At 44.5% G+C, this 242,928-nt stretch overlaps 4 protein-coding genes and 1 long non-coding RNA gene across 21 annotated transcripts; 1 reads left to right on the forward strand and 4 right to left on the reverse strand.

Annotated features, from left to right (window-relative positions):
- Positions 1-46,061: 46,061 nt before the first annotated feature.
- On the reverse strand, positions 46,062-54,055 carry LOC110742678. The gene is made up of 3 exons (XR_002520638.2): positions 53,663-54,055; positions 46,779-46,852; positions 46,062-46,264 (listed from the first exon to the last, which is right to left on the reverse strand). It is a non-coding gene; the product is annotated as an uncharacterized LOC110742678 (long non-coding RNA).
- Positions 54,056-54,683: 628 nt separating this feature from the next.
- On the reverse strand, positions 54,684-60,105 carry GP5 (glycoprotein V platelet). Its single transcript, XM_021935007.2, has one exon. The coding sequence runs from the start codon at positions 58,472-58,474 to the stop codon at positions 56,792-56,794; it is 1,683 nt and encodes a 560-aa protein (XP_021790699.2). The 5' UTR covers positions 58,475-60,105; the 3' UTR covers positions 54,684-56,791.
- Positions 60,106-62,096: 1,991 nt separating this feature from the next.
- Positions 62,097-154,990, reverse strand: ATP13A3 (ATPase 13A3). Of its 12 annotated transcripts, none has more exons than XM_021935014.2 (35): positions 147,101-147,531; positions 146,366-146,407; positions 127,269-127,330; positions 121,141-121,238; positions 119,699-119,872; positions 118,832-119,014; positions 118,514-118,584; positions 116,153-116,233; positions 115,004-115,073; positions 113,353-113,487; positions 112,802-112,874; positions 109,198-109,329; positions 107,550-107,729; positions 106,933-107,090; positions 106,028-106,216; positions 103,495-103,556; positions 100,070-100,220; positions 97,594-97,710; positions 96,311-96,328; positions 96,066-96,219; positions 95,852-95,972; positions 92,572-92,696; positions 90,855-91,030; positions 90,247-90,369; positions 90,084-90,163; positions 89,405-89,447; positions 89,204-89,313; positions 88,811-88,907; positions 87,980-88,052; positions 86,232-86,409; positions 84,470-84,657; positions 79,188-79,276; positions 73,153-73,233; positions 71,601-71,690; positions 62,097-65,562 (listed from the first exon to the last, which is right to left on the reverse strand). In XM_021935014.2, exons 4-35 carry the CDS (start codon positions 121,189-121,191, stop codon positions 65,365-65,367), a joined length of 3,771 nt encoding a protein of 1,256 aa, XP_021790706.1. In that variant the 5' UTR covers positions 121,192-121,238; positions 127,269-127,330; positions 146,366-146,407; positions 147,101-147,531; the 3' UTR covers positions 62,097-65,364. The 12 variants fall into 12 exon arrangements, with proteins under 12 accessions (XP_021790706.1, XP_021790704.1, XP_031519757.1 ...); XM_021935012.2 differs by lacking the exon at positions 127,269-127,330 and adding an exon at positions 143,339-143,505; XM_031663897.1 differs by lacking the exon at positions 147,101-147,531 and adding an exon at positions 146,951-147,057.
- Positions 147,722-216,333, forward strand: LOC108584750. 6 transcript variants are annotated; one of them, XM_017956088.3, is made up of 5 exons: positions 147,722-148,184; positions 149,118-149,245; positions 177,555-177,599; positions 215,331-215,405; positions 215,489-216,333. In XM_017956088.3, the coding sequence occupies exons 1-5, from the start codon at positions 148,024-148,026 to the stop codon at positions 215,581-215,583; spliced, it is 504 nt and encodes a 167-aa protein (XP_017811577.2). In that variant the 5' UTR covers positions 147,722-148,023; the 3' UTR covers positions 215,584-216,333. The 6 variants fall into 6 exon arrangements, with proteins under 6 accessions (XP_017811577.2, XP_021790711.2, XP_031519759.1 ...); XM_021935019.2 differs by having other exon boundaries at positions 215,331-216,333; XM_031663899.1 differs by lacking the exons at positions 215,331-215,405; positions 215,489-216,333 and adding an exon at positions 212,422-213,615.
- Positions 216,334-235,712: 19,379 nt separating this feature from the next.
- LOC101009271 (60S ribosomal protein L29) lies at positions 235,713-236,375 on the reverse strand. Its single transcript, XM_003895300.5, has one exon. It carries the CDS (start codon positions 236,331-236,333, stop codon positions 235,860-235,862), a length of 474 nt encoding a protein of 157 aa, XP_003895349.1. The 5' UTR covers positions 236,334-236,375; the 3' UTR covers positions 235,713-235,859.
- Between the last annotated feature and the right edge of the window lie 6,553 nt (positions 236,376-242,928).

Consider the following 242,928-nt stretch of genomic DNA (forward strand, 5'->3'; position numbering starts at 1 on the left):
GAGCTGATGTTTCATGGGTCTCTGATTTCCAGTTGGGCCCTGGCCAGGCGCATTGCGGAGGCAGTAGGGAAACTTGCCCAAATGTGTGGCCGCCCCAATCTTCTTGGCCAGCCCCCAGCCCCAGCTGAGATCCAATTCAAAGCCTGGACCTTTACTTTCAGAGTCTACACTGGAAGGAGCAGGATTCTTCCCGACGTCCCACACCTTTGTCCTGGCTTTCTGTCCCGGGTGGGGGCTCTGTGCCTGGCAGGCTGAACGCCTCTGAGCTCTTCAGAGGCAGTTTCCACCCTCAGCCCCTGCCCCGCTGTGACAGCCCCAGGCTCAGGCTGAGCTCTGGAACCGTATCTGCCATGCAGGAGGGGTCCCTCATCTGGATTCAAGGAGAGACTGTGTTCTTCAAAGTAACCCCGCTCCCGGGGGAACCCAGCCGCCACTCCCACAGGGCTGCCCAGGAGTATCCCACTCGAGACCCCAGCAGGAGCCCAACAGGAGCTTCGGAGGAATTCGCTTGGAAAGGGATCTGCCAGGGACTGGTTGTGTGACCTTGAGCAAGTCCCTTCCCCTCTCTGGGCCTCAGTTTCCCCACCTGGCTGGGCTGGCTCTGTGCCATCTGCCCGGTGCTGACAGTCTGTGTCCCTGTCTGACTGCGGGCAGCCTCTCCCTCCCTGGGGCTGTAGGGAATGCTGCCGTCACTGGCCAGCCAGGGGTGGGGTTCAAATGGGGGAAGCCAGGAGCAACCCTTGCAGTCGGGGCTCCAGGCAGGAACCAGAAGGGAAGCCTCCCTCTACTCCCCAGCATCGTCTCCTCTTCCCCGCTTAGAATTATGGGCTGGCAAAGCCAGGGAGGCCATCAGGCGTCATCCAAACCAGGGGTGTTCACGCTTCTTTTACGTACATGGCATTCCTCCAAATGAAATCTCACACAAATATCAGATTGGGGGTTTGGGGATGGGGATAAAGGGATGGACAGGGATGAAATATGGCGAGGAACATTTGTGATAAAGACAGCTCAGGGCCAGGCACGGTGGTTCACGCTTGTAATCCCAGCATTTTGGGAGCCGAGGCAGGAGGATTCCTTGAGACCAGCCTGGGTAACACAGTGGGACTCCGTCTCTACAAAAAAACAACAAAAAAAAATTAACTGGGGGTGGTGGCGCGTGCCTGTAATTCCAGCCTCTCAGGAGGCTGAGGTGGGACAATCACTGGAGCCTGGGAGGTCAGGGTTGCAGTGAGCTGTGGTCACGCCACTGCACTTCCAGCCTGGGTGACAGAGCAAGACCCTGTCTCAAAAAAAAAAAAAAGACAAGACAAGACAAGACAGTTCTGGCGTCCTGGTTGGGAAACTCCTCCAGCCATGCAAGAACCTTCCAACCAGCTGGGGCAGCTAGACAAGATAGCATTGCTCTACTCGGCTGAGTTCTCTTCTCCAGAATCAACTCCCATCGCTGCTTAAAGGGAGTAATGTGGCTGTAGGGGAGAGAACACTAAAGTTTCATCAGCAACCTCCTCACCCCCAACATACAAAATGCTCCTTACAAACGCAGTCCTATCTGTGCTGGTAAAGAAGGCAATCTGCCCTTTATCATCCGTCTTCCACCTCTGTGCATGAGAATACGTAAGTGGGAAGTATCTGATCCACGCAGCTCAGATGAGAGAAAAAGGAGGAGCAGGAACAGGAAAGGAACTGAGCAGAGGAGAGACCCAGAAAGGGAAAGATGAGAGGTGGTTCTTGCAGCTGACTTGGCAAATCCCCAGGCCTGTGGGATTTTCCGGGACCCTCCGGGTTTTGAAAAGGCAGGGGAGGGGCAGGGAACAGCCAGGGAAGATGGAAAAGAAAACTGGTGTCCGGCCGGGTGGAAATGGGGAGCAACTCCCCCGTGAGTGTCATCAGAGCAGCATAAGCAAGGGCTCGGTCCCAGAGGTGAGCCCGGCGTCCTGCCTGGAGGGGGCGGGCAGCAGGGCTGACCAGGGTGAAGCAACCCGTGCCGAGCGGCTGCAAATTCTCCCCGGCACGGAGCACATCACTGACGTCAAGCGCGGCGAGGCCGCGGCCAGCATTAATTAGGTGCAGATGCACGGGGGCGGGCAGGCCTGGGCCAGAAGCCGCTCCCGGAGGCTCCGGCCCCGGGTGCGCCGCCTCCCAGCCCGGAGTTCCTCCAGCCGCAACCGGCCTCCCAGCGGCGCCACAGCGCGCCCTAGTGGCCGATGTCCGGAAAGCGCTGTCAGAGGAATCGCAGGCTCGCGGCCTGGGAGCCCCGCAGCCCTCATCTTCTGTCTGCCCTAAGGCTCATTGACTTCACATTAGAATCACTTGGGGAGCTTTTAAAAATCCCAATGCCCGGGAAGCACCTATTCCGATTACATTTGAACCCTGGGGAGCGGGCCCCGGGCCCCAGTATTTTTTTAAAACTCTCTCTCGGTGCTTCCTATGCACCGCCCAGTGTAGAAGCTGTTCTCTTAAAGCAGTGGTTCTCAGAATTGAGGGTCATGGGAGTCGCCTGGAGGGCTTGTTAAATCACATATTGCTGGGCGCCACCCCAGAGTTTCTGAGCCAATACTTTTGTAGCTGGGCCCTAGTCCCTCTTACAAGTTCCCAGGTGATGCTGATGCTGCCATCCCGGGATCACACCTGGAGACCTAGTGCCAAACACTCCTAATCAAGGCACCTACTCAGCCGGCACCACGGGATCAGCAGGGAGCTTGTTAGAAATGCAGGTTTACAGACCCCTCCTCAGAACCATTGAGTGAAAATCTACATATTTTATTTTGCTTTTTATTGGCCCATCATTGTACATATTTCTGGGGTACAATGTGATGTTTTGATACATGTATGCATTGTGTAAAAATCCAATCAAGGTATTTAGCCCATCCATCATCTCATACATTTATCATTTCTTTGCTAAAGAAATTGTAAATCTTTTCTACCTACTTGGCAATGTACAATACAGTATTGTTAACCACAGTCTCCTTGCTGTGTCATAGAACACAAAAACTTCCTCCTCACTGCAACTCTGTACTTGTTGACCAATCTTTCCCCATCCACCCCTGCCCCCCAACCTCTGGTAACCACTATTCTACTCTCTCCTAGAATCTTCATTTTCTCTAGATACAGGTGATTCACCTGACATTAAGGTTTGAAAGTTCTGCTCTAAACACCATTGGTGCAGGCCTACACAATCAGGCTATGTTGACGGCTTGGAAGACCACTTCACATCCCCCACCCGGCCCCAAATCTCTGGATCAGAGAGCTGGACAGAATGTCCCAGATTATCTGATCCAATTCTTTTGCAGGACAGATGAGGGAAACTGAGGCCCAGAGAAGGGGATGAACTTGCCGAAGCTCCCTGGGTTCTAGGGTGGCCTGTCATCCTTGGTTGTCAACCTCAAAGCTCATACGCTCATACACACCCCCCTTCCTCCCCAGAAGGCAGCACTGTGAGTTCTGCTCTTGACCCACCTGTCAGGCAGCAAGCACTCCAGGGGCCTGTGGAGGCCCGGGCTCCATCCTGGCTGCTTGGGAGGGCACCGAAGCAGTGAGCAGAGACACAGGACATCGCACCAGAGAACATGGTACAAGGAAACCTATGCAAGATGGTTAGGTTTGAAAGCTAGGTGTCAGTCACTGGGCCTCCATGCTGAGATTCATACTCCCATCTTATTCATGATTATTCTGAATGCTCAGGGAAAAGAGACAGGTCAGAGGCCTATCTTAGGGACACCAGAAGCAAATCTGTACACACTAAGCATTCTGTCCCAACAGTGGGCTGGATGGCCACCTCCAGTTGCAGCTTATGGTGGGTTTCTGTCTTTTCGTCCTATTTGACTGGAGTTGAATGGCCAATGAAGTTGGGCATGAGTGTGTGGACCCCAAGCTGTGCTGCCCTCGTGGATAAGTTAAATAAGCCAATGGTAAGCTCTTTCTATGGCCATTGTGTTAGTGTATTTGTGCATTGCTATAAAGAAATGCCCGAGGCTGGTAATTTATAAAGAAAAAAGGTTTAATTGGCTCACAATTCTGCAGACTGTTCAAGAGGCATGGCATCAGCATTTGGTTCTGGTAAGAACCTTGGGAAGCTTCCACTCATGGTGAAAGGTGGAAGGCAAAAGGGGAGCAAGCACACCACATGGCAAGAGTAGGAGCAAGGGGTTGGGGGAGGTCCCAGACTCTTTTAAACAACCAGATCTCACATGAACTAACTGAGCAACAACTCACTTATCACCAAGGGGTGGTGCTTAACCATTCATGAGGGGCCTTCCGCCATGATCCACTCACCTCCTACCAGGCCCCACCCCAACAATGGGAATCACCTTTCAACATGATCATTGAAGGGGACAAATATCCAAACCACGTTATCCCCCGCTCAGGCCCCCAATATCATGTCTTTCTCACATTTCAAAATACAATCATGCCTTTGCAATAGTCCCCCAAGTCTTAACTTGTTCCAGAATTAATCCAAAAGTCCAAGTCTCATCTGAGACTCGAGGCATGCTCCTTCTACCTATATGCCTGTAAAATCAAACCAAATTAATTACTTCCAAGATACAATGGTGGTACAGGCATTGGGTAGACATTCCCATTCTAAAAGGGAGAAATTAACCCAAAGGAAAAGGCCACAGGACCCATGCAAGTCTGAAACCCAGTGGGGCAGTCATTAAACCTTAAAGCTCTAAAATTATCCTTGATCCCATGTCCTGCATCCTGGGTGCACTGGTTCAAGGGATGGGCCCCCAAGGCCTTGAGCAGCACTGCTCCTGTGGCTTTTCTGGGCGTAGCCCTATGGCTGTTCTCATGGGCTGGTGTTGAGTGCCTGTGGCTTTTCCATGCTCATTATGCAAGCTGTCAGTGGCTCCATCATTCTAGGGTCTGGAGGACATCAGCCACCTTCCCACAGCTCCATTAGGCAGTGTCCTGGTGCGGGGCCTGTGTGGGGGTCCAACCCCAATTTCCCCTCCACACTGCCCTAGTAGAGGTTCTCTGGTGGGGGCTCCACCCCTGCAGCAGGCTTCTGCCTGGGCAACCCCCTTAGGCTTGCTGGTACATCCTCTGAAATTTAGGTGGAAGTTGCCAAGCCTCCTTCACACTTACATGCTGTGTGCCTGCAGGCTTAACACCAAGTGGAAACTGCCAAGACTTACGGCAGCTTGTGTTCTCCAAAGCAGCTGCTGGAGCTGTACCCAGGCCTGGGGTCCTTTGAGCCAGCAGGGATGTGGGAAGCAGTGTCCTGAGGCTGAACAGGACAACAGTGCCCCAGACCTGGCCCCTGAACCCATTCTTTCCTCCTAGGCCCCTGAGCTTGAGATGGGAAGAGCTATCTCCAAGACCTCTGAAATGCCTTTGAGAACTTTTCCCCGTTGTATTGGATATTAGCATTTGGCTCCCTTTTAGTCATGCTAATGTCTCTAGAGCAAATGGTTGCTACACAGGCTGCTTGGATTCCTCTCCTGAAAATGCTTTTTCTTTCCCTGCTGCATGGCTAGGCTATGAACTTTTATGCTCTGCTTCCTTTTATGTATAAGTTCCAACTTTAAGTCATTTCTTTGCACCCATATCTGATCATAGGCTGTTAGAAGCAGCCATGTCACTTCTCGATACTTAGAAATCTCTTCTGCCAGCTGCCACAGAAGAAGTTGAACCTTCCACAAACCCCTAGGACATGAACACAATGCATCCAGGCTCTTTGCTGGGGAGTAACACAGGTGATCTTTGCTTCAGCTCCTAATAACTTTCTCATTTCCATCTGAGACTTTGTCAGCCTGGACTTCACTGCCTGTATCTCTATCAGCATTTTTGTCACAACCACTGTACCAGTCTCTAAGAAGTTCCAAACTTTCCTCATTTTCCTGTCTTCTTCTGAGCCCTCCAGTCTCTTCCACCCTCTGCCCATTACTCATTCCACATCTTTAGGTATCTTTATAGCAACACATTATTCACTATACCAATTTTTTCTGTTAGTCTGTTTGTGCATTGCTATTAAAAATACCTGAGACTGGGAAATTTATAAAGAAAAGAGGTTTAATTGGCTCACAATTCTGCAGGCTGTAAAAGAAGCATGGTGCCTGCATCTGGTTCTGGTAAAGACCTCAGGAAGCTTCCACTCATGGTGGAAGAAGAAAGGGGAGCAGGCATATCACATGGTGAGAGTGGGAGCAAGAGAGAGAGAAAGAGGAGGTTCCAGATGCTTAAACAACGAGATCTCACATGAACTAACTGAGCAAGAACTCACTTATCACCAAGAGGATGGTGCTAACCTACTCTTAAGGGATCTTCCCCCGTGATCCACTCACCTCCCAGTAGGCCCCACCCCCAACATTGGGAATCACATTGCAACATGAGATTTGGAGAGGACAAAAATCCAAGCTATATCAGCCATTATTCATGCGGGCAGTCTGGGACACATAGAGACCCATAGTAGCCTGTTGTGGGCACAGCATTTAGAGTCCAGGTGCAGAAACCAGACAAACACATGAATAAGGGACAGAGACATGGATATCACAAGACTGACGAGATTTCAATGCCACGGAGGCAGTGATGACACTCGGAGCAGGCAGACACTGGAGAAATGCATGGCCATGGGTCAGGAAAACCAGAGCAGGCTTCCTGGAGGTGGTGTGGCTATCCCAGCCCAGATGTGATGGAGCTTGGACATAAACCCTGGCCTGCCTGAATTTGGACCTCAACTCCTAACCACTCCTCTATCCTGTCCTCAAAGAGGGCAGGAGTGAGACCCACCTCGTCTCTCAGATGAGACCCATCTGAGATCTGTAAACAGGATGTCTGGCTGGAAAAGAGGGTTCCCACGGAGACAGCCAAGGTTGAAAAGGTTGAAAAGGGCCAGGAGGGAGGGCATTGAAGTTAAGGTTGATGAGCTCCGGCTTTATCCAGGATCCCACAGAAAGCCATCTGTGTTGTGATGCAGGAATCAGACACTGATGGCAGTTTCAGGAAGACTGAATGTTTGTAGAGGCCAGCATGTGGCTGGTGTGCAAAACCGAGCCCTGGGGGTCTGTGATGGAAGTATCACAAATGCTCTTTATACGGTTATATCATTTTGCAGGGCTGGATTTTAACATTCTGAATTCATTTCCATTCATTCCCCAAGAGCTCTGGGAAATGACTAACTTTTAATTATTAAGTAAAAATGGGGTGGGTATTTGTTTTCCTCTTGTGGGTCTTGCTCTTTTCCATCCTCTGCTACACCGCACTGTTATCAACTTTACAGAAAACAAAGAAACTGGAATTAAACATTAACCAGGATCATTGAGAATGCCACAGAAATGCACAGCCCTGGGGTTAGGACAAGGGAGGCCCCTCATTCTCTGGTTGGCTGTTCAAACAGAAAAGGGGCCTGGGAGCACACCCCATCTCCAAGGGACTGGGGTCGGGGGTGAGGTGATTTCAAGGAGCACTTTCCACTCCAGTCAACATTTCCTGAGTTCCTGTGTGAGGGCTGGCCTCGGTGCTAGGAATCTGGGTACACGAGGACTGAGACAGGGTACCAGTGCTGGAGACATTATGTCACCTGTGAGAAGGGCCCTCACAGAGGCAGGGACGGAGGGCCAAGGAAGGCAGAATGGGTAGTGATGTGTTTCATCTAGAGGATGCAGCAATTGCTGTAGGTCTGAAAGAATCAAAAGAATCAATAGACTTTTACTAGGAAGAAAGAGAGGGCCAGCCGGGCATGGTGGCTCACACCTGTAATCCCAGCACCTTGGGAGGCTGAGGCTGGCGGATCACTTGAGGTCAGGAGTTTGAAACCAGCTGTGCCAACAGGGTGAAACCCCGTCTCTACTAAAAATACAAACATTGGTTGAGCGTGGTGGTGGGCACCTGTAATCCCAGTTACTCAGAGGCTGAGGCAAGAGAATTGCTTTAACCTGGAACGCAGAGGTTGCAGGGAGCTGAGATCAAGCCACTGCACTCCAGCCTGGGCAACAGAGTGAGACTCCATCTCAAAAAAAAAAAAAAAAAAAAAAGGCAGTTCAGGCAGAGGGAACAGCATGAATGAGCGGGCAGAGGACCTGGTGCCATCCTCCTAAAAGGAAGTGTATCAGCCAGGGGCCCAACCCAACAGGAACCCCACTAGTATAGCAGACAGAGGGAGTTTAATCCAGGGGACTGGCTGCATAGGTATAGGTGGTATAAAAACTGACAAGGGAAAGCAGACAGAAGGCAGACCAGCATGCAGGGTGTGTTTGGGAAGTGACCGGTAGCCTGGTGATGGGGTGTGGGGTGTACAGCGCGAGGACGGCACAGGGCTGGAAGGGAGCTTGGGAGCGGAGTGGAAAGGCTGACCCTACAGTGCATGCTTGATTTGCAAAGTTACAGAGCCTCGTCGGAAGCATGGCCTGGTGAGCTTAAGCAGCTGTAGGAGGGTAGGCTGCTGGGCTGGCCCTGGTGGGAGGCTGCTGGGGTTGACCAGGGCAGGACTCGCCCGAGGCTGCTGCCAGGGAGGAGAGGAGGGATGGGCTCAGAGACATTCCCGAGGCTCAGTCTTCTGACTCAGTGACTAATTGGGTGGAGGGAGGGAAGCCAACAACTCTGAACACTGACCCAGTGCCATCCTCCTGGAAGGAAATGTATCAGCCAGGGGCCCAGCCCAGCACAAGCCATGCTGGTATTTCCAACAGAGACAGTGTAATCCAGGGGACTGGTTGCAGTGGTGGTATAAAAACTGAGAAGGCAAACGAGATGGTGAGCAGCCCCGAGGTGAGCAATGGGAGGACGGTGCCGCACCATCTGGAGCAAAAGGGACAGAAAAGGGAAGCGGGTGGAGCCCGGAGACCAGGAGCTGCACACCCAGCGGAAGCCAGAGCAAACCTGCGCAGTGGGAACTGGCTCCGGGGAGACGCAAGCCCTGCTAGAGATGCTTCCTACAGCAGAGACCCAGGGGAAAGAAATGCTCTGGCGTCTCCCCTCCGCCTACCCTCTCATCACCTGCTATTGGCCAAACCTACTTGGAGCAAGGGACCTGGGGAATGTAACCTGAGATAGAAGCCCACCCGAGAAGAATGGACATGTGTGTGGGAGCAGCAGGCCGACGGGAGCACAGGGACACCAGAGGAAGCAGCTGCGGAGAGGAGACTGTGCATCCTGATGTGAAGATGGGAAGCGAGAGGTCCCCCCAGGAAGGAATGTCTGGTTTGCAGCAGCACACAGAGCAGGATGGCTGGAGAGGTAGATGTGAGAGGCATGATCGTAGCTCTCTGTCTCCTGTTTTCTCAACCCAGGCAAAAGCTGATTAATGCCTGAGTCATGTCCCGGAGCTGAGCCTCCTGGGTGGGGCACGGCAAGGTGGTATCAGATGGCTCAGTGATGTGCCAGGCCTCAGGGAGGGGAGAGGATAGTGTGGGGGAAACAGAGCTGGCCTGGAGACGCTGTCACACCCACAGCATCACTCCAGTTCTGACGGCAAAGCTGGGTGACTTTGAGCAAGTGAATGATGCGCTCTGGGCTTCGATTTCCTCGTCGTCACCACCCTGTCTCCAGCACAAGCTCCTCCACATCAGGGAACCTCTTGTAGTCGCCCAAACTCTGTGCTTCCTCAACACCCAGGCCTGCAGTTGACGCCACCCCTCCACCTGGAATCTCCTTCCCCATTCCCACACGTCTTACTTTCTCCAGTCCTTCAGATTCAGTCCTAGCATCCATCACCTCCTCCAGAAAGCCTTCCCTGACTGCCTCGCCCCGTCTCCTAGATGGGCACAGTGGGTTGTATTTTCCCAAGAGGGTCCCCTGCATATGCTCCCATATCCCACCCCCATGGTGCAACTCTTCTCTCACAGAGAGGCGGGGTGTGCATTTCCCTGACCCTAGGCCTCCTCCTTCCCCGGCCTGGAACCCAGCCTCCATGCTACGAGGAAGCCCAGGCCACCGGAAGAAACCACGTAGCCGACCCCAGCATCGACCAGGCGTGAGAGTGGGCAGGCGCCCTTCAAGTCATTCCAGTGGCTGGCCTCGAGTCTTGGGGTTGTGGCTGTATGTGATGGCTCGGAGACACACTGCCCCCACTGTGCCCTCTGCATCCAGATCCACAGCCACCTGAGAGAATAAATGATCCTGTTGTGTTACGGCTTTCTGGTTGAGGGTGATTTTGTGTGCAGCGGGTGACAAAAGTCTCCCTCGGGAGTCAAGGACCCCATGCTTCTCTCCATCACAGCATTTTCTCCCGGGCTGCTCCTGCTGCTGACAGCTCTGCCTCTCTGACCGCACAGCGAGCCCCTGGGGCAGGGGCTGCCGTCTGCACAACCCTGGGACAGGCACACGGGCCCTCGAAGAGCACTCAACGAAGGTTTATCTCATGAAACCCAAAAAATAAGAGGGAGGCTCTCAGGTGATAGAAATATTTGAGCCACAGCATTAATACAAGATATATGTTTTTTGGTGTTGTTTTTTGGTGTTTTGGGGTTTTGTTTTGTTTTGTTTTTTTCTTTATTGCTTTATTTCTAGTTGCTCAGGCTGGAGTGCTCACTGCAACCTCTGCATCCCGGGTTCAAACAATTCTCCTGCCTCAGCCTCCCGAGTAGCTGGGACTACAGGCACGTGGCACCACGCCTGGCTAATTTTTTTGTATTTTTAGTAGAGACAGGGTTTCACCATGTTAGCCAGGATGGTCTTGATCTCCTGACCTCGTGATCCACCTGTCTCGGCCTCCCAAAGTGCTGGGATTACAGGCGTGAGCCACTGCACCTGGCCAAGATATATACATATTTTTTAAATGCATGATGTATTGGTGAGAATGTGCTCGTCTAAACCTTTGAAGTTTATGAACTGGTCGCATGAGGCCGGGGTCCCCCGCGGGGCTTACAGAAGCTTGTCAGTGGAGTAAGCCAATGAAAGGGAGTGCGGGGCACAGCGGCGCGATGCCCCTTCAGCTGCGATGACCTCACAAAACCACTGAGTCGTACTCATTTCTACCTCTGAAACTGACCCCAGAGCTTCCTCAAACCAACAGGCAGCTGTCATCCTGTGGGGCACCACTTCCTCCACCTCCCACTTCCACCATCCTGGGACTCTGCAGGGCCCCCAGATCGACCCTGCAGGGAGTTGCCTGCCCAAAGCCCCTAGACCCTGAATCTGCACTGCTGCCCCCACCTCCTGGGCCTGCACTGCCTCCGGGAAGGCCCTCGAGGCAGAGGGATTTCACACCCCGCCAGACCTCACCAGGGGCCCTCAAGGCCTTCACAGCACTCCCCTGCCTCATTGCACTTGATCGCCACACCATCCACTGAGGCAAACCAGGCAGTGATGACAAAGCCCGGGCTATAAAAGGAAGCAACGGCTCCCAGCCTGTGGCCTGGACTTCTGGTCCCACCCCACTGACCGTCACTCCCCCTGGCCACTGACAGTGGGGCTGCTACCTCGATCCCCGGGGGTGGGTCCCACAGCGTGTTCAGTCAGCGTGGGTGGACCGAAGCATCCGCAGACATTTGACCAGCTCAGCTTAGCCCCGAGCACCCAGGACATGTCTGGGTCCCTGAACCCACAGGGTGAGGTAAGCACAGCACACGAAGACTCAGGTAAATGAAAGAGGGTGAGACTGGTGCTTCTGTTGCCTGAAGAACCACACACCGCGGCTGGTGCTTGGTGGCTCACGCCTGTAATCCCAGCACTTTGGAGGCGAGGCAGCAGATCAGAGGTCAGCAGAATGGGAACCATCCTGGTCAACATGGTGAAACCCCATCTCTACTAAAAATACAAAAATTAATGGCCAGTGGGGTGGCTGGCGTGTCTGTAGTCCCAGCTATGAAGGGCTGAGGCAGGAGAATCACTTGAATCCAGGAGGCAGGTTACAGTGAGCCCGAGGTCGCACCCACTACACTCCAGCCTGAGTGACAGAGTGAGACTCCACCTCAAAAAAGAATAAAAAAGAAACACACACACACACACACACACACACACACAGAGCAAAGACAAACACAAAGACAAAAACAAAATCCCTTCAATGTCCATTTCCTGAGCCAATTACATCCCCCAAGAACTACTTCGGAATTACTTATTATTTGGGATTATTTGTGTTCACTTCCCCCGTACCAAAAGTCAGAATCAAGTTAACTGTGCTGTGTCTCTGTCACAAATGTCTGCTTATATAAATAGGAGGGGGTACAAGCATGTGTCCACACACGCACACACGCCTCTCTCCGGATAAAGAGGTCTCGGGGTGAGGATTCTGGAACCTGTCCTTCCACACCTCCTGCGTCTGGTCACTGTCTCCGAAGCTGACATTCCTCACGCCGAGGGATGGGCAGGCAGAAGGCTGCAGGCAGTGCGCCAGCCAGGTCAGCTTACAGCGAGCTGTCAACCCAGTCACTGACGCCTCAGCGAGGCCATAAATAACAGCGGCGAAGCTGCAGCAGGCCACCCGGGCCTCCCCCAAACCACCCCCTCACCTAACAACTGCTTGGCGTTCAGGCTTCCGCCGTGACCCGACCTAGGTCCCAAGCGTTCTTTGGGGCGCAGTGTCCCTTCCCAGGCACGGAGTGGGTCAGCCAGGAGCACGCTGCCTCACAAGGTCCCAGTGTCCTGCCAATGTCCTCTCTGGATGCTGGAGAGAGGCTGGAAACAACTCACATCACTCAAAACCTCAAAACCCCACCCCTTTCAAGACCAAGAGGGCTCCAGAAAGCCAAGCTCCATCCCCGTTGTTGATCCGGTCATGGCGGATTCCATACCAGAAACGATGCCACACAGCAACTGCTGCCCTCCGCCATACAGCAGCGACTCACCCTGTGCCCAGGCTGGTCTTGTGTTCTTTGCAATGTGAGTGGGCAAAAGCCGACATATAAGGCAGCTCTTCTGCTTACACTCCTTTTGTCCCGCCTCAGCGGCAGGGACCTTCTGTCCACACCCTTGGTTCTGAGGCTTTAACTCCCACGACCCTAAAACATCCACCCAAAATCACAGACCACTACACATACACCCACACACCACATACACACACCACACACACACACCATACGCCCACACACCTGACACACAGATCACACAGACCACATACACACACCACACACACAGACCACACACACACCATACATACACACCCTACACACACACCACACACACACACCATACGCCCACACACCCGACGCACAGATCACACAGACCACATACACACACCACACACACCACACACACAGACCACACACACCATACAGACACACCACACACACAGACCACACAGACCACACACACAGACCACACACACCAGACACACCACACACGACCACACATGCACACTATATACACACACACCCTACAATAATAACATCCTACTAATGACACACACCACATACAATACCACAATAATAATTCACATACACACACCACATACACACACCACATACACACACCACACGCCCACACACCCGACGCACAGATCACACAGACCACATACACACACCACCACACAGACCACACACACACCATACAGACATACCACACACACAGACCACACACACCTAATATCAACCACATACAATAATACCCCCACAATAATAATAATCTCTACCACACCAGATACACACAATCCACACACACACCAATAACACACCACACACACACCACACTCAATAACAATCCTAATACACACGATCACACAATACCAACACATAATGCATATCACACACACACACACCATACCCGACGACAGACTATACACACCACAATAATACAGACCACACAGACCACACACACAGACCACACACACCATACAGACACACCACACACACACAGACCACACGCACACCACATAAACACACACCCTACACACACCAGACACACACACCACACACACACCACACGCCCACACACCCGACACACAGATCACACACACACACACCACATACGCATATCACACACACACACCATACGCTCACACACTCGACGCACAGACCACACACACACACCCACACACACACACCACACACACACCACACACACAGACCACACACGACACCCACATACACACACTCACACACACACCACACACACACCACCCACACAATCACATTAATGACTACACCCACACACCACATACACACCACCCACACACCACATACAATGACACCACACCACAATAACACCACAATTTCACATGACAATAATGTCTCAGACACCAATCTCAGACAATAATACATCACACAATAATAACACACACACCATACACACACCAGACACCCACACCCACCAATGACCAATATTACCAATAACACACCAATAATAATAACTAATAATATGCTAATAATTCAATAATAATAATCTGACAATAATAGACCACAACACACCACATACACACCACAACAATCTGGTGACACACAATAACACACCACAATAACCAGACAACATACACCAACCACCACATACAATACACACACCACACACACACCACATATACACACACCACACACCACATACACAGGTACACACCCACACCCCCGACACACCACATACACTACACACACCCCACATACACACCACACGCACCATACACCCACACACCCTACACACAGACTACACACACACACACACCCCACATACACAGTACACATCACATACACCACATACACACACCACACACAACACACATACACACACCACTAACACATACACCACATACACACCAATAATAATCTCTACACACAGCAATAATACCATACCACACACAACTACCACACCACACACATACACACACCACCACACCTCCACACACACACAGCACACACACAGCACACACACACAGCACACACACAGCACACACATACACCACACACGTACACCACATACACACCACACACACCCCACAGCACACACATACCACACACACACCACACGCCACACATACTTCCACACCACACATATTCACATGCACACACACGCACACACACTTCCTCACTCACAAGCTCTCCTGAACTCTTGGGATTGAATTTCCGTAAAATGCTCACGTGCTCCCATTCTACCAACTAATGAGAGAATTCCGTGATCTCATCAGCCTTCTTTTTTTTTTTTTTTTGAGACGGAGTTCGCTTCTGCCCAGGTTGGAGTGCAGTGGCCGGATCTCTGCTCACTGCAAGCCCGGCCTCGGTTCACGCCATTCTCCTGCCTCAGCCTTCCTAATAGCTGGGACTACAGGCTTCGCCATCAAGGCCTCGCTAGTTTTTCTTTTTGTATTTTTTTAGTAGAGACGGGTTTCACCATGTTAGCCAGGATGGTCTCATCTCCTCTGACTCGTGGATCCTCTCGCCTCGGGCCTCCCAAAGTGCTGGGATTACAGGCTTGAGCCACCGCGCCCGGCCTCTCATCAGCCTTCTAAAAGGATTTTCATCACATCTCTCTGGATACAAACTATCTAAAGGCTCACCAAATGGTCACTAAGCATTGCGTTCTTTATCAGTACCCCACCCCATCAAGTGAAGCTTCTGTGGCCACAGGGTGGCAGGAGGCAGGGGTCTTCCAGAGTCAAACCCCCTCACATGTGGGGAACTGAACTCCAAAGAGGCAGTGACTTCCGAAGGTCACAGGGTCAGATGGGGGGCCCACTCGTCCAGAGGACGGTGCATCTGGGGCAGAAGTAACCAAATCCAGTCCTTCCCCGAGGGGACAGAGGGCACACACTGGGAAGCCGCACCCCAGTGCAGGGCCACACAGAGGGGACCTGTGGTGGACCCTGGTGGTGCTCCTGCAAGCCCCCACCAGACCCCTTCCTGCGCCCGGCCCTTCCCCGGCCCCGGGGGGCTTCCATGGCTAACCCAGGCGCCTGTGACTTGCTTTGGGGCCCTGTCCTCGGGCCATTGCAGGGAAGTGGGGAGCAGCCTTTAGCCGTGGCTAACTAGGGAGGGGTCTAAACGCCCAGCTCCCTTGCCTGAGTTGGGGCAAACTCAGAAATAATTTATACTGCAGAACTACTCATGGGATCTGGCTGAAGGATTCTTCCAGGGAAACCACACCAGCTAGGGCTTCCTCCAGCACACCTGGGCTGCGCACTCCCGGCTCCCTTACCAGTTCCTTCCGGGGTCATCTCCTTTCAATAAATCACCTGCGTCTGGGCCCTCATCCCAACAACTGCCTCCGGGGAGCCTGACCTAAACACCAGGAAACGTTTATGGAACAAACCGAATGACTCTGATGATAACATCATCAGCGCAGGTGGTTAAAGGAAAAAGTCGGAGCAGAGGAGGAGCCTTGCCCTAAAGAGAGCTGGAGAAAACGCTGCACTTACACATCCACACACACAACCACACACAACACACAACCACACACAACACACAACCACACACACATACACCCACACACACACACAACCATACACAACACACAACCACAAACACCACACACACCTACACATACCACACAAACCACACATAACCACACATAACCACACACCACACATAACCACACACCACACACAACCACACACCACACACAACCACACATCCACACACACAACCACACACACAACACACAACCACACACAATCACACACACAACCACACACAACACACAACCACAAACCACATACTACACAACCACACACACAACCACACATAACCACACACCACACATAACCACACACCATACACAACCACACAACCACACAACCACAAAACCACACAACACAACCACACACACCACACATCACACACACAACCACACACAACCATGCATCACACACACACACACACCACACAACCACACAACCACACACAACCACACAACCACGCACACTACACACACAATCACACAACCATACACACCACACAGCACACACCACACAACCACACAACCACATACAAAACCACACACCACACAACTATACACACCACACACAACCACACACACCACACACAACCACACACCACACATACACAACCACATACACCACACACAATCACATACAACCACACCCACACACACCACACACAAGACCACACACCACACACAAAACCACACACACCACACACACAACCACACACACCACACATACACAACCACATACACCACACACACCACATACAACCACACCACACACACAACCACACACAAGACCACACACCATTAATAAAACCACACACACACCATTAATAATAATAACCCCACACACCACAGCCACACACACACCACACACACACAACCACACACAACCACACACCACACACAACCACACACACCACACACAACCATTACAACGGTGGCTGGAAGCCGCAGGAATGAAAAGTCCTCCGTGCCTCCCCTTCAAACAGCTCACACTCATGCGGGTCACTGGCACGGGCGGCTCACTGGCCACCGCAGAGTACACCTGTCCCAGCGTACAAGACAGCCTCGCTTCACTAACCCTCTGTGGACGCGGTCTGACTGTCACCTCTGGACGAGGACTTGCCTATCCAGTGATAAAATCTTCAGCACTTCCACTTCTTTTGAGTGGAATCAGAGAAGAGTGAGTGGAATTAGGAGTGAAGAGTGAGTGGAATTCTTTAGAGTGAAGAGTAAGTGGAATTAGAGTGGGTCGTAGGTAGCTCAGCTGCAGAGTGCTGCTGCTGCTTTGAACAGAGGGTGCACTGGCAGCTGGATGCGCCCCACCCTGCCTCTTTCAGCAGCCACTGTGTGCCGGTTCCGGCTCTCGCTCCCACCCTCCCAGCCCAGCTCTCTGCTGTCTCTGTCTGTGGTGTTCCCCGATGTTCCTTTTGCCTGAGCTGAAGCTGGGAGTGGGAGCTGGCTTGAGTGGGAGCCGGTGGAGGTGCATGCAGCCTCCCAGGCTTCAGGAAGGCAGCCTGAGAGACCTTCCAGATGCTTCCCAGGGAAGGCCCTCAGAGCAGCCACCACAGCCAGCACGCCACTGTTTTCTCCCCATCTCATGGTCTCCTGTTCCCTGGGACCACAGTCCAACGGAACTGCATCCAAGTCCTTGCACCAAGCCTACTTTCCCCGGAATGCAACTGAGACAGCATTGTACCTGCTGTGGACTCCTTTTTCCACAGAAGCGGTCATCACTACTCTCAGCCTCTTACTCAGGCTGGGTTGTGAAGGCATGCCCTCAGAAGCTACAAGGTACCCTTCCGTGGAAATAGCCCAGCTGTTCTTTTTTGGGGTTCATGTCCCGATTTTGCCATTTTTCTATCACTTTCTTTGTTGTTAACAAGGCTTCTCCAGGACCGCTACATTCTCCTAACTGATCATTTTGCCCTTTAATTCATATCGCTTGGAAATCACATGACCAAATCCTGTTGGCCTGTGTCTGTCGTGAAGGCTTAAACAGATTCCTGAAAGTGAGGAACGTTCCCTTGGAGCAGATGTGTGAGCCGGCTTCATGGCCAAATTGATTTTGGCTGCTCAGGAGATATTTCTATTTCCCTGGCTTAGAGCCTCTATTGGAGGAGAGGGTAGAGGCTGGATAGTCAAACATCGCATTGAGTTCGCTCTTATATTTTAATTCTAGCTATGGATGTGTTTCAGGTGAATGGCAGTGGATCTTAATAATATTTCTACTTCAAATGCTCCTAGCTACTGCGGCCTTGCCATATTTATTAGCATAATGATTTTAACTTTTACATCCAGTTTTTAAGACTCCAGGAGACTTCACAGTGTGCTAAAGGCAGAGATGTGAAACATCACACACCAAAAAAAAAAAAAAAAAAAAAATGGTGGCTTATATATTTCAGAGCAAAAATAAAATCAGTCCAGGGATTGAATACAAATCCCCCCATTCAGTCCCTCTCCCAAGTCTCCCCGAGATGTCCCTCTCCTCTCTGGAGAAGTTGTGGTCCCTCTTGCAGGCAGCAGGAGGTAATGCGGTCCTTATCCTGGGAGGACTCCTGGGACTCCCTTGTGTAGAAAGAGTTCTGTGCTGGGGTTTGCTCCTCCCCTGATCTGTGGGTTCAGGGGCAGCCTCTGTGCCTGGCTGATGGGCACAGCTACAAGGCCACAGAGCAGCTGAGTGCTGGGACAGGTGCAAAGAGCAAAACCCCAGCAGGTGTGTTGATCGTGAATGACAGGGTTACTGACGCTGTCTCCCAAGTGTTTTCTGTGCTGCTGACAACTGGGGCGGGCTAAAGCACGTAGTGGGAATTTGTTTTGGAAAACCTTTCCAATGTTTTAGCTGTAGCACCTCCCCAGGACAGGTAGTGAATGGCCGCTTTTCTCGGATGGGCTCAGCGCATGGTGGCTGGCCCCGTTGGAGAGGAACCTGTCCAGTGAGGTTTACAGGCCTATGATGGGGTTACATCCTGATCAACTCATTGTTAGTCCAAAATGTAAGTCAAAAATGGCATTTAATAATTCCAATAAATCTAGAAGTATAAAACAGAAAATCGTAAGTTGAAGTTCCAGGGGATTATCTGTATTTCACTGGAACCGGGTGGGCAAGAAGACCCCACAGACTGGCATTCTGACATGGTTGCAGGTGTGAGAGGAGGGCTGGCAGCTTGAGGGTCATGGGTGGCCGGAAGGACCTGGGGATGTGAAACGCTGTCATCGAGGGCTGGCGGCACACAGGAGGCTGATGGGGGTGGCTGCAGGCTGAGTATCATTGGCTGCAGAGAGGTTACGGGTTGAGAGTGTGGTCATGGAGCCCAGTGGCCTCAATGACACTCGGGATGCTCCTGAGGGTGGCAAAGCCTCAGCAGGGCTGGCCGTGAAGCAAAGCAGGCCCTTCGGCTAATTTCAGCTGTTGCACAGAGTGGCAGTGAGATGATGACAACTTCACCAGTGGGAATCCTCTGAGGTCACCTGAGTGAAGGAATCTCGTGGATGAGAGCTTGGCTGGGATGCAAAGGGCCCTGAGACAAGCTACCACTTGATGGCCCCAGGGAGAGATTCAAAAAAAGTTTGCAAAAGAAGAAAATGCATCATCCTTAAAGAGGCGATGTAATTGGCCTCCAGCAAATATGTGAGTTTCCCAAACCCATGACTCTCCAAGGAAGAACTGAAATCTGGGTATGAAAACTACCAGCCTCTTGATGGAGGGGTGCCTGGCAGAAGCTTGAATCTAATTTAGCTGGCCCTGCTCCCGAAGAGCAGGCTTGCAGAATTGGCCTGGGCCAGTTCATTGAACTGAGTTTCCTGTGTGCTGTCACTGACTCGGCCCAAAGAAGACATAAGAGGAAGCTCCAGGAGATTGCTTTCCAAAGTCAATATTTCCAATTCAAGGCATTTCTGGGAAAAGTTCCCATTGCCCTGAATGCTAGGGTTCTCCTACCAGGTACACAGGTTGTCCAGAATCCTGAGGTAGTATCTAATTTAGTCTCTTTCAGCCAAGTGTACCAGGGTCGCTGCTACCCTCTTGTCCCTTTGGGCAGGAAAGAAATGTCAGTATCGCTTTTAGGAAGTTTCAGCAACTCTCAAGGTTAATAAATGGTCTTTCTTTGGATTCACCTGTCATTCAAGACTGGATTTTCATTTCTGCAGCAGGCAGTCCCCTTGGTAGCCCATCTCCAGAGACCCCTTGGCACAAACAGGCCTGGATTAGTAGTAGAACGCCTGCTTCAAAGGGCTTAGCCAGAGCCTGCACAGGCTTTTCATTTTTCAACCTTGCAGGAGTATTAAGCTCCCCATCCAATCATAGGGAATGTCCATGACCAGGAAATCACACACAACCACACACAACCACACACACCACACACAACCACACACACCACACACAACCACACAACGGTGTGGCTGAAGCCAGCAGGAATGAAAAGTCCTCCGGTGCCTCCCCTTCAAACAGCTCACACTCATGCGGGTCACTGGCACGGCGCCCTCACGCGCGCGTCCGCAGAGTACACCTGTCCCAGCGTGGCCAAGACAGCCTCGTTCACTAACCCTCTGTGGACGTTAGTCTGGACTGGGTCACCTCTGGACAAGTGAGGACTTGCCTATCCAGTGATAAAACTTCAGCACTTCCACTTCTTTGAGTGGAATCAGAGTGAAGAGTGAGTGGAATTAGAGTGAAGAGTGAGTGGAATTAGAGTGAAGAGTAAGTGGAATTAGAGTGGCCGAGTGTAGCTCAGCGTGGGAGAGGTGCTGCTGCTGCTTTGAACAGAGGGTACTGGCAGCGGATGCGTTCACCCCCGCTCTTTTCAGCAGCCACTGTGCAGCGCGGTTCCGCCCCGGCTCCCACCTCCCAGCCCAGCTCTCTGCTGTCTCTGCCCGGTGGTGTTCCCCGATGCCCCTTTGCCTGAGCGCGGAAGCGTGGGGAGTGGAAGCTGGCGATGGGAGCCGGTGGAGGCATGCGAGCCTCCTGTGCTTCAGGAAGGCAGCCTGGAGACCTTCCAGATGCTTCCCAGGAAGGCCCCGTAGCAGCCACCACAGCCAGCACGTTTCTCTACTAGTTTTCCCCCTTCCCCATCTCATGGTCCTGCTCCCTGGGACCACAGTCCAACGGAACTGCATCCAAGTCCTTGCACCAAGCTCTACTTTCCCGGGAATGCAAACTGAGACAGTATTGTACCTGCTGTGACCTTTTCCAAGGTAGCTGGGGTCATCACTACTTCCCTCAGCTCTTACCTGTGCTGCTGTAGCGTGCTGCCCTCAGAAGTTACAAGGTACCTTCCGTGAAATAGCCCAGCTGTTCTTTGGGGGTTCATGTCCGATTTTGCCATTTTTCTATCACTTTCTTTGTTGTTAACAAGGCTTCCTCCAGCAGGACCGCTACCTTCCTCCCAACTGATCATTTTGTCTTTAATCTGCTATCGCCTGGAAATCACATGACCAAACTTGTTGGCCTGTGTCTGTCGTGAAGGCGAACAGATTCTGAAAGGAGGAACGTTCCTTGGAGCAGATGTGTGAGCTTTCATTTCATACATTGGAAATTGATTTTGGCTGCTCAGGAGATATTTTTATTTCCCTGGCTTAGAGCTCTATTGAGGAGAGGGTAGAGGCTGGATAGTCAAACATCGTATTGAGTTCGTTCTTATATTTTAATTTAGCTATGGGATGTGTTTGTGGGTGAATGCAGTGGATCTAATAATACTTACTTCAAATGCCCTAGCGCCGTGCCTTGCCATTTATTAGCATACGCCGATTTCCAACTTTTACATCCAGTTTTTAAGACTCCAGGAGACTTCACAAGTGTGCCAGCTGCAGAGATGTGAAAACATCACACACCAAAAAAAAAAAAAAAAAAAAAAATGGTGGCTTATATATTTCAGAGCAAAAATAAAATCAGTCCAGGGATTGAATACAAATCCCCCCCCCATTCAGTCCCCAAGTCTCCCCGAGATGTCCCCTCTCCTCTCTGGAGAAGTTGCATGTCCCCTCTTGCAGGCAGCAGGAGGTACGTGTCCGTTTGGTCCTGGGAGGACTCCCTGGGACTCCTTGTGTAGAAAGAGTTCTGTGCTGGGGCTTGCTCCCTCCCCTGATCTGTGGGGCTCAGGGGCAGCCTCTGGTGCCTGGCTGATGGGCACAGCTGGCGAAGGCCACAGAGCAGCTGAGTGCTGGGGACAGGTGCAAGAGCAAACCCCAGCAGGTGTGTTGATCGTAATGACAGGGTCACTGACGCTGTCTCCCAAGTGTTTTCTGTGCTGCTGACAACTGGGGCGGGCGAAAGCACGTGGGAATTTGTTTTTGGAAAAACCTTTCCAATGTTTTTGGCTGTGGGCACCTCCCCAGGACGGGTAGTGAATGGGCGTTTCTTTCTCGGATGGGCTCAGCGTGCATGGTGGCTGTGGGCTCCCTGTTGGAGAGGAACTCGAAGTCCAGGCAAAGGGAGGTTTACAGGCCTATGATGGGGTTACATCCTGATCAACTCATTGTTAGTCCAAAATGTAAGTCAAAAATGCATTTAATACCCCAATAAATCTAGCATAAAGTCAGAAAGTCGTAAGTTGAAGTCTCCAGGGGGGGATTATCTGTATTTCACTGGAACCGTGGCAAGAAGACCCCACAGACTGGCATTCTGGACATGGTTGCAGGTGAGAGGAGGGCTGCAGCTTGAGGGTCGCGGTGGCCGGAAAGGACCTGGGGATGTGAAACGCTGTCATCGAGGGCTGGCGTGCACACAGGAGGTTGATGGGGGTGTGGCTGCAGGCTGAGTATCATTGGCTGCAGAGAGGTTGGCGGGTTGAGAGTGTGGTCATGGAGCTCAGTGGCCTCAATGACACTCGATGCTCCTGAGGGTGGCAAAGCCTCAGCAGGGTTGGCTGTAAGCAAAGCAGGGCCCTTCGGCGAATTTCAGCTGTTGCACAGAGTGGCAGTGAGATGATGACAACTTCACCCACGTGGGAATCCTCTGAGGTCACCTGAGAAGGAATCTCGTGGATGAGAGCTTGGCTGGGGATGCAAAAGGCCCTGAGACAAGCTTACCACTTGATGGCCCCAGGGAGAGATTCCAAAAAAGTTTGCAAAAGAAGAAAATGCATCATCCTTTAAAGAGGCGATGTAATTGGCCTCCAAGCTGAAATATGTGAGTTTCCCAAACCCATGATTCTCCAAGGAAGAACTGAAATCTGGGTATGAAAACTACTCAGCCTCTTGGTGGAGGGGTGCCTGGCAGAAGCTTGGATCTGTTCCAGCTGGGCCCTGCTCCCGGAAGAGCAGGCTTGCAGAACTGGCCTGGGCCAGTTCATTGAACTGAGTTTCCCCTGTGTGTCACTGACTGGCCCAAAGAAGACATAAGAGGGAAGCTTCCCAGGGAGATTGCTTTCCAAAGTCATCATTTCCAATTCAAGGCATTTCTGGGAAAAGTTCCCATTGCCCTGAATGCTAGGTTCTACCAGGTACACAGGTTGTCCAGAATCCTGAGGGGTAGTATCTAATTCTAGTCTCTTTCAGCCAAGTGTACCAGGGTCGGCTGCTACCCTTGTCCCTTGGGCAGGAAAGAAATGTCAGTATCGCTTAGGAAGTTTCAGCAACTCTCAAGGTTATCAAATGGTCTCTTCTTTGGATTCACCTGTCATTCCGAAGACTGGATTTTCATTTCTGCAGTGGGCAAGGTGGTGTCCGAGCCCCTTGGTAGCCCATCTCCAGAGACCCCTAAGCACAACAGGCCTTCCGGATTAGTAGAACGTCTGCTTCAAAGGGCTTAGCCAGAGCCTGCACAGGCCATTTTTTCAACCTTGCAGGAGTATTAAGCTCCCCATCCAATCATAGGAATGTCCATGACCAGGAAATAGTTCTCTGAAGGCCGACTCCATAGTCTTTCAAATTTCCATGACAGCCAGCGTGGCGAAGAAATCTTGCAAAGGCTGTTGCTGGAATAATCCATCCTACAGGACTGGAATCAAAGGACACACGCAGGCCAGCCACAGAGTCAAAAGAAAAAAAAACAGAAAGATCCCTGGATTCAGCGATGGATGAAAACTGCCAGGAAAAAGGCTTCCCAGCTACTGTGAGACCTCAGCCCCAGATCCCCAGCCCTGCAAGGAAGCACATCCTTCACGATGGCCCGCAATCCCAGCGTCTACGGCACACAGATGGTGGAAGGGAAGGCTCTGCATTGTGTGAGCAACTACTTGTGAGAAGCGGCTCCTGGCGATGTTTAGACTGGGGCCGGGAGGACTGCCTGAGCATCATGAAGACTGCTTCCACTTCTGAAGGGCTGTCTGGGGACAGGGGTGTCCACTTGCCCAGGGCCAGCGGGAATGTTACAGGGAGGCCTGCCCAGGGAAGGCTGGGCTGCACAGAGAGGGAGTGAGTTCATCATCACTGAGCACAACCAGTGGGCAAGGAGAGAGCAGAGAAGGTTCTTGAGGGGCCAGGCTAGATGGCTGCAGTCTGCCCTGAGTGGCGGCCAAGGGGTTCTGCTGCCCCCAGAGTGCTGAGAGTTTGGGCTCTGGCTGGGCCCCACCCTGGGGAGGTGCTCACCATCCTTCAGGCCAAGTGAGGGGGTGGGTGCCTGCCAGAGAGGTGGCACACCTCAGATGACTGGAGCAGGAGGTGGGGCATCCACACGTCCACCCAGGCTTTCAGCTCCTAGTTACTCAGTAAAGATTTTGAGGCCTGGAGAGCGGGGGAGTGGCTTGTTCACAGGCACAGATCGCAAGTGAGGCAGAGCAGGAGCCACACATCAGGCTTTCTAACTGTGAGGGTCAATTTTAGGTGTCAACCTGAGTAAGCCACAGGGTACCCTGATGACACACCGTTCCCAGGTGTGTCTCTGAGGGCGTTTCCCGATGACGTTCACATTTGGAATGGTGGACTCAGCACAGCAGCTCCGCTCCCCAGCCAGGGCAGGCACCATCCAATCCACTGAGGACCTGATTGAACAAAAAGGCAGAGGAAGGAGGAACTGCCCCGCGTCTTCCTGCCTCACTGCTGGAGCTGGGACATCTCATCTCCTGCCTTTGCACTAGGACTTATATCATCAGTTCCCCTGGTTCTCAGGACTTGGGCCTTGGATGGAATTACACCACCAGTTTCCCTGGGTCTCCAGCTTACAGAACCTGAGATCGCTCAGCCTCTGCAATTGCAAGAGCCAATTCCCATCTATCCGTCATCCCATCATCTCTTGTTGGTTCTTTTTCTCTGGAGAACAGACTAATACACGAACCTGTCCTCTCCCTCCAAATGCAACTGGAATCTCTACTCCCCTTTACAAAGCTTCTCTGCTAAAAGATCTCTCACGCCATGGTGGGAAAGGGAGCCTCACACCCATAGCCTCCACCCCAGGAGGAAAACAGGGCCCTAAAACACCGGCAGGCCTCCTTTGATGAAGTCCATGCGGGTTTTGCTCCTTCTGCTACTTTGAACTCTGAACCCCACCCCCTCAGACCTAATGATTTCATGGCAAATCATTTGTAACACCTGCTTTAGTCTCCTGAAGAAAAACTTCACAGATAATATCATCAAACCTCGCAGGGAATTTAAAAATAAAACCTTCTATCTGTAATATTAACTCGAAGTCAAAGATAACATGTAATAAAAGAATTCGCTTCCATGTGGAATGTTTGGCCAAGACCTCACTGACAGACTGGAAGTCGCTTTCACTCACTCACAATGAGTAAAGGATGAATTTTTGTCCGTGTTTGACAGTTTGAAATCAGGGCTAAGTATGGCCTAGGGAAAAAAGATTCCCAAAGTGCTGAACAACTCTTGATAAAATCCCAAAGAAAACAAAGCCCAGTCTTCCCACCGTGCGCGTTGCCAGGTGCGGTCCTGAACCGCGCGTCCACGTGGCTGCAGGTGGCAGCAGGAGGCTCCCCGCTGAGACCCTCGCGCATGGGGTCCGCACCACATCGGCCTCTGGAGGTCGCAGGGGACGCCTGGAAGTCGCGGAGGGCACGGGACGAGTCACTGTGCAGGACGTGGCAGCGCGGGAACGATCCGGAGCGCCCCAACGCTTCGCAGCCCCACCGGGTGGCGGGCGGACTCGCCTCCGCCCGGCCGCTACTCGGTGAACCGCACTAAGCGAACCTGGCGCTTTTTCAGGCGTGCAGGAGACAGAAGTTGTGACGGCTCCGCATGCACGCCGGCAAGTATCCCCCGGGTCACCGAGCCAATGTGCCCGTGTCTCTTCTGGGGGACCCGGTTCTGACTTTCCCGGAATAAGGTACCGCGCGGCGCCTGCGAGCGGAGCCGGGCGAACCCCTCGCTCACCCTCCACGTCGGCCCGGGGCGCATTCTTCCGTGAGACCACAAGGGGGCGCTCCGAGCCCGGGCTCGGGACCCTTGCAGGCGCAGACTTAAAATGCTTGCAGGTGCGCGCGTGGTGCAAGCAGGCTGAGGGTGCCGGAAAGCATTCGTCCTTGGACTCGCATCGCGCCAGACTGTCTAATCTTTGAGGGCACCGTCCTGTTTTCTACTATCCACTGTTAGCACTGAACAATTGTGTCAATTGCATTTCCAGTCCTCCCAAACAATGCGATTCTGATATATAAACAGCAGTTTTAACGTTCTTCCGGAAACAGATCAACGGGAACAGGTAAAACAATTGGCCGGTACTTGCCTACCCCGTCCGCACCCACATCCACAGTTCTCTCTAGAACGATACTAACAAAAATAATAATGCACGATAACAATTTTGGAGAACGTACCATGTGTCACTGTTGTGGGTAGTTTGTATGGATGCATTGATTTTATCGTCACCAATAACACTATGAGGTGGGTGCTGTGTGATAAAAGTGTGGTGAGGACACTGAGCCACAGACAGCTGAGTAACTTGCCCAGGGTTGCATGGCTGGCAAGTAGCAGGACATCACTAAAGAAGGTACAACATTCACAGCTTGCTGGAAGGGAGTCCCGCCTGCTGGAAGGAGGAGCTTTGGAATGACTTAGCCATCCTTTACTGTAAGAAAGAGGCAGGCCGGGCCCGGTGGCTCAGGCCTGTAATCCCAGCACTTTGGGAGGCCGAGGCGGACGGATCACGTGGCCAAGAGATCAAGATTATCCTGGCCAATATGTTGAAACCCGGTCTCTACTAAAAATACAAAAATTAGCTGGGCATGGTGGCTCGTGCCTGTAGTCCCAGCTACTTGGGAGGCTGAGGCAGGAGAATCGACTGGAATGGCAAACCCAGGCTTGACCTTCGCCTCGACCCGAGAACAAGAGGGCCTGTAGCACGGGAGGCCGCAGGTCCTGCCACAGGCCTGGCCCCAGCCTCTACCAATACTTCTCTCATTAGTTTCTGTATCTCTAGATTAGGAACTGGGCGGTTTGTGCTGAGTTGAACCTGGCAATAGAAGCTGCTTCCAGAAACGGCACTTACAGCCTGGAGCACCAGAGGTTCAAGAGCTGAGTGCACCTAGTCAAACCGTCTGCTCACTTTGTAGTTGGAAGCTGGGGGTCTCGATGGGAGTGAGGGGACTTGCCCAAGGTCACACAGTCCGTTAGAGACTTCTGACACCCGATCAGGGCCCCTAACTACAGAGCTTGGCGAACCCCTGAGCCTCATCACCGGGATTCAGGACCGTGTCAACCACAGATGCCCGGCATCCCCATCAGCCCCTAACTACAGAGCTTGGCGAACCCCTGAGCCTCATCACTGGGATTCGGGACCGTGTCAACCACATGCCTGGCAGGGCGGGACTGGGGAGGAGGTGGTTTTGCACACCCCAGCTTAAATCAACCGAGGCTCATACAATCCACCTTCCCCCTGCCCAGCATGATTCGCCAAGGGCAAGTGCTCGCATCGGGACTACTAGGGTTGCGTGGGTTCAGGGATTCCTTCTTTAAGGCTGCTCTGACGCCAGTGTTTGTTCAATTCCACCTGGGTCTGCTGGAGGACTGTAGGGAAGGGAGGGAAGGGACGGGGGGTCAGCAGAAGGGGTTGACCCCTGTAATCTCAACAACAAGGCTGGAGATGGAGTCAGGGCTGCAGATGGATTTGTGATGAGGGGTGTGTGGATTTGAAATAGGGACAGCTGCACCTTTCCCTGTGTCTCTGCTCAAATGTAGAGGCAGGAGCTGGGGCCGAGGTTATAGGCCCCTGATTTGGGAATATTCCACCCCAAACAGAAAGCATCCTTGAACTCCGAAGCCAGACTGGCCACACCCTCAGCCTCACCTTGATCAAGTGGGGAACCCCATCTCTCATCTCTCACAGCCCTTCAAAGCCAAAATGTTGCTTATTGTTTTAAAAAAGAAAATCGGGTTAAAAAAAGCCAACTTTTTCTCTAGCTCCTTTTCTTGTTGGGATCCTCCCAGGTTTGGCTTCCTACAGAGGCCAGAGCAGGACTGTCATTAGCCTGGCAAGGGTGGCAGGAGACACTGACAAATCGCCCCAGCATCAGGGAGTGAATCTGCTCTGGGGGTGTTTTGCGGAGGATTAGCATTGGTGCCTATAAACAAAGCCCCTTCTCAGGTGGGCACCTGGAATCCCAAAGTAGAGAGAAATGGATCAGCCCCTGATCCCAAAAAAGCATCAGAAGCAGATTCTAATCTCTGTGTCCCGAGCCAAGAGAGGGCATGAAATCTGAAGCAGCAGTGACTCCTTCGCGGGTCGGTGATCCAAAGCAGCAAATCGTCCATGTGTGATCATAGCCCATGCATTGGTAGGGACTGAGTAGGCAGCTTTTCCTCTATCTTTTCTTATTTCTTCCATATGTCTGACCCTACTCCCACCGCCTCCCCCTGCCACCACCCTCCATTTACTGAGCAAGCTAAGGGAGTGTTCCCTAGCCCTGGGAAGAAGCCCACCACCTGACCCCTCATGAATTCCATCCAGAACTTTCCCCCTGGGTCTCACCTTTCTCACATGCCTGCCTCATCACTGCTGAGCCCGCCCAGCTGACTCAAGACCACAGACAAATTGGACTGTCTAGCCTTGATTTTACCTTAGATAAAATTAATTTATGTAGAATGGCATGCCAGCCATTAGAAAACTTCTAAATTAAGGAGCCAGTGCACCAGCACATTTGAGAGCTGCCTGAGATAAAGTGATGTATCCCAGATAACCTCAAAGGAGAAGTTGGCACGTGGCAGACAGGCACCCGGCACCTGCCGCTGGAGCACACGTGTCATCCCAGAGAGTGCAGCTGCACCGAGGTGACGCCCTGGCCCGGGAGGTGGAATGGTTCTCGCACTTTGGCAGGGGTGGGAGAGTCTTGAAAGTTCTGGTTTTCCACAGTTTGAGCTTTTTGTTTGTGGTTCTGCTTTCTCTATTTGAGTAGAGACACAGGTTTGGCAGAAGCATTACACTTAACGACATGCTCTTTCATCACAACGTGACTTTGTTTGATTCCCTTGTTTAAAGCTTTTGTTCTAATTGGCTGCTCTTCGAGGGAATTAGTTAGCATAGTGTCCCCTAAGCCACACGGTTAGAGCCTGAACAACGCTGAGCCCATGTCTGAATTCCAAACTGGAACTGCAAACCAGGGACCGGGACATCTGTTGAAGTCACACCTGCAGGAATTATGCATCTATGTAAAGAAGACAGCTCTCTTGCCTGGGAAACCCCCATGAAGGAAAATCTTGGACAGACCCAAATGCGGGGCAGACCACTGGGGGCCACCAGGGTAAGTTGTGAAAGACGTTAACAGGCTCAAATAATTCATCTTAAAAGCAAGTGCCTTCCCCAGTGGATCTAGATTCCAGAAAGGTCAATCCAGTGACGTGCCGGCGACACCGTCCACCCCTCTGTTCACAAACCCGCCAGTCCTGACATCCTCGTGCCAACCCCAGGATCTACACGAGCTGCTTCAGGGCAAGGGGCCAAGAGACTGTTGAGGTCTCAGCAGAGCGGCTGGTGATCCTGGTGTCCGGGCAGTGAGGGAGACAGGCTTGCACCCCTCCAAGTGCAGGCTTCTCCTGGCCCTGTCCCGAGAGCATCCCCAGGCACATGGCAGCCCTGCCCCTTCTGGGGTCTCCCAGGGGAGCAGGCCCAGCAGAAATGGGAAGGGGCTGGCCGGGTCCTCTAAGCAGAGGTGAGGGAGGCGCGGCCCCACTTCCCACTGAGCAGCCTCCTAGCCTCGCCCTCGCCGTGGACAAGAGGGAGCCTGAGAGGAGGACGAGGGACGGCTCAAGGCTGCAGCATGAGTGTGGCTTGCCTGAGCTGTCCCGGTATTTAAACTATCCCGGGCGTGAGTCACTGCAGAGGGCAGTATCGGCCCTGGGAGGGGCGACTGTGGGCCACGCCGGTGTAGCGCTTGAGCACCCGGGTTGGCACTATAGGGACACACAGCTGGCATCCCTCAATGTAAGGGGTTTGCTTCAGCTGTGTTTAAAAGCTCAGGACACGCTTCTCCGTGCCCCCACCGCCGCCGCCGTGAGCCCACAACCAACCCCCGGCGATCAGGATCGATGTTGCCCTGCCCCACCTTAAGGAGACATGGACAAGGACCCCGAGAGAGTCATGGGGCAGGATTCAAGGGAGTTTCTTTGCTCCTGGAAGTATTGGCAGCTGCTTCTCCCTGTGGTTCTAGAAAACTCATGTATTCTTCTATTTCTTTTTTATTTTAAACTTTTTATTTGGCTTTAAATTTACAGACAATTAACATGATTCACCTGTTGTTAGCATTTTGGAAAAAGCATTTATTTTAGATTCCAAGGAAAACTATAATTATGACCACTGTGTCCCCTTTAAAAACAGTATTTCTGATTTCCTTGCGATGCTGGGGTCTGTGCCATTACTGCTGCTCTGAGAGGTGCAGGCACACACATCTCTGGCTTGGGGACGGGCAGTCAAGGGGCCTATCTGGGTGTGCGGAGCTTCCCTATGCCCCTCACCTCTGTATTGCAGCCACACTTGTTGTTTTGTTCGTTGCCCTTCCTGTGTGGGGGACAACACTGTTTCTATTTGTGCGTCCCTGGGTACCTGGGAAGAGGTCACAGGAGTCGAGTTGAGGGGTGGGAGGCTTCCAAACCCCAGCTTCTCCTCCGAGATCTGTGAGCCCTCAACAAGGCCCGGCGCCGTCTCCCGGGCCGAGCTCCCACCGCCCCCACTGGCCCAGCGCTTCAATCTCCCTGTGCCAAGCAAGAGTGACATTTCACAACAACAGCGCCTCATGGTCACATTCCAATCATCTAGGGGCAAGCTTTTGAGATCTGTGATGAAAGGAAGATATAGTGCAGTGCCATACATTGAAATACAGCAGGGTTGCCATGGTCAAGGCCTACAGCCTGAATCATGCCACATTCTTTCTTTCACTGCGGCACTGTATTCAGAGTCAGAAACAAAAGTGCTCCGTCCATTGGGGCCAACAGGGAGCTCAGGAGGGGTAGGTACCTGCTTGAGTGGCTCCAGTCATTGCTTCAAGCGCCCATCCCTTCACCCACCAGCCTTGCTCCCACCTGGAGAACACCTGCCCTCTTACAGCCCTGGTCCCTCCGCCTTCCCAAATCAGGTACTTTAACTTTTTTTTTGTTTTTGAGACAGAGTCTCACTCTGTCACCCAGGCTGGAGTGCAGTGGCCCGATCTTGGCTCACTGCAGCCTCCCGTTCAAGCTGCATTCTGCCTCAGCCTCCTGAGTAGCTGGGATTACAGGTGTGCACCACCAGTGCAGGCCCAGCTAGGTTTTGGGTATTTCAGCATAGACGGGGTTTCTCCATGCTGCCGCATGGCCCCACCTCCCTGACTCGTGACATCCACCCCGGCCCTCCCTGTGTCCCGATTACTATCACGTATCACCTCAGCCACTTTAACTTTTTCCATTGAATTCGTATAGAATAAGAATATCCCTTCTTTTTCTCTTCTTCCGTTCCTCCTCCCATCCTACCCAGCCTGTGTCAGGCACTGTGCTGGGAGTGGTGGACAACACAGGGATGAATTCACATTAAAGGATGGTTATTTAAAGTACCTGCTGGGAACCAGAGACCCCTTGGGTACCTCACTGCAGCTGTCCATCATTTCACCTCCACCAGCTATCTCAGCCTCACCACGTGACATTTGGAGGCAGATAATTCTTCATTGCAGGAGCTGTTCTATGCGTCATAGGAGGCACAATGGCATCCCTGGCCTCTGCCCTCTAGATGCCAGCAGTATCCCCCGATCCAAAAGTAACAAACAGAATGTCTCTAGATATTGCCAAATGTCCCAGGAAGGAGAGGTTTATATTACAAGACATTACACATTAATTACATAGGTACTCACTTTATGGCTGGTTAAACTACCGATCTCGCCACAAAATGAACCCATGGCGTACCACCACCGCACAGAAAACCGGCGGCCCAGGCCCGTTAACCAATTCCCCGTCACGCTGCAATGACAGAGCAGAGTCCAAGCTCAGCCTGTGGGCTCCATGCTATCTGCATTGACCACTGGCCTCGTCCTCGGGTACACAACCCCCACGGACGGAAGTTCAGACTGACACAGAGCGGGGCTGGGAGAAGATGGGAGGAGTGAGGTTACCGACGGGATCTTCCTCGCGCTCAGTCGTGCACGGTACTCACGCTTGTACCTTTGGGAGGCCGAGGCAGGTGGATCACGCAGGTCAGGAGATCGAGACCACTCCTGGCTAACACCGCGGAAACCCCGCTTCTACTAAAAATGTAAAAATTAGCCGGGCGTGGTGGTATGTGCTGTAGTCCCAGCTACTGGGAGGTTGAGATGGGAGGAGAATGGCCTGACCCCGGAGGCTTGAGGCTGCAGCAATGCGAACGCCGCCTGTTCCAGCCCAGCCAGGTTCTGTCCTGAGCTGCCCAGGCGTGAGGGAGAGGTAAAGAAAACCAATCGTCAGAGTGAGCAGGAGAATGTGGCTGGAGCGCAGGTTGGTAGGGTCTTCACTGAGACTTGGATATCTCGAAGAGCAACCTCTGAGTAGGAGCCACCACAGGCGGGAGGAGGGAGAGGCCCAGGTGGAGCCATGCTGTAGGAAGTGTGCTGTGGGGGGCGTCCAGCCTTCACAGAGGACGCTCTCTGGCTCTCGTGCATGCCACGCCTCACCCCGCAAACGTGGCCATGCAGGATCTGGAGCACTTCCAGGCCGGGCAATGCGGGAGATCGGGCCGCAGGACCGGTTCTACATAGAGTTTTATTTTTCCTGGAGGCATTTTTCTTACAGAGAAGGCAGCACCCCGTCAGCCCCTTGTGAACAGCTGCCAGCCCCCAGAACAGCCGTTCTGTTCCACTAATGAGGGGAGAGGACATCTATTATTATTGAAAGGAAAAGCCTGATTTACCACCCGCAGGCCCTGTAACCTCAGGGCTCATTTTCCCCCAGCCCCCCGCCCCCCGGGAGAGAACCAGAAGAGTCAGGCCGCCCCAGGGGCTTCAGGATCCCCATGCTCACTCGGTGCCCCTGCCAGAAGCAATGTACTGGCCAGAACTGCACTGGAGGCCATGAGACCCAGCCTCACCTCGTGGCATCCTCCGCGAGCACCCTCCTGGCCAGCTGGCGCAGTGAGCCCCTGCTCACTCTGCTCCCTCAGGGGTGTACTCTCTGCCACACTGTCTCCCAGGCGCAAAAGATGGAGAATGCCTCGGGCTGCTAAGGATGATGGCAGTCACACTCTGCTGATGGGAATATAAACTGGTAGACCAATAGCTATCAAAATTCAAAAACCCAGGCATGGTGGCTCACGCCTGTAATCCCAGTGACTGGGGAGGCTGAGGCGAGAGGATCCCTTGAAGCCAGGAGTTTGAGACCAGGCTGGACAGCAGAGTGAGACCCCATCTTTACAAAAAAAAAAAAAAAGAAACTCAAAATGTGTAAACCCTCACATACACAGACACGATGGTGCATGTGCACAAAGCGATACGTTCAAGCATGCTCCAGGCAGCACGGCTGGTAGCCACAGATCACCGTGAACAACTCAGATGTCTGGCTGCAGGACAGTGACTGCGCGCATCAGGAAAATCCATACCAAACAGCCAGTTTTAAAAGATGAGACAGATACATCTTTAATTGCAGAAGAAAAACATATCAGATGTATGAAGCATAAAAGCAAGTCACAGATTAATATATATAATACAATTGCACTTACTGGCTTAAGAAAAAAAGACGTAAATGTACAACTCCTCAGTTATACCTTAACACATGGGAGATGTAGGAGAATAGTCTTTCTATTTGTCAATCATGATCACACAAAAAGCCAGAAGATGGTACGAAACATCAGTTTTCCCACTGAATGGCTCTCAGTGCCCTCAGAGTCAGCCTCAGATGGCCATCCAGGGCTCTCTTCTCCGCCTGGTTCCCTCCCACCTCTCTCCTGCCCGGGTGCCCCTCCATCTGCTCTCCCTTCAGGAAGCAGAAAAGGCCATGAGAGCCCCAAGGTGCCAAGGGGCAGCCAGTGGTCGGTCCCCAGCTCATTCCCAGGGTCCTGGCTGTTCTCTGAAGGAGGAATTTTAGGTTGTTTCTCAGAGCAGCACATCTCAAAGACACACAGGGATCGCTTTTGGCACGCAGACAGCCTCTCATAACAGGACTGTGTTGGAGCATTCGGCCACCTGAGTCTCTGTGGATGTATTCAGTTTCATAGAAAGCTTTCCCTGACAGCTTAAGAGGAACAAGAAAGAACAATGCGGGTGACAGTAATTTCACCCAGCTATATGGTGTGTGTCTGTCCGTGTGTGTTTGTATCACACATGTATACACACACATACGGTGTCTTTTTCTGTATCTATATATAAATGCATAGAGAAAGATCTAGAAGGACACATATAAAATTGTCACAGCAGTGGGGGCAGGGAGCAGTGATAAACAAGGGTGTTTGTAACTATGTGTTGTTTTATGTTTCATTAAAACAAACATGCATTGCTGAATTACATCCGGTAAGTAATTAGAACAGCTATTTGAAATATAAAAACAAGGTTCTTTTTTTTTTTGAGATGGACTCTTGCTTTATCTCCCAGGTTGGAGTGCAGTGGCGCAATCTAGGCTCACTGCAGCCTCTGCCTCCCGGGCTCAAGCGAGTCTCCTGCCTCATCCGAGTAGCTGGGATTACAGGCACACACCACCAGGCCTGGCTAACTTTTTTGTATTTTTAGTAGAGACGGGGTTTGGCCATGTTGCCCAGGCTGGTCTCGATAAGGCTCTATTTTTTACATCTTTTTCTTAAACTGAAACCTGCCTCCCTGGGCCCTCCACACTGGGCTCTCCTCCACCCTTTGAGCCCCACGGTGCCTGCCCTTGCCCATGTGAGGCCCGTCCATTCCAAAGCCTTCTCCTCTCCTGCACCCTTGGAACTGCCCCACACAGGCCCTCCCCACAGCCGTCCTGATGGGTCCCCGGGGAGCCCCGCGTTCACTCAATAACAGCATCCGGTAAGCGGCAGGCCCTGAGCCAGCTGCTGGTGTACAGAAGTGAACCCACTCTGAGGGGCTCAAACACATGAACCATCAGCCTCCAGCGTAAGGCCCGTGTGGGATTGGTGCTGTCATTCGATGAGCTTTGGCAAGTGTGTAATGACATGTATCCACCATCATATATCATACGGAGGATGTACACCACACAGAACTTTTTAATGGTAAAGAATGAAACATGTTTATAGACTGAGTGACATGTCTAGTGGAGTCAACGTCTAGTGGAGAAGGAGGAAAAGAAAAGGAGAGAAGAGAGGAGGGGAGGGGTGGGGGAGGGGTGGTGAGGGAGGGAAGGGAGGGGGAGGGGAGGGGTGGTGAGGGGAGAGGAGCGGAGGGGGGAAGAGACAGGAGAGGAAACAAGGGGAGGGGGAGCAGAGGGAAAGGGAGAGGAGAGGAAGAGATGGGAGGGGAGGGGGAGGAGAGAGGAGTGAGGGGAGGGGAGGCTATTTCTTCTTGAAACAGGCCCCTAAGGCCCGCCTAGCACTCAGCAGGAGCAAAAGGGCTTTTCCTGTCACAGAAGGAGCTCAGGTTCCCTGATGGTTTCCAAATCCCAGCCCTGTCCATCCCTGACCTGCCACTCTGAGCCTCCTTGTCCCCATGTGTGAGCTCAGATAACAACCTGCCCCACTTGACTGATGAAAGGATTAGAAGGAGAATTGTGTGTGAAATGCCCAGCTCAGGACTTGATCACGGATGCCCTGTAAGTGGGAATGCCCCTCCCACTCCCATCTTTCCCTGTTTACAGGGTTATTGCCGCTTTGTAAGCAGGAAAAAAGCAGTCTTTGAGGAAATGACTTATTCCTACTTATCCCAAAGGGGTAACATTTGGTTTCTATAAAGTACTATACACCATCCTCATACAGGAAGAATGAAGCCAGAAACACTAAAAATATATAGAATAATAATCATGGGACAAAGAAGCAAACAGTCACCTTCTTAAAATCCCCAGTGACAACTCCCAGACTCACGTCCTGCCATACCCGGTAATTAGTAGTGTTTCTCCAAAGGCAAGTTTCGTAAGACGGCACTTGGCCCCCAGCATCCCTTCCTCAAGACGATGATGTGTTCGGAGTCATGAGTATCCCGAGGAGGCTGTTTGGTCACAGTGTCGAGCCTGGGAGCAGTGGGTGGGGGAGAGAGGAGTTCACACATGAAGAAGCAACCCTCTGACCAAGAGCCGCTTTTAAAACTGGGCCAAGGATCTGAACAGACATTTCTCCAGAGAAGATATACAAATGGTCAATGAGCGCACGCAAAGATGCTCAACATCACAGTCATTTGGGCTGCCGCACAAAAAACAGACAATAACATGTGTTGCCAAGGATGTGGAACACTGGGACCCTTGTGCGCTGTGGGCGGGGGTGTAAATGGTATAGCCACTGTGAAAAACAGCGTGGCAGTTCATTGAAAAGTTAACCATAGATGACCACGCGATCCCATCATTCCACTTCTGGGCATGTACGCCAAAGAACTGAAAGGAGGGACTCGAACAGATATGTGTACATCTGTGTTCACAGCAGTACTATCCACAATAGCTAAAAGGTAGAAGCAGCCCCGTGTCCACCGGCAGAGGCATACGGATAAGCACAATGCGGTTCAGCCATACAACAGAATATTATTCAACTTCAACAAAGAAGGAAAGGCCGGGCGCGGTGGCTCACGCCTGCAATCCCAGCACTTTGGGAGGCCAAAGTGGGTGGATCACCTGAGGTCAGGAGATCGAGACCAGCCTGGTCAAGATGGTGAAACCCCGTCTCTACTAAAAATACAAAAATATGAGCCAAGTGTGGTGGCAGGAGCCTATAATCCCAGCTACTCAGGAGGCTGAGGCACGAGAATTGCTTGAACCCGGGAGGCAGAGGTTGCAGTGAGCCGAGATCGCACCACTGCACTCCAGCCTGGTGACAGAGTGAGACCCTGTCTTAAAAAAAATAAAAATAAAAAGGAAGAAAATTCTTCCTTAGACATTGTGCTAAGTTAAATAAGAGAGGCACAAAAGGACAACACTTTATGATTCCTTTGATAAGAAGTACATAAAATAGTGAGACAGAAACTAGAACGGTGGTTTCCAGGAGCTGGGAGAGGAGTGGGGGATGGGGAGTTAGTGTTTAATTAGGGACAGAGTTTCAGTTTGGAAAGATAAAAAAGTTTTGAAGACGGATAGTGATGGTTGCACAAAATTTGACTTACTAATGCCATGGAACTGTGCACTGAAAATGATTAAAATAGTAAGTTTGGCCGGGCACGGTGGCTCATACCTGTAATCCCAGCACTTTGGGAGGCTGAGGCAGGTGGATTACCTGAGGTCAGGAGTTTGAGATCAGCCTCGCAACATGGTGAAATCCCATCTCTACTAAAAATACAAAAATTAGGCAGGACTGGTGGCACGTGCCTATAATCCCAGCTACTCAGGAGGCTGAGGCAGGAAAATTGCTTGAGCCCGGGAGGCGAGGTTGCAGTGAGCCGAGATCATGCCACTGCACTCCAGCCTGGCCGATAGAGCAAGACTCTGTCTAAAAAGAAAAGAAAAAAAAAAAAAAGATAATTTGATGTGTATTTTACCACAATAAAAATTTGGAAAAATTGATTCATTTTATGTTTTGTAGATTTTACCACACACACAGAAATCAAGCATCAAATGAAATCATGCTGGAGAAAGTTGAGGACCACCATTTTGCTGGTGAAATGTTCTATGACATTAAAAATTAGTCCTTTCTGAAAACATTGTATATTTTTTAAAAAGACTACAGAAACCCAATCTAAGCAAGCTGGTCCCTGGTTCAGTGTGGACAGGAACAGGTCACGTAGCTCACCTCGCTGCTCTGGGATGAACTCAGCTCTCCTCACCCTGCAGGCATGTGCTGAGGTGACAGGAATATGAGCCATCTTTCCTTCCGTCCTCTATAATTTTGTCTTTTTTTCACATTTTTCTGCAGCTGACAAGTTTTATAATGGAAAAAACATTCCTTGGATTCTATTTTATTTTATTTTGTTTTATTTTATTTTATTTTTGAGATGGAGGTTTGCTCTTGTTGCCCAGGCTGGAGTGCAGTGGCGCAATCTCAGTTAACTGCAAACTTCATCTCCCAGGTGCAAGTGATTCACCTGCCTTAGCCTCCCAGATAGCTGGTATTACAGGCACCCACCACCATGCCCGGCTAATTTTTGTTATTTTTAGTAGAGACAGCGTTTCACCGTGTTGGCCAGGCTGGTCTCGAACTCCTGACCGCAAATGATCTGCCTACCTCGGCCTCCCAAAGTGCTGGGATTACAGGTGTAAGCCACCGCCCCCAGCCGAATTCTATGTTAAAGACCTCATCCTCCATGCCAGCCCCTGCAGTGTCTCCCAAGAGGAGCCTCCACTGCCTGGAATTAGCCCCCTAGCGATGTGCTCTTTTCAGCCATGGGGTCAGCCATGCTGGTAGGACCCCAGGGAGGGGCTAGACTCACAGTCTAGAGGGAGCAAAGTCCCAGCAGATCTTGCTGGCCATTGGCTGGACTCCAGGTGGGCACTCAACTCGAGGTCTGCAGAGATAACAGGAACCAGCTTCAGCCTCCTCCTCCAGAGCCCAGTCATGGGGTACTAAGACACACAAGGAGCATAAAGCACCCCAAAGTAAAGCCCGTCCTCAAAAAATTAAATATAGAGTTAAGCAACGTGTCCTGAAGCGCCAGAGGAGGGAAAGATTTGCCCGCCAGGATTGACTAAGCAGAGGGGCAGGGCGTAGGTGCAGAGCTTTGGAGGGTGAATGGGATTCTGAAAGGGCCAAAGGGGTGGGTGGGCCGTCCAGCTGCAGAGCAGGGCTCAGCAAAGGCCTGGAGGCAGGAAGGGAGGCTGTGGTGGGAGACTGAGCTTTCGAAGGGAGCTGCTCACCAGGCCCTCGAGTGCTGGGTGAGTCACGCGGACTTCTTTCAACGGCTGACTGGGAATCAGCAAGGGGAGTGAGTGCGAGGGTTTCGTTTATTTTATCAAGAGACCAGGGCCGGGGGCTGCGGCTCACCCCTGTAACCCCTGCATTTTGGGAGGCCACGGTGGGTGGATCACCTGAGGTCAGGAGTTCGAGACCAGCCTGGTCAACATGCTGAAACATCTTCTCTTCTAAAAATACAAAAATCAGCCGGGTGTGTGGCACACACCAATAGTCCCAGCTATTTGGGAGGCTGAGGCAGGAGAATCTCTTGAACCTGGGAGTCAGAGGTTGCACTGAGCCAGGATCACACCACTGCACTCCAACCTGGGCGAAAGAGCAAGACCCCGTCTCAAAAAAGAAAAAAGAGACCAGCCCGCCTGGCCTCACAGATCTGAGAAGCCGCCAGTGCTTCTCATTCAAAGCTGTGATTTGAATGCTCTGCGTGACTGAAGGTTACACAGAAACACAGCGGTGCGCGGGCTCAGTCCAGCCTCGAGGGCAGCCTGAGCCCAACCCATAAGCTTGCCACCTGTCTTTCTAAGGTTGTTTTTCAAAGAACCCCCTCATTCCTCCCTTTCAGAGAGGTTCAGAGAGCTTGAAAGCAGGCAGTTAACAGGTGGGGGTGGCAGGGGGACAGGGCTGGGTGCGGGAAGCAGAAGGGAAAAGTTCTCTTTGACCTAAAGCAATTTATTCAAGTCGCATTTAATTGTACATTTTAATATGAGACTTCCAAATTTTATGCCACAATAAAACAGAGTAGCCTTTGAAATGATAAAACTAACAACCTCACAGTCCTCATGGCTGGAGCAGCTGCCAGTGCGTCACCACGTGTAATTAAAGGTCGGGAGCTGTAAGAGCAATTGTGTTTTCCTTGATTATTACATGAAGGAACAGCTCTGTTTTGAATGCCCTGCGTGACTGAAGGTTACACAGAAACACAGGGGCACGTGGACTCAATCCAGGGAGCCCCATTCCTCCACCTCATTGAGTAACTTGCTTTCCTCGTCACCTCCCCCATCCCAGATTCCTCTCAGGGAGCAATCCAAGAAGGAACAGAGAAGTGCCAATAGCCCGATGAACAGGTTCAAGAAAGACATGGAAGGCTAGAGACCCAGAACATGGACCTTAGCAAGTCACTTCTGCCTTTGGGAATCGGCGTCCCGTCCATACAGCGGGGACATCACGTGAGAAAGTCACTTCTGCCTTTGGGAATCGGTGTCCCGTCCATACAGCGGGGACATCACATGAGATAACCACTTACAACAGCTATCAGTCTATGAAAAAAATACATCTTTTTACCCCATCTCATCTGGTAAAGAAGGACAAGAAGGAAGGAGGGAGGGGAGGGAGGGAAAGAAGGAAAGAAGGAAGAGAAAGGAGACGGAGGAGCACGCTGTGGCAACACTTGTTCCCAGTTCATGCTTGCATCCTCCTTGGCTCATTTCCGACCCTCTTGTTGCACTGCCCACCACACGTATGTCAATATAGCACTGATGTGCCCAGCCCCGACAGCCGCCCAACCAATGCTAACGAGCCTAGGTTCCGCTGTTGGAGCCGCCACCTGAGTCCTTGGAATGACAGACCTTGTTCTCCCCAGCACGAGCCATTTCCTTCCTGGCAAATTAAGGGAAAGACAAGCTTGCTCCTCACAGCAGAGGACTCTGAAGACAGGAGCATTATGGCTGTGCTTCTTAAAACCGAGCAGATGGAATGAACAAGTGGCTGGCAGTGTGGATGCAGACCTGATGACAGGTGATAAGGAGGTGCGAGCTGGTGTCCAGGCTGATGTGGACGATCCCCCAGGCTTACCCTGCTCTGACCAGCCCATCCCATCTCTCCACGGAGGTCTTTCCTCCTGTCTGGAACGGAGCTGTGGTCCTCAGGACTGGGGACTGTCCGAATCAGCTTCCTGGTCATGTCAGAGTATAATGGATCCACCCATCCACTTGTTCACCTATTTGTGAATTTATTCTTACCACTCCCGACTGCAGAAAGGATTTGAGGCAATTTAAAAAATAATAATAACAAGATAGAATAAATTAAAAGTAGGAAGCGGCCAGGCACAGTGGCTCACGCCTGTAATCCCAACACTTTGGGAGGCTGACCCGGGTGGATCACTTGAGGTCAGGAGTTCGAGACCGGCCTGATGAACATGGTGAAACCCCATCTCTACTGAAAATACCAAAATCAGCTTGATACAGTGGCACACGCCTGTAGTTCCAGCTACTCCAGAGGCTGAGGCAGGAGAATCGCTTGAACCCGGGAGGTGGAAGTTGCAGTGAGCCAAGATCGCGCCACTGCACTCCAGATCCGCCACTGTACTCCAGCCTGGGCGACACAATGAGACTCTGTCTCAAAAATAGATAAATAAATAAATAAAATATAAAAGTAGGAAGCAAAGAAGGAAGAAAGGCAATAGCGAGAGACTAAAAGGGAGCCAGGAAAGAGGCTAAAAGCGAACAGCTCAAAATTCATTTTGTGATCCTGCAGCCAGCAGCACACGTGATTTATGCACTTGTCTGTATGGATGCTAGGCAATAAAAATATCCACTTATTACTTTTTTAAAGGGATAGAGTTGGCTAGCATGCAGTTTTGTCTGACTCTTCTCCCTGCCTGGAATGCAGAGGTGGGAGGAGCTGCAGCCGTGGGGACAAATGCCACAGGCCACAGATGGTAGACGCCGTGGAGGCGCTACACCACCCTGGACGGTCTGCCTCTACACTCGCTCGTGGGCAGGTACATGAGCACAGCCATCCCCAACTAGGCTAGGCCGGCGTTTGCGGCGAGTCTGTTCCTCGCAGCCAATCAGGATGCTGATCCAGAAGGCAACTGAAGCAACGGCCAGCGGGAAACTGCCCAGACTAGCAGAGATTCAGAAGGAGGGTGGGGCAGAGGTTTCAGGCTCTCAGTGTTTAAAGGCTGGGAGAAGAGGTTGAGCCTGCAAGAGAAACCGAGGTGAGACAGCCAGAGATGGAGGCATGGGGAGGGGAACTCACCAAAGTGGGCCACACCTTGGCCTCTAAGCTTTCCAGCAGGCAGTGGGGAAAAGGAGATACCAAACATTTACATGGCCAGGTGCAGGGGCGAGGGGCGGGAGAGGGGTGGGGTAACCCTGGGATGGGGCCGGAGGAGCATTTCTCCTCAGGGTCCTTGCACAGTGGACGCTTTGTCACTTGGTCCAAACGTCCCCAGCGACAGGCATCCTAACAACCGAGCCGTGAGCTCCACGGGGTCGTCTCAGATTTTATCCAGCATGTGACCCCAGCCCCCACATCCAGCTTGGTTGAGGACGTATTTTAGGCCATCAGGAGGAGTGGATGAGCTGCGTGTCTCTTTCCAGGATCTCTCCCTGAATAGTATTCGTCTCACCTGAGCTTTTAAACATCAGGTGGCCGTTTGAGTCCGACCCTGCCCTTTTGGCCCAGCGTTGAGGGGCAGGGCTTCCCCTCTCCAGAAAATACAGACTCAGCACACTGCAGCTGACCTCCTCTCACGAAATCACGCCGCCTAAAAAGAGAGTCTTTAAATGCCCGACAAAGGAAACACTTGGTTCATCTGAGCAAAAGCAGGAATTCCTCAGGAAGAAAGGAAGAGACAGAGACAGACGGGTTCCAGCTGGGTATTTAAGTGACTTCTTACAACGCCATCTATAAACTGAGTCCAGAGTGCTGGGCTGTGTTGATGAGGAGGACACCCTCGGGACGCTGTGTGGCCTGGTTTCCTGTGATGAGCCCCACTTCTCCCGCAGGCCCCTCCTCGTTAAGGGAGGTCCGGGGAGCAATCGAGGCAGGGGCATCTGTTGCTTCATTGGCCCTCACACCCAGTCTCTGAGCTGCCCAGAGGGCTCTGGTCTCCCTGGTGCCACAGCCTCAGGACAACCCAAGAGCTGAGTGGTCCAGGGGCCCCAGGGAAGCAGAGAAGGTTCTTGAGTTCACGGAGTGGTAGTAGGGGACACACGGATGTCAACGGCCTGGAAATGAACCTTTCTTCTTTGCAGCTGAGGGAACTGACTTTAGAGAGAACTTGGCCGGGGTCAGGCTGTGAGAAGCAACTGGGGGGTCCTCATTCATCCTGTCTCCCCAGCTTTGTGGGCGCCACGTTCTTGCCCGCACTGGGAAGGCACATTCTCTGGCACCTCCTCACAGAATCTCACTTTTCCTAGCACAACAATGGGAGGTCCCTTATTGCGACCCTACTCTTGCCCCTGTGGATGGCCGGGATTAGGCGCTCTCGGAACAATCAGAGTGAGAAAGTGCTTTGGGACTTGTAAAGCTTTGCGTGACGAAGGTCCGCTGGGCACCCATAAGGCACTGCGAGGCAGGCTATCCCAGGACTTGGTCTCTCCCTGTAGCATTTAGGGTTACACATGAGGTCAGCAGGTGCTATTGTACCTGAGGTCAGAGCTCCTCCAACGGAGCCATGAGAACAACCAGCCAAGGTGCGTTTCTGCAAAATGTGGTGAGGGCAGTGGGGACGCTCATGGAGACAGGGATGCCGGGGCGGACCCTTGCACCCTCTTCCACCCGCTCCGGGAAAGGGCCCTTTCCACAGCTGCTTGAGTGTTAGGAGTGAGATTAGCAGGGCCAGCCATTCAGATGCAGCCTGGGGGAGGGCAAAGGGACAGGTGACAAACAAGGTATGTCTTTGAAAGGATGGAGGCGGACTGGACAGGGAAGGAAAGTGAGGAGTAGGGAGAGACGCGACTCTGGGTATCCGAGTGTCAGAGTCGGAAGGGTCCTCTGGTCCAGACCCTCATTTTAGATGGGGACACTAAGGCCCAAGAGGGGAAAGGACTCCCTCAAAGTCACACAGCTGGTCAGTAGCAGAGGGATGATCTGAACCCCGCTTTCAAACATGACAGGATTTTCATCTTGAAATGCCTTCCCACTTTTCCATCTTCCCTAATCCTGTATCTGAAGCCTGAATATGGCCAGTGTGACCTGTGAGGTCCCTCCTTCTCCACTGTGGAGGACCAGGTGACTCGGTACAGCATTATTAACCTCTCAGAGGAGAGTCACCTCGCAGGGCCCTCCAATGGGCCACCTCTCAGGGAAGGAATGGGCGCCGGAGCTGTCAAGTTGCAATAAAGGAAGGACAGGAAGGAGGGAGAGGCCAGAAGGCCTGGAGGGGATGCCCTGGGAAGGGGGAGGTGTGGGTGTCCAGAGGAAGAGGAAGGAAGGGGTGGACCGGACACACACTTGGGACCCGTCAGGTGGGCAGGGACCAGCCCTCCTGTAAGGACTATTAGTGAAACTATAACCGAGCTTTTCCAAAGACAGCTGGGAAAATAAAACCCGAAGAAGCACCTGTGGGCCAGGGAGAGGCCCCTCCCCTGGAGGAACAAGCTGCAAGAAGCCTGCTGCCAGGGTGACTGGCATTACACGTTTGTTTGAGGACTCGGACTGACCCCAGGGCGTTCAGCACCCACCCAACTCAATGCCTGCAGATGGTTCTTCCTCCCAGTGCAGCTCAGCTCCACAAGGCCACGGCCAATGTGACCAATGCCTGGGCAGCAGGTTACACCCACACCCACCCAGTGCAATCCAGGGCAGGGGTGACCGACCGCAGACTGTGTGAGGTAGAAGGAGCATTTTCCAGCCTCATGCCTGTCTCCATCAAAAGCTGGAACTCCTTCTGGCTGTGGTTGCTCGGTCTCGGCCTGAGCTCCTCCCCAGGTGGTGGCCACTCCGACCCTGGAGGGTGCTGACCAAGGTCGTCCTTGGACACAGACAAAATCTAACCCCCTGTATTTCCTACCAATTTGTCCTCATTTTGTCCTTTGAAACCACATAGGACAAAGTCTCCTCCCTCGTCCTTGTGTCACCCCTTTAACTGGTTCAACACTGTAACCAGCAACCCTGAATCCTCTCTTTTTCAGACTGGACACCCCTGGGTATTTTATCCAGTTTCCATGTGACTGGGTTCTAGTTCTTCGCCCCAGCACCTCTCTTTCTGCCCTCTACCCTAGTTATTTTCTACTAAACTCTCTCCGCTTGCTTAATGGTGGCTCCCAGCATTGAACAGAACATTTGAGTTGAAGGCAGTATTTTATTTTATTATCGTTATTTTTTTTTTTGAGATGGAGTCTCACTATGTTGCTCAGGCTGGAGTGTAGTGGCGTGATCTCGGCTCACTGCAACCCCCGCCTCCTGCGTTCAAGCGATTCTCCTGCCTCATCCTCCTGAGTAGCTGGGACCACAGGCGTGCGCACCACACCCGGCTAATTTTTGTATTTTTAGTAGAGACAGGGTTTCACCATGTTGGCCAGGCTGGTCTCAAACTCCTGACCTCAGGTGATCCACCCACCTCGGCCTCCCAAAGTGCTGGGATTACAGGCGTGAGCCACTGCACCTGGTCAAGACAGTGTTTTAAATCTTCCCAGCTCTAGGGACCTAAGAAGGTGGCTTCTCTCCATGCCCCTTCTCCTTCCTGTTAGCCCGTGTCTTGTAGCCCGTGTCTTGACTCCCTGGCCCAAGCTTCAAGGACCCAGACAGGAAAGCCACGCTTGCTCAGAGACAAAAAATTATGAACACCTGTGGCTCATAATAATTAAATATGTGAGACAAATCCTGATTTTCGAAAACCTTTATAATAAGAAAGATGAATACTGAGCTCTCTGAAGAGTAGTGGGGTCCAAAGGGGGACGCTCCGCAGTACCACAGCAGGTGTTGAAGGGGCCGTGGGCCGGGTTGTTGTCTAGGTGCCGGCTCCTGCGTGACACGTTGGCCCCGTTGGGAGAGCGTTCACTCCGAGCACCTCCTCCATGCCCAGTTCTGTGCCAGCACCACGGGAGAAAGACTAATTAATACACAGCTCTTACCCCAGGGAACCCAGTTAGGAAATCAGCGCATAGAGAATTACAGTGGAATGTGCTAGAGGCGGTGATGGAGACACCAAAATCTCGAAGGTTCATTTCCTATTGTGGCCGAAATGAGGGATCACAAACCCGAAACAGACGTCACCGGGCTAACGTCCAGGTGTCAGCAGGGCTGCGTTCCTGCCGGCGCCTCTCAGGGTGAACACTTTCCTTGCCTTTTCCAGCTTCTGGAATCTGCACACTCCTTAGCTTACAGGCCTCTTTTTCTTTCCTCACAGCCAGCAGCGTCCCATCTTCAAATCCAACTCTACCCTCCCGCCTCCTTCTGTCCCTTATCTAGGATCAGCTTCTGTCTCAAGATCCTTAACCTAATCACTCCTAACAAAGCCTCTTTTGCCATCTGAGGTAACATATTCACAGGTTCTCTGAGATTCGAAAGGGGACATTTTGGGGGCCATTATTCTGCTCACCCAGGGAACAGCTAACTCTGCCTGTGGGAATGACCACATTTGAAAGGATCCTTTAAAGGCTTTGCAGGAGGTTTCTGCAGAAACAAAAAGGAAAAGGAGATTTATAAAGAAGAATACACTTGCCCAAAGCATCAAGACAAGAAAACAGGTCTTGCGTTTTTGGTTTTGTTTTTTGTTTGGTTTTTTTTTTCATTGTTTGCTTTTCTTTGTTTACTTTTCCACAAAGAGCCAGCATCTCCCTGATTGCCTCTAGTGCTGAGAGGCTCACGACTTTTCTTGAAACCCATCTTCTCTTTTCAGTCCTGTTGACAGCTCTGAACTGAGGATCTTCCTTAAATGGAGCCCTGATGTTTTCATAATCAGTGGAAATGTTGGTAAACCTCACAGTGCCCAGGAGTGACTTTAGCTGGACACAGTAAAGCACCGTGCAGTGGGAGGATCATGGTGTGCAGGGGGTCTGCTGTATCCAAGAGGTTCTCAGAGGCTCATCCTTGGATAGACTGTGTTCTTAAAGGCACCTGGGCAGGTGGCCAGGCCAATGACTTAGCAGAGCAATACCATTCTCAAAGCTGGGTGGTCTGTGGAATTTCACTGACGCCATCTCCTCTACTCCTTCGCTACAAATCAACTAAAAATAATTTGAACTGCGAATGAATTTGAACATGAGCTTGAAGCGACAAAAACCTTAGAAATACTGACAGTTTCCATTTCTCTTTTGATGTCACTGGGAACATAAACTGCTAGGGGCTTAGAGCTGAGGAGAAGGCCCAACCCTCTGCCTTCTTGCTGAGAGCAAGCTGGGGTGCTGGCCCACCTCAGATGGGCCCTGCAGTGGAGGTCAGGTAGAGAGGGTAGGAGCCCTGGGCTGTGGGGCCTGTGAGGCAAGCTTGCCTGGAAGGCCTCCCGCACCCCTGCTACCTCTCTGCGTCTCTGTTAACCTCCTCATTCCGGGGTGTCCTTTGTGCTGGGCAGGAGTGTTCTAGGTTCTGCTCTGGGGTGTAGCAATGGGGCAGACCCCTGCCTTCCTGGTGGACCAGTGCCAGGAAAGCTTCCCTGCTCGGACGCACCTCCAGTTCATAATGAACTTTTACATGTATTGCCTTCTTTGGCCCTCAGAACACCCTGGTGTGAATGGGGAAACTGAGTCAGTGGCAGAGCTGAGACCAATTCTGCAGTTCCCAGCATACAAGGATGCCTCCTGTGGGCTATGGATGGTCCCTGTTGGGTCCGGGCTGGGCCTGCAGTGACTGAGAGTCATGGCTTGCACCTGCATTTCTATCTCCTTTCTCTCACTTCCTTCTGTCCCATCTATGTCTCTCTCCACCCATTTTTCTCCCATATTCCTCTCTATTCTCACTGCTTTTCTCCGTCTCGTCATCCAAGACCTCCAAAAATAATGCTTAACTCTCAGGGAGCCCTCACTAGGCTTAAAGGACTAGAACCCCTGTGAGGTCGTGATGGTCTATGACCATGAACATGAGTGTCCTCCTGGCACTCGCATCCCCCTGACCAGCAGGACCTGGGTTGGGCAGCTGATCCAGTCCATGCCAGGAGAAACAGTGGGCAGTGAGGGCAGGGGTGAGGAGCTCTAGGCCAGAAGGCAGAAGACGAGCTCATGTGACAGCTCTGCCAGTCATAACCTCAGATGTGTCACTGCCCCTTCATGGACCTCAGTGTTGTCATCTGTAATAATAATGCCAACTCCCCCGGGGGTTGGAAGGGTTAAGAAAACTGACTTCGTGATGCCAGGTATGTATTAGATGTTTAACAAAGGTTCACGGCTGGGTGTGGTGGCTCACACCTGTAATCCTGGCACTTTGGGAGGCCCAGGTGGGCAGATTTCTTGAGCCCAGAAGTTTGAGACCAGCCTGAGCAACATGGGGAGACCCCATTTCTACAAAAAATAAAAATATAGCTGCATGTAGTGGTACACGCCTGTATTCCTAGCTACTCCGGAGCCTCAGGTGGGAAAGTGCTTGAGCCCAGGAGGTTGAGGCTGTAGTGAGATGTGATCACGCCACTGCACTCCAGCCTGGGTAGCAGAGCCTTGTCTCGAAAAATAAAAACAGCTGGCTCTGGTGGCTCACACCTATAATCCCAGCACTTTGAGAGGCCGAGCCAGGCAGATCACTTGAGGCCGGGAGTTCAAGACCAGCCTGGCCAACATAGCAAAATCCCATCTCTACTAAAAATACAAAAATTAGCCGGGCGTGGTGGCACATACCTATAGTACCAGTTACTCAGGAGGTTGAGGTATAAGAACCACCTGAAGCCAAGAGGCGGAGGTTGCAGTGAGCCAAGATGGCGTCACTGCACTCCAGCCTGGGCAACAGAGTGGGACCCTGTCTAAAATAAAATGAAATAAAATAATAAAAGTAAAAATAGGCTGGGTGTGGTGGTTCACACCTGTAATCCCAGCACTTTGGGAGGCTGAGGCGGGCAGATCACAAGGTCAAGTGATCGAGACCATCTTGGCCATCATGGCGAAACCCCGTCTCCACTAAAAATACAAAAATTAGCCAAGTGTGGTGGTGGGCACCTGTAGTCCCAGCTACTCTGGAGGCTGAGGCAGGAGAATCACTTGAACCCGGGAGGTGGAGGTTGCAGTGAGGGGAGATCGCGCCACTGCACTCCAGCCTGGTGACAGAGTGGGACTCCATCTCAAAAAAATAAAAAAATAATCTAATAAAAACAAAGGTTTCATTGAGTATGGCAGCAGCTGAAACAGAGCCTCCCCGACCCCAGAGATTGGACTTGGAAAGATCTATGCTGGGGTCATCAAAGTCAGGGAGCACCTGGAAGCATTAACAGAGCGGTGGAAGGCGGGCGGGTGTCACAGCAAATGCTGCTCATTGTTTTCTTCCTCTAGGCCTCAGCCTCCAGTACTCTGGACCCACCCACTGAACTCAATGTTTGTCTCTTTACGATGTTGATGGAATCATCCTGTAACATTCCAGCTGTCTAATGAGGGTGTGCACAGCTACTGGGCAGTGAGTCCTGGCATCTCCCTGCCTTTGGCACGCCCTGTAGTGATGGTGATTGTTTAAAAGCTAGGAAGGCCAGATTGACTTCTCCCAAAACAGACTCGGTCACTTCCGATGTCACCAGAGATTCAAAGCCCAACTTTTGCGATGTTCTCAGAAAGTGAAGTCAATTACAACATGCAGTGGGGGAGAGGGAGGAGACAGAGTGATGAGGAATCCAGGGCAATGAGGACCCAACTCTGCCCAGGAGAAGTCAAGGAAACTTCTAGAGCTGGAAACTCGGAGAACAGAAATAGTTGGACTTTCAGTTAAAAACAAACAAACTGATGAAACCCAGTTAGCTCTTCTCCCTCCAAAGACCTCACTTAGATGGCAGTAAAAGAAATTGAAATGGTATTAGCCTACAATGTCACAGGGAAAGGGAGAGGATCCGCAATGGACTGGAGAGTTCAGCAAGTTTACGGAACAGAGCAGTTAAGGTGTGATAGATGAGGAAGAGAAAAGCCACAGCCAGTGGGAACAGAGAGATCTCGTCTGCTCAACGGAACCCCAGAGAGGCGTGAAGATGGATTATATCGGGTACAATGTAGAAGAGGCGTGATCTGTGGGAATAAAAGCCAGGGAGTTACTTAAAAGCTATTATAGTATAAGGAACAGTTGTGTCTGCTCCCATCGTTAGGAAAACAAACAAACAAAAAGTTAATGAAAGAAATTGCAAGATCCTAGAGAAATCACCCTCCACAAACATTCCGGCTTGTAGAGGTTCCCAGTGTAACACTCAGCTTGCTCCCCCATACCCTAAAATGAAGTTGATAACCCCTGCCAGTGTGCACAATGATCCCAAAGTCAGTTGTTTTTATTGCCTTACTTTAAAAATATGAACCAACAACCAAGGGTTTAAGAGAAGCAAGCAAGCAAACAACAACAACAAAATGAAATACCAGAGAAAAAAGATATAGTTTAGAAAGTAAAGGGGAACTTTGAAAACTCAAAAATCTTAAACTCTAGTATTCTAAAACAAAAACAGAAACTGCATCCATAAGACAAGAATAACAGTCTATTTTAAAAAATTAACAGTGATTGCAGAAATTAAAAATACAATTGCAGAAATTAACATTTTTATGTAAGTGTTGGAAGGAGTTGAAGAGTCTCTCAAGAGGTAGTAAAAGAAGGTAGAAAAAAGAGACTATAAAGATGAAGAAAAGAAAAAGCAAAAAAAGATGAAAGGAGAGGACAAAGGAATTATCCAAAAAAAGTATAATAGAATCTCACAGAACTTAAAAGACATGAGTCTCCAGAGGACCCTGCAAATACCCCTTTGTGTGTATGAAATAAAGAGCAATGTATGGCAAACATCAAATCAAAATCAGAACAGAGGACATAGAGAAGATCCTAAGGATGTCTGCCAAGAAAAAGAGCAGTCCCCTGTTAACAATGGCAACAAATCCCCACCAGCACCTTTGGTGCAAGACGATCATCTGAATTTAGAATTCTTTTACCAGCTAAACTAGCCATCAAGCACGAGAGAATAAAGAATATAGAAATTTGCTGGCAAGGACTCAGGAAAGGGGATATCCTTTGGATCCCTTTTCCTAAGTAGTTGGAAAATGAGGGAGTAGATGAGAAAGAAGACCTGGAATTTGGGAAATTGTGGAAGCAACCAAGGAAAGCTGAAGATCAGTTCTAGGAAACAGCCAGGTAGGCGGCCGGAGTAATTTCTAGAAATGCTAGAAAAATGAAGGAAGTGCTAGAAAGGAAACGTAATGACAGTGGACTATTTGGCACTATAGTAAATAATATTTACAAAGAAAACATATGAAGTCTTTTTTATTCATTTTCAAGTTTTTCAACAATCACCAAAATTTTAGCTATAAGAGAATACAAAAGTGATCAGTCTTGACTGAAGCTGGGAGGTGGAAGAGATAGACAAGCATGGGACAATAGGAACATAGGTGTCAGCGCATAGAGCAAGGCACTCATGGACACTGTCTGCAGTTGCTGGAACGAGAAAAAGGTGAACTTTAAAGTTACAAATGTAATCACTGGAAGAACTACATATAGTGCCAGAACTTTTAAGTTAAATCACACGAAACTTGTTTTTTGTTGTTTTTTGAGACAGAGTCTCGCTCTGTCGCCCAGGCTGGAGTGCAGTGGTGCGATCTCGGCTCACTGCAACCTCCACGTCCTGGGTTCAAGCAATTCTCCTGCCTCAGCCTCCTGAGTAGCTGGGACTACAGGTGTGCACCACCACGCCCAGCTAATTTTTTGCATTTTTAGTAGAGACAGGGTTTCACCATGCTGGGCTGGATGGTCTCGAACTTCTGAGTGATCCACTTGCCTCGGCTTTCCAAGAAACTTGTTTTTTAGGTCAAAAATGGTTGAACATCAAAAATTTAATACAGTTCAATCTAACATATGAGTAGAAATGTATAATATCAGTAAATTAAACTATAAAACATTTTAAATCAAATCTTATTTTTTAATTTACTGAGAGATGGAGTCTCACTCTGCCACCCAGGTTGGAGTACAGTGGCATGATCATGGCTCACTGCAGCCTCAACATCCCAGGCTCAAACAATCCTCCTGCCTCAGTCTCCCAAGTGGCTGGGACTACAGGAGCACACCACTGTGCCCAGCTAATTTTGTATGTTTTGTAGAGCTGGGGATATCGCTATGTTGAGCAGGCTGGTCTCAAACTCCTGGGCTCAAGCAATCCACCCGCCTTGGCCTCCCAAAGTTCTGGGATGACAAGCGTGAGCGACTATGCCTGGCCTGGACTGGCATTTTAGACATCCTCAGGGAATATGAAGCTTCAGCAAAGCTCAGGTTATATTCTTACCAAAAGCATTAACTTATTTCTGTGTTTTATATAGCAGGTCCCTTCACTCTTTAGAGAGTAGTAAATCTAGCTTCTGTGTACAACTTATCTAAAGATTTCATCTTTTTACCGCACATTTGGGAGAAATTTCATGGATATATGTTGTTCGTTTTCTTATGCCTTCTAGCTCAAGCGACATAGAGATCAATGTTAATTTTTTCTCTTTTAGATCTTATATTAAAAAGAAAAACAAAAAACCCACAATTCTTTGAAGAATGAAAGGGGGAAGCCAGCTGCCATGTCATGAGGACACTCAAGCATCCCTAAAGGGGTCCATATGGCAAGGACCCAAGGCTGCCTGCCATGAGCCAGCAGGGAACTGCCAACAGTGTGAGCAGGATATATCGGAAGCAAATCCTCCAGCCACAGTCACGATGATTATAGTCCCAGCCAACATTTTGATGGCAACTTCATGACAGACCCTGAGCCACAGCCACTCAACTACTCCCAAATTCTTGACCCTCAGAAGCTGTGACATAATATAGGTTATTGTTTTAAACCACCAAGATCTGGGGTATTGGTTATGCCAACAATAAATACCGAATACACGCATACAATAAAACCAGGCCACGATGGTTTTCCAGGGGATTCTACAACATATTCAAGGAAAAGATGATCCCAGTTTTTATGGACCATTCCAGAGAGAATGTCCCCACCCACTTTATGAGGCTGTATAACCTGATACCAAAACCAGTCAAGGATATTATTTTCAATGTATAAGCAAATCTCACTAATGAGCAGATAGTAAAAGTTCTAAACAAAACAGCAAGCTGAATTCAGCAATATATTTTAAAGACACACAGCGCGGCTTGGTTTACTTCGGGAATGCAAGAATGAATTTACTTTTCAAAAATCTATAAATTTATTCACCATTTTAACACAGTGAAGGAGAAAAACGATATGAGCACCTCAATAGTTAAGATAAAAATGGATAAAATCTAACTTTACTGATAATTTTAAAATATACTTAGCAAACTCAGACCAGAAATGTCACATTTATTGATAAAACATTAGATACCTACCCTTTGCAACCAAGATGATTCTAAGGATGCTCACTGTCCTGCTCAACATTATAGTGGGGGTTTTAGCCAGTGCAGGAAGATATTTTAAAATAGAAAAATAAATCAGTAATGGGTATAAGGTTTTAATAGGAAGAAGCAAATTATCAGAATTATTGCTAGACATAAGATAATTATGTAAAATTAAATTACATTCCTATATATTGGCAATAAAAATGAGAAAATACAATTTTTTTGTTTTTTTTCTTTAGAAAATATAACTTCTTAAAAAGATACCATCTACAATAGCAATGACAAATCAAAAAAGAGGAAGGATACCTAGGAATAAATCTAACAAAATCAGTGCAAGGTTTCTTTTATACATATATGTGTGTGTGTGTGTATATATATACACACACACACTTTAAGTTCTAGGGTACACGTGCACAATGTGCAGGTTTGTTACATATGTACACATGTGCCATGTTGGTTTGCTGCACCTATCAACTGGTCATTTACATTAGGTATTTCTCCTGATGCTATCCCTCCCCCATCCCCCACCCCCTGACAGGCTGCGATGTGTGATGTCCCCTGCCCTGTGTCTGAGTGTTCTCATTGTTCAGCTCCCGCCTGTGAGTGAGAACATGCAGTGTTTGGTTTTCTGTCCTCGTCATGAATGTTTTATAAAAAACATTCGAAAACATCACTGAAAGATTTAAAATGACGTAAATGAATGGGAAGACGGAACATGCTTGCTGGCAGGAACACTAGGTATTATACAAAATACAAATTCTTCCCCCAAATTGTTTTACATTTACTGCCATTTTTTTTTTTTTTTTTTGAGATGGAGTCTTGCTCTATCTCCCAGGCTAGAGTGCAGTGGCACGATCTCGGCTCACTGCAACCTCCACCCCCCGGGTTCAAGTGATTCCCCCTTCTCAGTGTTCCGAGTAGCTGGAATTACAGGCACCTGCCACTGCACCCGGCTAATTTTTTTATTTTTAGTAGAGACGGGGTTTCATCATCTTGGCCAGGCTGGTCTCGAACTCCTGACCTCGTGATCCACTCGCCTCGGCCTCCCAAAGGGCTGGGATTACAGGGGTGAGACACCACACCCAGCTAATTTACTGCAATTTCTATTAAAATTCTCGATGGAGTTGACATGCTGACCCTGAAATACTCATAGAATTGCAAAGAGCCAAGAATAGAAGAACAATCAGGTGGAGAGATGACCCTATACCAAAAATGATTGAAGCTCCAATAATGAAGATGGTGAGTATGCTATGGGACTAGACAGACAGACCAATGGAGAACCCAGAAACCAACTCCCACATCTGCAGAACCCAAAAACAAATGTCAGGATCCAGCTTTCCTGCTCCACATCCACCGGGTGGTGTTGGAGGAGCCCCTGCTCTGGCCTGTGAACACAGAGCCTGGCCACACGGGGCCGAGGTCATCTGCAGCGGAGGACAGATCGATTTGAGTGTAACCTCCAGTATGAGAAAGTTTGGACTTCTTTCTACACAGAGGAAAAAACCGACTCAAAGCTCTTCTTTACAAATCATGATGCCAATAATAATTGCTCATCCTTTCGTAATAATAGCTAGCATTCATTAACATGTATTGTCTGCAGGCCACTGGGCCCAGTCATTATACGGTTTATTGCCTTTAATTCTCACAAAAACTCTACGAAGCAGGTGCTGTGTTATCCCTTTTTAAGGTTGAGGAAACCAAGGCTTAGAGAATGTAAGCAGGTGTCTTACCCAAAGTCCCATGCAGTTAGTAAGTGGTAGAGCTGGGATTTGAACCCATAGCTGTCACCTTGCCAGCCGCTGTTTTAACCACTGCCTCTCACAAGCACAGACATCCAATTAAAGCAACAAAGGTTTTACAGCTTTCAGTTGGAGGAACAAATGAGACTGTGACAGCAGCTGAACTAGAATCAAGCTTATCATTACGTGTATGAATACCAGTCACATGTAAGCTGCTCCATAAAAGCTTGTAAAATGAGGTGGCAGAGTTCCAGGAAATGAAAATCAATCCAGTTTCAAAATGACATGTTGCATGGATGTAAAGCAAGTGGAAACTCACAGGAGGCTCAGGAAACACGCTGGACATACACTGGGCACCTGGAGGGAAGGCTCTGTGTTTTCTTCCTCTCTCAGCCTCACAGAAGTCGCCTATCCTGACAATGCTCATGCACGAATGCAGTCCATTGCTCTCCCAAGTAGCCCATAGGTCAGAGAGACATCAAGTGAGAAAAATGGGGCAAGGGAAAAAATGGCAAGAGCTCTACTTGTCAAATAAAAGTCGATAAAGAGGGCCAGGTGTGGTGGCTCACACCTGTAATCCCAGCACTTTGGGAGGCCAAGGCAGGCAGATCACTTGTGGCCAGGAGTTCAGACCAGGTCAGCCAGGCCAATATGACGAAGCCCCGTCTCTACTTAAAACAATACAAAAATTAGCCGGGTGTGGTGGCACACACCTGTAATCCCAGCTACTCAGAAAGCTGAGGCATGAGAATCACCTGAACCTGGGAGGCGGAGGCTGCAGTGAGCCGAGACGGACCACTGCACTCCAGCCTGGGCGACAGAGCTAGACTCTGCCTCAAAAAAAAAAAAAAAAAGTAGAGCAACAGCCTATCCTTTCCCTCCAGGAAAAGCCATCGTTACTTGGATGGCTTGTGTTCCTTTATCCACGCATGGATTTCACAAACATTTACCGGCTTACTCTGCGCAGGAGACAGGCCCCGGCCTGAAGTTGTCCCCTTACTCAGTAGACACCGAAGAGGCCCCTCTCTCCACCAGACGCCAAGCCAGGCACAGCCGGGCAAGGATGGGCCCAACACAATCCGTACACCCGAGTGGGAGGGAGCTAGGGAGGGCAGGCAACCACAGGTTACAAATGTAAAGCTTAATTTCGAGGAGGGCGGGGTAGGGGAGGGGCGGACAGAGAGGAGGGGTTGCGGACCGTGAGAACGCAGAGCACCGAGCGGAGAAGGGGAGGAGGAGGGAAAGGAAGGCGTGGCAGTGGGAGAGAAGAGGAAGAAGAAAGAGTGGGGAGGGGAGGGAGAGCAAGCCAGCAGCAGCCCGTCTGGATTCCCCTCCGAGCCACATCTGGTCACGTTCTAAATAATTAGATTTTCCCATTGACTTAACCAAGAGCTCTCTCTCTGATTAATTTTCGAAAGAGCTGGCCAATTTTAATCATAGCAAACACGATGATCACGGTGATCAAGGCCTGAACAGCTAAAAGCAGAAAATAAAACCCCCAGAACGGGCCATGATCTTGATATTCGCCCGTGGCCACGGGCTGGGCCCACACCCAGGGTTCTGAGCTGTTGGGAGCCAAGGCTGGATGGACCGGGGCTTCCGAGGAGCTGTCCGCAGCGGGGTGGGGAGGCGGGCCCCGGGGGCCCGGGCACTCCGCGTCACCCCCCGGCAGGGCCCAGAGCGGCAGGCCGGCGAGCTTCTCAGGGCCTGCGCACCGCGGGGGCTCTTCCAGGCCCGCGAGGCCCGGGTGCTGCCGCAGCCACCCCAGGAAGGGCCCCAGGCCACAGTCGCAGCGCCAGGGGTTGTGCCCCAACAGGACCTCCTTCAGCCGGGGCAGAGCCCCAAACGCGTCGCCAGGCAGGGTCTCCAGCTGGTTGTGGTCGAGCTGGACGCTCTCCAGGCTGCTGAGATTGCGGAAGAGCGCGCGGGGCAGGGCGCGCAGCCTGTTGCGGCGCAGGGACACCTGGCGCAGCCTGCCGAGGCCCCGCAGCAAGCCGTCGGGGAGGGCGGTCAGGCCGTTGGAGTGCAGGGAGAGCACTCGGAGCTCGCCCAGGCCCTGGAAGGCGCCCTGCGGGAGCGCGCTCAGCCGCGGGCTCAGAGTCACCCCTAAGGACCGCAGGCGGCTCAGGTTTCGGAAGGCGGCAGCGGGCAGGGTGCGCAGCTGGGTGCGGTTCAGCCACAGCTCCTGCAGGCCCCCCATCTCCCCGAAGAGCACCCCCGGGAGCTCTGCCAGCGGGTTCTCGAACAGAGTCAACAGAGTCAAACTGTGCGAATGAAGAAAGAGCGCAGAGGGGAGAAACGCGAGGTGGTTTCTCGAAAGAGTCAAAGAACTCAGGTTTGGGAGCCGGTCGAAGGCCCCGGGTGTGATGGAACGGATGTGATTGCGGTGGAGCTGCAGTTCCGTCAGGGCGCCCAGGCTGTTCAACAGCCCCGAATCCAGAGACACAAGCCGGTTCGAGTGGAGCAGAAGCCTCTGGAGCTTAGCCTGTGCTCCAAGCAATCCCTTGGGCAGGTGGGTCAGGTTGTTTCCCGATAAATCCAACAACTTCAGGTTCCCCAGATTCGTGAAGAGACCGGCAGGAAGGAAATCGAGCTGATTCTGGTTCAGAGCGAGCTCCTGCAGGTTAACCAGTTTCTGAAACATGTTTTGGTCAATGCCCCTCAGCGCATTGTGGTCCAAAAACAGCTGCTCCAGGAGCCCCGTCTTATCCAGCAGCGCACCTGGAAGATGAGTGATTCTGTTGCGCGACAGCCTGAGGGTTTTCAGTTTTACCAGGTCATTGAAGGCGCCGGGGGCAACGGCGGAAATGTGGCTGTCGGAGAGCATGAGGCGCTGCAGGACGGTCATGCCACTGAAGCTGTGGTTCTGCAAGACGCCGCGGCCCATTCCGAAGAGCAGGATGTGCGTGAGGTTGGTGGGCAGACCCAGCGCGGCGATGCGCGCCACGTCGCCCCCCGAGCACTGCGCGGCGTCCCGGAAGACACACTTGCAGGCCGGCGGACAGGGGAAGGGCTGGGCGCGCAGAAGCCCGAGCACCGCGCACAGCAGAGTCCTCCTCAGCATGTCTGAAAAAGCAACAGTGGGAATGTGGTCAACACACGGGAGCGTTCGCGCCTGTTCTGAACCCCGGGATCCTGCACTTTGTGCAGAGGCACAATCCTTTCACCAGAATTCTCACTCCCTCTTTTCTTAGGACTACAGATTTCCCTACCTACGTAGGTGAAAAGACATTCATTCTACACACTGTGTGGTCTCATTCTTTCGCTTTATTGATTTTCTACTCTGTTTAAAGCATTGAGATTAAAGGGTTTTCAAGCTACCGAATAGCCAATACTTTAAAATCCTTACATAGAGAATTAATTAAAATAGTCATTCCTACATGCAAGCTCACAGACATCACAAAGCAGTGTCCATTGTGAAAACGGCTCTGCTCTTGACTTTGTAACTTACCCTGCATTGGCTAAAACCAACAGTCAAGAAGGGAACAGCAAAGTCTGCAGCCACCACCATCTGATTCTTTTGCTCACAATCTTGCTATTTCCACAGTACCAAGTTACTCTATTAAAACAAAGGACACCCCCAAAACAGCGAACACCTTCAATCAACAGCCAACAAAAGCCTATAATAATGCCTATCACTTTACACCATGCATTGTTCTCAGCGCTTTATTTATACTATATGCATTTAATCCTTACAATAACCTTAGGAGGTAAGTAAATTATCCCTGATTCAAGGATGAAGGCACAAGGCACAGAAAGCTTCAATAGTATAACTAGGGTCATATAGAATTCGGGGGCAGTATTTCTGACTTAGCCATAAGTATAAACAGCTGCTATATCTAAGATGCTTAAAGGTAATGCTCATGGCACCGAATTTTCTGTGAAATGCACACCATACTACTAATCTGCCGAAACAATGTTTCCCAAGTGAACTTTTCCATAAATTGCTTCTTGTGCAATTTTACTTCTCATGCACACACAGACTAATGGAACCCTCTAATTTCCTATACTAATGTTTAAAATATTTGGCCTTACCTGAAATGGTTCTGCACTCCAAAGCAACTGAAAGACTTAGCGCTTTGCATGTGATTCGACACTTTCCAAAGGAAGGGGGTGGTATCCTTGCATCCTGAGGATAAAGACTTTACCAGAATAGGTCAGGAAAGGACCCTATCTCAGAGCCCATGTTCTGGTTTTTAATGACAAATATCTTCAAACTGAGAGACCATATATACTACTGTCAAAGCCCACTGTCAAAGCCAAGAGCAGCGGGGAGAGTTTTTCAATAAATGGCACACTATAACTGTGATGCCAGGGAAGTGTAGTGATACAGCTGGATCACTGCAGTAGCCACACCCCTAGATGGGCCACACTTCCCTTGGGTCTTCCTTTTCATGCCACATGGCCCTAATTTTCCACCCAGGTTTTTTTTTTTTTTTAATATGTGTTGTTTTTCTTTCCTCACTTAACAATAAAGCTAAGAACATTCTCAAATGCTCCATTTTTTTTTTCCTTTTGGGACTAAGGCTGAGAACATCTTTGAACATGTTCAATAGGTGGCAGGGTGCTCACCTGTTCCTTTTTTGGCGGGGAAGGGGGCTCTGTCGCCCAGGCTGGGGTGCAGTGTTGCGATCTCGGCTCACTGCAACCTCTGGCTCCCAGGTTCAAGCAATTCTCCTGCCTCAGCCTCCCAAGTAGCTGGGATTACAGGCAGACACCTCCACGCCCGGCTAATTTTTTGTATTTTAGTACAGACGGGGTTTCACCATGTTGCCCAGGCTGCTCTTAAAACTCCTGAGCTCAGGTGATCTGCCCGCCTCGGCCTCCCAAAGTGCTGGGATTACAGGTGTGAACCACCCCGCCCAGCTGCTCACATGTTCAGTTTAACTTGGGAACGTCAGACTGCTCTCCAAAGTGGTTGTATTGGTCTACAATGCCACCTACCATTTATGAGAATTCCTGTGCTTCCTCTCTGCCCACACTTGGTCCTTCCTAATTTTTGCCATTTCTAAGAAAGATATCGCAGCATGGTTTAACTTTTCCTTTCCCTGTTTAATGATGAACTTGAGCACCTTTGCACATAATTAAGGCCCACTTGCGCTTCATTTGAGAAGGGTGGGTTTCCTTTTGCCCATTTGTCTATAGGCAAAACGTGTCTATGTGTCTTTTGAGCTCTCTGATAACGCTGTCTGCATTAAGACTTCTATCCTTCAAGACACCATAAAAAAGGGGAAAAGATAAACCATGAACTAAAGATATTTGTAACACCTATAACTGAGAAAGGCTTAATATCAGAATACATAAGGAATGTCTGCATCGTGGGATCCAATCACCCTCTGATGTAGCCAAATAGTCAGAGCCCAGTACATGCTGGGTTGACGGAAATTACCTTCAAAGTCATGCAGTCCTGGACCCTAGAGAAGAGCCACTGCCTCTGCCAAGTATTGCAGGTGGTCTTTCAGTTCTGATCAAGGAATGCAACTCCAGAGCCCAGAGCTGCTACACTGGTGACCTGGTAAGTCTGTCATGCATAGGCACATCAAGTGAAAGCTCCCCCCCACTGCCCTTGCCCATGAAAATGCCAGGGAGCCAACATGACAGACTGGGAAGGCGAGCTGTGAAACAGAGTAAGATGCCACAGGCTCAAATTCTTGTGGCCCTTCTTTAGCCTATTTCCCCAGGAAAACCTCCAGTCAGAATGGCCTCTACGTTTTGTTCCTTAGGAAGACACTCTTGATTGTCCAAGAAGGGAAAAGTAGGTATGGAAGTTGCAGAGAGTGAGGGGAACAGTCTTAGTCCATCCACTGAGCAAGCTGATGAGGTAATGAGAAGTATTTGGAGCAATGAAGTTGACAGCTCCAGTGCTTCCGGTCTCAAGATTCTGTGTCCATATCAGGTCAGAAGTCTGCTGTCAAACAGTGACCTGGCTTAAGGGGCTTGGCTATTCAAAAGCAGGTCTGCCTGGGTGAGATAAGCGCTTTCCTCTGAGGGAGACTCAGTGGGCAGGGCACAACAGGGAGCAACCGCACCCCAGCTTGGACCACAGACAGTCTCACTCAAGCCCCTAGGACTCCCTGTCCCTTCCTGCAATATACATTCAAAATAGAGCCATTGGCAGCAATACGGGGGAAGGAGAGACATGCAGAACTATGCCCACACCAACAGGCTGTGGGGACAAGATCACACATGCTGCACAAACCATAGCGACTGCTAAGAACTTGAGGTAACAGCAGGCAGGCCCTCACTCCCCGAATTCATCACACCACAGCCAGCCACATTTCCCTAGCAGAGGCGCCATGTCTCCCGAAGCTGAGCTCCATGGAAACAACTCCCAGCCACAAACAAAGGTCCCGTCTTCTCTGGGATTTCTACAACCATTTTCTCTCTCCATGGAATTAGCTTCTGGTTTGATTCTCCCAACTATTAATAGATTTTAAGTCCCTACTCTTCTATTTCACCATTTCCCTCAGACCTCCTCGCGTTTAACATTTGGCTCCACACTACATCTGACTGAGCGGTTTCCCCAGGATGGTCACACACACGGTAGGATATGCGGAATGTTATTTCCTTTAAAAAAAAAAAAAAAAAAAGGAAATGGGGAAGTACTAATAGGCATGAAAATAAATCCGCAAAGGGCAGTATTCATGTGACTAAAAAGCAAACAAATGTATAAAGACACAGAAAAAAAGTGTTATTTCATCATTAAAATTTTTATTTTGAATAGCTTCAATCAAAAAAGGTTCCATCAGATTATTTACAGTGCTGAACGTACAATTGTGAATGTACAATTGTGAATGTATTTTGCCTTTTTGACAAGAGGGTACCATTCTTGAGCAGCAATACAATTTTAAAAATATAAAGATGCAGTATCATTTCTGATATAAAGTTACTTAAAAAAATCCAAGGTCTTAGGGAATTCACAAATCATAACCAGAAGTAGCTATTTTATTAATTTAATGTACACATAATTACCAAATTTTAATACATTAAAAATGTGTAAATGCCCACAGACTGTACAAAAATTAACACCCCATTTTGTTGAAAGTTCCCAACCACCTCCCACCATAAATATACAAAAATCTATTTTTAGATATGTCAAAATTGCATGCATGAGTATTTTCTAAAGCTTGAATTTTGCTTTTCACTGGATAATGTTATCTATAGCTGTTTTTGTAACAGACTACATAAACATTGATATATTATTTACCATGCCTTTGAAACTGTGCAGGACTTTCACAAACATGGGGAACAAAATAAATAGAGTAAAAACTGCAACAGTTTTGTTTAGATGCAAGTGCAATTTGGAAAGCTTTCGAATTTAAGGATTACAAAACTACTATAAAAAGTATTTATTTTGTTGTTGGCTTAGCCACTTTTATTCAAGCATTATTTGCAGCATTGCTTTACAGCAGTTGGAGCTAGAAGATACAAAACATATAGTTACCACTATTTAAACTTGAGGGAGAAAAAAAACTTTAAACAACCCTGAGGGAGACACACATTAAAAATCTTGTTATTTATTTAAAAAGTTAAAAAGTTACATATCATTATTTAACAATTACTTTCCCAGACATTTCTGTCCTTTAAGTATGTGCATAAATAAAATTTAAATCAGCAATATTTATTCATCTTAATACATCAAAATAATATATGTACAGATTTTAAAATTTAGGTCTGTATAAACTCAAATAATTTAATGTGAAATTCAGAATCAAAATTACTATGTAATGGTGACCTACAAGAGAAGACTCAGTCTATCTATGGCACTGAGTAGAACCCACACCTGGCTTCACAGGCGTTCTTCAAATAACATTCTCAACGTGAATAACCCACCTTGTCTATATTCAAATCTAACTTCCTACAAATGCTTTTCCACCTACCTAAACACCTCATTCCTTTGAAAACAATATGGACAGATGAAATATAAAACCCTTATTAACTCTAAATGTTAAAAAAGTGGGGAGGGGGGTGTCAAAAATAGCTCTTTATGATCATGCTCTTAAAGATGTTAAATACAATCTGATAATTGAATTTTTAAGCTGCTACTTAGCAATTACTTTCATTATATGCTTCAGTACTTAAACCAAAGAATAAAATGCACAATTGTGGAAATCACTGAAGAATAACACGAGCATATTTGAAATTAATATGGAAATTATAAAATGATCCAGAGAATAAGTAACTATAGAAAATAGTGCTAATTCACAGCTCAAGAGGTCTAAGATGCATAGCTTCATAGAATCATTCATGGAACAATTGTCATCATCTAATGTGTATTAATAGCATATTATACATTTGATGGAAAACTTCAATTATATTTTTGCAGGAATCATCAGTGGCAATAGCAGTAACAGTGATCCTGAGTGTAACTTCTATTTTTCTATAGTTACCAAACATCATCCAGGTCTTTGCAGCATAAAGAGTGAGAACCATTTGGTCCTAAAATTCTAGGTAAAATTTGGTAAATTTGTAAATATATGTTGGGAAAAGAATGATCGCTAGAAGTAGAAAGCACGAGCAAGCATGTTACTGGCAATGGAAGAACAGAGAACAATGTCACACTGTTTTAATAGTTTAGTGTCCATTTTACAGCACTATCAGTTTTCTGTGTTACGATAACTGTGGGCATTGCCAAACTGCTGGATCCTACCTACAAAAGGCATTTTTTTAAAGTTACCTTAATTTTGGCAAGAATTTAAATGTTAATCAGGCCAAACAGAAAGGTGAAAAATGCTTCTCCACATTTCTTTTGGCTCAATGAATATCAATTTTTTAACTTTATTTCCTCAATTTTTTTGTCTCCCAGAAATTTCCACATCAAATATGCTTATTTGTAACAATCCAATTCAAAACAGACATGCTCTGACCTCTGGCGCCACCTAATGGCATAAAACAAACTCATCAAATTCGTATTGCTTTGAAAAAATGGCAGCCATTCAAATCCAATATTTTTTAAGCCTCATTATTGAAAAGACAGAGACACACATCAAACCTCAAAAAAATCTTATGAGGTAAAATTCTAACTTAAAAAAACTATTATCCTATGTCTTTAGGTAATTGAAAACATAGAAGAAAATTTAAAAAACCATTTAAAATAACACAAAGCCTGACAGAAACACATTTGAAGAAACAGTAAAAGATGAATCTTCATCTACTGCCAAAAGAAATGAATCTTATTTCCTAGTGAAAAAGGTTCTACAACATTTAACAGAAGCAAATTAGACTACTGACACCACACATAGCACAGGAGCCATTTAATAGCTTTGAGAGGCGTCTCAAGAAGGCAGTGAAGCACCTTGCTGATTAGAAAAATAAAACCCAGGCAGTTTGTACAGAAAATATAAAACCAGAAATGGAAATTACCTGAGTTGTTCTATAAGAAACACCATAAAAACTCATTCCTAACTCTAAACCATCTTAGGGAATTGGCATATGTTTATATAGAATTCTTTGGAAGAAATATTGGAATCAAATGAAAATAGGCTTTCAATATATTTTCACTGGAGGCTAATTAACACTCACTTTCTTTTAATCAATCACAAATTTAGAGCCTGTATATAAATACAGACTTTTCTAATAAGGGGGTTGTGAGCATAAATGTGAAGAGGTAAACTGGTCTCAAAAACTATTGTTGAAAAACCTACCAAACTTCTCCTGTACCCAATATAAAGAATATCACTGAGAGTAACAACCAAGAAAATTCTGGAAATGTATGTAATATTTTGGTTACTGAATGAAGATACAGGACTTTATGGATTGACTGTTAATTGAACGATTAGGACGATATCTTTTTCTGTTTTCATGTTTAAGAAAGAGCAAAGCTCTCAAATAAGCTACTATATCAGAAGGGACATAAATTGAAATAGTGCCATTCTGACACACAGGATCAGAAACTCCTAATATCATGTATTCCTGAATACTGTTATCAGCGATACCACTGAGACTGATTCACTGCTATGTTATGGTGATGATTTGACATGATCCATTCTCCTTAACTAAACCTTTAGCTTCTGTGGTTGTCTGAGGTTTTGGTGGCCATTCTGGATCAACCAAGAGCTCCTGCGCCAGATACATGTACTTTGCCTTTGGTATCTTCTTTCCACAGCTTAGGGCCCAGGGTAAGCAGCATTTTCCCCACCGATCCACTGACTCCTGAGGAAATAAGAGAAAAAAAAAAAACCACCCCAGTTGATTAAAGGCTTGTTGTTTTAAACAGGTTTGTTAGAGCACACATTAGCAGAGGAAAATAAGAGGAGATGACTTCTGAGCACAACAAATGGGGGAAAAAATTCATGTTAAAAAAAAGGCAGCTTTGGCCGAGTGTGGTGGCTCATGCCCGAAATCCCAGCATTTTGGGAGGCTGAGGTGGGAGGATTGCTTGGGCCCAGGAGCTCAAGACCAACCTGGGCAACACAACGAAATGTGTGTTCTTTTGTTTTATTTTTTAAAGGTAGCTTTCAATTATTTAGGAACTGATTATTCTTTAGATTTTTTTCGGGGGTTATCAATATGATTTACTTCATTTAGTTTTATATACCTATACTCTTGTATACTAATACATTTTAAATACCTTGCAGATATGGATTCTTTAACAGAATATCTAGTGTATTAAGAAGAACTTTAAGCCATTCAGAAAGAGAAAACATTTTTAATTTTTAATTTGAAAATCTTCACATTCTGTCCCAAACCATCTTTCCATACTATTGCTCCTGGCAACTTAGCCACATGATCGTTTTTGGAAGAAAGCTGTATACAAGTAGCCTCGTTACTGTTAATGTCATCTCTCAAAACATGAAGTAAATATCCTTTGGTCAAAATTAGGGCTTCAATCATGTTTAATGTCAATTACGTCTTTTAAAACCTCATCCTTACTAATATAAAAAGAATACTGTTTTATAACGATGGTTTCTGTTGGTGCTCCACGACTGGGAAGGGTTTGTATAAAACAAGTACTATTACTTCGTATTATTTCATTGCAAAAAGCTCTGCTGTCACTGAAATCCTTCTGATCAATCCTGATGTTTTTAGTGAATGTGGCCTTAGATAAACGATCCTTGGAGAACAAGAAAGCAGAGTCCCTGGTTAATGCACAGAAACGTAAACTCAACAGAGGGCTGAAAAGGGCCCTCAGAATTTGTCTCAACTGAAATTTGAAATAAATATCAATGACTATACCAGGACTCAATGAAGTAGTTGTATTTATCTCTAAAGAACAGCCAGTTCTTAATTATTTTGGCTGCTGCTTCTCCAAAATGAAATTTAAATTCCAGGTCATTTTGTTTTGCCAATCAACATATAACCCAGGCTACAACTAGCTCTAAATGAAGTAATCTCACAAAGTAGAGTATAACATAACTGAGATGCATATTCTAATGTTATCTAAAATGCCTCATGATTTAAAAAGGCAAGTTAGCTAGAGATGTATTTTGAAACATGTTTCTAAATTAGCCAATGGAGAAGAGCAAAAATACTTTAAAATTAAAGCTCTTAAAGTTTTTACATAGGTCACTTGATAGCTCTTTCTCATTCAATTGAAACCACCATCAGGAACCTACACTGTTCCCCTCTTCTCCCCGACCCGCTGAGAGCATGGTAAACAGTAACTCACCGCTCTCAATGTTAAAGGTCTGCTAGCTTAAGTTTGTCAACAAAACACAATAAGCGACACTGCTACCAAGAATTTAAAGGCAAAAACGGTGGACAAAAGCAAGCTACGTCGGGGGTGGGGGCGGGGGAAGTCTGAAGATTACTCGCCTAGCAGCCTTTTCACTGTCATAACTAAAGAGAGTTATATTAGTATCACCTTTAAAAAAAGTCCACAGGAAAATATTCAGCATTAAGGTACAGAAGTCACTGTTTATAGGATTCTTCAGGTGATCCAAAATAACAGATAATGCCTCTCCAGTACAGGCACACAACAAACATAATATTTCATCTGAGACGATAATTTACTACTTAGATCTTACTTTTTCCCAGGGTGTCATTTGTCAATCTAATTGTGGAAAAAATCATTGTTCCTAAATCAATTCGAAAGCTGTCACTTTTTTTTTTTTTCAGATGGAGTCTTGCTCTGTCACCAGGTTGGAGTGCAGTGGCGCGATCTAAGCTCACTGCAACCACTGCCTCCCGAGTTCAAGTGATTCTCCTGCCTCAGCCTTCCAAGTAGCTGGGATTACAGGCACGCGCCATGGTGTCCAGCTAATTTTTTGTATTTTAGTAGAGACAGGGTTTCACCATGTTGGCCAAGATGGTCTCGATCTCCTGACCTTGTGATCTGCCTGCCTCAGCCTCCCAAAGTGCTGGGATTACAAGTATGGGCCACCGTGCTCAGCCGAAAGCTGTCACTTTTAAGTAGCACTGTTAGATTATCAGAGAAAATAACCTAATGTTGACTGTTGACTTTTTTTAAAAAAGCAGAAACATAATAGGACTTGTCCGTCCAAAGAATCTGCCAGGTTGAAGGGCAATGTGTAGCAAGCTGAGTTAAGGAAAGCCAAACACACATATTTCAATTCATTGCTCCCTACTTGTGGAAAGTAAGTCAACCAATAAAATTAAAATTAATTTAATTGCAAATAGAACAACCGAATAGGATTCTTTTTATGCATTGAAAAAAAATCCTCACAACCCTATTACAAACAATGTACACTTGTCACAATTTTTAAAAAGTCATGAGGAACACTAAGGATCCCCCTACTGTACCATAATTGAAAACATTTTGTTCCTGTACCCTTACCTTCCCCAAGTATCATACACAGAAAGTACACTATATGCAAGCATAGGTTTGTTAGTTTACAAACACAAACATACCACACACATTCTCAAACACAATATAATTCAGTAGAAGAGAAAATAAAAGGTGCTACAGGCATGCTGGAATGAGAAGTCAGCCAGCGGGGAGATGATGATGGTGCAGGGAGAAAGGCAAGCACTGTGTAACACAAAGGCCATGAAACAGGGCATCGGGCACAGAGTGAGCACGTGGGTCTCTCCAAAACACCTACAGCACAAGTCCCTAAAGCAGGACACAGTAGCTGTAGCAACTGGATCTTTCGGTTTGTTTCTGAAAGGAATGCTTAAGTGACGAAATTTATCCCCTCAGAGAAGGAAAGAGGCTATCATGCATAGTTTAGCAGAGAAACTAAAAAGAACTTCCAAAAATGTCAAGTTTACGCTTAGCAATGTCTTTCAGTAAATGTTTTCATGGGTAGTATATAAAACAGAATGCCAAGCCTGAAGGAAAAAATGTTACAACGGTGCTGTGGTTTTCATAAGTCTTCTTCCATACCAATTCTGAATATAAAACAAAACAGAAAATCAGAATAAACATTCTAGCTATGTAGCTCAAATAATATTCTAAGTGGCATAAAGACTACCACTACACCATAAAAACTACTTTTTTGGATTTTTCACCAAATAAGAAAACATGAATTGGGCACAAATCCCCAGGCACGATCAGATCACAGGTAGTAGGATCTAGTTCCACTACTAAGTACCCTCAGTTTACAGACACAAGGTGGGCGCAAATGCTCCTAAAGAGAAGATGTGACACAGATCTCCTCAAACAGGGTAAAGCTTTATAGAAAACCACAGATGACGGGGGTCTCCACTGAAGATTTCCATCCAGTAGGGCAAGGGTGGAGTTCAAAGCATTTCTGATGAATAATCTTGCTTGAAAATCACCGGTATAAATTTTTTTTTTTTTTTTTTTTTGGTCAGAGAATAAGTATGAACACCTGGGGCTGCCAACTGTGACAACCAAAAGTGTCTCCAGACACTGGCAAATGTCCCCTGGGGGAAATCATCTCTGACTGAGAACCTCGGCCTTACAGTAATATGATGAACTAATGACTGGCTCTCGAAGGGCCACAAACATCAACAGTGAAGCAACACTACACACAGAAGCAGCAGAGAGTGAAAGCATGCCACTTTGTGCTGGGAGGTTATAAGAACTCTCTTTCCTAAAGCCAGTAAGTTTTTTAAAAATGCACCTTAATCATGACCATAGAAACGGAAGACTTCAATTCTCGTCTATTTGATGATTTTCAGAATCAGCTGACACATAGGGTATGCTGGGGCCCACCTGCTCTGGACCACTCTCTACCTTCACTCTCCCATGAACACTTTAGAGGTAGAAACACAAACTCCTAAAAATTAGAAGGGCGGGCCGAGTGTGGTGGCTCACGCCTGTAATCCCAGCACTTTGGGAGGCCGAGGCAGGCAGATGGCTTGAGCCCAGGAGTTTGAGACCAGCCTGGGCAACATGGCAAAACCTCCTCTCTGGGGAAAAAAAAAAAAAAAAAAAAAATTGCTGGGCCTGGGATGGCATGCACCTGTAGCTCCATCTACCCAGCAACATGGTGAAACCCTATCTCTACAAAACAAACCAACAAAAATTGCCGGGCACAGTGGCTTGCACCTGTAATGCCAGCTACTCGGGAGGCTGAGATGGGAGGATAATCTGAGCCTGAGGAGCTCGAGGCTACAGTGAGCCATGATCACGCCACTGCACTGCAGCCTGGGTGACAGAGTGAGACCCAGGTCTCACAAAAAGAGAAGGGCAGATATTTATTAATAATTTTTTTAGAAAACAGAGACAAATAAAAGAATTTTCTGTCATTTAATTTTGGTTGAAAAGCAAGGAGAGACTCCCAATCCAGATATTTTTAAGGGGTCTTATGATACATACTTTCAACTAAACCAGGGTATCACTCCCCTCCAAAACATGCAATTTCTTGTTCAGATCAATAGTCAGAGAGCTCTTTGGAGAATATAAAAATCTAAATGTTTTCCTAGGCCTAGGAATACAATACAAATATTTCACATGAGAATTGATGATATAAGCCAAAAATAACCTTCTGAAGTAATGCAGTGAGGTAACTATACATACGGGGGTGGGAGGGTTGGGTTGTTGGGGTGTGTGTGTGTGTGTGTGTGTGTGTGTGTGTGTATACACAGACAAGATTTTGCTAAAGGACTTGAGCCCCTTGTACAACCCTAGTCATACCCACTACTAGGGACAACTGGTATTACACTGCTTTCAGGGGAAAAAAAAAAATTGAGGCTGACTCTAGATGCTGCTGCATTCCATCATTATCCACCATAAAGCATTATAAAATGGAATCAGTGCTCTGCAGGCCCTCTTTGAAAGCAATCCTGTGGCATTACACCAGGACATCAGGCCTGCTGGATTACCAAAATAAAGCTCAGGAAGTTACCACTTAGGTAAAAGTTGGCTAAAACGAAGTGCGTAACCCAACTCAAAAATGCCAAGGAGTCCTCTTCAACACCACCAGCTTCCTGTGGCTCAAGGCTGAGTAAAAGACTCAGAGCTCTTATCTGTAAAGCATATCACCCATCTCTAAAGAAAAATGGGTAAGGCAATGAAGGGGTGAGATTTTATCAAATTCTCTATGACCAAAAAGCTACCTCAGAGAGTTCTGACTCACAGCATGGGTTTAAAAAATAAGTCCAATCTGTATCTGTATCAAGAGCTCTACTTTAACATCCTAACACTAGGAAATGCGTTTTATTCTTCTGTGTCTCTTCTCTCTTTACCACAGAACTTGCGATACCTTTCAAATGATAGGCTATTTAACAGACCCAAAAAGTCAAATGTCCTAAAACATGGTTTGTATGAAAAAAGGCAAATCATCTTCTGAATGAAATGGTATATAATGCTGGAGAAAGCCAAAAAGGCACTCCAAATTAAGGGACAGTAACTGACAAGAAATCAGGAATAATTCTTCAAAATTCTGGCCTTTGGACTCTGATCCAAGAAGAAACAATTTTCACTGCAAATTTTGTTTATATAAATCTCATTTAGCTTCTAAGGGGATTCATGAAAAACAAAAACAAAATTTATAGTAGACTGAAATGGAAAAATTAACTCACCTCTGAGGACAAGACTTTTACACAAATAGAAGATCAGGATTGGAATGGAAAGGAGACTTATGAAATTTCTGATCTTGAAAAGCCTCTAACAAATGTTTGCCATGAATTTTCTAGGACTTGTTATAAGAAATGAAATGCCAAGCACAGGGAAAAAGGCTGAAGTAACACATAATAGAACAAGAACACGCCAGAGAATAACATGTAACAGAACAAGAACATGCTAGAAAATACAGCGTACGCAAGCAAAGAGCCTAGACAGACAGGAAGAACTGAGAATTGAAGTGCTGAGTTCCAACCTGTGGTGGCTGTGTGGTGCTGAACCGATACTCTCCTTGTTTGTCTCGATTGAATACAACTTTCCAAAGGACCATGTCAAGGAAGAAGTTCTGAGAGACAGTCCAGCGAGTTAAGAATTAACAATGACTAAGTCATTTTTTATTAATGTGCACCTTTTTAAAGAATCACACAATGCTGCATAATTGATGAAAAACATTATTTTGATTTTCATATATGGAATTTCAGTTAACACTGCCAAAGGATCAAGAATGACAGGACTTTTGTAACAAATATAAATCATCATAACATTCTTGATAAAATGAGACTTCTAAATTTTCCATGAAATATGGCTTCTGTATAAAAAGGTCTTTCCCATATTAAAATGATGCTTATATAATTTGAAGTCTTTCTTCACAATGCTTATGTTCACTGAATATCTAGTATTAATTCTATATCCATATCTATAGATACATAATTTCATCAGCATCCAACACAAACCATTCTTTAGATAGTAAGAATAAGTAACATTTCTGTGAAAAGATGAACTTATACTGTAGAAAAAGAAACATTTTAAGAATATATCTTACATGTGCTTCCTAGCACCCATAAAATAGAAAAAAAAAAAATCACATTGCACTGCGCAACTTCCAAAGGTCAGTACCATAATATCCATGCTGCCCATCATATCTCAAATTTAAATACCAACTCATCTTTTAGGGGGTAATGAAATTAAGCGTAATTTCTAAGTCCAGAACTATGATCACTAAAATATATGGATATATATTTCTCAAAAAAATTACCTTTATTTTAATCCAAAAGCCTGTGCTACGAAACTCTTAACTTAAAAATCACAACTGTATCTCCCTCTTCCATTTCTTACAGTTACTGTAACAGTCAATTACCATAGTAGTTCTGAGAGCAGACAAAAGCCACCAATGAGAACTTGCTACCTCCTTTTAGAGACTAACCTAAAGGCAATTCTAACAGGAGGGTAACTACACAATATACAATGAATCAAACGGTACTTAAGACCTCTAGAGGCCACTCAAAAGCAAATATCAAGGAGGATGTTCCAGTAATCAATGCTGAAATTAGGTAAGTCCATAACGATAATTATTTTATACTTTCATTAAACTCTCTTGCTATTAATATTCACTGTGTTTCCTGGAGCATGGCCCCCCGCCCCATTCTTTCCTTCCTTAAATGGGAGATTTTACTGTACATCACAAAACACAGGTGGCACATGCCAACTCTGATTTCACAATCACTGATTCATAAGTTCATGGGCCACCGAGGCCCCGAACTTCTCTCCTTTCTACTCATCATTACTTTTTATTATCACATTGCTTATTTTCTCCTATCTGTGTGAGTGCAACTAAGTCACATCCCTTAATATGATCACTATGAATTCATGGAGAAGTTTCACAAGAGAATGCTAAATGAATTTGCCTAAGATGAAACTGAGACTCTGTGGTTTTCCATTATATTACCTGTCCTCTTCTCCCATTTACCATTAAATCACCCAAGAATTCCAAAGCAACATGGTAGCCATTTGACTATGGATGTGCTTACCTCCACTGTGATAGATACAAAGGCATTGACAAGAACAATGATGAGCATAGTTACACGCCACTGATATGGTACACACACTATCTGTAATGCAAAAACATTTTAAAGTTAAAATTGCTGTATGTCGTCAATATTATAGCACTATATCATAATTTCTAAATTTATTGAATTCCTATGATGTACCAAACACCTTCATATATCTTAATATATCTACTTAATCCTCAACACTGCCCCAGTGTATATATAATATTCACTGTCAGATGATAAAACTTAAAGTGTAAGTAACTCAAGGTTAAAGCAAATATTAAGTGACTGAGGTTAGAGTCAGTCAAATCCTGTTCACTGAGATTCAAAAGCCCATGCTCTACTAGATCATGAATGTCTAAACAGTTTCTATTTTTAAAATAAAAGTCCATCTTTAAACAATGAGGTACCAGCCGGGCACAGTGGCTCACGCCTGTGATCCCAACATCTTGGGAGGCAGAGGCGGGCAGATCACTTGAGGCTAGGAGTTTCAGACCAGCCTGGGTAACATGGCAAAACCTCGTCTCTACTAAAAATACAAAAATTAGCCAGGTGAGGTGGTTGTGTGCCTATAATCCCAGCTACTGAGAAGGCTGAGGCATGAGAATCACTTGAGCCTGGGAAGCGGAGGCTGCAGTGAGCCGAGATCCTGCCACTGTACTCCAGCGTGGGTGACAGAAGACTCTGCCTTAAAAAAAAAAAAGAGGTACCAATCTAATAATGAAGTACTGGTCAAAACTTAATTATACAGACAAATTCATAAAAGAACTATACAGATGAAGTTAAGAAAAAACAATCTAACTGTTCACTTTAAAATCTGATTAATTTCTAAGGCCTAAAAAAATGGGATAGTAGTAAAGACAGAAAGAGGTTTAGAATAAGAAAACTGAAAGAATCTAACAAATGGCTGGCTACGGAAGGAGGAAGAAAAGGCACGGATAAAGAGACACACACACATGTACACACACATGCACACTTCTGACTTGGATAAATAGTGGTACTAAGAAACAGAGAAGAAATAGGGTTGAAGGAGAACATGATGAGCTTAGTTCTTAAAATGCTGAAATTGAGGGATCTGTTGGATGGAACACCCAAGTAATAGTCAATATATCAGTGTACATGCAGGTCTCCAGCTTAGTGAGTTAGGCGCAGGGTATAAAGGTTGGGAGCCTTTGGCATATAGATGGTAATTACAGGTGAAGCCATGACTCTAGGGGACATCACCAGAATGTACTGAGTGACCAGAGGAATAAGAACAGAAATGTAAGGAACTCTAACATTTAAGGAACGGGCAGAAGGAGTGGAACCACAGTAGAAAATGAGGCTGAAGAGTCGTAGAGGTAAGAAAAGGCCAAAAGACAGCAAAGCATCACAACATTTCGGAAGAGAGTATCTTAAGAATGATGACATGGCTAACTCAACAAATACTGCTGGGGAGTCAAGTAAGACTGGAAAAAAATAAATTAAGGAGAAAAGTCTACTGGACATAACCAGTAAGAGGCAAATGGCCTTGCTAAGGGCAGTTTCAGTAGATTGGCAGGGGAAGATGCCGGACTAGCTGACAAATGTGTGGGAGGTAAGCTGAATGTGGTACTATTTCAAGAAAAAGTTGGTTGTAAAACTGAAGACATGTGCAGCAGAAGAGAAATAGAATGCATTTTGTTTTCTTCTTTTACTGTAAGTGCTTATCTAACCCCCTCAATGAAATATGCAGGGAAACAGACATACATTGATGGTAAGACTACAACCTGGAACACCTTCAAAGTTCAATAATGCAACATTTATGACAATTAAATTTATAAATACCCTCAGACCAAGCAATTCCACTTTTTCATATTTAGCCTATAAATATATACTTGTCTGTAACTGAAGTATGCAAGGATTTACAATACCACATTGTTTCTAATAGCAAAACACTGGAACCAACCTAAATATCCAGCAAAACAGGACTAAACAAATTACGAAAAAGTCCATGCAATGGAATACTCACTTCACAAACTTTGTAAGCTTAAGTTATATAACTTTAAGATCAAACCTGTCCATAACACACAAGAAAGGAAAATCAAACCTGATCTCATTTATGCAGAGGCAAAAATCCAAAACAAAATCACAGCAACCTAAATCCAAATTTCAAAGAGTGTGCATCATGACCAAACTGAATTTATTCTAGAATTGCAAAGTTAGTTCAATATTTGAATACTGATCAGCTATAATTCATCACATTCTTCAGGGAGAAAAACTGTGTGACCATTTCAATAGCTGCAGAAGAAGCATTAGATTGGCTGGGCATGGTGGCTCACACTGGCAATCCCAGCACTTTGGGAGGCCAAGGCGGGTGGATCACAAAGTTAGGAGTTCGATGCCAGTCTGGCCAGATGGTTAAATCCCGTCTCTACTAAGAATACAAAAAATTAGCCAGGCATGGTGGTGCATGCCTGTAATCCCAGCTACTTGGGAGGCTGAGGCAGGAGAATTGCTTGAACCTGGGAGGCGGAGGTTGCAGTGAGCCGAGATCATGCCACTGCACTACAGTCTGGGCGACACAGCAAGACTCCATCTCAAAAAAAAAAAAAAAAAGCATTAGATAAAAATTTAAAACCATTTATGTTAACAACACTGTACAACCAAGGAAGCTTCCTTAACCTGATAAAGACTATGTATTAGAAATACACAGTAAACAGTATATCTAACAGTGAACTATTAGGAACATTTCCTTTAGAGACAAGACTAAGACAAGGATATCACTATCACTGTAACCAATATATTAACACATGAAAAATACAAAGAAAGCATCTAAGGACTGTGAAATGTCAGAAACAAACAGCTTGTAATTACTTATATATGATGCCTCTCTAAACAGAAAATCCAGACAATCTAAAATGTGTCTGAATAAAGTCTGACAAGGCTTCTGGGTACAAGATGAATATCTAAAACAATTGTATTGAATTCAACATAAAAAATTAGAAAATGTCACTTTAATTATAATTTATCAAGGGATCAAAAACTGTATTACTCCAGGAATCTAACAAAAAATGTGCAAAAACCATTAAGGAGAAAACTATCTGACTTACTGAAAGACATTAGGTCAAGAAGACAGAAACAGAAAGAGATATTGTTTGTGGGAAGGAAAACTAATCAATTCACCCTCAAAATTTATTGATCAACTCAGTGTAATTCTAATAGTTCCAAGAGGGCTTTTCCTGGTATTTGACAAACTAAACTGAAAAGTTAAGAAGAAAAGTTTGGCTGGGCACAGTGGCTCACCAAGGCGGGGAGATCACCTGAGGACAGGAGTTCGAGACAAGCCTGGCCAACATGGTAAAACCCTGTCTCTACTAAAAATAGAAAAAATTAGAGCCAGGCATGGTGGCAGGTGCCAGTTACTCGGGAGGCTGAGGCAGGAGAATCACTTGAATCCGAGAAACGAAGGTTGCAGTGGGCTGCACTCCAGCCTGGGCACCAGAGCCAGATTCTGTCACACACACACACACAAAATAAAAATAAAAAAGGAAGAAGAAGAAGAAAACCTCAAGCACAGCCAAAAAGGTCATGATGAACAACAATGTATGTGGGGGTAGGAGTCCTACCCAACCATATATCAAGATTTCTTATAAAGTCATGGTCAACATGGACAATATAGTACTGGCACAAATAAAGAGAACTAAAGAACAAAATATGGAGTCCCTAAAACACTATTAGTTATATATATGCAAAACTGTGGCCAGACACCATGGCTCATGCCTATAATCTTAACACTTTCAGAGGCAGAGGCAGGAGGATCACTTAAGCCCAGGAGTTGGGGGCCAGACTGGGTGACACCGTTAAACCCCATTACAATTTTTATTACAAAAAATTTTAAAATTTGCTGGGTGTGGTGGCACACACCTGTGGTCCTAGCTACCCAGGAGGCTGCGGTGGGAGGACCACTTGAGCCCAGGAGGTTGAGGCCACAGTGAGCTGAGATCATATCACTGCACTCTAGCCTGGGTGAGGGAAGGAAGGCAGGAAGGCAGGAAGGCAGGAAGGCAGGAAGGCAGGAAGGCAGGAGGGAGGGAGGGAGGGAGGGAGGGAGGGAGGGAAGGAAGGAAGGAAGGAAGGAAGGAAGGAAGGAAGGAAGGAAGGAAGGAAGGAAGGAAGGAAGGAAGGAGATAAAGGACAAAGGTATCACTGAATATCAGTGGGAAAAGACGAACTTCAATAAGCAATTGCTGAAACAAATGGGTATGTGTAAGAGAAAAAAAGAAAAAGAAATATGATCCCTATTCAAAAGCTATACATAAAATTAATTCCAGATGGATTAAAGACCAAATGTGAGAGTATCTTTATAACTCTGAGATGGACAAGTCTGCCAAACTGAGACACAAGGAACAAATAAAGAAATTAATAAATTTGCCTTGTCAGATTATAAATTTGTTTTTTAAAAACAGATATTATAAACAAAGTAAAAAGACAAGCCACAAACTGGGAGAAGATATTTATCACTATACAGTCAAACATAATACATTAAGAACTCTGAAAACTAAGTTTAAAAAAAGGCAACATCCTAGTAGAAAATATTGGCCAAAGACATGAATAGGCAGTTCACAGAGAAAATAAAAACGGCCACTAAACATATGAAAAAATGCTCAACTCCATTAGTAAAGTTAATTGGCAAAGTAAAACCATCATGATATAACATTTTACACCCACTAAACAAGACAAAGTGTTGGCAATGATATGAAACAACAGGATGTCAAACCCTGATGGATGACTGACACAATCACTTTGGAAAACAACTTGCCACATGGTAGCTGAAGAGCAGTACATGCTCATCATGATACCAGATTCACCAGAGGAAACTTCTGTCCCAAGTGGTTTGCCAGGGATACTAGTGGAAGGAGTATACTACCACTGGAAGTGTTTGCAATTACCAGCACATGGCAATATTTAAAAAGCAGATGGATTTCTACTGGGCTTAATTACTTTTTCAAATTCTCTACAGCATCGCACCACTGTCTCACTGCTTGTACCTGGGATAAACCACTCCTACTCCACTCTGGTACACTATTACTTACCCCCATACACTGAAAGACATGTAAAAATATGTTCATAGCAGCAGTATGTTCAGTAAATATTTACCAACAGAGGATGAAGAAATGAATTTAATATATTCCTGCAACTGTATACTATAAAGCAGTGAAAATAAAATACACGTATCAACAAACAATGTTGATGGGAGAATGCAAGTCACAGAAAAAAGGGAACAAGTTAACATTTTCATAAAGTTCAAGAGCACACAAAACTATCTTTTATGACTGCAAACATACACGGTAAGTATATAATGAAAACAGGGAATGACAGGGAAAATCATCAAAACAGGTACATGAGAGTGCCTTATTGATTGGCAATGATACCTTTTTTTGTTTTCTTTTGTCACTGACTTGTGCTCAGGTAATGTTCATTTCTTTAGGCTGGATGATACACTCACGGTGTTATTTCTTTATCATTTTAAAATTACAGTTAACAACTTAAATATGTGCACATATTCTTTTGTATGAAAAACAAGTATTTCATTACTCAGAAAGTTTTTAATGAAAAGAATGAAGAACTAAATGGCCAAAAAACAAAAGGGAGCATGTGCAGACTACTCAAGAAGCAGACTGGTAGAGAAGAGAGGATTAACAGGTACCAGGATCAACGCTTTTTTGTTTTTAAAGACCAAGGGCTATTTAATTGGTTTGCAGACAAATGAAAATGGAACCAGAAGCAGAGATTAAACAGGTATAGCTAATAAAAGCTGCTATTTTAATTAGGTTCTTTATTCTTCGTAGAGTATCTTTGAGTTAATATAACAGCATCTTTTTTTGAGACTCCATCTCAAAAAAAAAAAAAAAGGTGGGACTCATATTGTGTAAAAAGCAATTCTACTAGACATATACTTATAATAGAATATATAAAAAGAAGAGATCCTGGAAAAAAAGAAATGTATACAGGTTAGTCTTTTTCCCCAAACAAATGATGTGCTTAAGTCTTACCTGAAGAACCTGGTCAACAGAGGCAACTGGATACAACATGATGAATAATATAAAAACATATAAAAAAATCACAGAAAAAACAAAAAAATCTGGAAAAGAAAGTAAAAGTAAAACAAGTAAATTAGGAAATTCCTTTATATGAAAAGGTATCCAATAACAACTGGCATACTATCATTTCTAAATCTGGTTTTGAATACTTTCACTTCAGTTGATGAAATAAAGTATGTGCTCTGTTATTTCCTAGAGTACGAGACATTGTTCAGGGCACCCAAAAGATTCATATACACGATGTGATGTTATATTTAAACTCCATTAGCTTTAACCGTAAAAGTACTTCAGAAAATAATCAGCACTTAAAAAAATAAGACTCAGACCTTCATGGACATTCGCATGTTGCCCAAATGGATAGCTACTTTGTAAGATAGTAAAGTCAATATATAATGTACAAATAAGAGACTAAAGTATGTGTGGCAAAATGAGATTATCATTTAAAACATGTATTCAATGACAATTACTATTGATTGTAAAAACGCTGAATAACACTTATCTTCAGTATTAGGTATGTCTTAATCCTAAACAGAGGCATTCTAACCTAAATGTGAATATATTTCTAGTTAAGTGAATCCCATTTTTTCACTGATTTACACTGTGAAAATGTTTTCACAGAAAAAGCCAAAAGCCAAGAGACTGAGTTGATCTACTGTTTTTCAAAGTGGGCTGACCTTATGGCTTGCTATGGGAGCTGGGAACAGCAAATCCACCCAGTAGTACTTTGTCTCACTTTTCTAACTCAAAAACCAAACTGCTTGCTCATGGCCATTTTCTTAAGTGTGTACATACACACATATACATGCATGTATATAAGCATATACTTATATAATAATAAGCCATAAAAGTGGCTCCAAAATGTCCTAATTATATTGATAGCCCAAACTTTTTCCCGTTTTCCTTTGATCTGGACATTTATTTACAAGTTCCTATTTGAACTCCATTTCAGACTTAAACTTTCCTAAGACCACATACAAAAACTTTACCACGAAGCCTCCAGACTGGGTAAAGAAGTCACTCTCCTTCTACTGACTGGAAATGAAGGGTCTCAGTGCTACGTTTAAACGTGGAAGTTATTTGTAAATATAAACTTCGTCAATATCAATTCAAAACTACAGGTAAATATTTATCATTCTACGGAAACTATACTATATATTAATCATTTTTATGTTTATATATACCAGTGTGTAGGGGTATATATACATAGTTTTAGTAGCTTAAGCTGAAACTTAACGAACACTTATACCAAAAGTGGAGACACTTTTTTTACTATGAGCCACTGACCAAAAGGATTAAAAAAAACACGGGGCCGGGCGTGGTGGCTCACGCCTATAATCCCAGCACTTTGGGAGGCCGAGGCGGGCGGATCATGAGGTCAGAATATTGAGACCATCCTGGCTAACACGGTGAAACCCTGTCTCTACTAAAAATATAAAAAATTAGCTGGGCATGGTGGCGGGTGCCTGTAGTCCCAGCTACTTGGTAGGCTGAGGCAGGAGAATGGCATGAACACGGGAGGTGGAGCTGGCAGTGAGCCGAGATCACACCACTGTACTCTATCTAGCCTGGGTGACAGGGCGAGACTCCATCTCAAAAAAAAAAAAAAAAGGTGGAACTCATATTGTGTAAAAAGCAATTCCACTACACTGTAAATAGGAAATGTGACATCCTGTTTCACAAATGCAGCAACTAAAGTATCAAATAAGTTCTATGGTCACTTAAGTAGTTATGGTCAGATAAGGAAAAAGTGTTTAGAAAGTGGTGGTTGGAAGTATATAAAAACAGAAAAGAAAAAAGACAAAATCAGAAAAAGTACAAAAAGCAATGGTCAGAATATAAATGGCAGAGAGAAACACAGAGACGAAAAAAGAATTTCAATGAAGTAATACCCATATTGCATGTTTTTCAAATCCGACTGCAGTTTTCAAACCACAGCAGATTTACACCTGGTTCTTGACATGTGCGTTGTTGACAAAACAATAAAATAAAATAACTTACTCAAGCACAGAAGCGTCTTTACATCTACCTAAACAATGTTTGTTTCTCAAATTTTCATGTCTCTCCCACAGCCACCTCTTGGATCCCACCTCTAAAAATCTGCCAAGATTTCCATGTGAAAGAGAAAATAAGTAACTGAATCTATCTTTGTTTAGCCTGGAGGAAAAAAAAAAAAAGGTACTATTCAAAAAAGACACTATGTGACAAGGGAGAAGGATGGCTGGTAGACATATAATCATACCAAATTTTAAAATCAATAAGGATTTCAACCAAGAATAGAAGAATTAGGTATTCACTTTAGAGAGGTATGAATTTCTTGTAGACTATGCTCTCAGCTCCTAGATTCTCCTAGCATTATAAGCAATGGCTTAGTAATTATACTAAAGTGTAAAATAAACATTCTTCACCAGAAGACAGATATCAAAACAAATTGTGTGTCACTGGTGACTGCAGGCCAGGGATTTAGATTGTTTTAGATTGACTCTTCCACAAAGCTATGTGAATCTGAACAAGTCATTTATAGTCAAATTATTTTATCTATAAAACGGGGATATAAGGATTCTGTAGGAAATAGTAGATTTTTAAGTATTCAAAGTATATAGCAACATTAAATTGAAGTTATTATGAAATATTTTTCAGCTTGTGGCAACATATGATGTGCTGTTCATGATCCCAAATCCCACCGAGGGACTATGGTATCAAAATAAGGTACCAGAAAGGATTTCCTTCATATTCTCCTTAGTGACTCTGAAATAAGGTAGACACACATACAATATTCATCCCTAATATATATCTCTTTGTTCCTTCCCCAAACAATAACAAGAACTAACCTACAGCCACAAATCTTAAGCCTTTTTATTCCTATCCCTCTCCCTTATCCAGTTATGTCTTTAAAAGGTCACCTTATTCTGTAGGGCCTCTAGGTATCTGAACTGCTTCAACCAATTTAGGCATGCTAGATGAATAGGAAAAAGATACACAAGCCCTGAATAGGAAAGATACTGGCAATTCAGTAGTAATGCCTTCATAGACAGACAAAGGGATTAGGTAGCACAAGCAATAAACTGTAGGGCTGATCCAACAAGAAACTGAATTAAAAATTGAAGCCAAATCCAAGAAATCATGTCTAAAGGAGAGTGTTAAGAATTAAGTGCATATCACGACCCTTGAAATGAAAGCAGCTGAATGAGAAAACGTTAACTGTGAAGCTCAAGTTGAAAACAGACTGAAGTTAAGTTTAATTTAGATTGAAAGTGAACCAGTACAAGCAAGGAAAAAACTCAAAAGAGAGTTCCTTAAACGCCTAAGGATGAGATTAATTCTTAAAAATATAATTTCAAAATACATTTACTACATTACACACCATTTATAGAGAGCAACAACTGGCAGGTCCTAGCAAAGGACTCTGCATGGACTCCCGTGACAAACAGACAAGAGGTGAAAACTAGCAGAACGTCTGCATCAACTGCACTGCTCCTTTTGTGCTTTTCAGAAGGCATGTTTTATAACAGAAAGTGCTTCTGTTTACCCACTGAGAGAAGTACACAAGCTGGTAATAGGAAAGGCAATCAAGTTTTATGCTTGTATTTCTGCTAAATATAATAATACATTTCTAAATCATCCAGTGGCCAACAACACTGTTATTTATTCTAGTAAATTGGAAATTAAACAAGAATACAAAATTTCTTAACCCTTTTTAAAAAAGTTTTCCAAACATATAGAAGATGCATTTTTAGAAACAGGCAACTAATATTCTGCCTTTCTCTTTTTTAATTGTAACAGTGTGGATAGGGTAGATCTCTAAAATTAACTTTCTTGATAGAGCTGTCTTGCTTGCAAACCAGTCTGAATACCAGTTTTCTTCAAATAAAAAAAAAAAGCAATGTTTTTTCATAGATGTTTTTAGCTACCCTTAAATGTGTTCAATATTTCCTTGAAATTTAAAAATGTTGAACTAAAAATAAAATGTATACCAATGTTAATGATTAAATTCACCTTGTAATAAGTTATCTGTAGTAAAAAATCCTTTTAGAAATACCATGGCAAATCTTCTATGGAAGGTTTTTCATCCCGTAGCATGGTTCTAATACGGTTCTTAGTAACATAGTTATTAGTATGGTTATACAGCAATATATAACTAATAAATAATAACAGTTATTTTTTAAATAGTTATTTTTTACAGTTCTTAGTAACAGTCATTAGTATAGTTATATAGCAATATATAACTAATAAATAAGTAATAATATAGTAATTTTTAAAATAAGAAACATAAGTTCCAAAAAGGGGGCAAATAAAGGAAAAATTACCAGTAAGATCAGATTTTAATCTTACCCGTCCAAAATATAAAGTAATAAAACTTGCCCTACAAACCAACAGGGTAGAAGTGACAAATAAGATAACGTATGAGAAAATGCCTTATAAATGCTAATATGAGAGACAGAGACGCTAACAGTTGTGACTCCTATGACATATCGATACCTGTGACCTGGCATCTTGCCAACTAGAACACTGCCACCTCATCATAACTACAGCAAAAGAATAATTGCTATTCGCTCCAAGATACTGCAGAAGTCTAAAAGTTGTTCCATATATTAGTGTATTCTTAATTTTTTAATTGGCAATTTATATGTAGTAACTGATTTTTTCCATAAACTCTAATTTTGATCAATCAAAATGGTATATTATACTGCCATAGACAAGTCCACAAGGGCACAGGCCCCCATTCAGCCTGTGCTGAATGGCCCTTTCTTCAATAGCATGCAAAGATACTAGAAATGAAGAATCCCAGAGGTGAACACGGGCCATACCAGTGTCGGAAATGAAGAAGATGGCCGATGCTGTGCAGACCGCCCCAGAGGAAAGTGTAATACCTACTGTTCCAACTGAGGAACCTCTGTCTCTGCTTCCAATCCTAACTCCCTCCGCAATGGGTTGAGGAACCTCTGTCTCTGCTTCCAATCCTAACTCCCTCCGCAATGGGTTGCAGAAATAAAAGCTGCAGCCAGAGGCAGTAGGATGTGAAAAACAACAGTGTTTAACACTGGTGACTTTAACTTTAAATTTAGGGTGGCAACTACCAATGAAAGTAAAACAAAACAGTAAACATCTAAATCACTAAGTTCATTCCATCTGTGAAGATCTGGTTTACTGTGGAAAAGACAGTTATAATTATTCTCTTCTACATTAGTTTTAAAGGGGCAAGGCAGGGTAGAAATCACAATAAATGCCAAACTTACAATTTTTGTAGCAAGGTTGCCTGAAGGGTTTTCCTTTTGAAAAGGCAATTGCCACTATGAGGTACTGAAAACTGGAAATAAAAAACACTGTGGTATTTTCATAATTTTGTATATTATGTTCATCAAGTTCGGTTTCATTGTCTAAGTGTGAAGAATTCCAAAGCAGGCTTCCGGTTGCATTACAAGCACTAGAACACATGCAAAAAATGCTTGCATTAGTAAACAGAATACTCATTTCCCAAAAGAAACCAATCTTACCTTAATTGCCCTGAATCACTATCGTAACAAACAGAAATACGATGATATTTATAGCAAAAGGTCCAACAATATCAAAATAAGATATATAAAACAGGTACAAAGAGTATGAAGGGTTTTCTCTTCAGTCAGGCATCTCAATCACTTAAAAAATTAGAATCAAGTAAGAAATATTTAATAAGCCCCCTCAGTTTTTTAATTTTGGCAGGAATTTTAGCAGAGTAAAAGCAGACAGAAAATGGGCTTGACCCAAGCTCTATCACTTTTCAGGGCGAACTGAGGAAATAGTATTTACTCTCTCTGAGCCTACCTCCTCACTGGTCAATGTTGGTACCTACATCACAAGTTGACATGGGGACTAGCAGGATGACTTGTACAAATGCCTAGCAAGCCCCCAGTGCTTGATGGCCCTCAGTATTCTCCAGCTGTGGCTCTCTCTCATTTCTACTTTCAGGTAGGCAGGACCATGAGGCACACAAACAACTAATTGTGAGAAGTCCCCAACGATCATTACTGAAGCATTAACTACAAACGCAAGTAAGTGCTCACAAAATGTGATTAACATTAACAGATGATGCTGCAAGTGAACTACGGAAAGATTCTCAAGAAAATTCCACCTCTTTTCTTTTTTTCATGTGCAGTGTTTTTAGGCACACATAAAAAATGTAACGTTAAATCTCTTAAAATCTTCTAAAATGTTTAAAGATAATACCCTTCAATCAAGCAAACTAGAAATAAATGTTTACACCTGAAAATTTAATTCTACAAAATTAACACGTTTAATTAAAATGATGTTATAATTTGTGATCTACAGAGCACTCTACACTCTACAAATAGCAAATGCACCTAATTTATTTTTCCCCGTAAGTTTCAAAATGCCATTTCCTAAACTGGGGGAAGAGAGATTAGAAGTACAAAACACTCTGGGTTTAGAAGAGGCCCCAGAGATTAATTCCAACTTTCTTATTTTACAGATAAGTAAGGCTCAATAGCAAATTAAGAAACTGATCTAAGATCCCCATCTTGGTAGTGATTATTAGGTTTTTGCCTGAACACCTTCCCAAAGACAGGAGTGACCGTGATCTACAGGCAAATACAGGCCAAATTATGCAAGTGTTTAAAGCAGTCGGCATGCAAACTTTGTCTCAAAAAACCATCTCTTGGCTCACTGCAACCTCTGCCTCCCAGGTTCAAGTGATTCTCCTGCTTCAAGTCTCCCAAGTTGCTGGGATTACAGACAGGCACCACCATGCCCGGCTAATTTTTGTATTTTTAGTAGAGACGGGGTTTCGTCATGTTAACCAGGCTGGTCTCGAACTCCTGGTCTCAACTGATCGAACTCCTGGTCTCAAGTGATCTACCTGCCTTGGCCTCCCCAAAGTACTGGGACTACAGGTGTGAGCCACCGCACCTGGCACAAACTTTTATATAAACTTCTAAACTCATTTTTATACCACACATGTTGCACATATTTTATATAGATTTTTACACAGATTGACCAACTTACTCTGATTTTGGATGCCACACTTCATACCAAGGTTGCTGCTTGACCCAAAAAAACCCCAAAGATTGAAATCCAATGCAGATGATAATCTGAGACAAAACGGAGAAGAGAAGGGCCCCAGATATAAGACCCGAAGGTGGTCTTTGTGCCACAAGTTCCTTCCAGGCAGGATTTAAACTCACTATATTGAAAAGAAAAAGAGGAAAGGTTTGTATCTACATTCATCTGTCACTACATAAGGCATAACTAGATTCATTTAGGAACTTTAAAAATTTGTTTTTGCCTAGCAATTCTTTAATATAAAAAATCTCCAAAAACCAAGTCACATATCGTACACATGTACATAATCTGTAAAAGTAAACAGTGTAGGCTTTTTGAAAAATGCCTCAGGAATAATTTTTACATTTCTATTGAAATTCAACAGTAATATTAACAAATAAAAGTAAAACTAGGCCAGGCATGGTGGCTCATGCTTGTAATCCCAGCAATTTGGGAGGCCATAGTGGGAGGATCACTTGAGCCCAGGAGTTTGAGACTAGCATGGGCAACATAGTGAAACCCCATTTCTACAAAATAAATAAATAAATAAATAATTTTAAATTAAAAAAATAGTAAAACTAAATATAAACACAATAACTACAAAGTTGATCATCTCATATATTTAAGAGATCATTATTTTCTGAATCTTTAATTGCAAAACTAGTTAAAATAATACATACTTCTTCCTCTTACGATATTAACAATGTTTGAAGCAATAAAAACATAGGAAAAACAGTTTTTAACAAGGCTTTCATTACTTATTAAGGTGGTATACAACACAAGTTTTCCACTATAAAGTTCCTATTTTTCAGCTGGGCACAGTGGCTCACGCCTGTAATCCCAGCCATTTGGTAGGCCGAGGTGGGCGGATCACTTGAGGTCAGGAGTTAGAGACTGGCCTGGCCAACATGGTGAAACCCCGATTCTAATAAAAATATAAAAATTAGCCGGGCATGGTGGTGCGCACCTGTAATCCCAGCTACTCAGGAGGCTGAGGCAGGAGAATCGCTGGGACTCGGGAGGCGGAGGTTGCAGTGAGCCGAGATCGTGCCACTGCACTCCAGCCTGGGTGACAGAGCCAGACTCTGTCTCAAAAAAAAAAAAAAAGAAATGTCTATTTTTCCCTTTGTAACTAGCACCTTGTGAAAAGATACGCTGAGACTGTGAAAATCCTGCTCCCTATCAAACTTTCACTAGTTTTATCACCTACTAAAGATAAGTGGTTCTCAATCAGAGGATTCTGCACCCCAAGGGAATATCTGGCAATGTCTGAAGATATATTTTGTTCTAATCTAGGAGACTACGGGAAAATAGGCATAAAGGACATTGTTGAGACAAATGACAAAACCTGAATATGGGTTTTGGACCAGATAATATTACATCAATGTTAAATTTCCTGATCTTCACAACTGTATTTAGTTATATAAAATAATGGTTTTGCTTTTAGAAAATATACACTAAAATTGTCAGAGGCAAAAGAGCATACTGACTCAAAACTTATTTTCAAATATTTCAGGGAAAAAAAACAATAGAGACAGAACAATAAAAAAATGGGGCAAGATATAAACAACTGGTAATAAAATAATATATTTACAAGGAATCTGGAGAGGTGTGAGCTATGTTACAATTGTTGATGTAAATTTACAAAAATTTAATAAGTCACATCAGAATTTCATACACTTTAAAAATCAATAGCAAAGCAAAATACTCACTTGTAAATACCACTACCAAAATGATTGCCAGATCAATGAAGAGAAACTGGAAGTCTCCTAGGTTACTTAAGATCTATAGAAGTAATTTTAAAAACATTATTAGGTTTTTGGAATTATTTTTATAGTGTCCCCAGGTTTTATTAATAGTTTGGATTTTCCCAATAATGACAACTTAAAAATGACACTTGGACCTGCTTAAAAATTGAAATATATGTGTCTCTGAAATTAACTATAATATATATTTACAAATATTTGATTTAGTATATTAGTATAAAAGGCATCTCCTTAAAATTCGTTCAATAGGCCGGGCACCGTGACTCACACCTGTAATACCAGCATTTTGGGAGGCCAAGGCCAGCACATCACGAGGTCAAGAGACGAGACCATCCTGGCCAACATGGTTTTTTGGTGAAAAGAAAACACTAACATTTACTCAAAATATTCAACGTTGTAAATTAGTATCCTCATCTAGTACCATCCCTTCTGATATTTTCTACAAATGGTAAAATGGGATAGTGTCACCATGAGTCTTTAGGATGTCAGAACACTTTGATTATAAAATCTGACAGGGTACCTGTGGCCATTGCTGTTTATACTTTTTCTCCAAAAGCAAACCATTCCCCAAATTCAACAAACCACTGTTGAAACATCTTTTCTCATTTTAACTTTTTCAATCTGCTACTCAAACTACAGTAAATTGAAGGTAAATTTATAGGTACTACTCCACATAAACAATTACTAATGGATGCACTCAAAATCAAACATATATACTCAACATTTAATTTACTGTGCACATTAAGTGTTACCTCTGCACACAAGGTTAATACTCACAGAATACAGGAGAGTCACACTGAAGTACTGGATAATGCTATACAATGCCATAAATTTAAACACACAGAAGGAAGTTATTAAAGCAGCACGGCCTTCCCTGTGAAAAGAAATCAAACACTGGCATATGAATAAAAGCATTTTAAACTCCTTTTCCAAACCACAACTTTATCTTGACACATGAACATCAACATTCAATGGCTACAACAAAGTGCTTATATCCACCAAAAGAACTAAACTAAATGAGGAGTAGAAATCAATCTGTTACTAATAAGTTATAGCTCAAATGTGCTAATCTGCTAATATTAAACAAATTCACATTACTTTTTGTAATTTTCTCTTCCGTATTATTAGAGCAAGAGAAAAAGGGATGAGAAAAATTTTAATTTGTACTACCTGATAAGGTTTGGCACACAGGAAATACTAGGAGTTTTAGAGGTAAAGGGAGATGCCACTGAAGCTTCGAGCTCTGATAAGGAAATGCCTCCGTGTGCCCTCTTCAAAGCCTAATAATTTTAAGACAACTGGTTAAGTTTTGTGAATATGATTTAGGCTACAGTAAGAACTACAAAAGTAAATCACAAAAACTATACTTACGCCACAATCATTTGCGCCATCACCGCACATCCCAACAAAATAACTAAGAAACAAAACAATGTTAAGATTTTAATTAATTTCTTAAACTACAAAACATTTACCTTATTAAGATTTTTTTATTACAGTATTATAAAGAGCTAACACACCAGGATTCCCCCAGTGGAACTACTGAATCTTTTTACTATAATGGACACAGGTGTGCTGCTTTGCAAACAGCACCAGACCGCAAGTGAAATGAGCTGGGTTATTGTCCTATTTCTGTCACATTATTGGCAAATCATTTTGGTGTCTCAATTTCCTCATCTTTAGAGCAAAGTGCTTGTGCCTACAGTCTTTAGTATGGCTACTTTTAAAGTTATCAGTAAAAATTTGTCCCTTAATAACCTGAAACATAACTGTTTACTAAAATGATTAGCCACTTCTATCAAGATAGAACACCCGAACGAATGAAGTCATAGGTAGCACCTGGAGAAAAAACTGTGGCTATTGTACTTTAGCTAAATAAAAAGCATATGAGACTTTTTAAAGAGGCACTTAAAGTTCTCGTCTACCTTACAGATCGCAATTATATAAATATGAAATATTAGTATAAGAAACATATATAAAAATTATTTTTCTGATGCTGAAATGAAACCATAGTTCATAAAAAAACAAAAACAAAAAAGACACCAATACTTACTCAACATTTTGCAATGCTTCTATCAACTGTGTCTTCTGATCAGGTGCCATACGAGCAAACACGGTGCCATGCAACATCAACTAGAAAAAAATCAAATAAATTTCTTAAAAATATTGTTCACGATGTAGTCATGTGAACACATATATACACCCAAATTACTTACCTTAGGAACAAGGTCTTGAAAATGCTCCAGTATCACTGAAAATGATTTTCCATTCATTGCAAAATGATAACGAGTCATTTGAAGATCCTCTAAGCTATCATGGACCAATTTAACTGGAATAGCCTGTGTATGACATTGGGAACAATATTTAGGCAGCCAAACCAAGTAAAACAATTCTATTTTAAACATATTTGTTCTAAAACTGAATTCTTTCATTTGATATGTTCCACAACACACTGAAAGCCTGACATTTATTCAAAGTAAAAAGAAACTCAATTAAATATCAGTTTCAATTTGAAACGATGCATGAACTGAGTATGATGGACCACCTGCATCATTTACCACTAGTTATTTGAAGAATATGATAAACATCTGGAATTCTTACACTTTAAAACTATGCTTCTCATCTCAGCTAAATATCAAAATTTGAACATTGAGATTCCTGGGTCTGCCCCAGTCCTAATGAAATATAATCTCTGAAAAAATAGCCCAGACTTCTGTTTTCATTTAGTTTTTGCTTTACTGTGTTTTAACACACCACTTTTTTTTTTTCCCAGACTAAATTTAAACCAACAAACTTTAAAAGGGACAATCAAGTTTGACCTTACCTCTGAGGCAATTGCTGATGGATGACTGCACTGTGTGAGGGAGTCTGCATAATGCCAATTTATTTTGGCAACTTTCCCATCCTTTGGAGGTAATGCTTCAGCAATAATCACTTTATCCTGAGGTAGAATCATTCCACAGTCTCTGGCCACAGAGACAGCAGTCAACATATTGTCACCTAATTTTCAAAGTATTTTAAATGCATTAAAATTAAAATGGAAACGTGAACGTATCAAACAAGTACTTGCTGAGAATCTACTACAGTCTCCACGACTGGGCTGGCGGAATAACGATAACGTATGGTTCTTCCCCTTAGAGTTTAAAAATCACAAAATTGGACCGTACTTATCAAAAGAAGCCTCAAATAATGCAAGCTAAAGACAACATCTCATCCACAATTTTTAAAGCCAAATACAATTCTCAGTCTTTTCCAGTCATGCACTATTTGTATCTACACAATACCTGGCACAGTGCTACACACAGAGCAGGTGGCTCAATAAGTATTTACCGAAATAACTTTGTAGTGACTAGTGGTCTGTGCAAGAACACCAGCACTATGCCATAGGAAAGGATGAATTACAAAAGCAAGATTATACAAAACAAAAAGTTAACAAAGGTAATAAGAACAGATGTAAATGAGAAACAAGAGAGACAACTTCTCAGTCATGAGAAGAACAGAAGAGCAGCAAGGACAGGATCTTAAAGAAGAAGCAGGCAAAGGTTTGTGGATCCCACTGCTACCAAGAGCAAGATATTTCTTTCCTCAATTTCCACACATTATTTCCAAGAATATTTTCCTATGACTTTTGGTATACAAAGCCATATTCTGGCATGGGAAAAAAAAATTTAAAACAAATAAATAAAAGAGGAGGACAAGGAATGGGTGAAAAGTGCCTTGACAGAGAAGACACAAGAACTAAGAATTGCTGGGATGTTAACAGACTTAGTTATCTTGAGTTATACGGTAAAATTATGTTATTAGATAGATCTCAAGAGTCTAAAACACAAAAATGTATAGACTTTCTCCATACTAGTCTTACTGAACACTTAAGTGCCATTAAGTATCTTAAATCTGATTATCTGCTAAGGAAAAAAACAAAAACCAGCTACCACAATTTTACACAGCTAAGGAGTAACAGTTATCTAATATTATTAACAGTAGAGTAACATCAGGAGAATCCCTTAGATGTACTAGAAAAAAAACAAAAAACAAAAAGTAGGCTACTTCACTAGAATTCAAGCTAGGGTAATAAACAATATCTCACATATAAAAATTTCATGCTATCAAATATCTATTAATCATTTTCAATGTACTTGACAGTTCTAAAAATTGCAAAGGACCCCAACATGAGTAAAACATAATCCTAACCCTCAAGAATCTTATATTCTAGTAGAGAAAACAAATCTACAAATAACACAAGGTATAATAAGTGCTATAAGAAATACATGAATAAACAGAGAAAACAAAAAGAAGTTTAAATTTTTACAATGTACTTTTACTATTCTACTATATTTTCTATAAATAGGATTTGGTAGACCCCAAAAAGAATACGACGAAGTTATCTCGCACTTGGGAAAATATTCAGAGCTAAAAGAGAACTTAGGTTGAAACCACTAAAGAATATATATTATTATTTTATAACTGATTATTCCTCAATATTATATAACTTCAACTCTGTCACACTCCATTTTGTTCTGTGTTCTTTGATAAAGTCTAACCTGTGACCATGACGGTGCGAATGTTGGCTTTATGCAAATCTTCAAGTACTGCAGGGGTTTCTTGCTTTAATTTGTTCTGCATTATAATTAATCCCATAAAATCCATGTTGTTCTCAATTGCATCTCTGCAGAAAAAGAAGTTTTAACACATAATGGTTTAGTCAAGTGAGTAAGCAACTTATGTACACAAACTTAAAATATCTAAGCAATTAAAAATGTCTGTAAGTTATAACACAGTTTAAAATATCTATAAATTAAAACATTTTATATGCTGAATAAACCATGTGTTCAGGAGTTCAATATCTCAATATAATAATCATTTGGAAATGTACGTCACTGTACACTAAACAATTCTAGTACTAAGGAATACTCATCTTGTATATTATCCAAAAATGTATAAGCATAAATATATTCTTTACTGCCCTCTACAACATATCCTAATTTAAATGTTCAGTGAAAAAGAAAAAACTGTGCCACAAGCACATTCAATAGTTTTCGTGGATTCATTATCAAGTCTGAGATCAACTCTATAAAACAATTACTGATCCTGAAAATGTGACACAAGAACCATTAGCAATCCAACAATGAGATCTACTTGGGACTCAGAGATAGGTCTTTTAAAATATTACTAATATAGTTATCAAGATGCTATTCTTTAAATAACTGAGTATCAAGAATGCACCAGGCACTATGCTAGTCACTGGGAGGTTAAAGACAAAAAGGGATGATCTCTACTCACAAGAAACTTGGGTGGGGAAACAGAAATGCAACCAAAGAGATGCACACAAAAATAGTATGTGCTTTAGCACTATAAATAATAGTGACGTTCTTAAGAAATCTCAGGTCAGGCATGGTAGCTCATGCCTGTAATCCCAGTACTTTGGGAGGCTGAAATAGGAGGACTGCCTGAACCCAGGAGTTTGAGGACAGCCTGGGCAGCATAGTGAGACCCCATCTCTACAAAAAATGAAAAAACAATTAGCTGGGCATGGTGGCCTGTGCCTGCAGTCCCACTATGAGGAAGGGCTTGAGGAGCGAGGGTCATTTAAGGCCCAGGTGGTCAAGTCTGCAGTGAGACGGGTTTGTTCCACTGCACTCTAGCCTGAGCAACAGAGAGAGAGCCTATCCCAAAAGAAACAAACAAAGAAGGAAAACAAACAAAAAACACCTCAACTGACCTAAATTATATCATAGAAATTTTTTTCTCAATGGGGAAGGAGGAGGGTCTGAGGTCAAAGACTAGAATTTCAGACTTGGAATAACCAAACGATTTTTCTAACAAAATTCCAATAAAAGTTGCTTGAAGTATGTATCTATGAAATCTAAAATCTTTGAAACACCTAATTTCTAACAATGGATGGTAAAGACATTAGAGAATAGTTGAGAAAATTAATATAAATGAAACTGCTGGTGGTAACAGCCGGAAAAAGCCTTGAAACCTGAAACTGTATTTCAAAATGCAAAGCTGTATCAATGTGAAGACACTGTGTCAAAAGCACTAAGCTGTTTTCCTTCAGGCACTAGTTTCTGGCTTCAGCTCGTCTCCTAACTCTCTCATATCGTCTCCTAACTCTCTCATATCGTATGAATGATACAGGTCATGGAAATCTGACCCTCTAGTTAGTGAACAGTCCAATATTCAAGATATAAAGGCTTAAGCTATAAGGGAAATGCTAAAACCCATTCCTACAAGGTAAAATGGAAACACAGAGGTCTCAGTGGAAGGGTAAAGAAGAAAGGGAGCAGAGAAAGAGAGGAAAGTTAACAAGGAGGGACAGAGTATCCTCAGCACAAGAAACAGTCTATCCGATGGCATGGAAGGATGTCTCAAGATGACATGCTCAAGAACTATAGGCGGCTGCACGCAGTGGCTCACACCTGTAATCCCAGCACTTTAGGAGGCCAAGGCGGGCAGATCACGAGGTCAGGAGTTCAAGGCCAGCCTGGCCAACATAGTGAAACCCCGTCTCTACCTAAAATACAAAAATTAGCCAGGCATGGTGGTGTGCACCTATAGTTCCAGCTACTCAGGAGGCTCAGGAAGGAGAATCACTTGAACCCAGGAGGCGGAGGTTGTGGTGAACTGACATCGTGCCACTACACTCCAGCCTGGGTAACAGAGCGAGATTTCGTCTCAAAAGAAAAAAAAAAACTGTAAGCAATTCAATAATTAGTGTTTATGGGGGAAAATGGCAAAGGCATCCATTTTCTTACCCCCTAGCACCCCTGCTAGTGTGAAGCTATAAACTAAGAAGAGACTAACGTGTCCTTAGTAGGAATTAGGATATAATATTGTATACATTTGTGGTTCCCGACATGCATATGTATCACATAATTTGGGTAGAGGTGTTTCTTTTTTTTTAAAAACTCATGCTTAGACCATCTCCCCCAAATAGGCAATTTAGCAGGACAGCCAAAGTGACAGTCCTTTCTGCTTACAAAAAACTAGGTACATCATGAAGTATTCCTAAACAAAAATGTTATCCTCAAAGGTAGGTCTGTATCAGTTACAGTCAAAACGACAATACTTGAATATGACACTGTCTTTTGATGGGGGGAATGGAGAGCACTGGGGATTAGGAAAGAAGTAGAGTAGAAGGAGCTTGGTCACTATGACTCATTATATTCTGACTGAATTAGTAGTTAGACCTAACCCCTGGGCAAAAGTGAGAAGATCAATTGGAGAAAATAAACTTCTATAAAATTACATTTACTGTTCTTGGAATGTGCCTGACACACAGTGGGTACACAATAATTAACAAATTGAAAATAGTTTCAAAGAGCTTTAAGAAAAAAACATATGATGTTACAATAACATAAGGAAACATAGGTCAACAGTCAATACTGAATGATCATTTAAGGCCAGGAGTTCGAGGCCAGCCTGGCCAACATGGTAAAAACCCCGTCTCTATTAAAAATATAAAAATTAGTCAGGTGTGGTGGCACATGCCTATAATCCCAGCTACTTGGGAGGATGAGGCACAAGAATTGCTTGAACCTGGGAGGCAGAGGTTGCAGTGACCTGAGACAGCGCCACTACACTGTAGCCTGGGTACAGGGTGAGACTGTCTCTCAAAAAAAAAAAAAAAAAAAAAACCAGAATGAAAGGAAATCAGGCAGTGGGGAAAATGTACTTTTACTTCACTCACCTAAAACAATATTGTATTAGATATCTTTTCATACATTCAACAAATACTCAATTACATGCAAATTACTGTGCATGAACGATATAAACATAAATGATGATGACTGGGAAACTAGGAAAGTCATTCAACCTCACCTGCTAATATTCTGTACTTTATGCCATGTCAGTTTTGACTCTAATTTTCTGTGTGCAAGAGCAATCACACGGAAGCCCTGTTTAGTGAAGTCTTCCAAAACGTTTTGAAAATCTACAGGAACTTTTTAAAAGAAAGAGTAAATGTCATTGTTAGAGTTGCTAACAAGTTTACACAAATACCAGAATTTTACTCAGAGCATAGATATTTCCTTACCTGTTTCAGGTTTACAAAGACTGGCAATGACCTCGGGTGCTCCTTTCATATAGGCATCCATTTTCTTATCCCCTAGCACCCTTGCAACCACACTCATACGTTGCAAAGCAGAAGAAAATGGAAACTGGCGAACAATTCCTATCTCATAAATAGCCTATATAATTTCAAAAGATGCACAAGCACTTATTATTCTTAAAAAATCAAAACAAATATACTTAGGTAACAAGTAAACATTCTTCACTTACTGGAAGTTCAAACAGCTCCTAAAAACGAAACAAAACAAGAAGAAATAGTACAGATTAACTCTATTAACATACTGAAGTTAGAAAAAGTTTACTAAGCATCCACAAAACATTATTTGGAAAAGAAACAAGCAACTGTTTTTCAAAGTCAGGATTCAAGATTCCTTCTATACTACTTCCCATTTTTAAAAAGTATGTTCTTAAATATTTTCAAATGTTCTGTTATCCTGAAAATATTAACATTCGAGTACTAAAATAAACAAGTGTACATACCAAAAAACAAAAAATAAAAATTAAAAAAATAATAAACTGGCCAGGCACAGTGACTCATGCCTGTAATCCCAGCACCTCGGGAGGCCAAGGTGGGTGGATCACTTGAGGGCAGGAGTTCGAGACGAGACTTATCAACATGATGAAACCCTGTCTTTACTAAAAATACAAAAATTAGCTGGGTGCGGTGGCGCGTGCCTGTAATCCCAGCTACTCAGGAGGCTGAGGTGGGAGAATCGCTTGAACCCGGGAGGTGGAGGTTGCAGTGAGCTGAGATCTCACCACTGCACTCCAGCCGGGGTGATAGAGCGAGACTCTGTCTCAAAAAATAGTAATAAACTCTGGAAAGAACAAATATAAACAGGAAGGAAAATGAATTACCCAGAATCCTGCCAACCAGCTAAACAAATAAGATAAAGTGCTGTTTAATTATTAGACTCTTGGTAAATTTCTTGGATATGTAATAGTTATACACGTAAAAAAATTTTCAGGTAACTTAAAAAACAATAATAAACTAAGGGGAATATATTTGAAAATTCACTGAAAGTAAAGCCTTTCATACATACTTTTTATTAAATTCTAGGAATACAGATGCAATTTAAGAGGATTAACCACCAGCTGTATAAATCACAAGGCACTAAGCTGCTCAGTAAACAGGAAGGAAAAGTGATAGGACTGCAAATTAAATCTCAACATAGAGGTGTAGTTTCTGAGAAACGCAGTTAAAATATTCCTATCTCTGCATAAGAGTTAAATAAAGGACTTGTGACTTCCTCTTCTAGCAACATTTTAAAATGAGAATTAAATATAAGTAAGCAGGCTGGGGGCGGTGGCTCACACCTGTAATCCCAGCACCTGGGGAGGTCAAGGTGTGGGGATCACTTGAGCCCAGGAGTTTGAGACCAGCTTGGGCAACATAGCAAGACCTTGTCTCTATAAAAAATAAAAATTTAAAAATTTAAAAATAAATATAAGTAACCACCAACAGTTTTATTGAGCTTTAAGTGATTTCTCACCATTTCTTGGTTTCCTGCAGGGGTAGATTCAGGAAGCAGTTGTTTGGGAGGACGAACCACTGTGGGCATAATTCGATTATGAAGTGCTGTTTCTTCTTCAGTTGCTTCTTCCAGAATCTGAAAAAAAAAAAAAACACCAACCATTCAAGCACTGCTTCATAAAATTGAATTCATGGTTCCATTTTTAAATGGAACATTATGGCCATTTTCAATAATTAAAAAAAAATCTATGTCCAAGGAACAAATGAGCACTACTGGATCACTAACATAAGTAAAAGAAAACCTGAACAAAGATGTTGAGTTAGATAGCTAGCAACCCATGGGAGAAGGGTTGCTTCATTCAGGGTTAGAAGCAGAATAAAGAAACAGAAACTTATCTCGCTTCACTCTTACAACTTGTTGGGTTTAGAGACTAGCTCTGCAAAAGACAAAAGGTCTTGCAGTCCCCAGAATTTTCAGTCTCATCCAGTGATTCCTTTCTGCTACCAAGAAAGGATTCAAAAGTACATAGAGCTCAGATATGGTTAGCAGAACCGCTGGGTCAAAAACGGGCTAAAGTACAAAGATATGAGTTTAGAGTTTTTCAGCTTGAATACTTCTAGTTAAGCTACTACTTTGAAGAACCTTTTTTCGGTGAAAAACGTTCAAAGAAAAACCTGTATTAAACACACACTATAACTAGTGGGATCAATAAATGAAAAAATGATAGGGAACTGTGAAAAATTAGTCAATTTTGGACAATTCTAAGACACTTTTTTTGTATCTTAACATCTCTAAAATTGGGATGCATCTTGTATCATATGACATCAATCACATCAAGTCACAGTTGTGACTAGCTACGTGAAACCATTTCATTGATAAGTAAGCTCTGGTAGGATCAAGCATCAAAGCAACTCAAGGCCAATGAAATATGCCATTATACAAATCTTCTTAATCAATTTCTTTGAAGATCCACCAATACTGAACACTAAATCTACTGAAAATCTATTCAGTTGGAGAAAAGTTTAGAGAAGAAAGATAAATCAGCCCATTTTTGTTACTCTCTCTACAAATGAAGTGAGGCCTCCTTTTTGGAATTAAATGTCAAGAGTGTTTACCGTGGACTTTCAGTAGTTGGCAGATGGAGCACTTATCCAGTCACCCTCTCCCTCCCTCCCTTTCAAAATGTGGGGAGGGAGGGAGGGGCGTGAGGAGGCAGGGAAGAGGGAGGCAGGATCCGGTAAATGTAAACAGAAAACAAACCTGCAGGAAGGGATTTCAAATATGGAAACAAAGGGCAAACTGAAACCTATGGATGGATACAAAGGGGAACGAAACAGTAGACCAGAAAAAACACAAGATACCAGGTGAGGCAGGAACATTTATCAGCCAGAATAGCTGAGCTAAAGAAAGCCAAACAAAAAACTAGGGAGTCCTCCTCCAGAGACATAAACTGAATGTCTGACAGGAGCAAAGGCTTCTCACAGGAGGGTGAGGATTCCAGAGGACAAAGCTCCACATGTGCCAGCGTGGTGAGAATGGGTCAGGAAAGCCCCACATGTGCCAGCGTGGTGAGAATGGGTCAGGAAAGCATCAGAAAGGCTAACTCTGAAACTATTCCTTTGAAACTTTAAGAACCCCTGTCGATAAGACCCCACTAGACACACAGCAAGCACCATCCCCCACCCCCCAACAAGCCTTCCCGATCAGAGAGACACTTCTCAGAAACACTAACATACATATGGGCAAGGGTAAAAGTATAAGTAGCTCACTGCAGCTATGCAGAATTACCAAGTCAGATCTTCATTTTTATAGTAAAAAAGTGCCATCCAGATGTACAACAAAAACCAAAAGCATGAAAGAGAGACACCAAGCATGGGGTGGGGGCCAGAGGAGACTGTAACCCCAGAGAAAATAAATAAATAATTAAGAAGCCAGAACGGAACTCTAAAAATGAACTGTCTTTGTATTTATAAAAGAAGAACTGAATGCTGTAAAATGGTAACAACCAGAGAACATAAGCAGGCACTCAGAAATTAAAAGCACCAATGGCAAAAATAGAAGGAAGTTATAAACAAACACACACATGTGCATGTGTGTGGACACAGTAAACAAAAGACAGGTAAAAAAGAACAATGAAGACAGGACTTTATACTCCTTCGCCTGTGGCCAAGAAATTGTGTCAGTTAAGATCATCTTACTGGCTCTGCTCCACCGCCCCAAGTTGCTGGCCCCTGGTTTATCTCAAACACAAAGCAGGGGCCTCAGCTGGTCAACCTCTATTAAAGGAGTACTAAATGGGTTAACGAAAAGTTACTTTTGCACGATTTTAAAAATATTTCTCTAGTGATATAGCTTTAGAAATTACATAGTTCCTTTTAGGGTACAAGATAGACTGTCATTAAAACAAAAAGCAGAAATAATCCTTCCATGAGGTAATTTAATTTTTAATTATTATTTTCCTAAAGTTATTTGTATTTTAAAATATTTGACTTACCCATCCAATGGCCTCAAACATTTTCAAATCAAGTGGATCACCAGAAAGCACTCCTTCAATTTTTGTAAGTGAATGACAAGTAGCCAAACAAGCAACAAACTGGGATTTTACCAACATCTCATTGCACACATTTTCTTCTGGTGAAAGAAATCTAAGCAGAAGATACACTGAATTAGTTTCATAAATCCTAAGATTCAAGATAATATTCTAATAGGGCTTTTCTAGTTTTGTAATTTAAAATATATATATATTTTAAATCCCAAACTGAGCTTCTAAGAAAGAGAAACTGCCAAGTGCCAGAAATAGTGGGAAAAGAAAACCAGAGGGGTAACGAACTTGAGCTGATGCTATGGCTGCTGAGGGGATGAAGGCAGGAGGCCATCTCAGTAAACTAAGAACTTGGGATTTAATACCCACAAAAGGACAGGAAACCAAGTTTGGCCCCATGCAAAGTGGGAAGCTGGTACTGAAAGGATCCCTCCGACTCAGGAAAGTCTACTCTTGAAGAGCTACATACTCTTGGGAAAAGGGCTGACGAGAAAAAATTCACCCACAGACCTAAAGGCATTAATTATGAATAAGCTTGTCTATTTCCTCACCCAAAGTCCAAGAAAATAGCTAGTATCTGCATAATATTTACTATGAACCAGGCATTATTCTAAGAACTTTAAATGTATTGACCCATTATCCTCACACTATACAAAGGTGTTTTATTACCCCCATTATAGATGAGAAAACTGAAGCAGGGTGTTTAAGTGACTTGTCCCAGGTTACACAGCCCATAAGTAGCACAGCAAGGATTGAAACACAGGAGGTCAGTTAAAGCCTGTATGACACCGTTGATTACCACTGGGGCTCTTAGCCAAGCAAAGTCAGAACTTCTCCAGAGGGGAGCTCAAAGAAAAATTCTGTTAAGAATGAGTCCATAATTTAAAGATGTGCTAGCAAGCAATTCACCAAGAGTGTCAACAGATATAACAAAGACAGAATTAGAATCCTAATAAATTTGGCCAGGCGCAGTGGCTGATGCCTGTCATCCCAGCGTTTTGGGAGGCCGAGGCAGGAGGATCATTTGAGGTCAGGAGTTCAAAACCAGTCTGGGAAATATATCGAGACACCCATCCCTATTTTTAAAATAAAAAAATAAAGAATCCCATAAGTTTAAGATAACAGAATGGCAAATCTGAAACAATGCAAAAAGGGCATTTTAAAATTAGACTTAGAAAAAGAATAAGACACTGTAAATTCGAGAGTGGGGGTGGGAGCAGACTTGGAAAGAACCAAGTAAACTGTCTCGTCCAACACACGGTTAGGATTCCCAGAAGGAGAGAAAACAAAACACAAGGAAAAGGTCATAATGCCAGTAAAAAAGGCCTGAAAATTTTCCAGAATTTATGAAAAACATGAATGTGTGAAATCAAGAAGCTTCATGAATCCTGTACACACAAATAAAAAGATCATGGTGAATCTGCAGAAATTAAGTGTGAAGAAATATTCTTCAAGCAACCAGAGAGAAAAAAGATTACTAAAGAGACTAAGATTTATCAGTACCAATTAACAAAAGGTATCAAGAGAAATGAAATCACACGTTCAAAGTACTGAGAGAACACAAGTGTCAAACCTAGAAATCTGTACAGTTACACGATCACCCAAGAGTGACAGTAGGCTGCTCTGCCTATGGAGGAGCCATTCTTTATTCCTTCACTTTCTTAATAAACTTGCTTTCACTAAAAAAAAAAAAAAAAAGAAAAAAAAAAGTGACAGTGAAACAAAGCAAATGAATGTAGTTACAGAAGATGGCAATTTATACAAGATGCAATGGTTAAGATATTTGTATACCTAGGTAAATCTAAGCATGCAGAATGTGTAAGACCAAAATCATAATCAGAAAATATTATGCAACAAATACATATAGGAAGGGAGGAGAATAACCAAAAGTATTTTACAGTCCATAGGTTTGTTTTGGGGGACAAGGGGTTGGTTAAAAGGCAGTATTGACAGCCATGAACTTTAAGTATAAATATTGATAATGTAAGAACAAGCAGTGTAAGATTAGGATGCATAAACTGAGAAAAGGAGAGAAAAAAATGAGAATATGAAAATGTGTATGTAAATTGGGGGAGCAATGGTAGAAATAATTTCAAATATATCTGAATAAATGTGCACATCATGGCACAGGAAGACTGAAAAGTAAACAGGTGACAAAACACATACTAGGCAAACATCAGGCAAAAGAAAGCTGGTATAGAGCTACATAATCATAAGACAAAAGAGAATTGAAGGCAACATGCACTACTAGGGATAAGAAAGGTCGCAATGTGACACACTATTTTCCAAGACATAACAACTCTTGAAATTACATTAGCCAAACAATACTGTCTCTCAAGCTATATAAACCAAAATGTAGCAGACTTTTGGGGCGGAGGAAGACATAAACAAAACTACCGGAATAAAACTTTTGAGCTTCAAAAAGCAACAGAAACAAAAGTAAAGAGATGAGCCAGAGACTAGTGGGATAATTTTCAATACACAGTATTGAAAAAGATTACTCTCCAGAAAATAAAAAAGACCGCTAACAAATGAATAAGATAGACTTCACATGAGGATATAAACACACAATACACAGAAGAATGCTAAGTGACCCTCCCTCCAAAAATGTGAAAAGATGCTCAATTTTATAAGAAATGAGAAGAATGTAAGTAAAACCACAATGTAATACTCATATCCATCCATCTGGCAAAAATTACAAGTCTGACAATATCAAGTTTGGCAAGAATGTGGAGCAAAAAGATCTTTCTCCACTGAAAGAGAAAGTAGAAGTAAGCTGAAGCTGTGCCCATGCTATGGCCCAGCATTTCCATTTACAGGGATCGAGCATACTGAAACTCAGCCACATGCCTTCCAGTTGTGTGTTTAAGAACTTTAATTGCAGCACCATTTGTAACAGTGCAGACAAAAAAGAAGAAAAAACAGAATTGTCCCTTAGTAGGTCAGACAAGGTTTAATCATACAATGGAATAAGACAGAGCCGTTAAAATTGATAAACTAGATCTGCACATATCAACATGGATAAATCCTGAAAACAACGTTTAGAGAGGGGAAAAAAGCAGCAAAACATATGTACAGTATATCATTCATGGATACTTATTTATAGATTTATACTTAGAAAAAATAAAAAATACGCAAAAATAATTTCAGAATTGCAGTAAGAATTGGGGAAGGGATAGAGTGGGACTTTGGCAATTTCTATAATATTTTAATCTTTTAAAGGAAGAGATCTGAAGCAAATATGGCAACATGTCCACAGTTTAATCCTGGTGTGGGTACACAGTTGTCTGTTACATTACTTCCTTTATGTTTGAATGTTGCATATGATACAATATTAAAAATAAACTAATAAACTATCAAATCTAACTAATATTTACCGTGCATTTTCCACTCGTTGAATCCCCCAAAGATCTAAACCATCTTCAGTTAGAGTTCCAGTCTAAAAAACAAAAAAGTACACATGCACACAGTATGGATGATGCCTCAAAAAAACCCAAAACAGAAAAATAAAAAACCACCACACAGCATTAGAAACTATGCTACACATAACATGATGGAGTTCTACAGAGTTAAAAAAAGAAACAGGTGAGATCCCTGATAGAGAACGGCTTCCAGGACATATGGCTAAAGTGGGAAAGGGGGTGCAAACAATGCTCACAAGTCTTCTATGTAAGGGGAGAGAGGGGTACATATTTATGTGCTTATACTATCAACAAAAATCAATGGAAGGATGCATCAATTAACCTATCTTATCAATCAATAAAGGATGCCCATAAAGGAAGGAAGGATTACTGTACAGGGAGAGCCAAGAGGAACAGGTTAAAGTCTATCAGGAGGAAGCAATTGGCCAAATCCACAAGGTAAACGACCTGGTTTCCTCAACAAAATAATTGGAGATAAGGGGCAAGTAAAGGCAAATGTTAAATGTTAATTGTAAGCAATGCAATCCCTATTTGGATTCTGACTGAAAAATCAATTAGTAAAAATTTGAGATTTGAGGAAATCTCAACTGGATATTAGAAAAACTAAAGAACTGCTAATTCTGTTCAACGTGATAGTGGTATTTTAAATATCTTATCCTCTAGACACATATTGAGGGAGTTACGGTTGAAATAATTTGTCTGATGTTGTCCCCTTCAAAATGAGCAGATAGAAAAAATAAGATGGACAATGTGTTGATAACTGATAAAGCTGGGTAATGAGTAAATAAGGGTTTATTATACATGCATCTTTTCTCCACTTTTGTCTGTTTAAAAATTTTAGTGAAGTTTCCAAAAAAGACAAGCACAAGTGAAATTTTTTGAACAGATAAATATGAAATAATCATGGCAGTATGTGACATATTTTTTTCTAACAGAGCATGTTTCCCATTTTTTCTGTAATAATGAAATGCACAAAAATCAAACTCGTATCACATCAGTTACCCAGAAAGTTTGATAGAAGATTTTTTTGGTCAAAGTTTAATTCTCAGAAAACTTTAAAGAAAATTCCAGGTCAGGAAAGGAGAAACCTTTCTTTTCTTTTCTTTTTTTTTTTTGAGACGGAGTCTCGCTCTGTCGCCCAGGCTGGAGTGCAGTGGCGCGATCTCAGCTCACTGCAAGCTCTGCCTCCCGGGGTCACGCCATTCTCCTGCCTCAGCCTCCCAAGTAGCTGGGACTACAGGCGCCCGCCACCTCGCCCGGCTAGTTTTTTGTATTTTTTAGTAGAGATGGGGTTTCACCGTGTTAGCCAGGATGGTCTCAATCTCCTGACCTCGTGATCCGCCCGTCTCGGCCTCTCAAAGTGCTGGGATTACAGGCTTGAGCCACCGCGCCCAGCCGAAAGGAGAAACCTTTCTAAGAGGCAAGATATACTTCACACAGGTACATAATTTGTCATTTTCACATAAAATCAGTGACCTTCATAATTCTGAAACATATTCAATAAAATCGTACAGCAAACACTAAACATACACACTTACAAGCCAATAAAATCATAATAAATATATGTGTATGGAGCCTATTGTGTTAAATAAGAATTACTATCCAAAAAATTAAAGATCACATAATCTTTACTACTACTACTACTAATACTACTGGGCCTAATTCTGGATATAATCAAGTTAACTGCAGCTCTGAGCAAATAAGCAATATCCAAAGTATTAAAAATTGAGAAAATAAGAAATACAGCATGTCCTCAAATACTACTTTTTGTTCGTTTTTTATAACACGATGGGGGCCAGTGGTGGGGAGAGCTGAGGCCCAGCCGCGACCACTATCTACATGGAGTTTGCATGTTCTCTCCCTGTTTACACGGGTTTCACTCCAGGTACTTCGGTTTCCTCCCACATTCAAAGCCATGCAAGTTAAGTGAACCAGCATATTTGAATGGTCCCCGTCTGAGCGAGTGGGAGTACACTCTGCGATACGATGGCATCCTGTCTAGGGCTGATTCCTGCCTCGTTCCACCAGTTGCTGAGATAGGCTCCCACTACCCATGAGCCTAAAATAAAACAACTGGGTAAATAATTACCTTACTTACTTTTATTTCTTTCTTAAATGAATGTATAGCTCATATTTATTTCAATGATTAGTATCACAAGTGTTTTAGATCCTTATTTAGAAGTTTGGTGATTTTCTGTTACCAAAATATGGCATAGGAACTGAAATCTCATTTGTATCAAGTAGCCTATGGTAAAACTGGTTTCATTTCATTGAAAGTTGCAGTTTCCAAGAACCTATCAGTAATGTTAAGTGACAACTTATGGTATAGAAATATGATGCATATACCAAGTAAGTTGAGGAAAAGGAAAATTAGAGGAACATGACAGAATGTGTGCAAATTTGTTGACAAAGAAAATAAAAAAACATTGATCTAAATATTTAAATGCTATAAAGTAACCTTTGAAAGTAACTATTAAACTGAACCAACCTTGTCAAAGCAAACAAGATTCAGCTGTCCACAAATATTTATTCTTTGGGGACTGATACAGAAAATACCGATTTTTTTCAGTCTTCTCTGAGCATACACAATACCAGCAGTCATTGCAGCGGGAAGTGCGGGGGGCACAGTGATTGTGATAATATCAAGAGACTCGATAATTATGACCCCAACTTGTACCTACAATTAACAAAAATAAATGTCAAACCCCCAATATTATTTGCTGATATAATATGGGTATTTCTTTAGTGAAAATCTGTAAGTCATTTTCAATTGTGAATTTCAATTTTATGTATGTGTGTGTATATATACATATCTATTAACCATTTATAATTTTTTCTTCAGATATTTCTGCAAAATAAAAAAGCTCAATGAATTATAGAATGACAACTACTTTCAAAAGAAACTTATCTCATTTTCACAGCGCTATATACTTCACACATGACACACTTCAAAGCCGGTCAACAAGCTTTATCAGATATTGACTCAGCATGCACACACCTTCCTGTGCCAGTCTCCGCTTCTGACAAGCGGCGCCTTCAATTAGATAATCAAAAATCATTTTAACACTGTATATTACATCTCAGAGGTAAAAAAGAGAAAATAAAGCTTTTGGTGAGTATGTGGGGTTTTTTTTTAAAGTCACAAGACCAAGTAAAAGACCATTAAACCAGAGCCATCCAAAAGAAGTGTCCTTTATAATGGAAATGTTCTATAGCTGGACTTTCTAATATCATAGCTACTAGTCTCACGACTGTGTTAGCATTAAATTAATTAAAATTAAATTAGTTTAAAATTTCAGTTCCTCATTCTCACTAGCCACATTTCAAATCCTCAATAGCCACATGTGATAAATAATTGAGGTTCAAACCGTATTAAGAGTCCCACATACCTACCTCATTTAAAATGCTATTAATAATAGTATAGATAAATCCAATGCCAGCAACTGCCACAAGACATAGTAGAAACAAGTAGGCATCTCTGTAGAGTTTAAAATCAGTTGGTTTGGGATACAATATGGAACGAACAAGCTGTCCTTTGGAAGTACTAAATCCTATCAAGAAAAGAAGAGAATTATTTATATTTTTATAAGAAAATGAGAATTCTCCCATAACAGAATCTCTTTTATTTATTTATTTATTTATTTTTTTGAGACGGAGTCTCGCTCTGTCGCCCAGGCAGTGATGCAATCTTGGCAATCTCAACTCACTGCAAGCTCCGCCTCCTGGGTTCACGCCATTCTCCTGCCTCAGCCTCCCGAGTAGCTGGGACTACAGGCGCCCGCCACCTCGTCCGGCTAGTTTTTTGTATTTTTTAGTAGAGACGGGGTTTCACCAGGTTAGCCAGGATGGTCTCGATCTCCTGACCTCATGATCTGCCCATCTCGGCCTCCCAAAGTGCTGGGATTACAGGTGTGAGCCACCGCGCCCGGCCCAGAATCTCTTTTTAAACATTCAGTAGGTATCAAATATGCTGAAACATGCAAAAAGAGATTAATTAAGAGGTTTCCTACCTGTTCTAACAACTATGGCTTTGACGAGTTCTCCGGTGTAGAAACGAGTCTGAATAACAGTTGTCCCACAAAACAAAGTATGTCGTTTATGTGTTTCTGGATTATATAATTCATCTCCTATTCCTTTCACATCCACCGAAGGATTTGGCAAGTTAGTCTTTGTCACTGGAACACTTTCTCCTTTAAAAAAAAAAAACAGTTTACAGATTATTAAACGAAAGCACAGGAATCAGTATCAAACACCAAAAAACATTGTTAAATATTTCAAATGCTACTATACTGTTTATAACAATCACTAAGAGTTGTATATGTGGATAACATGACTTAATTTTTTGTCTACCAATTTCCTCACAGAGAAATATCAAATATTATCTTCCACAATAATTCCAGAAAGTGATTTGTGGCTCAAAGGTAGTATCTGTTTATATTTAGAAACAGTTGTGTCGTTCAGTTTCAAATAATTTCAAAAAAGATTAAGTAGTTGCTACAGTCCATGCACCTGTTTTCTTATCTCTAAGAACTAATGGTAACAGTGGAAAGCACTGTACAAAAGAGATGTGAGGGTCTACCCCTGACCCACCCCTACACACACATACACACACACACACACACACAGAGAACAGAAAAGACAGGCAAAAAAGAGATGTGAAAATGAGTAACATGGTGGTTCTCTCAAACAACCACAAACAGTCAAATTTTTTTAAATTAATTCTCTGTAGCATTCACATTTCTTGCTTCCAAGAAGGCATGTGTGTCAGATATGTAAAAGTTTGTGTGTGAGACATGTATGTGTTTGTGTGTTTTAAGACATGACTTAACAGTCTCAAAATGTATTACATATAAATCATTTTCTAACCAGACTATGACAATTTAAAAAAAAACTTCACACGATTAAAATAAGATATTGGACAGGCACAGTGGCTCATGCCTGTAATCCCAACACTTTGGGAGGCCAAGGTGGATGGATCACTTGAGGCCAGGAGTTTGCAACCAGTCTGGCCAACATGGTAAAGCCCTGTCTCTACTAAAAATGCAAAAATTAGCCACGCATGGTGGCAAACACCTGTTAGTCCCAGCTACCTGGGAGGCTGAGGCATAAGATTTGCTTGAACCTGGTAGCAAAGGCTGCAGTGAGCCAAGATCGCACCACTGCTCTCCATCCTGGGTGACAGAAAAAGGCTCTGTCTCAAAAAAAAAAAAAAAAGAAAAATCAAGCTCTATCTCAAGACCATGAATTTCCAAAGGGAAGTCATTTTAAAGTCTGTATCTCCCCAGTTCAAGAAAAATATAAAAATCTTTCTTTATTCCCACTTTTTACATTTCAAATGGGGAACCAAATACTGTAAGCCACATTCTCTGTGGGAAGAGGCCTTCTTTCCACTTCCCTAATCATAAACCATTTCCTAGGGTCCAAAGAGTAGCCAGAGTCAGGCCAAGAGATGTGACCAACACTATAGCACAGTATCTAGTATTGCAGCTGAGTATAATGCAGAATTTGGTCTACTCAGAATTTTAAATCTCTAATATCCAATATACTCATGAGTAAAGACACAAATGACATAGCTAATTTTGAAAAGGCTTAATCAGTAACTACTTAGTCATGATATATCATAAACAACTCACGTTGATATTTACTCATTTAGTTTACCTGTTAACATGCTTTCATTTACAATGCAGGTACCATTAATAAGTACAGCATCGCAAGGCATTATTGTCCCATTTAATGGAATGACCATGACATCTCCTGGCACAAGGTCAGTAGAAAAGATTTCTTCTATTTCTGAATTTAAAGAAAGAAAGAAAAATCTGAAAAAGATATTCTTTACTTTGGAAAAATACAGCAAATACTATTCAGAAGTCATCTGATCTCAATAAGAAGTTAATAATGTAATGGGGCAAAATAGAGAAATCCAATAAATGGCAAGTTTTAACAAATAAGATTATTAGGCTAACAAAAGCATGGTGTGTCAGCTAGTCTACTGCTAGGATACCAACTGTGCACAGGTGATGCCAAGTACCCTCTGACGAAGCGAGTAAGTGTGTTTCAATATTCATGATAACTGTCCATGATAAATGCTGACTATTAGCCTAAGGAAGAGACACAATGAGTACACAAAGGAGATTCTGTGAAACAGGTCACACTAACTCAGATTTCTATAATCCCCTGAAAACAGAAGGAAGCACTAGAAAACCTGGCATATTTTCTTTTCAACAGCGTATCTATATTCCTTTTCTCATTGCTACTATTTATAACTTTCAAGTCTCACTGCCTCCTCAATATTCCTAAATTACTTTTTTTAGATATTATTTTAAATATGAGTAAATTCATTAAATAAATTAAACACTGTATATTTTATCTAGTTCATTATTTCCTTACAAATTTAAGTTAGTGAAACACTTTTTTAAAAGATCTTCCCTCTGATTGAGTTGGTGTTTGAAAAAAAGAAAAATGAAAATGAAAAGATCTTCCAAAGGGTAAAAAGGTTTTCTTTAGAGTCACCTTATATGTAGGTAGGTATTCTCTCTCTTTTCCTCTCATTCTCTAACACCCTCCCTCTCCCTGCCCAAGTTTAATACTGTGCTCAGAAGACAGTCACACTAGTTTATAAATGGAGATGGATGAGAAGAAATCTATTGTTTGTGATGTTAGCCTGGAAGACAAATACTCTCTTTCCTTCTTTTAAAAAAGGAAGTAATTTACTAAATTATGAGGGAAAAACTTTTAAAGAATGGCATTTAGTACATAGTAGATATATCGATCTTCATTTAAAAACTAAGATCCCTTCTTTTAAAAATTCGGTTTTTCTTTAAAAAGAAAATAAACCATTCCTCAGACGGGAAGAAAAAAGTAAAAATTTGACTTTTCTTAAAGCTTTTAAATGCCACTTGGAAGTTCTACTCCTTTTAGGTGTACCAGAAAACAAGGTATCAATGAGATGTAAGACTATATAGAGTGGGTAAGGAAGATTCAAGTTGAATGGTATCTGCCCTAGCGTCCCCAGTATCTTCAGCAACAGCAGAAGAAGAAGAGGAAAGGCATCAGTAAGCTACACATCTTAGACTTCAACTAAGGGAGGCAGATCTTCCCAGCTAGAGTAGCAGGTGGCCGGGAAGCACAGGGAAGGAAGCAATCTCTTGGGTGTAGTTTGAGTCAAGAAAATGGAGACTGATTTGGTGTTCTGAGTAAATCAAAGTGGCTTCTGCCTCCAAGGCCCATGATGCTGTGCTGCCTCCTTTACCTCTTCAACATTTTGCCAGACAAGTTACATGTCCAAAACATTACCCTTCTTACAAGTCTACTTCTCTTCCAGAGTTTCCTATTTAACTAAATAGCACCAACATCCATCCACCTAGCCAGACACCGCTCCATGGCCTCATATACAATGAGGTAAATCCTGTTCAACGGTCACATTTCAGTATCTTTCGAACTCATTTCTTTTAATCTCCACAATCTCTACCTTGATTCAGGCGGGGGGGGGGGGGTCATGCCTTCAGTATTATTCTGCTTTAAACCAGTCTGAATGTGGACACCAGAATGACTTTTTTCCAAAGGGCACGTACTTGATCACTCCTCTGCGTAAAACCCTTCGATGGCAGCTATGCATAGTGGCTCATGCCTGTAATCCCAGCACTCTGGGAGGCCAAGGCGGGCAGATCACTTGAGGCCAGGAGTACCAGACCAGTCTGGCCAACATGATAACACCGTTTCCACTAAAAGCACAAAAATTAGCTGGGTGTGATGGTGTGCAAGCCTGTAATCCCAGCACTTTGGAAGGCCGAGGCGGGTGGATCACTTGAGACCAGGAGTTCAAGACCAGCCTGGCCAACATGGTGACACCCTATTTTTACTAAAAATATAAATACTGGCTGGGCGTGGTGGCACATGCCTGTAATCCCAGCTACTCAGGAGGCTGAGGCACAAGAATTCCTTGAACCTGGGAGGCGGAGGATGCAGTGAGCCAAGACTGCCACTGCACTCCAGCCTGGGAGGGAGACTCTATCTAAAAAATAAAATAAAAATAAAAATAAAATAAAATATAAAATTAAATTAAGTTAAAAAACAATAATACCATTCAATGGCTTTCCACTGTCTTTTGGACTGAGCCCAAATCCCTAACATGTCTCAGAGAGCTAGCCATCATTTATAGTTGCTATATTTGTCATACTAAATTTCTTCTTTCAGTTCTCACAATGTCCACACAATCTCTAATTTCTAGGCCTTTGGGTATTTAGAACACTCTTCTCTCCTTCTCTCAGCCTCCCCTTATCAACTTCTCACCTACCTCTTATTTGGCTAATTCAAATAATCACCACTGAAAAGCACTTAATCAAAGATGTCATCCCTGATACCTACAGTAAAAGAGCTCCTCCTAATATATAAGTTGGCTGACTTCTCCTTATCATAGCATTTATCACACTTCACTGTTACTGTTACTATTGTTATCCCTACACCGAATCCCCAGAGCCCAGCACAGTGCCTGTTACATAGAAGAAAAATACAATTTTATATAAATAAATGAATTTGATACAAACTCAGGAACTGAAATATATACTTTTAGTTCTTAAAAAAATGAATGTATGTGCAAGGCAGAGTGGCTCAAGACTGTAATCTCAAGACTTTGGGAGTCTGAGGCAGGAGGATCTCTTGAGCCCATGAATTCAAGGCAAGTATGGGCAACACAGTGACACCTCGCCTCTCTAAAAAAAAAAAAAAAAATTTAGCCAGGCATGGTGGCACAAGCCTGCAGTCCCAGCTACTTGGGAAGCTGAGACAGGAGGGTAAGTTGAGCCACTGCACTCAGGCCTGGGCAACAGTGAAACCCCATCGACTTAAACAAAAAAAAAGGCCGGCTGCAGTGTGCAGTGGCTCAAACCCATAATCCCAAAACTTTGGGAGGCCCAGGTGGGCAGATCACTCAGCCCAGAAGTTTTGAGACCAGCCTGGGCAACATGGCAAAACCCTGTCTCTTAAAAAAAAAAAAAAAAAAAAATTAGCTGGGCATGGTGGCATGCACCCGCAGTCCCAGCTACTCGGGAGACTAAAGTGGGAAGATTACTTGAGTCTGGGAGGTCAAGGCTGCAGTAAGCTGAGATTGTGCCTTTGCACTGCAGCCTGAGTGACAGAGACACTGACTCAATCAATTGATCAATCAAAGAATATATATGTATTAAACTTTGGGCTTACTTCACACATTATGCCTAACAGGTATCTTTTTTGATTTATTCCTCCAACATTCACTTCAATTACTTACCTTCATTTACTCTACAAACTGAAACTCTTACAGTACTATGAGTTGCCACCATGTCATGCAACATAACATATTGCTGAAAGAGGAAAAAGAAGTTAAAAACTAGCCAATATGAACCCACTCAAGAAAAAAGCCAGAGTGCTAAGAAATAAGTTAATTCAATAAATGTATATCACTCCATCATTATAAAATGTCGAGTCAGAAATTCAAATTATTCATTGTTGTAGTTCAAGACAAAACAAGAAGCACTTTTAACAGGATAGCCCTGAAAACAGTACCTTCCAGTATTCCAGTCTGTGATCAGCAACCACAGATCCCTATGGCCTCTAGACAGTCAAGTGGTAGAGTCGTGACTCTAAAAAGCACCTGCCATCCCCAACCTCCTACCCCGCAAAACAAACAAAAAAGGGAGGGGGAGAAGGAACACATATTCATGCAACTAAAATAATGACTGCATTGAGAATTTACGTTGTGCCCAGTACTATTCTACACACTTCAGATGTTATTACAAAATACAAACAGAGTTGTGAAACCCATAATAAACTTGAACTTACCTTTCTAATGGAATACAGTGAGCTTACGATTGATACTATGGACATAACCACAATAGCTAGAGCATAGTAATAGTATTCATCAGTGCTCCACAGTATAACACTGAACAGCTGGAAAATGTAAAATGGGTTGAGAACCTAAAAAACAAGATTTTAAAGTCAAACTGAATGAGGTATTAATGACTATACAGATTGTCCACCTTTTCATTTGACAATTAACCAAAAAGATACAAATACGTACAGGATAAGTTCCATAGTATTTTACAGCAAAATGTACTTCCCTAAAAAGTAGGGCAGGCTGGGTGCGGTGGCTCACGCCTGTAATCCCAGCACTTTGGGCGGCCGAGGCGGGTGGATCATGAGGTCGGGAGATGGAACCATCCTGGCTAACATGGTAAAACCCTGTCTCTACTAAAAAAATACAAAAAAATTAGCCGGGCATGGAGGCGGGCACCTGTAGTCCCAGCTACTCAGGAGGCTGAGGCAGGAGAATGGCATGAACCCGGGAGGTGGAGCTTGCAGTGAGCCTAGATCGTGCCACTGCACTCCAGCCTGGGGGACAGAGTGAGACTCCATCTCAAAAAAAAAAAGTAGGGCAATGTGCTATCATACTCATTATTATTAAACTACTATAATTTGGCTAAATAAGGTTAATTTAAATTACTGGCATCCATTTAGATTCATACCATCCAAATATAGACTCGGCTAGAAAAGGCTAGTAAGTGTATGACTTTAGCTATTCTGCAATCTGCTTTGGCAATAAAGTACATTTATTTCCAACTCCTGTGCTCTGGGCTAATAGAATACAAAACTTTTAATGAAACTGAACAAATGTTTGCTTATTATAAACTCAAAACACAAATTTACTTATATGTCAAAAGTTCACTGGAGGCGAAAGGAAAGACAAATGTGAGTTAATGAGTTATGTAACTTTGCTTTCTCTAAGATAATAAGTAAGTATTAATTCCTGAATGAAAAAGAGATAAAGGGAGCCCTTGGCAATGAACTTCATCTACCCAAATGTCATGGTATTTTATCAATTTCATTAACCACCCCCTACCAATGTCTTAAAATTGATGCTTCTGTACTTTTCAAAGCACTTTCATATAGATATAGTTAGATATAGTCTCATTTTACCTGGAAACCAAATGAGATAATTAGAAAACACTTATCCCAAGTTAATAGCTAAAGGAGCAACAGAGAGAATGTACTAAAGATCAGAGCTAGTTACTGATAGAACCACATTACCAATCAGGCTTTCCAATTCCTAATCACTACACTATGCTATGCTCATAAGCAACATTACACGTCCACTCTCAGGAACTGATGAAAAACCATCTTCCTTCTACCACTAAAAGTGTTCACCTAACACAACTAATTCTTGAGCTTTAGCCAAACACCAGAATGAGATTGGTGAACCTAACTCTGCTAAACATTCAACAGGTAATAAAAGCAAAACTAGACAAAATTTTAAGAATATATGCCCCAGATTCTTTCTCTATCAGAGTAAATTTCTTCGTCTTTACCTTCCAAGTAAAAATACGCAAAAAGAGGTTAGGAAAAAGAAAACCAAGAATATCTTAATCACGACTCTTTCCAAATTGACAAATCCATTGATTATGACTGTTGAGTTATATACAATAAATAGTCTTACCTCTTTAATTAGAAGCTTAAAAACAGAAGGCACTTTTACAGCAATTTCATTTACTCCATAAAGCAGTTTTCTATAACAGGAAAATACATTAATACTATTACATTATATAATAGTAGCATAATTTATGAAAGGCATTGTATTAGGTAAGGCTTAAACCACAGACTGTTCTTATTCATGTCTCCAAACACTTATCTTCTATAATTCAAACTGTCTACCTACAGAATTTAAAACAAAGAAGTCAATAGTAGATACCTATACTGGTAGCATTTAACTTCATTTTGTCTCACATCTTTATGTGTGACAAGTATCTTTCCCACTAATCTATAATACCTTGTGAGCAAAAGGTTCTCTTTTGCATCCTTGAACACACTGGATCTTAACAATTTTGAATTACAATTAACTTTTGCAAGAAACCAAATAAATTGGAGGGATCTTATTTTTTTAATACTGCACTAACAGTGTTTAGTTCAACACATTGTACATTTGACTTTAAAAGAAAATGCTTTTAAAGTTTAAATGTTTCCACTTAATTCCTTATGTTACAGTAGTATTTTCTATATGATAGAGTAATTCTTGACTTTTATGAAGTGTAAGTCTAAATGAGTGAATTTTATGTTCTACCCCTTTGAAAGAACATGCTACAGAACTGTAAGAAAACTTCTTATGGAATTTCAAAATGGCATTTATCTTTAACATATGCAATACACTGGTGTATTTTTCTGATTTAACAAGGAGTAACACTATGAAGAAGATTACTTCTCCCAATTTACAATTTTTCATTACGGTGAATTTGAACTATCAATTGTAAGGCATACCATTATTATATGATCAAGAATGACACTTCACCAACTCTGTGACACATCCCAATTTCAGAGATGTCAAAAGGTAGAAAAATGTGCACCTGGGAACTGATGAAATACGGTATAATTTCAGGGATACCAATTTCAAAATATCAGCTTTCACATTTTTATAATTCTTAAACTGACAAGACAGTCTTACCCAAATAAAATATCAATAAATTCTCAACTACTATGTCTGTAATATTTAAGTATCTGTTAATATGTACAACTATATGGTAAAGGGTTGACTATGTATACTACTGCTTTCAGGAATTTTGAGAAGATCTAACTTTAGTTGGATAAAAATTACCTGTAGGCATGCATCCCCTTTGTCAGTCCTGCACTATGCTTTTCATAAATTGACGTACAAGAAACACCTTCATCCAGTCCCCTAAATAAATCCAAAGTTTTTACTTTAAACAAAGTTTAAAATATCCAAATTTCTTAACGCCTCATTTTTCTATATGCCTGATTTTATAAAGGTGTGACTTCCTTACAAATGCTTAGAAACCCTTAACAAAAATTGAGATAACAAATGAGAATTTTTAAATCTCAAATTCTTAAGATAAACAATGACAAATCTAAGTCTCAAACCCAACTTCAAAACTATTCAATGTATTTATTGCAGGATAGATGAGATGGCTCTAAATACTCAAGTTTATATAATAATATCATTATCCTTAAGACTGTGCCAAAGGTGTAATAACTAAAATTAAACTTTAAAATTTTAAGATAAAGTATAACTTGAGAATTCTAAACCAAAGATGAAAAAATTTTACTTTTTAGCTACATAGTTTCTCCTTTTCAATTTTAGAGTCAAACTAAGAATTTCTATTCATTGTCTTCCATCTCCATAAAAGCATCAGTTCAAACCCTTCCCTAATGCATACCTGGTTTGAAGTGCAGAATTTACGAGTCACAGACAATGCCTAAAATCTGTAGTAATTACAAATGGGATTCAACTAACATATCTACTTTTTCCCAAAATATCTTAATTATGCTTTTTTTTTTTTGAGATGGAGTCTTGCTTTGCCGCCAGGCTGGAGTGCAGTGGCACGATCTCAGCTCACTGCAACCTCCGCCTCCTGGGTTCAAGCGATTCTCCTGCCTCAGCCTCCTGAGTAGCTAGGACCACAGGCACATGCCACCACGCCCTGCTAATTTTTGTATTTTTAGTAGAGAAGGGGTTTCACCATGTTGGCCAGAATGGTCTCGATCTCTTGATCTCAGGTGATCCACTCGCCTCGGCCTCCCAAAGTGCTGGGATCACAGGCGTGAGCCACCACCCCATGCCTTAATTATGCTTATTTTAACTGAGATACCAACTATAAAACTCTAAAGCAAAGAGAGTCTTACATATACTTAATTTCAATCCTTTTTCACATTTTCCACATTGGAAAGCTAAGCTTCAAAATTCACTGCAATCAGTGGAATAAGTTTAAATTTTTAAGTTTCTATGGCTGGCAAAAGACACACAGTAAATATGTTTGACATTTCTTCCCACTGAATTTGATGACTTCTCCAGAAGGCAGCAAGGGCCAGTGCCAAGTAAAAAAAAAAAAAAAAATTTTTTTTTTAAACAAAATGACAGCCCATTGGCAATTTTCTTTGTTTTTTTGAAACGCAGTTTTGCTCTTCTGCCCAGGCTGGAGCAGAGTGGTGCAGTATCGGCTCACTGCAACCTCCGGCCCCCCGGGTTTGAGCGATTCTCCTGCCTCAGCCTCCCAAGTATTTGGGATTATAGCCATCCGTCACCAGGCCTGGCTAATTATTTTTTGTATTTTTAGTAGGGATGGGGTTTCACCATGTTGGCCAGGCTGGTCTTGAACTTCTCACCTCAGGTGATCCACCCACCTTGGCCTCTTAAAGTGCTAGAATTACAGGCATGAGACACTGTTTCTGGCCCAATTTTCTTTAAGGCAATAGTTCTTAATCAGGAATGGTTTTTAGAACTAGGCATGTAAAAATGCCCATGCCCATTCCAGAATGTTCCAATTCTTTAGTGTATCTGAGTAAAAAATCCAGGCATGACTATTTTATTTTTTACTTCCAATAGAAACTTACAGGTATGAATATTTTAGATGTTCATAACATGATTTTCTTTTTACCGCTAAAATTAAGAATTCCTTTGGCACTCTAAAGCAACGATATTAATGAGTATTTATAATAATCATTCTAAGAGCAATAAAATAGAATCTTAATTTGTACTTATATAACTTGAATCCTCAATTAAAAATAAAGGAATTACTACAGCTTGCCCCATTCTTTATCTACATAGTAAAATTAATTTCTATTTGCCTATTACTCTACTCCTCAAGTACCACAGGTTCCAAGTGTCAGTAAACAGGTAATGATTCAGATACTCTAAGTTAAGATACAGGCTATGAGGTATACTCAAAGTCACTTTGAGGTGCAACAGGTAAGAACTCAGACTCAGTAGACTTTGGCATCATACTGATTCTAAGTTTCATGTAAACGCTGCCATGGTGCAAGCTGTGGTGGGACTTATTTTAAAATGGTAATGAGCCTTCAAACAGCAACAAGGTGCTGTTAATACGTGAATAGAAATTTAAAACCTCAGCAATTTTATGAGTACTAGAATGGACTCTTTTCTACCTAGAATGTTTTCAGGATATTCAAAGTATAATCCAAACAAAAGGAAGATACTTACTTTAAGAAATCAAAATTGTGAATGGTATCATTCCAGAAATATTTTACACTATGATGGGTGAAATAACGAATCTGTGGAACACAAATAAATGTTACACCAAAAAGCATACTATCACTTGTGACAAGTAATCTGTTACTTCTATTAAAAGCTATATATAGGATTATATATAGCATTATATATAGTAATATGTAATATTTTATATGCATTTAAATTTATCTCAAGCATTAACTGCAAACACAAAATTATAGAATATACATGATAGCATAAAATGTAACAATTCTGATTTTTAAAGAAACTTTGACGTTAAGATCACAATACCTGTTGTGATTCAGCCTGTGAATATTTACTGATCCCGTGCCTATTTTCTCCAGTGGGATTCTCAGTTAAACAAACTGCATGGCCATTTGAAAGCTTATTAGACATAGATTTTGGACTTGAAACTGGGTAAGTTTCCAAAGAAAGAACGCGAATTTTTGCACAAAACCACATTTTGAATTCATCCTTAAAGAGAAAGGGATAAGGGTAAGGAGTCAATTTTATATAAAACTGCCTGTATTTTCATTTAATTTCCATTCTTCACAAGACATTATTTCCTCATCTCTAATTGAGGAAACATCATTCCTACTCACTAAATATTAAACCATTTCATGAGGATGCTTAAATTCAAATATAAAGTGCTTTCCATTGCTCATGGTTTTTATGACATATTTTACCGACAAGTACATCAATACTTCATAAAATAACACGAATAATTCCTTAATTAGCCTATATATTTAGACTAGATTTAAAACCTCTTAAAATATGCTTCCAGTTAGGATTTTTAAAAAAGAAAAAAGGCTGAGATGTATCAGCATCACACAGCAGACAGGCAGCTGGCCTAGTGACTGAGATCTGGACTACAGTCCTAATGGACCAGTAGCCTTAACAGACAAGTATCTAATCTCTCAGGGCAATAAGAGATATGAAAGGAAGGGGGTGAATTTGATCACCTTTAAGATTCCTTTAAACTCTAATCACTATAATAATAGTTAATTCAAATACAAATCCTCTAGAAATACTAGAATTAGCATTCCTTATTTTATCCAGGCAGCGATGTTCCCTTCAGCTATTATTCTGAATCAAGTATACACAGAGACATTGTTTTACTCCTTAAATAACCAGCTACAAGTAAATACATAAACTTACAGTAGTCCTCAGCAGCACTACGTCACAGTCTTTAATTGCAGCTCTGACACAGGTCGCTTTCACCCGCCACTCAGGCATCCAATAGAGGAGGAGGAGGAGAAACCCACCAGTGCAAATCACTCCTAAAGAAACTATGGCAAGCTTCCAGCGACTCAAATTGTAACCATAAATCTCCTGCATGGACACAGCAATCACATGATTAATTATCAAACGATATGGCAGATAAATATATTCCAAAGTTCTTTGTTTCCCAGATAGGTATTATCGTCTTGTCACATAAACTATATTTTCCCAATCCATAATTTACCTTTAAATTTTGTTTCTGACCAGTTTACTGTAATATTTTAAGTAAATTTGTTGGTATTTACACTTTGTTTTTATATTTAATTTATGCCTAATACATTCTTTTCCACTGATATAGTAAATTCATATTTGGTACACTTTCCTAGAATGTTTGCAATTTCATTTTTACATATCTTTTTAATTCTTCTTGAATTTATCTTGTTATGAGGTGGGCTTTTTTTTTAAATTAACATTTGATTTTGAGATAAATTTTAGATTTATAGAAAAGTTGCAAAAATATTATGAAGTTCCTGACATCCTTTGTGCAGTTTCCACTAATGCTAACATTTCCTGGTACATTTGTTAAAAATCAATAGATTAACACTGCTGTATTACTATTAACTAAACTCTCTTTTAGGATTTCACTAGTTTTCCACTAACATGTTATTTCTGTTGCACGATATAATTGAGAGTATCACAGTACATCTGGATGAATAGATTTTAATTTACTGTTTCCCAAATGATTTACTAATTGTCCCAATACCACTGCAAATGATCAATTTGATCCACTGACAAATTGTCTCATAGTTTCAGGTTAGCTCCCCCAACAAGCATTGCCAGATTTAACAAATGAAAATGCAGGGGGCCCACTTAAATTAAAATTTCAAATAAATAATAATCCTTTTGTCTGTCCCATGCAACATTTGGACATATTTATGCTAAAAATTTCTCCCTTGATTATATGATTTTTACATTTAACAGGGCATCTTATACTTTACCTGACATCTTTCTGGCTCCCACCAACAAAAAGTAGAGAAAGCTGATTTTAGAAAATTTTTGTAAGTCAAAATGAGAAATCTTTATTTGGTATTATACTTAAATCTTTTATTTAGGATTATATTAGCCAATGTTACCTCTTAAATCACCAAATGCAAAAACATACTTCTAAGTTTTAACAGACCACAAGTAAAAAAAGAATTATACTAAAAGCAACTAATAGACATGCTACACAATCCCAATTCAAAAGCACAGGATGAAGAAAGAAGCCCACTGAGTTAGCTGCTGCTGCTACTGTTCATTGTCTTTTTCTAGTCCCTAAAATAATAAATTGCAGAGAGAAAGTCTTCATACTTCACAAGTAAATTAGAACAGCTGGTTACCATTTCATCTTCTTGACCCTGATTGATGATCTTCCTTTCCTCCTTGTCCATACCTACAGTGGTTTAAAGGTCTTGTGCTTCAAAACAATGGAAGATCACTGAGGGAAAAAAGGGAACAAATGTTAGTGAATTATATCTCAGCAGACGATACAACTTCATTCCATCAATTGTCTATTATACAAGGGGTCCCTAACCCCTTGGTCACGGACCTGTTAGGAACAGGGCCACACAGTAGGAGGTGAGTGACAGGGAAGCAAGCATTACTGCCCCAGCTCTACCTGCCATCAGATCAACAGCGGCATTAGATTCTCATAGGAGCACGAACCCTACTGTGAACCACGCATGGCAAGGGATCTAGGGTGCACGCTCCTTATGAGAATCTAATGCCTCAGGATCTGAGACGGAACAGTTTCATCCCGAAACCATCCCTCCCCACCCGTAACTGTCTTCCATGAAACCAGTCCCTGGTGCGAAAAAGGTTGGGGACCGCTGTTTTATACCATTGAAGTGTTCTTTTAATATTTAATAAAATTTTGTTTAAATATGAATTCTTCCAAAGCAGTGATGTATTCATCACTTGCTCATGGGATGTATCAAACTTTAGATGACACATAAGTAGTTTCTAAAGTGCTAGCTGATTCTAATGACATTTTCAATGGGATACCAGTGCTTCAACCTGCATTACTTAACTACCACAAAACATGGCATATTTCATTAATTCGTTCAGACTAGCAACAACTTTGATACAGAACAATTTATATTCTGAGAGGAACTACTAACAGAGTCTTCCTTTTTCATTCCACAGATTCAGAAGTAGTCTAGTTTAAGCATCTTGAGCTAAAAGTACTTCACACAACTCAAATTTATGCCCTGTAGCATAGTAAAGAGCTACAACACTAGCAGTGAAACCAACCCAAAAACTTCTCAGAGATTATTAATCATCCAATAAATAATGACTGAGCACCAATTACATAAATGGCAATCCCTGGCCAAGAGCCAATTGCTATGGCAGGTTACTCCTACTGGAGAGCACTCGGCTGACTCCAGCATTCAATTCCAAGTCCACCAGGCAACCTTCTGATTGCTTCTGACTACCTAGAAAGTTTGTCCAGGGAAAAAATTCATTGAGCCCACTGACAAATTTTTCCTTTTTTTTTTTTTTTGTATTTCAAATATTAAACATTCAGCTACACATTAAAGAAATTTGCAAGATGTAAAACCATGCCAGTTTTCTAACTTTTTGTTTTTTCAGAAAATATCTTCTAAAAATGTTACTTAAAATGTAATTATTTTATTTTTTTAATAAATATTTAAAATATCAGTTTTAATTCATATATGGTATCAATAGCTATAGTCCACATAAATAAAAGCTCTTTAGCATCCACAAAAATTTTCAAGAAGGCAAATGGGTTTCAGCCCCCTGAGTTTGATAACCACTGCTTTAGATGAGGCTGATCTCACGATGGGAATATTACTGCCTTCGTTTCAGATCCCATACTCTACTCATCCACCCAGTGCACAGCAGGCTTGACACACGGTACGCACTCAAAAATGCTTACTGAATAAACGACCTGATTTTTTTTTTTTTTTTTTTTTTTTTGAGACGGAGTCTCGCTCTGTCGCCCAGGCTGGAGTGCGGTGGCCGGATCTCAGCTCACTGCAAGCTCCGCCTCCCGGGCTCACACCATTCTCCTGCCTCAGCCTCCCGAGTAGCTGGGACTACAGGCGCCCGCCACCTCGCCCGGCTAGTTTTTTGTATTGTTTAGTAGAGACAGGGTTTCACCATGTTAGCCAGGATGGTCTTGATCTCCTGACCTCGTGATCCACCCGTCTCAGCCTGCCAAAGTGCTGTGATTACAGGCTTGAGCCACCGCACCCGGCCAATGACCTGATTTTAAAAATGTGCACTAAGTAACAATACCTATTTATTTTAAGATGATATAAATTAACAGCCAAGTAAAAACCAAATGCAGAATTTTAAAGTAACCCCATACATAACATTGTTGAAACTTCCTGATGTTCTATCATAAAGTAACCAAAAAGAGGGGTCTAGCTGCCGAGCTTGGTGGCTCACGCCTGTAATCCCAGCACTCTGGGAGGCCAAGGCAGGCAGATCACCTGAGGTCAGGAGTTCAAGACCAGAACGGCCAACATGGTGAAAAACCACATCTTTACAAAAATACAAAAATTAGCCAGGCATAATGGTGGGTGCCTGTAATCCCAGCTACTCAGGAAGCTGAGGCGGGAGAATTGCTTGAACCCAGGAGGCAGAGGTTGTAGTGAGCTGAGATCACATCACTGTACTCCAGCCTGGGCCACAGAGAAAGACTTCATCTCAAAAAAGAGACGGGTCTGTCTATACAGTTACTTATGTCGTTTTAATAATTTCACTCCTAACTATGACATTCTTATCAAATATGTGAATACATAAACATTGGTACAATAATAAACAACCAGCAAGATAATGAACTCGGTGCCACTGTGGAAAAGGAGAAACCTTACACACTATCGGGTCCAACTTCCTCTAAACAAGCCGTATGACCATACGAAATCTTTTGGGCATGGTAACAAGGTCTTCTCCACCTAGGGCAGTGTAATGGTCCTAGAGCATATTACCAGAGTTAGTCCACCATAATAATGTTCCATAAAATCAAACACTTTTGGGTGTCAGTTATTCTCAAGGGCTGCGCCTGTTACTAGAGACTATGGTGAGAGTAAGCCCAGCCTCTTTCCCTGTAGAGAAGATCAGCCATCATCACCTGAATGTGTAAACTAATAATACCGTACAGGCCTACTATCAAAGGATAAACCAAAGACCTTTTGCTGTGACACTGTCCCGGCTAAACAATACTAGTCTGAGGTTAACCTTTAGTCTGTGATTCTTCTTAAGGCTCAAAAGTGAATCTTGCAGTCATCACTCAGCAGTCACCAGGGTCAGTTTGGGTTTGGGTTTGTTTGTTTTCTTTAAATAGAGACAAGGTCTCACTATGTTGCTCAGGCTGGTTTAGAACTCCTGGGCTCAGGCAATCCTCCCACCTCAGCCTCCCAAAATGCTGAGATTGCAGGAATGAGGCACCACATCCCATGGGGTCGTTTTTGATAACCAATTCTGATCTCCAGTTCCAATCACCACCACCTAAAATTGCTTCCTCAGGGAAGGGCTTACTTCGCATTCTCATATGGAGACTTCTGCTTCCAACCAAGTTGAAACAAAAGGGATCATCCTTGCCCTCCTGCCCTAAAGCAACAACAAATCATGTAATTGTTTTCGAGGAACTGTACATCAGGCAATGAAGAAAACTGATAACTGAGACATCAAAAAACAAACTAGGCAAGCCCTACAACCGTCCTACTTTACTGACGGAAAACACTTCACGGGTCACACAAAGAGGGAGGACAGGTCGCTCCGAGGGAGCCCAGCAGTTTCTCTGAGTGTGGGTGACAAAACCGGAAGTCTGGGCAGCACCAAAGCAATGAGGTTTGCTGATGAGATCACCAGAAGAGAGTCTGGCCCACTAGGAAGACAACTGATCTGCAAGACGGACTCCCTCAAGCCTTCAGCTGCGCACTGCTCAGCACTTGTGTGTGAAGAAACTACCGAAGGCCAGGGAGAGAACCACCCAAAATGATTCAGGGGATTAAACCACCAGGGCTCACAAAAGGCTGGGAATCATATCCATTTTTACCAACCACAGTGGAAAACCCCATTAGCCACAAGGAATCAGGAAGGGTATTCAGATTTTTGCTTTAGTTAGTGGGATAAATTTTGCCTCAAATAAAAACTGCTCTGGTACTGCCTAACAAAGCGTAAACCTAGGACCTGAAATAATACAACTGTTTTCAAGTAAATAAGGCTAAGCGCAGGCTCACATCCGTAATCCCATCTCTTTGGGAGGCTGGGGCAGGCAGATCACCTGAGGCCAAAAGTTCGAGACCAGCCTGGCCAACATGGTGAAACCTCATCTCTACTAAAAATACAACAACAACAAAAAAACAACTAGCCAGGCATGGTGGTGCACGCCTGTAGTCCCAGCTACTCGGGAGGGTGAGGCAGAAGAATTGCCTGAATCCCAGAGGAGGAGGCTGCAGTGAGCCAAGATCGCGCCACTGCACTCCAGCCTGGGCAACAGAGTGACGCTCCGTCTCAAAAAAAAAAATTACAAACTTTTAAAACACCAATGGGTCAAAGTCGTCAAAGTGGAAAATACAAAGTATTCTGAACTGAATAAAAATGATATACTGAAATGTGTAAGATGCCACAAAAACAGTACTTAGAAAAAAATTTACAGCACTAAATTCCAGTCTCTGAGAGAAGAAAGGTCATGACCTCAGCTTCCACCTTAAGAAAAGCAGAGAAAGAATAGCAAATTACTCCCAGAATAACTGCTATAGGGAAATAAAATTCAGAGAAAAAAGTAAATAAAATAAAAAAACAGAAAGATAGAGGAAATGTCACTGAAACCAAAAAGGCTGGTTCTCTGAAATCCATAAAATTGTTAACTGCTACCTAGACTCATCAAAATGAAAGAAAATGGGGAGGGAGAGGTGCAAATTACCAATATCAGTAATAAGCAGATATACCACAACAGACTATGCAAGTATCAGAAGGCTAATCAAGGAACTTAAGAAGCAACCTGACACTGATACACCAACTTTTTTGTAGGTTTAAAGTTACTTCAAAATTAAAAATTGTTAAATTAAAAAACCCATCTTTATTGACCAGGGGATGGCCGTGAGTTTGATAACTGCTAAAGCTAAGTTAAAAGCTGAGTGAATGGGTACATGGGAGTCCATTATACTAGTCTTTCTACTTTTTAATGTGTAGAAATTGTTGATAATAGAAAAGCTTTTCAAAAAATAAATTAAACAGCTGGGTGCAGTGGTGTATGCCTATAGTCTCAACTACTCAGGAGGCTGAAATGAGAGAACCACTTGAGCCCAAGAGTTTGAGTCCAGCCTGGGCAGAACAGTGAGACTCCATTGCTAAAAAAATTAAAAATTTAAAAATTAATATCCACCCATCTGAAGCTTTTAGATAGAAGAAAATTTTCAGAAGACATTTATTTCTGGCAGAGAGGGCCACAAATATTGAGGACTCTGCCTCTAGGGGTCCAAAGTCCACTGACTCAGTCTACTGTGTACCAGGTATTAACCATAAACTCAATTCACCAAACTTCTGTCGGTTTTTGAATCTTACTCTTCTCCACCCTTGTCTATCAATTTCCCAAAAACCTATAGACTTCCCACTCCTGTAAATCCAAATTTTTCAATGTAGAATGTACGCATAAATAGATGAATAAGTATGTTTTATAACTTTAGAAAGGAACTGCTGTTAAAATCCAACGTTTTCACTAAGCCCATGTACTTAAATTTAAAATTTTTTCTCCAAATACCTACAGAAAGAGTTCGTTCACCTTAGTTCAGCATAATTATTTTTCACTTCATCTTCTACAGTTAGACCACAGAAAGAACTATTCCAATTAGTTTTAAATGGGCTTATTATTGATAGTTCACTGCCTGTAGCAACCTATTTTCATACTTTTAAAAATACAATTTTTTAACCATATTACATCATTACTCTTTTTATGAGTGTAATTTCTCTAAAATGTAGTTGGTTTTTAAAGCAAATTAAGTCTTAGCAAATTTTACCAAAGTGCTAAAAATAAATAATTCAAATAAAAAGTTGCTCTAAAAACCTCCAATTAATATATTCACTTTGAGTACATTATATACTTCAAAGGAAATTACCCAAGAATTCACTTTTCACATAAACTTTTAGTCAACTCTAATGTGCCAATTCCAACAGCTCTTACATTTATAACATATGTATGTTATAAACATATTTAAATTTTAAATGTACATAAGTAAAAGCCCTGATTATTTCAATGACTCCAAGAGGATAAAAAAAAGCACATAAACATATTTAAAATACACTGCTTATCAAGATAAAAATATATATTAAATACAATTCTACTATATATCTAATTAGACATTTGAAGCACGAATACCAAACTGATAAACCCAAACTGATACACTTACAGAAGTGTAACTTCTGCGGACTGCTGGAGCCATGGTTTTAATCAAGTCAAATTCTACGTCAGAGAAAAAAAACTTAAGGATTTTCTCACCAATAGCACTGTGTCGTCACTCTTCCCAATTCCTGACATTAGGCGGCTTTCAGAAGCTGGCTCTTAAGAATAAAAATAAAACTAAGCACAAAAATTTACAATTTTATGCCAAATATTTCTGTTTTGGTTCTGTTTGAACTGCTTTCAGAATGATAAAGATATTAAAATTTAGAATTCTGTAATTCACCAATTTTTAGTAAGTTTTCAGAAGATGTGCCCTTCTGCCATCTGTCACGGGTCGAGCTCCTATTATTTGAATGAATCCTAGCTAGTTAGCTCACCGAAGTTCCCATTCCACAGTGCATGCCTGAGTCTTGATGTTATCTGAATAGCAAGGAGCTTATAGGCTATTGTGCTTAACCAAACCCTTCCTTGAATTTATAATAAACTTGATTTGCTGTGCGAGTCTTAAAAAAAAAAAAAAAAAAAAAGCAGTATGGGACTAAGTGAAGCTACTGGAAAAAAATCTCACTAAATTAAATACGTTAATTTTTGAAAGTTTACTTATTTTTTCACATTATGTAATTACTACAAACAATTAAAGTATAATATTTATCCTATACTATGCCAAAAGTTAGTCAGATTTCTTTCCTTAAAACAAGATGAGTTGTTTTCAGACACAGAAATCTCCAAATCTCAAAGACATCTTTGCTTCAAACCTGAGTTTCTCATGAGCTGTAACAATATTATAATAGTGAGGGTGGACAGTGTTGAATTTTTTTAAGGATAGTCTATGTATGTGCTTACAATTCCAAAGTAGGTAATTTCACAAAGTGATTTAAAGAATGACCTGTAATCAAGTAAAAGTTCAAGCAAAGCAATTCTGAGTAACACATTTTTAACTTAATTTTTTCCTTCAGTCAGTATTTGCCATCTTCAGCAGTACTGAAGTAAAAAACTAAAATTAAAAACGCATTATTCACCCAGGCGGGCGGAATGCCTGAGGTCAGGAGTTTGAGACCAGCGTGGCCAACGTGGTGAAACCCCATCTCTACTAAAAATACAAAAACGAGCCAGGCAAGGTAGCTCAGGAGGCTGAGGCAGGAGAACTGTTTGAACCTGGAAGGTGGAGGTTGCAGTGAGCCAAGACTGCACCACTGCACTCCAGCCAGCATGACAGGGCAAGACTTCATCACACACACACACACCAAAAAAATGCATTATTCAAAATTCACAGCTGGGTGCAGTGGCTCACGCCTATAATCCCAGCACTTTGAGAGGCCAAGGCAGGAGGATCACATGAGGCCAGAAGTTCGAGACCAGTCTGGTCAACATAGTGAAACCCATGTCTACTAAAAATAAAAAAAATCAGCCAGGCGTGGTGGTGCACATCTGTAATCCTAGTTCTTAGGGAGGCTGAGGCAAAAGAACTGCTTGAACCTGGGAGGCGGAGGGTTGCAATGAGCAGAGATCACACCACTGCACTCCAGCCTGGGGAACAGAGTGAGACTCTGTCTCAAAAAAAAAAAAAAAAAAAAAAAAAAAAATCACAAAAATAAGTATAAAAGAAATTCAAGTAACTGACTTTCTCAACGGTGTTTAAGTTTATAACATATATAATTCTGGAGTTTTAAAAATTAAAACTTCACTGAGACTTCTGTGACACCTTGTACTGCTGAATGAGAGAAAGAATTATCCTGCTTTGTTTTGTAGTCCTAGATCTTTTTTCTGAGAATTAAACATACCTACCAATGTTAAATAAAGATTTGATAAACCCATCTTTAAAGATCACACAAGCCAAGAGTGCTTTAATGATCTTGAAATATAAACAGCACAGCTAGCATTCTAAATATTATTTTATTTTCAAACTTGTAAAATTTATAGCAACTGAGAAGATAACCTTGTACAGTTCAAAATCAGTTCTACTTTTTGCTGTTGAAATAAAATATGCCCCAATACGTTTAAAGCCCTAACTCTACTCACTAAACAATTTCAATTTTAATACCTATACAAATATATATAAAAAGAATTTTTCAAAAATCAGAATCATCCAACTATAAAACCAAATTGTGACAATTCTTTATGAGGGCAAAACTTAAAACTTCAAGTCAGCTCCTAAAAATAAGAATGACATAATCTAATTTAATGAATACGTGGAAATTTTACAAGGATACCAGCTAAATTTTAACAAAGCTCTACTCAATACCCACTTTATCACTTCCCATCTTGGACTTTCTCTTATAATATGCTTTTGTTTCTGTGTTTAGGCTTAAGGAAGACCATTGTATCCAATATACACCAAACCAAGACTGTATTTACATTTGTAAAGTGGAGTCTTTGTATAATTATACTTTTTTGTATGTTACAAAACAATGTGATAGCTATAACAAAATAAGTTATAATTAGGAAAGATAACCTAATTACCTATACTAGGATCAATACAAAGAAGAGTTTAGCCTACACTATACCATTCATTCCAGGATAGGTACTTTATTACTTCTTTATATACACTATTTAAAAAACAAAATCAACTCTTTCATTCAGAGAAATCCCACAGAGTTTTGTCTAATTGTATAATATTTGGCAAAAAGGGGGAAGTTACCTTTGGACTGACAAATGATACGTGCATTTTACTCTCTCTTTATAAAATAAGAAAATATGCAAAATATCATTTATATGCAATGTAATAAAACAGTTTGCATTCTCAAAATGTCCACTTACATCATTGAGAGATTTTCTATTTCAATTATTCAAGCTACTACTGTGTTCTTAAAACTTTCATACTTTCCCCTAAATTGTTCTCAAGTCTGTAACTTTAAAATTCCATATTCAAGGTTAAGAATTATAAGACTCTTATGATTGCTAGATAGATTTCAAAACATTACTACTATCTATGATGAAAAATGCTGCAGCAGGCAATAGGAAGCAGTGATAAGTCCTAGACTGAATATTCAAAACTGGCAGAAGCAAAATGGCTTAGAGAGAAAACTGGCACCTACCCCTGAGATAATCAAAAAGGCGAATACATCAATAAATTGGTAACAATAGCTACCTCTGGGCTGGGTGGGAGCGAGGAAGAGACATCAGTGCCTTTTGAATGCCTTCTAGAAGGAAAACTGAATAGTTGATTGAATTAATTAGATTTAGTTCTACCTCCTCTACATTTTGGCCCAGCTGAAAAAGCATGTGCCCATAATACAGCGTTTAAGTAACAGCAAATTAAAAAACAAAAACAAAAAAAACTTGAGACAGCATCTTGCTCTGTCTCCCAGGCTGGAATGCAGTGGCACAGCCTTAGCTGACTGCAACTCCACCTTCCGGGCTCAAGCAATCCCATTGCCTCAGCCTCCTGAGCAGCTGGGACCACAGGTGTGTACCATCATGCCCAGCCAATTTGTTGTGTTTTTATAGAGATGGGATTTCACTATGTTGCCCAGGATGGTCTCAAACTCCTGGACTCAAGCAATCTGCCCACCTCGGCCTCCCAAAGTGCTGGGATTACAGGCGTGAGCCACCACACCCAGCCCTCAATTATTTTTATCAAACTAATTCCCCTAAGAATTAAGTGTGCATCTTGTGCCAGGTTCTTTACTACATTATAACAGCAGGATTTACAACTTCATCCCCAAAACAAACAAAAATAAATGAAAAGAGCACAAAACAAGGGTCAACTTTAGATTCAGTGGCTGGCTTCGTCGAGCAACAGTGGCGGTGACTTGCAATTTGCAGTATCTCTGAATTCACTAACAGGTCAAAATGCAAATCTTTGTGAAGACCCTGACCATCACCCTGGAGGAGGAGCCCAGTGACACCACTGAGAATGTAAAGGCCAAGATTCAGGGTACAGAAAGTATGCCCCTGACCAGAAGAGGCGCATTTCTGCAGGCAACCAGCTGGAAGATCACACTCTTTCTGATTACAACATCCAGAGTCAACTCTGCACCTGGACTCCACCTGAGACATGGCTGTCAGTTCTTCAGTCTCCTATTCGCAGTGTCCAATAACGGCATTAACTCTGCACCATAGCCATTTGTCCCAATTTAAATTTAGAAATGACCAGTTTCAGTGATAGCTGAACCTGCTCAAAATGTTAATAAAAGTTTTGTTGCACAGTAGCCAAAAAAAAAAAACAACAAAAACAAAAAAAACAAAAAAAACCACACAACCTTAACTTTTCCTTAAATAACAATTAACTCAACATGAACTATGAACTATGATGCAAGTTCCTTCACGCTGGTCTCAACTTCTTCAGTAAAACAAGGCAGGTGGAATAATTTCTACAATAAATATCAACCAGAAAGGTTTTGAGCTACACCTTTGTATATGGCCTGCTGGTACACTCTTTCACCACTAGGGGATGTTCCAACATTAGGAAGGAAAAAAGGCTGAGTTACAAGACTTAATAAACAGAACTGTTGCAGTTATCCGAAGTGATCAAGAATGATTAAAGATGAGAAATTATCTCAAAGAACTAAAAATAGAACTACTATTCGACCCAGCAATCCCATTACTAGGTATATATCCAAAGGAAAATAAATCGTTCTACAAAAGACACATGCACTTATATGTTCATCACAGCACTATTCACAATAGCAAAAACATGGAATCAACCTAGGTGTTCATCAACAGTGAATTGCCTAAAGAAAATGTGGCACATATACACTATGGAATACTATGCAGCCATAAAAAAAAATAAAATTATGTCCTTTGCAGCAACACGGATGCAGCTGGAGGCCATTATCTTAAGCATTCGAATTAATGCAGAAACACAAAACCAAATACTACATGTTCTCACTTATAAGTGGGATCTAAACATTGGATATACATGGACATAAAGATGGGGAAGAATGGACACTGGTGACGACTAGATAAAGGAAGGGGTGGGGCTAGGGTGCCTATTGGGTACTCTGCTTACTACCTGGTTGATGGGATTAATGATACCCCAAACCTTGGCATCACACAATATCATCCATGTAACAAACCTGTACAGGTATTCCCTGAATCTAAAATGAAAGTAGAAATTTTAATGAGAATTTTTTTATTTTAGTACCAGCGGAGATCGTGGCATGGAAAGCAGGAACTGCCTTTGTAAAAGATGCCCTGCATTCACGTGTCTCAACAAAAAATTAAGATACGCAAGAAAACACAAAACAAATGATAATGGGGAGGACAGAGGCAGCTATATTAACATTCCCTTTACATTCTAGTCTAAAAAAATTAGAATTTAGGGATCTTTCCTAAAGTTGTAAAGCAAGGGAGAAAACAGTAACAAAGAGCAAATGAACCTATTACAGAACAAGACAATGTATTTAAAGTGCAAAATTAAGTTGTAAGACATTATTTGCCCATTAAACCGGTGGGGGGGGAAAAAAAAAACCTGACAAGGAGCAACCTTATATATTGGTCTTAGGAGTGAATCTGTACTATCTTTTTAAAAAACCAATTGACAAGACATTTAAATTTTGTCTACGGCCATATCACTCTGAACGTGCCAGTCTCATCTGATCTCAGAAGATATTTAAATTTAAAACCTATATACTTTGATCCAACAATCCCAGTTTTTAAAATCTATGACATATATATATAGGTACATAGGTACAAAACATATATACTGCACACTGTTTGCAGCAGGTGGAAAAAACCTAGAACCTACCTGAACGTCCATGAATAGAAGAACAGATGAATAATTTATGGAATTAAGGAGAATGAGTTAAATCTATGTGTAGAGACCAAGATAGATCTACATAATATATAAAAACAGGAAAAAAGGAGTATGTCTAATACACTATTTTTATAGCAACCAAATAACTCTGTGGATATGTGTTTTTAAAAGACCAAAGAGAAAGGTGTAAGATATACACCAAATTGTTAACATCATCTCATATTGCAAGGCAGAGGGTACCATTAACAGTTTCTTCAAATTCCTCTGCATCTTTAGACTTACGAAGTAGAGTATAAAAGTTTTGTGCTTTCTTTCCTTTAGGGGGTGATAGTACATATTTAAAGCAAACACACTAGAACAAATAAAAGAGTTTTTTGGGTTTTAAGAGATGGGGTCTCACTCTGTCACCCAGGTTGGAAGACAGTGGCACCGTTACAGCTGACCACAACCTCGACTCCTGAGCTCAAGGGATGTTCCCTTGAGCAGGAAGGGGCTGCGGGCCTAATTAATTCCCCCAATTCCCCCATAAAGATGAGGTCTCTTCATCTTGCCAGGCTGGTCTCCAACACCTGGGCTCAAGGGATCCTCCCACCTTGGCCTCCTAAGCAGCTGGAAATCGGAGTATGTTAAAATAAGCAGAAAAGAAATTGTGTGACATGGGTATTTAATATAATAGGAACTGACAAATCAAGAGTTTCATTAACAGCTTGTGTAAACAAACCAAAGGGATAAATGAGCCTAATTCCCCCAAACTAAAAATTATACTTTTAAGTTCAGAGTTAAGGTAAAGGGTTTTGTTGAGTAATATGTAAATTTATGTATGTATTCCATTATAATGCAAATTAACAACTATTCATTTGAAACTGTAATGCTATTAATGAAAATCTCAAGTAACTGTTGACATTTCAGTCATCAATTTAAAGACGGTCTTTGAAATTTAAACATTCATGAATTCTCATTTTACCATATAGCTGAAATCAAGACACCACTGAGATGAAAGCTTACAGCTGCTGCCAGCGAGTGACTGCTGTGATGCAGTGCTCACTGTACAGTCATGCTTCAAACTGGCCACACTGCTCAGACTGTGACCACTTCAGCTAAGTAATGTGCACTGTTGCTAAGACTATGTTGAGTTTAAATTACTAATGAAAGTATTTGAAAAGATTACACTGTAGTTGCATAATAAAACAAAAAGTAACATTCCGCATAGAAAGAAGCTGATGCAGCACAGTGGAGAGGAAAAGATAGGATGAGAAAAAGGGGAGGCTAGGGAATAGTATAGGAATAGGGAAGAGTAGAGAAGAAAAAAAGAAGAGTAGAAGAAAATTTTCCAGAGGTTATACTTCCAAGTCTTCAGTGTGTTAAAGAGATACATATAAACCTCAGAAAAGTTTGTTTTTTCTTATTAATAGCAAATCCAAAAATAATTTTTTTCATTACTTCTGTATGGTTCACTTCAGAATTACTCTACAATTTGAAACAAAGCAAAATTAGTTTTCCTCATGATCTACACTACGGAATGACTCATATTTCACTCTTTCAGATTCTGATTTGAAAATCCAACCACAAAGAAGCACAAAATCACTAGGAAGTTATTCTGTACAAAAAGTACAATCCTGCAAATCTATAACTGTAACTCATAGGTACTTGGGTCAACTTTAAGTTACACGAATTTGGGTTTTTCTACTTGAGTCCTTTGTCTAATCTGAAACCCACCCATGCTAGCTCAGCACAGACAATACAAAGCCCATAACATTTACATCAAACAAATATTTCAAAAATACACTAATATAAGTTACTATTGAAGAAGTTAATTACCTTATTCATGGTACAACCATCAGAAAAATGTTAACTTTCTAACCTCTTATAATCGTCCTGTATGCCACTATTCAGGATTTAAAACACATACACATACACACACACACCTCCCCCCCACAATCAATGTATTTAGGTACTATAACAACCATAATAGTGACATCTGTACGGGAATATTTAGTTTACACAACACTTTTATGGGCATTATGTATCTACTTACCAGAATACTGTCTTTCAAAACCAGGAAAAAATCATCTTTACTTAATCAAGATTAGTATTTTTCATTTTCCCCAGAAAGTCAAGCATGGGGTGACTTTACATGAAAAAGCCTCACCAACAAATCAACGAATGACATGTAGGCAGCACTATCTTTCAAAGGACAAAATTCATTTAAAAACCAATTCTTGCTCCAAATGTACTTGAAATACATTTCTCCATAAGGAAAATAGTGTCTAGGTTCCTAAGACAGCCCACAAATGCCCATTTTACCTCCTACAACTCTGCTGTGCTGCAGTTCACATTACACTAGCCTGGGTTGCTGGGCGGGTAGCCAGGTTACCAAGCCTCCATCTCCTCTGCCCACTTCTTAATTATTAATATTCCTCAGGCTCTTCTCTCTGTAACAATCTCATCGAGGCGGCACTACTGGACCATCTCGATGGCAACTACCAATTCACATTTTCAGCACTGATCTCTCATGTGCTTCAGACCCACAGATTCAACTACATGTTAGCAGACAGCTCAAATTCCAAAGGTTCATTTTCTCTTTCTTCCAAAAAATCTGCCCCACCACCCAGCCACCACCAATTCCCCCTACTCCTTTAATAAGCATGATTTGCCTAAAAAGCCAAGCCAGGAATTTAGAAGTCACCTTTGAACTCTTCCTATCTCACACCTTCTATATCCAACTGGCCACTCATCTTATCATGACTACCCTTCTCAAATCCACCTCACCATGCCTATCTCCATCGGCTTTGCCTTGATTCAGGTCCTGAGCCCTCATCTCCCTCATTCAAGTCTGTATGCAGCCAGATACAACCATTTCTCTCTCTCCGTAAAATTTCAGTAGCTTCCCATTGTCTGTAGTAGCAATTCCCAAACTACTAAAAGAGTACGTCTGTAGTAGCAATTCCTAAACTGCTAAAAGAGTATGTCTGTAGTAGCAATTCCCAAACTGCTAAAAGAGTACGTCTGTAGTAGCAATTCCCAAACTGCTAAAAGAGTATGTCTGTAGTAGCAATTCCTAAACTGCTAAAAGAGTACCTTTAAACTAAGTTTTTTGTTTGTTCAAAAAAATTAAGTTGAACTAGATTAAACAATATTAAGCAGGCCTCTCACTAGTAAGGTTTTGAAGTCTTACAACACACAACATGATGTATTTCCCTACCATGAGGAACTGGGGTGGAAGGGAGACCCAACTGGGTTTCAAGGTCAAAGTCAAAACTGATTGCAAGACATGTAGGATCCTACAGACTCTGGCCCTGCCTAGTTGTCAACACCATCTGCCATTCATCAATGGTTATCATTCGCCCCTTACAAACCTTACATGTCATTCATTTAGAACACAATCTGTAACTCTTCAAAGAGCCCTACTGTTCCCTGACTCCAATTCTTTATATAGAATATTCCTTCTGCCAAGAATGCCCTTCTCTTAGTCTGGCTAAAGAGCTCCTACTTGCTCTTCCAGGACCAGCTCAGGCTACTAAGCTTTGATTGTCCCTTCCACCTCCTAGCAGAGGACTGCCCCCACCTTTCTCCCACCTCTGCAGGTATCAGAGCACTTGTCCAACAATATTGAACTTACAGACTAAAAACCTCAAAGGCTGGGAACCAGGCAAGCATCCAGCAGTGCAGCTGAATAAAGGAGACGGGGCAAGACTGGGCAAAGTAGGGGTGGAATCCCTCTTCTTTTTCCGGGCAAAATTTGACAACAAAGTAATTTTGTCTTTGGCATGCTCCCACATCTCATCCCTATTCCCCTTTCCCAGTTCTCCCAATATCCTGTGTTCCCAGGTCCCTTAGTGATCTCATGGAACTCTACACAACCTCCACCACAGCACTATGTTCTTCAGATCAACCCTCTTAACCAGGATCCTTCTGTTCAGAAGTTAATACATAAGTTAGTGACAGCTTCTCATAGCTGTTAACCTAAGACGGATCGCTAAGAAACAAAATTTTACAAGAAGTATGCAGAGAATATGGGGAGTGGACACTCTATCGCACAGAAAGGCTGGCCCAGAAGAGTCTAGGAGTCTCTTCCTGACTGGGCCTCCCAGAAGGGTTTCCACTTCACTTCATTCATTCCTGCAGATTCGCTGCAGTGAGCGCCACAGGTAGAGACAGAGCTGGGCCTGCGCTACAATCCTACACATCATCCATTTTCTTGGGTTGAATACCTCTGTGTATTTGTTTTAGTTTAAGACCACTTATGGTTAATTCCTCAGCAGACAGAAAGTTCTCACCAACATGTTCACCAATGAACTTAAAACAGTGTCTTCACTCTAGCCAAGCAGTTCCCTGAAATCTAACCCCAACAACTGCTTGACTAGAAAATGGTAAATGAAATCAGAAAACCAAGATGTTGTCAAGTATCCCAATATTTCAAATAACTCTGTAAATATCAAATTAGCATTTCTAGCAATAATCATTCTGGTTTATTGCCAATTTGATTTCATAAAAGTCACTTGTTAGAACGGTATCGCCTTCCATGTACCAACTAGGGGTCTAAATGCTGGAGGTTACAAGATTAAATTTCCAACCTTAAGGAATCACATCTAGTAGGCTAGACAAATAAGTAAGCAAACAAATATCAAACAAAATGGTGAGCAATGGCAGCAGGGAGAAAGAGAGGAGAACCAAGAACAGAAAAGACTTCAGAAAAAAACTATCCCTTGATCTAAGACCTGAAGGATGTAAAGCTGATCAAGCAAACAAGCAGTAAGAGGGAAAATATGAGGGGAAAACATAGAGAGATGAAACCCCAGCAGGGGAACTGCCATATGCAGAAGTACAATAGTGAGAGACCCTAAAAAATGCCAGGAACACAAGTTATTTAAACTGACTGGTGCACAGGGTGATGGCCTTTGAGGAATAATTACAAATGGAAGTTTAGAAAGACAGGACAGGATCAGATTATAATGAAGGGTCTTGTTAGACATGATAAACAATAGAGATTATCTTGTAGGTGATGGAGATTCTGAACTTTTCTCACCTGAAAGAGATCCTAGGCCAGGCCAAGGAGCCACATTCCTAAAGAATACAACATGAATGGTATCCTCTGGACTTGTGCAGTGCAACAGCACAGTGTTCGCCTGCTGGAGTGTGTATGTGTGACAGAGCAAACTCATTCACCGATGTCTCCCCAGCATCCAGCCCTGTGTTTGACATGTACAGGAACTAAAACACTATTGAATAGTTAGATGTACCAACTCAGTCCTAAGGGCGTAACCAAGAGGCCCTAACCAAGCCCCATTCCTTGCTACCTATAAAATCACAACTCTTATGCAGTACAATAACTTATCATTGCCACAACTATTTAGGGAACATGAAGAATGGTGATTCACTATGGGCTGCACCAGAGATGAGAAAGGATTGGGGGAGGGGGTACTCTTTAAGATGCTTCTGAATCTGACTAAATTAAGGAGCTTATTCTATTCTTTTCACCAAACACTGAACAGAAAACCATGGGTTAGCTTAAAATTATTCTTCAACTAACTCTAAGGCAGTGCTGACAACTATGAAAAGTACATTTTCATATCAAAAAGACCCATTAAATATTTCAACTAAGAGTTTGCTAGGTTAGTCTAGTCTTTCAAATAAGTAAGTGCTACAGACAAAATTATGTCATTTGCCTGTTGTACTTTACATTTTACTTAGTATACTAATCTACTTATTATAATTAGCATTCAGTAGGTTTCTATCTTTTGTGCTTAGGAAAATAAGAAACATAAACATTAAAAAAAGGAGAAACAAGGAAACTACAGATGAAAATTGTAAATGAGCTTAGAAAACTGGTGGCTTAAGAAGCTAAGGCATGATCTAGACATGAATGAAAAATCTTCATATAAGGAACAAGTGACTAGGATTCCATGTTTAAAGAAATCTAAAGGTCACAAAGTTGAAATATAATTCAGTCTTCTTTAAAAAAAAGGTAGAAATATTTGACTAATCAGAATTTTGAAATGAAAATAAGGCATATAAAGTCCTATAAAATAAACATAATTACAGATAGATTTAAATGTTATAATGTGGTCAGAGACAGAGACATCGGGTAATAGTAACACAGAAGATGGGAGAGAAAGCAGACTGCAAACACACCAGAGACACAAAGTGAAAAACTAAAATATGCATAAAATGTGTATCGGAGATACATGAGGTCAACATCTTGAGCTTTTGAGGATGCTGCGACTAAAGATACAAAATCACGGAGTGTTTCGACATAAAAAGCCTGAATACGACACTATTGCCTGCTGTTCCAGTTAACAGAAAACCAAAAAGCAATCATCAATCACATCCCCCACACACATCTGACTTGTTTTGAATATCTTCAATGTTACTAAGCTAACAAATAATAAGTTACCCTTCACTCAGACTTGTATCCTTACAATTCTCTAAGGTACCCTTTATCACCTCTATCTGGCAAATAAAAAAGCTCACAGAGGTTCAGTGACTTACTTAATCTGGACTACAAGACTGGTATGTGACAGAGCTGTAATTCAAAATCACTACGGCTCTGAAGCCCACATTTTTATCCAATACACCATGCCCTCTCCCAGGACATAGGACTGTTCAGTTTTTAGCCACCATCATGTTTTTACACACTCATATTTTCTTACTGTGCTATCCCCAGAGTAATATTTAAATTCAGGTACTTTTAAATTTTGTGGAATCCATTAATAATTTATATAGCTCTTTTAAAACAATGCAGATCTTGCTAGTAGTAAGGAATAAATTTATTCTTTAAAAAAACAAAACAAAAACACTCAAAGTAGTTGAGTATCCCCTCAGAATGATAGAAAGTACCAATAATCTCCTAATATTCTCAACTTTATTACCTAGCCTTTTAATTATACTAGATCTTTTTGTGGCATAACCTTAGGGAGATAGCAGACGTTCATAAATACCTAAGTTATTTCTCCATTATTCACACTGTGGAGTCCTATCATATATGCACTTAATTAAACCAATTCAACTACTTATACTCTGGGGAGAAGCAACAGAGAAAAATAATTTAAATAATGATGATAGTATGCCTGCCTTTACATCCCTGTCGCAGAGTGAGCATGAAATGAAGACTATAAATCTGCCATGCTCAGTCAATCTAAAGACCCATTCACCTGTCAAAACAGGTCTCACATAGCTGATAAGGATTCCAGCTCACCAAAAAAGGGACCTCTCTAAAACTACAGGAAAACTGGCAGCTGGAATTGAAAGACAGACTCTCAGTTTCCAACCAGTTTTCAAACTGGTGCCTTTTTAAAAGACTTTTTCCAAGAGTAATTTTGACTTCATAGGATTTTTATCTGAGAATTTAGGCCCAAAGGCCCCATGAACGGTGGTTTCACTTTATACAGCTCTTTAGATCAATCAGAAAAAAATCAGGACCTAAAACACTTGTCTTTTATATCAAAATAAATAACTAAAATATATTTCATCCTCTTTCACAAAAGGGGGGGAAAAAAAACAGCAACAGGGATGCTATAAAGAATATAAAGAAGCCACCCTTAGACACATATGTGGGAGCAATTCCATGACTCATTTTAAACAAACTAAATATAGTTTGTTTTAAGAAGTCTGTCAAGCAAGCAAAGGCAACCCTTAAAAGTTGGCTCTCACTGGAAAAAAAAAAAATACAAGAGTTTTGAGATGTGCCATTACTACAGAGTACAAAATTAAAGCAAGGGTGAAAGGAATACCCAAGGTAGAGAAAGGATCTGAGGTTCTAACCCCACATCCTTTACGCCGTCACTTACTTCACTTTCCTCTTCTGTAAAAAGGAACTAATCTAAATAATCCATGATCTCTCCACATTATTTTCCAGTCTCACACCTCTTTATTTCAATGTTCAACTCCTTTGTGAAAAAAATAAGAAAAACTCACTGAGCTAGAACCATCTTTCACCTTACCATCCAACATCAGTTACAAGTATTTTTACTGAAAACTTGAGAAAGATTCTATAGACATCAGCAATTTCCAGACCACGTAATTAGGAAATTCTACTTCACATAGTTAACTCACTTTTTCTGGAAATTTAATTTCTTATCTAACTAGTCTCTGAGTGTCAATTGATCATTTAAAACCAACATCCACAGGGAGTAAGTGTAAGAATTAACAAAAAAGACAAAATTCTGATTAACAGATTGATTTCGTGGTCTTGACGTTTACTATTCGAGTTAAAGTTCTACCCTCTCAGACTCCAGCAAAGGCTCCAATACGGCCCTGTGGGTCTAAGATGTTAACAGATATGGTATTGGCATAGTTCCCTCTAGAGAATCGTTTTATGAAAACTTTTCAGCAATCCCCATCCTCAAACAACTTTCCTCAGTGTCAGAAATTTATTTGGACAGTTCTCTCCTTTATTCCATTTTTCTCCCTTCTTCTTCTTTTTTTTTTTTTTTTTTTTTTTTTTTGAGATGGAGTCTTGCTCTGTGGCCCAGGCTGGAGTACAGTGGCGCGATCTAGGCTCACTGCAAGCTCCGCCTCCTGGGTTCACACCATTCTCCTGCCTCAGCCTCCTGAGTAGCTGGGACTACAGGCATCCGCCAACACGCCCAGCTAATTTTTTGTATTTTTAGTAGAGACGGGGTTTCACCGTGGTCTCGATCTCCTGACCTTGTGACCGCCCGCCTCGGCCTCCCAAAGTGCTGGGATTACAGGCGTGAGCCACTGCGCCCAGCCCATTAAGTCATTTTATAAACTATCATAACAGTGATCATTTTTTCCAATTACCATTTACTCATGTCATCTCATTTTACCTCTATTTTTTACCTTACTAATACAAATTATTTTTGGTTCTGTTTTAAGACAAAGTCTCGCTTTGTCACTCAGGCTGGTCTCAAACTCCTGCCCTCAAGCCATCCTCCTGCCTTGGCCTCCCAAAGCACTGGGACGAGTCACTGTGCATCACCTACTAACACAAATGGTTTTAACTCATTTTACAATCACTAGTTATCTAGTGATAACTGATTAACTTCAGGACCTTCTTCTACCTTACAAATATCTACTTTTCTACAGATTAGTTTGAGCCCAGAACTTTTTCATTTTTTTAAACCTAAATCTTAATCAAAATTATGCACCAGAAATCTGAATCTCTCTTTATTTCTCTACTCTCAAAATATGATGATCGACAAAACTCAAACAAGAACCTAACAATCTCCTTGCTTCTTGCATGCTATCTGAACATAACAGGTTAATTAGAACACGGTTTTGGCTGGGCAAGGTGCCTCATGTCTGTAAGTCCAACACTTTGGGAGGCTGAGGCATGAGGATCGCTTGAGGCCAGGAGTTCTGAGACAAGCTTGGGCAACAAACTGAGATACTCATCTCTACAAAAAAATTTTTAAAAGGCCGGGCATGGTGGCTCACGCCTGTAATCCCAGCACTCTGGAAGGCTGAGGCGGGCAGATCACAAGGTCAGGAGTTCAAGACCAGACTGGCCAACACGGTGAAACCCTGTCTCCACTAAAGATACAAAAAATTAGCCAGGCATGGTAGTGGGCACCTGTAATCCCAGCTACTCGGGAAGCTGAGGCAGCAGAATCGCTTGAACCCGGGAGGTGGAGGTTGCAGTGAGCAGAGATCTTGCCACTGCACTCCAGCCTGAACGACAGTACGAGGCTCTGTCTAAAAAAAAAAAAAAAAAATTTTTTTAAATTAGCCAGACACGATGGCACACACCTGTTGTCCCAGCAGGTGGGTCGCCTGAGGCCAGGAAGTTGAGGCTGCAGTGCGCCATGATCGTGCCACTACACTCTAGCCTGAGTGACAGAGCGAGACTCTTTCACTAGGAAAAAAAAAAAAAAAAAAAAAAAGGATGGGTTGCAGTGATTAATGCCTGTAACCCTAACACTCTGGGAGGCCAAGGCAGGCGGACTGCTTGAGTTGAGGAGTTTGAGACCAGCCTGGGCAATGTGGTGAAAACCCACCTCTACAAAAAAAAAAAAAAAAAAAGGCTGGGTGTGCTGGTGCACACCTGGGGTCCCAGCTACCCTGGAAGCTGAGGCGGGAGGAATGCTTGAGCCCAGAAGGTCAAGGCTGCAGTGAGCCATGACAGAACCACTGCACTCCAGCCTGGGAGACAGAGTAAGACCCTACCTCAAAAAAAACTCAATATGGTTTTGACGACTACAGATTTACTCTCTCCATAGGCAAATTAGCTTCATTTTCACAAAAACTATGTTCCAAAACCAAGGCTAAATCCCATCAGCTACCTCTTGGATCCAGATGAGATATGGTATATTCAGAATACATTTCATCACTAAGATTCTGGTGATGTATCAGAAATGACATCTTAACAGGTATCAGACACTAGATCACGTTCTTTTAGCACACAACTGTGAACTGTTTTAACTGTTTTCTTTGATAGGTGATAAGCTGCCAACTCCTATTCCATTTATCATCCATTCAAATATAAGGTCTCCCACTTGATACTTACATAGTTAGTTTAGGTCACCAAATATACAGCACACAGAATCCACTTTGGATAAACCACATTATCAAGCTCACTTTGAAATCCTATTTCTGTCTTCAAGATTTTCGAAATTATAAACCACTTTGCTGTCATTCACAAGTATGAAGTTCTTATTTCCACCATCACTCAGACTGAGAAAAAAAGACAGAATAAAGACAAAGTTCCACAGGGTGTCCCCATCACTGCTCATTGTCAAGTGTTTGACCACTGGGTAGGTGTATATCTATAGTAATATGATCTAGTGCCTGTCTCCTAAGATTACTATTTATCTTAGGAATAATGCATATTCATATTCTAAAACCTCATATTCACAGTAGTTACAAAACCACCACGTTATGCAAGCATAGTCTGATTCAGTATATGGAACGGAAGAAGGAAAGAAACCATTATGTGCCAGGAAGCGTGCTCCTTTCTTTACACATGGTCTCAACCAATCCTCAACACTTTCAGGTATCAGTATTCTTCTTTGTTAACAAAAAAAAAAAAATGAAAGAAGTTAAGCAACTTACAGTATAAGCGACTTTGAAGACAGACAGAAACCTAGCTCTATGTTAATGTGCTTAACATAAAGGTTTCTGTCTCTGGGTTTATGAGGTTAGTTGTAGGTGACTAGGCAACATAACATCTCTGAACCTCAGTTTCCTCATCTATAAAATGGAGTTGAAGTGAAATAATTCATGTAAGGTGTTTAATTCAGAGCCTACTATATAGTAAGCTCACTCAATAACTATTAGCATTGGTCAAACTCGAACTGCTAGTTCAGAAAATCAGAAGTCAAACTCTGGTCTGATTTCCAAGTCCATGCTCTTTCCACTACAACATGCTATAGTTGCCAATACACACTTCTTATCCACACAAGAATCCACACTTAACATATGACATAGATGGGAAACTGCTATTACCTAAATGAGGTAACTATCAAGATCTAATTAAACCAGGCCAGGCGCGGTGGCTCACACCTGTAATTCCAGCACTTTGGGAGGCCGAGGTGGGTGAATCACCTGAGGTCAGGAGTTCAAGGCCAGCCTGGCCAATATGGTAAAACCCTGTCTCTACTAAAAATACAAAAATTAGCCGGGCAGGATAGTGGGTGCCTGTAATCCCAGCTACTCGGGAGGCTGAGGCATGAGAATCGCTTGTACCCGGGAGGCGGGGGGTACTGTCAGCTGAGATCACGCCATTGCACTACAGCCTGGGTGACAGAGCAAGACTCCATCTCCAGAAAAAAAAAAAAAAAAAGATCTAACGAAACCAGCAGAAGTATTTTAGCTCTAATATCTCCTAAGATACCATCTAGAAAACTCCTCATAAGATACCGTTTAGACCTTCAGGTATACAGAGTTTTGTTCCAAATTCCATGAAACTAGTTTCCTACCTATGTAGGAATTTATCCTATTTATCTCAAACCAGTTGTAAATCAGAATTTTAATTACCAAAGGTCCCTCTAAAAAGCTTAGGTGACCTGAACAAAATGTCCCCTAGGGCAGGTACGGTGGCGCATGCCTATAATCTCAGCACTTTAGGAGGCCAAGACGGGAGAATCACTTGAGACTAAGAGCTCAACATCAGCCCCAGCAGCAAAGAGAGAACCCATCTCCACAAAAAATTTAAAAAACGAGTTGGGCATGGTGGCTTGCACTTGTAGTGCCACCTACTTGGGAGGCTGGCAGGAGGATCACTTGAGCCTGAGAGGTAAGGCTGCAGTGAGCCAGGATCGTACCACTGCACTCAAGCCTGGGTAACAGAGTGAGACCCCATCAGAAAAAAGGAAAGAAAGAGACAGAGAGAAAAAAACGAAAAGGAAAGAAAGGAAGCAAAAGAAAAGAGAAGAGGGGAGGGAAGGAAGGAGAAATGGGCCTTCCTACAACAATCTGAACACTGCATCAACTTGAAGCTTGCCAATTTTACTTTCAAGATCAACTGCTACTTAATATTTTGTATTTAACTGTACCACTTTTAAATTAAAGCAACCGCCAAGCTCGGTGGCTCATGCCTGTAATACCAGCACTTTGGGAGGCCTAGGCAGGAGGATCACCGGAAGTCAGTAGTTCGAGACCAGCCTGGCCAACATGGTGAAACCCTGTTTCTACTAAAAATACAAAAAATTAGCTGGGTGTGGTGGCACATACCTGTAATCCCAGCTACTTAGGAGGCTGTGGCAGGAGAATCACTTGAACCCAGGAGGCAGAGGTTACAGTGAGCTGAGTTCACACCACTGCACTCCAGCCTGGGTAACAGAGCAAGATGCCATCTCAAAAAAAAAAATTTAAAGCAACCAAATAGTGTCACTTTTACCACCCAATCCTCTGACCAAAGCCAGGCATTGTTGTTCTAACAAGGCTCAAAAATCTCACTTAACTATTTCACTCTCTGCCTGATCTAATGGTAGGATAATGCAAATCAAAGATAGTAGCAAAAGTTATGTTCTACAACAATCATTAATAATAGGTTTACTATTTCAAACAACTTCCAAGCACTGATTTGCCTTAAAGGGGGTTGCAAACCAGGATGAGATGCCCATACACACTGATTTTTGGCAACTGTAGTCTATTCAGCAAAGCAACAAACCTCTAGCGAAAAGAATGCCACATATATTCCAGTGAAACAAAATTAATACACGTGCCTTGGTAAAGAGGTTGAGTTCTAAGCAAAGATAGAGCACTGTTCATGATGTACTCACCCTTCAAAGGAATCAAATCGAAACACTTTCATTTTAGCAAGGAAACTTTTAAAAGGCTTTATTTTGCAATCATTTTTCAAGTCCCTGCATTTCTTAGATTCTTTAAATTCTAACTTCCTGCCTCATAGATCTAAAATAGTCATGACATACCTAGGTATGCGCTACTCATTTAGTTAGAATAGTGCAGAGGAACACAAGTCTGTTTCTAGGGGTACGACTCCATACCCATTCATTTTGCACTAATATAACCACTAAATATAGCTCTAAGACACTGATGATTAAAAGCGGTTAATTATGTGAGTGATTCATACCTTCTATGTCCAAACACCAAGATTCAGGGATGTCTGTCAGATCTATGGGAAGAGGGGACAATAAACACCTGTCACAAAGCTTTTTTCCAAACCGGGAAGCCCCCAGCTGAGTTCCTGCCAATCCCAACCCGATTCCCTCCCCTTCATCCCTACCCCTCACCTCCCCAAAAAAGCTAGAGGTCACACTTCCACCAGAACCTGACTTTGTGAAGGGAATGGAGAGACAGGCCATAACGAGAGCACTGCTAGGGGAAAGGGCCCTGGGTTCTTCTAGTCCGCACTGCCACGGAGTCCGAATGGGAGGCCTCAGGCAAGTCCGAAGGCACTTTTCCCCCACGGGACTCACTCATTTTATCTGTAAAATGCGGAGATAGCAAGCGGCTCCATACTCCACGGCTGAGGACGAGCTGGGGTCCCGCACAGACCCATCGAGGGCCCTGCCAGCACCCCACCGCCTCTGCCCGCAGGACCTCCAGCTCCCCCAGGACTTTCCGAAGGGCCGACTACCAACCACCCCGCGCCCGGCCCCCACGCTCGCCCTCCCCAGGCCTTCGCCCACCGCGTGGGCTCCCGCCCTGGCCTCACCTGTCCCCGACACTCCAAGTCCCCGCGATGCCCAACTCCGGCCCAAGAAGGCTGGCCGCGACCTCGCCCGGTACCCGCCGCCCGGACACCACCATTCGCCTCCTCGACCTCCCCCGTGGCCGCCGCCCACCCGCCCCTCGCCCCGCTCACCGGGGCCGCTCACTGGCCGCCGCCGCGCCGCCTCCTCCGCGGCCTCCCTTGCGACCGGACCAGCCCCAGGGGCCGCGGGGGGACCCGGCCGCCGCTGTCGTCGCCGCCGCCGCCTCGCCTCAGCCCAGCCCCATCGCCCTCAGCCGGCGCCGCGCGCTGCGGCTCAGGGTGAGGGAAGGAGGCGCCGCGGCGGGGTCGGGCCGGCCCTGGGACCTCCGCGCTCTCCTCCTCCTCCGCGCCCGCGGCGGCGGCGTGCAGCCGGGCAGGCGAGAACAAGGGAGGGCGGCGGGAGGTGGGCAGGGGAGGGGGGCGGTCTGCACTCCGAAACGGCCCCCCGCCGCCAGCGACGTAGCGAACCCCCCTCCCCTCCGCGGCGGCGCCCGATCACGCTGCGGGGAGAGCCGGCGGGCAGGCGGGGGAGCGCGCGCGGGCTCAGGACTCCCGCGCCGGATGTGAGGTCACGTGGTGGCTTCATCCCCGCGCGGAGGGCGGAGGGCGGAGGGGCGCGGGCGACGTCAGGAAGCGGGAGGGGGCGGGGCGACTCCTAGGCCCCGCCCACCCATCGCCTTTGCCACCCTCCAGCGGGCACAAGAAAGAGGCAGGTAAGGGGAGGCCGTCCAAAAACGCCGGGTGTCAGGCCAGGGTGGCTAATGGAGGGCGGCTTTTCTGGTGAGATGAAACGGGACGGCAAAACCCACTTCATCCCCTTTGGGCTATGACAACATCATAGTCCAAACTCCCATTTTATAAAGAAGGAAACTGAGGCTCACTGACTAGACAGACGTTGCCCAGAGTCATGCATGGAGGAAGCTTGTGCTGGAATGGTGGCGAGGAAACCAGAGCCCAGCTCCCAGTGCAAGGCGCTTTCATTCCTTTAGCCACCCCCGCCCCCGCCAAAACAAACAAAACACTGTCATTCGCGTATGACCACGGACTCTGCGCGCCGGCCGCAGGCGGAGGACGGGGAGGAGCGCGCACGAGGAAGCTCCCACGCGCCCGCGGCTCGCCTCCGACGGGAAGGCGCCTCTTCCGACTGTCCTGGATGCAAATTAAATACTTCCCTCCGCAGAAGACTTATCTCGGGGTAGGGCCGCAGCCAGATTTCCAAATCGCGGGTTTGATTTTCGCGGCGTCCACTCCGCGACGCGCGCAGGGAGCGCGCCCGGCCACCTGCAGCCTCGGGCTGCGGCCATCTTTCCGCCTGGGGCCACCTGGCCTGAGCCCTTGGTGCCCGGCCCGCTCCGTGACTGTTCTTCTTGCCGCTACTTACAGAACTCAGCCGCCTCAGCGTCTTAGAGTAGGGGACGGCATGCACGCGGACCCTGCCCACCACACCTGCAGAGCAGGGAGCACTCACCCCTGGACACTTACCGGGGCCGCCACCCCTGGTCCACGCACGTGATGACATCTCACCTGGGGCAGCACACTGCCCCGAGTCTGCGACACTGATAACACCTCCCGGGGGCAGGAAAGCGCCACAGCCACCCCTGGTCCCCTAGATTGTGTGAGGCTGGCATTTCTGCACGCCTCTTGGCGTGGACAGCACGCTGGACCGAGATGGAGCCACAGCTTTCTCTTCCCAATCCCTGGCCTCACCGTTTTGTTTCATACCTCACCGTTTGTTTCAAACCTTGTGGTGTTCAAATGATTAAATGAGATAAGGGGTGTGGTAGTGTTGGGCAAACCGCAAGAAAGCGGTCTGGGTGGGGTCAGGCCCTAAAATCCTCCTCCCCCACCTCCCCGGCTTCCTTGCCTGGCTGTTCCCTCTCAGCCTTTAAACAGGCTGGCCTCTCCAAGTCCTAAAAACAAAATTATCAAGCCAACCTCCTCCTGTAGTGCCCCCTCGAACTGGCTTCCAAGTGTTGCATGTGGACCTCAAACAGTGGTCTTCCCTGGCTGCCTCTGCTTCCTCATTTCTCAACGCTTGGCATTCTGGCTTCTCCTCCCCGACTCTGACCCTTCTTCACCCTGCTCAGGCAAGAGTAACTCATGACTTTCATTTTGCCAAACCTTGCAGGCATTCCTCAGGCCTTATCTCTCTGGTTCTTTCTGCTACATATGACACCTTGCGATGGCTCTCACCTTCTGGAATCTCTCTACTACCTTGGTTTCAGGAGAGTGAACCCTCTCAATTATCACATGAAGGTAAGTAAAGCCTCTGCCTCCCTTGGTAGCATCCACTTGTGAATCTGCACCTTAAATTCAGGATTCCACTCTAAGCCAACAGCTTTTCTCACTTCACTCATTCTTCTGGGATAGCCTGCATCCTCATGGATGCAGCTCCCAAATTAGCAATTTCCAACCCAGACTCCTTCCACAAAATTTAGAACCAAATATCCAACTGCCTACCAGGCAGCTCTAGCTAGATACCACAGAGACACCCCAAACTGGACATTTCCAAAACTGAACTCATTCTCTGCTTTCATAGCTGCCCCTCCCTCAGTTGTTGGCACCACCATCTCCACAGTCATCAGAATTAGAAAGTTGGGAATGAGTGAGTCATTCTTAATTCAGCCTTCTGCCTTACCCAATCACCAAGTCCTATCTATTTCACCTCCTTAATAAGCCTCAAATTCCTATGGTGGGCTGGGCGCAGTGGCTCATGCCTGTAATCCCAGCACTTTGGGAGGCCGAGGCTGGTGGATCACAAGGTTAGGAGTTCAAGACCAGCCCGACCAACATGGTGAAACCTCATTTCTACTAACAATACAAAATTAGCTGGGCATGGTGGCACATGCCTGTAATCCCAGCTACTTGGGAGGCTGAGGCAGGAGAATCGCTTGAACCTGGGAGATGGAGGTTGCAGAGGGCTGAGATCGTGCCATTGCACTCCAGCCTGGCAACGAGCAAAACTGCATCTAAAAAAAAAAAAAATTCCTACAGTGGTTCCCACTGGCATCCACCCTTTCCAGCCTGAACTGTTAGACGAATTCAGCCTTCAGAATGAACTACAGTGCACTCCGTTTAAAATCCTCAGAGTTCCCCCTAGGCTTCTGGCTGCAGTGTATACCTCCTAGCTACCCAGCGTGAACCTGTCAACTCATTCGGGCTTTTAAAAAATCACAGAGAGCCCCAGAATTCGAGGTGAGACCAAAGTGAGACAACGTGCAGCCAGGCAAGGGAAAGCTCTAGGAAAAAGAGAAGAGCAGTTGGATATTCCAAAACCTTTTCTGTTACAGATGTTCTGAGAATGGTGAAAAAAGAATTTGGACACTGGCTTTAGAGGAAGTGCTGAGTCACCAGGAAAGGCTTGAGATGTTTACAGGTTGAAGGAAAAGAAGGTGCAAAAAAAAAAAGAAGAAACTCAAGATAGGGGAGAGAAAGGCAGTGGAACAGTCTAGGGAAGTTGTGGAAGGCTTGCTGGTTCTCAAGTCATAATGATTCTGGGTCCAAGTCCACTGCTTCCTTCCTGTGATCCTACTCACTGTAAGGGCCAACCTTGATTGCAGCTGCATGGAGATAACAGTCATGCTAGTAAGGTCTGACTTCACTTCTCACAAAGGCTATGTCGCATCTCCTCCATCCTCAAAACCCCCATCTTTGCGTTCCCTTCCCTCCCACTATCCCCTTACCTCCTATTTCACTAAGAAAACCTACACCATCAAGAGGCAACATCCTCATCTTCATGCCCGTAAATCTGCCCATCATCCTACATCGGCCCCAGGGTCTCTTTTCCCACTCCAGAGGGGAAAAGCCTCCTCCTAACAGAGCTGGCTCTCCACAGAAACGACCATTGTTAGGCCAACTCCCGGGGCTAGGCCTCCCCAGAATATTACTGTTGCCAACTCCGGAGGACACTTTGCAGGCCTTGTCTTTCTAGTTCTCTCAGCAGCATGCGTCTCCTACTCTTGAGACACTCTGCTGTTAGTTTTGATAACATACCTGTTTTGGAATTCCTCCTCCCTGTTTCTCTCTGTCCACTCTGTCTCAACCTCCCCAGGTGCTTCCTGTGTCCTGCTTCTAAATGTTGCTGTTCCCCAGGGCTTAACCTAGGACCCATTCCTGTGTCTACACAAGGTTTGTTGTTTTTTTGTTTGTTTGTTTTTAATTTGACATCTCTTGACCATACAAGAGTTGTGGACAGGCTTCAGAAGGATCTATAAGCTCCTTAAACTTGGATGCAAATACTTTTAAAGGAAGAAGTGGAGCTTTTAGCAGCTTCCCAGAGGTGTCTGGGTCCCCCAAAAAAGATAAGAGAACTAAACCACATGCTCTCCCCTGGTGGCCTCATCTACCATGGCTATAGCTGTCATCTGCGTATACATTAATAACTTTCAACTGAGGCTGGGCATAGTGGCTCATACCTTTAATCCCAGCACCTTGGGAGGCCAAGGCGGGTGGATCACCTGAGGTCAGGATTTTGAGACCAGCCTGGCCAACATGGTGAAACCCCATCTCCACTAAACATACAAAAATTAGCTGGACATGGTGTTGTGCACCTGTAATCCCAGCTACTTGGGAGGCTGAGGCAGGAGAATCACTTGAACCCAGGAGGCGGAGGCTACAGTGAGCTGAGATGGCACCATTGCACTCCAGCCTTGTTGACAGAGCAAGACTCTGTCTCAAAAACAAAAACAAAAAACAAAATTGTCAACCATATGCCTGTAGCCCAGGCCTCTCCTCAGAGTCCCGTGGCCATTCCTCCCTATCGTTTTCACACGGTGTTTCACCGGCGCCAGATAAGTTCACTTATCCCAAACTCAACTCCTGCCTTTCTTCCCCAAACCAGCTCCTCTCCTGGGCCTCCTGACCTTAGCAAAGATGCTCTCTCCCAAACAACTGCTGAAGCCCAAAACCTGGGAGTCATTCTTTACACCTCCTTCTCCTTCCCCACCCCATCCAATCCAACACCAAGTCCATTTCAAATCCTTCCGCATCACTCCGTCTTCACTGCCACTAGAATAGTGCATGCCCCCTCCATCTCTCACCTGGCACTAGTGCATTCGCTCCCAGCGGGTTCCTCTGCTTTTACTCTTGCCCACCTTCAGTGCATTCTTGCACAGCAGCCAGAGTATTAGTTTATGTGACTTCAAGCAGAGCTACTGATAAAAGCGTTCACTTGCTTCCCATCTCACTTAGAATACTAGATGAACTTCTTGGGTCCACAAAGTCCAGTGCAGGATGTGACCTGCCCACCACTTCCCCCTTCACTGGCACTCCTCTGCCCTCCCTGTCTTCTCATCACAGACCCCTTCCCCAAGTTACTCCAACTCCACTAGGCCTTCTTTCAATTCCTCAGATGCAACAACCTCTTTCCTGCCTCAGGGTCTTTGTACCATCTGTTCTTTCCCTTCTCTTTTTTTTCTTGCCTGACTAACTTATAAGTTCAACTTGGGGCTTAAATCCACATACAGTTGTCCCTCGATATCCACAGGGAATTGGTTTCAGAACCTCTGTGGTTACCAAAATCCAAAAATACTCAAGTTTCTTGGATTAAAGGGTATAGTATTTGCTTTTAACCTATATACATCCTCCCGTGTACTTTTTTTTTTTTTTTTTTTTTTTGAGACAGAGTCTCGCTCTGCCGCCCAGGCTGGAGTGCAGTGGCCGGATCTCAGCTCACTGCAAGCTCCGCCTCCTGGGTTTACGCCATTCTCCTGCCTCAGCCTCCCAAGTAGCTGGGACTACAGGCGCCCGCCACCTCGCCCAGCTAGTTTTTTTGTATTTTTTAGTAGAGACGGGGTTTCACCGTGTTAGCCAGGATGGTCTCGATCTCCTGACCTCGTGATCCGCCCGTCTCGGCCTCCCAAAGTGCTGGGATTACAGGCTTGAGCCACCGCGCCCGGCCTTTTTTTTTTTTTTTTTGAGACAGAGTCTTGTTCAGTCATACAGGCTGGAGTGCAGTGGCACGATCTCGGCTCAGTGCAACCTCCGCCTCCCGGGTTCAAGCATTTCTCCTGCTTCAGCCTCCCGAGTAGCTGGGATTACAGGTGCCCGCCACCACGCCCGGCTAATTTTTTGTATTTTTAGTAGAGACAGGGTTTCACCATGTTGGCCAAGCTGGTCTTAAACTACTGACCTCAGGTAATCCACCTGTTTCAGCCTCCCAAACTGCTGGGATTACTGGCATGAGCCATGACAACCCATCATCTATACTTTAAATCATCACTTGATTACTTATAATACAATGTAAATGCTATGCAAATACATTTTTATTTATAGTATTTTTATTGTGTTGTTACTGTATTTATCTCAAGGCTGTGATTGCATGATACTCATGTAAGATTGAAAAAATAACGGTTGTTTATTTTTGTAAATATGAGAAGGACTTTTGGGATTATGGGAAAGGGGTGCATAAACTATCCTTCTCACCTGGGCACAGTGGCAGGTGCCTGTAGTCCCAGCTACTTGGGAGGCTGAGGTGGGAGGATTTCTAGGATTGCCTAAGCCCAGAAGTTTGAGTCTACAGTGAGCTATGATTGTGGCACTGCACTCCAGCCTGGGCCACATAGTGAGATCTCAGCTCTCAGGAAAAAAAAAAAGAAATCACCCATCCCCACCCAAACCATCTCTTTGTGATGCTTCTGGTAAGGAATAAGTCAGTTTGGTTTATCACTATAGACCCAGCACTAGATGAAGCCTGGCATGTGATAGACACTCGAATGTTTGCACCTGATGGATGACTGAATGAATGAATTTACAATCTCAGATATCATCTCTAAATGCCTTCCCTGACTCCCAGGCTAAGAATCCTTCTTTAGCTGAGTGTGGCGGCTCACCCCTGTAATCCCAACACTTTGGGAGGCCGAGGCAGGTGGATCAGTTGAAGTCAGGAGTTTAGACCAGCCTGACCAACATGATGAAACCCTGTCTTTACCAAAAATACAAAAATTAGCCAGGCGTGGTGGCAGGCACCTACAATCCCAGCCACTCAGGAGGCTGAGGTGGGAGAATCGCTTGAACGCAGAGGTGGAGGTTTGCAGTGAGCTGAGATCGCGCCACTGCACTCCAGCCTGGCAATAGAGCAAGACTCCATCTCAAAAAATAAAACAAAAAGAATCCCTCTTTAGCGCACATTTGTCTCACTGCATTTACAACCTTGAATAAATACCTATTTAGTGTTTGTGTTTTCCGTGAGTCTACCCTATTCGTGTTTTTTTCCTAAGGTTCTAAATACTTTCATGTGTTCTCTCATTTAATCATCACAACAATGCCAACACTAAAAATAGTAGTTACTATTCATTTTTATAGATGAAGAAACGGAAGAAACTTTACATATATTATCTCATTTAATCTTTGTAACAATTCTAGGAAGGAGGTACTATTATTATTTCTGCTTACAGATGAAATTGAGGAAAGCTTAAAAATCCCATTTTACAGAATGGAAAAAGATATGTTCAATAACTCACCCAAAAGCACAGCCAGGATTCAAACCCAGACACGTTGCTCCAGAGCCAAACTCTTGACCAGGATAACCAAATGAAGCCAGAGTGATTCACCACCTCACATCCAAACTCTGGATTATCTGTTTAAGCACCCAGGCTTCCACCTCCTCATGAGCCGGGACCTTCCTCAGCCACGTCTGGATCCTCAGCCCCTCACAGCACACAGCGGTAGTCAGAAAGTATGCTGAGTAAGTGGAGAACAAGATAGCATGGATTTTCACAACCACGATGTCAGACTAGCAATGGAATTGTTTTGATTCTCCTTTTATAGAGAAGAAAAATGAGATTCACAACTTCACACGAGGGAGTGTCTTGTCTAACAATCTCTGACTGAGTTCAGCCCTTGTTTGTATTCCCTCTGCTGCTTCCACAAAAGGGTAGAAGTCACATGTTTAGATTATGAAGACCTTACCTTAAGAAATGGCAAAACAAGCAAACAAAACAAACACAGAACTCATTGCCTTTCCTAGAAAAACTGTCCACTAAAAGTACTTTGAGGCTAGGCACAGTGGCTCCTGCCTATAATTTCAGCACTTTGGGAGGCCGAGGAGGGTGGATCACCCGCCTGGCCAACACGGCGAAACCGATCCCTTCTAAACATACAAAAATTAGCCAGGTGTGGTGGCATGCGCCTGTAATACCAGCTACCTGGGAGGCCGAGGCAGGGGAATTGCTTGAACCTGGGAGGTGGAGGTTGCAGTGGGCCGAAATCGTGCCACTGCACTCCAGCCTGGGCAACAGAGGGAGACTTTGTCTCAAAAAAAGAAAATAAAGTATTTTGATTATGATTATGACGTTTGCCCAACAAGCTCTATCTCTCTTTCTTTTAGTGCCTCCTACGCCATTCAGTTCCTATTTAGCTTGACCTACGCAGGCCAGTGTGTGTGTGCATGTGCGCGCATGCATATGTGTGTGTGTGTGTACTGGAATGGGAACAGAGAGCAGGACTGTTTAGTCAGATGTCTACAAATCAGAGTCCAGGGCCATCACTGACTTGTTTCTGTCTCTAAACAAAGCATGTAAAAGCTGTTTGCCTCTGCCATGAGGCAAAAGCGTGTGCCTGGCATTTTTCTGAGGTCATGGTGCCCTAGGATGTGATGGTTCACATGACACTGAATATTGTTTACCAACTAGCTATTTAGGATACGGGGTCCCTCCTGGAGGAGTGCTTACTGCTGGCATAGGGCCAGTGTGCTGATAACCTGGTTCTCCAAGAGATTGAAAGCCCTGACTGTGTGACACCTGCCAATTTAATGGTGTAAATGCTCCCACCACAGGCAGTTTCAAGCTACCAAGAGTTTCCCTACTGCTTCACAAAATTCCTGAAAATATTTATTTATTTATTTATTTTATTGTTTTTGAAATGGAGTTTTGCTCTCATTGCCCAGGCTGGAGTAAAATGGCACCATCTTGGCTCACTGCAACCTCCGCCCCCCGGGTTCAAGTGATTCTCCTGCCTCAGCCTCCCGAGTAACTGGTATGACAGGTGCCCGGCACCACACCTGACTGATTTTTGTGTTTTTAGTAGAGACGGGGCTTCACCATGTTGGCCAGGCTGGTCTTGAACTCCTGACCTCATGAGATCCTCCCACCTTGGCCTCCCAAAGTGCTGGGATTACAGGTGTGAGCCACCACGCCTGGCCCAAATTCCTGAAAATTTAACAGTCAGCACTAGTGAGCCAATGCACACCAGCCCCAGCATGCTGCTGTGTATAATAATTCCTTGTGTGGGTGGGAAGGGAAGAAATACAAGTAGTCCTTTAAGATTTTGGCTTGGCCAGGTGCAGTGGCTTACACCTGTAATCCCAGCACTTTGGGAGGCCGAGTCAGGTGGGATCACAAGGTCAGGAGTTCGAGACCAGCCTGGCCAATGTGGTGAAACTCCATCTCTACTAAAAATACAAAAAATTGGCTGGGCATAGGGGCGGGCGCCTGTAATCCCAGCCACTCGGGAGGCTGAGGCAGAATAATCACTTGAACCCCAGAGGCAGACATTGCAGTGAACCGAGATCATGTCACTGCACTCCAGCCTGGGCAAGAAAGTGAGACTCCATCTCAAAACAAAAAAAAGATTTTGGCTTTAGAGGCCAAGGCCTGACTCATAGTCTGTCATGGGGAATTTCCCTGCATTTTGATGTAATGATTTGTTCTCTGATGAGAAAAGTGCAATCTCTGATATTAATATTAGAGATGGGGAAACTGAGTTCAAGTCGTAGCCTTCTTCTAAGTCATGTATTTCTTTCTTTGAATCTAAATCGTAATGGAAATAATATTGCCCATGGCAGAGGTTGTTTAATTATGTAACACACTGTGCTATAGCACTTAACTACCTGGTAGGCACTGTTTAAGTACTTTACGAACTTAACTCATTTAATCTTTATAACAGCACTGTTAGATAAGTACTATCACTAATTTAGAGATGAAAAGACCAAAATACACAGAAGATAATGAAGTTCTTTGAGGTTGGAGCTAGAAGGTGAGAAAGCTAGGATTTGAACCTGGCTTCAAAGTCCACGCTCTCAAAGTCCAAGCCAAAGCCGGCTGCCTGTTTTTGTGGTTTTCCTGGAACACAGCCCTGCTCATTCATTTACATATTGCCTGGCTGCTTTTTTGTTACAACAGAGAGTTGAATCGTTGCGACAGAGACCATATGGCCCACAAGGCCCAAAATATTTACTATCTGGCCCTTTACAGAAAATGTTTGCTGACCCTGGCTCCATAGTATCCTGTCTGTTTGTTTGGAGTGAGACACTGGTTATTATGTGGAGCCTGATAGTCCCCAACGTCAAGCTGGTTGCTGGGCCAATAAGATAAGCAAAAAATAGTATCCAGATTGTAACTATACTCTCTTATTTATACTATAACAATTGTGTCTGTGAAATAGCATTCTCAAGCATAAGGCATAAACTTCAGTAACAAATGATCCATGCAAATGTGTATTAATAGGAATATGTATCTGGACTTAAGTATCACCTGCCTTGGTGATACTTAAGCCAGCAGTAAAGCAAGGATTGAGGCCGGGCATGGTGGCTCACACCTGTAATCCCAGCACTTTGGGAGGCCAAGGTGGGCAGATCACCTGAGGCCAAGAGTTAAAGACCAGCCTGGCCAACATAGTGAAGCCTCATCTCTGTTAAAAATACAAAAAGTAGCCAGGCATGGTGGCAGGCACCTATAATCTCAGCTACTCAGGAGGCTGAAGCTGAGAATTGCTTGAACCCAGGAGGCAGAGGTTGTGGTAAGCCGAGATCACATCACTGCACTCCAGTTTAGGCGACAGAGCAAGACTCCATCTCAAACAAAGAAAAAAGAAATATGTCTGTGACTTCATAGGATCACAACATCTCAAGGTTGAAATTAATTCAGAGATGACTTATCCCAACCTTAACTCCTCTTGGGAATATTGCATCGAATTTCTAAAGTTAACGCTGTAGATTCCTCTTAATCATTCCTTGAGTCCTGCAAGATGATTCCTCTGTATAGAAACGGCCTTTTTGCCATCCTGGCCAACGTGGCAAAACCCCATCTCTACTAAAATACAAAAATTGGCCAGGTGTGGTGGCGGGTGCCTGTAATCTCAGCTACTTGGGAGCTGAGGCAGGAGAATCGCTTGAACCCAGGAGACAGAGCTTGCAGTGAGCCGAGATCACACCACTGCACTCCAGCCTGAGGGACAGAGCAAGACTCCCTCTCAAAAAAAGAAAAAGAAAAAAAGAAAGAAATGGTTTTTTTGCAAAGGTATCTGTTTTATGGGACTGAGGAATGAGGCTCACATCACCACAGCTGTCATTCTGTCTCCAAGGCAGCTCCTCCACGTGCCTGTTTCAGATGCCAAGAAGAGAAGCTCCTCAAAGCCTGTCATTCACTGGCCTGTATAGTCGTTAAAAACTTTCCCTGACCTTTGCAGCTACTTCCTGTGAGCAGCCCAGGGACGGCCTGTCACTTGTGACCTATTTTCAGAGCTGGCAGTTCTGACTTCTAGAACAAACTCGGAGCAAGCCCATCTGTAGCTGGTTGACTGAGTTTCCTTTGGGCTCCTGGCACCAGAAAGAATTGCTCCCTGGAAGGATTACAGGTGGCACTCCCGTCTCATTGCCCACTCAAGTAGGCAGATTTTCATTGCCCTATAAACCGCAGTCAACATCTCAAGATCTCCAGAAGGATGTTTATGATCTTCTATTTGCTAAAGACAGTTGCTTCCTTATGGTAATTTCTTTAAAAGGTGGGGCACAGTGGCTCACATGGGACCTCGTCTCCACAAAACTAAAAAAAATTGCCAGGTGTGGTGGCGTGCATCTGTAGTCCCATCCCAGCTACTCGGGAGGCTGAGGCAGAAGGATCGCTTGAGCCCAGGAGATCAAGGCTACGGTGAGCTATGATGATGTCACTGCATTCCAGCCCGGTGATAGAGCAAGACCCTGTCTCTAAAACAACAAAACAAAACAGAACCATTAGCTCTTCTATTTGGTATTGTTTTGTTTTGTTTTGCTTTCCTCAGAGCAGAGATGCCTCACTGCAATAGGTAAATTAAGGTGATCCTGATTGCCAGCTCCAGTGTGGAAGTCCCAAGGCCAAGGAATTTCTTTCATAAACATTTCAAAAGTGAGTCGATCCAAAATACACCTCCACCATGAGATTACCTGTAATCTAATTCAACCTAGAAGATGGAGTCCAAACAGCTTGAAGTTCTGCAAATTTCACAACAGCAGCAACCACAAAATGCAAATGAACAAGGCTTTGGCTGGGCACGTTGGCTCATGCCTGTAATCCCAGCACTTTGGGAGGCCAAGGCGGGCGAATCACTTAAGTCGGGAGTGCGAGACCAGCCTGACCAACATGGAGAAACCCCGTCTCTACTAAAAATACAGAAGTAGCCAGGCGTGGTGGCACATTCCTGTAATCCCAGCAGCTACTCGGGAGGTTGAACCAGGAGAATCGCTTGAACCCAGGAGACAGAGGTTGCGGTGAGCTGAGATCACGCCATTGCACTCCAGCCTGGGCAACAAGAACAAAACTCCATCTGAAAAAAAAAAAAAAAGAAAAAAAGAAAGTGAACAAGGCTTTAAGGTGAAGCCCACTAGAAACATCTTGCTAATTCCACGTGTCTCTTTGTCACTACACTCCTTAAATACACTTAAATAGCTCATATTACCAGCAGAGACAACCAACGTGAAACCTCTTGGGGCTTTATAAAAAGTTTCCTAACGTTAATGCTGTAGATTCCTCACGATCATTTCAAAACTAATGTGATTTCTTTAGGGTACCTTTAGTTACACTTATGACTTTGGTTTCATTTTTAAAAATATACATACATTTAAAGAAGACTGAGAACCCTAAGGATCTCAGATATCCCTTCAAGGGGTACCTAATAGCTATTTTCGATTCCTGAGATACTTGGTTTTATCTCTCCTTTAGAGACAAAAATTATGCTCAGCTCTACCCTCGTCCAGCTCTACCAGCTCTACCAGCTCAGATATTCACAGGCTGATTTCAAGCTCCAAGAGAAAAGGCAGAGTCACATTTACTTTTTTATCCCCGACAACCTTTTAGCCATGTTCCCTCCTCAGTTCTGCATCCTCGGATTCAACCAACCAGGGATCAAAAATATTTAAGAAAAATAAATAAATAAAACAATAAAAAATACAGTTGACCCTTAAACAATGTGGGTGTTGAGGGAGCAGCCCCCATGCATTAAAAACTCTGAGTGTAAGTTTTAACACTCAGACCTGGCGCGGTGGCTCACACCTGTAATCACAGCACTTTTGAAGGCCAAGGCAGACAGATTACCTGAGGTCAGGAGTTTGAGACTAGCCTGGCCAACATGATGAAACCCCATCTCTACTAAAAATACAAAAACTAGCCAGGGACCTGTAATCCCAGCTACTCTGGAGGCTGAGGCAAGAGAATTGCTTGAACCCGGGAGGCAGAAGTTGCAGTGAGCTGAGATGGTGCCACTGCACTCCACACTGGACAACAGAGTGAGACTCTGTCTCAAAATAAATAAATTAATTAATAATAAATAAAATGTACAAAAAATTAGCTGGGTGTGGTGGCACGCACCTGTGGTACCAACTACTCGGTAGGCTAAGGTGAGAGGGTGCTTGAGCCCAGGAGATCAAGGTTGCATTGAGTAGAGATCGAACCATTACACTGGCCTCAGCCACAGAGTGAGGCGGCCCTGTCTCCAAAAAAAAAAAGTTGACTCCTCAAAAACATAACTACGAATAGTCTACTGTTGACTAGAAGCTTTACCAATAACATAGTCAAATAACACATAGACTAGTATCTACATATATTTTACGCATTCAAGCCATACCTAACATTTTCTTAATTTTTGCCATATTTCTAGTCTATGTGGTTCATCTGCAGGTTTTTTCAAATTGTTACCAATTTGAAAAAGGAAAAAAAAAAAGACCATCACATTCCTGAAATACCTATGTTGGAACTTTGGAGGTGGTTTCTTACATATGTGTATTCATTTTCTTTCCCTATTTTTCACAGAAAGGAACTAATAGAAAATATTTCTTTTTGTATTGAGTTTATTTAGAATAGTTCACATCCTCTACCCTAGATATTTCAGTGATAGAAAGCAGTCCTAATTATAACATAACCTAGATGCCCAAGAACAAATTACCATTCCCACATTACAGATGAAGAAATCCAAACACAAACAACTTGTCCAAAGTCACATAGCTGGGTAAACTGAAGGACATGGTGTTGCTCCAAAGCCATTTCTACTAACTACTACCCTATACAAAAATCTAAAACAGAAAATTCTGCTTACATGGAGATGTTTACACATATATGTTTCTTTTCTTTTTAGAGATGCGGTTTCTCCATGTTGCCCAGGCTGGTCTCAAACTCCTGAGCTCAAGTGATCCATCTGCCTTGGCCTCCCAAAGTGCTGGGATTACAGGCATGAGCCTGGCCAATATCATTAATAATGGGAAAAAAAAAATGGAGGTGGGGGTATCTAAAGCTCTAAAATATCAGCAGATATTCAGAAATATCTAAAATATTCAGCAAAACTGGGATATTATTTATAACACATCCAAATGATGGGGATACTATGCAAACATTTAATAGCATATTTACGAGGGAAGGAAATAATAAAGATAAGAATAGAAATAAATTAGAGTATAAAAAAAAGCACCAGAGAAAATCAGTGTAACCAAACCTTGATTCTTGGAAAATATCAACAAAATTGACAGACGTTTAACTAAACTGACCAAAAATTAGAGAGAAGACTCAAATTACTAACATCAAAAATGAAAGAGACCTCAGATGTTTTTGAGTGACAAAGAAAGGAAGGAGAGGAAGGAGGGAAAAAATAAAAAGGTATTGGTGACCGGGCGTGGTGGCTCACACCTGTAATCCCAGCACTTTGGGAGTCTGAGGCTGGCGGATCACAAGGTCAGGAGTTGGAGACCAGCCTGAACAACATGGTGAAACCCCATCTCTACTAAAAATACAAAAAGTAGCCAGGCGTGGTGTAATCCCAGCTACTCAAGAGGCTGAGGAAGGAGAATCACTTGAACCCAGGAGGCGTACGTTGCAGTGAGCCAAGATCATGCCACTGCATCCAGCCTCGGTGACAGAGCGAGACTTCATCTCAAAAAAAAAAAAACAAAACAGGTATTGGTGGTACAGGCCTGTAGTCCTAGCCACTTGGGAGGGTGGGCATGGTCATATGGGCAGTCCCAGCCACTTGGAAGGCCAAGGCAGGAGGATTACTTGAACCCAGGAGTTCAAAACCAGGCTGAGCAACATAGTGAGATTCTCTAATAAAAAAAAAAAAAAATTTAAAGAGAGGAATTATTGACTTTATAGAAAAGAATGATAAAGAAATATTATAAGTAGTGATTTGCAAACAAATTAGATAACTAAAATGGATACATTTCTAGAAAGGTACAAACTATCAAAACTGACTCAAGAAGAAATAGAAAATCTAAATTGATCTAAACAAGTAAGGTGATGAAATTAGTAATCAAAAAACTTCCCACAAAGAAAAACCCAGGACCAGATGACCACTGATGAATGTACACAATTTTAAGGAAAATTGGTACCAATTCTTCACAAACTGTTACAAAAAAAAAGAGGAGGAAGTACTTCCCAACTGATTCTATAAGGCCAGAACTAACCTGATACCAAACGCCTTGAAAAGACATCGCAAAAAAAGAAAACTAAAATTCATCTGCAGATACAAGGGAGCAGAAACAGCTAAAACAATTGTTTTTGTTTCGTTTTGTTTTTGAGACAGAGCCTCACTCTGTCACCCAGGCGGAGTGCAGTGGCACAATCTCAGCTCACTGCAACCTCTGCCTCCCAGCATCAAGCGATTTTCCTGTCTCAGCCTCCCTAGCAGCTGAGACTACAGGCACATGCCACCATGCCCAGCTAACTTGTATATTTAGTAGACATGGGGTTTCACCATATTGACCAGGGTGGTCTCGAACTCCTGACCTCAGGTCATCCACCCCCTCCGCCCACACCTTGGCCTCCCAAAGTGCTGGCATTACAGGCATGAGCCACCGCGCCCAGCCTAAAACAATTATTTAAACAAAGACAAAATTTACAGGACTCACTTCCAAATTTAAAACTTACTACAGAACTGCAGTAATCAAGACAGTGTGGTACTGGCATAAATTGGCATGTAGATCAATGGAATAGAATTGAAGATCCAGAAATAAACCCTTACATTTCTGGTGAACTGATTTTCAACAGGGGTGTGAAGACAATTCAATGGGAAAAAGAATAATCTTTTTAACAAATGATGTTGAAACAACTGGATATCCATATGCAAAAGAATGAATTGGACTCATTCCTCATACCATACACAGAACTTAAAATGGACATGATCCCAGAAACACGGGAAAGGGGTAAATAGGCAGTGACTACTAATGGATACAGGGTTTCTTTTGGGAGCAATGAAAATATTCTGAAATTAGATAGTGGTGATGGTTGCACAACTCAGTGAATATACCATAAACTGACTTTGAAAGGCTTATTTTTTAGGATGCATGACTAATATCTCAAAAATATCATCATTTTAAAAACAGTATATTTACAAAGGGTTCAAAATAACATAATAAAGGCTCTAGGCCATGATTCAGTTGTGCCTTTACTTAAACTTTATACTCCCCCAGGGTACCATAATTTAGAATTATCAAATTAGACCGTGAGAAGGCTCCATGTGGAATCCTATTAATACAGTCCCTCAATGAATCACCTTAACAAAATTTCATCTGAATATTTACCTTATAGCTTTAATCAAAATTACTTTAGTAAATACCTATATGGAACGAACGTCTACATTTTTGCACAAATACTGAAAACATTGTCCCTCCCATCAACATATCACTCATTGTTCCCCATATTATAAAAAAACTTTATTATGAAAATTTAGCTACAATTTATTTTGGGAAAAGCGATTCTCCTTAGGAATTATCTTTTCTGATCATCAAAACTACAATTGATTCTGATTTCTTTTTAGCCATAGAGGAAACTCATTTGAACCATAGCAATTATGTTAATTGAAATAATTAACATATTCATTTCTTCATTTTTTTTCTGTTTTTCTACTTCAATTCCTAATATGTAAATTTTTTTGAGACAGAGTCTCACTCTGTTGCCCAGGCTGGAGTGCAGTAGCCTCGACCTCCTGGGCTTAAGCCATCCTTGCATCTCAGCCTTTCAAGTAGCTGGGACTATAGGCACACGCCACCATGCCTGGCTAATTTTTTGACCTTTTGTTGAGACAGGGTCTCACTACATGGCCCAGGATGGATATAATTTGCAATTTTATTGCATGGAATTTTGGTGTATGTTACCTCAAACCCTGATTTTCAAAGGATTTGTCAAGGAGTCTTGTCTAAGGTTCAGTATTTAATTGAGCCTCTCATTAAATCAAGGTTTCTCTAACTAGGCACCATTGACATTTTGAGCGACATGATTCTTTGTTGTGGGGCTAGGGCTGTCCTGTGCACTGTAGGGTGTTTAGCAGCATCCTTGGCTTCTACCCACTAGATAGCAGTAGCAGCTCCTTAGTTATAACGACTAAAAATGTGATCAGACAGTGCCAATGTCCCTGGAGGGCAAAATTACCCCCAGCTAAGAACTACTGCATTAAATTGACATTGAAAAACTGACCCCCACCACTATTTCAGTAACTCTTGAGAAGTTCATCATGAGGCCAGGTACGGTGGCTCACACCTGTGATCCTAACACTCTGGGAGGCCAAGGCAGGTGGATCATCTGAGGTTGGGAGTTCGAGACCAACCTGGACAACACAGTGAAACCCTGTCTCAACTAAAAGTAGAAAAATTAGCCAGATGTGGTGGTGGGCGCCTGTAATCCCAGCTAATCGGGAGGCAAAGACAGGAGATTTGCTTGAATCCGGAAGGTGAAGGTTGCAGTGAGCTGAGATCGTGCCACTGCACTCCAGCCTGGGCAACAGAGCAAAATTCTGTCTCCAAAAAAAAAAGTTCATCGTGATAGATAATGGATAGATAGCTAGGTAGATAGACACATAGATAGATATTCACACTTGGTTCACTTACATGAGATGAATTGGAGATATGTCTGCACTTAGTATCAATTCCTAAAGCAGAGTCACTTCTAGCTTAGTTTACATAGAAAGAATTTTCTAGGGATGGGCTGGTGGCTCATGCCTGTAATCCCAGCACTTTGGGAAGCCAAGGCAGGCAGATGGCTTGAGCCCAGGAGTTCAAGAGCTGCCTGGGCAACATGAAAAAACCCTGTCTCTACAAAAAACACAAAAATTAGGCAGGCACGGTGGCACACACCTGTAGTCCCAGCTACTTGGGGGGCTGAGGCAGGAGGATCACCTGAGCACAGAAGGTTGAAGCTGCAGTGAGATGTGATTGTGATGCTGTACTCCAGGCTGGGCGACAGAGTGAGAGACCCTGTCTCAAAAAAAAAAAAAAAAGATTTGCCAAGAACTACAGAACTTCTTTCGAGAGAAATGGAGAGCTACAAAAATAATAATAATAATAATAATCTGTTACCTCATTTGAGCCCAATAATCTATCAAAAATTAAATTATTATTATTTCATTTTTTAGATGAGGAAACTGAAGTCCAGAGAATAAAAATGGACAACTTCCACACTAAATTCCAAATTCAGTGTTGATCCTTTCACAGCTAGGGAAAATGTGTCTCTTTCTCTCCCTGTCCCTGTCTCTATATAACCACAAATCCCTTCCTAGGTGATCCTCCCTGGCGAAGGAGTCCTAGAAAGCCAAGGACAGTCTTCTAAAGAGCCAACAGCCTAAAATGGCATTTAATCCAGCCAACATCTAGAAAATGGATTACTACTTCCCAGATTATGTTGTAACTTAATTAAAACTCACAAATTACTTTTAGATCTAGTTTCTCCTTTGCAAGGAATGTGGGGGATAGAGGAACAAGTTAGGGAACACTAGCAGGGGACAACCAGTCAAATCCAGAAGCGGGACATGGTCTTTACAGAAGAAGCAGGATTGAAAAAAAAGACAAATGGTCTGAACTCTTCTGAAGAGTCATTATCATGAAAATAAACAATCAAAAACAAAACCCTGGAGAGATGGTTTCAGAATAAAATAGACTAGCAAAATGTAATAATCAAATGTAATATGTGAACCTTGATTGGATCCTCGTAATGTGTAAAAGGAATTGTGTTGAAGGAATTCTTAGAATGAAGGGAATTTGAATGTGGCTGGATATGAGCATGGAGTCAGTTTGTTAAAGTTGTAAGAATCAAAATGGAGTCACTTGTGTTTAAAAACAAAACAAAACGAAAAACTGACAAATAGAGCCAGAGAAGGCTATGAAGAGAGAGTTCTCACACATAAGTGCCTGAAAACAAAAATAAAAACTATCGCAAAAGACTGCAAAAATTGCAACCTGCATACAGGTCATCAGGGCCTCACACAAAAAATACTTCTGCCAGGACATCTGCCAAAACAACTGGCTGTTCAACCTCAGACTGGCGCCACCCTTGTTACTGATCTTCGTTGCCAAGGACAGTTATCTCAAAACAATTATATACTCCTCAGTTTTCCTTTAAAAACCTTTGTCTGCTTTAACCTTTACATAGTTCACTATGGCATGCATATTCCCCTTGCAATGATACATACCCAGATGAATATTTTTTTTTAAAAGAGTGCCTCTCTATTTGATATTTAGGTCAACTAGTGTTAGTTTTGTGGTATAACAGGAAACTGTTATTCTTAAAAGATACAGGCTGAAAGTATTTTGGGATAAAGTGTCATGATAGCTGTAACTTTCAAATGGGTCAACAACAATGAAATGATGATAGGTAAAGTATTATATAGAGAGAAAATATTAACATTTTTAAAAATTTAAATGAAAGATGTATGGGAGTGTGCTGTACTGGTCTTCAGTTTCTCTGAATGTATGAAACATTTCCATAATAGAAAGTTGTGGGCAGCCAGGCATGCTGGCTCACACCTGTAATCCCAGCACTTTGGGAGGCCAAGGCAAGCAGATCACCTGAGGTCAGGAGTTTGAGACCAGCCTGGTCAACATAGTGAAACCCCTGTCTCTACTGAAAAATACAAAAATTAGCCAGGCGTGGTGGCAGGCACCTGTAATCCCAGCTACTCGGGGAGACTGAGGCAAGAGAATTGCTTGAACCTGGGAGATGGAGGTTGCAGTGAGCCGAGATTATGGCATTGTACTCCAGCTCTGTCTCCTTTTGAGACGGAGCAAGACTCCGTCTCAAAAAAAAAAAAAAGAAAAAAAAGAAAGTTGGGGGAATGACCAAGCCTTCTTAATGCAGGGATTCTGAGTGAGCAGCTCATGGCTCACCTTGCAGGGAGCCCCATGGTTGTGCTTTGAGGACGCTGTGGACTCCCTACAATGTCAGCAACTGCTGTGTGCACATGGAGCTCTCCATTTCTCTCCAGAGAAGTCCTGTAGTTCTTGGCAAATCTTTTTCAAAGGGGTCCCATGACTCCAGAAACATTGAAGTCTTGAGGCTTGCCTGGAGATTTGGGGTCTGGTGGCTGCAGGTGCAGAATGAGATTTTTTGGACTGCAAGATATTTCTCTACTGTTCGAATCACGCGTTGGAGACGACTCCCTAAAGTCATAGGCTCTCAAAACTGAAAGGAGCCTCAGGAATAACCTAGTTTTCAACACTGAAGAGAAGTTCTCAAGACTTTGTCAAAGGTCAGGCAATTAACTTAATGGCCACAGGAAAAGCAAAGTCCAGGTCTCCCCTCTGCTTCTTCAAAGAACCAGTTCTGTTGGTCCAATCACTTGAGTTCCTACATGAACCCCAAAAAACCAGTGAACATCCTTCTGCAGGCTACAAAGCACTACGATCTGCTTCCCTCCCTACCTCCTTCTCCTGACATCCCCTCCTCCTGTCCTGCTGTGGTTCACTCCTCGCCCACCACGGGGTCTGCTTAGGGCTCCGACACAGCAAGCATGTGCCACCTTGGGCCTGCACCCTGGCTGCTCCCTCTCCTTGCTGCTCTTCCTCCCAGTACTTGTTTGGTTACTGCCCCATCTTCGTCAAGCCGCCCATGTGATTTACCCTGACTGCCCTGTTTAACACTGTAACTGCCTCCGCCCCCACCCCCTACCCCACCACCAACACTCGGTTCCATGGCTTATTTTTCCCATATCATGTGTCACCTTCTAATACCCTATACAATGTGTCGGTTTTCGGCATTTGAATATAAGCTCCACCAGGGCAGAGCTCTTTCTCATTTGCCAATATATCCCAAGAGCCTAGAGCAGGGCCTGGCCCAGAGAAGGTGCTCAATACTGAAAACTTTTTTTTTTTAGGCAGAGTCTCACTCTGTCACCTAGGCTGGGGTGCAGTGGCACAATCTCGGCTCAGTGCAACCTCAGTCTCCCAGGTTCAAGCGTTTCTCCTGCCTCAGCCTCCTGCGTAGCTGGAACCATAGGCGTGCGCTGCCACATCCAGCTAATCTTTTTGTATTTTTATTAGAGATGGGGTTTCACCGTGTTAGCCAGGCTGGTCTTGAACTCCTGACCTTAAGTGATCAGCCTGCCTTGGCCTCCCAAAGTGCTGGGATTGCACCATGCCCAGCCACAGTACTGAAAACTTGCTGAATGAATGAATGAATGAACGTTCTGTCTCTGAAAAGCAGGATGTGATTCCAATGTAAGTCTCGATAAAGGGAACCACAAAGAGGCAAAAGAATTAGGCAGGAAAGGTTGGGGTAGTGGTTATACTAGATGCTTTACAGTTATTTATGTGGCAGGAATTAAACTCTTGGTTTGATAAAATACATGAAGGAGCATGTAACTGGTAGCTCAGCTCTGTTTTGCAAAGTGTCAGCCAGCACTTCTCTGTACACAAAACAGATTAGTAACATCTCTTTCTGCCAGAGGGCTTACATGTTGCAATTCTCTTGTAAAAAGTTTCTGAATATTTAATAGTTGAAGTTGAATGACTTCCTAATAGGGTGTTGATTTACTACATCACAGACATAATTAAGAGGCATCCATTCAGGTCTGTTGGGATTAAGTTTAAAGCCCCAAAGCTAAGCTTTCCGAGCCAAGCAAATCAGAAAACAACAAGCACGGGATGCAGAGGAACATTCACACGCCAGCTGAAGCCTGCAGCTGTGTTTTCCCAAGATTCCCACCTTTGCTGCAGGCCCAGTGGGTGTCACCTTGTTCTGAGTGCGGGAGTGAAGCTAAGGTGAACCCACAGCGTTAAGCCCACGGTGGGGGACCCTGTGGTGGGGGGTCCCACAAACAGTCACCCTGAAGTTTTAAGCTTGGGAAGGGAACGCTGACCTAGTATTTATGGCGGTGGTCTATTCTGATCTGCGAGTGTGGGTGTGGGTATTCATTACTAAATTTCACTGTAAACTGCCAGGAAGAAAATGTCAGCCTGTGGCAGCAAAATAGTCCATGTGTTTCCCTAGTAAAGACTTTCTCTCTTCTTTTTTTTTTTTTCCTGAGACAGGGTCTTGCTCTGTCGCCCAGGCTGGAGTGCAATGGCATAATCTTGGCTCACTGCAGCCTCCACCTCCAAGGCTCAAGTGATCCTCCCACCTCAGCCTCTTGAGTAGCTGGGCCTACAGACGTGTGCCACCACACACAGCTAATTTTTGTATTTTTTGTAGAAAGAGGGTTTTGCCATGTTGCCTAGGCTGGTGTCGAACTCTTAGACTCAAAGATCTGCCCACCTCGGCCACCCAAAGTGCTAAGATTACACGTATGAGCCGCCACTTCACCCGGCCTTTTTTTTTTTCTTGAGACAGAGTCTTGCTCTGTTGCCCAGGCTGGAGTGCAGTGGTGCAGTCGTGGCTCACTGCAACCTCGACCTCCTGGGCTCCAGCGATCCTCCCACCTGAGCCTCCAGAGTAGCTGGGACTACAGGTGCACGACACCACACCTGGCTAATTTTTTGTACATATATATACACACACACACAGTATATATATATAATATGTATATACACAGTATATATATATATAATATGTATATACACAGTATATGTGTATATATACACAATATATACAATACTTATATATATATATATATATATTTTTTTTTTCTGTAGAGAAGGGGTTTCACCATGTTGCCCAGGCTGGTCTCAAACTCCTGGGCTCAAGTAGTCTGCCTGCCTCGGCCTCCCAAAGTGCTGGGATTACAGGTGCAAGCCACACACCTGGCCTCACTAGTGACTTTGCATTGCAAGTGTGCGTGCACCAGGCACACTCTCACCTCAGCGCCTTTGCACTTGCTGTGCCCTCTGCCTCTACCAGTAGCCCTACGGCTTGCTTCCTTACCTTTTTCAGGTCTTTGTTTAAAACATCCCCTCCTCACTGAGGCCTACAGTTGAAATCCCTTCCCCTTGGTACCATTATCCCCTTGTCCTGATCTGTTTTTTTTTTCTCCATAGCATGAATCACCATCTGCCGTATTATAGATGGTAGTTTATTTATTGTCTAGCTCCGCCTCCCCAGTAGAATGTAATGTCTACAAGGGCATTTTGCCCACTGTTCTCCATGTCTAGAACTTTACCGGCATATAGAATATACTCGAAAGATGTTTATCATTGAACGAACGACTCTTGCTCCACTCACAAAGTGTAAATGTGTCTCCCAACCTGTCCTGGCCCTGCTTAACACTCGCCCTGATTATCCCCCATGGCGACAGCTTGCCTTCGTGGACTCCTGCCTGCTCCCTGTGGCACGATCCTGTGACATGAAACAGAATAGGTGCTTCATAAATGGGAGTGACACTAGGCGTGGTGGTATGCATCTGGAGTCCTAGCTACTTGGGAGACTGAGGCAGGAGGATTGCCTGAGCCCAGGAGTTGGAGCTGTAGTGCACTTGGATAGCACCTATGGATAGCCACTGCCCTCCTCCAACCTGGGCAACATAGTGAGCCCTTGTCACTAAAAAAAAAAAAAAAAAAAAAGGAAGAAGAGAATAATTTGAATATCTCTAGCACAAAGAAAAGACAAATATTTAAGATAATGGATATCCCAACTACACAGATTTGATCTTTACAAATTATATGAATGTATTAAATTATCACAGCTGGTTGCAGTGGCTCACACCTGTAATCCCAGAGCTTTGGGAGGCCGAGGTGGGTGGATCATCTGCCGTCACGAGTTCTAGACCAGCCTGGCAAACATGGTGAAACCCCATCTCTACTAAAAATACAACAAATTAGCTGGGCGTGGTGGCGGCGCCTGTAATCCCAGCTTCTCAGGAGCTGAGGTGGGAGAACTGCTGGAACCCGGGAGGCAGAGGTTGCAGTGAGCCGAGACCGCACCACTGCTCTGTAGCCTGGGCAACAGAGTGAGACGCCATCTCAAAAAACTAATAATAATAAAACTATCGCATGTAACTCCCAAATATGTGCATCATTATGTATCAATAAAAATAAATAATATTAAATAAATAAATAAATAAATGTGAATAAATGACCGAGAGTAAGAATGATGCCCTCCCTCCGGCACCCTTGCACTGTGGTTCTCCAGCACCTGCTGCTTAGGTTCCTTCAGATGCCACCTGCTCTGGGAGCTACGCCGTGTTTCAGGATCTCAGTCACTGCCTTCAGCAGCCCACTATCTGATCCAAGCAGCCAAGGATTCTCTTCTGTCCCCAGTCACTCCTGTGCCCTCTTCCCTTTTAGGTTTTGCTACTGTCTTCAAACTTGCTTTGAAGATTTGAGCTCCTGTGTCACCAGGTCACCCTCAGAGGCATCAGGACATGCCCTTCAAGTAAAGTCCAAATGAGTGATTAAACACTCTGGGCTTAATTTCTCAGTGTCCTCTCTCAAGAGCTAGACTATTACTTGCATTTCTCATCTCCTTGAATCATCAGCGCCTAGTGCTATCATTTAAAATAGGGAAAGTTATGAACTGGGTTAAATATTATTATTATTATTATTATTATTATTATTGAGACAGAGTGTCACTTAGTGCCTAGGCTGGAGTGCAGTGGCACAGTCTTGGCTCACTGCAACCTCTGCCTCCCGAGTTCAAGCAATTCTCGTGCCTCAGCCTCCCAAGTAGCTGGGATTACAGGTGTTCACCACCATGCCTGTCTAGCTTTTGTGTTTTTAGTAGAGACGGGGTTTCACCATGTTGGCCAGGCTGGTCTCGAACTTAGGACCCCAAGTGATCCGCCTGCCTTGGCCTCCCAAAGTGCTGGGACTACAGGCATTAGCCACCACACCCGGCCTCAAAAAAATTTTTATAAAGAAAAAAGAAAGAAACAAAGACAAATAAAATAGGGAAAGATTGGTAAGTCTTTTCCTTCCCACGGCCTTAGTTTCCCTACCTGTAAAATATAGAGCATGATATTTTTGGAGTCTGTGAATCCACCAAGCACATTATCATCTTTGCATGGTGCTTTAAAGTATATGAAACATTTTTGACAAACAAGATCTTATTTAACACAAAAATGCCCAATAAATGTTTGCTAACAGGACCGATAATGATGATTCTGTGTGAGCTGAAAGAAGCCTGTTGAAGGTCAATGTGTCCTCTGTCATTAAGTCTAAGGACCAATTCAAGTTAAAACGAGTATGAGTCACTATATGTTAGAATTAATTTTGAATCCCTTAGTTTACTTCTTCCATGTTGTCAATGCCTGAGGGAAATGATCTAGCCACAGGTGCCAGCTCATAAAAAAGGGGAAGACCAGGCATGATGGCTTACACCTGCCATCCCATCATTTTGGGAGGCCGAGGCCAGCAGATCGCTTGAGGCCAAGAGTTTGAGACCAGCCTGTGCAACGTAGGGAGACCCCCATCTCTACCAAAAAGTAATTAGCCAGGCACGGTGGTGTGCACCTGTAGTCCCAGCTATTTGAGAGACTGAGGCAGGAGGATCATGTGAGCTTAGAAGTTCGAGGCTGCAGTAAGCTATGAATGCACCACTGCACTCCAGCCTGAGCAACAGAGTGAGACCTTGCCTCAAAAATTAAAAAATAAAATAAATATAAAGAGAGAGAGAGGACACCATCTCTGTGGTGCTGTTTAGCTGTGTTACATAACTGGTATTTTATTTGGAAAAAAAACCCAAAACTCCTGCAAGGGGCTCATTTCCTCGGATCAAATGTGTTCCAGGTGTTGGTGTGCATTCGGCACGCGCATTCTTCAGCCCCGGTTGTTCTGTTTTATTTTATGTAAAACTCCATTTCAAAATGCAGGTCTTCCCAGAAGAGTGTGTGCCCATTCTCCTTCAGGCTGTGCTGAGTGGAAGGTGCTAAACACCTGCCTGAGGCCAGGTGCAGGCCACACACCTGGGCAGGTGCCACTCCACCGCCTACCCCCAAGTGCACCCTCGGGTAAACATAAGCTCTGCTGGGCCCCAGCCACCACCAAGGGTCTGGTTTCACTGTTGCTAAGGATAGTGAACTTTTTAAAACAACCTTCCCTTTCTTCTCTAATCTGGTAGAAAAACAAAAGCCCAGTCAGGAACCAATCAAGTGGAAGAGAGTGCGGCTAAATAAAATAAACATTGTACTTGACTTTCTCTGACACCAGTTCCCAGAATCTCTTGAGTCACCCGTGGGAGGATCCATGCAGAGGTTGTTTTGGAGAGCCTCGCCAAGGGGTCTCTTGCAGGGCCTGAGGTCCAACATTTAAGGAAGCAGGAAGAAAGAAGAAGGAGGTTTCCTCTTCTCATATTGCTTCCTCTTCACATCACCTCCCCCTGAACCTCAAGAACAGGGCTGGGTACAATGGCTCGTGTTTGTAATCCCAGTGCGTTGGGAGGCTGAGGCAGGAGGATCACTTGAGGCCAGGAGTTTAAGACTAGCCTGGGCAACATAGTGAAACCCCTCCTTTTCTACTTTAAATTTTTTTTTTTACAGGCGAGGTGCGGTGACTCACGCCTATAATCCCAACACTTTGGGAGGCCAAGGTGGGCAGTTCACTTGAGCTCAGGAGTTTGAGACCAACCTGGGCAACATGGCAAAATCCCATCTCTACAAAAAATACAAAAATTAGCCAGGCATGGTGGTACACACCTGTAGTCCCAGGTACTTGGAGGCTGAGGTGGGAGGATCACCTGAGCCTGGAAGGCAGAGATTGCAGTGAGCCAAGATTGTATCACTGCACTCCAGCCTGAGTGACAGTGAGACTCTGTCTCAAAAAAGGAAAAAAGAAAAGAAATTAAAATTAAATAAATTTTTAAAATATTTTTTTCTTTTTCTTTGTTTCTTTTTTCTTTTTCTTTTTCTTTTTTTTTTCTTTTTACTAAGAAGGCTCCTAAGAGCCAGGCTATTAGCACCATCATCCCTTTCAAGTGTTATATAGTGATCAGGTGAAACTGGAGAACGTCTGAGTTGGGAGAGAATTCTAAGATCTCAAGTGTAAAAGCTTAATCTCACTGACTGAAAACTGAAGTCCAGAAAAGGAAAGAGGTTTTTGGCAAGGGACACAGCCAACTGGTGGCAGAGCTGACAATAGAACCCAGGATCCTTTTGACACCCCCCACCCCACATACACACACCCTCCCAAAGTGTGATCTCGCTCCAAAAAACTAGCTTCTCTCCGAGTTTTCGCGTTTCTATCAGAAGCCCCCTCATCCTTTTTTTTTCTTCCCCCTTTATGGCTATCTATATTCTACAGGAAGGACAGAAGCCCTTTTCTTCTCAGGGAATAAGATTGGGAATCTTGGCCAGGTGCAGTGGCTCACGCCTGTAATCCCAACACTTTGGGAGCCAAGGTGGGCAGATCCCCTGAGGTCAGGAGTTCGAGACCAGCCTGGCCAACATGATGAAACCTCATCTCTACTAAAAATACCAAACTAGCTGGGCGTGGTGGCGCATGCCTGTAATCCCAACTACTCAGTAGGCTGAGGCAGGAGAATTGCTTGAACCTGGGAGGCGGAGGTTGCAGTGAGCCGAGATTCTGCTACTGCACTCCAGCCTGGGCCATAAGAGTGAAGCTCTGTCTCAAGATAATAATAATAATAATAAATAAAAAGATTGGGAATCTTGAGAGACTAAAAGAAAAGGGCAAATAAGTAAAGAAAAAAGAAGAAATTGGGAATCTGAGAGTCATTCTTAAGTGTTTTTCTTCTCCCATGTGTGCAAGTAATGAATCCTGTTGAGGCTTACTTTAAAATATCTTACTCTCTATTCCACCCTAGCCTTCAGTCCGTGCCTCCTGCTATCCCCTACCTCTGACCTCTCTCCAGGCCACCTGGTAGATAGCTTACATTGATGATAACTTACAGTTGCCATACACGTACATGGCATCACTGTACTGTGTTCTACACGTGTTATTTTATTCCCTTAAAAGACCCCATAAGCTGGATGCTTTTATTACCCCCATTTTATAGATGAAGAAACTGAGGCTCAGTGCAGTTAAATAATATTTGTAAGATCTCACAGCAAGCTAGGAGCAGAACTGTGATTTTATTTATTTATTTATTATTTTTTTGAGACAGAGTCTTGCTCTGTCACCCAGGCTGGAATGCAGTGGTGCGATCTCACCTCACTGCAGCCTCCGCCTCCCAGGTTCAAGCAGTTCTCCTGCCTCAGCCCTCAAGTAGCTGAGATTACAGGTGCCTGCCACCATGCCTGGCTAATTTTTGTATTTTTAGTAGAGACGGGGTTTTGCCATGTTAGCCTCGAACTCCCAACCTCAGGTGATCTACCCACTTCAGCCTCCCAAAGTGCTGGGATTAAAGGGGTGAGCCACTGCGCCTGGCCAGAACTGGGATTTTAGAAGAACCAAGTGGTCTGGTGCCAAAATCCAAACTCCCAACTACTATACCATATTGCGTTTCTCTGAAGCACCAATATGACCATGTCACTCCTGTGCTCAAGTCTCTTCAGTGGCTCCCTTCTGACTGTGGTTGCTCAAATTCCTAGTTGGGCATTAACGGCTCTTCTGTGGTTTGCCTCTCCCTCTCCTGCAGGTAAGTTAATGAACTTTGTTGTGCCTCAGATTCCTCATCTACCACTTGAGTTGTGATATCACCCTCTTATGAGGCTGTCATGAGGATGAAAGGAGGTCACTCAGCACAAAGTGACACAATTGGTGTTAGTGATCATTTAGTCACCTTTGTACTGTTTCTCACAACTTACTTAGAGGACCCCTCTGGGCAGAATGTTGCTGCAAATAAACAGTGCTTGTTGCTACACTGAATGCGAATGTAATTTTTCCCTTCTTAGAAATGTTCGCCACTCCCATATGCCAACATCTCCAAATCCTTCCAAACCCAACCATCCTCCAATCACTCTACTTCAGTACCCCCCCCCCGCCCCCCGCCCCCCGCCCCAGCCACCGCCTTCTACTAATTGAAACTCCCGGGACACTTACTCTTTTTTTTTGAGGCAGAGTCTTGCTCTTTCACCTAAGCTGGAGTGCAGTGGCGCCATCTCAGCTCACTGCAACCTCCACCTCAGGTCCAAGTGGTTCTCCTGCCTCCCAGCCTCCTGATAGCTGGGACTAGAGGCTCGCACCACCATGCCCAGCTAATTTTTGTATTTTTAGTAGAGATGAGGTTTCATCATTTTGGCCAGGCTGGTCTCGAGCTCCTGACCTCAAGCGATCTGTCCACCTCAGTCTCCCAAAGTGCTGAGAGTACAGGCGTGAGCCACCAACTCCTGGCCTCGGGGACATTTATTCTCATCATCCTTTTTTGTCCACACCACTATTTATTTGCTCATGTGTTAAACATTTATCCAGTGCTTACTCTGATAACAATACCTGCACAGACAGTCCCCGATTAATGGTGATTGACTTAATGATATTTTCAGTTGACGATGGGTTTACAGGGATGTAACCCCATCTTACACTTGCTTGGTTATTTTTTCTTTCTTTTTTTTTTTTTTTTTTTTTCCTTTTTGTGGAGAACGGGGTCTTGCTGTATTGCCCAGGCAGGTCTCGAACTCCTGGGCTCAAGCTATCCTCCCGCCTTCTCCCTAAGAGCCAGGATTACAGGTGTGAGCCTGTATTTTCAGAAGCCCCCTCATCCTTTTTCTTCCCCCTTTATGGCTATCTTCCACAGGAAGGACAGAAGCCCTTTTCCTCTCAGTGAATAAGATTGGGAATACTTGGCCGGCCCCAGTGGCTCACACCTGTAATCCCAGCACTTTGGGAGGCTCAGGTGGGCAGATGCCCTGAGGTCTGGTGGATGTAACCCCACCTTAAGTCAAGGAGCATCTGTATTTGACTTGATACTTTACGAAGCGCTCCATACCACAGCTCTGCGTCTGTAAATCCTCACAAAAGCCTTGGAAGGGATTCCCATTTTTAGGCTGCCCTAGTTTTACCAGCTGGTGGTAAACCCTGGTGTCAGCACCAGGGTTCCTGGGGATCCAGAGGTGATGCTGACAGGACCCCCGTCTTCAGGACATGTATTGCTGGGTCTGTCCCACAGACCATGGCCGACGGATGAAATGAGTCCTCATACAGAGGTATGCGGTGTAAGAGCAGCTGGGCAACTGCCTGGCTCTTGTGTCCGGAGAGCAGCCTGAGCGCTGGAGCTGCTTTGCTTTTCTTCAGTGCAGGCACAATGACGAAAACCTGGAGCCAACACAAGCTGCAGGTAATTAACATTTATCGTTCCCCTTTCAGGGAACACGATGCACATGGATGATCAATGGTCAGTTCCTGGTCAATGTAAGTAAACAAGCCTGTTTAAGATAAATTCCCCCACACTGCCTTGTACGACTCCTTGCCCTCTGCCTTAAGGTTATAGAACAGCTGCCTTCTGCTATTCTTCCCCGAGGCTCTGCAGAACCTTCTGACCTTTCACAAGGTTTGCGTCCTTTCTCTCTACAGTTTTTCCACCACTCTGACGAATCCCCCACAATGTATCGCTTTGTATGCAAAGCCAGGCCTGTCCATGCAGGGTGACAATCCAAGGTAGACAGTGGCAAAATCTGGTGGAGGCATCAGAGACAGTGCCATCAGTTCGCTAGAACAAGCGTATCAAGGAGCCTGGCAGATCTACACTTTACCAGACAGTGCCCATGGCCAACAGGGCAGGCCCTTGCTGCAGAGAAACACTCAGAAATCAAAACTCCTTGCTCTGCTGTCACGGACCTCTCCAGGAGATCCTCAGTGTCATCAGAAGCTGAAAAAGCAGTGCTAAGAAATGTAGCCTGCCATCTTTCCAGCTAAGGGAGGTGGCCCATTCAACCCTGGGTCGTCCTCTGCAAACGTGCTGCTGCAGGTCGCATGGCACCATCTCCTGATTGCAATTGGCTTTCCTGAGGGAGTGAACTGACTGAAATGGGATGGTAATAAGTTGCTAGGTTATTTTCCACTTTTTAGTTTATGAGGCTTATTGATTTTGCTTTAACATTAACTACTGCCTTCCTTTTAAGGAGCTGGTGAGGCAGAGCATGGCAGCAGGTTGAGGGTGGGGAAGTGGCACCACCTCCTTTCGGGGAGGATTTGAGAGGGTGAAAAGCACCCTCATCTTCTCAGTTGCGTGTGAACAAACCACCTGTCAAGGTGGGTCCTTCATCTATAGGAGGATGATGTCAGCCCTTCAGGGAGGTCTGTTTTCTTCCTCCATTTCCCAACCCCTTCATTATCATTCCTTCCACAACAGAGTAAGTTTCTTGAGCAAAGCAGCAATATCTAGCAATTTTAGATAGACATTTACCTTTTGACCTAGAAATCTCACTTCTACGAATCCATCCTGAAGACACACTCTCAGCTGGATGTGGTCGCTCATGCCTGTGATCCTAACACTTTGGGAGGCTAAAGCAGGAGAATCACTTGGGCTCAGGAGCTCAAGACCAGCCTGGGCAACATAGCAAGACCCTATCTCTACAAAAAAAAAAGATAAAAAAACACAGTCAAAAATTCAAAAATTAATCAATATACATAAGGCCATTTATTACAGAAACATTGGTAGTAGCAAAAGACTGGAAATAACTCAATGCCCTTCAATAGGGAACAGAGTAAATAAGCTAGGATGCCTATGCATAATGGAGTGCCATGCAGCTTTGAAAGGAAATGAGGCATATTTCTGTGTTCTATGTTGTGATCGCCAGCATATAGCCTAATGAGTAAAAAGCCAGGTGAAGAAAATTCTGATAGTATGCTATCATTGGGGGGGAATATGAATATACTGGTATATCACATAGGAGGAGATAGAGAATAGAGTGAGAGGATTGGGATAGAAGCTAGACTTTTCTAAATATAACTTGTTTTATAGATTTATGTTGGAAGTTTGTGGATATAGTACTTTAGAAAAGTATAAAACAAAATTAGACTTGACAAAATGTAAAAGTCAATCTGTTAAGTTGGTGGTGTAACTACACAGTGAGAAACTATTGCAAATGACCTTAACACTCAGGAATTCCACTGTATATTCCTAATGGGAGATCCCCTCATGACCAAACTCAAACCCAGTCCAACCGAATCAAAAAACCTTCTAAAATATGTGAAACTGTTTTGAGTAATGAAGTGAGAAGTGTGGCAGTGTTGGTGATACGGCTTGGCTGTGTCCCCACCCCGACATCATCTTGAATCGGAACTCCCACAATTCCCACATGTCGTGAGAGGAACCCCGTGGGAGGTGACTGAACTGTGGGTGTGGGTCTTTCCTGCGTTCTTCCCATGATAGTAAATGACAAGATCTGATGATTTTAAAAATGGTTTCCCTGCACAAGCTCTCTCTCTTGCCTGCCACCATCTACGTAAGATGTGACTTGTTCCTCCTTGCCTTCCACTGTGGTTGGGAGGACTCCCCAGCCATGTGGAAGTATAAGTCCAGTAAACCTCTTTTTCTTCCCAATCTCGGGTATGTCTTTATCAGCAGCGTGAAAATGGACGAATACAGTAAATTGGTACCAATAGAATGGGGTGCTGCTGAAAAGATACCCAAAAATGTGGGAGCAACTTTGGAACTGAATTATCAGATAGAGGCTGGAACAGTTTGGAGGGCTCAGAAGAAGACAGGAAAATGTGGGAAAGTTTGGAACTTCCTAGAGACTTGTTGAATGGCTTTGACAAAAATGCTGATAGTGATGTGAACAATAAGGTCCAGGCTGAGGTGGTCTCAGATGGAGATGAGGAACTTGTTGGGAACTGGAGCAAAGGTGACCCTTGTTATGTTTTAGCAAAGAGACTGGTGGCATTTTGCTCCTGCCCTAGAGATTTGCGGAACTTTGAACTTGAAAGAGATGATTTAGGGTATCTGGTGGAAGAAATGTCTGAGCAACAAAGCATTCAAGAGGTGACTTAGGTGCTATTAAATGCATCCAGTTTTATAAGGGAAGCAGAGCATAAAAGTTCAGAAACTTTGCAGCCTGACAGTGTAATAGAAAAGAAAATTCTATTTTCTGAGGAGAAATTCAAGCTGGCTGCAGAAATTTGCATAAGTTATGAGGACCCGAATATTAATCTCCAAGACAATGGGGAAAATGTCTCCAGGGCGTGTCAGAGGTCTTCATGGCAGCCCCTCCCATCACAAGCCCAGAGGCCTAGGAGGAAAAAACGGTTTTGTGGGCCAGGCCCAGGGACTCCATGCTGTGCGCAGTCTAGGGACTTGGTGCCCTGCATCCCAGCTACTCCAGCCATGACTGAAAGGGCCCAAGGTACAGCTCAGGCCATGGCTGCAGAGGGTGCCAGCCTCAAGCCTTGGAAGCTTCCATGTGATATTCAACCTGTGGGTTCACAGAAGTCAAGAATTGAGGTTTGGGAACCTCTGCCTAGATTTCAGAGGATGTATGGAAATGCCTGGATATCCAGGCTGAAGTTTGCTGCAGGGACAGGGCCCTCATGGAGAACCTCTGCTAGGGCAGTGTGGAAGGGAAATGTGGAGTTGGAGTGCCCACACAGAGTGCCAACTGGGGCACCACCTAGTGCTGTGAGAAGAGGGCCACTGTCCTCCAGACCCCAGAATGGTAGATCCACTGACAGCTTGCACGGTGTGCCTGGAAGAGCTGCAGAAACTCAACACCAGCCCACGAAAGCAGCCAGGAGGGAGGCTGTACCCTGCAGAGCCACAGGGGCTGAGCTGCCCAAGACCATGGGAACCCACTTCTTGCATCAGCGTGACCCGGATGTGAGACATAGAGTCAAAGGAGATCGTTTTGGAGTTTTGAGACTTAACTGCCCTGCTGGATTTCGGACTTGTATGGGGACTGTAGCACCTTTGTTTTGGCCAATTTCTCCCATTTGGAATGGCTGTATTTACCCAGTGCCTGTCCCCCCATTGTGTCTAGGAAGTAACTAACCTGCTTTTACAGGCTCCTAGGTGAAAGGAATGTGACTTGTCTCAGATGAGATTTCGGACCATGGACGTTTGAGTTAATGCTGAAATGAGTTAGGACTCTGGGAGACTGTTTTTGGGAAGGCACGACTGGTTCTGAAAAGTGAGAACATGAGATTTAGGAGTAGGAGGGACCAGGGGTGGGATGATATGGTTTGGCTGTGTCCCCATCGAAATCTCATTTTGAATCGTAACTCCCACAATTCCCATGTGTCATTGGATGAACCCAGTGGGAGGTGATTGAATTACGGGGGCGGGTCTTTCCTGTGTGGTTCTCATGATGGTGAATGAGTCTCACAAGATCTAACCATTTTAAAAGTGGGAGTTTCCCTGCACAAGCTGTCTCTCTTGCCTGCTGCCATTCATGTAAGATGTGACTTACTCCTCCTTGCTTTCCACATGATTGTGAGGCCTCCCCAGCCATGTGGGACTGTAAGTCCATTAAACCTCTTTTTCTTCCCAGTCTCAGGTATATCTTTATCAGCAGTATGAAAACAGACTAATACAGTTAGTAAGACTGTTTGCATGTATTATAGGATAAAGCAATGAGTAATTATTTTGTTTTAAAAAGTGGGATGTTTTATATCCCAGGTATGGGTATAAGATCAATAAAGTTAAGTAGAAACATTTTAGTCTTACCTAAATTTGAAATAGAACTATTTGTAAGAACCCATAAAGTATTTTCTTGTAAAACATTATTTCTAGAAACCATCATCAATTCAAAAGCAAGCATTTCTTGCACACAGTATATGATCTCTAAATGCCATTTACTAAAAGAAAGCAGGGCTCCTGAGAAAAATGACTGATTCCAGATCTGGGCTCCTGGGAAAGAAATGTACAAGATGAGCCTGGAACATCATATTATACACCAGATAGTTAAGCATTTATCAAGGACAATAGGGTGATTTCAAAAGACAAATACCAGATATTATGTGCCTCTGATGAAAAGCATTAGTCATGAAGTAGTCTTGCCAAAATCCCTAACCTAAATCTGATCAGCTACTCTAAATCCAACTTCTAGTTTACAGGAAATGTCAAGGACAGAGAACATGTTAAATCATACTGTTGGTTGCAATCACCAAAATTACTGCAGTGGCTCATGCTTATAATCCCAGCACTTTGGGAGGCCAAGGAGGGCAGATTGCTTGAACCCAGGAGTCTGAAACCAGCCTGCGAAATCTAGTGAGACCCCCATCTCTACAAAAAATTGAAAGATTCACCAGGCATGGTGACATGCACCCAGCTACTCTGCAGACTGAGGCAGGAGGATCGCTTGACCCCAGGAGTTTGAGGGTCCCTTGAGCCATGATTGTGCCACTGCACTCCAGCCTGTGCGACAGAACGATACCCTGTTTCAAAAAAAAAAAAATTATCACAAAGACTTAGGTGCCTATAGTCCCAGCTACTCAGGAAGATGAGGCTGGAGGATGGCTTGAGCCCAGGAGTTCCAGTTCAGACTGGGCAACATAGTAACTCCATCCCTTAAAAAAACAAAACAAAACAAAACAGACTCAGTCAACTTGAAGAGGCCCCCACTAACCAAAGAATAGGATAATTTGAGCATCAATAAGAATTATAACTGTGATGAATTGAAGCTCATCAAATATGTTTAAAACCATGAATTCATGCTTTTTTTAAAAATTAAATCTATCGGTCACTTTTGGTGGGTGCTAGGGATCCATTTGTTATTTTGAAAATTGGCAAATAAAGAGAAAGAAACATTTATATTACCTTTCCAGTGATAAAAATATCTTAGGTTAACTGCATAAGTGATCAGGGAAAGCTTCTTTTTTGGGGGTGTATTACAGCTGTTAAACAAACAAAGACTAGAAGGATTAAAATATCACCATTTTTCCATCTTTAGTGAATTAACGGACCTGGACTTTGATCATCAATGACGGTCAAACGACAAATACATTAGTGCCTCCTGATGAAAAACAATCATGAAATAGTTCTTGTCAAAAATCACTAACCTAAGACTGATCACTACTCTAAATCCAGCCACTGGTTTACAGGAAACGCCAAGGACAGGGAGCATGTTAAATGATACTGCTGATGCAATCACCAAAATTCAGATGGTGAGAAATTCCATGAGGTAACCCAGCCTCTTCAACAAATACATTACAAGGAGGGGGGACTTACCAAGTAAAAGGAATCCAAGAGGCATACTGAAGTCTTTATGGATGAAAATGATACCATGATATGATCTGCTTCAGAATAATCCAGGGAGATATTAGTGATAAAATAAGATTAGCTATGAATTCTTTTTTTTTTTTTTTTTGAGATGGAGTCTCACTCTGTCACCCAGGCTGGGGTGCAGCGGCATGATCTCAGTTCACTGCAACCTCTGCCTCCCGGGTTCAAGCAATTCTCCTGCCTCAGCCTCCCAAGTAGCTTGGACTACAGGCACGTGCCACCACACATGGCTAATTTTTTGTTTTTAATAGAGACAGGGTTTCACCATGTTGGCCAAGCTGGTCTCGAACTCCTGACCTCAGGTGATCTGCCCACCTCGGCCTCCCAAAGTGCAGGGATTACAGGTGTGAGCCACCACGCCTGGCCGAATTCTTAATTATTGAATCTAGGTGATAGAATCATGGAAGTTTATGATACCATTTGTCTCCTTTTATGTTAGAAATTTTCCATAGTGAAATAAAACAAAAAATAAAGAAATAAAAAGGAAACTAAAGACCGAAGCCACAGAAAAGCTAAACAAACAGAATAAAGACTTTCTCTTTTTTTTTTTTTGGACACAGGGTCTTACTCTGTCACCCAGGCTGGAGTGAAGTGGTGCAATCTTGGCTCACTGCAACCTCCACCTCCTGGGTTCAAGTGATTCTCCTGTCTCAGCCTCCTGAGTAGCTGGAATTACAGGTGCTCGCCACCATGCCTGGCTAATTTTTGTATTTTTAGTAGAGACGGGATTTCACCATGTTGGCCAGGCTGGTCTCAAACTCCTGACCTCAGGTGATCTGCCAGCTTTGTCCTCCCAAAATGCTGGGATTACATGCCCGGCCTCGAAAAAACAATTTTTTTAAGTAATTAAATATTAGTGTGATTTTTTTCTGTTCTTCCTCCACCTGCTCCCCAAGCTATAAACGTCTCTACAGGGCAAGAGTCTTCAAGATCTTTCTTTCTACCCAGGTGCCCAGAGCAGTGTCTGGCACGTTATAGGCCCTCAAAAAAATACTTACTGCCTCGGAAACCTGACCAGAAAAGGCCAACTCTTCGTGGGGTGGGGAAGGGAATGAGGAGGGTTAACCTTTCTCCTCCGCCTTCAGCTCAGTGTCAGACGATGTACCAGTGGAGACTGAATCCCGTAGATTTATAGTGTGTTTTCTCATGTATACAGACAGAGCTTTTTTGTTATGATTAATCATCCCATTTATACCTTTCAAAAATCCACAAAAATTCCTCATTAAAATTTGTTTCATACCTTTTCATCCTTTCTCTCAATAATGGAGAAGTGTTAGAATTTGGTCTCAATTCTCCATGGCCTTCAGGCAGCACTTGTCTGCTGGACACAGAGGGACAGGAATTCTCAACCTGGACACTGCAAGTTTCAACCACCCATGAATCCCTGATATTGCAAAATGGTACATATACATGTGTACCTATATACATTGTTGTTGTTGCTGTTGTTGTTGTTGTTGTTGTTTGAGACAGAGTCTTGCTCTGTCACCCAGGCTGGAGTTCAGTGATGCGATCTCAGCTCACTGCAACCTCCACCTCCCAGGTTCCAGCAATTCTCCTGCCTCAGCCTCCCGAGTAGCTGGGATTACAGGTGTGTGCCACCATGCCCAGCTAATTTTTTATATTTTTGGTAGAGATGGGGTTTCACCATGTTGGCAGGCTGGTCTCAAACTCCTGACCTCAAGTGATCTGCCTGCCTTGGCCTCCCAGAATGTTGGGATTACAGGCATGAGACACCACACCTGGCCCATATATGCATTTTTGGATAGGGTGATGGTCTGTGATTTTTAAATCAGATGCTATCATGGGCCCCTGACCTAACAAAGGAGAAAGACTACATTCAGTAGAAGAGGTGCAAAATAATGAGAAACACTAAGTGTTCATCAAGAACCTTTTTTTTTTTTTTTTTGAGATGGAATTTTGCTCTTGTTGCCCAGGCTGGAGTGCAATGGCGCAATCTCAGCTCACCACCACCTCCGCCTCCCGGGTTCAAACGATTCTCCTGCCTCAGCCTCCTGAGTAGCTGAGATTACAGGCATGCACCACCACACCTGGCTAACTTTTGTATTCTTAGTAGAGATGGGGTTCTCCATGTTGGTCAAAGTCCTGACCTCAGGTGATCCGCCTGCGTCGGCCTCCCAAAGTACTGGGATTACGGGCGTGAGCCACTGTCACCCGGCCTAGTGTGCCCATTCTTTAAGGCCCCAGTCCCGTGCCTTCTCCCTACCACAGTCCCTGCCTCCTCCTCAACCAGTTGTCTTTCTTTCTTGTAAACTCCAACATTTCACATTTATCTCTTGTTATATGTGGCTGGTAACTGTTGATCACCTTCTTCATGTTTGCTCATGTTTTACCCTCCCAGCTAGTCTATGTGCTTCTAGCAGGCTAGGATCATATTGCACATCACTGTATCTTCTTTGACCCTGAAGCATGGCCTGCCTCAAGGGGATATTTGGTCATTTGTTTTTCATGGATTGGTTTTATAACCACCATAATGTTTGAATTCCTTAATGTGGCCTACATGGATTGGTCTCTGCCACCCTCTGTGGCCTCATTTGTGTCTCCTCCCCCTTTACATTTTCTACCTAGCCATCCTCAATACCAGCCAGTTCCTTGGAAATTCCATGGGCCAGGTGCAGTGGTTCACGCCTGTAATCCCAGCACTTTAGGAGGCCAAAGTGGGCGGATCACCTGAGGTCAGTAGTTCCAGACCAGCCTGACCAACACGGTGAAACCCCATCTCTACTAAAATACAAAAATTAGCCAAGCGTGGTGGTGCACGCCCATAATCCCAGCTACTCGGGAGGCTGAGGCAAGAGAATCGCTTGAACCCAGGAGGTGGGGGTTGCAGTGAGCTGAGCCTGCGCCACTGCACTCTAGCCTGGGTACAGGGTGAGACAGTCTCTCAAAAAAAAAAGAAAGAAAGAAATTCCAGCCATGACACCTCACGCAGCTTCCTCTGCCGGAACACTCATCTCCTCTTCTGTCTGGTTGACTCTTCTCAACCTTTGCGTCTCAATCTGGGAATTACTTCCTAATGAGAAGTCTTCCCCTGGACTTCATTAGAAAGTACAAATCAGTAAGGGCTGGGCCAGCAAAATGCGTTGTGTGTGAGAGAGCATTTAGCAAGAGTTTGAAAAACGCGTCATATGTGAGAACATTTAGCAAGAGGAAAAACGCGTCGTGTGTGAGAGCATTTAGCAAGAGGAAATGAGAAACATTCACATCCACTTACTCATGAGCTTGCTCCAGCTTCTTCTTTTCCTGTCCCCTAGTTCCCTCTGGATGTCAGCCATCTGAAATTACTCACAGGACATCTGAATGCACTTTGCTTTTTCATACTTCCGTGCCTTTGCACACACTTTTCTTCCTTTTTTTCTTTTCTGGTTTTTTTTTTTTTTTTTTTTTTTTTGGAGGCAAGGTGTTACTCTGTCGCTCAGGCTGTAGTGCACGGGCACCATTTCGGCTCATTGCAACCCCTGCCTCCTGGGTTCAAGCAATTCTCTTGCCTCAGCCTCCCAAGTAGCTAGGACTACAGGTGTGTGCCACCACACCTGACTAATTTTTGTATTTTTAGTAGAGATGGGGTTTCACCATGTTGGCCAGGCTGGTCTCGAACCCTGACCTCCAGTGATCCACCCACCTCGGCCTCTCAAAGTTCTGGGATTATAGATGTAAACCACTGTGCCCAGCCTGTACACACTACACCTTTTTCATTTTTTCATTCTTCCTAGGATTCCATTTAATCCATGCCCTTCCTTCCTTCTTCCTCTCTTCTCCTCTCCTTTCCTTTCTCTTTCTTTCTGTCTTTTCTTTCCTTCTTTCTTTTTCTTTTCTTTCTTTTGTTCTTTCTGTCTTTTGTTCTTTCTCTTTCTTTCTTTTTTTCCTTCCCTCCTACCTTCCTTCTTTCCTTCCTTCCTTTTCTTTCCGTCCCTCTCTCCCCCCCAACCTTCCTTCCTTCCCTCTGTCTCTGCACCCCCACCCTGCCCTTCTCTTTCTTTCAACAGAGTCTCACTCTATTGCCCAGGCTGAAGTGCAATAGTGTGATCACAGCTCACTGCAACCTCTGCTTCCCAGGTTCAAGTGATCTTCGTGCCTCCGCCACCTGAGTAGCTGGGATTATAAGTATCTGCAACCATGTCTGGCTAATTATTGTATTTTTAGTAGATATGGGGTTTTACCATGTTGGCCAGGCTGGTCTTCAACTCCTGGCCTCAAGTAATCCAGCCACCTCGGCCTCCCACAATGCTGGTATTAAAGGTGTGAGCGACTGCAAGGCCTAATTCATGCCCTTTCTTCACCTAATTTACTCCTAATCATTTTTCAATGCCCAGCCAAGGGGTCGGTATAATGGTGCAATTTTTGTTTGTTTGTTTGTTTTTTGAGACAGAGTCTTGTTCTGTCACCCAGGCTGGAGTGCAGTGGTAAGATTTTGGCTCACTGCAACCTCTGCCTCCTGGGCTCAAGCAATTCTCCTGCCTCAGCCTCCCAAGCAGCTGGAATTACAAGTGCACACCACCACACAGCTAACTTTTTGTATTTTTAGTAGAGATAGGATTTCACCATGTTGACTAGGCTGATCTCGAAATCCTGACCTCAAGTGATCTGCCCGCCTTGGCCTCCCAAAGTGCTGGGATTACAGGCATGAGCCACTGTGCTCGGCCAAATGGGGAAAATTGTAATAATTCTACCTCCGAGGGTGGTTGTGGGAATGAAATGAATTAATGTCTATACAGTTCTTTGACTTCTTCCTGGCATATAGTAAGTGTTAAATAATTTTTAGCTATTATCAGCAACATCATCTTCTCTTTCATCGTTATTATAAGTATGTATAATATACAAGTCTCTTGTCATTTTTCGTGCTATATAGTAATTGCTTTTCATGTCTGTCTCTCCACCATCATATATGTTCCTTTTTGATCGTATGATCCTCAAATAACGAGGTCATTCTACAGGCCCTAACAAAGCATCAATAGTCAAAGTTTGGAGCTACAGAAATCCTATGGAGGGTTGTGAAAAGAAAAACGTCAACCAGATGAAAAGGCTGTGGGAAAAGGAACATGTAAATAAGGACAGAAAGAATGCCTTAGAAATAACCACAGGACTCATTCACCATTGATCACAGTGCAAGTAGACACAACCTTATTTTGTCCGGCAATTTGGCGCTTCCCAGGAAGTATTTATTTATTTGTTGGAGACAGTCTTGCTTTGTCACCCAGGCTGGAGTGCAGTGGCACAATCTTGGCTCAGTGTAACCTCTGCCTCCCGGGTTCAAGCAATTCTCCTGTGTCAGCCTCCCACATAGCTGGGATTACAGGCACACACCACCACGCCTGGCTAATTTTTGTATTTTTTTTTGTAGAGACGGAGTTTCACCATCTTGGCCAGGCTGGTCTTGAACATCTGACCTCAGGCGATCTGCCCGCCTCAGCCTCCCAGAGTGCTGGGATTACAGGCCTGAGCCACCACACCTGGCCAAAAATTTTAATTACATATATCCTTAAACAAAGAAATATCACTTTTAGAAGTCTATTCAATGAAAACAATTTCTCAAGTATACAAAGATACGTGAAAAGGTTAACCATCATAACATTACTTGTAAGAATAAAAAATTTTGAGAGTCTGAGGCGGGTGGATCACCTGAGGTCAGGAGTTCGAGATCGGCCTGGTCAACATGGTGAACTGCATTGGTGAACAACATTGGCTCACTACAAGCTCTGCCTCCTGGGTTCATGCCATTCTCCTATCTCAGCCTCCCAAGTAGCTGGGACTACAGGCACCTGCCACCACACCCGGCTAATTTTTTTTTTCTTTTTTTTTTTTTTTTTTGTATTTTTAGTAGAGACAGGGTTCCATCGTGTTAGCCAGGATGGTCTCAATCTCCTGACCTTGTGATCTGCCTCCTAAAGTGCTGGGATTACAGGCGTGAGCCACTGCTCCCGGCCTGTCTCATTCCAGTTTTATCAAATGTGCTATTGAAATGAGCGCTGTATAATTTTTAAACAATGTGCATACAATACTTCCATAGAAAGGAAAAAGTGATAAGGATATAAGGAAAAATTATCGGCTTAAGCAGAAAAAAAATAACTATACATAATAGCTGAAATACAACATTAGAGAAATTTTCCAGGAAATATAGCAAAAAGATAAAGGGATATAAAATAGTAGACAAAAGGTTAGGAAGTTAAGGATACTAGTTCGGGGATCTTATATCTGAATGCCAGTGTTTCCAGAAAGAAAAAAGAGAAAAGAAGGGGCAAAACAATCAATGTCATAATTCAAAAATAGAATGAACTGTGAGATTTAAGAGCCAATAAGTAGCCAGCATCATTTTAGGGAGGAAGAGAAGATTTTATTGCCTCTAGAGATGAAAAAATTGGCTATATCCAAAGTTTAGGAACCAAAATGGATTTGTACTTCTCATCAGCAACACTAGAAGCCAAAATACAATGAAGCAATGCCTTTAAAATTCTGAAAGATGTAACTTGCAATCTGGAATTCTATACCCAGCCACACTATCAATCGAGTGTGAGAGTAGAAAAAAACATGTTCAAGTATGTAAGGTTTGAAAAATTGTATCTATCATGCAGCCCTTCTCTGTAAGCTACTGGAGAAGATACTCCACCCAAAGACAAAGTAAATCCAGGAGGAGACTCTGAAATAGGAGAGAAGCAAGGAGATTCCCTGGGAGGATCGTAAAGGGAAATGCCATGATCATCGCTGTGTACAAGATGTGGAGAAAAACCATTTCCATGTGGAAAAGTGTGACTCAGGAAACAGGTTGAGAACTGTCATCACCCAAAAATGCTCATTGATATAATACCTTGTTCAAACTTGAGGACAATTTATCTATATTTGTCACACTTTCATCACTTATTATGGAAATTCCCACTCACCGCTCTATACTCTGCTGGTAGAATCTGCTGAGCATATTCATTTCATAAAATGCCCCCGTTTCTGAAGCGTTGTGCTTTGGCCTACTCTTGAGAGCTGAACATAGGCTAATGAGCTTAAAAGCAGAAAATACAAAGCATCCTTCTCCCTCTGTCCCTCCTTCTGCAGGGTCTTCAGTGCCTGGCCCATACTGCAGATCTGCCAGATGCCCAGACACAGGTGAACTCTCATGGTTAGAGACTTATCCACCTGAAACTAATGAAACGGAGGCCCTTTATTCATATGTGCCCTTCCCAGGGCCCTGTACCTAATTTAGTATTTGTAATTTTGAACTTATAATCCTACTAAAGGGTCCTCCAAATTATATAATCTTCAGACCCTGCAAATCCTAGATCTGCCCCTGCGTATGATTTTTTTTTTCTTTTTTTTTGGCTTTCTCCCCTCCAGTTAGGAAGATAGATGTGTGTTTTGTTTGTTGGTTTGTTTTCTTGTTTTGTTTTGTTTTTGAGACGGAGTTTCGCTCTTGTTACTCAAACTGGAGTGCAATGGCACGATCTCCGCTCACCCCAACCTCCACCTCCTGGGTTCAAGCAATTCTCCTGCCTCAGCCTCCCGAGTAGCTGGGATTATAGGCACACACCACCACAGCTGGCTAATTTTTTTGTATTTTTAGTAGAAACAGAGTTTCACCATGTTAGCCAGGCTGGTCTCAAACTCCTGACCTCAGATGATTCGTCTGCCTCAGCCTCTCAAAGGCTTACAGGCGTAAGCCACAGTGCCCAGCCTTGTTTTTGTTTCGAAATGGAGTCTCACTCTGTTGCCCAGACTGAACCAGAACTCCTGGGTTCTAGTGATCCTCCCATTTCAGCCTCCTGAGTAGCTAGGACTACAGGCACACACCACCATGCTTTGCTCTTTGATCATGATTTTGTCCTCTGACTTCTCCAGAAGAGGCTTTTAAAGACTCAGGAACGTCAAAATTATGTTGTAACCCAGCAACTCTGTTCAGCTTGTTTTCCCAGGAAGTCTCATGTAATACTGGCGATAGTGCTCTTTCCTTTCACAGCCAGGTTGTGCTAGCCACTCAGTTGTTCAAATCCAAGCAATAGATTTAGGGATATGTCATTTAGGAGGCAAAACTATAAAGCGAACGGTAACAATTAACATTAAAGGTAGTACAGTGGTTACATGGGGAGGAGGTGGTAGTCAGGGAAAGCAGAGATTGCAGGGAGGCACACAGCTGAGCTTCAAGGTACTAATTGGTGATAGGTGTTTTATTATTATTATTATTATTATTTTTGAGACAGAGTCTCGCTCTGTCGGCCAGGCTGGAGTGCAGTGGCATGATCTTCGCTCACTGCAACCCCCGTCTCCCAGGCTCAAGCAATTCTGCCTCAGCTTCCCAAGTAGCTGGGATTACAGGCGTGTGCCACCATGCCTGACTGATTTTTGTATTTTTAGTAGAGACGGGGTTTCACCATGCTGGCCAGGCTGGTCTCAAACTCCTGACCTCAGGTAATCTGCCCGCCTTGGCCTCCCAAAGTCCTGGGATTACAGGCGTGAGCCACCATGCCCGGCCTATTTTTTTTTTTTCTTTATTTTGAAAGAGGGTCTTGTACTGTCGCCCAGGCTAGAGTGCAGTGGAGTGATCACAGCTCACTGCTGCCTCTTGAGCTCTTCCCGCCTCAGCCTCCTGAGTAGCTGGGACTACAGGTGTGTGCCACTACACTCTGCTAGTTTTATTTTATGGTTTTGTTTGTTTGTTAGTTTGGTGGTGGTGGTGTTGTCGTGTGTGTAGAGCTGGGGGTCTCATTAAGTTGCCCAGGCTGGTCTCAAACTCCTGGTTGTAAGCCATCTTTCCACCTCAGCCTCCCAAAGTGCCGAGATGACAGGTGTGAGCCGCCGCACCCGGCCTCATTATTTAATCTTTAGACTGTACACATACTCTTTTGTAAATATGATACATTTTATAATTTGAAAGCCTGGAGAGGTGCCTGATGGCTATTGTTTCCTCTCTTGGTTCAGGGCTGCAGCCAGAGAATACGTGCAGAGTCACTGTCAACAGCAAGTTAAGTATAAAAGGAAATAATGATTTTCTAACGTTCTAATAAACCTGTGCTAGTTAGAGAGGATCCTGGTTACCGCAGTGAAGTCCACTGATTGCGCTGGGAAGGGGTAAAGTCCAGCTGCCTTTTTCAGGCCCCGCTGGTACAACAGCATTTTTCTGGACCAGAGGGCATTCAGAGCTTGGCCCTCACTTCCCTATGTCCGGAGACTTGATTTTCGCCACTCCACTGGGACTCCTCATGCTTGGAGGGAATGCCTGGGAGTGATCAGCCACTGTGAGCTCCTTGAGGGCTGAGAGCACGCTGTATCCATCTCTACATTCCCAGCGCCTAGCAAAGAACCCACCGACAGCAGCAGAGTCCAGGCACCTTTCTGGCAACTTGCATACTGGTGTGTGCCAGACAGAACGTGCATGCCCGCCCTGGAGGCACAGCTCCCTTCCTGGGGCCTGGTGGCTTGACGCCGAGGCTTAGCCCAGAGGTTAAGGACCCTTCCACCAAGGATACACCACAGCTACCTTACTGCCAGCCTCCTCGTGCCGTCCTCTACCTGGGCCGGGACTGGCTGCCAGCCCTGGCACGGTGCCTTGCTCATAAAAAGGGCTCAGGAAATGGAAGAAGAAATACAGAAACCCAAGTCAGAGACCGACTTTTTTTTCCCCCGACAGGCTACTTTGTGGTCTTTGCCTTATCTTCACATATAGGATCCCCTAGCCCAGCCTACAGATAGACTTAGATATGAAGTTTCTTAGAAATGTTTTTCCGAGTCAGGTTCTGCTCTGCTTTTAGAAAGTGATGGAGAAAGTTAAGGCCACCAAGCCAAATACACTCCTTAGTTTACCCAGCATTCGAGTGCAGCAGTCAGAATTTCAAACACTGGAGGAAGCAGTGAGGACAAAATCCAAAGCCCCTGCCAGTCATGGGGGAGTAATTTGACCGGTTAGGACCGTGGTCTTTCTGTTCACAAATAGACGCTGACTGCCTTCGGGACAAGCAGGTGCTTGCTTTGCTTGGGGAGCCACCAAAGCTGTGTAAGGCCTGGGCCACAGCCAGAAATCGTTTAGATTCCAAAAGCTCGGAGTCAAGGCTGCAAAAGCACTTGTTTAGTCCGTCAAGAAACAGATCAAGAAGATAAGTGGCTTAGAAAGACAGTGATGGCGTCGGGCATGGTGTAATCCCAGCACTTTGGGAGGCTGAGGCAGGTCACTTAAGGTCAGGATTCCAAGACGAGGCTGGCCAGTATGATGAAATCTTATCTCTACTAGAGATACAAAAATTGGTCGGGCACAGTAGTTCACGCCTGTAATCCCAGGACTTTGGGAGGTCGAGGTGGGCGGATCACCTGAGGTCGGGAGTTCGAGACCAGCCTGACCAACATAGAGAAACCCTGTCTCTACTAAAAACACAAAATTAGCCAGGTGTGCTGGTGCATACCTATTATCCCAGCTACTCAGGAGGCTGAGCAGGAGAATCGCTTGATCCTGGGAGGTGAGGCTGCGGTGAGCCAAGATTGCACCCCTGCACTCCAGCCTGGGCAACAGAGTGAGACTCGGTCTCAGAAAAAAAAAAAAAAAAAAGAGAGAGAGATACAAAAATTTGCCTGGTGTGGTGGCACACACCTGTAGTCCCAGCTAATTGGGAGGCTGAGGCAGGAGAATCCTCGAACCCAGGAGGTGGAGGTTGCAGTGAGTCAAGATTGTGCCACTGCACTCCAGCCTGGGTGACAGAGTGAGGCTCTGTCTCACAAAAAAAAAAAATGAAAGACCATGATGGAAGCAAGCCTAGGATGGAGGACTCCCAACTGCCACACGTGTATTATTTTATCTGTTACAGTCTCTGCATCTCTGGTCATTGCAGATCCCATGGTCAGGGGCCTTCCTCCTGCATAGCAAAGTTTGAGTCTTCTAATTGTCATTCACATAAGGTTTATGTCTATGTAACTGCAAAACCAACCTTATTAGCTCAACTGGCCTGTTGAGTGGATAAATAGTGATTACTCTTTCCTGATTTTATCTTTGTAATGTGACAAGTTTGTGGGTTAGAAATTCTAATTTGCCGTCTATTTTGCATTTATTTACATAATGAGCTCCCAAGCCCCTGAGGATATACCATGAATTAATTAGTGGAGTCTGTAATAGCCAATTCCAATTCTGTGGAGTATTGGGACACGGACGATAAATAGAAATGCATTATTCTTATTATTTTTAGCAATTGATATACCCTCAGAGGCATTAAAGCCTTTTCAGAACAAGGTGGGGTGTATATAAATGACTCTGTTACCCATGTGCCGATTTAGGAAAAGAGATATTATAGAAATTGAAGTCTGTTACCTTAAATGCCAAGGGGACTCGGCATTTCTGTCCTACCCCTGGCTTATTCTGAAATCGAGGTGAGATGGGAAGAAGGGTAGTAACGGAGACAGAAGGACAACCTGATTTCTAATCATTTATTCACTGGAACAACATTGCTTGAGTGTAAGATTATGTGTAAGGCTTTGTGTGAGGGGGTGGCGGATCATTTAATAGGACCCAGGAGATCATGCTTTGAAAAACACCTGATATCTTGCATGTGGTGAAGAAAAGACACCTGAGAAAGTGCCCGCCGACCCTGGGATGGAGGGGCCCTCACCTAAAGGCCTCAACTCCTGACTTCTAGTCAAAGCTTCAACCCTCACTTGCTATGCGGCTTTGGACAAATCACTTCCTGTCTCTGATCCTCAGTATCTAGCTGTGAAATTAGAGGCAAGGAAGAACTGCCAGAAGGAACGTGGCGTGTAGAAAGACCCAGAAATCCCTCTATATGTTTTAGTCTATGGCTGTCCTCTCCATAAAGATAATTTCAAACCTTCTCCACTCTGCACAGCTCTCCAGATCTCCACCCGAGTCTCCGCTCTCTTAGCACAACTATCCGGTTCCCAACTTCATAAAGAAAATAGAAGTTTCAGGCCGGGTGCGGTAGCTCACGCCTGGAATCCCAGCACTTCAGGAGGTCAAGGCAAGTGGATCACCTGACATCAGGAGTTCAAGACCAGACTGGCCAACATGGTGAAACCCCATCTCTCCTAAAAATAAAAAATTAGCCAGGTGTGATGGCGGGCGCCTGTAATCCCAGCTACTCAGAAGGCTGAGGCAAGAGAATTGCTTGAACCTGGGAGGCAGAGGTTGCAATGAGCCAAGATTGCACCAGTGCACTCCAGCCTGGGCAACAGAGCAAGACTCTATCTCAAAAAAAAAAAAAAAGAAAAGAAAAGAAAATAGAAGTCTCTTGGTGTCTGGCTCATGCCTGCAATCCCAGCACTTTGGGAGGCCAAGATAGGAGGATCACTTGAGGCCAGGAGTCTGAGACCAGCCAGGTCAACATAGCAAGACCCTGTTCCTACAAAAGTAAAAAATAGAAATCTCCCGTGAGAATTGCCTCAACCTCCTATGCCGCATCTGCACTTCATGTTGATGGAGGGAGCACGCTTTCTCATCGATGCTTAAAGTAAACACGTTCCAGCCATCCCCATCATAAACACAAAACAAACTAAAGACTTTGTTGCTCCCAAGTTCCCCTCTAGTTGCTCATGTATCTTTTTGCTCCCTTTCCAAATGTCTTGAATGAGCTGTTCACACTCCTTGTCTTCATTCCTGACCTTTCAGTCATTTCCCAGCCACCTCCAGCTGGCTCCCTCCACTGGCTCCTCCACTCCCACTCTGCCAGAGCTGGATTTGTTAAGGTGGCCAGGGACCTCTGCTATGTGAGGAGCTCTGCTCACTCTGACTTCTCAGCAAAACACAAAGCACAGCCAGCCACTTCCTCCTTCCTGAAACACTCTCTTCTTGGCTTTGAGATGCTGAACTCTCCGATTCCTCTCTGACCACTTTTCAGTTTCTTTTGCCTATTTCTCTAGCTGACTATTAAATTTGGGGGATCGTAAGACCCAGAACCGGGCCTATTTCTCTTCCCGCTCTGGGCTTTATCCTTCAGCAGTGTCACTCATTTCCAGGTTTCAGTCTGGGATCGCATCCCTTGCTTACCTGTTCCCAAGTATTTGTGATATTATTTGAGAAGGAGAAAGAGAAAGAGAGGTTTTCGTCCAAGGTTCTTGGCTCATAACTCCCATAACCCTTGTTGCAGTCTTTGGCTATAACATTGGGGCATTTTAGGCCTCACAAGCAGGCCTCAGAAAACAAAATCTCTTTTCTTTTCTTTCCTTTTTTTTTTTTTTTTGAGACAGGGTCTCACTCTGTTCCCCAGGCTGGAGTGCAGTGGCATAATCATGGCTCACTGCCCCCTTGCCCTCCCCAGGCTCAGTGGTAGCCTCCTGAGTAGCTGGGACTACAGGTGTGTGCCACCATGCCTGGCTAACATTTCTTTGTCTTTTTTGTAGAGAGACGGTTTGGCTGAGTTGCCCAGGCTGATCTCGAACCCCTGGTCTCAAGTGGTCCTATCGTCTCGGCCTCCCAAAGTGCTGGGATTGCAGGTGTAAGCCGCCATGCCTGGCCTCTCTCTCTGACTTTCTCCTGCCTTCCTTTCCCTCCCCAAGGCAGAAATCTTTCCCCAGATTTCTGTCTCAGAGCTGGTCATAAAGAAATTCTCTGGCCTCTCTTGTCTGACTATAGGTCACAAGACCCCCATTTCAGAAGGGGTCCTGCTCATTACCTTGGGGGAAGGAGTGCTGCACAGAGGGCGTGAGGAATCTGAACAGACAGGCCTTGCGGGGTTTCCCCACTCAGCTTATGAATATCAGGTCATACCCTTTTTACCCAGTCACATTTCTACACAGTTGTCAGTCATGCCCATCCAATGAAGCCTCCCTTAAGGGCCAAGAAAACAGGGTTCAGAGAGTTTCTGGAGAGCTGAACACATGGGAGTCTCTTGGACGGCGGCCCTCAGAGATGGCGTGGAATCTCCATGCCCCCACCCAACCTCGGTGGCCCTCAGAGACGGCGTGGAATCTCCATGCCCCCACCCAACCTCACCCCAGGCATTTTTCCTCAGAGACCGCGTGGAATCTCCACGCCCCCACCCAACCTCACCCCAGGCATTTTTTTTTTTTTTTTTTTTGAGACAGAGTTTTACTCTCATTGCCTGGGCTGGAGTGCAATGGCGTGATCTCAGCTCACTGCAACCTCCACCTCCCGGGTTCAAGCAATTCTTCTGCCTCAGCCTCCCGAGTAGCTGGGATTACAGGCGTGTGCCACCACACCCAGCTAATTTTTGTATTTTTAGTAGAGATAGGGTTTCACCATGTTGGCCAGGCCGGTCTCGAACTCCCGACCTCAGGTAATCCACCCGCCTTGGCCTCTCAAAGTGCTGGGATTACAGGCATGAGCCACCACGCCCGGCCTCATGCATCTTTTCATCTGTATCCTTTGTAATGTTCTAAACGATAAACAGGTAAATGTACATAAGGGTTTCCCTGAGTTCTGTGAGCCACTCTAGCGTATTAATCAAACCCAAAGAGAGGGTTGTGGGAACCCCAACTCGAAGCCAGTTGCTCAGAAATTCCAGAGGCCTGGACTTGTGACTACTGTCTGAAGTGGGGGCAGTATTGGAGACTAACCCCCAATCTGAAATCTGATGAGATCTCCAAAAAGACAGTGTCAGAATTGAACTGGAGGACACCCAGCTGTTATTAGCTGCAGAATTGGTTGCCTGAACCCCCCCACACACACATTTGGTCATGGCAGTTTTCTGTGTTGGTTGTTGTGGTGTGAGAGCAAAGGAAACCACGATTTGTGTTTTTTTCCACTCAGAGCCAGGTTCTCTGGGTTTGGGATAGGAAGTGCCTGGCCTCTTCCAGCCAGATGGGGAGTCTGCTGTCATTTGCATTTTTAAAATCTCTTCTGGTTTATGTGTATGTGCTGATTTCACTGAATTTTAGCTAAGATGTATCGAATGCTCACTCTGTGCCACATGTTCTTCCAACAATTCTACGGAAATAAAATCACTTAGGACAGGTGCGGTCGCTCACACCTGTAATCCCAGCACTTTGGGAGGCCGAGGCAGGTGGATCACCTGAGGTCAGGAGTTCAAGACCAGCCTGGCCAACATGGTGAAACCCCGTCTCTACTAAAGATACAAAAAATTAGCCAGGCGTGGTGGCAGGCACCTGTGATCCCAGCTACTCGGGAGGCTGAGGCAGGAGAATCGCTTGAACCTGGGAGGCGGAGGTTGCAGTGAGCCGAGACCGTGCCACTGCACTCCAGCCTGGGCGAATAAAATCACTTAACTCTCATGGAAACCCAAGGAGACAGACACTTTAAAAATACACTTTACTTTTTAGAGCAGTTTTAGGTTCACAGTAAAATTGAGTGGGGAGTACAGAGTTCCCATGTTCCACCTGCCCCCCACATAGGCACGACCTTAGCTGCTGTCAACATCCCCCATCACAATGGTACATTTGCTCAATGAGCCTCCACTGACACATCATTATCACCCAAAGTTCATAGTTTACATTAACATTCACTCTTGGCGTTGTACCTTTTTTTTTTTTTTGAGACAGAGTCTCGCTCTGTTGCCCAGGCTAGAGTGTAATGGTGCAATCTCGGCTCACTGCAACCTCCATCTCCCGGGTTCAAGCAATTCTCCTGCCTCAACCTCCCAAGTAGTTGGGACTACAGGCACCCGCCACCATGCCCGGCTAATTTGTGTATTTTTAGTAGAGATGGGGTTTCACCATATTGGCCAGGCTGGTCTCGAACTCCTGACCTTGTGATCCGCCTGCCTTGGCCTCCCAAAGTGCTGGGATTACAGGCGTGAGCCACCGCGCCCGGCCTGGTGTTGTACATTCTATGAATTTTGACAAACGTATAATGACACACATCCGCCATTACAGTATCATACAGAATAGTTTCACTGCCCGAAAAATCCACTGTGTTCCACCTCTTCATCCCTTCTTCCCCACTAAGCACTGGCAACCACTAATCTTTTTACTGTCTCCAAGGTTTTGCCTTCTGCCGAATATCAAATGGTTGAATCGTACAGTATGTAGCCTTTTCAGACTGGCTTCTCTCACTTAGTAATTGCATTTAAGATTTCTTTATGTCCTTTCATGGCTTGAGAGCTCATTTTATTTTAGTGCAATAATATTCCATTGTCTGGATATACCACAGTTTATTTACCCATTCATCTACTGAAGGACATCTTGGTTGCTTTGAAGTTTTGTCATTTACGAATAAAACGTCCATGTGTAGATTTTTGTATGCACATATGTTTTTAACTCTTTTGGGTAAATACCAAGAAGCACAATTGTTGGATCATATGATATTTGGACTGAATGCTGTGTCCCCCCAAAACTCATATGTTGAAGCCATAACCTCAGTATGGCTGTTTTTGGAGATGGGCGTCTAAGGAAGTAGAAGAAAACTGTTTCTCTGCCTGCAGCACCTCTGACACCAAATGTGTGGGTTCTTTCCACTCCGAGAGCCAATTCTCCAGGCTCCAACTGAATGTCAGATGACTCCATTCAGTTCTCACGCTAACTATCCAGTCAGGATCACATCCACAGGTGAAAGGGCCAGTCCCGCAAGAACACCCCTACTTCAGATGCTAGCCGCACATAATGGGTTGGCAGGTGATAGAGTTTGGATATTTGTCCCCTCCAAGTCTCATGTTGCAATTTGATCCCCAACATTGAAAAGGGGGCCTAGTGGGAGGCGTTTGGGTGATTGGGAAGGATCCCTCATGAACGGCTTGGCACCATCCTTGAGGTCATGCGTGAGCTCTTGCCCTAGTTCCTGCAAGACCTGACTGTTAAAGAGTCTGGCGTGTCTGCCCCCCAACCCCCTCATCCCACCCCAGCTTGCTCTCTCTCTTACCATCTGATCTGCACACACAGGCTCCCCATCATCTTCCACCATGAGTGGAAACGCCATGAGGCCCTCCCCAGAAGCTGAGCAGTTGCCAGCACCATCCTTCCTGTACAGCCTGCAGAACCAAGGGCCAAAGAAGTCTCTTTTCTTTGTAAATCACCAGCCTCAGGTATTCCTTGATAGCAACACAAACGGACAAAGACACCAGCGTCCCATACTTCTGCGTAGCATGGCTATGAAGTTGCACGTTCCCACACGCTACCCCACAGGTTGGATAGTTTGCTAGAATGGCTTATAGAACTCAGGGAAACACTTTGCTTCACATGTGCCAGTTAATTATAAAGGACGTTAAAAAGGATACGAACAGACTGGGAGTGGTGGTTTATGCCTATAATCCCAGCACTTTTGGAGGCTAAGGTGGGAGGATTGTTTGAGCCCAGGAGTTCAAGACCAGCCTGGGCAACATAGTGAGATCCTGTCTCACTCTATGTAAGAAAAGGATACTGACAGTCTGTTTGGGCTGCTCTGCATAAACTGGGTGGCTAATACACAAAAAAAATTGATTTCTTACAGCCCTGGAGGCTGGGAAGTTCAAGATAAGGGTACCAGCAGAGTCAGTGTCTAGTGAGGACCCAATTCCTCATAGAGGCCCTCCTTTTACTGTGTCCTTACATGGTGACACAGGGACACAGGGACAAATGAGCTATCCAGGGTCTTTTTTTTTTTTTTGAAACAGAGTCTTGCTCTGTTGCCCAGGCTGGAGTGCAGTGGGCTGCGATCTCAGCTTACTACAACCTCCACCTCCTGGGTTCAAATGATTCTCCTGCTTCAGCCTCCGGAGTATCTGGGATTACAGGCACCCGCCACCACACCCAGCTAATTTTTGTATTTTTAGTGGAGATGGGGTTTCACCATGTTGGCCCTGCTGGTCTTGAACTCCTGACCTCAAGTGATCCACCTGCCTCGGCCTCTCAAAGTGCTGGGATTACAGGTGTGACCCACTGTGCCTAGCCAGGCTCTCTTTTATAAAGACACTAATCCCTTTCATGAGGGCCCCACCTTCATGACCTAATCACCTCCCAAAGACCCTACTTCCTAGTACCATCATCTTGGGTGTTAGAATTTCAACGTATGAATTTTGGAGAAATGCAGTCAGGCCACAGATTCAGAGGAACAGCCCAGTGAAGAGGTAATTAGAGCAAGGTACTGAGGGTCCTGAGTGCTGGAGCTTCTGTCCCCATGGGGCTGGAGTACGCCACCCTCCCAGCACATGGACTCATTCAACTACTCTGAAGCTCTCTGAACCCTGTAGTTTAGAGATTTTTTTGTGGAGACTTCATCACCTATGCATGATTAATTATGAACTCAGTCTCCAGTCCCTCCCCACTCCTCAGAGGATGGGGGATGGGACTGAAAGTTTCAAGCTTCCAATCATGGCCTGGTCTTTCTGGTGATGAGCCCGCATCCTGAGGCTGTCCCAGAGACCACCAGGGTTCACCTCATTAGAACAAAAGATGCTCCTACCACCCAGGAAATCACAAGGGATTTAGGAGCTCTGTGTCAGGAACCAAGGGCAGAGACTACATAACGTATTTCTTCTTATATCACAGTAATGAATCAAGGTTAAATGAGGTTATGATGGTGGGACCCTGATCTGGTAGGATTAGTGTTCTTATGACACACCGGAAAGTGCTTTCTTTCTCTCTCTCTCTCCCTCCCACTCCCTCTCCCTCTTTCTCTCTCCCTCCCCATACCCAGGCCCCAGGAGAGGCCATGTGAGGGCACAGCTGGAAGGTGGCCATCTGAAGCCAGGAGGACAGCCTGCAGAAACCATACTGCCCAGATTCTTGATCCTAAACTTCTAGCCTTTAGAACTGTGAAAAAAATAATTTCTTGAATTTTCTGTCAAATAAACAAAAAAATACAAAAACAAACAAAACAAATTAATGAATTTTTGTTGTTTAAGCCAGAAACAATATTTTGTTATGGGGGCATGAGCTGACTAATACATATGGTAAGAGTACATTTAGTTTTGTAAGAAACTTGCCATGGCTGGCGCGGTGGCTCACGCCTGTAATCCCAGCACTTTAGAAGGCCGAGGCGGGCCGATCACTTGAGGTCAGGAGTTCGAGACCAGCCTGGCCAACATGGTGAAACCCTGTCTCTACTAAAAATACAAAAAATTAGCCAGGTATAGTGGTGGGTGTCTGTAATCCCAGCTACTCAGGAGGCTGAAACAGGAGAACTGCTTAAACCCAGGAGGTGGAGGTTGCAGTGAGCCGAGATCACACCATTGCACTCCAGTCTGGATGACAAGAGCAAAACTCCATCTCAAAAAAAAGAAAAAAAGAAACTGCCAAACCATCTTCCAAAGTGGCTGTTCCATTTTGCATTCCCACTAGCAATGAATGAGAGTTCCTGTGTTCCACATTCTTGCCAGCATTTGGTGTTGCCAGTGTTTTGAATTTTGGCCTTTCTAATAGATGTGTAGTAGTATGACATTGTTATTTTTATTTATAATTCCTAATGCATATCATGTTGAACATCTTTTTGTATGCTTATTTGCCATCTGTATATCATCTTTGGTGAGGTGTCTGTTTATGAGTTTTTGCCCATTTTTAAATTGGGTGGTTTCTTTTCTCATTGTTGAGTTTTAGGAGTTCTTTATTTATAGTGGATAGCAGTCCTTTATTGGATGTGACTCTTGCAAATATTTTCTGTTGCTTGTCTTTTTATTCTCTTGACCTTCTCTTTCACAGAGTAGAAGCTTTAAATTTCAGTGAAGTCCAGCTTATCAATTTTTTTTTTCCCAGGACCATGCCTTGAGTATATCTAAAAAATCATTGCCATGCCCGGGGTCACCTAGATTTTCTCCTAAGTTATCTTCCAGGAGTGTTATAGTTTAGTGTTTTACATTTAGGTCTGTGATCCATTTTAAGTTAATTTGTGAAGGGCGTGAGGTCTGTGTCTAGATTCGTTTTGGGGGAACATGTAAATTTCCAGTTGTTGTAGCACTATTTGTTGAAGACTATTTTTTTCTCCACTGTGTTGCCTTAGCCACGGGGTGTGTGTGTGTGTGTGTGTGTTTTAATATAGACAGGGTCTTGCTATGTTGCCCAAGCTGGTCTCAAACTCCTGGGCTCAAGCTATCCTCTGGCCTTGGCCTCCCAAAGTGCTAGGATCACAGGCATGAGCCACCATGCCTGGCCCTTAGCCACTGTTTTAAAGCACATTTTACAGAAGGGAAAAGTTAAGGAACTTTCTCCAGGAACACTCTGCAAGTACCTGGTAGATGAAATCCAATCTAAATTCTCTGATTAACTTAGGCTCTTATCTACATCTCTGTTACCTCTCTGTTTTTTGCCTATATATATATGTAATTTTTTTTTAAGACAGTGTCTCACTCCCAGGCCAGAGTGCAGTGGTGCATTCTCAGCTCACTGTAACCTCCGCCTCCCAGGTTCAAGCGATTCTCATACCTCAGCCCCCTGAGCAGCTGGGATTACAGGCACCTGCCACCGTGCCCAGCTAATTTTTGTAGTTTCAGTAAAGACGGGGTTTCACCATGTTGATCAGGCTGGTCTTGAACTCCTGACCTCAAGTGATCCGGCCTGCCTCGGCCTCTCAAAATGCTGGGATTACAGGCATGAGCCACCGAGCCCGGCCATGGGTAAATCTTTATCAGCATACTTGGTTATTTCTTAGAATAAATTTCTAGCAAGAGAATGAATTGCTGGGAGCACCTTTCTGAAGCTGTGCTCAGGTGGCTGCCTTGGTCAAGTGTCAGGTCACCCACCTTCTCGGAACCACAGCTGGAAAGCATTTGATCTGTCTAAGTCCTAGGTTGCATGCCAGCTCGTTGTTTTTGAATTTTCGTCTCTTTTAGAGTCCTCGTACAGGACATGTAGAGAAGCTACAGTGGGAGCTGCTAGTCTGGTATCATTTTGAAACAGCAAAGTCTTGTTTAATTTGATTCTCTGAAGGTCCCCGAGCCCCTGCCATGTGACTGTCACGGTGTTATTTTGCACTCAGAGAACTCAGTCTCCTGTGTGCATGGGCACTGGGGAGGGAGGAGGGAAGCAGGAGCTTACACAGCTCTCTTGAGTGCCGTGTAGACTGTGCCAAGCCATATTATAAAGGGTTCTGACAGCCCAGAGAACAGCATAAATTAGGGTTTGAGAAGGTGGATTTGAGAGCTAAGGGACCAGGGAAAGACTTGGAGAAAGGCCTAGAGATGTGGGAAGACTCTGGGGGTAAAGACCTTGTGGTCACAGTGAAAAGACTGTCTGTGTGTGTGTGTGTGTGTGTGTGCTGCTGTGTTTACGTGCAGGGGATGTTTAAGAGGATATGGTTTACTACTGTGGAAAGAGTAAATGGCGTGAAACTTTGAATGAGAGGCCAACAAGGCTAGTCCCTGTACCATAAGCAACAGGAAACTAGAGAAGGACTTTTAAAAATAATACATAGTCGAAGCAGGGCAGTCCAGCCAGCAACAAAAGCAGACTGTCTATTAGGCTGTAGCTTGGTGCCAGTGTTGCTCTCTTCCCCACCCCTCCTTTCCACTGGTGATTAGGAGAGCAGAGCTGGGGAAGATGAGCTTACTCTCAGAGGCCTGAAGAATGTGCAGGCCAGGCACAGTTGCTCACGCCTGTAATCCTAGCATTTTGGGAGGCTGAGACAGGAGGATTGCCTGAGCCCAGGAGTTCTAGGCCAGGCTGGGCAACATAGGAAGACACCATAAGAATGTTCAACATGTCTTTTTTTTTTTTTTTTTTTTTTGAGACAGAGTCTTATTCTGTCACCCAGGCTGGAATGCAGTGATGTGATCTCACCTCACTGCAACCTCCGCCTCCCAGGTTCAAGCGATTCTCCTGCCTCAGCCTCCCAAGTAGCTGGGATTACAGGCACCCACCACCACACCCGGCTAATTTTTGTATTTTTAGTAGTGACAGGGTTTCACTATGTTGGCCAGGCTGGTCTCGAACTCCTGACCTCAGGTGATCCACTGGCCTCGGCCTCCCAAAGTGCTGGGATTACAGGCGTGAGCCACTGTGTCCGGCCAAGTCTTCACTTTTGATTCAGGCAGTATCTAAACCCACCTTGAATGGTGTTTCCAAATCTATTCAACCTGTCTCGCGGTCTAGTTCTAATCATTTCGGAGTTTGGTGCTTTAAAAGGCAAGGGTAGGCCGGGCGCGGTGGCTCAAGCCTGTAATCCCAGCACTTTGGGAGGCCGAGACGGGTGGATCACGAGGTCAGGAGATCGAGACCATCCTGGCTAACACGGGGAGACCCCGTCTCTACTGAAAAATACAAAAAACTAGCCGGGCGAGGTGGTGGGCGCCTGTAGTCCCAGCTACTCGGGAGGCTGAGGCAGGAGAATGGTGTGAACCCGGGAGGTGGAGCTTGCAGTGAGCTGAGATCTGGCCACTGCACTCCAGCCTGGACGGCAGAGCGAGACTCCGTCTCAAAAAAACAAACAAACAAACAAACAAAAAAAACCCGCAAGGGTAGTGAAGACAGGGAGGTTGAAGGCCCAACGTACAGTTACTGAAATGCACAGGGTCCTGGCTTTCGTGCCCAGAGAAGTTACAATCGAATCAGCGAATCTGTTGCTAGGGAGATGAAGCAGGCCTGATGATGGACAGAGGAGAATTGGGGCTGGGGCAGTTTAGGAAGTTTTCCTGGGGTGTAAAAATTGCTGTTTCTGGCCGGGCACAGTGGCTCATGCCTATAATCCCAGCACTTTGGGAGGCCAAGGAGAGCAGATCACGAGGTCAAGAGATCGAGACCAGCATGGCCAACATGGTGAAACCCCATCTCTACTAAAAATACAAAAATTAGCTGGGTGTGGTGGCACATGCCTGTAGTCCCAGCTATTCAGGAGACTGAGGCAGGAGAATTGCTTCAACCCCAGAGGCGGAGGTTGCAGTGAGCTGAGATGGCACCACTGCACTCCAGCCCGGGCGACAGAGCGAGAGATTCTCTCTCTCAAAAAAAAAAAAAAATTGCTAGTTCCTTTTGTGGCTGCTCCTAATATAGCAGTCTGCTGCTCTCTCCTCTAATCTCACCGTGGCCACCACCGCCTCCCAAGAAGACTGTCGCTGCATCCAAATGGTTGGCATAAACTGCCGTCGCAATCCAGCACTAACAGAAAGACACACCCTGCAACACTACACATTTTGCCAAACATTGTAGTTTGTGGTCCTTTTTCAAAAGGACAAGTTTTAATAAGCCAAAGCTTGCATTCAATTCTCTTAACCCTGGAACTTTGTGTGCTCCTTGTTGGAGAGTTAGTCTTAAAGGCTGAGAAGCACTAGAAAACCATCAAAATAAGGCTCATCTTTCTTTGCCTTCACAGAAAGGAAGGAGAAGTTCCTCAGGGAGCCCAGGACTTGGCACTGCAGTTATACTCTGAAAGGAAGGTTAGCTTGGCTGGAGCAGAGTTGGGAAATCCAGTCTGAAGGCTCCCTGCAGAGTATGGGGGCTGCTGGGGAAGGCCTGGGGGTCAGTTTCCTCCAGACTGAGTAAGTTGCTGAAAGCGAATAAAGCTCTCATTTCCCCCATTTTTTCTTAACACCACCAAGAAACTGAAAGAAACCCTAAGTCAATCAATAAACCTTTCCATTTAATTCACCAGCAGTTTTCTACCAAGCTTAGTACAAGATGCTATTACAGTTGTTTTCAAGAATGATACACTTAGCAACAACTGGTAGGTAAGCTATGCTAATTATTTCAAACTAAAAACCATACTTTTCTCTTTTTTTCTTTTTTTAATGTATTCTTATTTTTATTTATTTATTTATTTATTTTGAGATGGAACCTCGCTTTGTCACCAGGGCAGAGTGCAGTGTCGCGATCTCGGCTCACTGCAATCTCCGCCTCCCAGATTCAAGTGATTCTCCTGCCTCAGCCTCCAGAGTACCTGGGATTACAGGCGCCCACCACCACACACAGCTAATTTTTTGTGGTTTTAGTAGAGGCGGGGTTTCACCATGTTGGCCAGGATGGTCTCAATCTCCTGACCTCCTGATTCACCCGCCTCCGCCTCCCAAAGTGTTGGGATTACAGGCGTGAGCCACTGTGCCCGGCCCCATTTTTTTCTTTTATTTATTTTCTTTTTTTGTTTAAAACCGTATTTTTTGGATTTTCCTCTGTTTAGCAACTTACTCTGAAAAGAGTCACAGAGTCAAATAATGTTTGCTGGTTCCTTCTCATTTTCCAGGCTTCTGTATGTTGGAGGGGCCTAGACATCAGTCCTGGAGCCTCTTCTCATCTCTACCATTCCCTCTGTTATCTGGTCCAGTGCAGTGGCCTTCTGTATCCTTTTACTCCTAAATGCCTCTTCAGATTCAGATTTCCAAGGACCATCAACACAGCCATGTGGATGTTCCACAAGCATCCCCAGCTGGACACAGTGGCTCACGCCTGGAATCCCAGTGCTTTTGGAGGCTGGGGTGGGAGGATCACTTGAGGCTAGCACTTCCAGACCAGCCTGGCCAACATGGTGAAACCCCGTCTCTACAAATACAAAAATTAGGTGGGTGTGGTGGCAGGTGCCTGTAATCCCAGCTACTCGGGAGGCTGAGGCAGGAGAATCGCTTGCACCCAGGAGGCGGAGGTTGCAGTGAGCTGAGATCACACCACTGTGCTCCAGCCTGGGCAAGAGAGCGAGACTCCATCTCAAGAAAATAAGAATAAAAAATCAACATCTCCGACCTCACACTTCACACACACACACACCCCAGTGCCTCTCCTCCCACAGTCTTCGTGATCTCCATAAACTGAAACTCCTTCCAGCTGCTTAGGCTTCAGACTTGGAAGCCATCCTCTATTCCTCTTGGTCCTTCACTTCATAGATGTCATCAGCAAACCCCACTTGCCCTACCATCAAAATCTATTCAGAATCCCTCTCATCTCCTTTCTCTTTACCATCCTAGAGCAAGACATCATTATCTCACCTCTGGAGCATTCCAGCGGCCTCCTAGCTGGCCTCCATACAGTCAGATGGATTCTCTCAGCCACTGAAAACCTCCACAGGTTCTTTTTCCCTGGCCCTGGCCCCCTCCCTCTGAGCTGCTCTCCCACCCACTGTCCCTTGCCCACTCTGCTGCGGCCACTCTGGCCCTTTCCTGATCCTTGAACAAGGTGAGCACTCTTCAGCCTCCAGCGAGCTCACTCTTCCCACAGATATTTGTGTAGCTTTATCCCTTCACTTTCTTCATGCCTCTGTGGAAATGCCACCTCAAACTACCTAAAATGGCGTTTCCCTCCTCCATTGCACTCTTGCCCCCTTATTTCACCATATTTTTCTCCATTGCATTTAGCACGGCTCAGCATATTATCTACTCACTAGTTGGTTTATTGCCTGCCATCCCTCTGCTGGAACATAAAGTCAGGGAGGGCAAGACCTTCATTTTGCCTGCTACTAAATCCCCAGTGCTTGGTATCTAGTAGACGCTCAATAAATATGTGTTAAGTAGGGGATTAAAAAGCCCTTAGGGGCCCAGGCGCGGTGGCTCACACCTGTAATCCCAGCACTTTGGGAGGCCGAGGCGGGCAGATCACCTGAGGTCAGGAGTTCAAGACCAGCCTGACCAATATGATGAAACCCCATCTCTACTAAAAACAAAAATTAGGTAGGCACAGTGACGTGTGCCTGTGGTCCCAGTTACTCGAGAGGCTGAGGCAGGAGAATCTCTTGAAGCTGGGAGGCAGAGGTTGCAGTGAGCCAAGATCGTACCACTTCACTCCAGCCTGGGCCACAGAGCAAGACTCTGTCTCAAAAACAAACAAACAAACAAATCCCTTAGGGTTCATTCAGTACAAATGTGTCACTTTATAGATAAAGATGCCAAGACCAGAGAGGACAACTGTCCAGATGGGGCCACTTGGAAGATTAACAATGGTGCTGGAACAAGTGCCCGAGTGCCTTGACACCCAGCCAGCTCTGCTACGCTGAGGCCTAGGTGAAGAGTGCATTTAAGTAGACACCCAGCTGCACGTTTAGGTGTATCATACAACACTTAGCTTTCTCTCCATAGGGAGGCGGAGGTTGCAGTGAGCAGAGATTGCGTCATTGTCACCCAGCCTAGGTGACAAGAGCAAAACTCCATCTCAAAAAAAAGAAAAGAGCACACTATATAACAGAGTGAAAAAAATCTTGGCCGGGTGCTGTGGCTCACACCTGTAATCACAGAACTTGGGGAGGCCAAGGTGGACGGATCACCTGAGGTCAGGAGTTCGAGATCAGCCTGACCAATATGGTGAAACTCCGTCTCTACAAAAATACAAAAATTAGCTGGGCATGATGGTGGGCGCCTGTAGTCCCAGCTACTGGGGAGGCTGAAGCGGGAGAATTGCTTGAACCCGGGAGGTGGAGGTTGCAGTGAGCAGAGATCGCACCATTGCCCTCCAGCCTGGGCGACACAGCCAGACTCCATCTCAAAAAGAAAAAAAAAAAAAATCTGTATCTTGTTTAAGTACTAAAATGCATAGCTAATGCACGAAAACATTTGAAAAGTGCTAGACTAAAATGATCTATCAACAGTAATAACTATAGTGAAGTCAAGGATGCAGAGAAATCAAAAAATACCCAAGGCCTGGTTTCTTGGCCTCATCTCTCATGTGTGTTAATCTTGAAGCATCCTCCTCTCCTGGCTCCATTCTTTCTCTGTCGACAGTCCTGAATTTCATGCCATGCCATATCATATTCGTTTTCTTGGTTTTGTGACTTGTTTTCTGCACCATCTCATGCTTCTAAATTGCTGCTTTGTACTTGCAGTCAGAACAGTGCATTCCAAAAGGAGGCAGGAGGCACGGCGAGGGTTTCCACATAGCTGACTTTGTTTTGACAGTGATGGTATCTGATGGAGTGGGAGCTGATTGCAGCCCAACACCCGGTCTCTTTGTCCACACCAACTATTCATAGCTGGCAGAGGCGGGGAGGTACACATGGGTGTGGGGGTGAGAGACCTAGAGGCTGGTCAAATACACGACCGGGAATGCATGGTTACGCAGGGCATGGAGGTCAGGGTCATGTTAAAAATCAAGTATTTAAAATATTGGCTGAGGCACAATAACTCTGTGGTCTAAATTTATCCCACTCTTCAACTCTCTGGGGACTGACAGAGCAGCTAGTGTTACCACTCGGGAAAAAGTCAGAGCAGGGTCTAAATTTGTATCTGAAAGAAATCTCAGAGGCAAGATTCAGAGAATTCCACCAGGCTCCTTCAGATGTCCTGAAAGATGCTCTAGGTAACAAGATATTGTTGGAGGACAAAACAGTTATATAAATCTAAGGTAGGGTCACCTTCTTTGTTATCACTGCTGTTATCATCAACCTAGCTGGGAATTTCACTGCCAGTATACACTGGGTCCAGGCCGTTCAGAATCCCCCTGTCATGGGAGAAACCAGACTCCTGAGCTGGTTATTCTCCATGTGCCTCCCCTGTCCACTGCCTCTCCTCTGTGTTTTCTGTAAGTGCATCACCAGGGCCGCTGTTCCCCTGGCTTCCTGTTGGGTTTGGCCAATGGGAGGCGCTGGCAAGAGACTGGAGGTTGACACATTTATTCCCTGCTCCATCCCACCCCCGTCCGCACTGGCTCAACCCTGCTTTCCTGCGGTTACATTCTTCTATGGCTCTGGCTTCTGTGGGAAGGTCGGTCTCCCCTGAGTCTGCTCACACCATTTCCTCCTTTGCCCCTTCAGGCCTGGTCCCCAGCCCTGGGTACCTCACCATTCTTTGTTGGTTCCTTACCTCCGGCTACACATTTGTGAACAGTCCCTACTTCAAGCTTTTTTTCCCCTTCCCCAAACACTTTGGGGTGTGCATCTGTTGCCTGCTGGTGCCCTGACTGATGTAACTCGGTCTCACATCTGTGGATGTTCAGGCCTTGCTCACACCTGGATCTCACAGAGGCAGGAACACTGCTGTCTTGAAATCTGAGCCCTGGCACAGGCCATTGGGTCTCTCCCTCTGCCCATTCAGATCATGCACTTTTTATTATTATTATTATACTTTAAGTTCTAGAGTACATGTGCACAACGTGCAGGTTTCTTACATATGTATACATGTGCCATGTTGGTGTGCTGTACCCGTTAACTCGTCATTTACATTAGGTATATCTCCTAATGCCATCCCTCCCTCCTCCCCCCTCCCCACAACAGGCCCGGGTGTGTGATGTTCCCCTTCCTGTGTCCAAGTGATCTCATTGTTCAATTCCCACCTATGAGTGAGAACATGCGGTTTTTGGTTTTCTGTCCTTGCGCTAGTTTGCTGAGAATGATGGTTTCCAGCTGCATCCATGTCCCTACAAAGGACACGAACTCATCCTTTTTTGTGGCTGCATAGTATTCCATGGTGTGTATGTGCCACATTTTCTTAATCCAGTCTGTCACTGATGGACATTTGGGTTGATTCCAAGTCTTTGCTATTGTGAATAGTGCTGCAATAAACATACGTGTGATCATGCACTTTTTGAATGGCTGCCAGCAGCTGACGAGCTGAAGAAGTCTCTGATTTTGTTGATGCAATTTTAGGTAGGATCAGGTAGGGCCGAAGCTCACAGCAGTAACCCCAGAAGGTCTTCCAGGCCTCGCTCCTTTCCAAGAGCTCAGGAGATGCAGAAATGAGGTGGTTCGAGCTTGTCCGTAAGGGGACATAGACTTTCGCGCCTGGAAAAACATTAAAGGTCATGCAGGCCAGCCCATTCCCTTTGTAGCCGGGGAAGCCAAGGCCCAGGAAGAAGAGACTCCCGTGGGGTCGGAGGGTAAGTTGTGGGAGAGAGGGTAAGAATCCAGAGCCCCGAGCATTCACCCTCAAATCTTCGTGCTGGAAGGAGTATGAAAGGGCACACTGACCCCCATAAACAACAAGGCGCCTGCAGTACAGGGTTTTGCCATCTACAAGGGGGGACTACCAGAGCCTCAGTTGTCCCTGGTGTCCTCCAAACCCTAAGCCTAGCCAGGGACTCTCCAGACAGAACAGCATGGTGTGATTTGGAGTGGGAAGGCACCCAAGGGAACTCCCTTCTACTCACAGAGACTAACACCTCCCGACTCCTACAGTGACCAGCTCCCTGCTGATGGGCCAGTGTCTGAATGGCCACACAAGGCCTGGGCTGCAGGGCCCCTCCTGTGCTCCCAAGCCATGGCCGTGTGATGAATTTTTACCAACAGAAGCAAACAGAAGTTACAGCTCACTTCCGGTTCGTGATGGTGAAGAAAAAGTTTTGCTTTCTCTTCTGTCCATCCAGCTGGAAGCAAAGAATTCCAAGATGGTGAAGACACACATGGGCACAGCCAGGATGCCCAGTCTGGAAGACAGCTGCGTTGGAGTGCCGCCCCCACCAACTCCCCCCACATCCTACCTGGAAATGAAAGAGAAATAAATAAGTTTTTGTTGTGTCCAAAACCGAGATCGGGAGTGGGGAGGGCGGGCTGCGGCTGGTGCCAACAGCCCTGGTTAACACAGATGTTGTGTCACTGTCCAGGTGACCCCACTTCCCACCCATCACTCAGGTCTTCTTTTCAGAGACGTCTCGCAGCCCCCTCTTTCTCACCCCTCCTCCCATCCTGCCCTGTCATAGGTGTCTGATGCCACTGCGCCTCTCCTCTGGCCTCTGCTCTCTTCCCTCACCATCTCTCCTCACTGTGTACCACCGGAACGCTCAGACGGCCCCTTCTCCCCCTGAAAGTGCCTTTCCCACTCTGCCAGAACCGTTTCTCTAAAGGGCCCTCTGACCCTCTTCAGACACTCAAACAACACACCTAGACCTTCCCCTGGAATCTTCTGGATCCCACAGTCACTGCTGGATCCCTTGAAGCAAAGCTGCTGGTGAATAACAATATTCTCTTTGGGTTTGCAAATGCCCGAAGAAGTCTCTGTTATCACCTTTATTGTTTAAGAGGGACAATAATTGAAGAGGACTATTTACATGTTTTTGATAACAACAACAATAATAGCAATGACAGGAATGATAACCCAGCCTTTTTTTTTTTTTTTCCATTGTAGAAACTTCCAGTCATTCACCCTATCAATCCCTGAAGAGTTCTTCCTCCCTTACTCTTCCCTTCTGGGACATGACCTGGGTTTCTACATCTAATCTCTGAGATCCTGGGGCGGTACACCACATGGATTTTTTTTTTTTTTTAATTGCATCAGGCCATAGAGGATTTTTTTTTTTCTTTTTGGCTGAGAAGACAATGAAATTTATGTTCTTTCCCACCCTCCTGGGCATTTCCAGCAAATCTCAGTTCATGGTGAGACGCAGGAGGGAAATCATGCAGCTGAGACCTACGGTACTCCAGTTAGATTTTCGGTGACACTAACCTAGGATTTTATCCATGTTGCTCTTGACTTGCTCCTGACTTTTTTTGTTTGTTTGTTTTTGAGACAGAGTCTCACTCTGTTGCTCAGGCTGGAGTGCAGTGGCATGATCTCGGCTCACTGCAACCTCCGCCCCCAGGTTCAGGTGATTCTCCTGCCTCGGCCTCCCAAGTAGCTGGGATTACAGGAGTACACCACCACCACGCCCAGCTAATTTTTGTATTTTTAGTAGAGACAGGGTTTCACCATGTTGGCCAGGCTGATCTTGAACTCCTGACCTCAGAATCCACCCACGTCAGCCTCTCAAAGTGCTAGGATTACAGGGGTGAGCCACTGCGCCCAGCTGCATATAGATTTTTACAGGTCGAAATTGTCCTATTTAATTAATGGTGTAATCAAATACACAATCATTGTGTATTCATTTAATTACATGTCTACTGTCTTTCTCTCCCACCAGAATATGAACTCCACGACAGCAGGAAATGTATCTACTTTATTCACTTCTGTCTCCCCAGGACCTGCACAGAACTCAACCATCATTAGTTGAGTGAATAAATGAATAAGAAAAGTAGATATGGGCCGGGTGCAGTGGCTTGCACCTATAATCCCAGCACTTTGGGAGGCCGAGGTAGGCGGATCACCAGGTCAGGAGATGGAGACCATCCTGGCTAACACGGTGAAACCCCGTCTCTACTAAAAAGTACAAAAATTTAGCCGGGCATGGTGGCAGGTGCCTGTAATCCCAGCTGCTCAGGAGGCTGGGGCAGGAGAATAGTTTGAACCTGGGAGGTGGAGCTTGCAGTGAGCCGAGATTGTGCCACTGCACTCCAGCCTGGGTGACAGAGTGAGACTCTGTCTCAAAAAAAAAAAAAGTGAGATATGGATGGGCTTTTTTAAAAAAATAGGGCCCTATGGTGTGATTTTTTTTTTTTTTGAGACAGAGTCTCTCATTTCAGTCATCAGGCTGAGTGCAGTGGCTCAAACTTGGCTCACTGCAACCTCCGCCTCCCAGGTTCAAGTGGTTCTCCTGCCTCAGCCTCCCGAGTAGCTGGGACTACAGGCGCCTGCCACCACACGTGGCTTTTATTTTATTTTATTTTATTTTTAGCAGAGATGGGGTTTCACCATGTTGGCCACGATGGTCTCCATCTCTTGACCTCATGATCCACCGACCTCAGCTTCCCAAAGTGCTGGGATTACAGGTGTGAGCCACCGCGCCCAGCCTATGGTGTGATTTTTTACCCTCTCTATCTGCAAGAAAAGCTGTGAGTCCCCAAGCACACAGAGTATTGCCAGATAGAAGAAGGACTCTGCAGGAGAATGGCTAGGGGTTCACTGTAGCCACAGAGCAGTTTCTGACTTACAACTCACCTGACTTTACTTTGCCGCCACTGTCGCCTGAAGGGTGTATATTACCCTAGTGGCGGGATGGACGATGCATCCAGCCATCATTCAGGTCACCAAACTAACTCCCCTTCCTGGATTCTAGGCTTACCATTAGCCTTCTGATTGTGATTTTGGCTTCCCGTGCTGATTTCCATAACAAAAGAGAGCAGGCCGGTCAGGCTGACTCAAACCCCTGCTTCCCCGGCATTGATACATTTCATTACAAACTCCTCCCGGGCGTTCCGCTCTGTCCCCTCCAGTCTCCTCTGAGCGGGTCAGCTTTGGAAGTCCCATTGACTGTGGGGTGCTGAACCTACAAGGCCAGGCTCTGAACAGTGGCTACGTCTGTCACAAGTTGCTGCCTCGTGAAGGTTCTCAGCAGCGGGCCAGCTGTCCCTTCCCAGGCACCAGCCAGCATTGCTGCAAGATTTGTTCCGCATTTTCCCACAGACGCAGCAGTGCCACTTAGAGGAGTTCATATGAAGGAGATAATTGGATCCATATGTAAAGACGTACGTCAAAAAGGTATTCACTGTGGCATTGTCACCTCCCCTCAATACCCCAGTACCTCAGCTGGAGGTATTGGTGGTGGTACTTTGGTATCCCAGGGTGTCCCCAGAGTTTGGGTGCCAGAGCCCCTCAGTCTCCAAGTAACACAGCCCAGGAGGACTTCATTGATGGTGTTGTCTCTCACTATACGTGAAGAGGAAGCGTTGATGACGGAGGAGCAGTTGGCTGCTTGGTAATCTGCCAAAGCCCAGAAGTGGGTAAAGCTTTGGCCTTCATCGGTGAGTATGAGGCAGCCATGCCTCTTGCTGGAAGCACAAGTGGAGTTCTGCTTGCAGAGCAGCAACTGGCCTGGGTAAGCTGGACCTTGGACCAGGAGCTGGTCCAGTCCTCAGTTCTGGCTCTTTCCAGAGGTAGGTTAGCCGGGGCAGGTTTGCAAGCCGACCTGGAAGTCAGCCGGGGTCAGGATGGGCTCCAGGTGCTGACATATCCTTAAGGCCTTCCCCTGGAGTATGGCAGCTTCTCCAGCAGCACCAATGGCCCCTTTATACTCTTTTTATCCTAGAGGAGAACCACAAAGCCTCCCGCCCACCTGCTCATCCTCCAGAGACCTTAGCCCCGCAATCACCCCCAAACACTTACTACTTTGGAGGAAGCAAAGTGCTTTTAGTTTCCAAAGTCAATTCACATTCCCAAGGGTGGCCAAGATGAGCTCTTTCCCTAAAGCAGGAACTAACCCTCCAAGTTAGTAAAAAACTGAGGACACCGAATCGATCAATCAGTCAGAGAGTGGTTGACTATATGAAGTTCTCTTCATACAGTGGTCTGCTCTGCAGCCATTAAAATGAAATTGTGGGCCGGGCGCGGTGGCTCAAGCCTGTAATCCCAGCACTTTGGGAGGCCGAGACGGGTGGATCACGAGGTCAGGAGATCGAGACTATCCTGGCTAACATGGTGAAACCCCGTCTCTACTAAAAATACAAAAAACTAGCTGGGCGTGGTGGCGGGCGCCTGTAGTCTCAGCTACTTGGGAGGCTGAGGCGGGAGAATGGCGTGAACCCGGGAGGCGGAGCTTGCAGTGAGCCGAGATCACGCCACTGCACTCCAGCCTGGGAGCACAGCAAGACTCTGTCTCAAAAAAAAAAAAAAAAAAAAATGAAATTATGAAGCTATATAAATGACTTAGTGTAGGGCCAGGTGCAGTGGCTCATGCTTGTAATCCCAGCACTTTGGGAGGCCAAGCAGGTGGATCACTTGAGGTCAGGAGTTCGAGACCAGCCTGGCCAACATGGTGAAACCCCATCTCTACTAAAAGTACAAAAATTAGCTGGGTGTGGTGGCACACACCTGTAATCCCAGCTGCTCAGGAGGCTGAGGCAGGAGAATCGCTTGAACCCAGGAGGCGGAGGTTGCAGTGAGCCAAGATTGTGCCATTGCACTCCAGCCTGAGCAACAAGAGTGAAACTCTGTCTCAAAAATAAATAAATAAATAAATAAATAAATAAATAAATAAATAGTTTAGTGTAAAGAAGAATATGACAAACTGCATTTGTACTCTGGTCCCAATTTTGCCAAAATATGGATGTGTGAGTGTAAACATGTGCCTAGAGAAAACGGAATGACAGTCATCAAAATGCTCGCAGTGGTTAACTCTGGGCAGGGAGATTTCTGGTAAGTCTTTTTTATACTTCTCTGTACTGTTTGAAGTTTCACAGTAAGCATGTTTATCTTATCAAAGTCTGATAGAAGCCAAGTGGAGAGTGGCATTGACCCTGCTGACACCGCGCGGCCAGCACACCCCGGATCCGATAGCCTCTGCGGCAGGCCTTCCCATTTCAAGAGTCTACGATTCTAAGACGCCAAATGGTATCTCCAGATCAAAACTATTTATAAGAATCATTTCCTTCAGGATGAGTTGTAACTTCCACTAGCTACTTGTATGTTTCGATGACATCATCTCTGAGATTTATGTGAAATGACTCCTTTTCCTTGATGTTATCAAGGAGTTTGAGCAGTTGAGTTCCTTATAGTTCTTTGTGTTTAAACCATATCTGAAGAAGCTGTCATTTGTCAAGGTTTAATTGTTTCCATTATTTTTTTCCTGGTGAGTTTCCAGATATTGCTGGGCAGCTTCGATAAAGACACTCGAAAAGAAGACATTAAGAAATGGATGGAACATGGTCACCAGTTCCAGGTTCTAGGCCACTTTTCAGCTGTGTCATCTGGAGTTAGTCATTTCTTTCTGGGTATTTTCTCACTTATATGAAATTGGAGGGGAGGGTAAGAGGGACATTAGACAAGATTATTTTGAAGATCCTGTCCTGGCCGGGCACAGTGGCTCACACCTGTAATCACAGCTCTTAGGGAGGCAGAGGCGGGAGGATAGCTTGAGCCCAGGAGTTCAAGACCTGCCTGGGCAATATAGCAAGACCTCGTTCTAAAAAAAAAAAAAAATCCTGTCCAGCTCTGCCTGCCTATGATGAGTTTTAATTCTGAGCTTATAATAGCATATTTTATAGTCCTAGTGCCAAGTATTCTTAAAGTTATCTCCATATCTAAGTCTTTCAATAAATAGAAAAGTATATTGTTGACTAGGGCCTTAGAGGCCAATGCTTGAATCCTTCCCAAGCCACCCTTGCTAGGTGGTCACCCTGTGTCAACTAACACCTACGGGGACAAGAAACTCCCTCCCTCCCGAGGGAGCCCATTTCTCTTTATTTGTAATGAGCATTTAAAAGGTGTTTCTTGGCCAGACGCAGTGGCTCACGCCTGTAATCCCAGCACTTTGGGAGGCTGTGGCGGGCGGATCACGAGGTCAGGAGATTGAGACCATCCTGGCTAAAATGATGAAACCCCATCTCTACTAAAAATAAAAAAAATTAGCCGGGCATGGTGGCGGGCGCCTGTAGTCCCAGCTACTGGGGAGGCTGAGGCAGGAGAATCGCTTGAATCCGGGAGGCGGAGCTTTCAGTGAGCCAAGATTGTGCCACTGCACTCCAGCCTGGGCGACAGAGAGAGACTCCATCTCAAAAAACAAAACAAAACAAAAACCAAAGGTGTTTCTTGGCAGAGCTGAAATCTGTAACCTCGTAACTTCCATTTACTGTCTGCTCTCTGGATCACTTTGCAAAGGACACTTTTCTTTTGTCCCTTTCCCTGCACCCTTGGCAACCTCAGAGAAGGTGTTTCTAATTCCCTGATCTTGGAGAAGGGGGTTTTCCCTTTTCTATTTTATTTTATTTGTATTTTTTCTGGTGAAAAGATACATATATATCTTTAGAATTAGCCAGCCAGACACAGATTAGATGATCCCAATTTTGTTGGCAACTTCCAAAGCATAGTCATTAGGAGCCAGTGGACACATGTCTTCTTCTCTCCATCAGGTCGATTCAGTGTTGGCCTCGGCCACATCGGTGTCATGGAGCTCCTTCCCTTCTTCTCTCCATCAGGTCGACTCAGTGTTGACCTTGGCTCCTTCACAGCCTGTTCCATCTGGTTCTTGTTGGTTTTAACAATCCACAGTGTACACAAGTGTGTTGCCTTCTGTCTTCGTGGCTGCTTCTCCAGCAGCATCAATGCCCCCCACATTTTTTTTTTTTTTTTTTTTTGGAGACGGAGTCTTGCTCTGTTGCCAGGCTGGGGTGCTATGGCACGATCTCGGCTCACTGCAACCTCTGCCTCCCAGATTCAAGCGGTTCTCCTGCCTCAGCCTCCTGCATAGCTGGGACTACAGGCGCCCGCCACCACGCCCGGCTAGTTTTGTATTTTTAGTAAAGACAGAGTTTCACCATGTTGGCCAGGCTGGTCTTGAACTCATAACCTCAAGTGATTCCCCTCTCCTCAGCCTCCCAAAGTGCTGGGATTACAGGTATGAGCCACCATGCCCGGCCACCAGTGGCCCCTTTATACTCTTTATTCCTGGAGGAGAACCACAAAGCCTCCCACGCACCTGCCCATTCTCCAGAGACTTAGCCCCGCAATCACCTCAGGGTCAGTGGAAACTTGAGGCTGGCATAGTGGTCAAGCTTGGTTCTTCTGGGGGCACTCTTCCAAGAATATTTGGGCTACCTCTGGAGTCGCAGTGTCTTGGGCCACCAGAGGTGGATGACGTGGTCTCTGGAGAATGGGCAGGTGCAGGGAAGGCTTTGTCCTGTGGACACCTCTCAGCACGGCCTTCTTGGCCCTCAAAGCCTTCACTTTGGCTTTGGTTTTGGTTTGAGGAGGGGCAGGAGCTTCCTTCTTCGCCTTGAGTGCCATCTTTTGAAAAGTCCTTTCCTATTTTAGACTTCAGCACCTGAACAAGAGTAAGCAGGTATGTACGCCAAGCTCCAATGATGACCGTGAACCCTACAGAGCTGGAAGTGTGGAAGGTGAGGTGTTGTGTCCCTTGTCTGAGACTTTGTCCTTTTGCCCTGAGCAAAAGTCTGGACCTCACTGAGCTGCCCTACAGCCGTGTGGCTGTCCCTTCCTTTTCTAACGCTGGCCTTTCTCCCTTCTCGTATTCCCCCTTTCTTCTGTAGCCCTAGTGGGGTCCCTGCATCTCCCAACCCCATTTTTCTGTCACCAACACTCTTATCAGAAATCTCCTGGCCCTAGTTCTCTCTTGTCCCTACAAATTGTGCAGCCTCCAGCATCTCTCTCTGCCGTCCTGACTTTCTGCCACTGGGTACAGAGAAGAGGTAGCTCTGAGACCCAAGAGTGGACAAAAAGGACATTCAGGATAAAAGGGACCCCCATTTCAGAGTGCAGTTTGCTCTCCCCCAAATATGTTAGGAAAAAAATTAGACCCATCTTGCACCTCAAGGATTAGTTAACTTTCAAAGGGGCTGCATACGTACTTCACGTTCCTTTTGTCAACACAGCTTTAATCTTTCACTTTGTAGAACAGAGGTCCCTCTGCCTTCTCAACCCTAGGTCTTCATCACAATGTGCTTTTCCATTAACTTGGGGAAATTATGCCCACATATTCCTGCCTAATTCTTGGGTTCCTACCGTGGATGGGAAGGTATGAAATGGGAGAGGCTTTAAAGAGAAAGGTTTTTATTTTTGCACCAGCCATGGTTCAACTACAGAAACAGAGCAAGTAGGATATGTATGCTGACATATGAAGGGATTCCGTGCAAGGAATTCATTTATGCAATGGTGGGGGATGGCTAGGAAAGTCTGAAAGCCCCAGGGCAGGCCATCAGGAAGGACAGGCAAGCTCTCAGGTGGAATTTCTTTTTCCTCAGGGAAACCTCAGCCCTGCTCTTAAGATCTTTCACCCAGTGGCTCATGCCTGTAATCCCAGCACTTTGGGAGGCTGAGGCGGTCGGATCACGAGGTCAGGAGATCGAGACCATCCTGGCTAACAAGGCGAAACCCTGTCTCTACTAAAAAAATGCAAAAAGTTAGCTGGGCGCGGTGGTGGCCCTTGTAGTCCCAGCTACTTGGGAGGCTGAGGCAGGAGAATGGCGTGAACCCGGGAGGCGGAGCTTGCGGTGAGCCGAGATCGCGCCACTGCACTCCAGCCTGGGTGACAGAGCGAGACTCTATCTCAAAAAAAAAAAAATTAGCCTGGCGTGGCACGCACCACTAGTCCCAGTCACTGGGGAGCCCAAGGCAGGGGATCACCTGGGCCCGAGAGGTGGAGGCTGCCGTGAGCTGTGATTATGCCACTGTACTCCAGCCTGGGTGACAGAGTAAAACTCTATCTGAAAAGAAAAACAAAAACAAAAAGCCCTTCACCTATTTGAATTATCTGATGATTTAGGATAACTGTTCTTTCACATCTGTAAAATACGGTACCTTCACAGAAACATCTAGATTCGTGTTTGAATAATAATTGGGGAAAGCAGCCTAACCCAGTTAACACATAAAAAGACTACCACATTCCTCAAATACTTATCTTGGAACTTTGGGAGGGACTCCAGCCTGCACAACAAGAGCAAAACTCTGTCTCAAAAAAACAGAAATAAATAAAAATGAATGTTTGTTGTTCAGGCCTGCTGTCCTATGGAACTAAGATAGCCCATAAATCAATATAGATACTTGCCTCCAGCCATTTCTTTTTCCAGGCAAAATGTACAACCAAGGTGCTCTGCTTGAAGCTCTGCCATCTGGGAATATCCCAGAAATGAGCTGTAACTCTGCAGCTCTCCACTTTCAGGTGATGGCCTGTATATCATGTAGAATCATTTTCTCTTTCTCAGCCCACTGATCGTAGGAAACTTCCCAATGAGGCATAGGGGATCCAGTGATGTCAAGATATCCCTTCCAAGTTGAAGGGTAAGTTGTTGCATCTGGCCCCTCCTGCAGCCAAAAAAGAGACGCAACAACTAGTTTATCTATTTGTATTTTGGAGGCAACATATTTCTCACTTGGGTCCACTAACTGAGTCACTAGAAAAGCTGCTAGGGTTTTTATTGTTGTTGTTTTGTTTTCTGTAGAGCTGGAGATCTCACTATATTGCCCAGGCTGGTCTGGAACTCCTGGCCTCAAGTGATCCTCCTACCTCAACTTCCCAAAATGTTAGAATCACAGTCATGAACCACTGCACCCAGTACAAGCTGCTACTTTTGAGTACAGCCCAGAAAAGCAGATTACAACGGGTCCACACTGCCTTGCAATCTACTCTGTCCCCTGAGCCCTGTGATCTAGCAGATCTAATGGTGCTTGAAGTGGCAGATAGGGATGCTGTTTGGAGCCTTTGGTAAGCCCTTATACATGAATCATAGTACAGATTCTTAGGATTTTGAAACAAAGTCCTGCCGTCCTCTGCAGATAACTATTCTCCTAGAGAAACAGCTTTTGGCTTGCTACTGAGCCTTAATAGAGGATTGAACACCTAACTATGAGCCACCAATTTACCATGTGACCCGAACTGCCCCTCATGAACTGGGTGTTGTCTGACCCACCAATCCATGAATTTGAGCATGTACAACCGTACTCCGTTACCAAATAGAAATGGCATGTGTAAGATCAGACTTGAGCAGGCCCTGCAGACATAAGTTGCATAAGGAAATGATCAAATGTCTACGGCTCCTCTTCCTGCTACATTACCTTCTCAGCTTTCCTCTCCCAGCCCACGCCTAGGGTGTTGGCTAGTTGGTCATGGTATCCCTACAAAGGAAATAGGTGGGCAGTCTACTCTATTCCTACTTGATCTGTAGAAGAGGTCTAGGTCAAGTGAACAGGGTGTATCTCAAATCACCAAAACAGAGTCGTGGCCTCTCCATCAATTCCCAGACTTGGGCCTGTTTGTAGACCCAGAATCCCTTGAATGAAGTAGAGTCCAGGTCCCCTTCGGTTAGGACCCTGCTACACTACTGAACTTTTACACTGCTGTTCCTTCTCACGGTTTTCCCCAAAGGGACTGCTCTGGTTTGAATGTCCCCTCCAAAACTCATGTTGAAACTTAATCCCCAATATGGCAGTATTGAGAGGGGGGCCCTTTAAGAGAAGATGAGGTCATGAGAGCTCATGAATGGATTAATTCATTCATGGATTAATGGATTCTTAGGTTAACAGAGTCATGGGTTATATTAGGAGTGGAACTGGTGGCTTTATAAGAAGGGGAAGAGAGACCTAAGCTAGCATGTTAGTGTGCTCAGCCCTCTTGCCCTGTGATTTTCTGTACCACCTCAGGACTCTGCGGAGAATTCCTACCAGAAAGGAAGCCCTCAGCAGACGTCAGGTCATGTCCCTGGACTTCCCAGCCTCCAGAATAGTAAGAAATAAATTTCAGTTCTTTATAAAGTACCTAGTTTCAGGTGTCCTATTGTAAGCAACAGAAAATGTACTAAGACAGAGACCACGATCAACTGGTTAATGCCACAGGTCTCTGTGAGTCAGTCTATTCTGATTCTTGCTTTGGCTCACCAGTCCATTATGGTAACCAGGCTCACCTTTTCTTTGGTGATTAAGTGCTGCCATTTGGTTCCTGCCACTCCAGGATCTCATCATCCCCATTGCTTTAGGGACCCCAGTTTGGTGATTCTACTGTCTTTCTCTATATATATATAGAGTAAGGAGATTGAGACCATCCTGGCTAACATGGTGAAACCTCATCTCTACAAAAAATACAAAAAATTAGCCGGACGTAGTGGTACACGCCTGTAGTCCCAGCTTATATATATATACAAAATATATTATAATATATAATATATATATAACCCAGCTTTTATACACACACACACACACACACACACACACACAGAGAGAGAGAGAGAGAGACAAGAGTGTCTACAGAACTCTTCAAGGATGCTGAGGATCCCTTCACAATTTTTTATTCTCATTCTCATGGTGAAAATGATGTCCAGTTGACCCTCCCAGAGTTGGTCAGCAAGTCTTACTTGATAAATCTATTCTAACATTCCAATCTCCCTAAGTCTTTGGATATCTTCCTCTACAGTATATCGAAGCAGTTCTGGCATTAACTTTATTTGGTGTAGGCCACCCTTGGGTTCATGTTTCAGCCAACCAACTAAACTGTTAAAGGCTCTTCTAACCCCTCAGTTGAAGAAATTGAATCTGGAATCTCTCTTTAGTGGGTCCATATTGATAAGTTTTGTCTGATTCAACTTTATATTCCATTCCTTCCCCCTTGATTCTAGTTTTTGGTTTTTGCTTTTTAGAGATGGTGGCCTCACTATGACGCCGAAGATGGAGTACAGTGGCTATTCACAGATGAAATCCTAGTGCCCTACATCTATATCATGTAAGACCATTTTCTCTTTCTCAGCCAACTGATCACAGGAAACTCCACAATGAGAAATAGGGGATCCATGGTCGGGCGCGGTGGCTCAAGCCTGTAATCCCAGCACTTTGGGAGGCCGAGACGGGCGGATCACGAGGTCAGGAGATCGATACCATCCTGGCTAACACAGTGAAACCCCATCTCTACTAAAAAATACAAAAAACTAGCCGGGCGAGGTGGTGGGTGCCTGTAGTCCCAGCTACTCGGGAGGCTGAGGCAGGAGAATGGCTTAAACCCGGGAGGCAGAGCTTGCAGTGAGCTGAGATCCGGCCACTGCACTCCAGCCTGGGCGACAGAGTAAGACTCCGTCTCAAAAAAAAAAAAAAAGGAGAAATAGGGGATCCAATGGTGTCAAGATATCCCTTTTAAGTTGAAAGATAAATCGTTGCATCTAGGCTGGGTACAGTGGCTCACCCCTGTAATCCCAGCACTTTGGGAGGCCAAGGTGGGCAGATCACGAGGTCAGAAGATTGAGACCATCCTGGCTAACATAGTGAAACCCTGTCTCTACTAAAAATACAAAAAAATTAGCCGGGTGTGGTGGTGGGTGCCTGAGTCGCAGCTAATCGGGAGGCTGAGGCAGGAGAATCACTTGAACCCAGGAGGCGGAGCTTGCAGTGAGCCGAGATCGCACCACTGCACTCCAGCCTGGACAACAGAGCAAGACTCCGTCTCAAAAAAAAAAAAAAAAAAATTGTCGATCTGGCCCCTCCTGCAACCAAAAACGAGACACGACACCTAGTTTATCTCTTTGGATTATGGAGGCAACATATTCTCACTTGGGTCCACTAACTGAGTCACTAGAAAAGCTGCTCGGTTTTTGTTTTGTTTTGTTTTTTTATATAGCTGGTGATCTCACTATGTCTCCCAGGCTGGTCTTGAACTCCTGGCCTCAAGTGAACTAGGCTTGAGAAATCCTCCTGCCTCAACCTTCTGGGACTGAAGGCATCATCACACCGGGCAATCCTAGAGTTTCAAGATCCATCTAAACACATTCCCCCAGATTTCTATTTATAGAAATTGGAAAAATCGTGCAGAATTTTTGGAATATAATATATCTCCTCATGGATCATACTTTATACCTTACCCTTTGGGGCCTGCTGGGACTTGAGTCTCGTTATAGGTTGAGAAGCCAAGAGGAGTGGCAGGGGTAGGTCCTGAGGAGAATCAGCAGAACCTTGCAAGGCAACTTAGAAGAGGCCTATGAGGTTTATTCCAGCAGAGTGTGGCCAATCTGCTCAGACAGGAAAGGCTACTTTTGGCAAAGAAGACTTGGCAGAATTTAGGCGTTTGATGATCCCAGCTTCATCAGGATCTGCCCATACATCCCAATTCCAATTATCAGTATCCCATTCCTTCCCAATCGATGCCCTTGCTTGAACAAAAGATCCTGCAAGATTGAGAATTGAATTTATATTGGAATTTAGCTACTTCGAGGATGAGACCCTGGATTTCGTTTTCAGAAATCTCAGTCCTGTAACCACAGGAGATAAGAGTTTTTCTCAGGGCAGAGAGAAAAGCTTTCAGATCATTTATGCAAAACATGAGCTAGGAATTTGAAGCCCTGAACTCATCCTTTTCTTTCCCTACCTTTTTTTTTTTTGAGACAGAGTCTCGCTCTGTCACCCAGGCTGGAGTGCAGTGTATGGAGTGCAGTGTGATCTCAGCTCACTGCAGGCTCTGCCTCCCACGTTCAAGCCACTCTTCTGCCTCAGTCTCCCAAGTAGCTGAGATTACAGGCGTGTGCCACCACACCCGGCTAATCTTTGTATTTTTAGTAGAGATGGGGTTTTGCCCTGTCTTAAAATATAAATAAATAAATAAATACTCATTTTTAAGATTCTATTCTTCTAGAACCACTTTCAGAACCAAAGCCTATATTAGCCAGACTATAACCAAGACAAAGACGACTAGGAGATAAATATTAAGGGATTTATTGCAAGGAATTGGCCTGTGTGATTGTGGGGACTGGGTAGGCAAATCTGATGTCTGTAGGGCAGACCAGAAAAAGCAAGATAAAACTTTCTTCGGTATTACCAAATGCCGCACTGCCCACAGATGAAGTTTCTTCAGAGAATCCTCAGCTCTGCTCTGAAGGCCTTTCAAGGTCTGATTGAACCAAGCCCATTCAGATTATCTAGGATAATCTCCCTTAAAGTCAACTGATTATGGACTTTGATCACATCTATAAAACACCTGCACACAATGCCTAGATTTGTGTTTGATTGAATAATGGGACTGTAGCCTAGCCAAGTTGACACATAAAATTGACTATCACGCCAGGCGCGGGGGCTCATGCCTGTAATCCCAGCACTTTGGGAGGCTGAGGCAGGCAGATCACCTGAGGTCGGGAGTTTGAGACCAGTCTGACCAACACGGAGAAACCCCATCTCTACTAAAAATACAAAATTAGCCAGGTGTGGTGGTGCATGCCTGTAATCCCAGCTACTCAGGAGGCTGAGTCAGGAGAATCGCTTGAACCTGGGAGGCAGAGGTTGCAGTGAGCCGAGATTGTGCCATTGCACTCCAGCCTGGGCAACAAGAGTGAAACTCCATCTCAAAAAAAAAAAAATTGACCATCACAATGTCCCCTGTAGAAGGTGGAAAGCCTTTCAGCAGAGGATGCAGGCACATGATCACAAATGTGCTGTAGGCCCATCGATTGCTCTGTGGAGGCTGGTTTCAAGGAAGGAAAGGCTGAAGGCAGAGAGACTAGGTGAAAGATGATCCAGGCCGTGCTGTGAGCTGAATCGTGTACTCCAAAACTCAGTTGTTGAAGCTTAATAACACCTTGTACTCGAGTGACTGTATTTAGAGATACAGTTTAGAGGTGCTTAGGTTAAAATAAGGCTGTTAATGCCAGGTGTGGTAGCTCACGCCTATAATCACAGCACTTTGGGAGGCCAAGGCAGGTGGATGGCTTGTGCTCATAAGTTCGAGACCAGCCCGAGCAACATGAGAAACCCTGACTCTACAAAAAATACAAAAATTAGCTGGGTGTGGTGGCGCAGGAGGCTGAGGTGGGAGGATGGCTTGAGCCTGGGGGGCGGAGTTTGCAGTGAGCCCAGTCGGTGTCACTGCATTCCAGCCTGGGCGACAGAACCAGTACTTGTCTTAAAAAAAAAAAAAAAAAAAAGGAAAGAAAAAAATGGGGCCGGGCACAGTGGCTCACACCTGTAATCCCAGCACTTTGGGAGGCTGAGACTGGTGGATGGCTTGAGGTCAGGAGTTCGAGACCAGCCTGACCAACATGGCGAAAACCCATCTCTACTAAAAAATACAAAAATGTAGTCATGGTGGATGTAGTCTGGATTTAGTCATGATGTACACCTGTAATCCCAGCTACTCGGGAGTCTGAGGCACAAGAATCGGTTGAACCCAGGAGGCAGAGGTTGCAGTGAGCCAAGGTCACACCACTGCAGTCCAGCCTGGGTGACAGAGCGAAACTCTGTTTTAAAAATTATATATAATATAATATAATATATAATATACATAATATATAAAAATATATAATATATAAAATATAATGTATATATAATATATAAAATATATCAAAATAAAAAATTATAATTAAAAATAAAATAAAAATTTAAAATAAAAAATTATAAAAATATAATATAAAATATATATTATAATATATAATATATTATTATATAAAGTATATATATTATATATATACACAGTCAGGAGTTCAAGACCAGCCTGGCCAACATGGCGAAAACCTGTCTCTACGGAAAAGACAAAAATTAGTTGGGCGTGGTGGCAAACGCCTACTACTCAGGAGGCTGAGGCAGGAGAATCACTTGAGCCTGGGAAGCGAAGGTTGCAATGAGCTGAGATAGTGCCACTGTACCCCAGCCTGGGCGACAGAGCAAGATCTTGTCTCAAAAAATATATATATATATATATATTATTTTTTGTCATATCAACAAATTCAGCTTTGAAGGAAGAGAAATTTGGATGATACTGACAGAAAGTTGAAGGGCAGGCAACTGGTAAAGGCTCAGGCCTGACTGAGGGGTTTCACTGTCCTGCTTGTTCCAGCCAAGCGGTCTGTTAGATTTTCCATCAGCCCAAATAACCTTCCACAGGGTGGAGTTTATCATTTCCCAAGAGAGAAGCATCCGCTGCACCCTCAAAGCACGGCCATACAGTGACCTGTGGCTAAACTGGACACTCCGCTTGCCACCCGTCTACCAGACGCATGGCTTCCAGAAGCAGATTGTCTGTGACCGCAAACGGATCGCGAGCAGACTGCGAAGGGGTAGTGAAACCACCGCGGGGCTTCGGAAATGCTTCTCCACTGAGCAAAGCTAAAAAGAAGTCTACGTGACATCGTGGATTTGGATGAAAATCGTCTGCCTCCCCTTTGTCAACAGAAAGCCACAAGCATGCGTGTGCTGTGATGTGAAATGCTTGGCATGACCACCAGGAGTTTCCACTTTGTCACACTACAGTGAAATGCTGGAGCATCCCTGCAGCTGTCTCACTGACCCCAGGACAACTGGAAGCCTAACATTTTTCCTTCTCATCACCTCCTCCACCCTCTGGTGACAGCTCTCCTGCCTCTGACTTTGCAGCTGGATGGAGGAGTGCAGCTGGATGGAGGAGTGCAGCTGGGGACGCCTGAGGCAGCTCGAGCCGGAACACAAGGGCAGGGAAAACCAGCGGACAAGATACGAAAGGGCTTGGGAGACATGGGAGGGAGACTGAAGGGCCCGAAGCACAGACAGAGCTGGCCCATGAGAGGGGAAGTGTTGTCTAGAACATACTGTCTCTTCTCCTTCCTGGGATGATGAGAGGGCAGGCGCCACCTCGGACAGGTGTGCCCCCATGCCCAGTGGAGTTCACCAGCAGTGAGGCCTGCTGCTTCCCAACAGCTAAGTCATGGTGGAGAGCAGAGTGAAAATGTTTTCTTCCAGGAAAACAGGACCTCTGTTTCCATGACGCAGCCTCTGCTATTATCACACTGTGTGACCTGGACAAGTGTCAACTTTTCAGTCTGTAGTTTCATTTGTAGATAATAATACCTGCCTCTTTGGGCTTGACGCAGAGTTATTAAGCACAGAAAGAATAAGCAAATATTCATCAAACTCCAAAATACCAGTAGGTGAAAGGTTTACGGGGAAACTTTTAGCCAGGCGTGCTGGTGGGCACCTGTAATCCCAGCTACTAGGGAGGCCGAGGCAGGAGAATCGCTTGAACGTGGGAGGCAGAGGTGGCAGTGAGCCGAGATCGTGCCATTGCACTCCAGCCTGAGCGACAAGACGGAGACTCTGTCTCAAAAAAATAAAAAATAATTCGGCTGGGAAGGGTGGTGAGAAATTTGCAGTTAAGAGAATGAAGTCTGAAGCCATGGCTGTTATGGTAGAGATCTCTTCAGAGCCTAGGCAAGGCTCCGGTCACTGCGGCCAGGGCCAGCACGGCCAGGGCCAGGACTTGGTTCTCATCTCCCCCTCACTGCCCTTGCATTGTTCTCCAAATCCCCCGGTGACCGAGCAGATACCCTGGGGGGACGAAACGAGGCCCACCCTGGCTTCCTCGAGCAGGACAGGGCCTGCCTGTGCGCCTTCCTTTAGTCTCAGAAAAGCCAAAATTAGCCTCACTTTTGTTTCTTTTCTCAGGAGCCTCTAAATTGTATCTCAGGAAAGGATTATTGTGCTCCAGGGACCCTATCTTATCGTGGGGTGTGGGGGAGGTGATGAGTGAAAGGAAAATGGTCTTTGACAAATTGGTTCAATTCGGACAATCACGTGATTTTCCAGTAATTGCCCACCGCGGCTTTAGTGAGGCTATTGTTTCACTTCCCAAATATTTAGTCAAGTAGGAGGCCTGAGAAGACTGGGGAGGGTCAGAGGCTGGAGAGCACGATCGTGGGGGGAAAAGGGCTGTTTTTGGTGATCTCAGGCTCCGGGTTCTTTATCACTAACTCTGAAGGACTCACAACCACTTCAGGTGTAAGCAGACCCCTCAGGGCCACCCCTGCCGGAGTGCACTGTCCCCGTAGGGGAAGATCCCTTCTGAGATGTGGGCTCTGGAACTGGTGGCTTCTGAGCCTAGTTTGATCCACTCCTCCCTGCCTCACGGCTGATCAGGCTGCCTTGCTGACCCTCTGAGGAGATAAGGGAGTATTCTTTTCCCTCTCCTGGTGAACACCGCTGAGAAAACAAAGTCACACACCGTGAATTAGGGGACAAATGAGACTTGGCTGCCGGAGCTAAAGGTTTCACACAAAGAATTCAAGGCATGACCAGGCATTGGCTCTTATGCAACTTTTCAAAAATTCCTGGGTCTCCAGGGAGAAAGAGCACGAGCTCTGGGGTGACCTCACCCTGCCTCGCTCAGCCCGGCATCACGGGACATTTGGGGGATGAGGTTGGACGGCGGCGGCGGCAGCAGCACGTGAGAATGTGTGTTATCGACGGGGAACACTTTTCCCGTGCTCTCATGTGGTCATCTGTCTGATATGCCTGTGGGTGGAGGTGGGTAGAGGGGAAGGGAGTGTCCTGTCACCGGCGACAGAAAAGAGGCATGAGGTCATTGGAGCCCAAGGCTTTCCTCACTGACCATCGGCAGCAATTGTCTTCCCAGCTTCCACTCCCAAGGGTTCACCTCCGCTCCCACAGAGGGGATTCCTGCTTCGGACACACATTTTCTTCCATCTGAAAATACGCCCTGATAGTCAGACAGGGGTTATATTATTTGGAGAGAGATTTGGCAATTAACTTTGACAACTGCGGACTTTTTCCAGTTTCTGAGGACAATTCCCTCACCTCGGAGCCCCTCCGAGACGCTGCCCTTGCTTCTCATAACTCCCTGCCTAGGCACGACTGTGCAGGCAGCCCTTCGCCCACCTTGCCCACACCGTCCCTGCCCAGGGTTCCTCACCATGCATCTCACTGCGATCTGGGATTCCTCCCACCCCTCCACCCCCATCCTACTGAATCGCGTCACCGATCGGGAGCTGAGACCTGAGAAGCTGCATGAGAAACAGACCACACCAGCGATTCTGCTGCCCACCGAACCGCAGAATCATTGAGCCAGCTGATCTCTAACCACTGACTTAGCGCCAGTGTTCTAGAATCAAAATGTTCTGAGGGATGGCAGCCTCAAGGGAATCAACGCACAGCCTCCCACTTGTGCAGGTGTTTTAATAACCATTAGGTCTCAGTCTTCCTACCTCAGTGATTCTCTTTTTTTTTTTTTTGAGACGGAGTCTCGCTCTGTCGCCCAGGCTGGAGTGCAGTGGCCGGATCTTGGCTCACTGCAAGCTCCGCCTCCCGGGTTCACGCCATTCTCCTGCCTCAGCCTCCTGAGTAGCTGGGACTACAGGCGCCCGCCACCTCGCCCGCCTAGTTTTTTGTATTTTTTAGTAGAGACGGGGTTTCACTGTGTTAGCCAGGATGGTCTCGATCTCCTGACCTCGTGATCCATCCATCTCGGCCTCCCAAAGTGCTGGGATTACAGGCTTGAGCCACCGTGCCCCGCCCTCAGTGATTCTCTACCTTGGTTGCATGTTGGAATCATGCCCGGGGTTTTTTAAAGTTATACATAATATGCTTCCCAGCAGAGATTAGACATGTGGGCTTTCCCCGCCCTGCTTCTCTAAGGAAGCAAAAAAAATGGCTTTGGAATCCCAGGCAGTGGTATCACCAGAAGTGTAATGTTGACACCTGGTAAGGAAATCTCCCAACCAAGTCACTTGGAGGCACAGAGGGCAGCCATCTGAACAGAGTGGGGACTGGAGATCCCAGGACTTACTGTGGTCATTTCCTTTAGAAGAATCACTTCAGTGTTTGGAGAAAGGGGTGCTCCCAGACCCTTAGGCTCCAAGGTGACCAAAGAAAAGCTGCAGACCCTGGGGTGGATCTCTGGGGAGGAGCGGGCAAGAGCGTGGAGGTCCTGGCTGTCTGTGCTGGTGAGGCTGGAACGGGGTCTGACACAGCATTCCAGAGCCAGCTGGTGTCCCAGGAGGAGGCTGTATAGGTGAACTTAGGAGCCCAAGTAGGGATTCCTTGGCCCGGATTAGCAAGAGGTAGGGGGAGGTGGTCTCTGCTTGAAGGCTCACAGCTGCCCTGCGAGGCTGCTAGGAGCAGCTGGAGGGTATAAGCTAAGGACGGGGCAGGACCAGTGACCGACAGTGACACCATGAGGCAGTGAGAGGTCACAGCACAGGTAATCGTAACTGCTAATAGTTATTTGGTGTTATTTGCCCAGCACTGATCAACGTGCCTTACACTTATTAATTCACTTAATGACAGTTCTGTGAGGAAGTCATTATTATACCCATTGTGGAGAGAAGGAAATGGAGGCATGAAGGCTACACAATTAGAGTGGCTGCCAGTCTGTGCCAGTCTGCGAACCCAGGCAGTTTGGCTCTGGAGCCCACACCTCTAACCAGGAGGCCTTGCTGCCTTCATGGCAATAGCCGTCATTAACTGAGCACTTACTGTGTCCTGTCATGGCCTCTGTGCTCTTTCAGCCTTCACCGCAATCTTATGAGGTGGGAAATACTTTTCTTCTCGTTTCACAGATAAGAAAAATGAGGCACAGGAAAGAAAAACAGGCAACTGCTTACCATCCATTCTCTCCCCTCTGGGAGTGGAAGCCAGACTAATTCCATGGCAGCTCTTTTGCTTTTTTTTTTTTTGAGAAAGAGTCTCGCTCTGTCACCCAGACTGGAGTGCAGTGGCACAATCTTGGCTCACTGCAACCTCCTCCGCCTCCCAGGTTCAAGCGATTCTCCTGCCTCAGTCTCTCGAGTAGCTGGGATTACAAGTACCCGCCACCATGTCCGGCTAATTTTTGTATTTTTAGTAGAGACCGGGGTCACCATGTTGGCCAGGCTGGTCATGAACTCCTGACCTCAGGTGATCCGCCTGCCTCAGCCTCCCAAAGTGCTGGGATTACAGGCGTGAGCCACTGTGCCCGGTCAGCTCCTTCACTTTTTAGAACTTAATAAGCCTTTAGGGTTCTCAGAAAACTCGGGGTAGGTGGAAGCTTCAATAGGGGATTCTGGGCATCCTGCAATAAAACATGTGCCCTCCTGAGTGCAGAACTGGAAGGACAAAGATTCTGTGACATTATTTCCCCCTCTAAATTTGTGAAAGCAAATCATACCGATTATGGGGGCCTCATCCCAGATCCATTGAACCGGAATACATGAAGAGTGAGGCCAGGAAATCTGAACTAAATCAAAACCAAAAACAAACCACAGGTGATTCTGATGTACAACCGGGGTTGAAAATTACTGCGTTATCTCACAGTCATATGCGTGGCCCCAGTGAGTAGGCAGCACTGTTTCACCTTGCCCGCTGCCTAGGCAGAGCCTATTTATCAAGACAGGGGAATTGCAGTAGAGAAAGAGTAATCCACGCAGAGCCAGCTGTGCGGGAGACTGAGGTTGTATTATTGCTCAAATCAGTCTGCCCGAGCATTTGGGGAGCAGAGTTTTTAACGACAACGTGGTGGGTGGGGGAAGCCAGTGAGCCGGGAGTGCTGATTGGTCAGGATTGGGGGAAGCCAGTGAGCCGGGAGTGCTGATTGGTCAGGATTGGGGGAAGCCAGTGAGCCGGGAGTGCTGATTGGTCAGGGATGAAATCATAGGGACTCGGAGCTGTCCTCTTGCACTGAGTCAGTTCCTGGGTCGGGGCCACAAGATCAGATGAGCCAGTTTATCCACCTGGGTGGCGCCAGCTGACCCATCAAGGGCAGAATCTGCAAAATATCTCAAGCACTGACCTTAGGAGCAGTTTAGGGAGGGTCAGAATCTTGTAGCCTCCAGCCCCATGACTCCTAAACCATGATTTCTAATCTCTCAGCTAATTTGTTAGTCCTACGAAGACAGTCTAGTTCCCAGGGAAGAAGGAGGTTTGTTTTGGAAAAGGGCTGCTGTCGTCTTTGTTTTAATGTATAAACCAAGTTAATCCCAAAGTTAGTTCATCTTTGCCCAGGAATGAGCAAGGACAGCTTGGAGATCAGAAGCAAGATGGAGTTGGTTAGGTCAAGTCTCTTTCACTGTCTCACTTACAGTTTTGCAATGGTGGTTTCATTTCCAACAACAACTTCTAATTTTCAAAAAGCTGCATGCGAGACCTGAGCAGAAACTCCTCTCCTGTCACACAGCGGACATTGCTCAACAGGCAAGATAATGTGCCAAGGAAGGAGCTGGGTGAGGCCCGGAGCAGACAAGCAAACATCCAGGCACTCTGTTCTTACCCTTCCCCCTGCCTTCTCTACTTGGAGAATCATCACCTGGTCTTAAAAGCCAGGCCCATGAAGCCATGTCTTCTTGTGAACACTTCCCCTGTCTGGCCTCCGCCTCCTCCTGGCCTCTCCTCCTGAGCACTGCGCTTTCCCTACAGGGCTGAGATGCCCTTGCAGACAAGGGCTGGGTGTTATTCCCACGATCCCCTGGCCCCAGCAGGGTGCCTTGGACATAGTAACCCATCAGAAACTGTCAGTCCAATGAACATAAGGGAAAGGAAGATGGGAGGAGTGAAGGCAGAGGGACAGAGAAGTCAAAGGGTAAAGCAGTAACCATGTTTGGGGGATGGCCAGTGAAATGTGATTTAATGCCAACCCCATGAGTAAATGGGATCTTTACCTGGACAGCCGGTCCAGGTACTCACCTGGTCACCCTCTACCTGTGGATCACAGATACTGAGAGAAACGTGAGAACAGCGTGCATGATTTTACCAGGAATCTTTTATTATCATTGTTGATCCTTATTACGCCCCTGTGAGATAACTAGGGTAGCTATTTATAATCCCATTTTGCAGCTGAAGAGACTAAAGCTCCAAAAGGGCCAGGTGCAATGGCTTACGCCTGTAATCCCAACACTTTGGGAGGCCAAGGCAGGAGGAGCCCTTGAGGCCAGGAATTCAAAACCAGCCTTAGCAACATAGTGAAACCCCGATCTGTATAAAAAATTAAAAGTTGCTAGGCACGGTGGCTCACACCTGTAATCCCAGCACTTTGGCAGGCCGGGGTGGGTGGATCACCTGAGGTCAGGAGTTCGAGACCAGCCTGGCCAACATAGTGAAATCCCGTCTCTACTAAACTACAAAAATTAGCCAGGCGTGGTGGTGACCATCTGTAGTCCCAACTACTTAGGAGGCTGAGGCAGGAGAATTGATTGAACCCCAGAGGTGGAAGTTGCAGTGAGCCGAGATTGCGCCACTGCACTCCAGCCTGGGTGATAGAGTGAGCCTCCATTTAAAAATATATACATTAAAAGTTAGCCAGGTGTTGTGCTATGCACCTGTATAGTCCTAGCTACTTGGGAGACTGAGGCAGGAGCATCAATTGAGCCCAGCAATTTGAGGTTATAGTGAGCTATGATTGCACCACTGTAATCCAGCTTGGGCAACAGAGCAAGACCCTCTCTCTCTAAAAAATTTAAAAAAGAAAAAAGCTCAGAATGTGGCTACTAGGCAAAAGGTGGGTTAATGCAAGGTCATTGTGAGGCAAAAATAGCTCACTGCAAGCTCTGCCTCCCAGGTTCATGCCATTCTCCTGCCTCAGCCTCCCAAGTAGCTGGGATTACAGGCACCCACCACCACACCAAGCTAATTTTTTTTTTTTCCCAGGATCATAGAGGCTAACAAATCCTGCCTCAGGTTTATTTGTACAAAAAGCACAAGAGGACCCCAGCCCCATGCAGATGGCAGCCCAGAGGTGGGGGTGGGGGGTCGCACCAGTCCTTCTGTCCTCACGTTGGCAGACAGAGATACCTACTCTGTAGCCTTTGTAGTGGCCTGGGCACCTTTGGGAACCTGAGCTGGAATTGAAGCTGGAGCTGCAGCCTGGGCCTTGGTTTGATCCTTGGCCTTGGCCTTGGCCTTTGGCCGGCACAGCCGGAGCCCCTTGGCAATGCGAGCACGAGCACGCTTCCCAAGCTTGGGGTGGGCAATGTAGGCAAGTCGATCAAGCTTGCGGCTGACACCCTTTGGGATCTTGGGCTTAACCTCCTTGGGCTTTACGAGGGCCTTGACAGCCTCAGCACGTGCACTCATGGCCTTGGCATTGTTGGCCTGCATCTTCTTTAGGCCCTTCTTGTTGTGCTTCTTGGCAAAGCGCATGTTCCTCAGGAACTTGGGGTCCACCCCCTTAAGAGATTCGTATCTTTGTGATCGGGGTTTCTTGATACCATTTCTGTGCCATTTTCGGGACTGGTTGTGTGTGGTGTGGTTCTTGGACTTGGCCATGTCTGCACCTTTAGCCGCGGCTCCCGAAGCGCCTAGAACCGGAAGCCCAAGCTAATTTTTTTAATGTATTTTTGGTAGAGACGGGGTTTTACCGTGGTAGCTAGGATGGTCTCGATCTCCTGACCTCATGATCTGCCTGCCTCAGCCTCCCAAAGTGCTGGGATTACAGGCGTGAGCCACCACACTGGCCCCATAGCTCAGATTTTTAACATTGAAAAAGCCCTGATATGCCATCTGATCCAACTCTCTGGTCAATGGTAACAGCTTCCCCAAACCATCTTTTTTTTTTTCTTTTTTGAGATGGAGTTTTGCTCTGTCTCCCATGGTAGGGTGCAGTGGTGTCATCTTGGCTCCTGCAGCCTCCGCCTCCTGGGTTCAATCGATTCTCCTGCCTCAGTCTCCCAAGTAGTTGGGATTACAGGTGTGCGCCACGGTACCCGGCTAATTTTTGTATTTTTAGTAGAGATGGGGTTTCATCATCTTGGCCAAGCTGGTCTCAAACTCCTGGCCCGAAATGATCCACCCACTTTGGCCTCCCAAAGTGCTGGGATTACAGGTGTGAGCCACCATGCCCGGCCCAAAACATCTTTATAGGTGGGGTGAGGCTGTGTTGGAATTACTCCAGTAACAGAGAATAATTACTCCTGCAACCACTGCAGCTCAGACAGGGCCACATGAAAGCTCCCCCTTACCCTAACTTACAGCCTTTCTCTGTATCACATGCCCATTAGCTCAATCCTCTCCCCTTGAAGACCAATCCAAAGGCATCAGCTTCTTTCCACTCTGTGGGCTCTTTGCTACCGCCCCTAATGTGACAAGACCAATATCCAGTACTGAGCCTAGGCCTTGCTTCCCACCCCTTGAAGTAGGAGGCTGCCAGCCCCTGCTCGGCTGGGATGCTGACTCATTCATGACAGTGTCTGTGAGTCACTGCTTGCCTACAGGGGTCTACTTCCCAGTTAAGGTGCTATTAAAAGGGTAACAGCCTCTGCCACTCTGCTCACTCAGGAGACAGTGGAGCATCTAAGGTATCTCAGTCCTGTCTCCTCAGAAGTTCAAAGGACTTTACTTATACAATCTCATAATAAAAATGTACTTAGGACCTAAAAGACATCCTGATGACTTTTAAAGAAATATGGAACTAGACCTAAAACAGGGGATGCTAGCTGGGTTGGGTGGCACGTGCCTGTAGTCCCAGCTACTAGGCCGGCTAAGGTGGGAGGATCGTTGAGCCAGGAGTTTGAGAACAGCTGGGCAACACAGCCAGACCCTGTGTCTTAAAAAAGAAAAAAAAGAGGGAGAATCTACAAAACTAACTGCTTCATACTGAGGAAGCAATAATAATAACCTGATACCTTTATAGCATTTGGGAGTGGAAAGCCCTTTCATGGTTTGCTTTTAGTTTTTTTTCTGTGTGTGTGTGTGTGTGTGTGTTTTGGATGGAGTTTTACTCTTGTTGCCCAGGCTGGAGTGCAGTGGCGTGATCTCAGCTCACTGCAACCTCCACCTCCTGGGTTCAAGTGATTCTGCTGCCTCAGCCTCCCAAGTAGCTGGGATTACAGGCACCTGCCACCATGCCCAGCTAATTTTTGTATTTTTAGTAGAGACCGGGTTTCACCATGTTGGCCATGCTGGTCTTGATCACCTCAGGTGATCCGCCCACCTCAACCTCCCAAAGTGCTGGGATTACAGGCGTGAGCCACCGAGCCCAGCATGGTTTTTAGTTTTTAGAGCCACCACAGAGTAAAGCAGGTAGAAGAGGAGTACACTTTTTTCTTTCTTTCTTTTGTTCACGAACAAGAATTGGAGTCCCACAGCTGGTGAGTGGTGGGAGTCAGGACTTGCCCCCACCAGAGCTGGCCTTCTGGAGACCACACAGGTGCGGACAGCCCCGGGCACTGACGTGCTTCAGCTCAGGGCCGAGCACTGGCTGCTCTGGCTGGGATTGGCAGCAGCACTTCTGAGCCTGGCGCTTTATTGTGTACTATCTTATCTCAATAGGAAAAGGCAATTCGGGGGAAGAATTTCCTTGTCACAGTGCCCCAGACTTTCCATTGTCCAGCTTTCTGAGTCCTGGGTCATCCCCTGGGTCTGACCATTACTCATATCCATGGAGGCACCTTATCGGGGCTGTCTAAGATATAGGGCCTATTTTTTTCTCAGTACCAGACAAACTGGAATTTATCCACCCTTTGTGGCCTGAAATCACACGACAGTTAGTCAGCTCAGAATCCAGCCACATTTGGGAAGCTGCTTGAAGAGAAGTCTCTAGTAACCAGCTCTTTCCTTGCAAAGCCCTAGAATTTCAGGGTCCTCTGCTGGCAACAGTGGTGATGTGTGGAGACCCCATCTCGTGATGGGGTGACTGTGAGACTTTTTTTTTTTTTTGAGACAGAGTCTCACTCTGTTGCCCAGGCCGGGGTGCAGTGGCGCAATCTCGGCTCACTGCAGCCTCTGACTTCTGGGTTCAAGAAATTCTCCTACCTCAGTCTCCCAAGTAGCTGAGACTACAGGTGCCTACCACTGCACCTGGCTAATTTTTGTATTTTTAGTAGAGACGGGGTTTCACCATGTTGGCCAGGCTGGTCTCGAACTGCACTGCTGACCTCAGGTGATCCACCCGCCTCGGCCTCCCAAAGTGCTGGGATTACAGGCATGAGCCACTGTGCCTGGCCCTTTTTTGTTTTTGAGACGAAGTTTCACTCTTGTTGCCCAGGCTGGAGTGCAATAGTGTGATCTCGGTTTACCGCAAGCTCCGCCTCCCGGCTTCAAGCAATTCTCCTGCCTCAGCCTCCTGAGTAGTTGGGATTACAGGCATGCACCACCACACCCGGCTAATTTTGAATTTTTACTAGAGACAGGGTTTCTCCATGTTGGTCAGACTGGTCTCAAACTCCCAACCTCAGGTGATCCGCCCGCCTTGGCCTCCCAAAGTGCTGGGATTACAGGCATGAGCCACCACGCCTGGCGAGCATCTTTCTTTATTCCTGTACTTTCTCCCCCAACTGGCTTTGAAAAACTTCCAACCTACAGAAAAGATGAAAGAATAACGAACATGTTTATACTATTCGCCTAGATTAATCCATTGTTCCCGTTTTTCCATTTGCTTTGTCTCTCTCTCCAACTACCTGAAAAATTTATAGTTTTTTTCTGCTGAAATATTTAAAAGTCAGTTGTCAAATCATGGTGCTTCACTCCCAAATAGTTCAGCACGTATATCCAAAGGGGCATTCTGTGCAACCATAATATTATTAAGAAAGGAAACGATAAAGTTAGTTAGCTAATACGCCGTACAAGAAAGTTAGCTAATACGTTGTACACACTCAAATTTGCACAATTGTCCCAATAATCCCATATAGCTCTCCCACCCCATCCCCACTGCAGACTCTTTTTTCTTTTTTTTTTGAGACGGAGTCTCGGTCGGTCGCCCAGGCTGGAGTGCAGTGGCTGGATCTCGGCTCACTGCAAGCTCCGCCTCCCGGGTTCACGCCATTCTCCTGCCTCAGCCTCCCGAGTAGCTGGGACTACAGGCGCCCGCCACCTCGCCCAGCTAGTTTTTTGTATTCTTTTAGTAGAGACGGGGTTTCACTGTGTTAGCCAGGATGGTCTCGATCTCTTGACCTCGTGATCCGCCCGCCTCAGCCTCCCACAGTGCTGGGATTACAGGCTTGAGCCACCGCGCCCGGCCTGCAGACTCTTTTAAACTAGAACTGTTCTCTTAAGATGTATTTAGGCCGGGCGCGGTGGCTCAAGCCTGTAATCCCAGCACTTTGGGAGGCCGAGATGGGTGGATCACGAGGTCAGGAGATTGAAATCATCCTGGCTAACACGGTGAAACCCCGTCTCTACTAAAAAATACAAAAATCTAGCCGGGCGAGGTGGCGGGCGCCTGTAGTCACAGGTACTCGGGAGGCTGAGGCAGGAGAATGGCATAAACCCGGAGGCGCAGCTTGCAGTGAGCTGAGATCGCGCCACTGCACTCCAGGCTGGGTGACAGAGCGAGACTCTGTCTCAAAAAAAAAAAAAAAAAATGTATTTAAGTGCTTCCACAGTCAGGAAACATCTACTACAAAAATCCACATAATCCCTTTACAACAGAATCTAATGACTTCTAAGACTTTTCTGATCCATCGAAATTTTTCTTATAATTGCGAATGGTGGCTCAAGCTCTCTTGTGTTCTACTTTTATTAGTTGACTTTTTTTTTTTTGAGACAGAGTTTTGCTCTGTCGCCTAGGCTGGAATGCAGTGATCACTGCAACCTCCGCCTTCCAGATTCAAGCAATTCTCCTGCCTTAGCCTCCCGAGTAGCTGGGATTACAGGAGTGTGGCTAATTTTTGTATTTTTAGTAGAGATGGGGTTTTCGCCATGTTGGCCAGGCTGGTCTCGAACTCCTGACCTCAGGTAATCTGCCCCCACTTGGCCTCCCAAAGTACTGGGATTACAGGCGTGAGCCACTGTGCCTGGCTTATTAGCTGACATTATCTTTCATAATTTTTTTTTTTTTTTACTGTGTGAGAACTGGGAATTCATGCTGTGAGAACAGGCAAAAGCCACTCAGGCACTGCAGTAGATGATTTCAAGGTAATTCATGTCTGTTCTTCAATCCATGGTTCTATGATATTTTAGGTTTAATGGCAAAATATCATGTCTTCATTAAAGCATAATGTTTGGGCCGGGTGTGGTGGTTCATGCCTGTAGTCCCAGCACTTTGGGAGGCTAAGGAGGGCAGATCACTTGGGCTCAAGAGTTCAAGACCCGTCTGGCCAATATGGCAAACCCCGTCTCCACTAAACATACAAAATTTAGCTGGTCATGGTGGTGCGCGTGCCCATTGTCCCAGCTACTCGGGAAGCTGAGGCAGGAGAATCGCCTGAACCCAGGAGGCAGAGGTTGCAATGAGCCAAGATGGCAACACTGCATTCCAGCTTGGGCAACAGAGACTCCATCTCAAAAAAATAAATAAAAAATTTTTTAAAAAGTATTTTAATTCTGCCCAACAGTGGGGTTTGGGAACTTTGTCACTATTCTTTTCTTCTTTTTTTTCTTTTTTTAATTCTTTATTTTCATTTTTATTTTTTTCGCTATTCTAAGTAGTTTTGTGAGAACATCTCATACAAATAGATCTGTTTTAAAAGTAATTTCCCGGCAGGAGTGGTGGCTCATGCCTGTAATCCCAGCACTTTGGAAGGCCCAGGCAGGAGGATCTCTGGAGCCCAGGAGGTCGGGACCAGCCTGGGCATCATAGTGACACTCCGTCTCTGTATTAAAAACTGATAACAAAATAGCAGGAAGAGATGGAAAAAATAAATAAATAAAAGTAATATCCCAAGGACAGCTTTTTTCAAACAGGGTTCCTGGATCATCTGTAACAGAATCACCTGAGGAGCTTGTTAAGATCCCAAGCCCTGTCCAGACCTAGGGAATCCTCCGGGGTGGAGCCTAAGAGTCTATATTTGAATATCATAGCTTTATGCTGTACTCGCTAGCAGAAGGTAAGGCCCACGAAACGGCCCTTTTCATCCATGGCTAGGCTGTCCTTGGGGAAGATGGTGGTGGCCGCCGTGTATGTCGTCCCTTGTTCCACCTGTGGGTTTAGATCATCCCTCAGATTTACCCTGGAGATTCCAAGTGCGGAGACACCTGTAGGAGGAAGGCCGAAGGGAAAGGTCAAGTCCGGAGCAGAGGCGTGGACCGCTCAGGCTGCTGTTGGAGCGTGCTGGGCTCAGAAGCCGGGTTCTAGCTCGGAACAGCGGAATGGCCAAGGAGGTCCTGGCGCGAGGCACGCCACACAACTCTCGGATGCCAAGACAGGGACCATCCATTTCTCAATACGCCAGTGGCCCTGCCCTGCTACTGAGCCTCATCAGCCTGTATAATGGCAGCTGAAGATAATGCAGCTCAGGAAAAGCAAGTATGATCTTAACAACCTTGTAGCTGGAAAGCAAGTTCCAAATGAAACCTAATGGAGACAACTACCAGAATGTATAGAAGTTTTTTTTTCTTTTTTTTTGAGACAGAGTTTTGCTCTTGTTGCCTAGGCTGGAGTGCAATGGTGCTGTCTCAGCTCACTGCAACCTCTGCCTCGCGGGTTTAAACGATTCTCCTGCCTCAGCCTCCCAAGTAGCTGAGACTACAGGCGCCCACCACCACGCCCGGCTAATTTTTGTATTTTTGGTAGAGACGGGGTTTCACCATGTTAGCCAGGATGGTCTCCTGACCTCAGATGATCATCCGCCCGCCTCACCCTTCCAAAATGTTGGGATTATAGGCGTGAGCCACCGCGCCCAGCCCAAAAGTTTTTAAAAAGGAGTCTCTTGGAGGCAAAGGGACAGAACATTATTGTTTTTCATCATAAACCTTTCGGTGCAATCTGATTTTCTTTTTTTAAACCATGTACTTCCACTATTTTTATCCCAAAAAAGGTTTTTAATGTATTTAAAAACAAAGCAAAGAATGGTGTATAATACACGTTAGGTTGTTGGGAGGTCTGAAGCACACTCCGAACCGTAAAATGACCTTGTAGTTATCTCCTTAAAAACCCAGTGGGGGCCGGGCGCGGTGGCTCAAGCCTGTAATCCCAGCACTTTGGGAG

This window comes from Papio anubis, chromosome 2 (assembly GCF_008728515.1).
Source record: "Papio anubis isolate 15944 chromosome 2, Panubis1.0, whole genome shotgun sequence".
Classification (NCBI taxonomy): Eukaryota; Metazoa; Chordata; class Mammalia; order Primates; family Cercopithecidae; genus Papio; species Papio anubis.

What these genes read in the sequence shown, in the direction of transcription:
- LOC101009271 (XM_003895300.5), bottom strand. Translation starts at nt 236,333, where the DNA reads ATGGCCAAGTCCAAGAACCACACCACACACAACCAGTCCCGAAAATGG.
- LOC108584750 (XM_031663899.1), top strand. Translation starts at nt 148,024, where the DNA reads ATGACCACGGACTCTGCGCGCCGGCCGCAGGCGGAGGACGGGGAGGAG. An exon ending in CGCAGAAGACTTATCTCGGG is followed by an intron (nt 148,185 to 149,117) that starts GTAGGGCCGCAG and finishes CAAACCTTGCAG; the next exon opens with GCATTCCTCAGGCCTTATCT. An exon ending in CTCTCAATTATCACATGAAG is followed by an intron (nt 149,246 to 177,554) that starts GTAAGTAAAGCC and finishes TTCCCCTTTCAG; the next exon opens with GGAACACGATGCACATGGAT.
- GP5 (XM_021935007.2), bottom strand. Translation starts at nt 58,474, where the DNA reads ATGCTGAGGAGGACTCTGCTGTGCGCGGTGCTCGGGCTTCTGCGCGCC.
- ATP13A3 (XM_031663896.1), bottom strand. Translation starts at nt 121,191, where the DNA reads ATGGACAAGGAGGAAAGGAAGATCATCAATCAGGGTCAAGAAGATGAA. An exon ending in TTCAAGACCTTGTTCCTAAG is followed by an intron (nt 90,164 to 90,246) that starts GTAAGTAATTTG and finishes ATTTTTTTCTAG; the next exon opens with TTGATGTTGCATGGCACCGT. An exon ending in GTGTGGCATCCAAAATCAGA is followed by an intron (nt 84,658 to 86,231) that starts GTAAGTTGGTCA and finishes CATGTGTTCTAG; the next exon opens with TGCTTGTAATGCAACCGGAA.